This window comes from Rhinoraja longicauda, chromosome 3, assembly GCF_053455715.1.
Source record: "Rhinoraja longicauda isolate Sanriku21f chromosome 3, sRhiLon1.1, whole genome shotgun sequence".
Classification (NCBI taxonomy): Eukaryota; Metazoa; Chordata; class Chondrichthyes; order Rajiformes; family Arhynchobatidae; genus Rhinoraja; species Rhinoraja longicauda.
In genome coordinates this window covers 86,716,426-86,950,260 of record NC_135955.1, presented here as the reverse complement: position 1 = coordinate 86,950,260, position 233,835 = coordinate 86,716,426, and the positions used below count along the sequence as shown (strand labels likewise).

Here is a 233,835-nt window from a genome sequence, read left to right as displayed (position 1 = left end):
GTACAGAGAAGGTTCACCAGATTGATCCCTGGGATGGCGGGACTTTCATATGAGGAAAGACTGGATAGACTGGGCTTGTACTCGCTGGAATTTAGAAGACTGAGGGGGGATCTTATAGAAACATATAAAATTCTTAAGGGGTTGGAGAGGCTAGATGCGGGAAGATTGTTCCCGATGTTGGGGGAGTCCAGAACCAGGGGTCACAGCTTAAGGATAAGGGGGAAGTCTTTTAGGACTGAGATGAGAAAACATTTCTTCACACAGAGAGTGGTGAGTCTGTGGAATTCTCTGCCACAGAAGGTAGTTGAGGCCAGTTCATTGGCTATATTTAAGAGGGAGTTAGATATGGCCCTTTTTGCTAAAGAGATCAGGGGGTATGGAGAGAAGGCAGGTACAGGCTCGAAGGGCCGAATGGCCTACTCCTGCACCTATTTTCTATGTTTCTATGTGTTTGCATTTGGAATTGTTATTTATTAAAGAAAAAATTTAAATGGTCTTTACCATTGCAATGTATTTATATCACTTGCATTATTTAGACTCAAAGAGATATAAAGATGTTATAAAAATCTGTGAGCTTTCTTTATACTTAGATTTTGTATTATACTGAAAAAAAAGATACCCGACAGGTCAAACGATGCCTAGAACTGATTTTATTAGTAGGTTTAATGCATTCTAAATACAAAAATACAGTATTATAAACGCGTCACACCTTTCTGTGACTGAAAGTTAAACATTTAGCATATTGTGAAATATCTGTAACTCATTAACTGGTACAGGCAGAAACAACTTTTTTTAACCATAAGAAAAAAGACACAATTGTACTTGAGCAAAGGTGGAAACATGATTTACTATCTCCCACACTAGATCTACAAGACTGTAGAATTGCAAGTCCATGCATTTCACCGTTCTTTGTTTTTTTTTGGTAAATAGATTATGTTTTATAGGCCAGATTAATTTCAAGTGTTTAAATACTGTTGAAACAATGATGTGTTGCAAATGCGCAGATTTGGCCTTTGCTCTCTACAAACACTTCAAGAGGAATGAGTTGCAGAAGGTTCCTCTGGGACAGTCACAGAGTTTTCCAATTCTGGCCCCTTTCCTCACGGCACATTGTTCCCCAGCATCACACTAAGAAAAAAGAAAAAAAACATCGTTAACTTTTTTTTCCATTCTGATATAATACCAAGAGGTACATTGAAAATGGAATGAAACAAACTAAATTGATACGAATCAATTAGATATTCAAGCAAGCAATGTTCAAGTTCCATGCAGTCAATGATAAACGTTATCATGTGTAGGAAGGAACCGCAGATGCTGGTTTATACCGAAGATAGACACAAAGTGCTGGAGTAACTCAGGCAGCATCTCTGGAGAAAAAGAATGGGTGACATTTCGGATCAGAACCCTTCTTCAGACTGGTATAAAACAAATCCGTATATCATGTTGATTGGCACTGGCAGAAAAATTATTTAATTCCAGAAAATATTCTACAGTGCAAGGGGGAAAAAAACCAAATTTTCTCAATTCTTTGGGTTTTGTTGTTGAAGTGAATTACTCTTTCTGGAGTATAGCCATATTATTGTTAGCTGTCTATGAGTACATTGAAAGCAGTTACCTCCTCTGTATTACACTAAAACTGGGGCCCAAACAAGATATTGAGGCATATGGAACAAATTGTTAGTTGCCTTGGTGTACATTGGCAGCATTTACCTTTTCTGTATTAATCTAAATCTTGGGTCTAAACAAGATATAGGGAAACAAAGAAAATGTAGCACGTGAAATCAATGGCGTTCTCATCTCATCTACTCTCCACAAGTATAAGACAATAACTGCAGATGCTGGTACAAATCGAAGGTATTTATTCACAAAATGCTGGAGTAACTCAGCAGGTCAGGCAGCATCTCAGGAGTCTGAGATCATCATCAGTCTGAAGAAGGGTCTCGACCCAAAACGTCAACCATTCCTTCTCTCCTGAGATGCTGCCTGACCTGCTGAGTTACTCCATCATTTTGTGAATAAATACTCTCCATAAGTGATCACTTTTCAAAAGTGCTCCATCAATTGAATGTTCCACCTCCCATTTCCAAGGGGGCTCCTGGAACAATTGTGATCTTCCTAGCACCTCCTCCAGCATAAACGAACAATTGAAGCAGAGACTTCCTCCCTCTGACAGGTCCTAATTTAAACAAGACTACCCTAGCATCCATTAAGAGAATGAAAAAAGAATCGTGTTCTTTCACAGTTTCAAGTAAGATTTTGTGTGGGAAGGAACTGCAGATGCTGGTTTCTACCGAACTGCTGAAGTAACTCAGCGGCTCAGGCAGCATTTCTGGAGAAAAAGAACAGGCGACGTGACCCAAAATGCCGCTACATACATAGAGCCATAGAGTGATACAGTGTGGACGGCTGGAGAAGGGTCTCGACCCCAAACGCCACCCATTCCTTCTCTCCAGAGATGGTGATGCCTGTCCCGCTGAGTTACTCCAGCTTTTTGTGTCTATCTTCTGTTACACCGGGCAGATTGTCGAATATAGATAGTGCTGTTTACCTGTTACACCGGAACACAAGATTGTTGCCGATACTGTGTGTATGTGCGTTAGGAAGTGGGTGTGAGCGGTGTGTGTGTGTGTGTGTGTGTGTGTGTGTGTGTGTGTGTATGTGGGTGTGTGTATGTGTATGTGTGTGTGTGTGCGTGTGTGTGTGTGTGGGTGTGTGTGGTGTGTGTGTGTGTGTATGTGTGGTGTTGTGTGTGTGTGTGTGTGTGTGTGTGTGTGTGTGTGTGTGTGTGTGTATGTGTGGTGTGTGTATGTGTATGTGTGTGTGTGTGTGTGTGTGTGTGTGTGTGTGTGGTGTGTGTGTGTGTATGTGTGGTGTTGTGTGTGTATGTGTGTGTGTGCGTGTGTGTGGTGTGTGTGTGTGTGTGTGTGTGTGTGTGGTGTGTGCGTGTGTGTGGAGTTAGGGTGATGGGGAGAGGGCTGGATCAGTGATTCTTAAAGGCAGAAGACAGAGCAACGCTTTGGTGTAAAAAGGAGGAATCTTCTCCATCACTTGCACTGAAATTCTTACCATCGAGACCATTCCGAACTTTTTCTCGTAGGTTGGCATCCGTTTGCTCTTCAACTTTTCCAGAACTTCCTGCAAGGCTTCAATCTGCACACAAGCAAAGACCATCACATTGTAACCGATACTGGGGAAGAGCGGACGGAATAGTAAAGCATCCTCCCAGAGAATGACTTGAGCGGCTTTGACCTGACAAATACATCCCACTCTCCTCACCTGCCACCTTCATGCGTCCTTTTCATCTCTCTCGTCTTTGTCACTCGCACCATCCAGCTCCCAAATCGAAACCCCCTCACCTGTATCCACCCATCACCTGCCTGCCTGTGTCCCGCCCCCACCTCTCTTTTCCATCTTTCTACCCCCTACTCGATCAGTCTGAAGAAGGGTCCCAACCCGAAACCTTGCCTGTCCATTTATTCCACAGATGCTGCCTGGCCCGTTGAGTTCCTCCATCATTTAGTGTTTTGCTCAAGATTTCAGCATCTGCCGTCTCTCGTGCGATAAACCAGGGAGACAGTCAAAAAAAGCGATTTCCAACTTTCAACATATATCTGTTGATCCCCAGTCTTCCCGTCGCTCTGTTCTCAAGCTTATCTGTGACTGAAATTTTGAACACTTTAGAAACATAGAAACATAGAAAATAGGCGCAGGAGTAGGCCATTCGGCCCTTCGAGCCTGCACCGCCATTCAATATGATCATGGCTGATCATCCAACTCAGTATCCCGTACCTGCCTTCTCTCCATACCCCCTGATCCCTTTAGCCACAAGGGCCACATCTAACTCCCTCTTAAATATAGCCAATGAACTGGCCTCGACTACCTTTTGTGGCAGAGAATTCCACAGACTCACCACTCTCTGTGTGAAAAAATGTTTTCTCATCTCCGTCCTAAAAGACTTCCCCCTTATCCTTAAGCTGTGACATACTGTGCTATGTTGAATGTTTTGGCTTAAATTCAAATGGCTTAGTGTCCTGGAAAGGACTCCAAAAGAACTATAGCAAGGAAACAGGTCCTTCAGACCAACTAGTCCACGTAATTCTGAACTAATCAAATTGCCTGCATTTGCCCCATATCTTCAAGACCTCTCCAACACCCCACCCCCCAAGCCTCTAATACCACCATCCTCCTCACAAATAAATAGCCATGGAGCATGGAAACAGGCCCTTCGGCCCAACTTGTCCATGGCGACTAACATACCCCATCTACGCTGGTCCCACTAGCCCATACACCTCTAACCCATTCTTAGCCATGTACCTGTCCAAAAGCCTTTTAAATTTAGAAACAGGTTTTGTTTTTTTTAAGTAGATAAAGTACGACGATACCATACCAGTTCCTTTTCTTGAGAGGAGTCGTCTTTAACCGAGTAGTGGTCCAGGGATCTGGCTTGCAGGTCGGATTCCTGGCAGTTGGAAGAGACGAGCAGAGTGGCGCTCAGGAGAGTGAGAAGGCAGAGTCGGCTACTCTCCATGGTGCTGAAGATGTGGCCGCCTCGAAGAAGTATCCAGGCTTGAACTCTGCCGCCCTTTTTATAGCGAACTGAACTTTTGAGATAAAGTAAACAAGCCCCCTAAAAAAAATATAATCAATCAGCTGCTTGCAACATTGACGTCAGAATCAACGCAAATGCCAGCGACGAAGAAGTGCGGAATAGAGCGGTCCTTTTGTCATTGAAGAAAGCAACTCTCCTGGGAGAGCAGGCGAAGCGACTATTGACTTATTACTGTTCAATATCAGGGCAATTTATCGCCCGCGTATGTAAGGACAGATAAAGGTGTCAAATGCAAAGGGGAGGTGGGAGAAATGATTTTTTATATTTTTTTGCAGGGACTAATAATGATGGTGAAAAGTGTTTTGGACATTAGATGCAACAAGGTATGTGGTATACTTTTGAAAGCAAGATGCTTGCGGAGATAAAGGGAAGGTATAAAGTCTGCTTGTTGTTGTAATCTTAGGTTCGAGGTTCGTTCGCGTACACATCGCAAGATTTTTATACGTTTGAGCATAAAATACTCTAACCCACCAATAATTAAATACAACTATCTATTTCATGTAACAGTGTTGTTCTTTTTTTTTTTAAATAAACGATGCGAGGATTATATTCATGCCAAGGACTGTTATAGAAGCTATCAAAGTGCAAGAATGAAAAATTACATGTAAAATTGCAATCAAAAGAATATTTTCTAAACCGATTAACCAAATCCTAGCACTTCACTGAAATGCTTGGTGTCTTTTATCGACTCGAACTGTAAGTTATATAGAACCCTAGGTATCAGAGTTTAATAATGCTTAAAAATAGAAGATAGACCACAATGGTACCTTAAAGACCAATTCATCTTTTTAATAACAGATACTGAACCGGACAAATGTCCATAGACTTTATTGACCCTAAAATTTGTCCTCGACTACGTCGTTAAAATATAGTTATTTTTTAATTTAATCATTTGTGGGTTATCGAGCCTCAAGTCTGCTTCCAGCCAAGCATCACCGTCCCCGCAGGGTCTAGATATCTCCCCGCGAGGTTTATATGCAGTCAAATGTTCACGGAATTCACTTCGAATAAAATGTAAAAGCCCGAATGATTTCACACAATCAGTCCGCAAAAAATTGACGTCCCGGGTAGAATCTGCAGAGAAGGGAGTCTCTGAGATTTCTTGCCAACTGGTTTTAATATCGTGGGTACAGATACCGAACAACAGAGTCCACGCTAAAAAAACATCTGATGGACATTGAATTGCAGAAAGGAGAAGTTCGCATTCACACACAGTTTATTTCAGTTGGCGGTTGACACCTTCCAGAGTAATGGGTTTTTAGCAATTCCGAAGAGCAAGGCTTGTGTTTGCCAAACCTCAATAACAGTCCGAAGAAGGGTCTCGACCAAAAACACCACCCATTCCTTCTCTCCAGAGATGCTGTCTGACCCGCTGAGTTACTCCAGCATTTTGTGTCCATCTCCCAATAACAGACTCGTCGTCCTTTTCAATATTTGTAGAGTTAGATATAATGGGTAGCTGGCCGAAGTTTGATGCGGTTTTCAATTCAAACAACGCTGGAGAAACATTGTATTTCCGCATCATTTCCCCCCTTGGTGCAGACTCGAGGTGATAAGTTCTCAAGAATATATATTGTGTACAGGAAGAACAGTTCCCGGGAAAGTTTCAATTAAAGCACTCCCAGGCGCTTTGGTGCATATTTATTTAATGTCGACATCCCCACGCCAATGGACATACCTCAATGAACCGAGGCAAAAGCAAGTTCATGGCGAACCCATGCACCTTACCAATATCTAACGGGGCAATCAGAAAGCATAGTCATAGAGTCATAGAGTGGTGCAGTGTGGAAACAGGCCCTTCGGCCCAACTTGCCCACACCGGCCAACATGTCCCAGTTACGCTAGTCCCACCTGCCCGCGTTTGGTCCATATCCATCCAAACCTGTCCTATCCACTGGATTCAATGGATATATCCACTGGAATTTAGATGAGAGGGGATCTTATAGAAACATATAAAATTCTTAAAGGATTGGACAGGCTAGATGCAGGAAAAATGTTCAAGATGTTGGAGAGGTGCAGAACCAGGGGTCACAGTTTAAGAATAAGGGGTAGGCCATTTAGGACTGAGATGAGGAAAAACTTTTTCACCCAGAGAGTTGTGAATCTGTGGAATTCTCTGCCACAGAAGGCAGCGGAGGCCAATTCACTGGATGTATTCAAGAGAGTTGGATATAGCTCTTAGGGCTAACGGAATCAAGGCATATGGGGAGAAAGCAGGAACAGCCATGATCATAGTGAATGGCGGTGCTGGCTCAAAGGGCCGAATGGCATACTCCTGCACCTATTTTGCTATGTCTCTATGTCTATGTCTCTATCCATGTACCTGTCTAACTGTTTCTTAAACGATGGGGCTGTCCCAGCCTCAACTACCTCATCTGGCAGCTTGTTCCATACACCCAACACCCTTTTTGTGAAAAGGTTACTCCTCAGATTCCTATTAAATACTATTAAATTAGATGCTAACCATTTGCCAGCCATTTCATGGATTTTATTATGGCACTAAACATAATCGAATTTTAAGAAACTCTCCCTGCTAAATTTGCAGAAATAGGTTTAAATAGCAACCTTTTATCTGATATTTTATTACAGATGTTGGCCTAATTAAATCTGTGTGAATTGTGTCCATCTGATAAGATCTTAAGTGTGTACCTTGTTTTTCTCCAGTAAGATTAGCCTGGTCACATTCAAGATGTGTCTAAATCACTAACCATTTAGGAACAATGCACAAGGCTAAACCAATGCATGTACCAAAAACGCTTCACTTTTATTTACTTAAGTGAGATTCATTGATACTTCATTATCACATGTGACATGTCTCAGTGAGATTCTTTGATTTACATACCCTACACAAAGTATGAAGAGTCACCACGTACAGAGCACCAACAACGTTATAAATGTTCTCTGAATTATTATCTGTATGGTGGCCGATTAGGAGAAGGGGAGATGCAGCGAGACCTGGGTGTTGTGGTACACCAGTCATTGAAAGTAGGCATGCAGGTGCAGCAGGCAGTGAAGAAAGCGAATGGTATGTTGGCATTCATAGCGAGGGGGTTTGAGTATAGGAGCAGGGAGGTTCTGCTGCAGTTGTACAGGGCATTGGTGAGACCACACCTGGAGTATTGCGTACAGTTTTGGTCTCCTAATCTGAGGAAAGACATTCTTGCCATAGAGGGAGTACAGAGAAGGTTCACCAGATTGATTCCTGGGATGGCAGGACTTTCATATGAAGAAAGACTGGATAGACTCGGCTTGTACTCGCTGGAATTTAGAAGATTGAGGGGGGATCTTATAGAAACTTACAAAATTCTTAAGGGGTTGGACAGGCTAGATGCAGGAAGATTGTTCCCGATGTTGGGGAAATCCAGAACAAGGCGTCACAGTTTAAGGATAAGGGGGAAGTCTTTTAGGACCGAGATGAGAAAGTTTTTTTTCCACACAGAGAGTGGTGAATCTGTGGAATTCACTGCCACAGAAGGCAGTTGAGGCCAGTTCATTGGTTATATTTAAGAGGGAGTTAGATGTGGCCCTTGTGGCTAAAGGGATCAGGGGGTATGGAGAGAAGGCAGGTACGGGATACTGAGTTGGATGATCAGCCATGATTATATTGAATGGCGGTGCAGGCTCAAAGGGCCGAATGGCCTACATTTTCTATGTTTCGATGTTTCTATGTTTCAATATCATTCCCAACAGTCCTTCGCTGTTCTCAACAAAATGATTCACCTCTCAACATAAGGTTTCCCCTCCCATGTATGTGGATGTATGTAATGTTGAACATTAATGGGCGGCACGGTAGCGCAGCGGTAGAGTTGCTGCTTTACAGCGAATGCAGCGCCGGAGACTCAGGTTCGATCCTGACTACGGGTGCTGCACTGTAAGGAGTTTGTACGTTCTCCCCGTGACCTGCGTGGGTTTTCTCCGAGATCTTCGGTTTCCTCCCACACTCCAAAGACGTACAGGTATGTAGGTTAATTGGCTGGGTAAATGTAAAAATTGTCCCTAGTGGGTGTACGGGGATCGCTGGGCGGCACGGACTTGGAGGGCCGAAAAGGCCTGTTTCCGGCTGTATATATATGATGATGATATGATGATGATGATGATTATGTACAACTGTGCTTACATATTGCGCCAGCATCCTCACAAACTTCTACAGATGCACCATCGAGAGCCTGCTGATGGGCTGCATTACAGTCTGGTACGGGAACTGTTCTGCCCACAGCCACAAATCACTACAGAGAGTGGTGAAGACGGCACAGCACATCACTGGCAACTGTCTCCCGGCCATTCAGGACATTTTCTACCGGCGGTGCCTGCGGAAGGCACGCAGCATCATCAAGGACCACAACCACCCAGCACGCAGGCTGTTCTCCTTGTTACCGTCAGGCAGACGATACAGGAGTATGGCTGCGCGTACCACCAGACTGAAGAACAGTTATTACCATCAGGCCATCAGGCTTTTGAACTCATAAACACATTTCAAATCATATATGTTGATTATTTTTAATATTGTCTTTTTTACCTATTTTTAATATTGTCTTTTTACCTTACTAATGTCATTTTAAAAATCTTATTTATCCTTGGAATATTACTGCTGAGGTGACCCGTTGTCTTGTCAAATACATTTCATTGTACCGTTGACCCTGTGCCAACCTACATATGACAAATAAAATGTATTATTATTATTATTATTATATTGAGCACCATGACATCGGTGATCACCTGTGAATAAGGATTGTGATCTTTTACGACAAAGATTGCTGTCTAGTCATGTGATCAAGGGTGTACCCAAAGAGTATATCCTGTTCAATTTGTCGTTGTGGAGAAGCTTGTGTGTGTCAACATCCTGTGAGCTAATCCATCTGAGACTATTGTGTGGCAGGCAGATCAAGAGCCAGCACAGCCCAAGAGGAAGACCTCAATGGTGAAACAGACAGGGGACTGCACATGGATCTTCACAATGACTAAGAAGGCGGAAGCAGGGAGACACATCCAAACCGTCATGGAGTCCATGCAGTCTGTCTTTGTCAAGGACCGTGTGGTGGGTGTCTGTGCAACAGTCGCCCCACGTTAAAAGACGTTACCCACAGGTGTCCACCTGGACAGATGTACCACCTGCACATCCCACATGACAACTAAGTCCATAGCTCAAGATTGGCCTCTTCAGCCTTCAGAAGGGACCACTGAGAGGACAATCATATTCAACTTTGAGTGATGATGGCCCAAAAAATCTGATAAAAAATAACCAGAGTTTTATGCATGTATGATCGATTAGCAATAATTGGATTTTAAAAGGCGCATGGTTAAATCAAGGACACAATTCTCAAGGGACAAAGGAGGGAGATCTAGGGGCTGGGGGAGGGATCTTACTAGATTGGCCTTTTTACACCAGCAATCTTATACATTACCTTTCATGTGTTCTCTCAACATATTTATTTAACTGCTCCTGCTTCTCTAGCTGTACAGAAGATAAATTAGCATAAACCTAACTTAAAGTCAAGTCATAAGTTCCAGGAATAGAATTAGGCCATTTGGCCCATCAAGTCTACTCCGCCATTCAATCATGGCTGATCAATCTTTCCCTCTCAATTCCATTCTTCTGCCTTCTCCCCATAACCTCTGACACCCGTACTAATCAATAATCTGTCAATCTCCTTAAAAATATCCATTGACGGCCTCTACAGCCTTCTGTGGCAATGAATTCCACAGATTCACCACCCTCTGACTAAAGAAATTCCTTCTTATTTCCTTTCCAGAGGTCATGAATAAGTAGTCAACTTAAGTCACATTTATTGTCATACGCACAAGTATTGAGAGGTATAATGAATATCTTAGAAACAAGGAACTGCAAATGCTGGTTTGCCAAAAGAGACACAAAGTCTTTTTTTTCCATTGGCTTAGGTCTGAACAGTGTCCCAACCAGAAACGTCACCTATCCGTGTTCCTCAGAGATGCTGTCTGACCCGCTGACTTACTCTGGCACTGTGTGTCTTTTTGCGATGAAAATGTTGCTTGCAACATCATGACAGGCGCATAGACTCAGCTAAACACACAAAATATATATTATAGATACATTATTTACAAGTTATACAGGAGAGTGAAAATTAAAGAGACTGTTTAGTGCAAAACACAATTTGCCGTATAAGGCAGTGCAAGAGAAGGTCCATGGCTTTGAAAGAGATGGTGCGTAGAGTTCCACTGCAGAGGTAGCATTAGCATGATGCAGAATCAGTTCAAGAACCTGATGGTTGCATGGAAGTAGCTGTCCCTGAACCTGCAGGTGTGTGACTTCAGGCTTCTGTAGCTCCTGCCCAATGGTAGCAGCAGGAAGAGGGCATGATAGTGGGGATCCTTGCTGATAAATACCTTCTCTATGTACTGGGCCCAGCACAGGTCATCCAAGATGTTAACTCCCAGGAATTTGAAGCTGCTAACTCTCTCCACCATCAACCCCCCAATGAAAGTCTGGTCTGCAGACTTCACCTTTCTGAAGTGGGCGGCACAGTGGCGCAGCAGTAGAATTGCTGTCTTAAAGCAGCAGAGACACAGATTCTGACTGTGGGTGTTGTCTGTAGGGAGTTTGTACGTTCTCCCTGTGACCATGTAGGTTAGCTCTGGGTGCTCCAGTTTCCTCCCACATACCAAAGAAATGTTGGTCTGTAGGTTTATTGGCCTCTATAAATTGTCCCTATTGTGTAGGATAGTGCTAGTGTATGGGATGATCGCTGGTCGGCGTGGACTCGGTGGGCTTAAGGGCCTGTTTCCATGCTGTATCTCTAAAGTATCTAAAGCAGTGGATTGAGAATAACTGTGTTGCTCTTACAGAACAAGTATGAAAGTGCTCACCACCAGACTCAGGAACAGCTTCATCCCTTCTGTATTTGGGCATCTGAGCAGTCCTTCCATAAGCTGGGATACTGTATGATTCACCTCTACCCATTGAGGACATTGGACTTTGTCTGTGGAACCACAAATGCTGAGAACTATATTCTGCACCCTGTATCTTCTCCTTTGATCAATCTATTGTACCCGAGTTTGCGTTCTCCAAAGACGTACAGGTATGTAGGTTAATTGGCTGGGTAAATGTAAAAATTGTCCCTAGTGGGTGTAGGATAGTGTTCATGTACGGGGATCGCTGGGCGGCACGGACTTGGTGGGCCGAAAAGGCCTGTTTCCGGCTGTATATATATGATGATATGATATGATATGATAATTATATTTATGAATGGTATATCTGATCTGCTTGGATAACATGCAAAACCAAGCTTTTCACTGTACAGGTCAAATGGCTGTAAGCATTCTGTGAATATCTGAGGAGACTTATGTCAGAGTGGCTCTGTGAATGGTCAGTAATCTCACATCTGGTTTAATATGCAATGCAGCTTAGAACATAAAGTGCACTGTTTCCTCTTCCAAGGAGGGATGGTTAGATCTGCCAAATACCTTAAGTGTAAATTCCTTCTTCTCAGTGAGAATGCAATGTTTGGTAGTTTATAACCAATGCCACAAGCCCGTGAATTATTTTTCCAATACTTTCTGAAACAGATCAAAATTACATTTTAGAGTGGGAAAGAGTACATATTGTGAACGTTTTATCATTTAATATTTCAGAACTAATTGCTAACTGTTCTTGTCTACAATAACAATGCGGTGGGCAATGCAGAAGGTCCATTTACAAAAGGAAGATAGCTCTAGATTGCTTTTCTCTGCTCCAACAAGTTCTTTAAACTCCTCCTTCCTACTTCCACTATTCCCATTTCAAATAAGGGGGAGAAGCTCATGGGTTTTAAAAGTACTGAAATGAATATCATCTATTCAGTTAACTATCTTCCAGATACAACCCCCACCTGACCACCCTCCTGCCTACACATTGCATATTTTTTGCTCGCAAGCATAAAGCATATCCCTGCCTTAATCCCACATACTCTTCAAGTCGCAGTCTCATCTCCATTTCCATCACTTCCACTCTCACTTATCCATCTCCCACAAAATTGCTGACCATTAATGGTCCTATACCATTTGTTAGCGAGTGCATGTACACATAGTTTTGGTATATTATTGTCAAGGGTTCATTCTACCAATATCAATTCTCAGTCTTTCTGTTCCTTTCAAAGTGCCATGTCATTTGCAAACTTCCTTTCTTCTTTAGCATGTATTTTCCACAATCCAGTGGTTAAATCCTTCCTATCTGCCACTGCACTAAAATTTTCCTAATCAAAGTTATGAATCAAATTTTCTGTGCCTGTGACCTTGTTATATTTACCCCATGGATCCTTCTATTACCTCTTGACTTGGCCTACGACACTGTACTCTTCTACCTCTCCTCAGTGGATTCCCCCTGCCTGCTTCCACCATTGTCCATCTAATTGGAAGCATGGTGTCGCTAGTAACACATTCTCCTCTGGCCATTGCCTTATTATCAATAGCATCCCACAAAAACCTATCCTTGTTCTTCTGTGCATATGCCATGACTTGGCGATATCATGTAGTAACAGGTTTTACATCTGCACAGAGGCACCAACTCTTTCCTTATCATCTTTCTTATGTCAGAATCCTCATCTTTGACCTTGAGCTAAACCTCATCCTACACAGTCCACCTCCATTATAATTACCTCCATCAATTTATTGCTGAAGGAATAATTTAAACATAGAGTATTATTAACTGAGTATTATCCTGACATTCGTCTGTCAGAGAAATAAACAGCCGCACCAAAGGGGTTTTCTGATCAGCAGGAAAGTTTAAAGTCTTATACTTGCATCTACACTGACCAGCCACAACATTATGACCACCTGCCTAATATGCTGTTGGTCCTCCGTGTGCCACCAAAACAGCGCCGACCCGCCGAGACATGGACTCTACAAGACCCCTGAATGTGTCCTGTGGTATCTGGCACCAAAACATGAGCAGCAGATCCTTCAAGTCCTGTAAGTTGCGAGGTGAAGCCCCTGTGGATCGGACTTGTCGATCCAGCACATCCCACAGATGCTCAATTGGATTGAGATCTGGAGAAATTCATCATGTTCACTTCATCATGTTCCTCAACCATTCCCAAACAATGTGTGCAGTGTGGCAGGGCGCATTATCCTGCTGAAAGAGGCCACTGCCATCAGGGAATACCATTGCCATGAAGAGGTGTACCTGGTCTGCAACGATGTTTAGGTAGGTGACACGTGTTAAATTGACATCCACATGAATGGCCGGACCCAGGGTTGCCCAGCAGAACAATGCCCAGAGCATCACACTCCCTCCACCGGCTTGTCGTATTCCCACAGTTGGTTCGGTCCAGACAGGATAGCCTTTGTTGCCCTTGCGCATCGATGAGCCTTGGGCGCCTAACACCCTGTCGCCAGTTTGTGGATAGTCCCTCCTCGGACCCCTGTCAGTAGGTACTCATCACTGCTGACCGGAAGCACCCCATAAGCCTTGCCATTTCAGAGATGCTCTGACCCAGTCGTCTGGCCATAACAATTTGGCCCTTGTCAATGTCGCTCAGGTCTTCACTCCTGCCCATTTCTCCTGCATCCAACACTCCAACTTACTTGCTGCCTAATATGTCCCACCCCTTGACAGGTGCCATTGTAACAAGATAACCAATGTTATTCACTTCACCTCTCGGTGGTCATAATGTTTTGGCTACTATATGGAACCAAGTTAACTCCCTGCCTGATACCTGAACCAGGCAAGTTCATAATCCTCCAGGGCATTGCTAATGTCCAGATGGCCTCAGTAATATGATCCAGATGTATTATATCAATCTGTAACCAGTGGCCGCCAGAACACAATAGTAGCTTTGCTCAACCACCACTTTGTATGATATTGCACAGACTGAAGCTGACCCAGCAGTGCAGCAGTTAGTGCAGCTGCCTCATAGCTCCAGGGATCTGAGTTCACTTTTGTTCTTGATGCAGTCTGCAGGGAGTTTTCTTGACTGCGTGAATTTTCTTCAGGTGCTTTTGTTTTCTCCAACATCACACTCATGGGTCAGTTGGCTTCAGTAAATTAGTGCTTCTTACAGGCTCATGTCCAATAATGTACCACCAATGTCAAGTGGAAACAGCTGGCTACGAGTGAAAGAGATTAAGTTCCAACAACTCTCACCAACTTCTGCCGATGCACTATAGAAAGCATTTCATCAGGATGAATTACAACTTGGTTTGGAAACCTCTCCATCCAAGACCGCAAGAAATTGCAACGAATTGCGGACGCATCCCAGACCATCACACAGACCAACCTCCCATCCATTGACTCCATTTATACCTCATGCTGCCTCGGCTAGACCAGCAGCATAATCAAGGACGAATCGCACACTCCTCCCCTCTCCCATCAGGCAAAAGGTATAGAAGTGTGAAAACGCACACCTTCAGATTGAGGGACAGTTTCTTCCTGTTATCAGACAACTGAACCATCCTACCACAACTAGAAAGCAATGCTGAACTACTATCTACCTCATTGGTGACCCTCAGACTATCTTTGATTGGACTGCTGGCTTTATCTTGCACTAAACGTTTTTCCCTTGTCATGTATCAGTACACTGTGAATGGCTCTATTGTAGTCATGCATTGTCCTTCCATTGTCTGGTTAGCATGCAACAAAAGCCTTTCACTGTACCTCGGTACACATGACAATAAACTAAATTGAATTAATAAACTGAAGTAAGGAAAAGGGGAATGGGATCAATAGGATTGCTTCCTGGAAGCCAGTGTTGCTAAATTGACCAGAATGGTTTCCTTCTCTCTTTATAATGAATGAGATGTCACTTCAAAAGAGGTTTTGCTGGGATTTCCAACTGATTAATTGAGGAATTAGAACAAAGCCACCAATGGAAAGCGTAAGACAGGATGAGTCAAATAAAATAAGTGCCCTTTGAAAAATCTGGCAATTCATGACACATGGTAGAATCATTTCTTCAATAATATTGAGCAAGTAATTTGTCATCTGTGGCTCAGTGATATAATTCTTGACTGAAAATCAGGTGGTCACAGGTTCACATTTCAATCCAGACACAAGCACAGAATCTAGGCTAACAATTTGATGTTGTATTCAAGTGGTGGTGTGTTGAGAGAAGGCATCTTTTGAATGAAACATTAAACCCATCCCATGTTCTCTTCTCATAAGTTCATAAGTTCTAGCAGCAGAATTATGCTATTCCTTCCATCAAAAGTCTACTCCACCATTCACTTCAGAATTCATTATGCTACTACCATCAGCAGTTGTATCAGCAATGAAGATAAGTGAACCAGTATCTTCAGCAGCCATACATGCCCAGGCCATACCATCCCCACCATTTTTCACAGATGAGGTGGTATGCTTTGGATCTTGGGCATTTCCTTCTCTCCTCCATACTTTGCTCTTGCCATCACTCTGATATAAGTTCATCTTAATCTCATCTGTCCACAAGACCTTTTTCAAAACTGTGGTTGCTCTTTTAAGTACCTCTTGGCAAACGTTAACCTGACCATCCTATTTTTGCGGCTAAGCAGTGATTTGCGTCTTGCAGTGTAGCCAGTATTTCTGTTCATGAAGTCTTCTGCGGACAGTGGTCATTGACAAATCCACACCTGACTCCTGAAGAGTGTTTCTGATCTGTCGGACAGGTGTTTGGGGATTTTTCTCTATTATAGAGAGAATTCTGTCATCAGCGGTGGAGGTTTTCCTTGGCCTGCCAGTCCCTTTGCGATCAGTAAGCTCACCACTGCTCTCTCTCCTTAATGATGTTCCAAACAGTCGATTTTGGTAAGCCTAAGGTTTGGCTGATGTCTCTAACAATTTTATTCTTGTTTCTCAGTCTCATAATGGTGTGGCGGCTCCCAAGGGTCAGGCCATACCACTACCGACCCCTCGGCACGAGAATGGACCGGTCCAGGGAGGCGGCCCTTTGCTACGTTTATAAAGGACGAGGTTTTGGGCGCGATTTCACTCTGGCTGACTTGACCGGTCTAGCAAACATATTAAAATCAAACTTCCCGAAATACCTGGCTCCTCGCCTTTATTTCGGGCATTTTTCGACGCGCCACAATGGCTTAATTGACTTTCATTGGCACAACTTTGGTCCTCATGTTGATAAACAGCAATAAAAGTTCCCAAAGATAATGGAAAGACTGGAGGAAAGACTAGGTGCTGAGAGCTCTTTTATACCTGCATTTAGGAGGCATTTAAACACACCTGAGCAATTACAAACACCTGTAAAGCCATGTGTCCCAAACACTATGGTGCCCTGAAATGGGGGAACTATGTATAAACACAGCTTTTATTTCTACATGGTGAAACCAAAATGTATAAAAAATATCCTTTAATAAAATCTGACAATGTGCACTTTAACCACATGTGACTTTTTTCCATTACAAAACTCAAATTGTGGAGTACAGAGGCAAATAAATAAATGATGGGTCTTTGTCCCAAACATTATGGAGCACTCACTGTATGTAATGGTCTTGGCGTCATGAATGACTGATATAGTGGGGCAAAGTTCTTGTGCTGTACTGTTCTATGTTTTTCAAACAAATTTAGGATTTACTTTCTTTATTTGTTGGTCAGAATTGAACACAATATTAATGGAAAATTATTGATACAGAAAGGTTCAGTCAAAGTTCATTATATATCCATGCCATTACATTTGGCAAAGATAAGGTATAGTTATAGCCTTTTTCTCATGGTGGAAATGCCAGCCTAGAGGGCATAGCTTTAAGGTGAGAGGGGCAAAGTTTAAAGATGCGCAGGGCGATTTTTTATTAACATAGATTATGTGCCTGGAACGTGTTGCCAGGGTTGGTTGTGGAGATAGATATGATGGTGGTGTTTAAGAGGTTATTAGCTAGGCGCATCGATATACAGGAAATGGAGGAATATAGATCGTATGCAGGCACAACATGAGTCTATCTTGGCATTATGTTTGGCAATGATATTGCAGGAGGAGGAGCTTGTACATGTGCTGTATGTTTCTATGTTCCAATTATACTGCATAGCTCTATTTATAAAAAAAACATTTTTAATGAATGTTTTTACACCTTTTTTTAACAGTTTTAGTTAGCCTTCTTGTAAGTTTAATTTATGGGTCTCGTAAATAATAATTATTTAGTTTGTTTTATGTCCATTATTCTTCATTTCAAAGCAAAATTAATTCAATTTTTTCTGGTATAGTATGTTTACCCTGTTCACTGATCCCTGTCATTTTGAAGTGAGATTCCTGACTCTGTACAATCAGGCAACTGATTAAAGTGAAACTGCATGGTTTTCATCAGGAAAAGATAATATTCAGATATTAAGACAATAAATCCCATACAAAACAGCATTTAAAATATTTTTTCAGACTCATTTAGGTTTTCATGTGATTTTACCTGTAACAGCGATGGTTCAAAAAGCTTTTGTTTGCAGGGGGATAGTAAGTATTTTAATCTAGCATACTACTGTGATAATGAGATACAACCTCCATTGACCTTTTTGTAATGTGAACATGAAAATCATTAAAAATTCATCCCAATAATCATATTGCTATAATGTTGTAAAATCAGCTACGGCCAAAATCACACAAGTTGACAGGCCAAATATTACAGGGATGGAGTGGGAGTGAACGATTAGTAAACTCCACTGATCATGCCAATCCCTTAAATCATGAGGACAGATAAGCTGAATAGTTAGGAGTTAGTGCATGCTTACTTTCTTGCCATTAGCTGATTGACAAAAGTATAGTAGATATCATAAATATTATAGCTCGATGAATGTTATAGCTCGATGTATAAACTATTTATATGAAGATGAATGTTATAGCTCGATGTATAAACTATTATCAATGGCAGTTAAACGACATAATACCACTGACTCCATCCAGGCCGAGATCGATGAGTACACACAAGTAGCTGCCTGCGATTGTTATGTCCATATCTGAATGATCTTAGCTTGGCATAGTTACTGGCCAAAATAATGCAGCACATATTGGTACATTTACAAGCAATTCTCAATTTTTAAATAAGTCAAACAGTATTGGAAGTGTAACTTTTATTACACAAAAAAGTGACAGCTTTTTTTTTTTTACTTTGAAATTTGGGAAATGTTCTGTCTCATAAATAAATGCTAATTTTCACATCCTGAAGATTCCAAACTTTGTTTGTTTTGTGGGTGCGTTGAGGGCAGCACTAAGGCTCAGACCCAACACCAGCCTTGTGTCAGCAGGGTCAATTATGCCGTCGTCCCACAGTCTAAAACAAAAATAAAATGGTTTCAATTAGTAAGAATTAAAGTACAATTAAATACAATTAAGTAAAGTACAATTAAAAATCTGAAGAAGGGTCCCGACCCGAAACGTCACCCATTCCTTCTTTCTAGAGATGCTGCCTGTCCCGCTGAGTTACTCCAGCAATTTGTGCCTATCTTCGGTGCGAACCAGCATCTGTGGTTTCTTTCTACACACTACAATTAAATACTGATGTGGTTCAGTTTCTGGCTGTCTCAGAGAAGTACCTCAAAAAAACATTCCAAAGATGTCAACAATATAGACAGTAATCAGATCTAACTATTAAATACATAGACCTGTAGTATCAAATAATGATGCATTTCTAAATTACAGTAGATAACAAGGCAAGCCAATCAAATGAAAACCATCACATAATTTGTTTTTTTCATTACAATAGAGCAATCAATTACAAATCATCACTTTTGAACTAGAAAGAGTGCAGATATTTACAAGGATGTTGCCAGAATTTGAGGGCCTGAGCTATAGGGAGAGATTGGGCTGGCTAGGAATGTATTTCCTGGAGTGCAGGAGGATGAGGGGTATTCTTAGAGGTGCATAAGATCACGAGGGGAATAGATAGGGCGAATGCACGGTCTTTTACCTGGAGTTGGTGAATCAAAAACCAGAGGACATAGCTTTAAGATCGGGGCGGGAGGAATTTAATAGAAACCCAAGGGGTAACTTTTTCACACAGAGGGTGGTGGGTATATGGAATGAGCTGCCAGTGGAGATAGTTGAGACAGGTAGTATAATAACATTTAAAAGACATTTGGAGAGGTACATGATAGGAAAGGTTCAGAGGGATACGGGCCAAACTCAGGCAGGTGGGACTAGTGTAGTTGGGGCATCTGGTCAATGACCCTTCATCAAAACTGATTCAGAACACGAATCTGAAGAAGGCACCTGACCCCAAAATATCCTTTCTCTATTTTGTGCCTGTGGGTGCCACCTGACCAGGCGAGTCAGTTCCTCCAGCAGTTTGCTTCTTTCCTTTTCCCCCCTGAAATGTAGACTCCGTTTTGCTTCCCATTAACGTGGCCTGCCATACTGGGTCGTTCTGGCATGTTCTGTCTTTAATTTAGATCTCTGGCATCTGCATTGTTTTTGATTTTCACTTTCTGTTACATTTAGATATGGAGATAAATCTCAGATTCTTCGTTCAGCATTTTTAGATGTCCTATGATAAGGACAGTGAAGCTGCAGAAACCTACTGCAAAATGAGATTTGCTGTGATGTACAATGGTTGTTTAAAGGTAAGAGGATAGAGATTGGAACTTTATATAATTTATTCTTAAAGATTTTGAAACTGTGAACAGGGAAATATGACTTATTGTATTACAAGCGAGGCATATGGGTTTTAAGATGTAAATAATATATAGAGAGAAGCACTTGGAGAAATTTGTATAAGGAAGGAACATTTAATAGGCTTAGAAACATAGAAAATAGATGCAGGAGTAGGCCATTTGGCCCTTCAAGCCAGCACCACCATTCAATATGATCATGGCTGATCATCCAAAATCAGTACCCCGTTCCTGCTTTCTCTCCATATCCCTTGACTCCGTTAGCCCCAAGAGCTATATCTAACTCTCTCTTGAAAACATCCAGTGAATTGCCCTCCACTGCCTTCTGTGGCAGAGCTTTCTTGCTCTCCACCAAGAAACAACTGAAGATTACAGTGTACTTTAAGGAAAGAATGCAAGAACATTTAAAGACTTCCTTGACCACAGTTTCACTGAACTGCTGACTACCCAACTTTGGTTCCTGGCCTCAGAGTACCTAACAAGATTAGTCATTTCCTTTCATCATCTAGCGTGTTTTTTTTGCAACCAAAGTTATCAATCTCCAACAGCAAAACTACCCTTGTTTGCCCTTTCCTTCAATGTTACCAGCTTAATCATCAATCGGTTTCATCTCCAAAATCTTTCAATGTGGTTTTGCTTTGCATGTTTGTGTCCAGCTTTCTCAAGGTTGTTTGAGCGTCAGTTTTCCAGAAAAGCCAATGAAAAGGCCTTAAAGTCACAAAAATGCGCTCTGTCGCTATGACCAGTGTGTCTCTTTTTGTCCCCCATACATGATTTTGTCAAGAGTGTTTTATTGTCCTATGTCCCAGATAGAACAATGAAATTCTTACTTCACAAGTTCACGAGTGAAAGTAGAATTAAGCCATTCGGCCCATCGAATCGACTCTGCCTCTTAATCCCATTTTCCTGCCTTCTCCCCATAACCCTTGACATCCATTCTAATCAAGAATTTGTCTATCTGTGCCTTAAAAATATCCACTGACGGCCTCCACAGCCCTCTGTGGTAATGAGTTCCACAGATTAACTACCCTCTGACTAAAGAAGTTCCTCCTCACCTCCTTTCTAAAAGAGCACCCTGTAATTCTGAGGCTATGACCTCTGGTCCTAGACTCTCCCACCAGTGGAAACATCCTTTCCACATCCTCTTTATCTATGCCTTTCATTATTCTGTAAGTTTCAATGAGGTCCCCCTCAACCTTCTAAACTCCAGCAAGTACAGGCCCAGTGCTGTCAAACTCTCATCATATGCTAACCCACTCATTCCTGCAATCATTCCTGTAAACGTTCTCTGGACCATCTCCAGAACCAGCACATCCTTCCTCAGATATGGGGCCCAAATTTGGTCACTGTTCTCCAAATACGGCCTGACCAACACCTTATAGAGCCTCAGCATTACATCTCATCTACTTGCAGTAGCACAACAGAATATGTAAATGTAGTACACTGTAAACAATATAATAAACAAAAAAAGGTCAGTGTGTGTATGTGTGTGTGTGTATATATATAATATATATATATATATATATATAATATAACTTATATTCACAGGCTGTTATATATGCATACATATACACACACACTCTCATAAAACAATAATAGTATATGTTCAGAGCTTATTTGAGGTTGTAGTGTTTAATAGCCTAATGGCTAATGGGAACAAGCTGTGCCTGAACCTGGATGTTACAGTTTTCGGGCTCCTATACCTTCTTCACAATGGCAGGGGTGAAATGAGTGGTGTATGTCTCTGTTATAACCTACCATCACAGCCTCCAGTTCATTGTCCAGATCAATGGAACTGCTGTACCTCGGTTCATTTATTTACGCAGCCATAGTCTGAGCATCTCCAAAAATGGCGTTCCTAGCAGTTTGCTTGGTGAGAGTGGGAACCTAGTACGACTTGGGTGGGGGAGGGATGGAGAGGGAATGCAGGGGTTACTTGAATTTAGAGAAATCAATATTCATACTAAAGGTAGACACAAAATACTGTAGTAACTCAGCGGGACAGACAGCATCTCTGGAGAGAAGGAATGGGTGACGTTTTGTGTCGAGATACCAATGGGTTGTAAGCTGCCCAAGCGAAATATGAGATGCTGTTCCTCCAATTTGCCATTAGCCGCACTCTGACAATGGAGGAGGCATAGGACAGAAAGGTCAGTGTGGGAATGGGACGGGGAATTAAAGTGTTTGCCAACCGGGAGATCAGGTAGGTCCAGGCGGACTGAGCGAAGGTGTTCAGCGAAACGATCACCCAGTCTATGTTTGGTCTCGCCGATGTGTGAGAGTCCACGCCTTGAACAACGAATACAGTAGATGCAGTTGGAGAAGGTGCAAGTGAATCTCTGCCTAACCTAAAAGAACTGGAGTCGAGGGAGGAGGTATAGGGACAGGTACACATGCCAGAAGGTATTACTCCAGCACATTGTGTCATTTATTTGTAAACCAGCATCTGCAGTTCCTTGTTTCTGCGTAAGATAATTAATTTAGATAAGTGGCATTGAGCATGACCCATTCTGGCCCATTTTTCAAATGCACACATCCCATTATTGTGTAGGAAAATAACTGCAGATGCTGGTACAAATCGAAGGTATATAGCCTTTACAGCTGCCAAATATATCAAAATCCATCATGAATAGAGTTAACACCACTATTGCGTAAGTAGTGAGTCACACAAATGTCATTTGAAAATCTATTCCCAATTATAACTAAGCAAATGGACTAATGGCCGCAGATGGTGAAAATAAATTAGTCTGGCATTTTGCAATAAATAAAAAAGGGAATAATTACACACAAGTAATGTTTTAAGGATTAAATAATGATTCAATACAAATCATATACTATGAAAGCAATTGGATCTTGAAACTCTGCTAGATTTCTATCCACTCTCTTTAAATGCAGGTGACCCTAGCATTATGACCAATCTGACACAGAAATTCACATATCACTACCCAAAAATTTGGTTTGCAGAATAGTTTATGTGAATGAACTAAAATAATAAACACAACATTATTTTTTCCAAATCGCAGTTCTGGACTCGTGCGCATTTAAAACAGCGTCAGATTATGGAAAATCACGACACGTATCATTTTTTACCTTCACTGTTTTTACATTGCAATATAAAAATGTCAGAAAGAAATGAAGTCATTAACATCACTTGATTCATGTATTCTTTCCCAGGCATATTACATTGTAGTTAAAAGTAGGTTTAGTGCATTTTGGGAACACAAAAACCGGAGTGGGCTATTTAACTCCTTGTTTCTCTCTGCCATTTAATGAGCTCATGACTGATTTGTGACCTATTTCCTTACCTCTTTCCCCCATGTTGCCTTAGTACTCTTATTATCGCAGGGTCACTTCCAGAAGTTTCTTGTTAAAGAGAGCCAAGTTTGACCACTTTCTATATCTCACCTTTTTTGACCTCCTTTCTCTCTCCTCCATTTATTTTATTTTCCTCTCCCCTCGCTTTTCTCTCTTTCTCACTCTTTCTTCCTCACCGCATTCTCTATCATTGGATATTTTTAATGCAGAGATTGATAGGTTCTTGATTAGTAAGGACATCAAAGGTTATGGGGAGAAGACAGGAGAATGCGGCTGAGAGGGAAAAATAGATTGAATGGCAGACAGTGAGAATGGGCCCGCACCTGTCCTCCACTATCACCCTGAGTACCGGCACACCACAGGGCTGTGTTCTGAGCCCCATGCTCTACTCCCTCTTCACACACGACTGTGTTCCTGCATTCGACACCAACACCATTGTGAAGTTTGCAGACGACACTACGGTGATCGGGTTTATCACCAACGGGGATGAAACAAACTATAGAGCGGAGGTGCAGAACCTGGCGGACTGGTGCTCGGATAACAACCTGTCCCTAAATACCACCAAGACCAAGGAGCTGATCATCAACTTCCGTAGGTCACATAACGGGGAATATGCCCCGATCTCTATCAACGGGGACAGTGTGGAGAGAGTGTCCAGCTTCAAGTTTCTGGGCACTCACATTTCGGAGGACCTAACATGGTCCAATAACACTGCTGCGCTGGTCAAGAAGGCACAACAAAGACTGTTCTACTTAAGAACACTGAAAAAGTCTGGTCTACCCCAACAGCTGCTGACGACCTTCTACCGCTGCACCATAGAGAGCATCCTAACGCATGGCATCCCTGTGTGGTACCTCAGCTGCATGGAGGCAGAAAGGAAAGCTCTACAGCGGGTAGTCCATAGAGCTCAGAGGGCCATCGGAACACAGCTACCAGACTTGGAGGGCATCTACAACACACGATGCCTCAGAAAAGCCACCAGCATCCACAAAGACTCTTCACACCCCTGCAACAGTCTGTTCGAACTCCTTCCATCGGGCAGACGATACAAGGCCTTCTACGCCCGCACCTCCAGACTCAGGAACAGCTTCATTCCCAGGGCCATAGCTGCTATGAACCGGTCCTGCTGAGCCGGATGGCCACAACGCATAGATCAACTTGCACTTTACCCTGTCTAAAAACTGTTACAATTGTTTCGTTTCGTTGGGTTGCTGTTAATTACTTAAATTATTGCATTGTATGGGAGGCGCATTCCCAATCTCGTTGTACCCCTGGGTACAATGACAATAAAGATATATTGTATTGTATTGTATTGTATTGTATGGGCTGAATAGTCTAATTCTGCTCCCACATCTTATGATTTTTGTAACCTCAAGAGACATTTTGATGTCTCTGCCCTCAGAGCCAGTGTGACTGCATTCTTCCTCTAGTTCTGCATCTGCTTATCGTCCACATTCCTATTCTTCCTATTCCTCTGGTTTCTATTCCGCCGGTTCCTATTTCTCTGCATTCATGCAGCAATGTATTTCTTCATCTGAACCTTCCCGTTACCCAAACCCCACTCCAATACAATGAACATAGAATACAGAACACTACTGTTGCTCCAACTAATCGTTTCAATTCCTATACCTCTTAATACGCACATTTCATTTTGTTCGGCAAACATTCATTGGCTATCCTAAAGAGTACAGTTTAGTTTAGAGATACAGCGCAGAAACAGGCCCTTGGGCCCAGCGAGTCCGCGCCGACCAGCGATCCCTGCACATTAGCACTTTCCTACACACACTAGGGACAATTTACACATACACCAAGCCAATTAACCTACAAACTTGTATGTCTTTGGAGTGTGGGAGGAAACCGAAGATCTCAGGGAAAATCCACACAGTCAAGGGGAGAACGTACAAACGTTGTACAGATAGCACCCGTAGTCGGGATCAAACCCAGGTCTTCGGCGCTGCAAGCGTTGTAATACAGCAACTCTACCGCTGCGCCACCATGCCGCCTCATTGGGTTTGCGAAGCCATTTCAGAGGGTATTCATTGCTATCTTGGTCTGAAGAAGGGTCTTGACCCGAAACGTCACCCATTCTTTCTAACCAGAGATGCTGCCTGCCCGCTGAGTTACTCCAGTATTTTGTGTCTATCTTAGGTGTACATCAGCATCTGCTGTTCCATCCTACACAAGATTTATATTTCCTCCCTGACAAATCTTAAGGAACTAGCTGAACAATATTTAAATATGTTATCAAAATATTTAATTTTCAGACTCCAAAATTGAAGTGTAAACCTTCATTAAAAAAAAGATTAAAATCACATCAGGAGTTATAGTAATAGTAAAGTAAATATTTAAACTGCAAACTGGATGCAATGTAAAATGATATTACATGGAAACTATTTCCAATCTGACTCAGCTCCTTCACAGAGATGATTCAGGATAAACATTGGGGGTTAATGGACCATTGAAAGAAGGAAATACATCAGTGACCCTTGAGTACTCGGTTGGAGAAAAATCAATGCAATAATAATTAATACCAACTTTGGGTTTTGGAAGCCTAAACATCATGGATGAAGGGAAACCTCTTAGAAATAAGATGCAGCAATTTTTCTGAGGTCTTGGAAATTTACAATAGAATAATTCAATTTTAATTGTGATAAACTACATAATTTGTAAAATTCGACCTAATATATTATTCATTGTGTACAGCATGTTTAAAAATCCTCTTTTATTCCTGTTCTTCCCATCACATATCCAGCTTGACAGAAGAGGGTCCCATCCCGAAACATCATCTAACCAAGTTCTCCTGAGTTGTTGTTTGACCTACACAGTGCTTTGATTATTTAATTTCCATGTTAGGAAGGATAAACGGCACAGCGCAGACTATTTTGAATTGGCAGCACAGTGGTGCAGCGGTAGAGTTGCTGCCTTACAGCGCCAGAGAACCGGGTACGATCCTGATTAGGGGTGCTTGTCTGTACGGAGTTTGTACGTTCTCCCCAAGACCTGCTTGGGTTTTCTCCGGGTGCTCCGGTTTCCTCCCTCGCTCCAAAGACGTACAGGTTAGTAGGTTAATTTGATTTATTCACAAAATGCTGGAGTAACTCAGCAGGTCAGGCAGCATCTCGGGAGAGAAGGAATGGGTGACGTTTCGGGTCGAGACCCTTCTTCAGACTGATGTCGGGGGTGGGACAAAGGAAGGATATAGGTGGAGACAGGAAGATAGAGGGAGATCTGGGAAGGAGGAGGGGAAGGGAGGGACAGAGGAGCTATCTGAAGTTGGAGAAGTCGACGTTCATACCACCGGGCCGCAAACTGCCCAGGCGAAATATGAGGTGCTGCTCCTCCAATTTCCGGCGGGCCTCACTATGGCACTGGAGGAGGCCCATGACAGAGAGGTCAGACTGGGAATGGGAGGGGGAGTTAAAGTGCTGGGCCACCGGGAGATCAGTTGCGTTAATGCGGACCGAGCGCAGGTGTTCAGCGAAGCGATCGCCGAGCCTGCGCTTGGTTTCGCCGATATAGATAAGTTGACATCTAGAGCAGCGGATGCAATAGATGAGGTTGGAGGAGGTGCAGGTGAACCTCTGTCTCACCTGGAAAGAATGTTTGGGTATTTTGATGGAGTTGAGGGGGGAGGTAAAGGGACAGGTGTTGCATCTCGTGCGGTTGCAAGGGAAAGTGCCCGGGGTTAGGGTGGTTTGGGTAGGAAGGGACGAGTGGACCAGTAAGTTGCGGAGGGAACGGTCTCTGCGGAACGCAGAGAGGGGAGGGGATGGGAAGATATGGCCAGTGGTGGGGTCCTGTTGTAAGTGACGGAAATGTTGGTGGATGATATGTTGTTTTTCGCTTGGTTTCGCCGATATATGGCTTTGTTAAAAATTGTAACTTGTCCCTAGTATGTAGGATAGTGCTAGTGTACAGGGATCGCTGGTCGGCGCAGACTCGTGAGGCCGAAGGGCCTGTTTCTGCGCTGTATCGCTAAATTGAACTACTCTTTGATTTCTTACTCAAGCCAAATTTGAATTCATTGGCCAGCTCCCCTGGGATTCCATGAGATCTGACATAGGTCTCAGTGATTCCAGTGGCCTCTGGTGTCATTACGGTTATATAAATGTGTAATGCTAAGTGGTACCAGAGCTAGGAATTCCACACTATCTGTTAGCAAGTCAAATGACAGGTACAAAATCTGACATTGTTATCTGTAGATTAGTGTACAAAAGGAATGGGAGGCAGAAGGAGCATATTGGAAAGCATAGCTGAGGTGTGCATGAGCAGTAAGAAATGGGTTTAATAGAGTCGGTAATTTTAAGACAATCACTTTTTAATTGAAGTTTCCAAAGAAATTGGTGAACAGAACAATGTTTATTGTGCGAGGGGTATTTCAGTTTTGTTTTCAAGCAGACCTGTCTCACTGCAGATTTAATTAAAAACACCATTAGTGCCAGGAGTTTAGAACTCTGGATCAATTACTCACAGTGGTATATTGGGTAGCTGTCAACTAAAATTCAATTCCTCCTACAGGAAAGAAACCTTTGGCAATAACTTTGGACAGAATGAATTATTCAGTCTAAATCTTGGGGACGGAACAAATTATTTTCTTTGAAGAGAAGAAACTGTCAAAGCACCTTGGTCTTCTGTCACTGTTACATGGGGTCCTATCCTTTTTCTCATTTACATGTTACACCTTAGCAACATTATCCTGAAACATATTGTCAATTTGTACAAATACACTGGTCGGTGCGGACTCGATGGGCTGAAGGGCCTGTGTCCGCGCTGTATCTCTAAACTAAACTAAACTAAACACTAATTCTAACTGACCAGCACCTTTCTCATCTTCTTCCACATATCTAGTGCCAAATGCTTTTTTAACAACCATTGGCATTAATTAATTGTAATTAAATACTGAAAAGAACAAAGCTATTGCCTGCAACCCTGCCACTATTGCGTTTCTTGGTCACCTGTACCATATGTGTGAGGTTTAACCAGAGTGTAAAAAAATATATCGAATACAGCAAGTGCCATCCTTCGATTTGGACCAAATGATACAAAACTCCACATTTGTCCAAAGGCTTACTGTTGTGTACGAAGAATTATTGTTGATTAATCAATCGAACATAATTGAAACATGGGCTCGTATGGCTGTGTCATTATTTAATAATATCAAGACCTCTCCTGTATCTCATCCATGGTCCTGCCCAGTCCTCAAATCCCTCAGTTCCTGTCATGCAAAAAAAACAAATCAATCTCAATCTTGAACATACCCAAAGATGAAGCATTCAGTGCTCTGTTGTAGAAAATACTAAAGATTGCAGTAGAGTAATTTCTCCAACATCTGCCCTTGATAGTCTTCACCTTACACCCTTTACTGCGAGCCACAAGATCAGTTTTATACAGAACCCTCATGTGAGAGTAATTGGACGTCATTGACAATTTTGAAGTATAGTAACTATCAACCGCAAGAGACTGTGTACATCTTGAATAAGAAGTAGATAATAGACAATAGGTGCAGGAGTAGGCCATTCAGCCCTTCGAGCCAGCACCGCCATTCAATGCGATCATGGCTGATCACTCTCAATCAGTACCCCGTTCCTGCCTTCTCCCCATACCCCCTCACTCCGCTATCCTTAAGAGCTCTATCCAGCTCTCTCTTGAAAGCATCCAACGAACTGGCCTCCACTGCCTTCTGAGGCAGAGAATTCCACACCTTCACCACTCTCTGACTGAAAAAGTTCTTCCTCATCTCCGTTCTAAATGGCCTACCCCTTATTCTTAAACTGTGGCCCCTTGTTCTGGACTCCCCCAACATTGGGAACATGTTTCCTGCCTCTAATGTGTCCAATCCCCTAATTATCTTATATGTTTCAATAAGATCCCCCCTCATCCTTCTAAATTCCAGTATATACAAGTGTAACAGCAGATTATGATGAGGAATAGTTGATGGGGAACTCTTATTTTATCAGGGACCTTCACAGCGCAGAACCCTGGAGCTCATTTATTTTTATTTTACCTGGCACTGGAGTAGTAAGGGTTGCCTTCTTCTTCAAACCTCCTAATGATTGGTTCCTTTAGAGCTGCCTCGTCTTCTGCAGAGAACTACAAAAACAATAAATATTGAAACAACCTGTATTTTTATGAGATTTCCAACTTCTGCAAATTTTTGATTGACATTTTATGCAGTAATGTTTTCTGCCTCGATGAAACAACACGGACGGAATATGGACAGAACTGGCAATGCCAGCAATTTCACCCAGTTCAGTTCAGTTCAGTTTAGTTTATTATTGTCATGTGTACTGAGGTACAGTGAAAAGCTTTTGTTGCGTGCTATCCAGTCAGCGGAATGACAATACATGAATACAATCGAGCCATTCACAGTGCACAGATACATGATAAGGGAATAACATTTAATGCAAGATAATGCTAGTAAAGTCCGATCAAAGATAGTCCGAGGGTCACCAATGAGGTAGATAGCAGTTCAGGACTGCTCTTTGGTTGTGGTAGTTGCCTGATGACAGCTGAGAAGAAACTGTCTCTGAATCTGGAGGTGTGCATTTTCACACTTCTATACCTATTGCCCGATGGGAGAGGGGGGAAGAGGGAGTGGCCAAGGTGTGACTCGTCCTTGATTACGCTGCTGGCCCTACCGAGGCAGTGAGAGGTATAAATGGAGTCAATGGAAGGGAGGTTGGTTTGTGTGATGATCTAGGCTGCGTCCACAATTCGCTGCAATTTCTTGCGGTCTTGGATGGAGGTCTTCCCAAACCAAGCTGCTATACATCCTGTTAAAATGCTTTCTACCTATGCCTAACTGAGATTGAGGTACTAAAAGACTGCTGACAATTTTCCTGGCCCTTATAGGGAGGGTCCCAGCAACAATTAAAAAATGGCCTGTCTGAAGAAAGGTCCTGACCCGAAACGTCTCCCCACAATTTTTCTCCAGAGCTGCTGCTTAATCTGCTGAGTTACTCCAACACTTATGTTTATCAATGAAAAAGTGGCAATGTATTACCAAATGTGAATGATTTGCATTTTGGTGGGAGAAGTAATGCGTTTGGGAAGCATTGACAGAGTAGCCTAGACAAGTAACTTTGTTTGTGGTAGACATTTCAGCTATGCTGCATCAGAGTTTACTTTAGTTTAGTTTAGTTTAGTTTAGGGATACAGCGCAGAAACAGGCCCTTCAGCCTACTGAGTACACGCCGACCAGCAATTCCCGCATACCAACGCTATCCTACACACACTAGGGGCAATTTACAATTATACCAAGCCAATTAACCTACGTCTTTGGAGTGTAGGAGGAAACCGGAGAAAACCCATGCAGGTCATGGGGAGAATGTACAAACTCCATACTGCCAAGCATCCATAGTCAGGGTAGAGCCCGGGTCTCTGGCGCTGTACGGCAGCAACTCTACCGCTGCACCACCGTGACGCCCCAGTTGGAAGAAAAAATGCTTTAGTAAGTTTGATCAGGTGCCAATCAACTAGGTTGCTTGGTAAAAAATAGTGCTGAGTGGCATTCACCCAGGTAAGTGGAGAGCGTTCAATCACAATCCTGACTTGTGTCTTGCAGAAGGTGGAAAGGCTTTGGGGTGTCACCAGGTGAATCACATACAGTCTTAGATTCATATAGCCCAGAAACAGGCACTTTGGCTCAACCCCTCCATGCTGATCAAGATGCCCCATTCAAGCTAGTCCCATTTGCCCACTCTTGGCCCATATCCTTTTAAAGATTTCCTTGCTGCAACGACGCCTAGTCTCTGATTTGGTCTCACAGCCACATTATTAATGTGGATAGCGCGGGTAAGCTTCGGTCAATGATAATCCCCAGGGCTTTGATGACGAAACTTGGCTACGCTAATCCCACTGAATGTCAAGACTAGGAGAATTGAAAGTTCACGCCCACTTCAGATGTTGTGCAAGAATTAAGGTCATTGATGAAGCAGTGGAAGTGTTTAGGTCTAGAAGCTCCAAGGAATTCCTGCAATCATGTTCTGTTGTTACGAGGACTACTCTCCAAAAAACACAACCTCCTTCCTTTAAACAATATAGGACTCCAAAAATGCTAGGTCAATAAGATTGGGGGATTTTAATTAGTCAAGAATCATCAAGAGTCTTTCATTGTTATATATCCCGAAACAGAACAATGAAATTCTTAGATGAAGCAGTACAACACACATATAAACATACTCTGTCAACACATGCAAACTCTGTCAACTTGGGGGAAAAAATCAGTGTATATACAGATATATACACACCTGCACACACATATTTGTGTGTGTGTGTGTGCGTGTATATAAAACAAACAGACATTATTAGTGCAGAGACAAGTGTAGTACCCCCAGGTTTATGGAATTCGCAGTTTATTTGGAGGCTATAATGTTCCAATGCCTGATGGTTGTAGGGAAGAAGCTGCTCCTGAACCTGGACATTAGTTTTCAGGCACCTATACCTTCTTCCTGATGGCAGGAGTGAAATGAGAGGGTGGCCAGGGTGGAGTGGGTCTCTGATGATGCCGGCTGCCTTTTTTGAGGCAGCAACTCTCCTATATCCCTTTGATAGTGGGGAGGTCAGTACCCGCGATGGACTGGACAGTGTTCACCACTTTTTGCAATCTTCTTTGCTCCTGGGTGTTTGAGTTGACGAACCAGTCCATGATGTTTAAGAAGCACGTAGATGGGTACATGGGTAGAACAGGTTTGGAGGGATGTGGGCCGAACGCAGGCAGGTCGGACGAGGAAAGATGGGGCATGTTGATAGGTGTGGGCAAGTTGGGCATATGGGCCTGTTTCCACACTGTAAGACTTAATGATATGGGAAAAGAGCAACTGGTTATGAACTATATTAAAATCTGATGGCTATCGATTTTCATTTTGTGCAAAATATGCAAACAACTTTGGAAAAATTACAACCAATTAAGCTGTAAAACCAGGCACATATCTGGAAACCAGAATATCTCTGCATGCAATGGTTTTTTACAATTGCTGGCATGGACAACATTTTTGTTGTGGGCACATTGTGGATTTGCCACATGTAAAACGTACAGCAAAGGATACAATGTTTTCTGAGTCCATTACATGAAATTTATGCCTCAACTATCTCACTTGCATTATGTAAACTCATACCATATTCATACCCACCTCTTTTCCATCCCTTGCTCTTTGGTCTTTTGTAATTGTAGCTAAAACAGTAGCTGCTTGCTCACCGCCCATCACAGAGATACGTGCATTGGGCCACATGTACAGGAACCTTGGGCTGATGAAAAAACAGAAAATTAAGCTAGAAATATCAAAAAGTCATGTTGCCCTTTGAGTCTGCTCCGCCATTCAATGTGATCATGGCTGACCATTCAAATTCAGTGCCATTTCCAGCTTTTCCCCCATGTTGAAGGTAGACACAAAATGCTGGAGTAACTCGGCGGGTCAGGCAGCATATCTGGAGAGAAGGAACGGGTGACGTTTCAGGTCGAGTCCCTTCTTCAGACTGAAGCCAGGGGAGGGGGTGGGACAAAGATAAGATGCAGTCGGAGACAGGAAGACTAGTGGGAGAACTGGGAAGGGGGAGGGGATAGACAGGGAAAGCAGGGACTATCTCGTTAGAGAAGTCAATGTTCATACTGCCGGGGTGTAAACTACCCAAGCGAAATATGAGGTATTGCTCCTCCAATTTGCGCTGGGCCGCACTCTGACAATGGAGGAGGCCCAAGACAGAAAGGTCAGATTGGGAATGGGAGGGGCAGTTGAAGTGCTGAGCCACCGGGAGATCAGGTTGGTTAAGACGGACTGAGCGGAGGTGTTCAGCGAAACGATCGCAGAGCCAATACTTGGTCTCACCAATGTAGAAAAGTTGACACCTGGAACAGCGGATACAATAGACGAGGTTGGAGGAGGTGCAGGTGAACCTCTGCCTCACCTGAAAGACTGTTTGGGTCCAAGGATGGAGTCGATGGGGGAGGTAAAGGGACAGGTGTTGCATCTCCTACGGTTGCAGGGGAAAGTACCTGGGGAGGGGGTGGTTTGGGTGAGAAGGGACGAGTGGACCAGGGAGTTTCGGAGGGAACGGTCTCTGCGGAAAGCAGAAAGGGGTGGAGATGAGAAGATGTGGCCAGTAGTGGGATCCCGTTGGAGGTGGCAGAAATGTTGGAGGATAATTTGTTGTATGCGACGGCTGATGGGGTGGAAGGTGAGGACAAGGGGGACTCTATCTTTGTTACGGATAGGGGGAGGGGCAGCAAGAGCAGAGCTGCGGGATATTGAGGAGACCCTAGTGTGAGCCTCATCTTCATTTTCAATAAAAGTTGATTAATACAAAGAAATACAACTTTCTCTCATAAACATAACCTAACGTTTCAAAAGGATTGATACTTCCTCGAAGATAATCCACTGGAAAATGCAGAAATACACCCGAGCTGCTAGACCTTCATTTGACAGGAGAAGGAATGGGTGACGTTTCGGGTCGAGACCTTCTTTGTTTCGATCCGAAACGTCACCCGTACCTTCTCTCCAGAGATGCTGCTTGTCCTGCTGAGTTACTCCAGCATTGTGTCTACCTTCGATTTAAACCAATACCTGCAGTTCTTTCCAACACAGAACTTCATTTGAAGTGGTTTAACTTGATCTTAGAAGCTTAAAATATTTAAGACAAGAAAATATTAAATGGCCTTGTGTGCCCATTGACTACGACAGCTTGGTTTCTAATCCTTTCATACATTGAATTCTAAAAGGGACTTTTAAACTCTGATAATTAGTTGCGTCATTTAGAATTTTGCATTTTCTTCTGAAAAAGTGCCTGGGGGTGACGTAGTTTTCCTCTCCAGTCTTGTGGATTCTGAGGTTAACAACTGCTGAATGATTAAAATCTCTCCTTGGTCATCGTGCAGAACCCAACCACAGCTAAGTATTTAATCTTCCCCCCAAGTATTCTATTCATTGTTAATCAATACTAACTGGAGGCTGGACCAATTTAATCCTTATGTAAAATGAAATAAATCTGCAGTTTTTGCAGTCAGTGTAATTTTTGTAATTTCTTGACGTGTTCTTTCGGATCTTCAATTGATAAAATTCATAGCTATAATAATTCATATTATAATCATATGTAAATTCACATATAATCATAGTAAATTCATATCTATAAATAAAATTTACTGATGCGGCTATCCATGATTTCATTTACTTTTTAAGTTATTATAATAGTTCTAAGATTCTGCATTAAATGAATGAGATTACCATGAAGTCTCTAATGATAAACCATTAAAAAAAAGATTCTGCTTATCCTGAAACAGACACCCATATCACTACCACCGAGTCTTACCACCAGTATTACTGGCACTATCCTACACACCAGAAACAATTTACAATTTTCACAAGTTCATAGGAGTAGAATTAGGCCATTTGGCCCATCAAGTCGATTCTGCCATTTAATCATGGCTGATCTCTGCTTTCTAATCCCATTTTCCTGCCTTCTCCACGTAACCTTTGACACCCGTTCTAATCAAGAATTTATCTATCTCTGCCTTAAAAATATCCACTAACCTGGCCTACACACTGTTCCAGATTAACTATCCTCTGACTAAAAAAGTTCCTCCACACCTCCTCACCTCCTTTCTAAAAGAGTGCCCTTTAATTCTGAGGTTATGATCTCAAATACTATTCTGTCCCACCATTTCATTTCTTTCATTATTTCATTATTCTGTAAGTTTCAATGAGGTCCCCCCTCAACCTTCTAAACTCCAGCGAGTACAGGCCTATGCTAACCCACTCATTCCTGGAATCATAATGGTTCACCTCACTGATACCCACTCAAGGCATGCAGTTTTCCCTCACAAGCTCTCTTCATAACTTGATTTGTTCAGTCACACAATATTTTTCACCATCTCCCTTTCTCAGTTGCCCAATCCCCTTTCATTGTTGTTTTCATGCAGTTAATTGGTGTGTTTTGAAATTCCTTTGATGACCTAAATAGAGAGTGAACCTTTCAGACAATGTACAATCATTTGCCATTATATCTACAGTAGGTGGGGGCAAAACCTCCCCAGAAAGACTGTGCCTTGTCTTCTTTTGTCGTAAGTAGTCCATTTTAATGTTCAACTAAAACAAGCAGAATTCCACCTGGCAAATATGTTACAGACGTACAAGTAGTCCAACTACTTGCCTATATGCTCTTCCACACATTCCATAGTTCCCCGCTCCGTAGGAACCGCCGACAATTACAGTGATTTTGGGAACATTTGCACATGCAACGGCAGCCACCATTTTAGCCCCGTCTTTAGCTATTCCGCCAGCTTCGTATTCTCGCCCGACCATGAAACCTTAAAAGACGAATAGCAATGATCAATTGCATCACACTTAAGCTTCTACTTTCAACCAATCTAACACACATTCTAAAGTAATCAAAGGAGAGAGTGACGTAGGACAAAGGGCAGGTAATAAGATGTCTGCCAATACAATTCCTGGCCGGCATCTAATTATTTTGTTTTGCAGTCTGTCTTCTATAGTTTTCTTCACTTAAAAAGGTTCCTTCATTGAGCCTCAGTCAACATGCATTTTATTTTACAGTGAATGGAATCCAATTAAACCATGATGGGAAAGGAAGCAAAAATATTTTTTGGCGTATTGTGTGAGTACACAGTGCAAGCAAGTGAAGTTTAGTTTAGTTCAGAGATGCAGCGCGGAAACAGGCCATTTGGCCCACCGAGTCCGCACCAGCCAACGATCCCCGCACATTAACACTATCCTACACATTAGGGACAATTTTACATTATTACCAAGCCAATTAACCTACATACCTGTACGTCTTTGGAGTGTCGGAGGAAACCGAAGATCTCGGCGAAAACCCACGCAGGTCACGGGGAGAACGTACAAACTCAGTACAAATAAGAACCCAGATCAAACCCGGTTCTCTTGCGCTGTAAGGCAGTGGCTCTACCGCTGCGCTACCCTGCCGCCCTTGGAATTTGAATCGTTGAGTCATGTTTTTGTAAGTGTTGCAGAGTTTTGCAATGGCGATGGGTGCTACCAACGTAACCAAAAGGTGATAAATGAAAAGAATTTGGAGGGAGACATTTTCAATATGTAGCTAAGCAATACCGCGATGTAAAGAACGGATTAAATAAGGACCAGTCCTTCTTTTTCTCACCTGTAATGTTCTGTAGAAAAATGAGAGGGATATTCCTCTGACAGCAAAGTTCAATAAAATGGGTTCCCTGCAATTAAATAGAACTTTGGCTCAGAAAGCTATGTGCAAGATATGGGTTTTTATATTCTAGGTTATTTAAAAAAAATAGAGATTGCAATAAATCAATCCTGATATCAGTCAACTTCACATTTTATGTTATAATTGCTAGGGCAAAATAGACCACAAAATCCTATTAGAGCAGAGGTTCAGTCTAACCAATTGATCCTCTCCAGTACACTCAACACAGGGCTTGTTGCAACTCTGATATCATACTAAAAACTACAAATTTCTTAAGCTCTTATTTCTCCCCTATATTTATCACTTTATTAAAGGCAAACAATAGCCACCTCCTTAAGTACCCTGGGATGCAGACCATCGGGTCCTGGGGATTTATCAGCCTTCAGTTCCATCAGTCTACCCAATACTATTTCTCACTTAATGCAAATTTATTTCAGTTCCTCTGTCTCCCACGATCCTCTGTCCACAGATTCACAACTCTGAATGAAAAAGTTTTTCCTCATCTCCGTTCTAAATGGCCTACCCCTTATTCTTAAACTGTGGCCTTTGCTTCTGGACACCCCCAACATCGAAAACATGTTTCCTCCTCTGGCGTGTCCAATCCCTTAATAATCTTATATGTTTCAATAAGATCCCCTCATCCTTCTAAATGACAGTATATACAAGCCCAGTTGCTCCAGTCTTTCAACATACGACAGTCCCGCCATCCCGGGAATTAACCTCGTGAACCTACACTGCACTCCCTCAATAGCAAGAATGTCCTTCCTCAAATTTGGAGACCAAAACTGCACACAATACTCCAGATGTGCTCTCACTAGGGCCCTGTACAACTGCAGAAGGACCTCTTTGCCCCTGTCCTCAACTCCTCTTGTTATGAAGGCCAACATGCCATTAGCTTTCGTCACTGTCTGCTGTACCTGCATGCTTACTTTCAGTGACTGAAGAACAAGGACACCCAGATATCGTTGTACTTTACCTTTTCCTAACTTGACACTATTCAGATAATGTTGGCCTTCATAATGAGAGGATTTGAGTGTAGGAGTAAAGAGGTCATCCTGCAGTTGTATAGGGCCCTGGTGAGACGACATCTGGAGTATTGTGTGCAGTTTTGGTCTCCTAATTTGAGGAAAGACATCCTTGCTATTGAGACAATGCAGCGTAGGTTCACGAGGTTAATCCCTGGGATGGCGGGACTGTCATATGAGGAAAGATTGGAAAGACTGGGCTTGTATTCACTGGAGTTTAGAAGGATGGGAGGAGATCTTATAGAGATGTGTAAAATTATAAAAGGACTGGACAAGCAAGATGCAGGAAAAGTGTTCCCAATGTTGGGGGAGTCCAGAACCAGGAGTCACAGACTAAGAATAAAGGAAAGGCCATTTAAGAACTGAGGTGAGAAGAAACTTTCTCACCGAGAGAGTTGTGAATTTTGTGGAATTCTCTGCCACAGAAGGCAGTGGAGGCCAATTCACTGGATGAATTTAAAAGAGATTTAGATAGAGCTCTAGGGGCTAGTGGAATCAAGGGATATGGGGAGAAGGCAGGCATGGGTTACTGATTGTGGATGATCTGCCATGATCACAATAAATGGTGGTGCTGGCTCGAAGGGCTAAATGGCCTCCTCCTACACCTATTTTCTATGTTTCTAAACCAACCTCCCTTCTATTGACTCCATTTATACCTCACACTACCTGGGCAAGGCCAGCAGCATAACCAAGGACGAGCCATACCCTGGCAACTCCCTCTTCTGCCCTCTCCCGTCAGGCAAAAAGTATAGAAATGTGGAAACACACACCTCCAGATTCAGGGACATGTTCTTCCCAGCAGTTATCAGGCAACTGAATCATCCTACTACAACCAGAGACCAGCGCTGAACTACTATCTATCCCTTTGGTGACCATCGGACTATCCTTGATCAGACTTTGCTGGCTTAACCTTGCATTAAACATTATTTCCTTATCACGTATCTATACACTATAAATGGATCGATTGTAGTCATGCATTGTTTTTCTGCAGACTGGAGAGCACACAACAAAAGTTTTTCACCGTAGCTTTGGACACGTGACAATAAACTAAACTACGAGTATCGACCATCGCTCTGTCTCCAGGGATGCTGCCTGGTCCGCTGAGTTTCTCTAACAGCTTCTCGTTTGATCTTTCAAGTTATTCAGTTTTGAAAAAAAAACTTTCAATGAAATCCCACGATTATCTGAACCAATGACGCTTGGTGACTCATTCAGAAGAAACTACAAAAGATGTATTGTAGCTGTTAAGTTTGTGAGCACTTACAGGCATAAGTAGCAAAAGCCTTTTATGAAGTTAGTTTACTGTGAACTGCTTCATGTCTGGCTCTAAATTCCCTTGAGGTTGTCAACAATCCTGTCTCTACAATATCTTCCCAAAAGGCAATTCAAAGATGAAAGAGCGAATGTTTGAAAGTGACTGTTGGTGTTTTATACATTATAACCTCCTCTGCATTGCTGAGCAGGAGAGATTTAAACCACAGCTTATTTCAACAATATGGGAGAATAATAACATTGAAATTGCGTAAACTCTTCATGGAAGCAGATTCTAAAGTAATTTCCAAGAAGGAACTGAAAAAAATGCTTGAATGGAAATGTGTGGGAAGGAACTGCAGATACTGGTTTAAACAAAATGCTGGAGTAACTCAGCAGCACAGTCTGAAGAAGGGTCTCGACCCGAAACATCACCCATTCCTTCTCTCCAGAGATGCTGCCTGTCCCGCTGAGTTACTCCAACCTTTTGTGTCTATCTTGAATGGAAAGATCTTCTGGACTTGGAAACAAAAACAGAATGCAAGTATGAAATGTCAGGAGCATTCATTTATAAAACACAAACATTTATAGAGTAGATAGATCTAAATTGGAAACCTTTCTTGTTATTTTCTTTGGGAAGTAGAAAGTACAATGTACAAGATAAACTTTGGTCCAGTTTCTGTGGAGTAATGCAGTGGGAGCCTCTCATCAGAATTTTCTGCATAAGCATCATCAAGGTCCTTTGGCCCACCGAGTCCATGGCAATCACCCATTCACACTAGTTCTATGTTATCCCACTTTCACATCCATTCCCCACATATAAGGGGCAATTTACAGAGGCCAATTAACCTACAAACCCAAACATTTCTGGGATGTGAAAGGAAACGAGAGGACCCGGAGAAAACCCACGCAGTTCTTGGGAGAATATACAAGCCCCACACAGACAGCACCCGAGGTCAGGATCGAGCCTGGATCTCTGGCTCTGTGAGGCAGCAGCTCTACCAGCTGCATCACCGTGCCACCGCTTGTTTTCCCAACTGTGCTCCAATATTGGATTCCTCATGGAACTTGCAGTGGAGCATGTCAGTCTGAAGAAGGGTCTCGACCCGAAACGTCACCCATTCCTTCTCTCCTGAAATGCTGCCTGACCTGCTGAGTTACTCCAGCATTTTGTGAATAAATACCTTCGATTTGTACCAGCATCTGCAGTTATTTTCTTACACTACCTGTAAGTGCTACAGATCCTCAGCAGTTTTTATACTGGAGAATCTGCCTGAACAACATACACTAGATTTGGTCTGATACAGGAACAACATATCCATGAACATGAATGTAGAGAGAATGGGTGCAAAGGACTAAGACAAGTTTAAATTATAATAATTTGTATTTAATAGGTTGACTTTTGTTTAGTTTAGAGATACAGCATGGAAACAGGCCCTTCAGCCCACACTGACCAGTGATGAGCCGTTCACACTCATTCTATCTTACACACTGGAGACAATTTACAGAACCCAATGAACCCGCGCGTCTTTGAACATGGGTGGAAACCGGAGCAACCCGAGAAAACCCACACGATCACAGGGAGAATGCACAAAATCCATACAGACAGTGCTCATATTCATGATCGAACCTGGGTCTCTGGCACTGTCAGGCAGCAACTCGACTGCTGCGCCACTAAAATGTATTTTTAACTGTTTTAGAGTATTTCTTAATATTGGAACATTTTGACAGCTGACTAAGCTGGAAGTCGAGGATTTGCAGCTGCCAAATCTTTTTCAACAACCGTTGTCATTGTTTATCCTGCCACATAATGGGGAAGCTCGTGCCATTGAACATGAATCCAATTCTGGTCAGAAAGTTGGCCTTTGGAGTTGGACACCAAATGCTGAAGTAACTCAGCAGAATCTCTGAACAGAAGGAATGGGTGACGTTTCGGGTCAAAACCCTTCTTCAGCCTTTGGAGATCAGCACCACATACGCATTGAGATTATTTAGGGAGGTTAGTAGGGATCACAGGCAGCTCAGTGATGACCATTAAATCCAGGCAAATAGCTCTTGCTGAGAAATAATAAACACTGACTAATGTTAAATTCATCAGAGAAGATGTGGAATTCCCTGCCACAGAAGGCAGTGGAGGCCAATGCACTGGATGTTTTCAAGAGGGAGTTCGATTTAGCTCTTAGGGCTAAAGGAATCAAGGGCTATGAAGAGAAAGCAGGAACGGGGTACTGATTTTAGATGATCAACCATAATCATATTGAATGGCGGTGCTGGGTCGAAAGGCCGAATGGTCTACTCCTGCACCTATTTTTCTATGTTTCTAAATAGTCAAGATATAATTGTAATTGATACATCTACAACAACAAAGTTATAGACCAAGTCTGGATTTAAAAATGAGAATTAAAAAAGTAATTTATACTCACTTAATAGCTGCCATTAATACAACTAGGACATCGGATATCTATCAATACAATTTGATACAGGAATAATTTTATCACTCTTGTGTAAAAAATGGATAATATTCAATTAGAAGCCCTCTCATAAATATCAATTCAATAATATTCCAGATTAATTTAAAGTGTTACGATTCCAATTCTTTGGGGAAATAATGCAGCAAATAGATCATGTACATACTCTAAAAATAAAGGATGTCTTGTAAGTACGGAAAAAGCCAACCCTATAAATTTTAAACAGGTGGCCATTTTTTCCCACTCTTCTACCGTCTGACAGACAAGATTGACTCTTAATTGCTCTCTGGTGTGGTGAACCAAACTGCTATCTTGAGGCTCTCTGGCAACTTTTCACAATTGCTCAATTAGGGATGAGCAATAAATGATAGTCTTGTAATGCACGTCCTATTAATGAGTAAATAATGAGAACTGTTCAATGAGAGATCAAAAGCTTTCTGGCTCGGTGATTTAAATATTCCATAAACAGTGATTCAGCAGGAATTCACATTGGGATATTTGTCTAATGTGATATTATGCTTAATATACAAATTAAATTTGAATACGCTGATTAACTTCATGGGTAGCACGGTGGCGCAGTGGTAGAGTTGCTGCCTTACAGCGCCAGGGACCTGTGTTCAATCCCAACTACCGGTGTCTGTCTGTACGGAGTTTGTACATTCGCCCCGTGACCGCATGGATTTTCTCCGAGATCTTCGGTTTCCTCCCACACTCCAAAGATGTACAGGTTTGTAGGTTAATTGGCTTGGTATAAGTGCAAATTATAAGACTAAAAAGTACCTAGGATTGTCCCTAGAATTGTGTGTAGGATAGTGTTAGTGTGCGGGGATCGCTGGTTGGTGAAGACCCGGTGGGCCATAGGGTCTGCTTCCGCGCTGTATCTCTAAACTAAACTAAACTTATGAAAGAATGTAGTGGACTAAAACTCGATTTTACCTATAATTATGGTAAACTAACATACTTCTAACATAAACTAACATACTACTAACATACATAATTATACTATCTATAATTATGGTAAACTAACATACTGATCCAAAAGATTAAGATGTACAGATCATAAGATCATAAGTGATAGGAGTAAAATTAGGCCAGTCGGCCCATCAAGTCTACTTTGCCATTCAATCATAGTTGATCTATCTCTCCCTCCTAACCCCATTCTCCTGCCTTCTCCCCATAACTTCTGACGTCACAGGATTAACAATGACTTGGTTTATTGGATTCAGAACTGCTTTACCGATAGAAGACAGAGGGTTTTGGTGGAAGGGCAATATTCAGGCTGGAGATCAGTGACCAGTGGAGTTCTGCAGGGATCTATGCTGGGAGCTCTGCTTTTTGTGATATATACAAATGGCCTGGACGTAAACGGGTTGGTTAGTACGTTGGCTACAGAAGTAGGCAGAGAAATGGCAGATGGAGTTTAATACGAACAAGTGTTTGGTGCTGCATTTTTGGTGGTCAAAAATGCAAGGAGAAGAATTTACAATGAAATAATGACATGACTCTTAACAGTATTAATGCAAAAAGGGATCTTGGGGTTCAAGTTCATAACTCCCTTAAAGAGGCATCATAAGTAGACAGAGTGGTAAAGAAAGCATGTGGTGCACTTGCTCTCCTAGGTCCAGGCATTAAGTATAAGTGTTAGGAAATCGTGGCAGTTTTATAGGCCGCATTTGGAATATTGAATGCAGTTCTGGTCGCCCTTTAAAAGAAGGATGTGGGGGGCTTTGGACAGGGTGCAGAGGAGGTTTATCAGAATGACGCCTGGGTTAAAGAGTATTAGCTACAGGGAGAGGTTGCACAGGCTAAGATTGTTCTCCTTGGAATGCCAGAGATTGCAGAGAGACCTGGTAGACGTGTATAAAATTATGAGAGGCAGAGATAAGGTATTCAGTACCTTTATCCCAGGATGATAATAAATAAATACTAGAGGGCATAGCTCAAAGACGAGAGAGGCAAAGTTTAAAGGAGACTAGACCAAGTGGACCCGTTGGGCCCAACCTTCTCCTGCATTGGTGCAGCACCCTCTCCTCCCCCCCATCCCCCCTTCCCCTCCCTCCTCCCCCCTCCCTCCATCCCCCTCCCCCCTCCTCCCCACTCCATCCCCCTCAACCTCTCCCCTCCCTCCCTAGGAAATAGATTTAGACTTTAAAATGTGAATAACTTAAAAAATATAACTTCGATTTCAATGAAACTTCTTCCATTAGCACCAAAGGGATGACAGTGAGTAAGGTGGGCCTAAAATTGTCGTGCTATCATGTACTGTTTTGGCTGTAGTTTAGGAACAAACAAACAAAAGTATTAGTATATAGATGTGCGGAACAAGTTTTTTTTAACGCAGAGGGTGGTAAGTGCCTCTGGTAGATACGAGAGTAGCATTTAAGAGTCTAATGGATAGATATATTGACATGCAAGGAATGGAAGAATATGGATTATGTGCAGGCAGAAAAGAGCTGGTCTTGGCATCATGCTTGGCATGGACATTGTGGACTGAAGAGCCTGTTCTTGTGCTGCTCTGTTCTAACTCGCCCATGTAAGCACAATAAGGATAAACATAATGAAGGCATTATCAGCAGCAGCAGAAGTCCCTAAACTAATGTAATTATTCGAAGGATGAAATATATTGACTTTGGGACTTGATCGAATAGTCTCATCAGAGACAGCTAATGTCACCTGTTGAATCAGTGATGACACTTGCAGTCACTGAGCATTTTGACATTTCAATTTGAGGTGGAATAGTACAAGTAAACATTTCAGAAAGCTGTTAGTTTGCAGTTTGTCTTGAAATAGCTCAAGTACACTTTGAACAATTAAAATTTGCCTGCAAATAATTTCACAATTGTACAGCGGGTTAAAAAGAAAGGAACTGAAGATCAGAATAATGGAAGATTTGACTGTTTTTAATCTTCAGTCTTCGAATGGGATGTTGTGCAAACACGTCAGCAATGTGTGTTGTCATTTCACTGTGTAGAAATGCAATCGTCTCAGTCAATCTTAAAACGTCAAAAAGAAACAGCTATAATGCAAATAGATGAACAATTTCACCTCTTCCTGTTGTCAAATGCTTAAATGTACCCCTCTTTATGTTTGTATATATTTATCTATCGGCTGGCATTATGAGGATGTTTCATATCAGTGATCCTTACATTCTTTTTTATAAACTGACTGCCAGCTGAAATGTTCTGATTTGCAGATATTTGTGGAATGGTAAAAATTGATCTATTTCAGTTCTGCAATCAATTGGCAGAATTCCACCTGCAAGTTTTTGAGTCACTGCCTTTAGCATCATTGAGCCTTAACGTTGTACATACAGCATCGTACAAAAAGGCCCTTTGGCCCAACACGTCTATACCAACCAAGTTTTATAATTGAGCTAGTCTCATTTGCCTGCATTTGACCTACGTTCTTCTAAACATTTTCTATCCATGTATCTGTTTAAAAGTCTTTCTAAATGTCGAATGTACTTGCCTGTTGCAACTGTGGCCAGCAATTTATTCCCAAACTTCCCATAATGTCTGAGGATACACTTGCTCCACCTTAATATTCTTTAACACTTTCTCTTTTATAATTTGGATATGATCCAACACACAACACAACTCAATGCCCATAACTTCTTTGCTTCCATGACCTTCTCCAGAGAACAGAATGTCTTGAAACAAATGGGACCTGATATATGGCTTCAGTTTTCCATCTAACAGATGGGGAGTTTGACTGAGATTGCAGCTGGGCAGTTTACATGTGTGGGTTGTGGGCCCAGAAACAGCACAGTCAAAAGAAAAATGGTGAGACCAGATAAGGCAGCATTTAGTTCCACCATTATAATGATTTAATGTACATTGTATTCAATTAATAATGACTACGATAGATGCAATCAAAGGGATGACTGAATTATTGAATTTCAGCTGGGTTACTATTGAAGCTTTAATGGTCAAAGCCAGGGTAGAGTTAAAAGAAAAAACAACCGATATTCCAGCTTCTGACTTGAAGTTCAGTGATTTGTAACGAAAAGGAAGTTTGCACAAGGCCACAATTGTACAATTAGCCTGCACTGTAATGGTACTTCCAAAGGTTAAACAATATCAACATCACTATCCCACAGCAAATGTTTACATTTAGTAAGGTTTGCAGATGCCCGACAATGGTATTCCACGAATAAATGAAGTTAAATAAATACAAGTGTCTGAAGAAGGGTCTCGACCCGAAACGTCACCCATGCTGCCTGACCTGCTGAGTTACTCCAGCATTTTGTGAATAAATTAATTATCCTTGCCTCCTACAAGGAATATTAACCTGTCAATGCACAACATTTGGTTTAGTTTGGAGATACAGCGCGGAAACAGCCTCTTTGGCCCACCGAGTCCTCGCCGACCAGCGATCCCCGCACAGTAACACTATCCTACACACACTAGGGACAATTTACAATTATATCAAGCCTAAATAACGCACAGACCTATATGTCTTCGGAACGTGGGAGGGGCTCCCAGAAAAAACCCTATGCAGGTCACGGGGAGAACATACAAACTCCGTCCAGACAAGCACCCGTAGTCAGGATCGAAACCGGATCTCTGGCGGTGTGAGGTAGCAACTCTACCGCTGCGTCACCGTGCCGCCCTATAAGTGGTGTCCATGGGCCGGCCACTTTTCAAATTTAGCAACTGAAGTGGCTTTATATCAGAGCCAGTGTTGAACGCACTCATGGAAAGAAACCATGGCTGGGTTGGTGCTAGTGGACTGTAGCAAGAGCCCCATGGGACGAGATGGGGATCAGAGGATCAGATGCAGGAGAATGGTGAGGTGTGAGCCTGTGATCAGCAATCAGGTACAGGGGAACAAGTGACAAATCTGAGGTCTGCAGCCAGGGATGGGACAAGGTGGAAAGGCGTTTGATGGTGTCTGCAAATTGTGGGTGTGGCAGGTCTCTGCGAGGTTAGGAGCTGTGAAATGTGGCCGTGATGAGGACAAATGGTAAGTCAAAGGCCCTTACGTCTTAACAATGGCTCAGTATTTGATTTTAGATGTTGGACTTGGTACTCCAGGCCTGCGGGCCAGATAGAAACATAGAAAAATAGGTGCCATTCGACCCTTCGAGCCAGCAGCGCCATTCAATATGATCATGGCTGATCGTCTAAAATCAGTACCCCGTTCCTGCTTTTTCCCCTTATACCCTGATTCCTTTAGCCCTAAGAGCTAGATCTAACTCTCTCTTGAAAACATCCAGTGAATTGGCTTCCACTGCCTTCTGTGGCAGAGAATTCTACAGATTCACAACTCTCTGGGTAAAGAGGTTTTTAGTCGTCTCAGTCCTAAATGGCCTTATTCTTAAACTGTGACCCCTGGTTCTGGACTCCCCCAACATCGGGAACATTTTTCCTGCATCCATAATTTTGTGTTCTTATTTCGTTAGATGAGGTTAATATCTTTTGAGGACAGACAGTGGGCCTTTGGTCACGTTGTGCATGAGCTTGAAGGGGGTTAGCAGGATAGATGCCGTGAGGAAGTGTCACCTGCTGAGGGAGTTTAGAATCAGATAAAGGATCACCGCTTAAGGCTAAGGTCAGTTAGAATTTCTTCTCAGAGGATTATTAGTGATTTGCTGTTTGTCTCATAAAGAATGGAGTTTATCGTAATTATTGTGACACAGATGCTGTGGACAAACCTTCTTGGCAGATTCTGAGAAAAGAACTCCATTGTTTCCAATAATGCCAACTGGATATCCGAAGATTCTTGCAAATCCTGAAACATGCCAGAGGAGAAAGAAACAAAAGGTTATTTCTTTTTTAACAGCACTGGAATGTTTTGTTGCTTTAAAGTGCTCTAACCATGTATGTGAATTACATTTGCACAATAGAACAATATTTTTTTCACTTTTATCAAGCTTTGAAAGAAAAAGGTACCTTTAATAATTACATCTATAAATGGCAGTTGTGTATATTAATAAAATTATACCTGTAACTAAAGTGTCCCCATATAAGGCTTTGAATTCATTAAATCTGCTTCCGTCCACTATTCTGGCAATAACCTGGAAAGATAATAATGTAATAACATTTAAGGTTTGCTCAGATATATTAAAACCTGATCCAATCCAAACCCATTTACAGTCAATCTAAGCCCAGGGTCTCAATTTATTTTTTACCCAACCCAACACATGAAGTCAGATCTCATCGCACCTGGGTCGAGAGCCACACGATGGTGAAGCCATACATTATAAACAGAAACAGAAACAGAACCGAGTTCTATTTCATTCATTCGTAAAGTGCCAACCTAATCTTCACTGGCAAGTTCTCGTTTTGTGACAATTGATCCTTCCCATATGTAGTTGTGTCTCAATGGGCTTATACGATACAATAGAACTTTATTTATCCCAGGAGGGAAATTGAAGTGCGAAAAGTCATCAAAACAAAATACATGAAATGTGAAATTAAAATGACGAGTGGAAAGGATTGGGGATGTGCAATTGTGGGGGGGGGGGGGGGGGGGGGGGAGCAGTAGGGGAGTCAGTCTACCCCACGACAGAAGGGGGAGGAGTTGTAAAGTTTGATAGCCACAGGGAAGAAGGATCTCCTGTGGCGTTCTGTGCTGCATCTTGGTGGAACCAGTCTGTTGCTGAAGGTACTCCTCAGGTTGACCAGTGTGTCATGGATGGGGTGAGCTGTATTGTCCAAGATGCTCCGCAGTTTGAGGAGCATCCTCTCCTCCAAGACCATGAATCCAACTCCACTGCCAGGTCAGAGCCAGCCTTCCTGATGAGTTTGTTCTGTCAATGGCCAGACATTCATTTGCCAGCCATCCAACTCAATCGCTATTTTTAGATCTATGTGCTGTTTTATTTCAGGTCCATACATTTTGCAATCATAAAGTTAAATATATTAGATCATAAATATTTGAACTACATCCCTAAAATCCTCAAACCCTTCCTGGTGTATTTAGTGGCTTTGTTGACCTGCAAGGGTTTTCTCCGAGAGCTCCTGTTTCAGCCCACACCAAAGGTTTGTAGGTTAATTGGTTTTAGTAAAATTGTAAATTGTCCCTAGTATAAATTGTAAATTGTTCTCATTGTTGTGTAGGGTGCTGGGGGCAACAGTAAATGGGGAACTGGGGGCAACAATAAATTCCTATTGGTGCCCTCCCCTAATTCCTCATTTACTGGTGCCCTCCCCTAATTCACTAGGTTAATTCCCGGAATGGCGGGACTGTCGTATGTTGAAAGGCTGGAGCGATTTGGCTTGTATACACTGGAATTTAGAAGGATGAGGGGGGATCTTATTGAAACATATAAGATAATTAGGGGATTGGACACATTAGAGGCAGGAAACATGTTCCCAATGTTGGGGGAGTCCAGAACAAGGGGCCACAGTTTAAGAATAAGGGGTAGGCCATTTAGAACGGAGATGAGGAAGAACTTTTTCAGTCAGAGAGTGGTGAAGGTGTGGAATTCTCTGCCTCAGAAGGCAGTGGAGGCCAGTTCGTTGGATGCTTTCAAGAGAGAGCTGGATAGAGCTCTTAAGGATAGCGGAGTGAGGGGGTATGGGGAGAAGGCAGGAACGGGGTACTGATTGAGAGTGATCAGCCATGATCGCATTGAATGGCGGTGCTGGCTCGAAGGGCTGAATGGCCTACTCCTGCACCTATTGTCTATTGTCTATTGTCTAACTCCCCCACTAATAGTGGTCATCCATACCTCATTGACATCAACACTTTTTTTTAGATTATCACCAACTATTCCATATAATTGCTCTGCAGGGTAAAGTGGTTCTTCTGGGGTTTCTACTGTTACCTAAAAAGGAAAAAAAACATATTATTTATTGTCTTTCAAAGGAAAATTCGGAGCTATTTTGTTCCCACAAATAAATCAAAAAACTGAACGTATGAAATACATATTGCAACACAAAAATATCAAAAATGCGTAAGAGCACGAATCATTAAGCTATGTGAATTTTTTTTAAATAATGAAAGATACTGAAAATACCAAGAAATTGCTTGAATATATTTCATACAACATTGCCCAAAGACAATTAAAAGAAAAATGTGGAAAGGGATTAATGGAAACTACTTTGTCTACTAAGTCAGAAATTAATTCTGATAGAGTCATGAAACTTCTGGTATATGAATTTAAAATTATAATTAACATTATTCAAAATAACACGTTACATTGCCAGACATGTATTTACGTGGAATTTTAAATGGAATTAATGGAATATTTCCATCTTTGTGTAATTCTCAAATGAATGTATCACCTTTGTTCAAATACAGCTGTGTCAACCAAGAAATTTGAAAGCATTAAGACAGCCACAAGCATTTTTTAAGATTACTAGCTGTTCAATTGTGAACTCTGTTAAATTGATGTCGCAAAAGTGCATGCAGGGCCAATCAAGAAGAAATGCTGCCCTTGAATTTGATCAATATTATAATTTTAGAATCCTGAATAACTTGACTACAGGTGTCAGGATATGAAAGATGAATTGTGAATCACAGACTCAAATACCTATTATTCAGATGAGTAAGATTAAGTATTAGTACCACAGAAGTTTACAGCCTAGCAGGTTGTTTAATCAATTATTTATTAGAGTAGTTCACAACTATTACCAAACCATATCACTCTCTTAGCTATACATTTTTTGAACTTCAACTGTATCCAATTTACCCTAAAAGTAAAATCCAAGCCTTTCAAGATTACTGCAAATCATCTGTAGTCCAACTGTGCCACCTTTTCTAATTTAGTTATCAGTTCAGTTCTCTGCACAGCCATGTTTCAGTCATTCCTACTATACCGGAATCTGCTCTGGCAATTTTTTCATCCACTGTGTTTCGAATACAATATTCAAATTTATTTATCAATATTCTCTCATTTCCTTTGTGCTCAACAGGCTCACCAATCCCTCACCACTTGTTATCCTTATTATTTATTTCCGTTTGTCTTTAATGAAATAATTTTAAAATGTTCAACTAGTTTCCAATAGTACCTATCACCTTGTTCCCCTCCATATTATTATTTTAATATTTTGGATACTTATTGCCTATTCTGTTAGGTTTGAGACCTAGAATTGGTTTAGTATCAGCCCATCCTGACTAAACATACATGTGTCGGAAGGAACTGCAGATGCAGGTTTACACTGAAGAGAGGCACAAAATGCTGGAATAACTCAGCAGGTCAGGCGGCATCTCTGGAGAAAAGGAATAGAATGTTTCGGATCGAGACCCTTCTTCAGACTGAGAGTCATGTCTAGTTTCCCTCTCTCAAGACTCTCAGTCTGAAGAAGGATCTCGACACAAAACGTCACCTATTCCTTTTCTCCAGAAATTTCAACCTTTCTTCGGCCCGCGAGTCTGCACCAACCAGACATTACCCCAAACACTGGCACTATCCTACACACGAGGGACAATATACAATTTTACTGAAGCCAATTAACCTACAAACCTGTATGTGTTTGGACTGTGGGAGGAATTTGGAGCATCCGTAGAAAACCCACGCAGTCACGGGGAGAACGTACAAACTCCACACAGACAGCACCCATAGTCAGGGTTGAACCCGGGTCTCTGGCGCTATAAGGCAGCAACTCTACCGCTGCGCCACCCCATCTTTTCATTCATATGCAAATAGTTTGAGTAATGCTAGGATTTTCACTCGCAGAGTCCTGTTTTCAAATTAACTCAGCTCTTTTATATATATATATTTTTGGCAGAACTCTCCTTTAATTCCTCCATTGTCAATGGTTCCAATATGTACCACAATATCCTTTCTAATCCTTTCCAAGTTCCCTTGTAACCATTTTGAAATAGAGTCTTGTGGCAAGAATGAGGAACTTTGGCTAGTGATGCATCCATTAGATTTTGAGATTTTAAACTCCCTTTAGGCCTTTTTTGCATCTGCACATTTTGTCCAGACTGCAAACTGCTCCTGCAACCTTCATTCTGAAGAAGGATTCTGACCCAAAATGTAGCCTGCACATTCCCTCCATAGATGCTGTCTGACCCACTTAGTTACTCTAGCGTTTTTCTAGTTTTGCTCCATAGTAACTCTATTTCTCAATTTTCTTCCATATCCTTCAAAGCAGCAGTTTCTGCTGGAGCTCCTTCACATCCTCTCTTGTCATCTTAATCCTGAATCACTGATTTTAACAGCTGCCTTTAATCTTATACAGTCAACCAAGAGAAATATCATTCCTACATTTACTGTCAAGCCCGGTAAGAGATTTATGGTAACTACTAGACCGAGTGGGCCCGTTGGGCCCGTCCTCGTAGGGTTTCCATTGTAACCGGGAGGGGAGGAAAGGGGGAGGGTTGGGGGAGGGAAGGGGGAGGGAGGAGGGGAGGGAGGGGGGGAGGGGAGGGGGAGGGAGAGGGGAGGGAGGGGGGTAGGGGGGACGGAGGGGGGAGAGGGGGGGATGGGAGGGGGGAGGGGAGGGGGGGAGGGAGGAGGGAAGGGGGGGAGGGAGAGGGGAGGGAGGTGGGTAGGGGGGAGGGAGGGAGGGGGACCTCCCCTTTTCCCAGTACCCCTCTTTCCCCGTTGGGCCCGTCCTCGTAGGGTTTCCATTGTAACCGGGAGCAGGGGAGGGCGGGAAGGGGGAGGGAGGGAGGAGGGAGGTGTGGAGGGAGGAGGGGAGGGGAGGGAGGGGGGAGGGGGGGAAGGGGAGGGGGGAAGGGGGGAAGGGGGAGGGAGAGGGAGAGGGGAGGGAGGGGGGATGGGATGGGGGAAGGGGGGAGGGAGGGGGACCTCCCCTTTTCCCAGTACTCCTCTTTCCCCGTTGGGCCCGTCCTCGTAGGGTTTCAATTGTAACCGGGAGGGGGGGAGGGAGGGTGGAAGGAGGGGGGAGAGGGATGGAAGGGTGGAGGGAGGGGGGGAGGGATTGGGGAGGGAGGGATGGAGGGAGGGGGGAGTTAGGGGGGAGGGGGGAGGGAGTTGGGGAGGGAGGGGGAGGAGGGGGGGAGGGAGTGGGGATGGAGGTGGGAAGGAGGGGGGATGAAGGGGTTGAGGGGGGAAGGGGGACCTCCCCTTTTCCCAGTACCCCTCTTTCCCCGTTGGGCCCGTCCTCATAGGGTTTCCATTGTAACCGGGAGGGGGGGAGGGAGGTGTGGAGGGAGGTGTGGAGGGAGGAGGGGAGGGGGAGGGAGGGGGGGAGGGGAGGGGGGAAGGGGAGGGGGGAGGGGGAAGGGGGGAGGGGGTAGGGGGGAGGGGAGGGAGGGGGACCTCCCCTTTTCCCAGTACCCCTCTTTCCCCGTTGGGCCCGTCCCCGTAGGGTTTCTATTGTAACCGGGAGGGGGGAGGGAGGATGGAAGGAGGGGGGAGGGGGAGAGGGATGGAAGGGTGGATTGATTGGGGGAGGGAGGGATGGAGGGAAGGAGGGAGGGGGGGAGTTAGGGGGGAGGTTTGAGGGAGGTGGGGAGGGAGGGGGAGGGAGTTGGGGAGGGAGGGGGAGGAGGGGGGGAGGGAGTGGGGATGGAGGTGGGAAGGAAGGGGTTGAGGGGTGAAGGGGGACCTCCCATTTTCCCAGTACCCCTCTTTCCCCCACCACCAAGCCCCCTCCGCAACGACCCCTGTTGTCCCCCTCCCCAGTCCCCATTCTCAGACCCCCCCCCCCATTCTCTCTCTCCCCCAGACACACTCCAAGTGCTGTTTCGCAACACTTGCCCCGGTGGCCCACGAGCATAAATCAGTGGTTTAAAGTGGTTTAAAGTGCTGTTTTTGCTACATTCGCGGTCATTTAGTGCTTCTCACGACCACGGTCATTTAGTGCTTCTCACTGCGATCTGTTAGTGGTGCTTTTCGAAACAATGTAGCACCCATCTCAAACAAGCATTGGGAGGATGGGAGGGAGGGAAGGGGAGGGAGGGAGGAGAGAGGTGTGGAGGGAGGAGGGGAGGGAGGGGGAAGGGGAGGGGGGAACGGGGGGAAGGGGGAGGGAGAGGGGAGGGAGGGGGGATGGGATGGGGGAAGGGGGGAGGGAGGGGGACCTCCCCTTTTCCCAGTACCCCTCTTTCCCCGTTGGGCCCGTCCTCGTAGGGTTTCCATTGTAACCGGGAGGAGGGGAGGGAGGGAGGAGGGAGGTGTGGAGGGAGGAGGGGAGGGGGGGAGGGGAGGGGGGAAGGGGGAGGGAGAGGGTTAGGGGGGAGGGGGATGGGGGAGGGGGTAAGGGGAGGGAGGGGGACCTCCCCTTTTCCCAGTACCCCTCTTTCCCCGTTGGGCCCATCCCCGTAGGGTTTCCTTTGTAACCAGAAGGGGGGGAGGGAGGGTGGAAGGAGGGGGGAGGGGGAGAGGGATGGAAGGGTGGAGGGAGTGGGGGAGGGATGGAGGGAAGGAGGGAGGGGGGGGAGTTAGGGGAGGAGGGGTGAGGGAGGTGGGGAGGGAGTTGGGGAGGAGGGGGGGAGGGAGTGGGGATGGAGGTGGGAAGGAGTGGGGAGGAAGGGGTTGAGGGGGGAAGGGGGGGAGGGAGGGAATAGGGGCCCCATGCTGATCTGTGTATGTTAAGTAACTCGCACAACTTTAAAAAACTGGCAGTTGCTTTTCGCAACAATGTTGCAAACCATCTCACACAAGCATTGTGACGTCACAAGCTGAAGACCTTGAAAAAAAAGGTCAGAAAAAAAATTATGTAAATTTAAAACCGAGCTGATCTCTCATTGGTGCACGGGTGCCATTGTGACATCACGCGCTGAAGCCCCTTCAAGAAAAGGGTTAGAAATGAGAAATTTTAACTTTAATATCTCTCTAGCTTTAAAAAGGTAGCTTCAATTTGAACGAAAGTACTTACAATAGTTGCCCATGTTAATGGTGAATATGGCGGTACAAAAATCGTAGCGCTTTGGTGTACCGTCTGGGAGGAGTAGGGTTTGTAAGTTATGGACAGAAATCTTCGGAATCTTCCGTACATACACACGGAATGTTTGCGTACATACACACGGAATGTTGGACCGCAGAGTTTTAGTAGTATATAGATTCTTAAAACCATGGTGGGATGAAAAGTAATTATCTGCAAAATTCCAATTTGTCGTCGGAGGACCGACATTCTGGCAGGGTTTGCTAATGCTACACGGGTGGGTTTAAACTAAACAGGTGGGGGGGGGGGGGGGGGGTGGAGTCAACAACGTGGAAGCGTATGCGTGCAGTTAACAGGAAAGTAAGTGCCGTAAAGGTCACGTTTAAACTAACAGGGCAGGGGGATGAGAACCAATGCAAGGAGACAGAGGCCCATAAAAGGAGGACAGAAACAAAAGGTGGAAGGGAGATAAGAAAAACAAACCTGAAAGCTTTGTGCCTGAATGCGAGAAGCATTGGTAATAAGGTGGATGAATTGAATGTGCAGTTAGTAGTTAAGGAATATGATATAGTTGGAATTAAGGAGACATGGCTCCAGGGTGACCAAGGCTGTGAGCTAAACATGAAGGGGTATTCGATATTCAGGAAGGATAGACAGAAAGAAAGAGGTGGGGTGGCATTGCTGGTTAAAGAGGAGATTAATGCAATAGCAAGGAGAGACATTAGCTTGGATGCTGTAAAATCGGTATGGGTAGAACTGCGAAATAGCCACAGGCAGAAAACACTTGTTGGAGTTGTATACAGATCACCAAACAGCAGTAGAGTGGTTGGGGATAGCACCAAGCAGGAAATCAGGGATGCGTGTAGCAAAGGTATAGCAGTTATCATGGGTGACTTTAATCTACATATAGATTGGGCCAACCACATTGGTAGCACCGCTGAGGAGGATTTCCTGGAATGTATACGGGATGGTTTTTTAAACCAATATGTCGAAGAACCGACTAGAGGACAGGCCATCCTAGACTGGGTATTGTGTAATGTGGATGGATTAGTTAGCGATCTTGGTGTGCATAGCCCCTTGGGCAACATGGTGCAATATGGTGGAATTCTGCATTAGGATGGAAAGTGACACGGTTAATTGAGAGACTAGGGTCCTGAACTTAATAAAAGGAGACTTTGAAAGTATGAGACGGAAATTGTAGGATAGACTGGCAAATTATACTTAAAGGGTTGACGGTGGAGATGCAATGGCAAAGATTTAAAGACCGCATGGATGAACTCCAAAAATTGGTCACCCCTGACTGGGATGAAACGGGATTAAAAATAAAACGGGGAAGGCGGCTCAACCGTGGCTAACGAGGGAAATCAAGGATAGTGCTAAATCCAAGGAAAAGGCATATAAATTGGCCAGAAGAAGCAGCAAACTAGAGGAGTGGGAGAAATTTAGAACTCAACAGAGGAGGATAAAGGGGTTAATTAAGAGGGGGGGGGGGGGAAAGAGCATGAAAGAAAGCTTGCGTGGAATATAAAAACGGACTCTAAAAGCTTCTTTAGAATAATAAAAAGGAAAAGATTAGTGAAGACAAATGTAGACAGGTGAATTTGCAATCAGAGATAGGTGAATTTATAATGGGAAACAAAGAAATGGCAGAACAGTTAAACTAGTATTTTGGTTCCGTCTTCATCAAGGAAGACACAAACAATCTCCCAGAAATACTAGGAGACCAAGGATCTAGTGGGAGGGTGGAACTGAAAGAAATCCACAATGGTCAGGAAATGGTGTTTGGTAAACTGTTGGGACTGAAGGCAGATAAATTCCTAGGGCCTGATGGCCTGCATTCCAGAGTACTCAAGGAGGTGGCCCTAGAAATCGTGGATGCAATGGTGATCATTCTCCAATGTTCTCTCAAATCTGGATCAGTTCCTGTGGCCTGGAGGGTAACCAATGTAACCCCACTTTTTAAGAAAGGAGGGAGAGAGAAAACAGGGAATTATAGACCAGTTAGCCTATCATCAGTAGTGGGGAAGATGCTTGCGTCGATTATTAAAGATGTTATAGCAGCGCATTTGGAAAGCAGTGACAGGATCGGTCAAAGTCAGCATGGATTTGGAAGGGGAAATCATGCTTGACTAATCTTCTGGAATTTTTTGAGGATGTTACAAGTAGAATGGATAAGGGAGACCCAGTGGATGTGGTGTATCTGGACTTTCAAAAAGCCTTTGACAAGGTCCCACACAAGAGATTAGTGTGCAAAATTAGAGCACTTGCTATTGGGGGTAGGGTATTGACATGGATAGAGAACTGGTTGGCAGACAGGAAGCAAAGAGTAGGAATTAACGGGTCCTTTTCAGAATGGCAGACAGTGACGAGTGGGGTGCCGCAAGGCTCGGTGCTGGGACCCCAGTTATTTACAATATATATTAACGATTTAGACGAGAGAATTAAATGTGACATCTCCAAGTTTGCAGATCACACAGAGCTGGGTGGCAGTGCGAGCTGCGATGAGGATGCTATGAGGCTGCAGGGTGACTTGGATAGATTGGATGTGTGGGCAGATGCATGGCAGGTGCAGTATAATGTGGATAAATGTGAGGTTGGTGGCAAGAACAGGAAGGCAGATCATTATCTGAATGGTAGACACAAAATGCTGGAGTAACTCAGCGCGACAGGCAGTATCTCTGGAGAGAAAGAATGGGTGACGTTTCGGGTTGAGACCCTCCTTCAGACATTATCTGAATGGTGTCAGAGTAGGAAATTGGGAGGTGCAATGAGACTTGGGTGTGCTTGTACATTGGTCACTGAAAGTAAGCATGTGGGTACAGCAGGCAGTGAAGAAAGCTAATGGCATGTTGGCCTTCATTGCGAGAGAATTTGAGTTTAGGTGCAAGGAGGTCCTACTGCAGTTGTACAGGGCCCTGGTGAGACCACACCTGGAGTAATGTGTGCAATTTTGGTCTCCTAATTTGCGGAAGGACATTCTTGCTGTTGAGGGAGTGCAGCGTAGGTTCACGAGGTTGATTCCCGAGATGGCGGGACTGTCATATGGGGGAGTCCAGAACAAGGGGCCAGTTTAAGAATAAGGGGTAGGCCATTTAGAACTGAGATGAGAAAAAAACTTTTTCACACAGAGAGTTGTGAATTTGTGGAATTCTCGGTCTCAGAAGGCAGTGGAGGCCGATTCACTGGATGCATTCAAAAGAGAGTTAGATAGAGCTCATCGGGCTAGCGGAATCAAGGGGTATGGGGAAAAGGCAGGAACGGGTTACTGATGGTGGATAATCAGCCATGATCACATTGAATGGCAGTGCTGGCTCAAAGGGCCGAATGGCCTACTCCTGCACCTATTTTCTATGTATCTATGTATGAAGGCCAAGTCAATAGATATTTTTAAGGCAGAGATAGATAGATTCTTGATTAGTGCAGGTGTCAGGGGTTATGGAGAAGGCAGGGGAATGAGGTTAGGAGGGAGAGATAGATCAGCCATGATTGAATGACAGAGTAGACTTGATGGCTAATGGTCTAATTCTGCTATCACTTATAATCTTATGACTCTGTGCCATTTTACTGTATATGATTATGAGAATTCTACAAACTTCCTATCACATGCAAATGAAGATGGAGGAGTCAAATTCCACTGCTTTGTACCAAGATGTGAGCCCTCAATAACCTCTGAAAGAACAAATTTTATGTAAAAAATGTTGTATCATCAGTGTAGTATCGTAGGAGCTCAGTCTAAAATTCTGCTGGTTTGGTGATGACGTACTTACATCAAGTTTCTTCTGATAGTTGAGACTTCGTACCACCTTTCGTGCCAAATGTAGTGCATGAGAATCATCCAAAGCATAGTGATCGGTAACACCAGACTTTCTGCAGAATACACATGTAAATTGTTAACTTCAAGTTACAGTAAATCTTTTGTTCAATTCCACTAATATCTTTATGCTTTATGAGTATTTAATAATGCCACAAATAACAATTGCTTCAGCTTCTTTGGTAAACTCGATTTATTCACAAAATGCTGGAGTAACTCAGCAAGTCAGGCAGCATCTCGGGAGAGAAGGAATGGGTGACGTTTCGGGTCGAGACCCTTCTTCAGACTGATGTCAGGGGGGCGGGACAAAGGAAGGATATAGGTGGAGACAGGAAGATAGAGGGAGATCTGGGAAGGAGGAGGGGAAGGGAGGGACAGAGGAGCTATCTGAAGTTGGAGAAGTCGACGTTCATACCACCGGGCTGCAAACTGCCCAGGCGAAATATGAGGTGCTGCTCCTCCAATTTCCGGCGGGCCTCACTATGGCACTGGAGGAGGCCCATGACAGAAAGGTCAGACTGGGAATGGGAGGGGGAGTTAAAGTGCTCGGCCACCGGGAGATCAGTTTTGTTAATGCGGACCAAGCGCAGGTGTTCAGCGAAGCGATCGCCGAGCCTGCGCTTGGTTTCGCCGATGTAAATAAGTTGACATCTAGAGCAGCGGATGCAATAGATAAGGTTGGAGGAGGTGCAGGTGAACCTTTGTCTCACCTGGAAAGACTGTTTGGGTCCTTGGATGGAGTTGAGGGGGGAGGTAAAGAGACAGGTGTTGCATCTCGTGCGGTTGCAGGGGAAAGTGCCCGGGGTTGGGGTGGTTTGGGTAGGAAGGGACGAGTGGACCAGGGAGTTACGGAGGGAACGGTCTCTGCGGAACGCAGAGAGGGGAGGGGATGGGAAGATATGGCGTGGAGAGCGTGTGAGGTGTCTTGGACATAGGTGGGATGGGATTTAACCAGGGGGGATAGGATGGAGTCGAGGTAGGCTCACACGCTCTCCATCTCCTGGATAACTTCCGGTTCCCAGGCCCCCACTCCCTCATCTTCACCATGGATGTCCAGTCACTCTACACTTCCATCCACCACAAGGATGGTCTCGAAGCCCTCCGTTTCTTCCTCGACCGTAGAACCAGCCAATCCCCATCTACCAACACTCTCCTCCACCTAGCAGAGCTGGTTCTTACCCTCAACAACTTCTCCTTTGACTCCTCCCACTTCTTCCAAACCAGAGGCGTAGCTATGGGCACTCGCATGGGCCCTAGCTACGCCTGCCTCTTTGTCGGGTACGTCGAACAATCCCTGCTCCAGACGTACACTGGCCCCATCCCCGAACTCTACTTCCGCTACATCGACGACTGCATTGGTGCTACCTCTTGCACCCATGCAGAACTCACTGAGTTCATACACTTCACCTCCAATTTCCATCCTGCCCTTAAATATACCTGGACTATCTCTGACATCTCCCTCCCGTTTCTGGACCTCACCATCTCCATCACAGGAGACAGACTAGTGACGGACATTTACTACAAACCCACCGACTCGCACAGCTATCTGGACTACACTCCTTCCCACCTGGTCTCCTGCAAAAAGTCTATCCCCTACTCCCAATTCCTCCGTCTACGCCGCATCTGCGCCCGGGATGAGGTGTTTCACACTAGGGCTTCTGAGATGTCCTCGTTCTTCAGAAAACGGGGCTTCCCCTCCTCCATTATAGATGAGGCTCTCACTAGGGTCTCTTCTACATCCCGCAGCTCCGCTCTTGCTCCCCCTCCCCCCACTCGCAACAAGGACAGAATCCCCCTCGTTCTCACCTTCCACCCCACCAGCCAGCGGATCCAACATATCATCCACCAACATTTCCGTCACCTACAACGGGACCCCCACCACTGGCCATATCTTCCCATCCCCTCCCCTCTCTGCGTTATTTCTTATACTCTTTGGTAAACTCGTTGTATTCCTGAGAAATCAGTGGTTCATTTTTTACTGGTGACAAAATTAGGCTAAGATCTGCCTATAAATCATACCTTTCTCAAAATGAATTGCATCATATATTCAACGAAACACTACACATTGACACAATTAAAAAAATGGTTAATATGGACTAAACCAAATTCAGCATTGGTAATCATAACTTTTTCATAGCTTTTCACTTTGGTATCTAAAAAGAGTATCAGTTCTCAAAATGACCGCCATCTAATATATTCACAAAACACTACAAATTTATAATTTTTTTAAAAATGTTTAACATGTACCAAATCAAATCCATCATTCATAGCAGAAGATCTGATAATATACCTATATGATGATCTTAATGCTTTTGTTTTATCCTTATTAAACCACAAGCCTCTATGTTGAAAGCAGACTCACTCACAGTTCAGCAACAAATCACTCAACAGTCCAATCTGTCAGTAATATATTCAAGTTCTTTGTCCACACCATTGCTCCCACCACCCCACAATGGACCAATAATACACTAATCCACCTTTATGAGGTGGATTTGTTTGGAAGTTATAATAAAACAATAAAACTATTGCCATTCTTCAGTGAAATGTGCACTTTTCACAGATGACATATCAGCAATTTCACTGCGGCTCTTAAATAAAAAATGTGACAACACAAAAAACCAAACAGGTTTAATGGTCAAAAAGAACATTTCGAAACCTGATCGGATTATAAACACATTTTGTTCCACTAAACACAACAAAGGGCAAGATTTTCAACAAATGTTTTATTTGTGATAGTGTACCTGCAGTGGAGATCAGCACCTCCAAGGTCTTCAGCTGAAACCTCCTCACCAGTTGCAGCTTTCACCTGTGTAAGTGCAACAATCAGCCAATGTCACAAATATTTCTGTTTAACAGCATGAAAGGAGGCAATATATTACGTTCTTTAGAGGATTCTGATGAAGGATTATTTCCTTCAATGCTCTCTATGCTTTGCTTTCAAACCACAATCACCTTTTCCAGTATTCACTATTTTAATTTCAACTTTTTAAGTCTTCTTTTCTGCTTCTAATAATATGAATGTTGTCATGTTGCCTTCCATAGTTTAGTATCCTGTGTGGCGCCACCTAGGGATCAAGCCACTTACTGATCAAACCTTCATCAACTGGAACGATCACATGACAGGGAGATGACAGTTGACAGTTGGAGATGACAGTTGACAGTTGGAGATGAGAAGCGCAGCTCGAGCCCACGAGCGGACAGACGTATGGTGCTCCTCTCAACAGCAACTAGCACCTAACTGCTATCCTAACTAAGCGCGCGTGTTCAACCACTGTTTCGTTAATAAAACCCATTTGATTCACAATGGGTTTTTTGCTACACCTGCATTAATGAAATAATTTGCACATTAAATATTACCAGTATTAATCTATATTTATAACTTTAGATGATTAACTGGGAAATTATAGTTAGACATTTCTGAACATATGGGAGAATTTTTTTTGAGATCTTAATAATGGCAATAACTATTTTCAGTCTCATTATAAATGAAGTGTTCTAACAAACCAGATGCACAACTCACTGGATTACTCAACAACATAATGTAGCAACATGACTGTTAGGACATGAACATGAGCTTATCATTATGTGTCCACACAAGTGAATTGCCACGCCAAAGTGCGTCAAGAAAACAACTACTTTGAGTATTCGAATAGTTATATGCAATCTGGGAGGTATGACTGTTGCTATCTACTGCTGCCCGAAAGCAGATAAAACCATTAAAACTCATGCTTGAGAATCAGTGGGACGGTACGTTTCCCTAATTCAGTGGTCTTGTTAAAGTATCCATGATCAGAGATGATGATTAAATGAAGCTACTTCAGAGAAATTATTTCTGAAATTTATAATTAGCAAATCCAGAATCGTTAGCTATCTGATATTTTCCCATGTGAAATTAAGTGCAAATTAAGGACAAGATCTTAAAAGAAATTTCAAGATTTTAAAAATTTCAGCAGATGGAAATCTCTGGGGAGCATTTATTGCCCATCCTTAATCACCCTTGAAAAGCTGGTCAATCATCTTTCTCAATCTGTAATCCTTTTAGTGAAGATACTCCCAACACTGCATTTGGATAAAGTTCCAGAGGCACAGCAAAGAAACAGCAATACAGTTTCCATTCATAACAGTGGGCAACCTGAAGAGAAACATGCAGTGACATTCCTGCCCTCCTTGCTGATAGGGGTTGCACTTCTGGGAGATGCAGCTACTGAGTTAATGCAGTCCATTTTGTGGATGGTATTTGTTACAGCACAATGAGCCAGCCGTGAAGGAATGAAGGTTTCGGCTGGAAACTCAGTTGCAAACAAGTGGACTGCTTTGTTCTGGATGATATGGAGCTTCTTGAACGTGACCCATTCCTTCTCTCCAGAGATGCTGCCTGTCCCGCTAATCCCATTTTCCTGCCTAATCCCCCTAACCCTTGACATCCATCCTAATCAAGAATTTGTCTATCTCTGCCTTAAAAACATCCACTGACTTTCTAGTCCATGGTGATTCCATCACACTACCCCCCCCCCCCCCCCCCACCCCCAACCCCCCCCCCCCCCCACCCCCAACCCCCACCCCTATTAAGTACTGATAAGACTCCTTTTTTAATCAGGATGCTGGTAAATATGGCCTTTTTTTGTTTTTGTGCAGTTGTCGAGAATATTAGAAATACAGTCAGAAACTATGATACACATGAGCATAAGTTGCACAAGACTGATCCTGGAACATGACAAGGCTATGGCATTCATAAGAAACTGTTAGGAAATGTGGAACTTGATCGTATTTTTCAGCCAACACCACACACAGTTCTTAACATTTAGATGTTATACATACCAGAGGTGGGCCTCCTAAGAAGATTGTTCCTTGATTCTTCACAATAATACTTTCATCAGCCATGGCAGGTACATATGCTCCTCCTGCCGTACATGAACCCATGACCACAGCAATCTAGAAACAGAAATAATCATATAATTTCTAACCTCTTAATATTTATAACTGTTTTATGGCTGTTTTATGTGGAATTCTCTGCCTCAGAAGGCAGTGGAGGTCAATTCTCTGAATGCATTCAAGAGAGAGCTAGATAGAGCTCTTAAGGATAGCGGAGTCAGGGGGTATGGGGAGAAGGCAGGAACGGGGTACTGATTGAGAATGATCAGCCATGATCACATTGAATGGCGGTGCTGGCTCGAAGGGCCGAATGGCCTCCTCCTACACCTTTTGTCTATTGTCTATTGTCATGACAAGTTATTAACTATTCTTATCTAATATTATCACTTATCTCTCATGCATCTTATTGGTTCCTCTCCCAAAAAATTATAATTTGGTTGGTGAAAAAATAATTTCCATTTCCAATTTTCCTCATTCATGTGAAAATACATTAATATTTTAATGCAAGGACAACCTATATGCTGACAACCTAGATAACTCTGTGATTCAAGCTCACAACTTTGTTGTAACTGAAGGCTATTTCTATTTGTTTTATTCCCCTTTTTATACTGAAGGAGATTCTGGCTACTTAGCATATTTCATTCCTTCAACATTAGTTAATAGTGCACATGAAAATGTATTGATCTGATCCAATTAAAATATCATGTAACCAAACAATAATTTATCCTAGGAGAATTATTATTAGTGAAATAAAAAAATCTCCCTCATAAAGCTAGCGATTTTTTTGTTTTTAATCTCAAAATGTTTAAATTCTTGTCAAGAGATTTTAGATACTAAGGAAATCAAGGGACATGGAGTTAGTACAGGAAAGGTGAACTGAAGTAGGAAATCAATCACAATCTTGAGTGGCAGAGCAGCTACGAAATAACAAATGGCCTATTTCGTACGTCAGGTAGTTTAAGATACCAACTAAATAGAAACAATATTTTATATTATTCATTTTACCTGAGCAATTCCCATTGAAGACATAATGGCCTGATTATAAAAGATACGTCCAAAATGTTCCCGATCTGGAAATACATCTGCTTGTCGTGGGAGGTTTGCACCACCAGAGTCAACTGAATTGAAACCATATAAATAGACACAAGATTTTAAACAACTCTGAACATAGTACATTCCTCCATTATATTCAGCTTTGAATACAACATTTACTGTAATGCAGAATATTAGACTATGTAGTGAAAGGTTCATTATCAGTCATAATTTTTACAAATGCATCAGATATTTGGCAGAAATAATAGTCATCAGCATGGAAACAGGCCCTTCGGCCCAACTTGCCCACACCGGCCTACATGTCCCATCTACAGTAGTCCCCCACCTGCCTGCATTTGGCCATATCCCTCCAAACCTGTCCTATCCATGTACCTGTCCAAATGCTAAACCTGTCCTATCCATGTACCTGTCCAAATCGCTTTAGATTGATAAAGGCAGAGTTGTAAATAATGTTGTAAATAATGTTTCATCAAATTTACATATAATCTGCATAAATGAATAAACAACAATGTACGTTTGACAAAGGATTTTGGACACAAAATATTACCTTGTTTTTTTTTCTTTCCACGGATGCTGCCAGACCTGTTGTGTGTTTCAAGCACAATTTTACTTCAAATTTGCAGCATCTGGAGTAGTTTTCTCTTTTCATTTAAAATAAGACATTAAATGTGCACAGTAATTTCAAAGATTATATAGGATTAATAAAGGATTTGCAGCGCAAAGGTGATATTTGTGGTTATCCAAATTCCTTCCCTTTTTTTTCTCATTTAAATCTATCTGCAGAGCCTCTTCTTGCTCATATGGTTGCCCTGGGTATCTCCAGATGTATCTACACTCTCCACCATTCTTTTAGAAGAGGCATGTTGGTCGGCATGGGCAGGTTGGGCTGAAGGGCCTGCTTCCATGCTGTATGACTCTATGACTCTTTAAAGAAAGTTCTTCTGAATTCCACCTTGGATTTTGTATTGATCCTTCTAGTTTAATGCCTGCAATGGGATCTTCCCTGCAAATGGAAACATTTTCTCTGCTACCTCTCTGTCAAAACATTTCAAACTTTTAAAGACCTCTAATAATAGGTCACCCCTCAGCTTCAAGAGAAGAATCACCCTTGTTCATCCTTTAATGATATGTAAATTATCAAATTTATGGCATCATCCCGTGTCCCTCTATCATTATAATATAATATGACAACTAAAATTGTATCTCACATCTTCAGCGTTGCCTAACAAAAGGTTCATTTAAGCTTTGTATGATATTTTCAGTTTTCAGTTCCACCTCCTAGAACTAAACCCATGTGTTTGTTTCAGAACAGCTTTGCTAACCTGCAATACAATACTTAGCGGTTGGTCTATTTATATTTCAAAGCCCTGAGATTCCTCAATACTTCCCTCACAATTTCTGTGTAACTGCGAACTTTCTGATCTTCCTATCAAAGTGTACAGGATCCTGTATCTGGCACGGTGAGGCAGCGACTCTACAGCCCAAAATCATGCAGATAAATGGTGAACAGCAGTGATCCCAACACTGACCCTCCTGGAACACCATCACTCATTTTCTTCCATTGCAAATTGTTCCACTCCACTCTCTGCTTTCTGTCCTCAGGCCAGCTAGCAATCCACTCATTTATTTCAGCCTAGACTCTTTATTCTCTGACATTATTTATTACTCTACTTTGAGGTCATAAGGTCGTAAGGAATAAGGGTAGAATTAGGCCATGTGGCCCATCAAGTCTACTCCGTCATTCAATCAGGGCTGATATATCTCTCCCTCCTAATCCCATTCTCCTGCCTTCTTCCCATAACCTCGGACATGTGTACGAATCAAGAATCTATCTACAGTATCTCTGCCTTAAAAATATCCACTGGCTTACAGCCTTCTGTGGCAAAGAATTTCACAGATTTACCACCCTCTGACTAAAGAAATTTCTCCTCATCTCCATCCAAAAAGAACGTCCTTTAATTCTGAGGCTATGACCTCTAATTCTAGACTCTCCCCCTAATCGAAACATTCTCTCCACATCCACTCTATCCAAGCTTTTCATTATTCTGTATGTTTCCATGAGGTCCCCCCTCATTCTTCTAAACTCCAGCGAGTACAGGCCCAGTACCGACAAACGCTCATCATAGGTTAACCTACTCATTCCTGGGATCATACTTCTAAACCTCCTCTGGACCCTCTCCAGACCAACACATCCTTCCTCGGATATGGTGCCCAAAACTGCTCACAATATTCCAAATGCGGCCAAACCAACGCCTTATTGAGCTTCAACATTATATCCCTGTTTTTGTATACAAGCCCTTTTGAAATAAATGCATTGAGTTTGCTTTCTTTACTACCGATTTGACTTGCAGATTAACTTTTTGGGAATCTTTTGGGCCTCTCTTAATGAATGCTCCGAAAATTACAATGACATCTACTGCATTCCCATTGTCTACTCTCTCTGTTATGTCCTCAAACAGTGATCACACAAAATTTCATGATCATGATCACACAAAATTTCATGATCACACAAAATTTCATCTCTCAAATGTAAAATTATAACATATTCAAATTGATATTAACTATGCAACATGTAGTTCAAAATAAATAATAAATAAACAAATGCATAAGGGACTGAAATATTACCTAAGTAAATACAGGGTAAATGATTCTGTTTTGCAATCTCTTGCGCTCGAACGTGTTTCTTCACTGTGATCGGATAATATGATCCCCCTTTCACTGTTGCATCATTGGCAACAATCAAACATTCAACCCTAAAAACAATGTGGTTCAGAATCAATAATTAAAAACTGCACAAAGATTAATTAAGTACAATCTATTCAATCAACAGTAAAAAAGAACATGTACTTCTCTTAACAAAACTGGGCAAGAATGATTGAACAACATTGATAAACAATAGAAAAAACAATAGAAAAAACAATTTAAAAAAACAGACTTGAATCTCCTTTCGAAGATAGACACAAAAAGCTGGAGTTTGAGTCTGAAGAAGGGTCTCGACACGAAACGTCACCTAGTCCTTTTCTCCAGAGATGCTGCCTGTCCCACTGAGTTACTAACTTTTTGTGTCTATCTTTGGTTTAAACCAGCATCTGCAGTTCCTTTCTACACATCAAAGCTCCTTTCAATGGCTGCTGGATAAAAGGGTACATGCCATTCACATCCCTGTTATGGAAGATTACATCTGTAGGAGCCATTTGTTTATTAGCCATCTTAGCATATTATATTATTTTGTATCATGCTGCATTATTTTTGGGCACTTGGGGGTTGTCGTGAGATGAATACTGGCCTTACATATATGGGCATATGTGCATATATGGACTGGGAGGAGCCAGGGGAGGAGTCAGAATTGTGAGTATAATTGGGAAGGCAGGGACGTTATGCGTTAGACACGAAGGAGCCATGGCAAGATACAGATTCTTACCAGATCTATGACTAGAGATATACTAATCTGTTTGTATTACTACTTCAATAAACAACTAATTAAACTGAAACGTCGTGAAGATCTCTCTGTTGTTGTTTGCATCAAGAATGTTCACTTTACTCCTTTCGTGAAAGTGGTAAGCTTAAGGACTTTATTGGGAAGGACTAAGTTGCCGCTACAACATCATGCTTTTGTTGGACATTACACATGGGAGTTGAGTTTTGGAGATAAAGGAAAGAAGCCAGAGAAAGAATACAGAGCTATATAATGATGGATGCCTGAGAGGAGAGTTGTTTTTGGCAGTCAAGTGCAAGAGAGGAATGTTTCAGAGGTTTGGTTAGTGGAGTGAGATGACTGCGGAGTGTCTAGCCAGTTCGGGCCGGTGAGACGCGTTTCAGTACAGCCTTGAGTTGCCGGTGGAACCTCGCCACCAGGCCGTTTACCTGCGGGTGATAGGCCGTGGTGTGGTGTAGCTACACACCCAACAGGTTGGCCATCAAGGACCAGAGCTCGGAGGTGAACTGCGGCCCTCAGTCTGAGGAGATGTCCACCGGCACTCCAAAGCGGGCAATGGCACGTCGCCGTCGAGGTATCAGCCTGCAGAATGGCTTCTGGCCACCGCGTGAAACAGTCCACCACCGTGAGGAAGTGAACGGGCCGCCTTCCAGAAAATAGCGGAAGTGCCGAACTGCCAGGTACAGGGCGAACAGTTCGCAGTCGAACGCGCTGTAATTCTTCTGGGCGCTATTTAACTGCCTGCTGAAATAGGCCAGTGGGCGCCAGGACCCGGCCATGAACTGCTCCAGTACCGCACCAACTGCCTTCTCCGATGCATCCCACAGTCTGGGCGGTCGGGGCCCCCTCTTGTGGGTGGACCAACATCGTTGCTCGTGCGAGGGCTTCCTTCGACTCATTGAAGGCCGACACCACCTCGTCGTGCCACTGCACCTCCTTCGCTTACCCGCCAGCTGGAACAATGGCCGCGTGATTCGTGTGCTGTAGGCACGAAACAGTGGCAGAAGGCAACCATCCCCACAAACTCCTGCGGGCCACGCACCGTTGAAAGACAGGGGAAATGGCGGATTGCCTCGACCTTCACTGGTAGCGGAACAGCACCCTGCGGGGTCACGCGATGCCCGAGGAAGTCGATGGAGGTGATGCCGAACCGGCACTTCTCCAGGTTGATCGCCAGGCCGCGCTCGTCGAGCTGCTGACAGAGCTGCCGGAGATGTGAGCAAAGCTCCTGTCGGGAGCGGCTCGCCATAAGGATGTCGTCGAGGTAGACGAAGACGAACCCGAGCCCGCGGCACACCCAGTCCATCAGGTGTTGAAAGGCCTGTGTGGCGTTTTTGAGGCCGAAAGGCATCCTCAAGAAATGGCTGAACGGTGTGATTATCGCCGTTTTGGGGATGTCGTCCGGGTGGACCGGGATCTGATGATATCCCTACACCAGGTCCACCTTCGAAAAGAATTTGGCCCAAGCCAGGTGTGCACTGAAGTCCTGGATATGGGGGACAGGGTACCGGTCCGCGGTGGTCATGTCGTTAAGCCGCCGGTAGTCACCACACGGACGCCAACTGCCACTCGCCTTGGGGACCATGTGGAGTGGGCAAGCCCACGGGCTATCGGAACCCCGGACGATCCCCAGGGACTCCATGGTGCAAAACTCCTCCCGAGCGATGCAGAGTCGGCGCGCACGGGTGTGGAGCGGAGGCTGGTGGTCTGTATATTGTGACTCACCCCGTGCTTGGGACTCGTGGTGCGGAACTGGGGAGTCGGAATACCGGGGGAGTCTGCCAGCATCTGTGCGTGTTGATTGTCGACCGCCGAGCATTTCGTTCAACAGGGCTAACGGCCACCTGTCGCCAAGGCCGTCCATCCTGAGTATCCTGGCCGCGCGCTCCAATCGGGTAAGCCCGTAAATATGGAGCAGGAGCTTCTTAAGGCCGCGGTACTTGTCGTCGGCCGGGGGGTCGCGCAGGTAAGAGACGACGCTGCCGGCTGTTTCCTGGTCCAGAGCGCCGACCACATAATAATACCTGGTGGCGTCCACGGTAATGCCCCGCAGCTCGAATTTGGCCTCCACCTGTTGAAACCAGATATGAGCGGTCCAGAAGGTGGGCAATTTCAATGCGACCGCGCTGAGCTGGGCCTGGTCGGCTGGTGAGGCGGGGCGGGCTGTGCGTTGGACGGTCAGGCGAGCGTCTTGTTCGGCTCCATCATATGGTAACGAAGCGTCGAGGGTCACCAGTGTAGCGGTGCGCGAAACGGGCCCGGAATGAAGGCGAGAAGCCAGGCAAATTCCGTAAAGGCTTTTATTTCTAGCAGCACACTACTCTCCGCTCCAGTGAGAAACTGAAGACAGGTCTCGCGCCAAAATCCATGCTACTTATACCCGTAGCTGGGGGCAGTCCCCGGACCTGTCCATCACCGTGCTGGAAGGTTCGATGTGGGAGTGGCCTGACCCTTGGGAGCTGCCACAACCTGTCTTTTTAAGTGCAGTCTACTGACGTAGAGGCAATCAAGTATTTTATCACTTGAACATCTCTCTCCTTTTATTTCCACAAAGATTTTCAACTTTGGTTTGGATTCTTGCTTTGTTCATTGAACCAAAATGGAGAATGATGAAAGCATTCACTACTTTGGGCAGAACTTCAGCTGCATCACAGAAACAATCAGGGGAATGATGACATGCAAATTATAAAGTTGGTAGTGATGCAAGTCTGTAACAAAAACTGATAATATTGCAAATGCAATAGGTCAGTCATCAGCTGTGAAAATAATGGACACTGAACATTGCTAAGTAACCTCTCATCAGTTCTGGTGAAGTGTTTGCACTGTAAATTGTTAACTTCTCTTTCTTTGTGCTCTCTTTACGAAAGCTGAGTGCTTTCACCATTCTCCATTTTTGTTTATTTTTTCCATTAAAGAAACAATGATCCTTGCCAAAATTACAAATCTATGTGGAACTAAATGTAGGGAGATGACACTTGAATGTTCAAGTAATGAAAGACTTGGTGGTCTGTACGCCAGTAGACTGCACTTAAAATGAGTCTCACATTTGGTCTTGACTAGCATTAAAATCCACCAACTGTCAATGGACATTTTTAGCAAGTTGTCAAAGAGGATGAAAGGGTACTATACAGGAGAGATGCTGATCAATTTTATGGATATAAAAACTGTCAGAACTGTAGCTTGGGAAATGATAACAGTCTTTTTGCTCAACAAAACCCAATGAGACTATTCAATTTTTAGTATCGGTTGGGTGATAGATTGTTATTGTCTGGCTTTGCAGATTTGCAGGCTTATATACAGCAATGGAGTCTAAGCTTGCCCTTACGCAAGCACTTACACCCCCGAGCATAATTTATCAAATTGTCACAGAAAGCATCTTTTACATCAGTTCAGCGGCTGATGACAGCTAAAGTACACAGATCTCAGCCCCGTTGAGAGGATACGTGACAATGGAAGTTGTTCAACAACGACAACTCGAATCTTTAACAGGGGAATTATCCAATATCTTGACTAAGTCAAGAGAGAAAATTAGGAAAGATGATCAAAAGCAGATTTTGGGACGTTTTAAAGGAGAGAAGGGCAAGGAGGTGGAGACATTAGGGGAAGGAAACTAAGGCACAAGCATCTCACAAACCACACACTCGTCAGACACTCCTGCCCCATCTATGGTCGAGTCTGTGGATCCCACATCAGCCTCATCAATCACCTCGGAACATATCTTTCTTGACCTTTGAGCTCATCTAAGAAAAAGACAATGGTATACATTCTGTGACAATCTGGAGAATAAAAACAATCAAACTACTGAAAATGCTCAGTCATAAATCAAATGATAATAATAGAGCAGGACAAAGTGCGAGTGGAAATATGGAGTTCAGCTAAATGGATGCTCGACTTCACAAAATATTAATACCTCTGACAAGGCAAGTTCAGCGAGGATGGATTGGGGCCCTACATAATTAACTCGATCAGGCTGATCCTCCTGACAGATGATGCTAGGAGCATTGTCCATTCATAACCATCAACCTGCTTTGTCAGAAAGGAGACTCCCAATCAAGACACTACTCTGATCATTATCGCAGGAAGAGAGCACTATGTGAACAGAGAACAGGAATCAAAAGTGTTCCCAAAACCTCAAATGAATAAATGACATAAGGGAACTCCTGGTCCACGACCATTCTATTGACTACCTTGAGAAACATGCATTGTGGGCACACAGAAGCCCAATATAAAAGGCAGAACTAGCAGAGCATCTCACAAACCACCCAACCATCACACACTCCTGCCCCGTCTCTGGTAGAGTCTGCGGATCCCACATCAGCCTCAGCAGCCACCTCCGAACATATCTTTCTTGACCATTGAGCTGGTCTAAGAGAAAGATAATGGTACACATTCTGTGACAAATCTGGAGAAAAAAATAATCAAACCATTGAAAGAGCTAAGACATATACAAATGATAATAATAGAGTAGGACGAAGTCTGAGTGGAATTCTTTGCCACAGAACCTCATTGAAACGTACAGAATAGTGAAAGGCTTGGATAGAGTGGATGTGGAGAGGATATTTTCACTAGTGGGAGAGTGTAGGTCAAGAGGTCATAGCCTCAGAATTAAAGGACGATTTTTTAGGAAGATGAGGAGACATTTCTTTAGTCAGAGGGTGGTGAATCTATGGAATTCTTTGCCACAGAAGGCTGTGGAGGCCAAGTCAATGGATATTTTTTAAGGCACAGATAGATAGATTCTTGATTAGTACAGGTGTCCTGCAAACAAAGATTGCAGAAGGCAATCTTAGTACAGGTGTCAGAGGTTATGGGGAGAAGGCAGGAGAATGGGGTTAGGAGGGAGAGATAGATCAGTCATGGTTGATTAGCAGAGTGGACTTGATGGGCTGAATGACCTAATTCTGATCCTATCACATGATCTTATGAGTGAAAATAGTTCAGCCAAATTGACTTCATAGAATATTGACACCTACTTATGCAATTGGTACAAATGAAAGAGTAGGAGTGAACCATTTAATCTCTTGAGTGTACTCTGCCATTAAATAAAATCACAGCTATCCTTTTACCTCAGCATCACTTTTCTGCTGCACTAACTCCATTTCTCTTTTTAACTATCTGACCAAAAACCACTTCATGCGAGTTTTGCTTTTGAAATATATGAAAGCCTGTTCGAGATAATGCACTGAGCATGGCACAATCAATGAAGTCTACCCACCAACAGTTAGATGTTCGAACTATTCCCACCTTCAGCTGTTCTGTGCAGCCAGACTGGAAAGCACACAAACAAATGTTTTTCACTACCTCGGTATACGGGACAATAATAAACTAAACTAGACAGTAAATCTATTCCAACACTTCTTTGTTTTAACATGTTTAATAATAGAACAAAAGATAGAGAGAAAAGATATCTTAATGATGTCTCTTTCTCTGCATATCATTTGATTTGAAAATGCAAGATCCATGAAACGATTTCAGTGCATATTGTTTTTGGCCTTCTGCAATCTTTGTTTGCAGGACAGTAAATAAGATTGCAAAAGGCCAAAAACAATATGCACTGAAATCATCCAACAATTCTGCCTAAGCTAAACAGACAATCAACATATTATTTAACCTCATATAATAGATCAAATGTGTGTCATAGCATAAGAATGGAAGCAGGTTGTCTTCAATGGATCGACTGGGCTTATATAATGAGTCACTGGGTTTATATTTACTGGAATTTAGAAGGATGAGAGGGGATCTTATAGAAATATATAAAATTCTTAAGGGATTGGACAGACTAGATGCAGGAAAAATGTTCCCGATGTTGGGGGGAGTCCAGAACCAGGGGTCACAGTTTAAGAATAAGGGGTAGGCCATATAGGACTGAGATGAGGAAAAACCTTTTCAGCCAGAAATTGAAAGGCGATGCTGGCTCGAAGGGCCGAATGGCCTACTCCTGCACCTATTTTCTATGTTTCTATAAGATGCAGCTGATGCAGGGCTGTTGTCACTCTAGAATTTGTGCAGTCCTCTGAGATCAGATAGCATTCCCTGAGAAAGTCATGGTCAGGGGACCAGGTTGTATTATTTCCTTATAATTTAATGCAAATGGAAAATCAAATCTGTTTCATTGTACAAACACTTGTCTGTGAATTATAAGTGGAGTATCTGCTGCCATACTTGCAACTCTTTGCTATGGTAATCATTGCTAGGAAATCAGCTAACAAGTCGCAATTGAGCACTGTACTGGTGCCCTCTGGTGGGAGGTACATGTCAAGTTTCTCTCTTTCCACCAATGTTAAAATCCAGCAGCAAATGGTGTTGAATTTAAAAACTGAGAAATTTAAGCTGGTCCTAAAATTTAAATTCAAGGATTAGCTGTTACCATTTACGTGACAACAGCCAGGTTCAATGAAACATATTTTATCAAAATAAAACATTAACACTTCTGTAGATGCTGAGAGATCTGCCTGCTTTATGTATTCGTGTTTTTATTTTTATTTCCAACTGTGCACATGCACACAACACTTTAGAAACATAGAAACATTGAAAATAGGTGCAGGAGTAGGCCATTCGGCCCTTCGAGCCAGCAACGCCATTCAATGTGATCATGGATTTTGGATTTTGATCATCCAAAATCAGTACCCCATTCCTGCTTTCTCCCCATATCCCTTGATTCCGTTAGCCCGAAGAGCTACATCTAATTATCTCTTGAATACATCCAATCTCCTCAAGTTATATTTTTTAATTTATTTGCCACCAAAAATAATTCCACAAGTCTTTGTCCACAAGTCTTTTTCGTTTAATCTCATGTATTGTCATATATGAGCCTATTGTCATATATTTATTACAGGTTTGACAGACTGGTACATAATTCCTTAGAGCACAGGAGACTAAGGGGTGATGGATGAGGTAAATGCACAGAGTCTTTTTCACAGAGTTGGGGAATCAAGAACTAGAAGGCGAAAATATTTAATAGGAAGGAACCTAATAGGAAGGCTAACGGAATCAAGGGATATGGGGAGAAAGCAGGAACGCGGCACTGATTCTGGATAATCGGCCATGATCATATTGAATAGGGCCGATTGGCGTACTCTTGCACCTATTTTCTATGTTTGTATGTTAACCTGAGAGGCAACTTTTCCGAACAGAAGTTGGTGTGTATATGGAACAAGCTGCCAGAGGAAGTAATTGAGGCAGGGATAACAACATTTAAAAGCCATTTTAACAGCTAAATGGATAGGAAAGATTGAGAGGGATACAAGTTAAATGCTGGCAAATGGAACTGGCTTCGATTGGGCACGTTGGTTAGCATGGATTAATTTGGCTGAAAAGCCTGTTTCCGTACTGTACGGCTAAAGAACACAGAATGAAACATGACCCATTGACTCCATGTCAGCTCTCTGTGCAACAGTCCAGTCAAACCCGCCATCCTAGGAATCAATCTGGTGAACCTTCAATGCTTTCCTTCTGCTAGTATGCTCCATTTATCACTTTTATAGTCAATGACTTTATTTATGAAGGCTAAACACCAAATGTGCCTGTAAAATCGCAGCAAGTAAGAATTTAATTGCTCTAGTTCATGTCCGATGCATATGATAAATAAACACTTTCAACAGCTCTCTCAATTTATTCCATCATCTTCAGAGATGATATGCACGTGATCCAGCAGGTCCCCTTGTTCCTCCATGCACTTTAGACCTGCATCATTAAATCTATACCAGCCCTTCCATCCCTTCTATTTTGAGCGTCCCTGTAACAAGAATCCTTTTGGATCGGAGAAAGGAATTAGCTTATACCGGCAGCCATCGTGGTTATCATTAGGGCAGTGGCTCATTTTTCCGTTGAACCTCCCTCCATCTTCCACCCCGTGCCAAATTGCATCGCCTCAGACTTCTCCGCTGCAAATTCCACATGCACCTCAGTCCATTCCGCTGCCATATCAATCTTTTATTGCAATCAATTAATATTATCCTCACTGCTTATCACACACCTCCAAGCTTGGTATCATCCAAAAACATGTTCCTTTGCATTCCATCATCCAAGTCATTTATATCCATCAAGAAAAGTAGTGATCCCAGCACTGACCCTTGCTGTACACTACTGGTATCCTGTGACAGTCTGTAAAACCATTTACCGCTAGTTCCGCTATAACATGTGTTTCCACAATGCTAATTGCATATAACATAATCAACGGATAAGAAAACACTGTATTATGCGGGCCACATTGGTTATAATGGGATTTTTATCGGGAACCAGAAAATCACTGCAAAGTTACTTAGGCAATCGATCAGCAGAAATATGTAGTCTTAACTTTAACTTTTTTAGTCGAGGGAAATAAAACTGTTTTCACGTAACCTCCCCACAGTAATCAGACACCTAAGAACACCGTCTGTTAGTTTCACCAGAGGTGGTCACTGAAATTGACAAGCAATCACACTTGAGCAATGATACTCCATACAGCCTTTAGTTTTGGTTAGCTTGCAGTAACAAGAATAAACTTATAGCTATTAAAATAAACTCTTGTTTTGAAAAATCTGTGAGATAAATCACTCTGGTATTGCGAAGGTGAAACCACTTTAGCCTGAACCCCCTTTTCCCCATCTAACGCAATTGTTTTTATAAATACAATTTTCTATCATTCGAGGAACGAAGGTATCTGTTTTAGCAGAACTACCTGTATTGACCAACCACCTTTTAATGTGGGATTTTGCCTTACAATCCACATGGGATTGGACAACATCTGCCTCGAACTCCTAATCATTTTATGCAGTTACTACATCTAAATACCATGGATCCTGATTTTTTTTTGTATTTTCATTTGGCTGGATCTGTCTTCACCAGAAGAGGGCACACAAAGGTAAACTACTGATAAATGAAGGCCAGATCTTCTTGAAAATTAATTTCCTGCAACAGTTCTGACCACATTTGGACAGCATACTGCTTCCAAAGCTCCTGCTTAGGTTAATTTGAAATAACGAAAATAAGAAAAATACTTTTTGCAAAGTTTTCATGGCATTTTACATTCAGTAAGATAGAACATGCGGGTAGAAATTAAGCATTTCAACTTAGGCCAGGATAATGAAAGGAAAGTCTTATCTTTTCTTCACCCCTTTTCGGAATTGCCTATTCTTTTTTTCTTCCCGCAAGATTCTACAACCTTCCCTTTTGAGCTTCCGGTACACGTGACGATAAACTAAACTCAATAAATAACATGAGAATCCTTCTGAATCTGAGTAAGGAATTAGTTTATATAAGAAAATAACTGCAGATGCTGGTACAAATCGAAGGTATTTATTCACAAAATGCTGGAGTAATTCAGCAGGTCAGGCAGCATCTCAGGAGAGAAGGAATGGGCGACGTTTCGGGTCTTGACACGAAACATCACCCATTCCTTCTCTCCTGAGATGCTGCCTGACCTGCTGAGTTACTCCAGCATTTTGTGAAAGAATTAGTTTATATCTGCAGTCAACGTGGTTATCCATTAGGACAGTGGCTCATTTCCCCATCAATCCCCCAACTTCCACCCCACTTTAAAAAAATTACACCATTTTGATTGCCCTTCCAAAATATCTTGTAAAGGAAAAAGCTGAGAAAGGGAAGGCTTTTAACACTTTAATTTCATGCTCACCCTGATACACTTCCGATGCCTGTGATGATACCTCCTGCTGGTACCTCCTCCTCACCATAGAGGTGATAACCCGCGAACTGCGAAAATTCTAAGAATGGAGATCTGTCAAATAAAACATTTTTTACAAATTAAATTAAAACAACTCTAAGGTACTTCAAATACCGTTTTCATTGATAACATGCTGCCCAGATAACAGCAGATTGGCCTCCACTGCCTTCTGAGGCAGAGAATTCCTGCCTTCTGAGGCCACAACAGCAAGTCACCAGGCGAAACTTCAAACAAGTTTATCCTCGTCGCCAATTAATGATACGTTCTACTCAGTATCATTCTCAAAAGTACGCATTAAGTTGGAGACCAGAACATGACACGTCTGGACACAAGATCGCCATTTTAACTCTGTGTATTTTCGCAATGCGCAGGCGCAGCTTTACCATATTGTTGCATGTATACATCACAGTGACGTTTTGGGGTTGAGACCCTTCTTCAGACGGAGAGTCAGGGGAAAGGGAAACAAGAGATATAGACGGTGATGTAGAGAGATAAAGAACAAATTAATGAAAGATTTCAAAAAAGTAACGATGATAAAGGAAACACACCATTCACCTGTGGCCCAGGTGAAAACAAGTATAGACAATGAGACAACAAGACTTTGAAGCTGGTACAACTTGGGTGGGGGAGGGATGGAGAGGGGGGGGGTGGGAAATGCAAGGGTTACTTGTAGTTAGAGAAATCAACATTTATACCACTGGGTTGTAAGCTGCCCAAGCAAAATATGAGATGCTGTTCCTCCAATTTGCATTTGGCCTCACAAAATTGCTGGAGATACTTAACAGGCCAGACAACATGCATGGGGAGAAGAAAACAACTGTTCATCTGAACCTGCAAAAGTTAAGGATGCAAAAGGGCGGCACGGTGGCGCAGCGGTAGAGTTGCTGCCATGCAGCGTCAAGACCCGGGTTCGATCCTGACTACAGGTGCTGTTTGTACGGACTTTGTACGTTCTCCCCGTGATCTGCGTGGGTTTTCTCCGAGATCTTCAGTTTCCTCCCACACTCCAAAGACGTACAGGTATGTAGGTTAATTGGCTTGGTAAATATAAAAATTGTTCCTAGTGTGTGTAGGATAGTGTTAATGTGCTGGGATCGCTGGTCGGCCCGGACCCGGTGGGCCGAAAGGACCTGTTTCCACGCTGTATCTCTAAACAAAAGGATATCGATAACAATGAGATGGTTTCAATGGAAATGAGTTCTTTAAATAATGCTTCTAAGAATTAGGTATGTTTCAAAATAGTATTTGGGTATATTGCTTATATAGGCAGGTTACAAACACCTGATTTATGGACACCATTACACATAAGCAAGCTCCCGGAATCTCATTAAATGCAAAAGTCTAATATACGTACATACAGCCAATCCGACCAACAGCTAAACTGGTTTCTTGTCTAGTTTAGTTTTGTTTTTCTCTTCAATCATTACACCAGTATTTTCTCAAGGGAAAACAGTACAGATGTTTTTTTTGAAAGTGTGAAACTTGTAAAAAGAGAAAAGCTATAAAGATGTGTAGGAAGGAACAGCATTTAGATGCTGTTCCTTCCTACACATCTTTATAGCTTTTCTCTTTTTACAAGTATGTTTAAATCAAAGATGGACACAAAATGCTGGAGTAACTCAGCGGGACAGGTAGCATCTCTGGAGAGAAGGAATAGGTGATGTTTTCGAAGAAGGGTCTCGACCATAAACGTCACCCATTCCTTCTCTCCAGAGATGCTACCTGTCTTGCAGAGTTACTCCAGCATTTTGTGTCTAAAGCAATATAGATGTTCTTTTTTAAAGTATGAAACTTGTATTATAACAAAGCTTAACAGAAGAAATATTTTATTAACTGGTGTTATTAGATCACATGGAATCCAGAGCCAACTAGCCAAATGGCTTGGTGGAAGGAGTAAGAGGATGGTAGTAGACGATTGCTTTTCTGATTGGAGGCCCTTGACCAGAGTGCTGCAGGGTTCAATGAGGGGGTCCTCAACAACTCTCACCAACTTTTACAGGTGCGCCGTAGAAAGCATTTTATCGAGATGGATAACAGCATGGTTTGGGAACAGCTCCATCCTAGACCGCAAGAAAATGCAGAGAGTTGTGGACGCAGCCCAGACCATCCCACAAACAAACCTCATGCTATCTCTGCAAGGCCACTAACATAATCAAGGACCCTCTCCCATCAGGCAAAAGGTATAGAAATGTGAAAACATACCGCTCCAGATTCAGGGACAGTTTCTGCCCAGCTGTTATCGGGCAACTAAATCATCTTACTACAACTAGAGAGCAGTCCTGAACTACTATCTACCTCATTGGAGACCCTTGGACTATCTTTGATCGGACTTTGCTGACTTTATCTTGCACTGAATGTTATTCACGTTATTCCCTTCATCATGTATCTGAACAATGTGGATGGCTCTATTGTAATCATGTAATGTCTTTCTGCTGACTGGTTAGCATGCAACAAAAGCTTTTCACCGTACCTTGGTACACGTGACAATAAACTAAACTACCTAAACTGTTGCTTTCTTCATCTATAGTAATGATTTGATGCTAATGTTGCTAACATGATTAATAAATTTGCGGACGACACCTAAAATGGTGGTACAGTGGACAGTGAAGAGGGTTATCTTAGGTCAGAACAGGATCTAGTTCACCTAGGGTAGTGGGCCAAAGAATGACAGATGGAATTTAATTCTGACAGTTTAACTTTGATAAGTTAATAGTGTTTGATTTTGTGCTGCAATTTTCCACCATTCTACAGCTTTGCAATTGACAAGCATTTAATGTGATTTTCATTTCTGTATACTTGCTGTTTCCTCTGTGAGCAAGGAATTTCATTGCATCCTGGTGTATATGACTATAAAGTAAACTGAATTTAAATCAGGCCAGGACATGCACAGTGCATGATAGGACCTTGGAGAGTGTTAGAGAACCGAGGGACCGGGAGTACAAGTACATAATTCCCTGAGAGCGGAGACTCAGGTAGACAGAGTGGACCACAATTGGAATATCATGTGCAGTTCTGGTTGCTCACCTATAGGAAGAATTCATGTTCATAAGTCATAGGCCCGCGGAAGTAGAGCATTCAGCTCATCGTCCACCCTGCCATCCAATCATGGCTGATCTATCTCTCCCTCTCAATGCCATTCTCCTGCCTTCTCCTAATAACTACTACGGTGGCGTCAGCAATGGCTGCCTCGCCAACAGTCTGTCTGTCCCTTTCTTCTTCATTGTTTTTTTAGTATGTGTTAAATGTATGTTTTTCGTGTTCTTTAGCTTGTTTTATGTGAGGGGCTGGGGGAGGGGGTTGGAGGAAACTTTTTCTAATCTCTGACCTCGACGGAGATGCGCTTTTTCTCCTTATCGTATCTTCGTCCGCACTGCGGCCTAACATCGCGGAGTTGGCAGCCTTTGCTGGAGACCGACTTCGAGGGCTCCACCGCGGGAAGCCTGCGAACTTAAATATCGTGGAGCTCGCGGTCTCTGGTCAGAGAACAAATTCGGGAATTCCAAGCCGCAGGAACTTCGATCGCCCCGACGCCGGAGCATCAATCGCCCCAACGCAGGAACTTCGATCGCCCCAACGCGAGAGCTTCGACCGCCCCGACACGGGAGCTTCGATCGCCCCAACGCGGGAACTTCGATCGCCCCAACGCGGGAACTTCGATCGCCCCAACGCGGGAACTTCGATCGCCCCAACGCGGGAACTTCAATCGCCCCAACGCGGGAACTTCGATCGCCCCAACGCAGGAGCTTCGATCGCCCCAACGCGGGAACTTCGATCGCCCCAACGCGGGAGCTTCGATCGCCCCTACGCGGGTACTTCGATCGCCCCAACGCATAAGCTTCGACCGCCCCGACGCAGGAGCTTTAATCGCCCCGACGCAGGAGCATCAATCGCCCCTACGTGGGAGCTTCAATCGCCCTGATGCGAGAGCTTCGACCGCCCCGACGCGGGAGCTTCGATCGTCCCGACGCTGGAGCTTCAATCGCCCAAACGCGGGAGCATCAATCGCCCCGACGCGGGAGCTTCAATCGTCCCGACACGGGAGCTTCGATCGCCCCGACACTGGAGCTTCAATCGCCCAAACGCGGGAGCATCAATCGCCCCAACAAGGGAGCTTCAATCGCCCCAACGCGGGAGCTTCGATCGCCCCTACGCGGGTACTTCGATCGCCCCAACGCATAAGCTTCGACCGCCCCGACGCAGGAGCTTTAATCGCCCCGACGCAGGAGCATCAATCGCCCCTACGTGGGAGCTTCAATCGCCCTGATGCGAGAGCTTCGACCGCCCCGACGCGGGAGCTTCGATCGTCCCGACGCTGGAGCTTCAATCGCCCAAACGCGGGAGCATCAATCGCCCCGACGCGGGAGCTTCAATCGTCCCGACACGGGAGCTTCGATCGCCCCGACACTGGAGCTTCAATCGCCCAAACGCGGGAGCATCAATCGCCCCAACAAGGGAGCTTCAATCGCCCCAACGCGGGAGCTTCAATCGCCCCAACGTGGGAGCTTCAATCGCCCCGACACTGGAGCTTCAATCGCCCCAACGTGGGAGCTTCAATCGCCCCAACGTGGGAGCTTCAATCGCCCCGACACTGGAGCTTCAATCGCCCCAACGCGGGAGCTTCAATCGCCCCGACACTGGAGCTTCAATCGCCCCAACGCGGGAGCTTCAATCGCCCCGACACTGGAGCTTCAATCGCCCCAACGTGGGAGCTTCGATCGCCCTGATGCGGGAGCTTCAATCGCCCCAATGTGGGAGCTTCAATCGCCCCAACGTGGGAGCTTCGATCGCCCCAACGCGGAAGCATCGATCGCCCCAACATGGTACATGGATAGGAAAGGTTTAAAGAGATATGGAAAAATGCAAGCAAATGGGACGAGCTCAGGTAGACAACTTGGTCAGCATAGGCAAGTTGGGACGAAGAGCCTGTTTCTGTGCTGTGTAACTCTATGACTCTACTTCATTGTTGTCTGAAAAAGTAAATATCAATAGGTCCTCTAGGGTAGCATTAGATCACTCACCCCGGATCTAACAATTGATCAATACGTTCTCGAGGAAGCAACTTTCCTCGGGATGTGTGCCGATGTCGAGCTTTCTCTCCTCCCCCTGAGGATTATAAGGAGAACGTTACTGGCATGAACGTAATAAAGTTATATTTTATACAAGACAAAATAAAGTAAATATTTCCAGAACCTTCCTGCCCTTATATTTACCACTCACTCTGCAACAACCCTGAAAAAATACTGACTAACTCTAACCTCTCCCCTCCTGAACGTGCTGCCCTCCACTCATTCTGCACCTGCCCTTATATTTTATGCCTTGCTTAATGAAGGCTGGTATTCACATGACCTCTTCACCATCGTATCTACTCGAGATGCCACTTACAGGGATCTCGGTCTTGTATCCCAAGGCCCCTCTGTTCCTCAGTACTGACTAGGATTTACCAAGCATTGTGTAAATTCTACATAATTTACACAATTTCATACTTCATGGGATTAAATCCATCTGCCTTTACTCTGTCCATTTTACTAACTGATCAATCTCATCCTGCAATCTCATAGAAACATAGAAAATAGGTGCAGGAGTAGGCAATTCAGCCCTTCGTGCCAGCACTGCCATTGAATATGATCATGGCTGATTATCCAAAATCAGTACCCTGTTCCTGCTTTCTTCCCATGTTCCTTGGCACCATTACCCTAAGAGCTAAATCTAACTCTCTCTTGAATACATCCTCATTAACACCACTAATTTTCATGTCATTCGTAAACGTACTAATCATACCTCCTGCATCCATATCCAAAGCTTCATGCATATCACAAACATTAACAGTATGCAAACAACATTGTGCTGGATCAAGGAGACTTGAATTTAGTTGAGTTTAGCTTATTGTCACGTGTACTGAGGTACAGTGAAAAGCTTTTGTTGCGTGCTAACCGGTCAGCAGAAAGACAATACACAAAAAACTCTGTGTGCTGAAGCAAGAGTATCCACTCGCATCCATTATACTTGTTCCGCTCTTTTAAATCTCCAATTTGTCTAACATTAAGTTCCCAACGCCGACCCTTGGAGTGAACCTCAGATCAGAGGCTTTCACTCATAAAAATAACCGTCCACCATCATACTCTGCCCCGATAATCAAGCCATATTTGGATTCTATTTCGAGCGGTGCTGATTCGAAGGGCCGAATGGCCTCCTCCTGCACCTATTGTCTATTGTCTATTTGCTAATTTTCCTTTGATCCATGTGGAATCTTGAATCTTGAAATCCATGTTGACCACATTTGAATCCATCAACTGCATTGGCCTTCTTAATACATTCTGTTACTTCTCGAAGAATTCAATCAAATTGGATGGGAAGGGAAAAAAACTCTCCATCTTTGACTAAATACTGCGCAACTCAGAAACTCCATCTAAAACAATTGTAGAATCATTGCAGCACCGAAGACAGCCAAACGGCTCTTAAGTCTATGCCAGCTCGGAGCACAACACTGTGCTCTGTCACACTCCCACTTCTCCCCAGAGCCTGGCAAATTATTTTTTCTCAAGTCCCTATCCAATTCTTGAAAGTACTAATTCTGTTCCACCACCCTTACAACCAGCAAGTTCCAAAGCACAATATCGCCTGCCAATAATCACGCCAAAAAACAGAAGAGAATGTTACGAAGGACTCACTTACTATGAATTTCTAATATTTCCAAATATGTGGAAAATCAAATCAACATTAAGAGAGTTTAACATTGAGTTTTTCAAAACTTACCCAATCTGATTTTCTCTGCTCGCTCATTCAATTCTGTCACTAATATCTTCATTCGTTCATGATTTTCCTTGAAGATAAACAAAGATTTGTAATTTTACTTTTCCCTCAATGCCTTGTACAGTAATTCAAATCTACAAAGTATATTTTTAGCTAGATACGGTAAATAGACAAACAATTACAGGTCCACCACTGATTTTCCGGCAACTGATGGTCCAGCACCTCCTGTAAACCAGACAATTTACGAGAGAGCACTTGAAATCTCCCCCAGAAGTGCCCCTGAAATATATAGCGCCTAGGCCGGGTGAGGCAGCCGATCTCGACCTCATCGGGACTTCCGTACCAATCTGGCAGGCCGAATATGCTCCCTGTGGTCGAAGCTCTGGAACTCTGGCCCGGCTGGAGCCAACAGATCCGTTCCTGTCGCCGACTTCCGAGGCCAGCTTTTTTGGGCCGATACCTCGGCTCCTCGGCTTCCTAGGTGGACCATAGAAACATAGAAACATAGAAAATAGGTGCAGGAGTAGGCCATTCGGCCCTTCGAGCCTGCACCGCCATTCAATATGATCATGGCTGATCATCCAGCTCAGTAGCCTGTACCTGCCTTCTCTCCATACCCCCTGATCCCTTTAGCAAAAAGGGCCACATCTAACACCCTCTTAAATATAGCCAATGAACTGGCCTCAACTACCTTCTGTGGCAGAGAATTCCACAGACTCACCACTCTCTGTGTGAAGAAATGTTTTCTCATCTCGGTCCTAAAAGACTTCCCCCTTATCCTTAAGCTGTGACCCCTGGTTCTGGACTCCCCCAACATCGGGAACAATCTACCCGCATCTAGCCTCTCCAACCCCTTAAAATTTTTATATGTTTCTATAAGATCCCCCCTCAGTCTTCTAAATTCCAGCGAGTACAAGCCCAGTCTATCCAGTCTTTCCTCATATGATTTATGATTTCCTCATACCATTATGGTACCGTTTGCTCTCGGAGGCCATGAGTTCTGATGGTATGGCAAAACAGATAGTTCAGAAAGGCTCAGGAACCAAGCATACTGTGAAATCAATGATGGACCTGTATATTCCACAGTATACATTGCTAATGCAAATAAAGTGATATGATATGCCCTCCATATCATAAAATCATGAGAGGAATAGATCGGGGAGATGCAATGGTGTCTCTTGCCCAGAGTAGGCGAATCGAGGACCAGAGGACATATAGATCGTGGGCCGAGGTGCCTTTTCGTTTCATGTCATGACCCACATCCCATATCAATCTGTGTATATAACATATTGTGTAAAAATATTATAGAAATTATATCTGAAACTCGTCAAGAACAAAACCTGCACATATTTTAAAAATATGGATAAAACCTCCAAAATCTACTCAATTTTCCGAGTAGTAATTGTCCAATCAGAGCACGTTTGTCATTGAGTCGGACGCCCTTTGCGCTTTGTTTCAGGCTAGCGAGGTAGGGTGCCCACTGGCCGAGAGTATTTTGTCTATCTTCGGTTTAAACCAGCATCTGCCGTACCTTCCTGCACACTAGCACAAAGGAAGATGGTTGTGGTGACTGGAGGTCATCTCAGCCACAGAACATCTCTGCAGGAGTTCGTCAGCTTCGTGTCCAGGCCTCAGCCACATTCAGCTGCTCCATCAATTACCTTTCTTCAGTCGTAAGGTCAGAAGGAGGGATGTGCGCTGATGTTTGCACAATGTTCAGCACCATTTATGACTCCACAGATACTGAAGCCATTCTACGTCCAAATGCCGAAAGATCTGAACCATGTCTAACAACAGGCTGAAAGTCGGCAAGTAAGATTCATCCGCACAAGTCCCAGGCTGTGACAATAACAAACGAGAAAATCCAACTATCATCTCCTGACATTCACTAGGATTTACTTAACCAAATCCGCAATATAGATATCTGGGGATTATCATTAACTAGAAACTGAACTAGATTAGCTATTTACACAAAGTGGCTAAAAGAGCAGGTTAGGGGCTAGTAATCTTGCAGCAAACAGGGTGGCATAGTGGCACAGCAGTAGAGTTGCTGCCTTACAGCACGCATTGCCAGAGGCCCAGGTTCAATCCCGACTACGGGTACTGTCTACGGGGTTTGTACGTTCTCCCCGTGACCTGCGTAGGTTTTCTTCGAAATCTTTGGTTCCTTCCCACACTCCAAAGACGTACAGGTTTGTAGGTTAATTAGCTTGGTATAAATGTAAATTGTCCCTAGTGTGTGTAGGATAGTGTTAATGGTTTGGTATAAATGTAAATTGTCCCTCGTGTGAGTAGGTTGGTGTTGAGGAGCGGAGATCGCTGGTCGGTACAGACTTGGTGGGTCGAAGAGCCTGTTTCCACACTGTATCTCTGAACTAAACTAAACTAAAGCAAGCAACTCCCATCCTAACTCCCCAAAACCTGTCCCCCATCGACAAAGCTCAGGTCAGGAGCATGATGGAATACTCTCCATTTGTACAGATGAGCACATCTTCAACAATACTCAAGAGCCTTGATACCAAACAGGACACAGTGGTTCTCCTAATTGACATTCATCCACTCACCCCACCCCTGACACAGAGTGGCAGCAGTTTGCACCGTCTACAGGATGCTCTGGAGCAAGACATTGAAACTCTTGAGAAGGCACCTTCCAAATCCATTAGACTAGGGCAGCCAAAGCATGGGGACACCACCACCTGGAGGTTGCCCTGCGAGCCAGACACCATCCCCACTTGGAAACGTGTCGCTGTTCCTTCACTGTTGATGGGTCAAAGTCCTGGAACTCACTCACGAACAACACAAGGATTGCAGCGATTCAAGAAGGCAGCTCACCTGCACCTTCTCAAGAGCATCTAGGGCTGAGTAATTCAATGCTGGCACAGCCTGTGATGCTCACATCCCTTGAATAAACGTTTTAAATAAAGAGTGCAATCACCGATACCAACTTAAGAATGCAAATTCACAGATTTAAGAAGTTCTCTGTCCAATTTAGTTTTCATATCAACACAAACAGAATATCTCTGCAGTAAACCCTGGCAAAACCCTGCAGTGCGTGTTCAAAACTCTCCATCTGAGCTCCCGGAAAGCCGCGGAGAAGCCGGGACCGGAGCAGGCCAGAGCGGCGTCTCGCGGATCGACAGAGTCCGCGGCTGACTTTTTCCAATTAGTTTAATTAATTAGTGTGCAACTTTTTTCACTGACGAGTTATGAATTCCTTCTCGATTATTTTTTTATCTAAATCCGTGCCAAATTTCAAGAAGATACCAGAGATGGGTCACGAAAGTCAAAATCTAGACACATTTTCGATGTTCGGCGTAATAGGTTTAAGGTGAAGGGGAAAGATTTAATAGGAATCTGAGGGGTAACGTTTTCACACAGAGTGGTGGGTGTATGGAACAAGCTGCCAGATGAGATGGACACAAAATGTTGGGAGTAACACAGGCAGCATCTCTGGATCTCTGGGTGACGTTTCGGGTCTCGATCCTTCTTTAGACGTAGTTGAGGTAGGGACTATCCCAACGTTTCAGAAACAGGTGCATGGATAGGACAGGTTTGGAGGGATATGGACCAAACGCAGGCAGGTGGGACTTGCGTAGCTGGGACATGTTGGCCGGAATGGGCAAGTTGGGCCGAAGGGCCTGTTCCCACACCCATCTGCCCTCCATTCCCTGTATATCAGTGTGCCATCCATTCTTTGGTCCTGTGAATAGTCTTGGTGTTGTGATGGGAAAGATTCAAACGGGAACTTGGCACGAAGTCAGGGAGCGAGTTCAAGGGCTTCATTAAAGGGTCACGGGCACAAATGACCTTCTCTTCAACACAATACGTGTTTTGCTCAGGAATCTTAATCTAACAACAGCACACTTTGTGCGCATTAAGTGGCGGCTTGCAGATGTGTGCGTGTAGTTTGTGCTGATGATGATGCAGTCCCTCCCCCCCGCACGCCGTGCACCTGCCCCGGGACTGTGGCCCAGGCGAGCCCGGGGCTGCGGCGCGGCCTACCTGGAACTGGGCCGCGCCGGCCTCAGGCTCGGTGCCCACGGTCGCCACCCTGTCGCCGTGGTAGCCGCGGGCCCGGGGGAGCGCCCAGGCGCGGGCTCTGGGCAGCCAGAGCCGCAGCCTCGCCGCCTGCTGCTGCATCCCACAAGAGGGAAGCTTCTGCAACCTCCTGGCCGCCTACTGCTCCTCCCAGTCAGTGGCTGCTTGCAACTGGCAGCTCCGCCTCAATCCCTCCTTGTTCCCACCACACTGCAGGATTGAGTTGTGCACACTCCTCCCACATTCACAACAACCACACATTCTGCTCCTCACACCAATTCATTGCTAGATTTCGCTTGGGCAGCTTACAACCCAGTTGTAAGTTTCTCTAATTTCTCTAATTTCAAGTTTCTCTATTAGTTTCTCTAATTTCAAGTAACTCTTGCAATCCCTTTCTCCATGCCTGCCCCATTCGAGTTAATCCAACTAGTTTTGATCTGTCTTTTTCATAATCAACATCTGCTTTGATCTGTCTTTTTCATAATCAACATCTGCTTTGATCTGTCGTTTTTACACCATGTCTCTCCCAGACTCTCAGTCTGAAGAAGGGTCTCCACCCAAAACATCATCCATTCCTTCTCTCCAGAGATGCTGTCTGTCACACTGTGTTACTCCAGCATTTTGTGTCTATCTTTGGTGTAAACCAGCATCTGCAGTTCCTTCCTACACATACTTGTTTCATTGTCGTTGTATTTAGTTTCATTGTCATCCTGCCTAATTTCACTATCGTCCTACATAGTTTCACTGTTCATATCCACCCTCGTTATCACATTTTCCACAGCAAACAATGGACCATTGTGGGCTCTACCTTTCCTTGATCATCGGTGCTGGCTTTGATTTTTTTTTTTCATACCTTTCATTCACTTGTTCTTTTTCGTATCTCTAGTTCCCGTCTCCCGACTGTCTGTCTGATGAAGGGTCTCGACCCGAAATATTACCTATTCCTTTTCTCCAGAAATGCTGCCCGACCCGCTGAGTTACTCCAGCATTTTGTGTCTATCTTCATTGCAAGTACCATTTGTGCTGTATAAATGGTCATCATTTAGCTTCCACAGCCATCAATGGGCCATTGTGGGCTCTACCATTCCTTGATCATCGGCGTAAAGGCAGGTGCTAACATTTCTAAATATGACACGAGCAATATTGAATGTTTAGACACTAACAATGTATTAGGAGTTTTGAGTTTTTGTTTTATATACATTTATCTTCTAGACCAAGCTGACCCGTTGTACCCAAACGTCTCCTGCATTGGTGCAGCACCTTCTCCTCCCTCCCCCCCCCCCCCCCACTCCACTCCATCCACCTCAACCCCCCTTATCCTCCCTCCTCCCCCTTCCCTCCCTAGGAGATTGATTTAAACTTTAAAATGTGAATAACTTAAAAAATATAACACCAATTTCAATGAAACTTCTTCCATTAGCAACAAAGGGACAACGGTTAGGTGGGCCTAAAATTGTCAAGCTGCCGTGTACCATTTTGGCTGTAGTTCAGAACAAACAAACAAACGAGAAGGGTATAAGTATATGGAAAGATGGTGCTGCACCAACGCAGGAGAGGTTTGGGCCCAACGGGTCGGGTCCACTTAGTCTAGTTACAAATAAAATTTACATTTGAAATGTTTTTTGTTTAATTACTGTTTCCACCATGGTTCTAAAGTCTTGGGATCCAAGTGTTAGCTCTCTGAAAGTGGCAACACAAGTACACAGAGTGGTTAAAAAAACAGCATCTAGTATGACTTCATCAGTCAGAGCATTGAGTATAAGTGTTAGGAAAGGGCACAAAGTGCTGGAGTAACTTAGCGGGTCAGGTTGCATCTTTAGACTTTAGAGATAATGTGGAGTCAGCGATCACCCAGTACACTAGCACTATCCTACACATTAGGGACAATTTACAGAAGTAATTAACCTACAAACCAGTACCTCTTTGGAGTGTAGGGGGGAATTGGTGCACCCAGAGAAAACCCACGCAGTCACAGAGAGAACGTACAAACTCCATATAGACCACATCCATAGTCGGGAATGCTCTCCATCTGTTCAATGAGTGGTTTCAATAATACAGTAGAAGGTCATTCATAACAAAGCAACACGCTTGATTAGCATCCCACCTGAAATATCACCTATCCATATTCTCCTGAGATACTGCCTGACCCACTGCGTTACACTGACTGATGAAAGTCAATGTACCAAACGCCTTCTTGACCACCCTATCTACATGTGATGTTACTTTCAGGGAACTATGTACCTGCACTCCTGGATACTACTCTAGAACACTCCCCAGGATCCTAACATTCTTTGTCAAGGACCTGCTCTAGTTTCACACAGAGAGGGCTGGTTGTATGGAACGAGCTGTCAAAGCAGATAATTGAGCAGATACTATAATGATATGTAAAAGACATTTGGACAGGTATATGGCTAGGAAATGTTTAGAGATATGGGACAAACATGGGGAGGTGGGACTAGCATAGGTGGGGCATCTTGATCAGCATGGGCAAGTTGGTTTCGAAGGGTTTGTTTCCATGTTGTATGACTTTGACTTCCCTAAATCAATACCCTGCAGTTATCTGCATTAAACTGTATTAGCCATTCCTTAGCCCACTTGCCCAGCTGATCAAGATCCTGCTGTAATTTTTGATAACAATCTTAAATAGGATTCATTATCTTGAAACTGTGCACCCTATTTCCATTTTCACCAACATAAATATTTATTGACATCTACCTATCAAAGGTATTTATTGACAAAATGCTGGAGTAACTCAGCAGGTCAGGCAGCATCTCAGGAGAGAAGGAATGGGTTTTTGAGCATCATATATTATGAAGATGTAAATGTGATTTCAAAGACGATACATGCATGCTGAGAAGGAATGGGTGACGTTTCGGGTCGAGACCCTTCTTCAGACTGATGACAGGGGGCGGGACAAAGGAAGGATATAGGTGGAGACAGGAAGATAGAGGGAGAACTGGGAAGGGGAGGGGAAGAGAGGGACAGAGGAACTATCTAAAGTTGGAGAAGTCAATGAAGATTTGTACCAGCATCTGCAGTTATTTTCTTACACTACCTATTGACTTCTACCTTGTCATGCCCCCTAAGGATCTTGAATGTTTCAGTAAAATCAGGCCTCACACTTCTTAACCCTAAGGAATGTGGTTGCAGAGCCAACAAAGATAAATGAACAAAAGTAACATTTGAGATCTTTACAGCTGTGGCCTACAGAATAAAACATGGAACTGAGGGGCTGGAGAGGGGGATGGAAAGAGTAGGGAGGGAACCAATGGATCTGCCATTTTTTTTAATTTTCAACAAGCTTTCAATAAGATCCAATGCAGTAGATTGCTCAGCAAGGTTAAAGCATAATAAACTGGAATAACATGCGAGCATGGTGTCATTTGGTTAACAGCAGAAGGCAAAGAATAGAAATACGTGTGTCTCCCTCAGGTTGGCAGACTGACTGGTAGGGTAACTACAGGGATCAGTGCTTGGGGCCCAGCTCTTCACAAGTATCAACAGTTTGGCGGAGGGAACCGAAGTATATGGTGGAGAAGGTACTGTACATTGGTAGTGAAGTAAGTGAATGGCTGAGTTTGGGATGCCTGTCCAGTGGGCGTGCAGCGTAGGTTCACTAGGTTAATTCCCGGAATGGCGGGACTGTCGTATGTGGAAAGGCTGGAGCAATTAGGCTTGTATACACTGGAATTTAGAAAGATGAGGGGGGATCTTATTGAAACATAAGATAATTAGGGGATTTGTCCAATCCCCTAATTAGAGGCAGGAAACATGTTCCCAATGTTGGGGGAGTCCAGAACAAGGGGCCACAGTTTAAGAATAAGGGGTAGGCCATTTAGAACGGAGATGAGGTAGAACTTTTTCAGTCAGAGAGTGGTGAAGGTGTGGAATTCTTTGCCTCAGAAGGCAGTGGAGGCCAGTTCGTTGGATGCTTTCAAGAGAGAGCTGGATAGAGCTCTTAAGGATAGCGGAATGAGGGGGTATGGGGAGAAGGCAGGAACGGGGTACCGATTGAGAGTGATCAGCCATGATCGCATTGAATGGCGGTGCTGGCTCGAAGGGCTGAATGGCCTACTCCTGCACCTATTGTCTATTGTCTATAATACCGTATTTCCACATTTGCATATGATAGCAAACCAGGTATGATTGAGCAGAGAGGACGATGTAAAGATGATTTCAAAGCGGATATAGACAGGCTGAGTAAGTGGAAGGTATCACCAGGACCACTCCGCTCTCATTACGGTCCAAAGATGCGCCAAAGAGCAGTATTCACTTACCTGGATGAGTACAGCTATAACAGTTCTCAGGTAGCTGGAGCTGAGACACAGCAGCCCACTGGACAGGCATCCCAAACTCAGCCATTCACTTACTTCACTACCAATGTACAGTACCTTCTCCACCATATACTGTAGCAACTCACCAAGACTTCTTGGACAGCATCTTCTGAAGCTGAGAAGCTAGAAGGGCAAGAGCTGCAAGGCCTGCAAAAGCATGGGAACACTTCCACCACCTGGAAATTACCCTCAAAGCCACACACCATCGTGATTTGGAAATATATTGCCGCACCTTCACTGTCCCTGGATTAAAATCTGTGAATTCTCACCCTGGCACCACCAAAGATACTAGAGAAACAAGATAGACCACTCGACCCTAAAAACCGTAGTACGTCATGGGGCCATTTTAGTAGGCAGAATCTTGCAGAAACATTTAAAAAGAAAAATAACAAAAATCTGTGAATTGATATATTCTGCATTTTAATGGTATCATCACACATACTGTGCCCCCAAAACACTGATTGCACTGCGAGAGGCACAGCAAACGGCAGGTTTTGCCTACTAAAATGGCGGACGTTATGCTCCTTTGCGTACTACACTTCAGTAAAGGCGATTTCAACAGAGTGGTCCATCTTGTTCCTCTAGTATCTTCGGGCACCACTGTGGTTATTCTCACACCTCAAGGACTGCAGTGGTTCAAGAAGGCAGCTCCCGCCACCTTCTCTGGGGCTATTAATGATGGGCAATTAAATGTTGGCTCAGCCTGCAAAGTACATGTCCCTTGGATGAATATTTCTTTAGCAATAGGTATGAATTACTGTCTTTGACATTGAGGCAGCATGTGACATAGTCTGGCATCGAGGTGCCTTGCTAAAACTGAATCCAATGGATATCAAGGGGGAAAACTATTCCAGTGACTGGAGTCTAAGGAAAATGGTTTTGGGGGTTAATAGTCAATTAAACTCGGCAAGATATATTATGACGATGTAAATGTGATTTCAAAGACGATACAGGCACGCTGAGGATGGTATCTGTGGAGGGAAATGGACAGGCCACATTTTGGGACAGATTCCAGCATGTGTAGTCTGCAGTGTCTCCATGTTCACAGCCTTCAATAGTTTGGAACATAAAAGTAGTAAATGTTACAAAATTAAAAGTCTCAATATTAAATTGGTGTAAACAAAAACTATAGATGATTTTTTTTATTTACAGAATTTACAAGCAGCCCACAGATGAATCTGTGCAGTAATACTGTAAGATTCCTTTCAAACAAGGAAGATGCTGAAATGACATTTGAGTAAGTCATTCTCTAAATAACCACATACATATTTACAACCAAGAGAAGACAAAGTCACAACAGTAAATTACACATGGATTACGGGCTTGTGCAACGGACCCAGCTGTTTATTCAAGGGCAAGGCAAATTTAAAGGATCTTTTTCGTTTATGTGCATATCATACATTTTACATAATTACATTTATTTACTGTTTATGAAGTTTCATTTCAATACTTTCTCTCTGATATCAGTAAGGCCTGTCCAATTAACAGTCATAATTCATTTGAGAACTTCTGTGCATCAGATACCAAATTTGTTCGGAGATTGATGACAAAAATTGCAAGATAAACTGATCAAGGTTCAGAAACTATCTCACCTGAGCAGGATAAAACCTGCAATTTATTAATTTACCTAAAACTAGAATTGGAATACTTCGGTTATGACCCAAGTTGGTGGATAATGTGTTTCTCATCACTCTCTGAACATTTTGATAATCTCTGTAGTCTCTTCCATATATTAACATACCACAACATAGACCACAGCTGTAAAAGAGACACAAAAGAGCTGGAATAACTCAGCAGATCAAGCAGCAACTCTGGAGAATATGGATAGGCAACGTTTAGATTCGGGACCCTTCTTCTGCCTCAGAAAGAGTCTCGACCCGAAACGCGAGTCTGAAGGGTTCCGATCCGAAACATCACCTATCCATGTTCTCCACAGGTGCTGTGTTACTCCAGCACTTTGTCATTTTTCTTGTGAACCAGTATCTGCAGTTCCTTGTTTTTACATAGACCACAGCTGAGTCAGTTAACAACATAACAAGTTCACATTTTAATTCATTCCAAAGATCTCTTCTCTCTCAATTTTTTTGCAATGTTCAAGTCATCAAAAATATCAAAGCCACCTGAGTAGAATATTAAATAATAATTCAAATACAAAAAATGAGGTAAATTATTTGCAAATGTCATTATGTCCCACAATGAAAGACAGTCTGATTAACAGCACATCACATTTCCATAATGTTAACTAAAGGAACATAGTTAATTAATAGCTTGTTTTAAAACACATCTTGGGAAGGGGTTTAAAAAAGTCAATTTGCCCAAAACTCAAATTTGTCCTGAAATATGCAAATATATTCAAGCACAAAAACACAAGTGCAGGTAATTTTACAAAAATAATTTTTGTCTCTCATTATTGACGTGTATGACATGCAAACAAATGTAAATTTCACCTCCAAACTTGCAAATATTTATTTTTGATTAGCTATTTAAAAGGAATGTCACCGTCAGTCCCATGAGTCTGTGAGCTGAATAAGGCACATTCTTCAAAGAATAAAAGAGTGATAAAAACAGTCCTCAGCATCAGAGAAACTCATCAAATGTGTGCAATCCCCATGATTACAACAAAGTTGTAAATGAAGACAGACTTACAAATTCATCACAAGGCATTTTTCTGACATGGCATCCAAATTGTTGAAAACAAACCTTTGGAATCCGACATAAGTCAACTACTTTTGTAGTAATTTGTGCACAAATGTCACTAGTCCCTATTCCACTTCCCTCAATAAAATCTGCATTCAAAATCCGAAAACATACTATGCCCATTATCTTACAACTTAAATGTCAATGAATTATTTCATTAATACAATTTGACCTATTCAATTAGACTATGTACATTCATTGCTTTTCTCTGTGTCGTGTTTTTTGGTTTGGTTCCACTATTTATTGCTTTAATGTGATGATTTTTCCATTTACTCTAACCAAGAAATACTGCATTTAAATCATTTTTCTCAGGGGAGTAACTGCATTGGCAAATATATGATAACCCACACATTCATGGATTCTAGTTTCCCTAATTTAAAGTGATCCTGATTAATGGCTTGGATGTTAAAGTGCAATACATTGACGTCATACATGTTCTGTTCATTGAAAGTCAATATCAGAATGAGTTCATACAATAAACAGAAATATGAGTAAGCACACCTCTTGTATGCCCTTTTCTGCAATAACATTTACATCAATTTAAAGGTAAATCAAGTTGCCATTGTTCGTGTGTATTTCGACTGGTCAAGCTTATATGTTACAAAAAAGGCATTTTTCTCACTCAGAGAATGCAAGATTGTTAAATATCATACACAACTGCTCAGGTGCAGAATAAAAATATCATTCTACAGAATGAATTTATAATATATTGAAAGAATAGTAGATAGCAGTTATTTTTCATGTATAGCAAAAACTTTGTTGCAATAAATTACCCTGCAAAATCTTGATGTATCCTTTCAAGAAAGGCTACTTTTCTGACTTTTGTAAAGAGGTCGCCCAAAATTTTGAATCCACCTTGCAATCACAACTGAAGTACATTAATAGGAGATCGTAGTGCAAGTAAAAGCAACCAAGGTCTGTTCCGATTCGTACCTCACATGACCCCAATGCAGTGATTGGGTCAAGAACCTAATCACATTATTCTGTGATGTAACCCGTACCGATTAAAGTTGTAGCTTCACACAGATCCCTTCTTCATTCTTGTTCCTCCACTTCTGTGAAAATGTCACTGAAGAAATATTCTGCAACTCTCGTTGGTAGCATCTGTTCTGTGTCCTGTTCTGCTGCACAACAGGCCTCCTCCGTATACGATTCCGACTGCCAACTCTGTAACGATGAGTTACCCATCACCTGCAAAGACATGGATATATAAGTAACAACGTGTTATTATTGAAAATACTCACGCCTGGACATGCCAATAGGAAAGTTAGACATCTCTCGTCTCACAAGCAAATCTTATTCAGATTGGAAATGTTATCAAAGAAAACTAGGGGAAAGCTTGAGGTTTTTCAAACCGAGGCAAAACTTTCAAATCAATCAACCCTAAAATATAAAGTCAAGAGAGGCATAGATAGGGTAGACTATCAGAATCTTTTTCCCACTATGGGAAAATCAAATACTAGAGGCACGGCTTTAAGGCGAGAGGGGCAAAGTTTAAAGGAGATGTGCAAGCAAGTTTTCTTTTATACACAGAGAGCAGTGAGTGCCAGGAATGTGCAGCCTGGGGTGCTGGTTGAAGCAGATATATTAGTGGCCTTATAAAGACTTTTGGATAAGCGTATGGATATGCAGGGAATGGTGGGATATGGGTTATGTGCAGGTAAGTAAACAATGGTCTTGGCATCATGTTTGGCACAGGCATCATGGGTTGAGGGGCATATTTTGTGCTGTATTGTTCTATGTTCTTTGCCAATTACTTTGATGATTATAAGAAGCAAGTTGTGGGGAGGGGACAGGAATGTTGAAAGTGCATAGATAAAACACAATACTTCCCTTTCAATAGTATGTTTTAACTCCATCCAAATTGGCTTATAATAAAGGTAAGACATTTAAAGAAATTCACTTACTGAACTTTATTTCTAAAATCTCAGTATCCCACCAACCTTATCTAAACATTCTAGAGTACACAGAAACAAAATAGTAACTTACTTTGGTTGGGGAACTTGTGGTGTTGGGTTGACTCGCATCTACCTTGTCACAAGATTGCCTTTTTGCAGGTGGAGAACCACTTGCTTTCATTTCTTCAGCATCTGCTGCAGTTGGGATTGGCCTTTTCCCTGTAAATTGGGGGAGATTTATACATGGTTTCTGAAATTTTGTCCTTTTGGATTTCACCTCACTTTCACCTTCAGAGGACTTTTTTGATATAAAGGATAAAAATCCTCGAGGTTTGCGAACTGGTCTGTTAAAAAAAAATAAAAAATTACAATTAAATTATAAGATTTCTTGAGTACATTGTGACAAATCAGCAGTAAAACGTGTTTGTTTTGATGCTAATTTAAATATTATTACACCAGATATATAACACTCATTAAATAAACAGAATCAGATTAATTTTGGTTCAGTTGCTTTAGAGTAGATGACCTATATCCCTTCCTATTACTGCAGACAATACGCCAGGGGGAAGAAGAGGTGGGGGAGGGGGGAGGGAGGGTGTGGGTGAGGGAGGAGGGGGGGAGGGAGGGGGGGGGAGAGGGAGGAGGGGGGAGGGAGGGAGAGGCTTTTGTTGCGTGCTAACCAGTCAGCGGAAAGACAATACATGATTGCAAGTACTAATGCAGAGCATATTTACCTTTTTAGAGTTGTACTAGAGGTAGAACCTGTACTTTGTGTACTTGTGTCTGATTGCCCCGTTACAGTGCCCTCGTCTGTAACTGCCACCAAAATCTCTGGAGAGTAACAAGCCAATTCAGCGACAGTTGCTGTCTCTGCAGCATCTTGAGCTTCATTTTCACATTTGGAATCGTCATCAGCACCTAGCTCCTGTTGTATTGAATCCACATCCACTGATGCTTTACATGTTGCTTCAGTTTGTACACTTTCTTCAGGAGGCAGAGGTGAAGGTGCATTTCTTGTAGTGTCTGAAATGTTCAGAGTATTATAATTTATATCTGAAAGACCAGTCTCAGAAGTGCTTGCAGCTCTCCTTGTTGAAATGTTGGGTTTCACAGCGAGTTTACCTAGTATGCACAAGGCCCCCAATTAGAATACAATTGGAGTGAATTCCACGAATAAACAGATTGGAAGCATAAGTAGTGTATGATCGCAACAATGTAAAACATCACATATAAATACAGTGCATTCAGAAAGTATTCAGACCCCTTCACTTTTTCCACATTTTGTTACGTTACAGCCTTATTTTTAAATGGATTAAGTTATTTTTTTATCATCACTTGTATACACTGGAATTTAGAAGGATGCTTGTATACACTGGAATTTAGAAGGATGAGAGGAGATCTTATCGAAACGTATAAGATTATTAAGGGGTTGGACACGTTAGAGCCAGGAAACATGTTCCCAATGTTGGGGGAGTCCAGAACAAGGGGCCACAGTTTAAGAATAAGGGGTAGGCCATTTAGAACTGAGATGAGGAAAAGCTTTTTCAGTCAGAGAGTTGTGAATCTGTGAAATTCTCTGCCTCAGAAGGCAGTGGAGGCCAATTCTCTGATTGCATTCAAGAGAGAGCTAGATAGAGCTCTTAAGGATAGCGGAGTCAGGGGGTATGGGGAGAAGGCAGGAACGGGGTACTGATTGAGAATGAACAGCCATGATCACATTGAATGGTGGTGCTGGCTCGAAGGGCCGAATGGCCTCCTCCTGCACCTATTGTCTATTATCAATCTACACTCTATACCCCATAATAAAAAAGTGAAAACAGGTGTTTAGAAAATTTTGCAAAGTAATTTAAAAAAAAAACTGAAATATCACATTTACATAAGTATTCAGACCCTTTACTCAGTATTTGTTGAGGCACCTTTGGCAGCAATTACAGCCTCAAGTCTTCTTGTGAAGGAGTCTGAATACTTTCTGAATGCACTGTACAATACTAAAGTCAATCACAGAGGCTAATGTATTCAAAAGGGTAAGGAAATCAGCAATACATCAGCACAATAAGCTGTTATTCCACAGTATCAGAAACCATCGAACAAAAAAATAAATACAGTGCCTAAACATAGTAATCACATCTACACTAGCTGGGTTCCAAAAACTTGCCATTAACAGTACATCTTATTATCATTGTTGAGAACAGGAAGAGTTTATCAAAAATCAATGGAGCTCTCCAAATAGTCAACATAATCTAGAAGAAATGGCCAAGACTAAGACTTGTATTTGATTTCATTTATCTTTAACTATAGCAAATGAATCCCATTGAAGTGTTTGCTAAGCAGCAATCCTATGGAGGCTACCTATTTAAATTAGTCATGTACCTCTCCTTATTTGTGAAGATTTGCTCCCTTCTTCAGGTTCAGAAGGGGTCTGAGCTGATCTTTCAACGCGAGCCGGATTGAGTACATCTTCCAAAGGAGTGGATGTGAAATCATCAGCAGATTGTGGTGGAACACTCATGTGAGCAATATCTAAAACAAATCAGAACACTTTATTTGTAAGCCTTCATACCCCATGTCTCAAAGAGCTCTTGTCAATGAAGTACTTTTGTTGCACTGTCAATGTTGCAATGTGGGAACCCAGGCAAACAGACAGTGCGTAACAACCTTCAACATATAACACGCAGACATAGAAATGAACAGCACAGGTACTGTGCACTTCGGCTTCAGTGTTTATGCCAAACATGAGGCCAAGTTAAACTAATCTCATCTGCCTGTACCCGATCCACATCCCTCTATTCACAAGTTCACACGTTAAAGGAGTATAATTGGCTCATTCGGCCCATCGAGTCTACTCCGCCATTCAATTATGGCTGATCTCTGCCTCCTAATCCAATTTTCCTGCCTTCTCCCATAACCCTTAATACCCCTTTGAATCAAGAATTTGTCTATCTCTGCCTTTAAAATATCTGTAGACTTGGCCTCCACAGCCCTCTGTGGCAATGAGTAACTGCAGATTAACTACCCTCTGACTAAAGAAGTTCCTCCTCACCTCCTTTCTAAAAGAGTGCCGTTTAATTCTGAGGCTATGACCTCTGGTCCTAGACTCTCCCACCAGTGGAAACGTCCTTTCCACATTTCTATACCTTTCATTATTCTGTAAGTTTCAATGAGGTCCCCCCTTAATCTTCTAAACTCCAGCGAGTAGAGGCCAGTGCTGTCAAGCCCTCATTATATGCTAACCCACACATTCCTTGCACCTATCTAAAACGACATTATCTATCAGCCTCCACCACCACCCCTGGCAACGCGTTGCCACCCCCACTACTCTCTGTATAAAAACATTTGTCCCGCGCATCTCCATTAAACTTTCCCCCTCTCACATTATAGCTATTTTATATCACATTATTTTGTGAATAAATCGATTTGTACCAGCATCTGCAGTTATTTTCTTATAGCTATGCCCTCTTGTGTTGGACATTTCCATGCTGGGAAAAAGGTTTTAACTAATCTACCCAATCCATGCCGCTCATAATTTTATACCATGGTAATTTTGAAGGGCTAACATGGTAATTTTGAAGGGCTATCTTGTAAAAGTATTTAACGAAATTAAGATAATTAATGTTCAAGAAAAGTAGTCAGCTGCAATGTAATCTCTTCCCAATTCCAGAAATAGGAGGATGCAATAATAAATGGGAAAAAAGCTAATGATCATGAACGAGCATTCATGAATACTGCCAATTCTTGCAACAACAAGAAACTTACCATCACTACTTAATGTATTTCTTGCTGAAGGAGCTGGGCAAACCTATGCAAAAGACAACACAGAAGAGTTATAATATTCAATCAGGGGGATTGTTTGACAAAAAGATTTCTATAGATGACATGTGGTTTAGGTTTCAGCAATTGGAATTAACTTGCTGCTTTGAGCGAGAACACAAATAGTATTGTGGATTAAATTACTCATCACGCCCAGTAGAAGATTGTGTACACTGATTATTAACTAATCTCTAACTTTTCAATTGCATAATATTTTTCCTCTACCCCTTCTATGAAACAGTTTACACGGAAGAAAGTTTGTATCTACTTCGGTTCATACAGACCAAGTTAAAATTGCCGAGATATTACAGAATGATACTGTACCAGGAGGCATTAACAGTTAAAGATTCAAAGAATGGACACGAAAACTCACACACATAGGATATCAACATGAATTATCCTCCACTGAGATTCCCCACCATGGCGCAAGTATTTCTTACCGAGAAAATGTTTTGAAATATTAGTGATGGGAGAGGGCATACAAATGGCGAGTAATTTAATTTGGCTGATAACTCTTAGAAATGTAAAACACATGAAAGATGAGGTAAATCGCACTGTCTCAAGACAGAAATGTTAGAAGTCTGGCTGGACTGAAGGAAGAAACTGACTAACCAATGAAAATTTTCCAGGATAAATTTCGCCCGAAATTTCACTATGCCAGCAGCTCTACCTTTTTTCTTTTATAAAGGAATCATATTGCAAATTAAGTCTACTATGCAAATTTCAAATAAAAATATAAGTCAATACAAAAAAACCCTACCTCAGGTGATGAAAAGTTCGCTAAATGTGATTGAATGATTTCTTCAGTCTGTGGAACATTTTCATTGGGGTCCTCATAACTTGATGTAATCTCTGGGCTCTTCGTGACAGAATCATTTTGATCATCACTTAAATTGTCAGCTTTCCTTTTTCTATTCATTTGTCCCATGTTCAAGCTTAGCATATTTGAACTCCATTGTTGGACGTTACTCTCTAGAATTGGCACTGATTCAGGCATACTGGATACAGTCGGTGCCTCCACTGATAGATCAGGGCTGCAAGCAGAAATATAGTAATTAATAAACTTAGAATCTGAAGTCTAACACATAATCCTTGGTATCTTTTACAGCAGGCAATATTAATGCAAATGAATGAGGCAATTCCTACTCTTTATTAAGGGCGAGTTAACATGAGTTCACGAAGCTGAGTTCAAATTGCAATATAATAGCAATGTATAGAGTAATGCTTCACTTATCCAAAACAAAAAGTACCAACATAAGTATTTGATAATTACAATTTTGCTGCCATTGTAATGGATCATCAGATATAGGATATCAATATGAATTTGAAATCCATTCAAATACAATCTAGTGTTTGAACTCTTATGTTTACCAAAAGAAATCTTGTGCCTGCATTCTTACTCCTACATCTCAGCCATATTTCCGTTGTTACTGTAATATCCGTTCTCTGAGCTTATCCATGCCATGAGTCTGAAGAAGGGTTCCAACCCGAAATGTCGCCTGTCCATGTTCTCCACGGATGCTATCTGACAGACTGAGTTACTCCAGCACTGTGTCTTTTTTTGTAAACCGGCATCTGCAGTTCCTTGTTTCTACATTCCATGTCTCGTCTACCTTATCTGTTAAGCTTCTAGCATTGAAATAGGCAGAGAAGAAGTAAGAGTGGAGGGCTGTTGTCTTTTTAATCAGGGAAGGTATAACTACAGCAGTCAGAGAGGATATTCTTGCAAGGTCGTCTGTAGGCTATATGGGTTGAACTTAGAAAGAGAAAGGGATGATCACTTTTGGCAATTTTCCCACTTAAACAAAAATAGAAGTATAGAAATTATCTTTGAATAATGTGTTGGGTGCTGTTATTTACAACATTTTATTTCCATGCAATTTTCCATTAAACACACTTCTACTTTCAGTTGTGTTTCAAAGTGAACGTCTAAAATTAAACAGGATTTACCTCACAGTAAATTTGATGTTTTCCGTTGTTAGAGGTGGACATGGCTCACCATAACTCCAGGTGTTTTCTGAAACAGGGATGTAGGGAGCTGAAGATTCACCATATTCTGTTAAAGAAGAGGCTGGGATCTCAAACAAAGTTAATATGATTGTGTCTTCTCTTGAGTTTTCATCTGTCAATAGGTTCTCTAAAACAAAACATAACCACAAAAAAATCAATTTAGCATACCATTTAGGAATTACCCTATTTATATTTTTGGAAATGGGATCACAACATGTGCATCACACAGGCGAACCCACAGAAAATAAAATAAAAACTCACAATCTGCCAATCTGAGTTGTTTAATGATCAATGTGCACATGACTGAACAAGAGGCTGTCTTTGGATGCCTCTCAAGTGTAAATTTTCACAGAAATGCACTCATTAGTACTATTACAAGCACTATTATATTACTACTTATAAGTACTGATTAGTACTCTTCCTATTCATGTCGTAGAATGCTGGGAACCATCCTGATTTAAAGCATGATCAGTAACTATGTCCATTTAAACGTATTCTACTGCAAGATGGTTGTATTTTAGTGGCACTTTCCAGCTCTCATTTCATTAATTTATAAGGTCAATAGTTGCAAGACATCAAACACTTGCTTCGCCAAGTCTTTTTCCAGATTGCACATCATCTTGACTAGGACCTATACCATTTATCGTTCATTCTTATTAGAATTCTTTACCGTTACCTTTTCGAGCACAAGTCTTGCAGTCATGTAAGACAGTAATAAAATTACATTTTTGGCACCATTGGGAAGTAAATATACCACCACTCCTGGTTAGGATACAAGTGAGACCTGCCCCACATGGATGCAATGAAAACTTCCTTCTGTAGCCGTCTGGCAGATATCTTCATCACAACACATCCAGACTGCTGGAACTTTGGACTTTAGAGAAACAGTGCAGAAACAGGCCCTTCGGCCCACTGAGTCCGCTCCGACCAGCGATCACACCGTACACTAACACTATACCACACACTCGGGACAATTTACAATTTTACCAAAGCAACTAATCCTACAAACCTATACATCTTTAGAGTATAGGAGGAAACCAGAGCTCCCGGAGAAAACCCACAAGGGTCACGTTGACAACTCCGTGTAGATAGCACCCATAGTCAGGATTGAACCTGGGTCGCTGGCGCTGTAAGGCAGTAACTCTACCGCCGCGCGTCCGTGCCGCCCCTTGATGGGCCAAACAGCCTAATTCTGCTCCTATAACTCATGATCTGCTCAATTGACCACAGCCACAAAAAATTCGAGAGGCGGTCTGTGTTACTGTAGTCCAAGAGGCACCAATATAAATGGAAAGATGATACACATGAGCATGTGGGAGAAAACCGGAGCACCCAGAGAAAACCCACATAGTCACAGGGAGAAACTCAGTACAGTACCTATAGTCAGGATCAAAACCAGGTTTCTGGCACTGTAAGATAGTAGCTCTACTGCTATGTCACTGTGCCATCCTAAAAAATTAAGAAACCATTGCACCACCTCCTCAGGGCAACTCTATGCAGACAATCAATACAGTCAGCTGGTAGACCTGCACCAGAGGCCCAGGTGCAATCCTGACTTCAGGTACTGTCTGTGTGGAATTTGTACGTTCTCCATGTGACCGTGTTGGTTTCCTCCATGTGCTCTGGTTTTCTCTCACATCCCAGAGACGTGCAGGTTTGTCGGTTAATTGGTCTCTGTAGGGAGTGAAGCAAAAGTGGGATAACATCAAACTAGTGTGAAGGAGTGATCAATGGTTGGTGTGGACTCGGTGGCCCAAAAGCCTGTTTCCATGCTACATCTTTCAATCAATAGCAGCCTTGACAGCCATGCCTATATCCTGTTAATCTATCTCTTTATAACTCAAATCACCAGTAATTCAATTAACTACCAGTTGTGTATTTCTGTACTAAAAGTAAATTTACTCAGGTGGGGGGAAAAAAAAAAAAAGAGTTTATGAAACATGCATTAAACATACCAAAATTTTCTTCGGATATTTTCAGTGTTTCCTGGTATTCCACATTTTGGGGTTCTTTGATATCAATCTACAAAAATAAAACGTTAATACAAGTTGATAAAACAGAATAATTCATTTTTGTGCAGAGATGAGGAAAAACTTTTTCGGTCAGAGAGTTGTAAATCTGTGGAATTCTCTGGCTCAGAAGGTAATGGAGGACAATTCTCTGAATGCATTCAAGAGAGAGCTAGATAGAGCTCTTAAGGATGGCAGAGTCAGGGGTATGGGGAGAAGGCAGGGACGGGGTACTGATTGAGAATGATCAGCCATGATCACATTGAATGGTGGTGCTGGCTCGAAGGGCCAAATGGCCTACTCCTGCACCTATTGTCTATTGCCCTTCTAAGATATGCATTAATCGTAAACAATAGACATATACATCTTTATTGGGAATTGGTACAAGCACCATCTTCTCATTGTTGCTCCATTTAAAAAAAACAAAGAACCATCAGGTCAATTAAAAAAAAAAAATTTGCACTGAATTATCACCTGTATCACTCAGCAGATTCTTTGCCACTAGAACTAGTTCATGTTTTCACTTCCAATTTCACCAAGCATCTGTACTTTTTTTGATATCAATAATCTTCATTCTCTCATACAACTGCCGGATGTAAACTGATGTCTCTACAGGGCCAATATAATCACTAGTTTCTCAAAGACTCCCCTCTCAATTAGACTCACTCACAGTGTATTTGGCTCAACCTGTCCATGCCGATCAGGTTTTAGTCCCATCTGCTTCCATTTGGTCCATGTCCCTGTGTACATTTCCCATCAATGATCGCGAGACATGATTTCTAACACACAAAGACATGCTGACTATCCTTAATCAGTCTTTGCTTATCCGAATGCTGGCAGATCCTATCCCTCAAAATCATCTCCAGTAATTTATCCACCATTAATGTCAGGCTCGCTGAAGTTTGTACCTGCAACCTTCCTCAAATAAAGGGATGAGATCAGTTACCTACCTGTCCCCAGCAATTTCTTACCTAGCTTCCCACAATGATTGAGGATACACTTGGTCTGGCCTGGGGATTTGTCCACCTCTTTTGCAGTTTGGAAATGTGCCAACACATCCTACTTATTTCTCTCAATTATTTTGCTTCCATGATCTTCTCAGTAAATGCAGATAAGAATTAATTTAATACCCGGCCTATCTCCTGTGGCTCGACAAATAAATGACCGCTTTGATCCATAAGGGGGCCTATTCTCTCCCTTGTAACCCTTTTGCTCTTAATATACTTGCAGTATCTCTAAGGAATTTCCTTTATCTTGTCTGCCAGAGCTATCTCCAAGTTCTAATTTTGCCTTCCTGATGTCTCTCAAAGTGTAATTCTTTCTTAAATATTACCCAATTTGTCTTTTTACATGATAGCATGATTTTTTAAATGGCAATAACAACAGACTTTATTGGGGGTTTTTTGTTGAAATACTTAACTACACAGTTTAAAATAACTCAAAAACTTACTTGCCAATATGTAATACTGCTCACCTTTGGTGAGTAACTCGAACATTGAGCTTCTGGAGTTGTTTCTGTAGTCTCAACAGACAGAATTGGATCAGCAGCTTGACACAAAGTCAATGCAGATTGTGTGAAGTACGTTTCTGAGGACATTTCTGGTTGAACATCCTGACTTTGAATTGTTGTGTATTGTTGAATATCTGCTGGAGACACCCTGAAGAAATGTTTAACATTGTGCATATAATCAAAACCTTGAATACCTTGTTTGCAAATAAAATGCATTTTACATCACACAAAATTCTTTAGATTTCTATTTTCTTTTTACACACTGGAACTGATGCCAAAACATCACAGCTAGACTTTACAGTAATTGTTAAAAGATTATCCTCCTTTACCTTTCACACAGTTGCCTGGTGTCATCATTTTGATGCTCAGTCACATTCATTTCCACTTCATCTCCAACACACTTGTCTTGTTCATCAGATGCTTGTAGCTCTTCACCAGGATCATGAACCTTATTGTTCAAATGTTCAGTTTTACTCATTTGTTCTTCGTCTGTCACATGTTTGTCTTTCCTATCAAATAATAACAAACTTAATGTTTCAGTCAGATGCTCGGATCCACTTTCTGTGTGTTCTGTTCTATTTAGTCTCTCTTTTGCTCCCACATTGTCTTGTTCATCAGATTCAAATAAGTTTAACTGTTCATCCAGGTTCTCAGATCCACTTTCCAGATGCTCACTTCTATTCATCTTCTGTTCATCTCCAACACACTTGTCTTGTTCATCAGATGCTTGTAGCTCTTCACCAGGATCATGAACCTTATTGTTCAAATGCTCAGTTTTACTCATTTGTTCTTCGTCTGTCACATGTTTGTCTTTCCTATCAAATAATAACAAACTTAATGTTTCAGTCAGATGCTCGGATCCACTTTCTGTGTGTTCTGTTCTATTTAGTCTCTCTTTTGCTCCCACATTGTCTTGTTCATCAGATTCAAATAAGTTTAACTGTTCATCCAGGTTCTCAGATCCACTTTCCAGATGCTCACTTCTATTCATCTTCTGTTCATCTCCAACACACTTGTCTTGTTCATCAGATGCTTGTAGCTCTTCACCAGGATCATGAACCTTATTGTTCAAATGCTCAGTTTTACTCATTTGTTCTTCGTCTGTCACATGTTTGTCTTTCCTATCAAATAATAACAAACTTAATTTTTCAGTCAGATGCTCGGATCCACTTTCTGTGTGTTCTGTTCTATTTAGTCTCTCTTTTGCTCCCACATTGTCTTGTTCATCAGATTCAAATAAGTTTAACTGTTCATCCAAGTTCTCAGATCCACTTTCCAGATGCTCACTTCTATTCATCTTCTGTTCTTCTCTAACACAGTTGTCTTGTTCATGAGATGTTAAAATGTGTAACCTTTCACTCACGCATCTTTCTTGATCATCAGGTACCAATATCCTACTATTTGGTTGTTCGGCTGGAATCTGTTTTATGGTTACGTTTTCTTCACTGCCTTCTATTGTCATCAATTGAATTGGCAAGGAGTCATCAGAATTCAGATCTGTTTTATTACCTATAACCAGATGCATTTATAATTAATGTTTGCCTGTACTAACATTTTATCTCAGAGAAACTGGACTAGCTATGTTGTGTGTTAATCACCTTAAACAAAATAATGTACTTAAAGTAATGTCTATAATTTCCGCAAGGACTTGGAAAACTACCATCAGGTTCGGTGGGGCAGCGGAGGAGGTGTTGCCTTACAACGCCAGAGACCCTGGTTCGATCCTAACTACAGGTACTGTCTGTACAGAGTTTGTACATTCTCCCCGTGGCCTGCGTTTTCTCTGGGAGCTCTGGTTTCCTCCAACACGCAAAGGATGTAAAGGTCCACAAGACGTAAAGGCTAATTGGCTTGGTAAAATTGTAAAATGTCCCTAGCGTGTGTAGGATAGTATTAGTGTGCGGGGATCGCTGGTCAGCGAGGATTCAGTGGGCCGAACGGCCTGCTTCCACCTTATATCTCTAAACTAAACAGTATGTCCAAAGTTAAATGTAAGGTAATAATTTTTTTCAAGATGAATTTCTTTAAGAAGAATTCCTTGGGGTTTTCCCAACAAAATCTACATTTAAGCAAATAGATCTTATAGTTGTTTCCAAAATAGCTAACATAACACTATTAAGATTCCTATTTGCCAAAAGATACTACACTTAAAGATATTCTTAATAGATTCTTAAAACATCAAATTTTCAGCTCACTTCAATGTAAAATAACTTTTAAAAAATTGTTTTAAGGAAAAGATTTTGATCAGGCTCTGTCCATTTTGCGTACCCTGTTTGTCCCCTTCCAATGCCGATCCAGTTGGCTCTGCAGAGCTTTTCATTTCTTCATTCTCTGTGGTAGGACGAGGCTTTATTACATGACTTCTAGAAGTGGATTTACCGAGGTTAGGTTTAGGTTTTGGAAATCTGCACCTTCTCCTGGCAATGTTCCTCTCTGCGCCATCTGATACCCCAGTGACTGAAGAACTATTAATGAAAGAAATCAAGTATCACGACAGAAATAAAGCATTTTCATGGAAATACAATTCAAAAGATCATCTCAAAGCATTTTTGCAAAACATATTTGCAATTAAACTTAAGTAAAGAGCAAGGCCAAAAGATGGCGGACATGCGATTGGTGAAAGGATATCTGATGGTTATTTGATATTAAGATCAGCTACCAAAACCGTATGGATTTGAGGAAAGGGAAAATAATTTTTTCTTTAAAAAAAATATTTTTAAAGGGGTCCTTTAAAACAAGGCATTGCAACTAAGATAAATGAGGACCAGGGAGGAAGGAGTACCGTTTCTGGATTTGTAGCTACACAAGGTAAGTTTGTTTTGCATATTTGAGATCAAGCACCAAATCCTAAAACAATGATGTGTTATTAATATGGTAACACGATATTCCATTGACATTGTTCGTATATGGAATGGAGTGCATGAAATGTATTATAAACCAGACCAATTTGTTCAGACAATAACTTATCTTTCCTACAGTGATACAACAGGCATTACCTAGAACCAGCTTTGGCAGAATCTCCTTCTGGAAGAGGAGGCTTTTGCAAATCCAGTTCACCCATCAGATCTTTCTCTGGAGGAGCACATGGTCTGCTAGAATCAATGCTTAATTCATCATTCGCACTGTGCACCACAATCTGCAAGGAAGGAACATCACTACCAAGGACAGATTCTTCTTCAGAGTTCTTCTGGTCTACACAGATTACATCTGTATATGCAGCATCCCTTAAACTATCACCAAGCTCGGCAATGCAGTGATCCTCTTCTAAAGGGGCAACAAATGTACAAGTTAACCCAAGAAGAAATTGCTCTGCATTTTAAGTGCTGTGACATTAGAAATATATTAATTTGAATACATTTGTAGATTCACCTCATAAAAGAACTCCAAATCCTACGCCCAATGATTGTTCGTGCAGAATTAAAGTTTATTTATGAGAATAAGCTATTTACTTAAACATATTCCAAATCTAGAACCCGAAGCCAAATCAGATTGTATAGGAGAATGATATGTTTTTAAGAAGAAAAGGCATAAGGTAACTTGCTCCCCTTCCGTCATTTATCTCTCCCTCTGATACACCAAAGAACACATGCCCTTCGTTTCAACCCCTCAAGCAGATAAGGCTTGAGCAGCAAACAAACTGCTGGAGAAACTCCTCGGGTCGAGCGGCATTGGTGGAGGGAAATAGACAGACAATATTTTAGGATGGAACCCTTCATCTGGACTGAATGAGTAGAGTGTTGCTATCAATGTAAACTGCTGAGGATGAGAGTTGGGAAAGAGCTAGCAAGCAATAGTTGGATCTCGATGAGAAGGGATTGATTGATCGTTGAGGTCAGGTGGGGGAGGGAAGAGTGGAGATAATAACAGAGGCTGGGAGGCTATAGATGGGGGTAATAAATGGCAGTAAATCATGGCATCTGGTAGAAAGGAAGGGAACGCATGGAACCAAATAGTAGGTGGGAAGTGTGGGGGGGGAAGGAGACCCAGCAGGAATAGTGTGTTGGTGATGGAAAGATGGAGCGGGTGGGGAGGGGTAAAAACGGGTGTGTGAAAGTGCATTTGGGTAGATCAAGGGGAGAAAGGACAGAGTTACTTTAAATTGGAGAATTCAATGGACGTGCCATCGGGTTGTAGATTATCCAGGCACAAGATAAAGTGCTGGGAGGGCATGATTTAAAGGAAAAAAATATTCAGCACTGGTCATTTGTAAAATGGATGATGAATTCCAGTATCAAATAGACTGGACATGCAGTGATTAGAAATGGGTTTATATTTTCAGATATAAACAATAGACAATAGACAATAGGTGCAGGAGGAGGCCATTCGGCCCTGCGAGCCAGCACTATTCACACTATCACACTATTCAATGTGATCATGGCTGATCATTCTCAATCAGTACCCCGTTCCTGCCTTCTCCCCATACCCCCTGACTCCGCTATCCTTAAGAGCTCTATCTAGCTCTCTCTTGAATGCATTCAGAGAATTGGCCTCCACTGCCTTCTGAGGCAGAGAATTCCACAGATTCGCAACTCTCTGACTGAAAAAGTTTTTCCTCATTTCAGTTCTAAATGGCCTACCCCTTATTCTTAAACTCTGGCCCCTTTATTTGAAGTAGGAGTCGGGAGTTAAGTATCAGTTTTGCTAACAAGATTCTTCTACACTACATGTATTCTGAGCATTGACTGTCATCTGAAATGATTGATATTGAGAGCTCACAAATAGTTTGTAGCATTACACACCAAATGCTAAAAAAACGATCCTTAAAATGAATACTTACCTTGAACTGGATCATCACTTGGAACTTCAATAACTTCCTGCAAAAAGATGAATTTCAAATTCTTTATTCTGGTAAAGAAACATTAACTTTAAGACAACAATTCAAAGCAATTATTTCTTCAAGACCCACAAATTAAAATGTTGACAACATAATTGACTGCCTTTCTGCACAATACAAAATGTATAACTATTGTAGTTATACAATACACCAACTATCGACATTTAAAATTATTAAATGGTGATTAGAATTTACCATTTGTAAATTTAAAAATTTTAGTGTTAAAGATGTAACTTTTTGTTTAAAATTAACAAATTTAAAATGTTTATAGATATTTTACAGCTTTTTAAAGAAAACTTTTAACAAGTAATGTGCATTTGTACTTTTGTCTTATAATTTTTTGTATTCGTTTTTTTTTATTTGCATTTGCCATGAATTATTTAGACAAGTCCATAGCTGCCAAAGATTGTCTAATATTATTTAAATCTCAGCTTTAAAGTTTCATTGAAAACAACAGACTTAACAACTTACAACAAAATGTTCAATCTGCTCAGCAGTTGCTGGGTGGTAATCTTCCGCTGGAATAAAGGTGAATGACTGACTGGGGTCACTTTTATCACGTAACTCAAGGGGTGAATGTTCAGCATCACTAGTATAGTTCTTGTCTGAGACATTAATTGCTATTTCAAGCTGTGTGTGATAAATTGGAATGATAAGGTATATAAAAATGTTTCCAAATAAAACACATTTTAAAGCTGCATTTCTTGCTTAGAGCTGGTTCTAATTAACTGCACAAAGTCCATCTATTTTAGTATCATTTTTCTTTGAACATCATCTCAACTCCCGTCAAGTTTATGGTACAAACAGAAGGAAAATGTATGTATAATTGATTGAACATAAAAAATAAACATGAACAAAACAAAACCAACTGTAAAAAGAATAACTCCTTTCATTACTGTAGATGATGGACTAAAAAATAACTACTGATAAAGTATCATAGAAATTTCTTATGGAACCTTGTACAAAATATTGCAACGCTGGCGATGGTACCCACTGAGGATTCACAATTTCGGTAGTACCACCAGGATATGGCTTCAAATGAAGGGCAAGTTGCTACCTCAAAGAAAAATGGGAAGGATAGTGAGGGAATCAAACCTGACAGAAGAGTTAAAAAAAAAGCTAACATATATAATGTTTGTTATACAAATTAAAATTATGGATACATAAAAATAGTTCTTTGTTCTCATAGTCAAATTATAACATAACAATCTCACAAATGTACAAGTGTTGTGTTCAATAATCTCTGCGGTTTGATCTCCGATAAATTATTCAGTTAGATCCATGTATTTTACTGTACTGTAGAAATAGTAATAATGAACCTGACAGGAATAATCTGCAATAATGTTCTATATTGTAGAGGTCATCAAAACCAGTGAGTGAAATTCACTAGGGTGGTCAAGAATAGGGAAAGTGGGTGCAATGGCTGAAGTGAAAAGCTAGAACTATTTCCTTGGAGCGGTGCAATTTAATAGAGAACAATTATTTCCTTACAGCTGAGCAGTCAATAATTTAATTTGCAGTGACTAGGAGAAATTATTTTATGCAAAGGGAGACCAGGACAGCTTTAATGAGTGACATAGTGGCCATAGAAAAGGTCCACAGAAGGATTTTAGCAATTCGGCATTGAAAAAAAACTTGACTTAATTAGATAGCCTTAAGTATAATTGCTAAATACCTTAGAACAGTATAGGCAGAAGAATCTGAAAGATTGCCTTTAAAAATGAGGATGAAAAGGAGACACAATTAGGGCTGTATCATTAATGTGCACACTGTCAGCAACATCTAAATGTAAAAATAAATATAAAGTATGATGATTCTAGTTTATCAAACTGGAGAGGATCTAGTAGATGACATTTGGCATGCTTGCCATCATCGATTAGAGTACCGAGTACAGGAATGAGATGTCAGGTTATAGCTGTCCAAGACATTTGTCCTGTCACATTTGGAGTACCGCATATAGTTCTGGTCGCCCTCCTGGAGGAATAATGTCATTAAGCAGGAAAGAGTGCAAAAATAATTTCCAAGGATGTTACCAGGTCTAGAGGGCTTTTTTATTTTAAGATGGAGGATGAATAGGCTGGGTCTTTTCCCCCTGGAATATCCAAGACTGAGGGATGACCTTAGAATTTTATAAAGTCATGGGGGGCTTAGATTAGATTAGATTAGATTAGATTAGATTAGCCAGATTTTTCCCCAGGGTAGGGGGTTCTAAAACTAGAGTTTGTGGATTTAAGGTGAGAGAGGAAAGATTTAAAAGGAACCCAAGGACAAGGTTTCACACAGAGATTGGCGCGTATATGGAATGACAATAGGTACAGGAGTAGGCCATTCGAGCCAGCACCACCATTCAATGTGATCATGGCTGATCATTCTCAATCAGTACCCCGTTCCTGCCTTCTCCTCATACCCCCTGACTCCGCTATCCTTAAGAGCTCTATTTAGCTCTCTCTTGAATGCATTCAGAAAATTGGCCTCCACTTCCTTCTGAGGCAGAGAATTCCACAGATTTACAACTCTCTGACTGAAAAAGTTTTTCCTCATCTCCGTTCTAAATGGCCTACCCCTTATTCTTAAACTGTGGCCCCTGGTTCCGGACTCCCCCAACATTGGGAACATGTTTCCTGCCTCTAACGTGTCCAACCCCTTAATAATCTTATACGTTTCGATAAGATCCCCTCTCATCCTAAATTCCAGTCTTTCAACATATGACTCTCCCACCATTCCGGGAATTAACCTAGTAAACCTACGCTGCATGCCCTCAATAGCAAGAATATCCTTCCTCAAATTTGGAGACCAAAACTGCACACAATACTCCAGGTGCGGTCTCACTAGGGCCCTATACAACTGCAGAAGGACCTCTTTGCTCCTATACTCAACTCCTCTTGTTATGAAAGCCAACATTCCATTGGCTTTTATCACAGCCTGCTGTACCTGCACGCATCCTTTCAGTGACTGATGCACTAGGACACCCAGATCACGTTGTACGTCCCCTATTCCTAACTTGAGACCATTCAGGTAATAATCTGCTTTCCTATTCTTACCAGCAAAGTGGATAACCTCTCACTTATCCACATTATCCACATGCATCCGCCCACTCACACAACCTGTCCAAGTCACCCTGCAACCTCATAGCACCTTCCTCACAGTTCACATTGCCACCCAGCTTTGTATCATCTGCAAATTTGCTAATGGTACTTTTAATCCCTTCATCCAAGTCATTAATGTATATTGTAAATAGCTGTGGTCCCAGCACCGAGCCTTGTCACTGCCTGCCATTCTGAAAGGGACCCATTTATCCCCACTCTTTGCTTTCTGTCTACCAACCAATTTTCTATCCATGTCAGTACCCTACCCCCAATACCATGTGCTCTAATTTTGCCCACTAATGAGCTGCCTAGAGGCAGATACAATTCCAACATTTACAAGCACTTGGAATGGTATATTGGAAAGGTTTGGAGGAATATGGGCCACATAGGAAGGTATAAAAGACAACAGAGATCTAGGGGTACAGGTACATAGATCTCTGAAAATGGCAATATGGGTAGACAGAGTGAAGGTGGCATATGGCACCCTTGCATTCATCAGCCAGAGCATTAAGTAAAAGAATCCGTGCGTCATGTTACAACGGTACAAGATGATAGTGAGACCGCACTTGGATTATTGTGTGCAGGCCCAGTCAACTGGCTAAAAGAATGAGGTTATAAAGCTGGAAAGGCTGCGGACTAGGCTGGTGCCTGGATCTGGTCTTGAATTATAAGGAGAGACTGGATAGGCAAAGGCTTTTTTCCTTGAAGTGTAGCAGGCTGAGGCGTGACCTTATAGAGATATATAAAATCATAAGGGACATAAAAAAGGCAAAGGGGTTACAGTCTTTTTTTTATCAGGATAGGTGTCTAAAACTAGAAGACAGATTTAAACTGAGAGGGGAAAAATTTAACGAGGACCTAAGAGGCAAGTATTTCACCCCTCCGCCGCTCGCCGCCACCCCCCTTCCCCCACCCCACCCCTCTTCCCAGGTATATGGAACAAGCTGCTGGAGGACATGGTGGAGACAGGCACAAGCACAAGATGAATATACAGGGAGAAAGGTTTAGAGTGATGTAGGCCAAACACAGCCAAATGGGTCTTGCTCAGGTAGGCAACTTGGTTGGCATAGACAAGTTGGGTAAAAGGGTCGTTTTCCAAATTGTATAACTCCATGACTTTACTGAAACAGCAGAAACTGATAAATATGGTGGAACATTCACCTTTCATTTAATTCTTATCTACAAAATTGCCAAAACAAAATGCACAAAATTCTCTGCAGGTATGTGCGCAGAAGTGTAAAGCAACATATTTTCAAACATGTGGTGCTGTACCTCTTCCATAGATTCCTCCACTTGGGCTTGAACAGATTCAGGAGATCGAAGACTAATTGGCACAAACGCTGGAGCTTTGTTGACCTCCTCAGGATTGATGGGATAGATGTCATCTTCCTCTTCTATATCCGATTCTTCATCATCATCAGCTTCTTGGGATGCCCTCAGGGTCACAAGTGTCATCTTTGGCGTTCCTTGACCTTTCCCAGTATTTTTAGTTTGAGCCTCCTTCTTGCCCAAGACTTTGCTGACTTTGGGTTTAGCTTTGTGAGATCGAACAGGTCTACTTCTGACCTTGGCCTCGTTTTCTCCCTCAGATAATAATGTTGAAATAGATGGTGTCTGATGATGTGCTGAAGGATTATAAAATGTTGTAGGCTTGGGTTGTCTTCCGGATCTGCAATAAAATACAGATATACTTTTTGGTTTTATGCAACACAATCCAACAGAGATTTTAACACCAGCTGTTTGTCAGCAAGTCCAACCAAACTAAGTTAAGGAGAAGAAGAGTCTCGACCCGAAACGTCACCCATTCCTTCTCTCCTGAGATGCTGCCTGACCTGCTGAGTTACTCCAGCATTTTGTGAATAAATACCTTCGATTTGTACCACCACCTGCAGTTATTTTCTTATACTACCTTAAGGAGAAGATCCGTGTGGCATTTACATGTATTGATCCACAAACTAGTTTTTCTCAATACATCATCCATGGTATTGGTTGTGTTTTGAAAAGTATGCCTAACATGCGGTTATATCATATTTTTATTAGAACATGTGCAACCTTAATCAAAGGAACATCATCACCAAGCCAGATTTTCCACAGAGTGATCAGTTAAGTGAAAGATTCCTCTGCTGATTTTTTCTTTCTTTGCTTTGGAGAACCAAGGCCACCAGTATTTCCACTGTCAACAGGATTGTGATAAGATATATCAAGATTACAACCATTCAATGATAATTCATGCTTACTCACTGAGACATCCTTTGGACAAAAATTAGGTCTGGATGCAAATGATCTAGATTGCTCCAAGCCCCAAATCCATCTAGGAATATTCAACTGATAAATGACTAATAAAGCTCCAAATACCTAGTTGGTCTGCTCATAATATTTTCCTGAATGGCAGCGAGCGTTAGCTCCTCTTCCTCATTCTGTTCGTCGTACTCGGATGTCCTTTCGGATTGCAGTACTTTGTTAGAATCCCACGTGCTTCTTCTTGATGGCTCTGCAGCCAAATCCGAGGATGCGGCATCTGCAGATGGAGATTGTGACTGGAAATCAAAACAAAAATATTTTACAATTGGACTTAACAATCTTAATGCACATTTGGAATCATAAGGACAAACAGAACTTGCTAACTTGGTAAATATTATCAGTTCTGCATTCTGGGAACAGTTTCTCTATAAACTGAAGCATCTGCTTTGAGATTAATCTACTTAATTTGAGCTATTCAATAGTAGGTGTGACATAACAATTGGGTTACGATTCTGAACAGTTATTTTTTTGGTTTACAGCATGGAAACTGGCCCTTCAGCCCACCGAGTCCACACCAACCAACGATCATTGGTTGAAACCATACATTGGTTCTCACATTAGAGCAAGGGTTCCCAACCTGGGGTAAATTTACCCCCAGGGGGGAAATTTCACCTACCCAGGGGGTAAATTTGTTGATTCTGGATTTGTACATATTTCTTTTCAATTATTATTTTTTTTTTTTACTTTTATTTAGTTTAGAGGTAGAAATGTTGTTTGATGTGTTCTCATTGACTGACTGTGTTTGGTTCTGGTATACAGGTATCTGTTCATCATTAGTTGTTCATAAATAAGTGAAATAACATTGTTATGTGCTATTATTGTTATTTGAACTTAAAACAATTATGTTAAAAACAGTATTTTAAAATTTCTCCTTTGTCAGTTGCTTTATTATGATAGAAGTGTAAACTCAAATTACTGAACAAAACAGGGTGGGGGTAAATTTACTTTCGAAAAGTTGCCGGGGCCAAACGGAACGAAAAAGGTTGGGAACCCCTGCATTAGAGACAACTTACTCGCCAATTAACCTACAAACCTGTACCTCTTTGGAATGTGGGAGGAAACCGGAGCACCCGAAGGAAACCCATGCGGTCACGGGGAGAGCGTACAAACTCCATACAAACAGCACCCGGAGTCAGGATCGAACCGGGTCTCTGGCGTTTTAAGGCAGCAACTCTACCGCTGCGCCACCCATTAAATAGTTACATTGATTATGTAAATATTACCATTAGCTCATCCCTGTGGGAGATTGCCATTGTGCAGGGTAAGAGATCTGAAGTTTGAAAAAAGCATCCTGATCAGCTATAATGGTCTGCAAAAGAAGGCAAGAGCACACCTCAGAGTGAGACTAGCACTGAGGCGTCATTGGCACACTGTTCTGACTTTCTTCAGATTCGTAAATGGAAGGAAGTGTAGTTTAATGAGGGAAAACATAAAACAGTGCTACAAGATAAAGCAGATTAGATGCTTTGGAAATACAGTGGTATGGTAGACACATCTGCACGATATACTTACAGCCAGTTAGCCTTAAAGCTTTCTGAGCTGGCACAAGAGAACTCAGACCACAATTTCCAGATGAAAGCAAATTATTAAAGGAAATGAAAGATCAGACAATAGATTAGGAAGCGGAGGTACAAGGCATGTCATATGAATTACATTAGAATGCTTAGTTGGTAAGCACGTGGCTGGTATTAAATATTTGTGAAAATCATTTAACCTCAACTCATTGAAGAAGGGTCTTGACCCGAAAGATCACCTATTCCTTTTCTCCAGAGATGTTGCCTGTCCCGCTGAGTTACTCCAGCATTTTCGCTATCTTCGGTATAAACCAGCATCTACAGTTCCTTCCCACACACTCAGATTCATGTGATGAGAAAGTACATGGATGCAGGCACGATATTAGCATTTTTCTTATAAAGATAAATAGAAATTTGGAAATCTCAGGAGACAAATGCGACATGAATGAAATGCATTGGCATGTTTTAATTTGAATGAAAGGTAAGAAATTAAGAGTACAAAATAAAAGACACTATAAACAAGTGGAAAAATTAAGAATATTAAACGGAGGTATTGCAGGAAACATGTTCCCATTGTTGGGGGAGTCCAGAACCAGGGGCCACAGTTTAAGAATAAGGGGTAGGCCATTTAGAACGGAGATGAGGAAAAACCTTTTCAGTCAGAGAGTTGTGAATCTGTGGAATTCTCTGCCTCAGAAGGCAGTGGAGGCCAATTCTCTGAATGCATTCAAGAGAGAGCTAGATAGAGCTCTTAAGGATAGCGGAGTCAGGGGGTATGGGGAGAAGGCAGGAACGAGGTACTGATTGAGAATGATCAGCCATGATCACATTGAATGGCGGTGCTGGCTCGAAGGGCTGAATTGCCTACTCATTCACCTATTATCTATTGTCTATTGATGATAAGAAGAGAATATGATAAATTTGGAAAAGCAATGGATAGAATGGTTTTTGGATAGTTTACCGATTTATTTTGAGATGCTCTTACAGGAAAGAACACCAGAGCTGAAGTGCTAAAAGTGCAAATTCACCAAATAATATGAAGTATAAGAAACTTTAGCCATTAAATGTACCAGAGATGATGAGACTGCTGATGCACTGGTTCCTCCTGATCGATTCTGGACTGCATCTAGCTGTGTTGGAATGTCATCCAAATTTCTTGCATCCATTGCAAAATAAGCATTGCTTGCAGAGTGAGCTTCACTTGCTTTATTAATAGCGGTATCTGGACTGAGCCCAACAATGTCTTGAATTGCACTATTATTTTCTCGCACTGTAGCAACTTTTTTTTCTTGTGTTGACACATTTTTCTTTACCACTGCTCTCCCTAAATTTGGCTTGGGCTTCTGGAAACGACTCCTTACAGGTCGACGTGGTTTGTTTCTGGCTTCTTCTCGTTTCTCTACAGTCCTAAAGCAAAACAAATATTAAATTACAGGCTTGACACCTTCAACCGTAAACTGTATTGCTGAATTCTTCTTACATACTCTTTTCCAATTTGATGATTGGTTGGTCACAAAAAAACATCCAAAGAAGTTTCTCACTATTCTATCTACCTTTGTAATTGGTCATTCTTACATGAAATTATGCAGCACCCAAGAATAGTTCAGTTATTAGAGCAAAAACAAATTTATAGATGACACTACGGTAAGGATTAAAAAAAAACTGAGCTGAACTCAAAAAAACGTCACAAACCGTTCTCATGTATGCCTGGACACCTATCACGCAGCAACGTTGAAAATAATGCTTAGACAAACAGAAAAATTCCAGGAAATACATTACCGTGGTTCAGTGTCAGAATCTTGTACTTTGCTTGATGATATCTCCTCAGCTTTATCAGCTTCTGTTGTTTCAGACAGCAATGCACTGCTGACATCCTACACAAAAGTAAACCCAACTCAAGGTCATATTCAATTTGGGAAACAATAACCACTGAACAAAGTCACCCACATACAAGTGTGCTGACAGACAAAAAGAGACTGCAACACTCTCACATCAATTGCTGCTGTCAAAATAAGTTTGCCCAAATCTGCAAGTGTCACAAATGCCATGAGTTCCATGTGGGCAGTGGTATGATCATATTTTTCTTTTTTTTTTAAATGTGAAATAAATATTATCATGAAAGGAAAGATCAAAATTGATGTGAGCCATAAGGGACAAATCTACAAAACTGCCATAAAACAGGAGTTTTAAATAATCTAGGAACATAAATACAAATAGCTCAGTGGATGCAACACCATGGTATTATCTACCCACATACACAATGAATGCTACTGCCTTAGTTTTAGGTGAACGCAATTCTAAAGATTGCTTCAATATCTCACTGTTGCAGGTTTGTGACAAAAGAATTTCTTCCAGTGTTAGCTGCAAGTAATTAATGAATCAATGTGCATGGAAATCTCTGAAAATTAACACTTGCAAATAAGGATATCTACTAAACAAAACATGGAAACGTCCAAATACCACCAAAACCCCATCAAAATACCCTTTTTTGTTCTCGAAATTGCTGGCAACCTGGTAATTAAGATAGACACAAAATGTTGGAGTAACTCAGCGGGTCAGGCAGCATCTCTGGAGAGAACGAATGGGTGACGTTTTGGGTCGAGACCAGTCTGAAGAAAGGTCATGACCCAAAAAGTCACCCATTCCTTCTCTCCAGAGATGCTGCCTGTCCCGCTGAGTTAATCCAGCATTTTGTGTCAATCTTCGGTTTAATCCAGCATCTGCAGTTCCTTCTTACACAGCTTGTTAATTAAAATACGTATCTGACAAAAAATCATTACACAGTTCCATTGGCATCAGCCTGAAGTAGGAATATAAACTCCAAACTATAAAGTGAATTAAAATTAAAAATGGATGAAAATCAAAAATATACAAATATTGGAAATCTTAAATGAAAACAGAAAATGCTGGAAACACTCTGCGGTTCAGGCAGAATCTATGGAAAGAGAAACAGAGAAAATATCAGGCAAAAGACACTTCACCTTCAATCTGAAATGTTAGATCTGTTTCCCTTTCCACAACCTGACTTGCTGAGTGCCTCCACACTTTAAAAAAACCCAAAAAAACATTTGCATAGGAAGGGGATTTAGCTAATCGGGTATTGATTGTGAACATTGTTGCAAAAGCATTAAATGCGTGCAGTGATCAATTTAAAATAAGTATGCCTATTAAAAGGTGTGCTCTGGAGGCACAAGGAACTGTAGATGGTAGAATCTTGAGCAAAACACAAAGTGCTGGATTAACTCAATGGGTCCAGCCTGAGTTGCTAAATTACTTCAGCACTGTGTTTCGCAAAATATATACTCTCTTGTTGCCTGTTGCCAAGACAGCTTTCATTGTTCACTTGCAAAGGACAATACATTAATAGCCTCTCTGTTCAATTAGTTACCATAATCTCAGATGGTTCTTCAAGACCAGTGTTACGATCCTGCAGCGGTGATCCCTTCTCCTCGACAGCTGCAGATCCCATCGCCTCAAAGGGCCTGGTCTCCTTCTCCTCGATGACCCCGGATACCTTCTCCTCAACGACCCCATATTCCTTCCCCTCGATGGATCCAGTTGCTATTGCCTCCACAGGCCCGGGTCCCTTCTCCTCAATGGCTAGGGATTCCTTCCCCTCGACAGGCCCGGATTTCATCCCCTCAACAGGCCCCGACCCAATCTCTTCGACAGCCCCATATAACCTCCCCTCAATAGGTTGGGATTCCTTCCCCTCGACAGCCCCAGACCCCTTCACCTCAAAGGGCCCGCTTTCCTTCTCCTCAATGACCCCAGATTCCTTTTCCTCGATGGGTCCGGAATCCTTCTCCACAACAGGCCCAGATTCCCTCTCCTCGACAGGTCCTGATTCCATCTCAACGGGTGGGGATTCCTTCCCCTCAATGGCCCCAGATGCCATCTCCTCGATGGGCCCAGATTCCATCTCTTTGACAGCGACAGATCCCTTCTCTTCGAAGGGCCCAGTTTCCTCCTCCTCAATGACCTCGGATTCCTTCTCCTCGATGGGCTCAAATCCCTTCTCCTCAATGGGCCGGGAATCCTTCTCTTCAATGGGCTCAAATTCCCTCTCCTCGACAGGTCCAGATTCCTTCTCCTTGACGGGCCCAGATTCCTTCTCCTCTTCCTGCTCGGATTCCTTCTCCGTGACGGGCCCAGATTCCTTCTCCTCATCCTGCTCGGATTCCTTCTTCTTGACAGGCCCAGATTCCTTCTCCTTGATGGGCCCAGATTCCTTCTCCTCATCCTGCTCGGATTCCTTCTCCGTGACGGGCCCAGATTCCTTCTCTTTGACGGGCTGGAATTTCTTCTCCTCGACGGCCTCAGATTCCACCCCATTATTGTAAGATGGACTGGGTTTTGGAGCAGTTGTTATATCTTGCTTTCCTCCTGCTTTTTTCCTCCCAACCAGTTTTAAGTTGGGCTTAGTTTTCTGGCGCCGAGCAAGCTGAGATTTGTTAGAATTTCCTCTTGTGACTGGAGTTGTTGTTCCTGACAGTGTTTCGCCTTCACATCCACTGAAACAAATATATTGAAAATTACTAAGCAGAAAATTATTCATATATTCATAAAAGTAAAGGCAATCGTACCTTTCAAGGTTCATAACTCAACATTAGCACTGACCAATTCATCAATAAAGGTCCACTACCAGCAACTGGTGGTCGGCGCTCCTTTAATCCGGACAAAATTACGAGAGCACACTCGAAATCCCTCCCAGAAAGCCGCCCGAAAATGAGGTCGAATTTGCCCCCTGCAGCCGGGGCTCTGAAACTCAGGCCCGGTCTTAGACGGCAGATCCGTTCTCATAGCCGACTTCTGAAGCCGACTTTGCAGGCTCCTTGGCAGACGACCGTTCCTGTAACATTGGTCTCCTCTCAGAGCCCATGACCTCTGTTGGTCGAGCAAAACGGATAATCCGAGAACGAAGGATGCCAGAAAAATCGGTGGTGGATCTCAAGTTAATAAATACAGTATCATTCTAAGAAATAATCCAATGTGAATTTCTTGATGCAAGTTTCGACTTCTGTTATAATTTTTATTTTCTTTTGTGCTCATACAAATGATCAGCAATGCTGGGACAGTGTGCTGCCATCTTGAACACCATGTATCCCAGAATAAAGTCATAAGTGATAGAAATAGAATTAGGCCATTCGGCCCATCAAGTCTACTCTGCCATTCAATCATGGCTGATCTATCTCTCCCTCCTAACCCCATTCTCCTGCCTTCTCCCCATAACTTCTGACATCTGTACTAATCAAGAATCTATCTATCTCTGCCTTAAAAATATCCACTGAGTTGGCCTCTGTTCACCATGCAATAGAAAAGATGTTCTTAAGCTGGAAAAAGTGTAGAGAAGAGATACAGGGAGGTTGCCAGGACTTAAGTCCCTGGGTTACAGGGAGAGGTTGGGCAGGGTAGGACTTGGCTAGCAGGTTAGCAATATTTAAAATACATTTGAACGTTCCTGGATAGGAATAGGTTTAGTAGTGTATGGGCCAAATGAGGACAGGAGGGACTAGTGTTGATGGGGCATCTTGGACAAGTTAAGCTGAAGGGTCTATTTCAGTGCTGTATGGCTATCTCTTTTAGAAAAAGATGCCTTTCGAAAATTCTTAGCGTATTAAGGTGTTCCTCAAATACCACTAACTAAACCAACTATAATATCGCTTCGCTCAACACCAGCGCTCGGTCCGCGTTGGCCAAACTGATCTCCCGGTGGCCGAGCACTTTAACTCCCCCTCCCATTCCCAGTCTGACCTTTCTGTCATGGGCCTTCTCCGGTGCCATAGTGAGGCTCACCGGAAATTGGAGGAACAGCACCTCATATTTCGCCTGGGCAGCTTGCAGCCCAGCGGTATGAACATCGACTTCTCCAACTTTAGATAGTTCCTCTGTCCCTCTCTCCCCCTCCTCCTTCCCAGATCTCCCTCTATCTTCCTGTCTCCACCTATATCCTTCCTTTGTCCCGCCCCCCTGACATCAGTCTGAAGAAGGGTCTTGACCCGAAACGTCACCCATTCCTTCTCCCCTGAAATGCTGCCTGACCTACTGAGTTACTCCAGCATTTTGTGAATAAATACCTTCGATTTGTACCAGCATCTGCAGTTATTTTCTCATAATATCCCACATGCACTCAGGGATTGGCATTTAATTGGATTAGCCGCAAGTTATTGCTCTACTTACTGTCAGTTTGCAAACAGGCTGCATGTCTCTGTCAACTTCTGAACTGAAAGTTATGTACCACCATTGTGCTTCCTACTTTAATTTTATCTACTTTTTAACATGGTCAGTATAGAAACATACCCACTCCTCTAGCAAAAGAGCCCTAATGTTTGCTTCAACAAGTTGTTTCTGTGGACTGATGAAGGGGCAAGCAGAAACACATGCAAGGTATTATTTTGAATTGAAGGCAGCTGATAACTGAGACACCAGGGCGCAGCGATAGAGTTGCTGCCTTACAGCAGCTCCGGAGACCCGGGTTCAATCCAGACTACGGTGCTGTCTGTATGGACCTTGAACGTTCTCCCCGTGACCGCGTGGGTTTTCTCCGAGATATTCAGTTTCCCCCCACATTCCAAAGACGTACAGGTAAATTGGCTTGGTAAATGTAAAAACTGTCCCTAGTGTGTAGGATAGCGTTAATGTGCAGGGATCGCTGGTCGGCGCGGACCCGGTGGGCCGAAGGGCCCGTTTCCGCGCTGTATCTCCAAGCTAAACCAAAACTAAATTACATCAAACGAACAATATAAATGCAAGTTTATCAATTGTACCTTAATGAAATATCTTCTTCATTTGGTTTCTCCTTTATCCTGACTTGCAATGACTGTTTACTTTCAGATGTCTCTCGATCAGACAATGTTTCACCATTGGTCACATTATTGTTTTCATCTTCATCTTCTACTATTGAAACTGAAGCTGAATCTTTCCGGTCTCCTATTTAATATGTTCACAAAAAGAAATTCACAATACCTTTTAATGCTATATGATAAAGGCATCCAAAAACAAGGAACATACACAATATGTAGCACCTTTATAACAAAACAGGCCAAGGAATTTCACAAAAGCAGTTTTAGCATTATCTAATGTACCAAAAGCATAGTCAAATAGGCAGCTTTGAGGAATGTCCTACAAGAAGAAAGAGAAAAGATGAAATCATTTTTGGAGATAATTTCCAAGCTCAGAACGTGAAGGCTGTCAATTTAGGTCAAGGAGAGGGTTCATTAGCAATAGACAATAGGTGCAGGAGTAGGCCATTCGGCCCTTCGAGCCAGCACCACCATTCAATGTGATCATGGCTGATCATTCTCAATCAGTACCCCACTCCTGTCTTCTCCCCAGGGAGAGATCAACGATGAATAAGGAAGAAGAGAAGTTTGTGGGAAAAATAAGGGGATGGGTCTATCGCCTGGAATTGTCAGCTACTGAAACTACATTTAATTCACTCAGATAGGGAGAAACAATTTCAACAGACAATAGGTGCAGGAGTAGGCCATTCGGCCCTTTGAGCCAGCACCGCCATTCACTGTGGTCATGGCTGATCATCCACAATCAGTACCCGTTCCTGTCTTCTCTCCATCTACCTTGACTCCGCTATCTTTAAGAGCTCTATCTAACTCTCTCTTGAAAGCATCCAGAGAATCGGCCTCCACTGCCTTCAGTGGCCTTCCACACAAATTGAGCAGAGAGTTGGTAACAACCCGGTCTTGTACGGTGTGGTGCAGACATTACCTCCAGAACCAGGGGCCACAGTTTAAGAATAAGGGGTAGGCCATTTAGAACAGAGATGAGGAAAAACATTTTTAGTCAGAGAGTTGTGAATCTGTGGAATTCTCTGCCTCAGAGGGCAGTGGAGGCCAATTCTCTGAATACATTCAAGAGAGAGCTAGATAGAGCTCTTAAGGATAGCGGAGTCAGGGGGTATGGGGAGAAGGCAGGAACGGGGTACTGATTGAGAATGATCAGCCATGATCACATTGAATGGCGGTGCTGGCTCGAAGGGCCGAATGGCCTACTCCTGCACCTATTGTCTATTGTCTACCTCTTCGGAACAGATAATAGTCTTTAACAGTAGTTAATACTTGATCTTCTATCAAAGGTATTGGTTTGCAAAAATCTATTAAAATGGCAAAATTGACTTACATTTATTTCTTAAAAAGTTATTTCAATTAAAGGTACAAAATAATAAAAATCAATAAAATAAATATAAATACAACAAAAAAATCTCTTTTAACCTGGGAAATCAATGGAGTTTCAGGTCCTGCATCGGGTAAAACTGGCACAGGATCTGAGAAGTGACTTCCCAATGACAGGGCAAACTAATGTATATTGATGGCAACTGTGTGCAAATCTGGGGTTTATTTCTGGTCTGCCAGCTAGCATCGACTCAATGTAAACTTAACAGGAAAAAAAATGATGAATTTTACTGTGTAGTTTTAGATACAACTACAATTATTCCAATGCGAGTCTTTAAAATGAAGGATTTAATCTCCTTCATCAAGCACAACAGTGCTTTTCAAGAGCTATCTCGTTACCACAAATTTGGTGATGATTGTGCTTTCATTTCCTCTCATTTTATTTTGTTCAGCGATGCAAATTTTAGGTCCATTAGCTATTTAGCTAAGAAATGGTTTCCAAACAGCACAATTCCATTGAGGATGCTTCTTCATTTTGTTCTTTCCCTCAGCCTTAGCTACAGTTGTAACATGGTCCAGGTTCAGCAACAGTGGAAGGGATGAAAAAAATGGATCCATCAGCCTTAAATAAAACCAATCCAGATGCACACACAATATAACTTTTACCTTTATTGCGCTGATGTACTTTACATTTTGATTTTTCAATGCCATCATCTTTCTCTGCTTGTTCGGTGGCAATTTCTTCCTCCGATTGTTCTGCAGCATCTTTCATCTTTCGTTTTTGCTTGTGTTTGATCGAATAGGCTTTTGATATGGCTTCTTCATTCTGTGCACCTTCTTGACTGCAGTCTGCTTCAGTTCCTTCTGCTATGGCATTAGAGTCATCCTCTGCTAATTCATGATCAGTCTCTTCAACTGAATCAGGGTCATCAGGATCACTTTCGGTCTCTTTCAATATCTTGCCTAATGTGTAAAAAGAAAAAAACACAGAAATTGTAACATGCGTATTTTTTTAAAGAACCTTCCACAGTGTGTCACTCCAGTAAAATTGCTCGTCAAATATTCATAGCATGCCAAAAAATGTAAATTTGAAAATGGCAATGCCTTACAATCCACCAAAACAATCTACCTCAGTTTGTAAAAACAAGTTTAATTTTAGATATTTTCTAATGTATAATGCTACAAAGGGCTGAAATTATTTTTTTATATTAATTCTTGGGTAAAGTGTTTATTGTAACGGTTAGCTCTTTATCTATGCCGGAAAAGAGAGATCACCAGAACAGCCTGAAAAAAATTGCATTTATTAGCAAAGATGCAGTGAGTGAGAAATTCCCAGTATCCATTGTTCATTGCTTATAGAAGTGAACACTGAGGAATAAACTACTTTTCATTCTTAACCGATAAAGGGCTTCAGCCCTGTTTCTTTCAACATTGACATTTTTTTAATAATCTGCCGACTTTGAGAATTGCACTAAATCTAAACAGAAACATAGAAACATAGAAAATAAGTGCAGGGGTAGGCAATTCAGCCCTTCAAGCCAGCATCATCATTCAATATGGCTGATCATCCAAAACCAGTACCCCGTCCCTGCTTTGTCCCCATATCTTTTGATTCCGCTAGCCCTAAGAGGTATATCTAACTCTCTCTTGAAAAGATCCAGTGAATTGGCCTCCACTGCCTTCTGTGGCAGTGAATTCCACAGATTCACAACTTTCTGGGTGAAATAGTTTTCTCTCATCTCAGTCCCAAATGGCTTACTCCTTATTCTTAAACTGTGACCCCTGGTTCTGGACTCTCTCAATATGGAGAACATTTTTCCTGCATCTAGCTTGTCCAATACCTTAAGAATTGTATAGGTTTCTAAGATCCCCTATCATCCTTCTAAATTCCACTGAATACAAGCCCAGTCGACCCATTCTTTCCTCATATGTCGGTCCTGCCATCCCGGGAATTAACCTGGTGAACTGCACTCCCTCAATAGCAAGAACGTCCTTCCTCAAATTAGGAGACCAAAACTGCACACAATGTGGTCTCACCAGGGCTTTGTACAACTGCAGTAGGACGTCTTTGCTCCCAAACTCAAATCCTCTTGCAATGAAGGCCAACATGCCATCAGCTTTCTTCACTGCCTGCTGTGCCTGCATGCTTACTTTCAGTGACTGATGTACAAGGACACCCAGGTCACATTGAACCTCCCCTTTTCCTAATCTGACACCATTCAGATGATAATCTGCCTTCCTGTTCTTGCCACCAAAGTGGATAACCTCACATTTATCCACATTATACTGTAACTGCCATGCATCTGCCCACTCACCCAACCTATCCAAGTCACCCTGCAGCGTCATACCATCCTCATCGCAGCTCACACTGCCACCCAGCTTTGTGTCATCCGCAAACTTGCCGATGTCACATTTAATTCCCTTGTCTAAATCGTTAATATATATTGTTAATAATTGGGGCCTCAGCACTGAGCCTTGCGGCACCCCACTAATCACTGCCTGCCTCTGAAAAGGACAGGTTAATTCCTTCTCTTTGCTTCCTGTCTGCCAACCAGTTCTCTATCCATGTCAATACTCTACCCCCAATACTATGTGCTCTAATTTTGCACACTAATCTCTTATGTGGGACCTTGTCAAAGGCTTTTTGAAAGTCCAGATACACTACATCCATTGGCTCTCCCTTATCCATTCTACTTGTTACATCCTCAAAAAATCCCTCCTTTCTTAAAATGTGGGGTTACATTGGCTACCCTCCAGTCCACAGGAACTGATCCAGTCGAGAGAACATTGGAAAATGATCACCAATGCATCCACGATTCTAGGGCCACCTTCTTGAGTACTCTGGGATGTAGGCCATCATGTCCTGGTGATTTATCTGCCTTCAGTCCCAACAGTTTACTTAACACAATTTCCTGACTAATGTGGATTCCCTTCAGTTCCTCCCTTCCACTAGATCCTCAGTCCCTTACTATTTCTGGGAGATTATTTGTGGCTTCCTTAGTGAGGACAGAACCAAAGTACTTGATAAATTGGTCTGCCATTTCCTTGTTTCCCATTATAAATTCATCTGTTTCTGACTGTAAGGGACCTACATTTGTCTTCACTAATCTTTTCCTTTTTACATAATTAAAGAAGCTTTTAGTCAGTTTTATATTCCCCGCAAGCTTTCTTTCATGCTCTATTTTCCCCCTCTTAATTAACACCTTTGTCCTCCTCTGTAGAATTCTAAATATCTCCCAGTCCTCGGGTTTGCTGCTTCTTCTGGCCAAATTATATGCCTCTTCCTTGGATTTAACACCATTCTTAATTTCCCTCGTTAGCTACGATTGAGCCACCTTCCCTATTTTATTTTTTCGCCAGACAGGAATTAACAATTTTTGTAGTTCATCCATGCGATCCTTAAATCTTTGCTATTGCATCTCCACCGTCAACACTTTAAGTACCATTTGCTAGTCTATCCTAGCCAATTCCCATCTCATACCGTTAAAGTCTCCTTTCTTTAAGTTCAGGTCCATAGTCTCTGAATTAACCGTGTCACTCTCCATCTTAATGCAGAAACTTAACTTGGTATGCCTCCCTATCTTTCTTTTGGCAGTAGCACATAGATCTTATATGCAGTACTGTCATATTTGGGTGGCAAGGTGGCACAGCAGTAGAGTTGCTGCCTTTCGGTGCCAGAGACCTGGGTTTGATCCTGACTGCAGGTGTTGTTTATACGGAGTTTGTACATTCTCCCTATGATCTACTTGGGTTTTCTCCGAGTGCTCTGGTTTCATCCCGCACTCCAACAAATTACAGGCTAATTGGCTTTGGTAAACTGGAAATTGTCAAACGTGTGTGCAGCAGCACTTTGAGTAAATCAGCCGGTTAAGGCACAGCTGATTTATATGACAAAGTAGTTTCCATGTTTAACTGCTCATTTGTACTGCCATCAGCTAAGTCAATAACCAGCCTAAACCTCTTGATTTTAGAAAGAGAACACAGTTTTATTGCTGTATGCAGTGGCTATCAATCCCACTGCAAGTACAACTGCCAGACCAAACACAGGCTTGGTTATAATATTCACATGTTGAAATCTCCTGTTGGGATGTAGCACCAAAAATAGTCAATTTGACCAATCATTGAATGGAAACCAGTGCACAAGATATCCACACAAGTATAATGTTATTAGTTTCCCAAAGGAGTCAATTTGAAATGTAAAAGCTAACCCGTGTAGTGATTGCAGACGCGGATAAAATACTTATTGAGTTTCTTGGCAAAAGATGTTACAGTTAATGTGAACGTGAATTACTGGATGGAATAACCATACTAAAAGAGGAAACGCCTCATCATCTTTGAAAACGGATAATGAGACTTGGATTAAATATCTCCTGGCTGTTGAAAGAAGAGATTTCAGAATACAATTTTTCTATCTTCTCTGCTACAGGAGTAATGACAGTGGATTGGACAACTGCTGATCCTACAACATTATTTAAGAAAGGAGGTAGGGATAAACCATACAATTTGAGACCTTGGTCTGCACCCTTTCAGACATTCTCTCTGCTCTCTCACCGCTTATCCCTCTCTACAACTTAATGGACATTTGTATTCTCCCTTCTCCAGTTCTTCTGATGGTCACAAACCTGATCCCTTAACTCTGCATCTCTCTCCACAGAATGTTCCTTTAATTCTTGAATATTCCCAGCACTTTCTGTTTCTATTTCTGATATTCAGCATTTGCATTTTTTTTACATTGATTATAGGCCAGTATCTTAACTTTAGTGCTGGTTGAATGATTGAAATCCATTCCAGGGGGCAGTTTAGTTTAATTTAGAGATACAGTACGGAAACAGGCCCTTCGGCCCACCGAGTCCTAGTTGGGACAATTTACACATACACCAAGCCAATTAACCTGCAAACCTGTACGTCTTTGGAGTGTGGGACGAAACCGAAGATCGCGGAGAAAACCCACGCAGTCACGGGGAGAACGTACAAACTCCATACCTAGTCGGGATTGAACCCGGGTACCCAGCGCTGCAAGCGCTGTAAGGCAGCAACTCTACCACTGCGCCACCGTGGCCGCCCTTAAAGATACAGCGCAGAAACAGGCCCTTCTGTTCACTGAGTCTGCGCCGACCAAAGATCCCCGCATATTAACACTATCCTACGCACAACAGGGACAATTTACACAGTGTTATATTTAATTTAGAAAAGCACACAATATATCATTTGGTAAGAGAATGTTGCATCTAGACAAATGGAGGTAATGAAGAGAGTCACCTTAATACAGCCTCCATGGCAGTCTGATAAAAAAATGTAGAAGTCTAAATGAGGACGGCAAATTGAATCCAAAATTGATTCAGTGACTGGAAGCAAAAGGCAATGGTTGATGGGTTTTCTGGGATTAGAAGGCTATACTTGTGTGGTTCTACAGGGCTCAGTGTGTTCAATCCATTGCAATATTAATGAATTAGGCTTAAATGCAGTGAACACTATAAATAACTTTGCAGATGATACAAAAAAACTGGCTGAGGAGGAAAGCTTTAGTGCAGGAGGATATCAATGGTCTGGTCAGATGGGTGAAGAAAAGGCAAATACAATTAAACGTGGAGAAGTGCGAGGTCATACCATTTGGGGAGGTGCAAGTGAATATATAAACAAATGAAAGGATAGTGAATGAGGGACAGAGGGATGTTTGTTCCTTAACATATGCTCCACAGTTCCATAAAAGTAAAAGATCCAGATGGTCAAATCTGGTTCATCTGTTAGCTAAGGCACAGAATACAAGAAATGGAAAATTGTGAAAAAATATATTTGAATACTGTATATGTTTCTGAACATCACTTTTCAGACTTGATTGTACTGGAGTGAATATTGTTGGAACATGGGATTAGACTGTTGGAACGTGGGATTAGACTGAACAGATCTTTTTCAATCTGCACAATAGTGTCTGAAAGGCCACCTTCTGTGTTGGAAATGATTCCATGATTTCCCAAATGAAGTAAATTGATTAGGGCCTCTACCACAAATTACCCTCTTATTCCTCATTGAATGTGTACTTAGAAATATAGAAACACAATTGGTTAGATTTATTTAAATGTCTGTAATGGTTTTGCTCTGAACTTCAACCTCAATTGAAGGGAAAAAAACCAGGAGATTATAATTATAATCATATAGAAAGATAATTTATGATCTTTAAAGTTGACATTATTATGTTTTAAAAAAATCTATAGTGGACAATGAATTGGAATCTGACATTTTGTGTCAGTTCAGAGTAAAATAACCTAAGCATGTTAAAAAAAACTCAATAGATATTTAAAAATCACGTTACTTTTCCTGCTCCGTTTGTTAGTTGATTTTCTTGGAGCTTGACTTTTATCTCCTCCATTCCTTTCTCTCTTTCTCTTTGCCTCTCCTTCCAGAACCCGAGTTAAAAGCTCTCCAAAAACCCCCAGATCAAGTGGTTTCTTCTCTTCTGTGTGACACACAATAAAGTAAAAACACAGTTGACACAGGTACACAAAGGACACAAGCAAAAACATTTATAAACATACATCACCTACGATATCTATGACCATGTCAGTCTTTGAATAAGTGGTGTGCCAGTTTTATTTTGTAAATTCAGGTATCCAAATTGAGCAAAATGACCCAATCCTTATATTACAGTATAAAAGATAAGCTACAACTACCAAGCAATGTAAAAGCTGTGGAACCAAAGTGTATTACCATTGCAAAATACATGCTAGATGCAGAGCCTCGAGACCATAAATGGAGACCGTAACCACCACACAAAGAGGCTTATTAATGAATCTTCTCTAGAATTAATGATACTTTAATAGCTGATTCTTTGCTTCCCATTCTCCTAAAGCTTCAGCATTTCAATTATCGCAATATCGTTTTCAGTAGTATCACTCAGATCTCCAATTATGCGATTATCATTCATACTACATTTATGTTCTTGCATTCACAGACATCTGGAACACTACATAAAATCACTTTATTGTAGAGGATCCAGCACCCATTTATAAAACTAGCATACTTACTAAATGCTTTGTCTATCCTCCATGAATTCAATTTTTCTTCCCGTTTAAATTTATTCTGTAAAGGAAAATAAACTGTAAATGAGTAAATACTTTAATAAATGTTAAAAAATTAAAGTTACTGACTATGGCGGTTGGCAAGATGTTAGAGTCCATTAAAAAGGATGAGGTTATGGAGTACTTAGAGGTTCACGATAAAATAGGCCAAAGTCAGCATGGCTTTGTGAAGGGGAGGTCTTGCTTGACAAATTTGCTGGAATTCTTTGAAGAAGAAAAATAGCAGGTCAGACAAAGGACAGTCAGTAGATGTTGTTTACTTAGAATTTCAGAAAGCCTTTGATAAGGTGCCACACGTTAGACTGTTTCGGAAGATGAGAGCCCACGGTATCAAAGGGCAGATATTAGAATGGATAGCAGGTTGGCTGGATAACAGAGCTTTATTGCAGAAGACAAGTGTGGAAAGATTGTTCCCGATGTTGGGGAAGTCCAGAACCAGGGGTCACAGCTTAAGGATAAGGGGGAAGTCTTTTAGGACCGAGATGAGAAAACATTTCTTCACAGAGAGAGTGGTGAGTCTGTGGAATTCTCTGCCACAGAAGGTAGTTGAGGCTAGTTCATTGGCTATATTTAAGAGGGAGTTAGATGTGGCCCTTATGGCTAAAGGGATCAGGGGGTTATGGAGAGAAGGCAGGTACAGGTTACTGAGCTGGATGATCAGCCATGATCATATTGAATGGCGGTGCAGGCTCGAAGGGCCGAATGGCCTATTCCTGCACCTATTTTCTATGTTTCTATGTAAAGGGGGCTTTTTCTGGTTGGCTGCCAGTGACTGGTGGAGTTCGGCAAGGGCCGGTACTGGGGCAACAACTTTTCACGTTATACATTAATGATTTGGACGAGGGGATTTTAGGCTTTGTGGCAAAGTTTGCAGATTATACGAAAATTGGTTGAGGAGCAGGCAGTGCAGAGAAAGCAGGTACATTGCAGAACGACTTGGACAGGTTGGGAGAGTGGGCAGAGAAGTGGCAGATGGAAAAAAGTATAGCAAAGTGCAGAGTCATGCATTTTGGTAGTAGGAATAAAGGCATAGACTATCTTCTAAATGGGGTGAGAATCCAGAAATCGGAAGTACAAAGGGACTTGGGAGTGCTGGTGCAGGATTCCCAAAAAGTTATTCTGCAAGTCGAATTAGTAATGAAGAAAGCAAACTCAGTCGTAGCATTTATTTCAAGAAGGCATGTATACTAAAACAGGGATGTAATGTTGAGGCTCCATAAGGCGCTGGAAAGGCCACATTTGGAATATTGTGAGCAATTTTAGGCACTATATCTGAGGAAGGATGTGTTGGGTCTGGTGCGGGTCGAAGGTTTAGGACTAGAGCTCAAAGCCTCAGAATTAAAGAACGTTCTTTTAGGAAGGAGATGAGGAGAAATTTCTTTAGTCAGAGGGTGGTGAATCTATGGAATTATTTGCCACAGAAGGCTGTGGAGGCCAAGTCAGTGGATATATTTAAGGCAGTGACAGATAGATTCTTGATTAGTACGGGTGTCAGAGGTTATGGGGAGAAGGCAGGAGAATGGTGTTCGGAGGGAGAGATAGATCAGCCATGATTGAATGGCGGAGTATCCTTGAGGGGCCGAATGGCCTAATTCTAATCCTATTCCTTATGACCTTATAATGCTGATGAAGATTACTGCACTTATTTCTAATTCTCAACAAGGCAACAAAAAATTATTTAAATACAAGACCAACATTCAAAAGTACATATGCAACTTTGCAAAAATAGGAGACGTTTTTCCGCCGAATATTGGTTTAAAATACCTTTATTTCAATCCTTGTTCTGTTTGGGAACAACTGACCAATCATAGAGAAATCTGTCCCCACCATACTTATTGCAAGAAAGAACATGTCAGTTTCTGGAAAAAAAAGTCACATTTCAAAATTTTCTAAAAGAGCATGCTACAAATAAAATTGACAAGAATGATCTCATAACAAAATTTAGACGATGCAAAACAAAACAAGAAGGCCATTTTATAAATATCTGATTATATATATGAAGGGCAGCACAATGGCACCAGAGATTTGAGTTTAATCCTGACTTTGGGTTCATGTGTATTTTGTGTATTTTGCATGTGATCCCTGAGATTACATAGGTTTCCTCCAAGTCCTCCAATTTCCTCACTCATCTCAAACATGAGCAAAGTGGTAGGTTAATTGGCCACTATAAATTCCTCCTACTGTGCAGGAAAGGAGTAGAATCTGAGGTGGTGGGGGGGGGTTAATGGAATTGATGAATATGTGGGGAGGTAAACATGGGATTTTTATGGGATTAGTTTAAACAGGTATTTATGGTTGGTGCTGACTCGGCCAAAGACTTGATACTAGGAAACTTCTCCCTATAGCAAAGATGAATTGAACTAGAAGGTATATGTTTAAGATAAGGGGTAGGAAGTTTAGCAGGGATCTCAGAAGCATTTCACCTACAGGGTGCTTGGAATGAGGAATGAAGTGCTTGAAGGGTGGTGGAGGCAGGGAAGCTCAGAACAGTGAAGTAGTACTTAGACAAGAACTTCAATCATCAAGCCATAGTAAGATACAGGCCAAATACTAAAAATTGGATGGGTACCCAATGGCCAGACTGAACCTGGTAGACTGAAGGACCTACTTCTGTACTGCATGACAACATATGAACCGAAGTTAAGGTGTAATCCACCCATCACACCCACCCATATTTCCTCCATCACAAAGATCAGTCCGAAGAAGGATCTCGACCCGAAACATCACCTCCACCTTCTCTCCAGAGATGCTGCCTGTCCCGCTGAGGTACTCCAGCATTTTCAGTCCAACAAAGATAATTTATATCCACTTCAATAACATTTCCATTATCCAAATCCAAATTCTAGGCAGCCCACACCAATGATCTTTTTCATACAGAAGGTGATGGGTGTATGGAACAAGCCACCAGAGGAGATTATTGAGGCAGGTACTGTAACAACATTTAAAAGACATTTGGACTGGTACGTGGATAGGACATGTTTACAGGGATATGGGCCGAACACAGGCCGGTCGGTGGCACTGGTACACATAAGGCATCTTGGTCGACATGTGCTAAAGGGCCTGTTTCCATGCTGTATGACTCTCGATACGATACGATAAAACTTTATTCATCCCCGGAGGGAAATTGGTCTGCCGACAGTCACAACACACAAGGTACACAAAAACTTGAATTTAAAAGTGAAAACAAGAACACGACAAGCGGCTGTAGGCTGGCCGCCGTGTGAACAAATGAACAAACAAACACAGACTTATCCCCTGGACAAAGGATTCTAAACTAGAGTGTCCCACCCCCCCACCCCCCTCCCCACGCCGGGTCGCCCTTTGTTCTCCCACCGTCCCTCACGGCTGTCCCTTCACACTCATTTTTAGATTCAACGGTTCTAATGTTGGTGGATGTCCTATCTTTAAACTTCACCTCTCTTTATGCCCGTATTGCCAGATGTTTTAATAATACAAGTGTTGCTTGCCCAACATGAGTTAACAAACTCATCAGGAAGGCTGGCTATGTCCTGGGGGTGGTGTTGGATTCTTGGGAGGTGGTCTTGGAGGGGAGCAAGCTCCTCAAACTGCGGAACATCCTGAACAATACAGTCCATCCCCTCCATGACAAGCTGGTCAACCTGAGGAGTACCTTCAGCAACACACCGGTTGCACCAAGATGCAGGACAGAACGCCACAGGAGACCCTTCTTCCCTGTGGCTATCAAACTTTGCAACTCCTCCCCCTTCTGTCATGGGATACACTGAGACTGACACCCCCCCCCTCAATCTTTTAACATCCCCAAAGTCTTACCATTCGTCACTCTAATTTCATGTTTCATGTATTTTGTGTTTTTTATGACTGTTGTCAAATTAATTTCCCTCCTGGGATAAAGAAAGTTAGAAAATAGGCGCAAGAGGAGGCCATTTGCCCCTTCAAGCCAGCACCTCCATTCATTGTGATCATCCACAATCAGTAACCCGTGCCTGCCTTCTCCCCACAGCCATTGATTCCCCATTCCCTAGAGCTCCATCTCTTTTAAATCCATCCAGTGAATTGGCCTCCACTGCCTTCTGAGGCAGAGAATTCCACAAATTCACAACTCTCTGGGTGAAAAAGTTTTTTCTCATCTCAGTTTTAAATAGCCTCCCTTTTATTCTTAGACTGTGACCCCTGGTTCTGGACTCCCCGAACATTGGGAACATTTTTCCTGCATCTTGCTTGTCCAGTCGTTTTATAATGTTATACGTTTCTATAAGATCCCCTCTCATCCTTCTAAATTCCACTGAATACAAGCCCAGTCTTTCCAATCTTTCCTCATATGACAGTCCCGTCATCCCGGGATTAACCTTGTGCACCTAAGCTGCACTGCCTCAATAGCAAGGATGTCCTTCCTCAAATTAGGAGACCAATACTGTACACAATACTCCAGATGTGGTCTCACCAGGGCCCTGTACAACTGCAAAAGGACATCTTTACTCCTATACTCAAATCCTCTTGTTACGAAGGCCAACATGCCATTAGCTTTCTTCACTGCCTGCTGTACCTACACGTTTAATTTCAGTGACTGCTGTACAAGGACACCCAGGTCTCGTTGCACTTCCCTTTTTCCTAATCTGACACCATTGAGATAATAATCTGCCTCCTTGTTTTTGCCGCCAAAGTGGATAACCTCACATTTATCTACATTATTAGACTGCATCTGCCATGCATCTGCCTACTCACTCAACCTGTCCAAGTCCCCCTGCAACCTCCTATCATCCTCTTCACAGTTCACACTGTCACCCAGCTTTGTGTCATCTGCAAATTTGCTAGTGTTACTTTTAATACCATCATCTAAATCATGAATATACATTGCAAATAGTTGCGGCCCCAGCACTGAGCCTTGCGGCACTCCACTCGCCACTGCCTGCCATTCTGACAGGGACCCGTTTATTCCTACTCTTTGTTTCTTGTCTGCCAACCAATTCTCTATCCATGTCACTACCCTACCCCCAATATCATGTGGCCTAATTTTGCCCACTAATTTCCTATGTGGGACCTCATCAAAGACTATCTGAAAGTCCTGATACACTACATCCACTGGCTCTCCTTCATCCATTTTACTTGTCACATCCTCAAAAAATTCCATAAGATTAGTCAAGCAGGATTTCCCCTTCATAAATCCATGCTGACTTGGACTTATCCTTTTACTGCTATCCAAATGCACCGTTATTACCTCTTTAATAATTGACTCCAGCATCTTCCCGACCACCGATGTCAGGCTAACTGGTCTATAATTCCCCGTTTTCTCTCTCCTTTCTTGAAAAGTTGGATAACATTAGCTACCCTCCAATCCATAGGAACTGATCCTGAATCTATAGAACATTGGAAAATGATCACCTATGCGTCCACGATTTCTCGAGCCACCTCGAGTATTCTGGGATGTAGACCATCAGGCCCTGGAGATTTATCAGCCTTCAGTCCCATCAGTCTACCCAATACTATTTCACGCCTAATGCAAATTTCTTTCAGTTCCTCTGTCTCCCTAGATCCTCTGTCATCTAGTACATCTGGGAGGTTGTTTGTGTCTTCCTTAGTGAAGACAGAACCAAAGTACCAGTGGCTGAGCACTTCGCTCAGTCCGCCTTAACCAACCTGATCTCCCGGTGGCTGAGCACTTCAACTCCCCCTCCCACTCCCAGTCTGACCTTTCTGTCATGGGCCTCCTCCAGTGCCATAGTGAGGCCTACCGGAAATTGGAGGAACAGCACCTCATATTTCGCTTGGGCAGCTTGTAGCCCAGCGGTATGAACATTGACTTCTCCAACTTTAGATAGTTCCTCTGTCCCTCTCTTCTCCCCCCCCCCCGCCCCCTCCTCCTTCCCAGTTCTCCCTCTAACTTCCTGTCTCCACCTATATCCTTCCTTTGTCCCGCCCCCCCTGACATCAGTCTGAAGAAGGGTCTTGACCCGAAACGTCACCCATTCCTTCTCTCCTGAGATGCTGCCTGACCTGCTGAGTTACTCCAGCATTTTGTGAATAAATACCTTTGATTTGTACCAGCATCTGCAGTTATTTTCTTACAGAACCAAAGTACCTGTTCAACTCTTCTGCCATTTCCTTGAGACCCATAATAATTTCACCCGTTTCTGCCTTCAAGGGACCTATATATGTCTTTACTAATCTTTTTCTCTTAACATACCTGAAGAAACTTTTACTATCCTTCTTTATATTCTTGGCCAGCTTACGCTCGTACTTCATCTTTTAACCCCGTATTGCCCTTTTTGTTACCTTCTGTTGTCCTTTGAAAGTTTCCCAATCCTCTGGCTTCCCGCTACTCTTTGCTATGTTATACACCTTTTCTTTTAGATTTATTCCATCCCTAACTTCCCAAGTCAGCCACAGTTTCCTCTTACTCCCCTTAGAATCTTTCTTCCTCTTTGGAATGAAATGATCCTGCATCTTCTGGATTATGCCCAGAAATTCCTGCCATTGCTGTTCCACCGTCATTCCTGCTAGAATCCTTTTCCAGACGACCTTGGCCAGCTCCTCTCTCATGCCTTCATAGTCCCATTTGTTCAACTGCAACACTGACACTACTGATTTAATCTTCTCCCTCTCAAATTGCAGATAAAAATTATCATATTATGGTCACTGCCTCCTAGCGGTTCCTTTACCTCGAGTTCCCTTATTAAATCTGGTTCATTAGACAACACTAAATCCAGAATTTCCTTCTCTCTGGTAGGCTCCAGTACAAGCTGCTTTAAGAATCCATCTCGGAAGCATTCGACAAACTCCCTTTCTTGGGGTCCAGAACCAACCTGGTTTTCCCAGTCTACCTGCATATTGAAATCGCCCATAACCACAGTGGCATTATCTTTGTTACATGCCAATTTTAACTCCTGCTGCAACTTGCACCCTTTATCCAGGCTACTGTTTGGGGGCCTGTAGTTCTATGGTATAGTATCGTACATCCTTAACATGCCTCTTGACATCCCTTCTAAACTTCATATCTTAGACTAATAATCCTCAAACATAAAATGATTGTGCTCTGATACAAATTCCTCCATATTCTAGCCCTTTCAACTTTCTGTAACACCTTCCAGCCTTATAATAACCCCACATCAAACTATCCATTCTTCTGGCCCAATTACTGTGCCATCAGCTGCAGGTACCACATTCTGAACGCAGTCCCTTAACTTTGCCAGCTTTTTTATTACCTTTAAAGAATCTTCTTAAACTATGCGACCAGATTATCAAGCATTGTTCTAAAATAACATATTGTCAAACCAAATCAGCGGACAATTTAGTGAGAAAATAAGCATTGATTTGAAAGATTAATATTAAATATATATATACTTCTCTCAAAAGTTATACAACTAACAAGTGCAATATGTCTTTTTACATTAACAATGGGCAGCGGAGTAACTGGTAGAGCTGCTGCCTCATAGCACCAGGGACCCAGGTTTTCGGGTGCAGTTTGTGTGGAGTTTGCACGTTCTCCCTATGACCATGTGGGTTCCTTCTGGATGCTCCGGTTTCCTCCCTCATCCCAAGGACGTATAGATTTGTAGGTTAATTGGTCTCTGCAAAAATGTACTCCCCTATGTATAGGGAGTGGATGAGAAAGTGAGATAACATAAAACAAGTCTGAATGGGTGATCAATGGTCGGCATGGACTCGGTGAGTCAAAGGGCCTGTTTCCATGTATAACTCCAAACTAAACTAGCAAGAAATAGCTCAACAACACTAAAGTTATAAAAAACTGGTAAAATCTTAAGTGCATGATTCTACTTTTCTAAGAGACACAGATGGTTATGACTGAATGTGTAGGAAAGAACTGCAGCTGCTGATTTAAATCGAAGGTAGACACCAAATGCTGGAGTAACTCAGTGGGACAGAAGAAGGGTCTCGACCCGAAACGTCACCCATTCCTTCTTTCCAGAGATGCTGCCTGTTCCACTGAGTTACTCCAGCATTTTGTGTCTACCTTTGGTCAGGACTGAAGATGGTCTATAATTCTATAGCAAAATACACCACGCAATGGTCAAAATTATCTTGCGTAGCTAAAATAGCTTGCAAAATTGTTACACATAATAGAAATGTATGCGTATTGTCAATGGCAATATTTAGATAGGAAGATTGGTGTCTCGAACCCCGCGGAATTTAGTGAAATTGGAATGTTGCATGCGCAGGATTAGATTATTTTCTGGCTAGATATTTTATTGTATTAGCAGGAAAATAAATTGTACAAGAGCGGAACTTAAAAGAACTAAATAGTGGCTTGATTCCTTTTAAATTACAGGTCCAGTGAGCAAAACAAAAGTTTTCTTTTGAGAAGCCATTAAACATCTCCATACTTACCTTTATCAGACCATGGCTTTGTGTGGGTGCTCTTTTTAAAGCTGGAATAGGTTGTCTGAGAGCCACGTTCAAAAATGGGATCATTTTCTTCAACAATATTAGATTTCTTCATCCTTAAAACTTCGACCGTTAAGCTAATTTTAAGAAAAAGAAAATGCATTTGAATTTAATGGACAATTCTATATGGTTAATGATAATGCGTATGGCCCTCTGTCCTCCAAATACCACAGGCAACTTTAAGTTTTGTTTAGAGATATAGGATGGAAACAGGCGCTTTGGCCCACCGAGTCCACGCCAACCATTCACCACCTAGTCACACTAGTTCTATGTTATCCCACTTTCTCATCCACTCGCTACACACAAGGGGCAATTTACAGAGGCTAATTAACCTACAAACTTGCATGTCTTTGTGATGTTGGGGGATACCCATGCGGTCATAGGGAGAACGTGCAAACTCCACACAGACAGCACCCAAAGACAGAAATGAACCCGGGTCTCTGGCGCTGTGAAGCAGCGGCTCTACCAGCTGTGTCATTATGCTGCCCATGTATCATCCATAATCTAATATTGGATGTTCAGCCATTTTTGGACTACAGAAGTAACACTACTGTTAAGCAGCATGGGTTGGTGTCACAGTCTCCCCATCAATCCCATTGCAGCCCTTGCAATTTTTTTTTAAATCTGCACTTTCTCTGCAGCTGTAACACTATATTCTGCATTACCTGTTGTACTTGTATATGACTTGATTGTACAAATGTATGAATTACATGGATAGCATGCAAACAATGTTTTTCACTGCGTCTCGACATGTGACAATAATAAACCAATACCATTTTTTTCTGAAAAAGACAAAGTGCTGGAGTACTCAGCAGGTCAGGCAGCATCTCCAGAGAACATGTTCTCCTGAGCTGCTGCCTGACCCGCTGAGTACTCCAGCACTTTGTGTCTTTTCGTTTGTGTATAAAACAGCGTCTGCAGTTCCTTGTTTCTCCAATTTTGTTCTGAAGCATTTTATCATTTATTAAAACCAAAAGGGCCATCAATCTGCTCAAATCAACTGCAATATAACCATATAACCATATAACAACTACAGCATGGAAACAGGCCTGTCCGGCCCTACCAGTCCACGCCGACCATTCTCCCTGACCTAGTCTCATCTACCTGCACTCAGACCATAACCCTCTAATCCCCTCCTATCCATATACCTATCCAATTTACTCTTAAATAATAAAATCGAGCCAGCCTCCACCACTTCCACCGGAAGCCCATTCCACACAGCCACCACCCTCTGAGTAAAGAAGTTCCCCCTCATGTTACCCCTAAACCTTTGTCCCTCAATTCTGGGAATTTGTCCCTCAATTCCCTATATTAATTTTTAAACTTTCAAGCCCCAGGAGTAACATTTTTCTATCAATTGGTGACCTCACAAGTTATAGTGGAATTAGGCCATTCGGCCCATCGAGTCCACTCCACCATTCGAACATGGCTGAACTTTGCTAATCCCATTTTTCCTGCCTTCTCCCCATAACCCTTGACAACCTTTCTAATCAGGAATCTGTCTATCTCCACCTTAAAAATATCCACTGACTTGGCCTCCAAAGCCCTCTGTGGCAATTTCCACAAATTAACTACTCTCTGACTGAAGAAGTTCCTCCTCTTCTCCTTTCTAACAGAGCACCCTTTGACCTCTGGTCCTAGACTCTCCCACCAGTGGAAACATCCTTTCCACATCCACTCTATCTATGCCTTTCATTATTCTGTAAGCTTCAATGAGGTCCCACCTCAACCTTCTAAACTCCAGCGAGTACAGGCCCAGTGCTGTCCAACACTCATCATATGCTATCCCACTCATTCCTGGAATCATTCTTGTAAAACTCCTCTGGACCCTCTGCAGAGTCAGCACATTCTTCCTCAGATATGGGGCCCAAATTTGCTCTGAGAATGTTTATAATTTCTAACAGTCCCTGGAAAAGGCAGGCTGTCCTGAAACTCAGGCTATCATAACTGGGGGAAACTACCCTTTTGCTTATTAAATTAACAAATGATTAAATCAATTAGGGTGTTGATGTGATGCCATGATTATTATACTTAAGTGAATTTAAAGTCACTTGAAATTTAAAAAGCTGATGAATAAATCAGCAACGTCAATCTTATATCATTTACATCTTAAGGATCCAACCTGCACCAAAATAGTGAATGTCATTAAAATAAACAACGCTATTCAATAATACATCTGGTATCTAAAGTAATTAGAATTGATGAACTGTTGACCGATTAAGTGGTTAATCAGTAATATTTTAATACTTTGCTTCGATACCTTTCTTCATCAATAATAATAGAGCCATCTTCAGCTACTTTGACTCGTGGACCCAGAGCAGCATCATCGGATTCTTCATCTTCATCTTCATCTTCATCTTCATTAGCTGGGGCATTGGTACTTCCCACTTCTGGCCTATAATGCAAACGTGAAGGTACATTATGAATGCCAGTCTAAAACCTCAGCTGCTAATGTGGTAAAACTATCAGGGCAACCAAAAATTCATTCAGGTTTTACTTGACAGAAATATTATAACAGCTATAATTTGAATGTTTGCCAAGAATGCCCAATATTCTATTTTCTCTTCTCCAATGAATATGCGTTTTCTAAATTTTTAAATGGCAGCTAGCGGATCCCAGGAATATATTAATTTTTTAGCCCTTTGTTAAAATTTGTTAAAATTAAAATCTGGTAAAAACCACCATAAACCAACTGCCACTTCATAAACATTAAGTTATATTGATATTATATTATAAGTTATATTTATATTATATAATAAGTTATAGTTATATTTAGGTTTACTTTAATAATCAAAAGATATACTCACTCTTTATTTAGAACTGGGAGAGGTGGTCTTCTTTCTTCTTCGAATGAAGATCTGCAAGGATTGGTATTCAAATAAAAACTTCATAGAGCTCACACTTAAAGATTACTGTAAAAAAGGTTAATTTTATGTCTTCACCGTGGGATGTGTAACGTCATATTCCGCAGCAACTAAATTACCTGGATAGTCATTCTGAAGCGTGGACTAACAATCAAACAATCAAGTTTAAATCCCACCAAATCAAAGAAGAATTTTAATTCAGTGAATTAACTGGAATTGGAAGAATGAGGACAAGAAGTTTCAGTAATAACTGAACGGCTGGAGGTACTCAGTGGGTCGCACAGCATCCGCGAAGGCAGAGGTTTGAGCAGAGGAATCCTGAGGCAGGATCTCATACCAAATCGTTGACTATCTCTCTGCCTGCACAGATACTGCCTGACCCACCGAGTTCCTCCAGCAGTTTGCTTTTTGCCCCAGGTTCCAAAATCTGAAGTTTCTCATCTTGAGTTTTAGAAATGATGACCATAAAACTGCTAGACTGCTAGACTTGTAAAAATCCATCGGCCTCATAAATGTCCTTCCAGGGAAGAAATCTGCTGTCCGTAGTTAGTATGGCTTATATACCTCCAGACCCACATCACGTGGCCTCCAGACCCACATCACGTGATCGACGTTTTTTTTAAATTGTCATACAAATTCCTTAATATTCCACTCAGTTGTCACCACATCTCGCAGACTGATTATTAATAGATAATAATTGCTGGTCTTGCCAAGTCTTGCCAAAAAATGGAATAAATAAAATAAAATATTACCAGGTCACTTACAGCATTGGATTTGTATCAGGTAGATAGTAGATGAAGTCTCTCATTGTCATTTTAGTACGTTCTGGTGGGTGATTAGTTTCCCAATTTGGAATCATTTCTTTGTGAGCTTTCTGCAATAGCCCAAAAAAAAGACAAATTATTCAACAACGCATCAAACAGTTAAGAATGACAACATCGGCATGTAACAGTTAAAATAGATCAGCAGGGATGGGAACAGAGAATGTCAAATGGTAATATAATACATTTAAATGCAAAGTGTACCATGTCACCTGAAATGCAACCTAATGGGTTTACGTGAAATATTGAACATACGGTCATGAGTGATAGGAGTAGAATTAAGTCATTCGGCCCATCAAGTCTACTCCGCCATTCAATCATGGCTGATCTATCTCTCCCTCCCAACCCCATTCTGCCTTCTCCCCAAAACCTCTGACACCTGCACTAATCAAAAATCTATCCATCTCTGCCTCAGAAATATCCACTAACTTTGCCTCTACAGCCTTCTGTGGCAAAGAATTCCACAGATTCACCATCTATGACTAAAGAAATTTCACTTTCCACAAAAAAAATGTCCTTTAATTCTGAGGCTATGTCCCCTAGTCCTAGACCCTCCCACTAGTGGAAACATCCTCTCCACATCCACTCTATCCAAGCCTTTCACTATTCTGTATGTTTCAATGAGGTCCCCCGATATTCTTCTAAACTCCAGCGCGTACTGGCCCAGTGCCGACAAATGCTCATCATAGGTTAACCTACTCATTCCTGGGATTATGCTTGTAAACCTCCTCTGGACCTTCTCCAGAGACAGCACATCTTTCCTCAGATATGGTGCCCAACATAAAATGGTACAGCACAGGAGCACGTCCGACCTATAGTCGCTGTGCTGACCATGATGTTCATTTGGCGTTATTCCATATGCTTGTACACATGGTCTCTATCCCTCAATCCAGTTCCTGTTCATGTCTGTGTAAATGCCTCTTAAATGTTACTATCATATCTGCTTGTATCACTTCCCCTGACAAAGCATTCCAGGATGCTGCCTGTCCCGCCGAGTTACTCCAGTATTTTGTGTCTATCTTCGGTTTAAACCAGCATCTGCAGTTCCTTCCTACACATCCAGGCATCTACCACTCTCGATATTAAAAATATGACTTAAAGTCTCATTTAACCCCCCCCCCTGCCTCCCCCTCACCTTAAAGCAATGCCCGCGTAGTTGACATTTCCTTGGAAAAAAAATACTATCTTATCTATGCCTCTCATAATTTTGTTTACTTCACTCAGGTCACCCCTAAGCATCTGATACTCTAGAGAAAACAATCCAAGTTTGACAACCTCTGCTTACAACTAATATTCCCCAATCCAGACATCAGGGTGAGCCTATTTTGCACCCACTCTATTACCCGCTTCATCCTTCCTGCAATGTAGCTGCCAGAATTGCACACACAACTGTGATTGTATTTTGCATAGAAAGTAACAGCAAAACTAAAGAATATTTACCTAAACAGAAGTAAATTAGAGAACATCTTCTTGCGATCACGTATGCCTAATCAAACTCAGAATTTTGGAAGTTGTCAAAAGTACCTAAGGGTGTCCTTTAATTGCCCTCACAGATTTGGCACTTGATTAAAATGTAATGAATGCAAATAGAGCAATATCTTCCTTTCCAAAACTTCTTACAAAGATCAACATAAACAAATATGTCAATTAGTGGTATTAAGCTCTGTGACCAAATTAGCTAAATGTGGTCACAGAGGTAGAATTCAAAAAATAATTTCAGGACAATGGGAGAGAGGTAGATGGTGGTTCATAGGGAATTCCAAAGCTTACGGCAAGAGAATAAGGCATACACACCAATCAGACAGTCTGAAGAAGGGTCTCAACCCGAAACATCACCTAATCCTTTTTTCCAGATATTCACAAGTTCACAAGTTATAGGAGTAGATTTAGGCCATTGGGCCCATCGAGTCTACTCCGCCATACAATCTCTGCCACCTAATCTCATTGTCCTGCCTTCTCCCCAGAACCCTTAACACCCATTCTAATTAAGAACTTGTCTATCTCTGCCTTAAAAATATCTACTGACTTAGAAACAGAAACATAGAAAATATGTGCAGGAGGAGGCCATTTGGCCCTTCATGCCAGCACCGCCATTCATTGTGATCATGGCTGATCATCTACAATCAGTAACCTGTGCCAGCTTCTCCCCGTATCCCTTGATTCCACTAGCCCCTAGAGCTCTATCTAACTCTCTTTTAACTAACTGCCTGTCCTGCTGAGTTACTCCAGCGTTTTGTGTCTATTTTTGGAATAAGCCGACATCTGCAGTTCCTGCCTACACATAATGATGGGATGTTAGTGACAAAGAGATATTGGAAGGTTGCAGTAGATAGGGAGGGTGAAGACTAATATGAAATTTGAAAAGAATGAATTTCTTTTTGAGACACAAGAGACGACAGATGATGGAACCTGGAGGAAAAAACAAATTGCTGGAGGAACTCAACAGGTCAAGAAACATTTGTGGGCACAAAAGAGATAGTCGATGTTTCTTTAATGTTGAATGCCATCTATTGCTTACACTCATTTGACTAGATTTTCCGGAATGTTTAAATAAAAGCACAGACTCGTCCAACTGTTGACTGCAATTGCTTAGAGCAATTGCTCATTTTCAGCTTCCTGGATAATTAATCAGATCAGGCTTTTGCAGATTACTACTGATGTAACTTTCAACAATAGAATCAACCTCTTTATATAATTAAAATTACCTTCTCTTTCTTCATCTCCTCTTTCAACAATTCTCGTAATTTTCGAGCTTTCCTGAGTCTTTCAAGGTCAGTGGGGGCTTTTGCAGACTTTGAGCGTGCAGGCGAGACACTGGGAGATGGTACGATTCCTTTCGTCGGTGTGCCACTGGGCGTAATCCTCTCCTTAAGTGGCGAAGACAATGTCTTCCGCGTCACTGGCACCCGGGGAGAACTGGTCCCGACAGCTGGATCTTTGTGCACATGGTTTTTAACAGGGGAGAACTGTGGCACTTGAGGAATTGGAGTTTTCTTTTCTGGCAATTTGATATGTTGTCCTAAAGAAGGCTTTCGATTCTCTGGTGATTTGGGAAGTGCTTTCTCAGTGGTAGACGGAGCAGAATTATCTTGAATGGATGCCACATTGGTGACAGGAGTTAATAGATTTTGCTGTTGAGGAGATTTTGCTGTTAGATTGGCCGACTGCTGTGCAGACAAAGACGTGGCTCTTGGTTTGGGCAAATTCAACACGGTGGAGAAGCGCTTCCTTCTTTGCAAAGGTGCCACGGGTGATTTACCCTGCGTTCCACACACACCAGTCTTGTCATTCTTCTCATTCCTTAAATTAAAAAATAACAAAATTCGTGACTTTTAGTGAACTTTTCATTGTGTACAATACGTAGAAAAACATGCAAGAAAAAGCTTGTAAATGTTCTTTGAAAAATCTTGTCAAATTAAAACAAACCTACAGTTGTTTTTGATGATATAACTGGTAGAATAGGTAAGAGAAAACCAGCAGATGTGGTGTAATTGAACTGCCAGAATACTTTTGGTAAGGTCCCACATAAAAGGTTGGTGTGCAAAATTAAAATACACGGGATTCTAGCTGATATATTGGCATAGATTGAAAAAGTAATTAAAGAACAGGAAACTGGAAACAGGAATTTCCTGGTTCTTCTTCTGGGTGGCAGGCAGTGAATAGTGAAATATTATGGGGATCAGTGCTTGGAATTCACAATGTACATCAATGATTTGGGCGAGTGATCCAAAAGTAACATGTTACTTTTGGAGTTTGGAGACAACCAAACTCGGGATAGGTAGGGGAGTCAGTCGGGTGAGTGTGAAGAGCAAGGATAATACAAAGACGCTAAAATGTGCTTTGGACAGATTTAATGAATAGTGGGTACAGTTGAGGATTCGATTGGTGCCAATGGATGGCGTAAGTGACAAAGGCTAGAGGTGAAAGGGAGACAACAGGCAGTCAGATAAAGAGAGAAGAGGAGGAGAGGAATGTAAAGTGGGAGGGAGGGATATACATGGAAGGGTTCAAGGGGTGAGGAAAGAGGGGGAATAAAAAGGAAAATGTGACCTGGTTGGGGGGGGGGGGGAGAGATACGCATACTGAGGAAAAACACAATGAACTGCAGATGCTGGAATCTGAAGCAAACCATAAAAATGTTGGATTCGTCCAACACTTGCATTTTGTCCAAAAAGGCCTGCTAGATCTCCTGGTTGCTAACCCTTTTAACACCACTTCTCATTCCCATAATGACCTTTCTGTCCTTGGGCTCCTCCTTTGGAAGAGTAAGGCCACATGGAAACTGGAGGAACGGCACCTCATATTCCACTTGGGCAGCTTACAACCCAGCAGTATGAACATAGAATTCTCCAATTTCGAGTAATAGCCCCTATAGCCACCCATTCTCCCATGCCCCCCCCATCCCCTCCCAGTGCACGCACATATCTCTCAACCCCCAGCCACCGGGTTCTGATACCTCCTCTGCATGCCGATTCTCCATCTCCAAGTCATCTATCAGCCTTTTATCCCTGCTTGGAGTTTAGTGTTTAGTTTATTGTCACGTGTAGTGAAAAGCTCTTGTTGCATGCTAACTAGTCAGCTGAAAGACAATACATGATTACAATGGAGACATCGACAGTGTACAGATACATGAAAAAGGGAAAAACACGAATACCATTTAGTGCAAGATAAAGCCGGTAAAGTCCGATCAAAAATAGTCCGAGGGTCTCCAATGAGGTAGATGAGCTTGTTCCTTTCCCCAGTCTGCTTCCAACAATATCCTTTCCACCGGCTTTACGTTCCTCTCCAACTCCTCTCTCCTTTTCAGACGCTTGCCAGGCTTTGCTGTACCCCCACTTATCACCGCCCATCTACTTGTGACACCATATTAAGAGTGTTTCTTTTATTTTGTTATTCTTAAATCAAGACTTTTTTTTAAATTGAAAATTACATTTTGATAGCTCTTATTTCACAAAATGCTGGAGTAACTCAGCAGGTCAGGCAGCATCTCAAGAGAGAAGGAATGGGTGACGTTTCGGGTCGAGACCTTTCTTCAAACTGATGTCAGGGGGGCGGGACAAAGGAGGATATAGGTGGAGTCAGGAAGATAGAGGGAGAACTGGGATTTGAAAGCTCTTAAATGTTTCCGAATATCTTTTTGAATAAGCATCAACATTTAAAATCTCACGACAGCTTCAAATGCCAGCACAACGGGGGATAGCATTTCTCCTGCAGTTTAAACTGCATCTCCAGCTATTTTGGGCCCTAGGTTTCTCCGCGGAGTCTTCAGGCCAATGCCACCACTGGGCCTTGCTTATTCAATAAACATAACACCCATAAAAAAATCTCATAGATCAGAATTGGTCTGATGAGACAGGCCGATTCAATTCATCTGGTGAAGGGTCCCGACCCAAAACATCACATATCCACGTTCTCCAGAGATGCTGCCAGAGCTGCTAAGTTACTCCAGTACTTTGTTTAACTTTTGTTTTTTTGTGAATTAATTGTCTGTAGTCTCCTTTATTTAGTAGATACTGGGCATAGGTGGGTATTGGTGGTGAGAACAGATATTGAGGGTGGTTGCTCTGGGACGCCAGAACTAACTGTTGAGCCTTCCCACGGTGTTGTGGGCCTAACTCAACGAAACACCAGTGAAGGGAGTTGCCCACTTGATATCTCCAATAATATACTTGCATCTACACAATCAATTTTTTTTAAATTAGCTTGTTAACATGTAGATAGCTGGTTATTGCATATGGAGTTAGTTATTGTCCTTAGCATAAGTTGGTCTTTTCAGTTTAGATAGTACTTTGACTTTGGTTTTCTTGGTTGAGTGCTTATCCTGGGGTTATAGCACAAGTACTTTGTGTGCTAATTGTAATTCCTTTGTGTACACCAGCATCTGCAGTTCCTTGTGTCTACAACCAACTTCATTATTACTAGAACTATTTTTGAATAAGTCATAAGTAGAAGCACCATTCTTTCACCTAGATTAAATAGATTCAATACTAACTTGTTAAGTGGAACATTTTCCTGCTGTTCATCTGGGTCGTCTCTCTCTTCTTGTGCAACACCTGGATTAGGCAGTGGTGTTGGTGGGAAAGACTCAGCTGGAAGTCCAGAATCATCTTTTTCATTGGACGATTTTTCTTCTGAATTTAGTTGCTGGTCTGAAGTACGAGTCTTATCATCCCCCTTCAAGGCTTGCGATGAACTTCTTCCACCAGGTTTCACATTGGGCCTTATACTGAGTCTTGAACGACGAAACATCCTGAAAGATAGAGGAAATAATAATCTACAGAATTACACATCATCAAATTAACCACTCATTAATCACTTATCAATCATTAATCACTCATAAACCACTCATACATACTTGCCACATTATTTACCACTTCTGAATTTGAAGTTAATTGTTTATTCATTTGTTCTGGGAATTATAAAATATGATCAAGATGGCCTCATTCAACCCTCAACAATACCTTTTAACTGTTGCAATCTAAGTTGTAAATTAAAAATTATATCACATTAAAAAGATTCCAAGATTGTTATAAATCTCTACTTGTTCCTACAGGTTAATTTTACAGATTTTCTTCTGCATAACCAGACTTATTTAACTAAAGTTAACTTTCTCCCATTCTAGTATGTGCCTTTTAGTAGATCAGGACGATCTTGATCTCAATACACAAGCCATTACAAATACATGGGTCAGGCTGGACAAGCTTATTCCTGTGTAAAATGAGCCAAATGCCTTTCCTAGCAACTTCATGATTAAATACACATTGATGGATCCAGAAAGAGCTAAAACGAATTCTATACTTTGGTGAATCACAATCACGGATGATTGAGAAGCTAAAATTGATTTTAAAACTGCTTTTATTTCAGAGTGCTTTTGGGCTCGATTTGTTACAGAGGGGCATGGGGTCAGACTGCAGATGGCTTTGAAAGCAAGGAAGAGGACTTTTGTTTAAAGGCTGTTGTTTAATTGGGCAGCAGGGTTGATTAGAAACTACAAGGACGACCAGGACTTTGTGTGACACTTCACCTCCGTATAACCTTCATCAGCTCTGCAGGTAGAGCAACGGTAGATGGAATTTAATCCTGATAAGTGTGAAGTGATAAGACTTTGAGAGGACTGATCAGGCTTGGACTTCGAAGGTATCATAAAATGCTGGAGTAACTCAGCAGGTCAGGCAGCATCTAGGAGAGAGGGAATGGGTGACATTTCGGGTCGAGACCCTTCTTAAGAATGATGTGAGGGGGCGGGACAAAGAAAGGATATAGGTGGAGACAGGAAGACAGTGGGAGAACTGGGAAGGGGGAGGGGGGGAAAAAGAGAGGGACAGAGGAACTATCTAAAGTTGGAGAAGTCAATGTTCATACCGCTAGGCTGCAAGCTGCCCAAGCGAAATATGAAGTGCTGTTCCTCCAATTTCCGGTGGGCCTCATTGTGGCACTGGAGGAGGCCCATGACGGAAAGGTCAGACTGGGAGTGGGAGGGGGGAGTTGAAGTGCTCAGCCACCGGGAGATCAGGTTGGTTAAGGCGCAAGCCTCTTCACCACAACAAGGTGAACGATCCGAAGAGGGCTTGAGTTATAAGGAGAGGCTGGATGGGCTGGGGCTTTTGTTCCCTGGATCTTTGGAGGCTGAGAGGTGACTGGATAGCCTCTAATACTGATGGATGGATGGATGATTACAAATGATAATACAGCAAGTTCAAAATAGCAGTTACAATCATTTGAAGACACCTCAACTGTCACTGTCAAGAGAAAACTCCAATGATGACTTCAATGCTTGTTCGTACTAAAATTTACGTTCCAGCCATATCTCAAACGTGTAGATTTAAGGTGGGAGAGGAAAGATTTAAAGGGGACCTGAGGTACAACTATTACCACTGAGGATTGTGGGAAGTGGAGTGAGCTGTCAGAAGAAGACGTAGAGCACAATTACAATGTTTAAAACAACAAAACGCCAGGCAAAGTTCCCATTTCTTTTTCAAAACAGTGCCTGGAGACAACAAGTTAAACCTTTACTGTCAACACTGATCATTCACATTTTCTAAGCCCATCATGATTTTACAGTGACAATCAGCTGTTATCAGGCAACTGATCCATCCTATCCACGACTGGAGAGCACGGTCCTGAGTTTCTATCTACCTCATTAGAGTCCGAAGGGTCTCGACCCAAAACGTCACCCATTCCTTCTCTCCAGAGATGTTGCCTGTCCCGCTGAGTTACTCCAGCATTTTGCGTCTACCTTCGCACTATTTTTAATTGGACCTTGTGCTAAACGTTATTCCCTTTATTATGTATCTAGACAGTGTGGACGAGTCGACGGCAATCACGTATAGTCTTTCTACTGACTGGTTATCATGCAAAGAAGAAAGCTTTTCACTGTACCTCAGTACACATGACAATAAACTAACCTAACATGCAGAACTGAGTCATAAATAGCTACATGGAATTATAATCTGATTGAGTTGATAGCTGTCGAGTGGAACTGTAGAGTGGATGTCTCCCTCCCCCACCTCTCCTGTATCCTATAACATTCCCAACCGCCCATCCACTCCCCTTGACTCTATTGCCACTCTGCCAAGTTAGATAGAGCTCTCGGGGCTAGTGGAATCAAGGGATATGGGGAGAAGGCAGGCACAGGTTACTAATTGTGGATGATCAGCCATGATCACAATGAATGGCAGTGCTGGCTCTAGGGGCCAAATTGCCTCCTCCTGCACCTGTTTTCTATGTTTATGGAGGCCAAATAACATAGCAGCACATATTTGGGATGTGGGAAGGGGCTGAGTTGTGAATTTTAATCTGGTTCTGGTTGATTACTGAGCAAACACCTCATAAGTGGTTATCTCTTCACCGTACGTGTGGGAAGAGGGAGAGGGAGAGGTGCTGCGCCCCGTTGCCAGGTAGTATTGCGTCCACCTGCTTGTGTGCACTGGCTCGACTCACCTTCATAAGGCAGCGGTAGAGTTGCTGCCTTACAGCGCCAGAGGAGACCCGGGTTCAATCCCGGCTATGGGCGCTGTCTGTCTGTCTGTGACCCGTGTGGGTTTTCCCCCGGGTGCTCCGGTTTCCCCCCCACACTCTACCGAAGACATCCAGGTTTTGTAGGTCAATTGGCTTGGGTTAAAATGTGTAAACTGTCCCATGCCTGGTGTGTGTGTGGGATAGTGTTAGTGATAGAGTTTGAGGCTCTCTGAGGGGCGCGCAGTGAACTGTTTATGTATGTGCTATTATGTTTGTGTGCCATTGTATGTTCGTTTCTTAGTACCTGAACTGATGTACAGCACTTTGGGCAACGTGGGTTGTTTTTAAATGTGCTGTACAAATAAAATAAAATAAAGAGGTGCACTTCCACTTTAAAATGTAAAAAATTCGATAAAATAAGAAAAATATATTTTGAAAAACTCACGTCTGGCGACCCCAGATTTTAAAGAACTAGACGATATATCAAAACTAAGAATAATCCTTGGCGAAGGAAATACGGCACATCTTGGCGCACAATACGTAACAGCATGCCACAACCTGAGAGACAGTGAATGACCAACATGTACACATACATGCATACACAAATTGACACTAAGGAAATTAATGTCGACTTGCTAAACGTGCTACCTTGTTGTACCGTTTACAACTGCAAGAACGAGTAGCAATCGATAAAAGGCTATAAATGTATTGCGTGAATATATATATATATTCACGCAATACATTTATAGCCTTTTATCGATTGCTACTCGTTCTTGTACACATGGGTCGATATGCCCCTGTACATACATACATATATATATATATATATATATGTATGAACAGGGGCATATCGACCCATGTGTACATGTTGGTCATTCACTGTCTCTCTCAGGTTGTGGCATGTTGTTACGTATTGCACGCCAAGATGTGCCGTATTTCCTTCGCCAAGGATACTTGTTTTTATATTCATGCATTTTAAATATGTATGTTATGTTCTATGCTTTGGCAATATAATGATGTATCTTATCATGCCAATAAAGTATTTTAAATTGAAATTGATATATATGTACAGGGGCATATCGACCCATCCATTGTATACTTGTTTTTATATTCATGCATTTTAAATATGTATGCTATGTTCTATACTGTGGCAATATAATTATGTATCTTATCATGCCAATAAAGTATTTCAAATTGAAATTGAAAAATTAAAATTGACTTGACTTGACTAGGGGATAGGTGGGCCGAAGGTGGGCCGAAGGGTGTTCCGCGCTGTATCTCTAAAATTGAACCAAACAGTCTGAGTGGTGGCTGGGAACCGGTGGCCCGGCCTTGCCTGGCCCTTGCCCGGCCTGAAGCTCCCCCGGCCGCGGCCCCGCTTCAACTCCGACCCCGCGGCTTCCCCCGGGCCCGTCGGGCCTACCTGTAATCGGCGCTGCAAAGTGTTGTCAGGCGGCATGGGAGCGTCAGCGCTCTCCCCCTTCCCCGGACTCCGGGCACCCGACACCGACCGACCGTCCTCCTCCTCCTCCTCCTTCCCTCCCTCACATCTTCCTCCGGTCCCAGCAGCAGCCAGCCAGCTGCAGCTGCAGCTGCGTGATCGCTCACTTACACGGAGTCCACCAGGTCCTCACGCTCACCCCTCCCTCCCTCCCCTCAGCAGCGCAGAGCATCTCCCGCATTGCAATACTAGACAGTGAGAGTCATTAACTTTGGTCATTATTGTCACATGGAGCACCTCCCCAATTGCAAAACATTGCAATACTAGACAGTGAGAGTCATTATCTTTGGTCATTATTGTCACATGGAGCACCTCCCCAATTGCAAAACATTGCATCAGACAGTGAGAGTCATTATCTTTGGTCATTATTGTCACATGGAGCACCTCCCCAATTGCAAAACATTGCAACAGCACCTCCCGCATTGCAAAATATTGCAATAGACAGTGAGAGTCATAGAGTCCTACAGCACAGAAAGAGGCCCTTCGGCCCATCGTGTCCGCGCCGCCCGTTACCAAACACAGTCTAATTTTAATCCCATTTTCCCGCATTTGGACCGTAGCCCTGAATGTTGTAGCATTTCAAGTGCCCATCCAAATGCCTCTTAAACGTTGTGAGTGTTCCCGCCTCCACCACCACCCCAGGTAGTGAGTTCCAGACTCCAACCACCCTCTGGGTGAAAAAGTTCTTTCTCACATCCCCCCGAAACCTCCCTCCCTTTACCCTGTATCTATGTCCCCTCGTTGTTGAACCTTCCACCAGTGGAAGAAGTTCCCCGCCATCTACCTTATCTATGCCCCTCATGATCTTGTACATCTCGATCATGTCCCCTCTCAGCCTTCTCTGCTCCAGGGAAAACAACCCCAGTATGCTCAGTCTCTCCTCATAGCCGAGGCCCTTCATCCCAGGCAGCATCCTGGTGAATCTCCTCTGCACCCTCTCCAAAGCTATCACATCCTTTCTATAATGTGGTGACCAGAACTGTACACAATACTCCAGCTGTGGCCTCACCAGTGTTCTGTACAATTCCATCATTACCCCCCTACTTTTATATTCAATGCCCCGGCTAATGAAGGCCAGTACCCCATATGCCTTTTTGACTACCCTGTCCACCTGTGCTGCTGCCTTCAAGGACTTGTGTACCTGCACTCCAAGGTCCCTCTGTACCCCTGTCTTCCCTAGGGTCCTTCCATTCATGGTGTACTCCCTCTCCAAGTTATTCCTGCCAAAGTGCATCACCTCGCACTTTTCAGGATTAAATTCCATCTGCCACTGCTCCGCCCATCTGACCATCTCATCTATATCTTCCTGCAGCTTGCAGATCCCTTCCTCGCTATTCACCACCCCCCCTAACTTTGTGTCATCTGCAAACTTGCTGATCATGCCCTGTACGTTGACATCCAGATCATTTATGTAGATTACAAACAGTAAGGGACCCAACGGCACCCCACTGGACACCGGCCTCCAGTCACAGAAGCAACCTTCTACCATCACCCTCTGCCTTCTATCACTAAGCCAGTTTTTTATCCATTTTGCCAAGGTGCCCTGGATCCCATGGGCTCTTACCTTCTTGACTAGTCTCCTGTGTGGGACCTTGTCAAAAGCCTTACTGAAATCCATGTATACCACATCCACTGCACTACCCCCATCTACCTCCTTGGTCACCCCTTCAAAAAATTCAATCAAGTTAGTCAGACACGACCTTCCATTAACAAAGCCATGTTGACTATCCTTAATTAACCCTCGATCCTCCAAGTGAAGACTGATTCTGTCCCTCAGAATCTTTTCTAGCAGCTTCCCCACCACCGATGTCAGACTCACCGGCCTGTAGTTCCCAGGTTTATCCCTACTGCCCTTTTAAAATAATGGCACCACATTAGCTATCCTCCAGTCCTCCGGTACGTCCCCTGTTGCAAGAGAGGCTCTGAAAATTTGTGCCAGAGCCCCCGCAATCTCCTCCCTTGCCTCTCTCAGCATCCTGGGATACATCTCGTCAGGGCCCGGAGACTTATCCACTTTTAAGCCTGCCAGAGCCTCCAGCACCGCCTCCCTGTCAATAGCAATATGCTCAAGAACATCACAACCCTCCTGCTCCATTTCTAAGTCCACATCGCCCTCCTCCCTCGTAAAAACAGATGCAAAAAAATCATTTAAAACATCTCCTACATCCTCTGGCTCCACACACAGCTTTCCACTATGGTCCCTGATGGGCCCCACTCTTTCCCTCGTTATTCTCTTACCCTTGATATACTTATAGAACACTTTGGGATTTTCTTTTATTTTGCCCGCTAGTGCTATCTCATGGCCCCTTTTTGCTCTCCTAATTTCTTTTTTAAGAACCGCCCTACACCTTCTGTATTCCTCTAATGCCTTAAGTTCTTTATGCCTTCCAAAAGCCCCCCTTTTTTTTCGAATCAATCCTACTATATCGTTCGACATCCAAGGTTCTTTGGACTTGTTTGTCCCACCCTTAAACTTTAGGGGAACATGCTTCCTCTGTACTTTTTCAATTATTTCTTTGAATGACTCCCACTGTTCTGATGCGGTCCTCCCCACGAGAAGCTGAACCCAGTCCACCAGGGCCAACTTCTGCCTTTTCAGATTAAAATCGGCCTTGCCCCAATTTAGAAATTTTCCTCTTTCCTCTGGTCCCTCTTTATCCTTTTCCATTACCACCTTAAATATCACTGAATTGTGATCACTGTCACCAAAATGCTCTGCCACTGACACTTCAGCCACCTGTCCGGCCTCATTTCCCAAGATTAAGTCCAATACCGCCCCCTCCCTTGTTGGACTTTCAACATATTGGCTCAAAAAGCCCTCCTGGATGACCCTTAGGAACTCTGCACCCTCAGGGCCCTTGACACTTTGGCTATCCCAATCAATATTCGGGAAGTTGAAATCCCCTACTATTACTACCCTGTTGTTTTCACACCCTCCCCGAGATTTACCTACAAATATGTTCTTCTATTTCCCTCTGACTGTTTGGGGGTCTGTAGTATACACCCAGTAAGGTGTATGCCCCTTTTCTATTTCTCAATTCCACCCAAATAGCCTCATTTGAGGAACCCGCTAATTTGTCATCCCTTCTTACAGCAGAAATAGATTCTTTGATTAATACTGCAACACCCCCTCCCCTTTTTCCCTGCTCTCTGTCTCTCCTGAAGATTCTATATCCTGGAATATTGAGCTGCCAGTCCTGCCCTTCCTTCAACCATGTTTCCGTAATGGCAACAATGTCGTACTCCCATGTGTTCAGTAACACCTTCAATTCATCCCCCTTGCTTCCAATACTCCTTGCATTAAAATAAATGCCGTTCAGACTTGCCCTACCCCATTGTGCTGGGGCATTCTTGTTCTGCCTCCCAATCTGACCATTTTTTTCCTCTATATTTTCCTTCTCCTCACCCCCTATACTAGCTCCATGCTGTATCCCAACCCCCTGCCAAATTAGTTTAAACCCTCCCCAACAGTGCTGGCAAACCTCCCCGCCAGGATATTGGTCCCCCTCTGGTTAAGGTGGAGACAGTCCGGACTATACAGTTCCCACCTTTCCCAGAAACAGGCCCAATTATCCAGAAAAACGAATCCCTCCCCCCTGCTCCAACTCCTGAGCCACACATGAAACTGCTCTATCCTCCTATTTCTATACTCACTAGCTCGTGGCACAGGAAGTAATCCAGAGATTACAACCTTAGAGGTCCTGCACTTCAATCCTCTACCTAGTCCTTTTTTTAACTCTCTTCCTAGCCCCCTAAATTCTCCTTTCAGGACCTCTTCCCTTATCCTACCTATATTGTTGGTACCTATATGTACCACGACCTCTGGCTCCTCTCCCTCCCCTTTCAGGATATCCTGGACACGCTCAGACACATCCCGGACACCGGCACCAGGGAGGCAAACCACCATCCGGGTCTCCCGACTGCGTCCACAGAGTCATTATCTTTGGTCATTATTGTCACATGGAGCACCTCCCCAATTGTAAAACATATTGTGAGAGTCAGGGGCCACAGTTTAAGAATAAGGGGTAGGCCATTTAGAAAGAAGATGAGGAAAAACGTTTTCAGTCAGAGAGTTGTAAATCTGTGGAATTCTCTGCCTCAGAAGGCAGTGGAGGCCAATTCAAGAGAGAGCTAGATAGAGCTCAAGGATAGCGGAGTCAGCGGGTATGGGGAGAAGGCAGGAACGGGGTACTGATTGAGAATGATCGGCCATGATCACATTGAATGGTGGTGCTGGTTCGAAGGGCCGAATGGCCCACTCCTGCACCTATTGTCTATTGAGAGTGATTATTGTCAAAAAGAGCACCTCCCGCATTGCAAAACATTGCCACAGACCGTGAGAGTCAAGAGTTATTATTGTCATATATATATATATATTCAAATATTGACATATTTACAAAAAACAGAACAAATAAACTCTTACTTGCAGCAGCACAACAGATAGATATGTGAACATTGTCATTGTCATTATATATTGCCAAATAATGTCAAATTTCCCGAAACGGAACAATTAAACTTTTACCTGCAGCAGCACAGCGGATATGTAAACATTGTACTCTGCAAAACCCATAATGACACAAGAAAAGTTCAGTATCAAAGATGGACACAAAATGCTGGAGTAACTCAGCGGTACAGGCTGAGTTTCTGAGCTTCTCTGGAGAGAAGGAATGGGTGACGTTTCGGGTCGAGACTCAAGAGTCTGAAGAATTGTCTCGACCCGAAATGTCACCCATTCCTTTTTCTCCAGAGGTGCTGCCTGACCCGCTGTCCAGCATTTTGTGTCTATCTTCGATGCGTTTATCTTTGATTCAGCATCTGCAGTTCGTTCCTACACAAAGTTCACTATCTATATAAAAAACAAACAATAATAGTGCAAAGACAAAAAAAATAACCCAAATCTATGTAGTTCAGAGGATATTTGGAGGTTATAGCGTTTAATCACCTGATGGTTGTAGGGAAGAAGCTGCTACTGAACCTGGACGTTACTCTTTTTCCTTCTAGATGGCAGGAGTCCTATCACCTCACATGTCACCAGAATTTAGACTAGAGATACAGCATGGACACAGGACCTTCATCCACGCCGACCAGCGATCACCCGTTCATACTATGTTACCCCACTTTCTTAACCATTCCCTACACACTGGGGGCAATCCACTGCGGCCAATTAACTTACCAACCCGCGTGTCTTTGGGATGTGAGAGGAAATAGCAGCATCCAATGAGATCCATGCAATTGCAAAGAGAACATACAAACTCCACACAGATAGTACTGAGGGAAGATCTAACGGGTTTTTGGCGCTGAGGTAACAATTCTACCAGTTGCACCACTGTACCACCCAATGTCAACGTTTGATGCATCCCTCAGCAGCATTGAACACCAGTCCATGCATTGCAAAACATTGCAACAGCCAGTAAGGTGTGGTTCCCAAGCCAGACGACTCTCTGTGTGCTGGTCCCAGAAGTTGATCTGCAATCACTCTTTACAATCGCTCCACTCTTTTCAACCTCTACTCCAACAGCAGCATTTCTTACTTTAACAATGATTCCCTTTATCACTCTGGACGGTGCGATTGTAATCATGTATAGTCCTTCCACTGACTGGTTGGAACGTAACAAGAAGCTTTTCTCTGTAACTCGGTATACGTGACAATGAAGTATACTGAAGTGGGTCCTGTAGCCTCACTTGTCAAGAGGGTTGTTTCAATGTCTGATACAAGAGATACTATTTAGGTTTATTATAGTCACATGTGCTGAGGTACAGTGAAATGCTTAGTTTTGCATGCTATCCAATCAAATCAGATATCTGATGGATATGGCACTGTACATAATACAACCAAATCAAACTCATGTAGCGACCATAGAGAATGGTCCAGGTCGTCGAACCCTCGGATTGGCCAGCGAGGTCACGTGGGAACGCGACCATGGGGATTGGTCCAGGGAGCGACATCGCTGATTGGCCAGCGATGTCATGTGCGCGTTTGGCGCCCGATTTAGCCAGTTCGGCGAAGTCTTCAAGGAAGACAGTAAGTTTGTGATGGTTGTCCTTTACCTTGTTGTTTAACTCTGTATTCGAATATTGCGGCTGCAATAAACTTATTCTACAACCAACAAGTTTCGGACTCGCCATACTCAAGTACAATAGATATGAGCAAAGGGAAAGATACAGAGTGCAGAATAAACATGTCAGCATTGTAGTGTAACAGTTCCAGAGACAGTCTAAAGTCCGCAATGAGATAGGTTGGAGAATCAAGCCCCAGCTTATGGAAGGACCACTCAGAAGCCTGATAGATTTACATTATTTGTGAAATTTGTTTAATTTGTTTAAATAGGGAAAATATATCTAATGGCTGACATAGAAATTAAGTTATTGTCTCATGTCGATGAACTTTCATCAGAATTCCACTTCCAATGCAAGGTCATCAGCTTGAAATGTTAACTCCATGCCTCTCTCCCTCTGGCCTGCTGAGTATCTCCAGTATTTTGGGGGGTTTATTTTCAGGTTTTTAAGATCTGTAATATATTCTTTTTAAGCATAAATGTCAGGCTTATTTTTCAGATTGATGCCCATTCTCTTTTGGTATGATTGTTGTGCAGGTACTGCAGCTTACTTTCTCTCACCATCTTTGAAGCTTTAAGTCAACAATAAACCCTAGCAGGGGATTCCCTGCTGGTTTTTTTCTAGTCACCCTTTAATGTAACCCTTGAAGAGAGATTATTGTCGGTAAATTTACATTGTTGTTTCCCGAAGGCTGATGTGTTCCTACCTTGAAAAGGTGTGTGGCCAAAACTCTCACAATACTCCTGGAGTGGTCCAACCCAGACCTTTGTACAGGCGAACCAAACGATCACATGTTCTATATGAAAAGGCCAATAATCCAAGGCTCTGTGACTATCAAATCATCTTTCCATGGTATTTCAATAATCCATGTACATGCACTCTCAAATCTTTTTCATTGATTTATAGAATGTGCACATCACTGGCAAATATTTATTGAACATAGAAACACCAGAATCAGTTCATTTCCCTCTGTTATCAGGTTTCTTAAGTCCTTCTACAAACGAGGGGAACTGCATGATTCACCTCAACCCCATTATGGACATTTTGCACCCGATCGCAATGGTGAATAACTTCGAGCAAAACCTGCAGGTGGTGGTTTTTTTCCCCATATAGCTTTTACATTTGTCCTTCTTCGTTGCAGAGATTACAAGTCTTGGAGTTGCCATCAGAACAATATAGGCAACTGTCTGGAATGCAGTTTGAAACACAATCAAGCCACTGTGAGAGTGGTGGAAACAGTGAATATTAAACTGGTGGTTGAGATGGAAACCAAACCCATTTCTGATTATTTTTTCCAATGGTACCTGCTCATTAATTATCCACCATTATTTACAATTAAATCTGTCAGCGGAGGAAGTGTTATTGCAGTTCTTATTGAGACAGATTTTAGAAATGATTCTAAACAAATAATATTACTTTAAAAGATTAAACATTACTACATTCAGTCTGAAGAAGGGTCTCGACCCGAAACGTCACCCATTCCTTCTCTCCTGAGATGCTGCCTGACCTGCTGAGTTACTCCAGCATTTTGTGAATAAATACCTTCGATTTGTACCAGCATCTGCAGTTATTTTCTTACACTACATTTAGTATGATAAGCAAAAAAACAGCCATACTTTACATTTATGATTTTCATAAACTCAATAGACAATAGACAATAGACAATAGGTGCAGGAGTAGGTCATTCGGCCCTTCAAGCCAGCACCACCATTCAATGTGATCATGGCTGATCATTCTCAATCAGTACCCCGTTCCTACCTTCTCTCCATACCCCCTGACTCCACTATCCTCAAGAGCTCTATCTAGCTCTCTCTTGAATGCATTCAGAGAATTAGCCTCCACTGCCTTCTGAGGCAGAGAATTGCACAGATTTACAACTCTCAAACTGAAAAAGTTTTTCCTTATCTCCGTTAATGGCCTACCCCTTATTCTTAAACTGTGGCCCCTGGTTCTGGACTCCCCCAACATTGGGAACATGTTTCCTGCCTCTAACGTGTCCAACCCCTTAATAATCTTATATGTTTCGATAAGATCCCCTCTCATCCTTCTAAATTCCAGTGTATACAAGCCTAGTCGCTCCAGTCTTTCAACATATGACAGTCCCGCCATTCCGGGAATTAACCTAGTAAACCTACACTGCACACCCTCAATAGCAAGAATATCCTTCCTCAAATTTGGAGACCAAAACTGCACACAGTACTCTAGGTGTGGTCTCACTAGGGCCCTGTACAACTGCAGAAGGACCTCTTTACTCAACTCCTCTTGTTATGAAGGCCAACATTCCATTGGCTTTCTTCACTGCCTGCTGTACCTGCATGCTTCCTTTCAGTGACTGATGCACTAGGACACCCAGATCTTGTTGTACGTCCCCTTTTCTTAACTTGACACCATTCAGATAATAATCTGCCTTCCTATTCTTACCACCAAAGTAGATAACCTCACATTTATCCACATTAAACTGCATCTGCCATGCATCCATCCACTTACACAACCTGTCCAAGTCACCCTGCAACCTCATAACATCTTCCTCACAGTTCACACTACCACCCAGCTTTGTATCATCTGCAAATTTGCTAATGGTACTTTTAATCCCTTCATCCAAGTCATTAATGTATATTGTAAATAGCTGCGGTCCCAGCACCGAGCCTTGCGGTGCCCCACTAGTCACTGCCTGCCATTCTGAAAGGGACCCATTTATCCCCACTCTTTGCTTTCTGTCTTCCAACCAATTTTCTATCCATGTCAGTACCCTACCCCCAATACCATGTGCCCTAATTTTGCCCACTAATCTCCTATGTGGGACCTTGTCGAAGGCGTTCTGAAAGTCAAGGTACACCACATCCACCGGCTCTCCCGTCAATTTTCATCCTCAAAAAATTCCAGAAAATTAGTCAAGCATTATTTCACCTTCGTAAATCTATGCTGACTCGGAACAATCCTGTCACTGTGTAAGGAGTTTTCTGCGCCGAGTTTTCGCCCGACCTAAGGTCCCCGTGCCTTGCTCTGATCCCTTGACCAGGCCGCGCACACTGGTTCCCCGTGAGTGGTTCGACCCACTCACCCCCTACGGTTCTAGACACTGGACTTAGATGCAGGAGCGTTGATAGTGCAGAAAAAAACTCAACCAGACCAGATTTGAAGACCAGGGTTTAAATGGAAAAGGCTTTTATTGAGCACTTGGGACTATTGTCCATGAATACTTATACACAGTTCTATTAGACATATGCATAACTACACGAATACTTAGACACAGTTTTACTAGACGTATGCACACTTACACGAATACTTTTGACTATGAATCATAAAACGTACAGTTCTACAGGACATATACATGAATACCTTTGACTCCGAATTCTAAAACGTACAGTTCTACATATACATGACTGTAAGATGGGGAACGTACGACACATCGCAAAATTGGCCAACACATATTTACTTATACACCCACGTTAATTAAACCACCCTCCCCTCTACACTAAACTATGTCCAGGATGTGCAGGATCGGGGTACATGCTCACCATGGGGCTATTACTGGGGTTACTGGCTGTTCGTGCTGCTTCTCCGCTGTTCTCCGTGAGGGTCGTGCTTGTTCCGTGAGTTTCTTCCTTCCGTTCTTCTCGGTGAGTCTCCGTTCTCCGTGCCGTTTGTTGCGTCCTCTGACTTCTGTCTTGCATCAGTTCTTCTCCCTCCTGGGTTGCGTTCCTTGCAGTATGGTTTTCGTCAGTTTAAAACCCAAAAATCGTGGCCAGTTATACTAATTCTGACCCGTCCTATCTCCCGCCAGATCTCGGGATCTCTTTGTTTCAAAGATGGGTATTTGAGATTTCTCTTTGATCTGCGTTATGTCCGGGGGTACCGGTGATGGCCAGACGGTATGTTAATTGGTATTTCGTTGAGAGGTGATGGGTTTAACTGGTTTCCCATCACCTACCAGGTAGTTTTCTATGGGCTATTGTGCCCCCTTAACGAGATTAACTGTGTAGGTCGGCTTGGGGCATTGTGAGTATGCTGATGTCAGCGCCCCAGTGTCTGGACTTCGACCTGGCTTCGCAGGTTTCTGCATGGCCAATATAGAAACCTAGAGACTGGGCTGTAAGGTTTTTGCTTTTGTGGCTGGTCACGAGGTCCCGCGGCCATCTTAGGACCCACGGATTGTGACATCCCTTGGTAAACTGACCGCAGCCTTTCTCCGCTATCAGCCCCAGTCTCCCGTTTAAAATGTCCAAACTGCAGCTCTTTGGGTTTGGTGTTGATTGCAGAATGAGGGAAAACTTCTCAAATCTTACAACTGCTATCCAAATGCTCCGCAATTTCGTCTTTTATAATTGACTCCAGCATCTTCCTCCAGTGATGTGACTAACTGGTCAATAATTTCCTGTTTTCTCTCTCCCTCCTTTCTTAAAAAGTCATCTTAAACTGTCACTTGATACTGAGGATGACTTACTACTGAAGAAGGGTCTCGACCCGGCACATCACCCATTCCTTCTCTCCAGAGATGCTGCCTGTCCTGCTGAGTTACTCCAGCATTTTGCGTCTATCTTCGTTTTAAATCAGCATCTGCAGTTCCTTCCTATACATGAACACATGACTTACTACTACTCTGGTTGTGAATTCTGGGATGGCTAATGAAGCTAATGTGGGAATAGCAGTTTCTTCAAGTGAAGCAGGTGGTGAAGAACAGGCAGGCAATTGAGTAGCTTGCAAGGTGATCTGCTCCTTCTGGCACTTACAAAGAGCTCTTGAGTCTTCCCGCTTCAGGGCCTTGAAATTCTCCCTTCTTCACTTTGAGTAGCACGGGCAGATATTTTCAAGAGTCAGTCGGGACGTTATATTTCTCAAGGATTCTTGGAACATAACCCCAAAAATGTTCCTATCTCAGAGCTCCAATTAAAATGTCGATTTTGGGAGTCTAGATTCAGGCATCAATCTGGAGAAAGATCCCGATCTGAAGTTTCACATATCCATGTGGACGATCCCAACATTTAAGAAACAGTTAGACAGGTACATGGATAGGATAGGTTTGGAGGGATATGGACCAAATGCAGGCAGGTGGGACTAGTGTAGCTGAGACATGTTTGGCCGAAGGGACTGTTTCCATACTATATCACTGTATGACTCCATGTCCTCCAGAGTTGCTGCCTGACCCACTCACTTATGCTCGCACTTTTTTGTTATAAACCAGCATCTGCAGTTCCTAGTTTCTCCATGCAAACATGGGCTGCCCAAAAAAGCTTTGAGTGTAACTAGGGCCTCATTACAGAGATGATTTAAAAAAAAACTATGTTCAGTTACAAACATCCTAAAAAATTGTCCAGAACAGGAATTATGTGAGATTTTGAAAGTATTAACAAGCTTCTGGATTATTTCAATAGCAGGTAACATTTAAGAATGGGGTTAGGAGGGAGAGATAAACATAGCACAAAAAGTAAGGAAATTTGTGTTTGGTAGATTATTTCTTTGTTGTAACAATGCTTCTTGGCAATAAATCGTATACCGTTGGAAAGCCTGTTTATTTCCCTTTTAAATGGTGCCACATTTGTAAGGAGCATGCATTTGTGGGATGAGCAGCAGAGCTGAGTATGTGGGTTGCGCCCATGAAAAATCTGCCAAATCTTCTCTGCCAATGCCAAACAGCTTATTCTGCCATTGACTCTTGTTCGGTGTTGTTTGGTGGATTGGATGATTGAAGTCTGAAGAAACAAGACATATTGGCAATTTAACAATTTATTCATTTAATAAACAGGCGCCTCAGTAGCGTGTGGAAGAACCATACACAGCCACAACAGCCTGGCACCTCCTCCTCATGCTGGTCACCAGCCTAGTCACACACTGTTGTGGGATGGCATCCCATTCTTCAACCAGCATTTGTCGCAAGTCAGCCAACGTGGTTGTGTTGGTCACTCTGGCACAAACAGCACGCCCAAGCTGATCCCACAAGTGTTCAATGGGGTTGAGGTCAGGACTGCTGGCAGGCCATTCCATCCTCTCCACTCCCAAATTCTGGAGGTAGTCTCTGAGAAACCCTGCTCTGTGGGGGCGAGCATTGTCATCTTGGAGGAAAGAGTTCGGTCCCAGACTGTGGAGATATGGGATTGCCACTGGTTGCAGAATCTCATCTCGATATCTCTCTGCATTGAGATTGCCTCCAATGATGACAAGCCTCGTTTTTCCAGTGAGGGAGATGCCGCCCCACACCATCACACTGCCTCCACCAAAAGATGTTACTCTATCGGTGCAGCAATCAGCATAGCGTTCTCCGCGTCTTCTCCACACTTTGACCCTATGATCCAACTGCCGTAGGCAGAATCTGGACTCATCGCTGAACATAACGTTCCTCCACATGTTCAGGTTCCAGTGCACGTGTTGCCGACACCAGCGCAAACGGGCCTGACGGTGAAGGGCAGTCATGGCAGGCCTCCTGGCAGCCCTATGAGACCGGAGATCGGCTGCGTGCAGTCTGTTCCGAATTGTCTGGGCAGAGAGCCGTCGGCCGTATCGTCCTGCAAACCTTGACTGCAAATCTGTAGAAGACAGCCTACGGTTCCTAAGTGCTGACAGGGTGAGGAAACGGTCTTCTTCGGGTGTCGTCTTCTTGGTACGCCCACTTCGCGGCCTGTCTCTGACATTCCCCCGACATCAGTCTGAAGAAGGGTCTCGACCCGAAACGTCACCCATTCCTTCTCTCCCGAGATGCTGCCTGACCTGCTGAGTTACTCCAGCATTTTGTGAATAAATCGATTTGTACCAGCATCTGCAGTTATTTTCTTATACCCCCATTATATGGAACTTGGCCTTCACTTTGGAGATGGTACTAGGGCTCACTCCAAATAATGCCGCAACTTGGTTTTGCGGAACACCAGCTTGAAGTTGCCCTATCGCATGGGCCCTATCCAGATCAGACAAACGTGGCATGCCGATTCTTGGAGCAGACACCTACTGACCACTGTAGCGGGGCCCATGCTCACAGATGCTGCCAATCAGGTGCCAATCAGGCACCTGATTGTCAGCACCTGGGGGTACCAGAAGCTCAAAACAAGAGTCAATAGCAACAGCAGAATAAGCTGTTTGGCATTGGCAGAGAAGATTTGGCAAATTTTTCATGGGCGCAACCCATATACTCAGCTCTGCTGCTCATCCCACAAATGCATGTTCCTTACAAATGTTGCACCATTTAAAAGGGAAATAAACAGGCTTTCCAACGGTATAAGATTTATTGCCAAGAAGCATTGTTATAACAAAGAAATAATCTTTAATCAAGTACAGGGAATAGAAGGGATTTCTCTTCCTTCGACCAGCAGTCTTTTGCACACTCCATGAAATCTGGAGATAGGTAGAAAACTAAGATAGCTATAGTCAATCATTTCATGATATAATACATTTGGTCAAAAAGCATGTTGCAATTGCAAGAAAACTTGAAATTTCAGGATTTCTTTTCTCAGAGTGTATAAAAAAAAAAGAAATAGTGCAGACAGGTTCCTTTGTAACAACAAACAAGTAATTGGAAACGTTGTTTTTATTCATTATTCAATACAAAAGTACATACTAAACCCAAGGGATGATTAACATGTACTAATGGCTTATTCATTTGGATACTTTGGGCATAATCCATGGCAAAACCGTTCCACTCCTCTCCTTAGGAGAGAAATATTTACCTGTTGAGAGGAAAAAAGGGATGTTAATTATTCCTAAATTAGGAGATAGAAGCACGGTATGATGGATATTTGTAGAATTCAATTCAAAGGCATCAGCCAAAAATTATCAGCATGTTAACATTGGTTTATCACGATACGATAGAACTTTATTTATCCCAGGAGGGAAATTGATCACATCTCTAAACACTGCCAAAATGAGATTTTCTTTAGGGAAACCTATGTATGGGTAACCCAGGATCCATAAACTAGCTGTTGGCTCCTGGACATTCCTGACGTCCAACTATTCTATTAAACCATACATCATGGAAAGTATGGCGTGTTGAGCAACTCAATGTTTTTGCCACACCAAATTGAGTGTTCTGTCATAATTCTGTTTCCAACAGCAGCTACATAAAAGGACCAGTATATATAAAGCTTCCTAAAAAAATTAACTAGAATTCTCTATGGGCAGCACTGTGGCGCGGCGATAGAGTTGCTGCCTTACAGTGCCAGAGACCCAGGTTCGATCCCGAGTATGGGTGCTCTCTGTACGGAGTTTGTACGTTCTCCGAGCGAGGTTTTTCCGGGTGCTCCGGTTACCTCTCACTCCAAAGGCAGGTTTGTAGGTTAATTGACTTCTGTGAAAATTGTGTAGGATGGTGTTGGTGTGCAGGGATCAATCGCTGGTCGTTGTGGACTCAGTGGGCCGAAGGACCTGTTTCCGCGCTGTATCTCTAAACTAAACTTTAACATCCTTGCCCTTAGGACACATTGTGTGCTCTGTACGATCTTTATCTAAAATGACATCCTCAGCCATAAATCTCAACCCCAGACACCACAATTGGAACTCAGCTTGGTGAACATAGCAGTTCTGTATTTATGCCTTTAGCCAAGTGGAACCCTTAGTGCAAATAATTGTATGACTACATTTAGAAAATCTAACAATATTAAAATTGCAGAATTGCTGTAGTAATTGGAAATACAATTAGCTTCAAACCCCCTGGAATATTTGGAGGAAAAGCTGTCATTCAGGGTTCTTGCTACTTTTCTTACTACTCGATTCAAAAGCAATGTGTGCTGTGGGTGTTGGAATGGGAGTCAGATCAGATATGGTTCCATTCCCTCCACATTTAGAAAAAAATGGTGTTACGCACCACTCAGTCTAAAAAAATATTTAATCACCAGCTAAATACGAGAACTTGCGGTTACTTGTAAAATTCTACCAGTGATAAAAACACAAAGCTCACACTTTAAGAAACTAAGGTCGAGGACTCTTTCCCATGCCTGCTTCCATTCGCCCTTGCTTGAGGCCCTAAAGAAGAATGAAAGAAAACAGTGAATGGCAATGATAGGATAATCTTTTCCCAAATTAAGATTTTTTTTAAAAAGTCACATCATACTACAATACGGTGAATTAGTTACATTTATGAATCAGGGAAGATTTAGATAAGGAATGACGTTCTTTACTTCCGGGGTAGGATTGTTTGCAACCTGGAAGAGAATGAGGGTGGTGCAACTCAAGATGGTAAAAAATCTGACTAATCTATTGAAAACAAAATATAATACACAGAAATCAAATTGTTATCTTTGCTTCACTGGTGGAGGTTGCATGGCTCTCTATTCCATCACCCTATTAATCTAATAGAATGAATAATTCAAAACTCAATATGGATCCTCCAGTCATGTTCTGCCAATTTGTGTACCTGCTCTCTTACCCATTGCTCAGTTAGTTTCCTAATTAAATTTGCCTTTAATTCCACAAAGATCTCATCTCTTTCACAAGTCCAATCCAGTAACCCAGATTCTGCCTTAAATATAAGTTACCACATCAAAATGGGAGGTCATGTTGCAGTTGCATAAGATGTTGGTGAGGCCGCATTTATTGTATTCAGTTCTGGGCACCATGTTATAGGAAAGATGATGTCAAGCCTGAAAGGGTACAGAGAAGATTTACAAGGATGTTGCCAGGACTAGAGGGCGTGAGCTATAGGGAAAGGTTGAGTAAGCTGGGACTCTATTCCTTGGAGCACTGGAGGATGATCTTATAGAAGTGTATAAAATCCTGAGAGGAATAGATCGGGTAGATGCACAGAGTCTCTTGCCCAGAGTATGGGAATCGAGGACAAGAGGACATAGGTTTAAGGTGAAGGGGAAAAGATTTAATCAGAATCTATGGGGAACTTTTTCATACAAAGGATGGTGGAAGTATGAAACAAACTGCCGGAGGAAGTAGTTGAAGCTGGGACTATCCCAAAGTTCAAGAAACAGTTAGACAGGTACATGGAGAGGACAGGCTTGGAGGGATATAGGCCAAACACGGGCAGCTGAGACATGTTGGCCGGTATGGGAAAGTTGGGCCGAAGAGCCTGTTTCCACAATGTATCAGTCTATGACTCCAAAATAAAAATCCACGGGTTACATTGAAACAGCGGAGTCACAATTCCAATTGTTAAATGGAGCTATGACTCATTACTGACTACAATCGTAATTATAATAATTAGGAGCAGTTGTGCCTCTACTGCTTCAGTGTAACTCAGTTTTCATATGTTGGTGAGGCCGCATTTATTGGATAAAATCGCCACTTTATTTACAGGATCATTCACAGCATGTGAATTTAGACAGTGTGCATTAGTTATCAATACAAGAGAAAATGTACAAATAAGCGCAGTCCCGGTGTGATCCACAATTTAAAAAAACAGGCAATTACGAGGCAAAAATCGCCTTACGCCTCGAATGAATAAGCTTTTAGTAACAATAAAGATGACAAAATTAACACTTGGACAATGCACATAAACCGGCAGCTCTACAAAAAACACAAATGTTTAATTAAAGCACCCAAGTTTTTGTTTTATAAAATGGGATAAGAATGATCACAAAGATGTGCATTTGATATGTGCATAGGGATTACACAAAGATATTTCATAAAGTGTCATATAATAAGCTAGACAGCAAGGTTGAAGCCAATGGGGGCGTGGCTGCGTTCTGCAGCTGCGGCTCACCGGCAGTCTCTCTGTTTTTTTTTGTTTTTTTGTCATTGTCGTTGTTAAATGTACGTTTTGTTTTATTTTTAATTCTGTGTATGTGGGGGGGTGGTGGGGGGGTTGGGGGAAACCTTTTTTCAAATCTCCTCCTCAACGGAGATGCGACCTGTACCGTGTCGTATCTCCGTTCGCGCTACGGCCTAACATCATGGAGTCGGCGGCCTCCAGCTGGGATCGACCTTGAAGACTCCGGTCGCAGGGCCTGGACTTACCATCTCGGAGGCTTCGGCCGTGGGCCCTGCAGACCGCAACATCGGGAGTTCGCAGGTCCCTGGCTGGCGACTGGCTTTTGGGAGCTCCAGCCGTAGCAGCTTCGACCGCACCGGAGCGCGAGGTACGATCGACCCGCCCGCAGGCCCTTCATCGCCCTGCGTGGCTCGGCCGCAGCACTTTCCATCGCCCGGTGGGGGCTCAAGACTTTCATCGGCCTGCTCGGCTCGGCCCTGGGACTTTCCATCGCCCGGTGGGGGCTCAGGACTTTCATCGGCCTGCTCGCTCGGCTCGGCCCTGGGACTTTCCATCGCCCGGTGGGGGCTCAGGACTTTCATCGGCCTGCTCGCTCCGCTCGGCCCTGGGACTTTCCATCGCCCGGTGGGGGCTTCAAAAAGTTGGGAGCCTCGATCACCTCGTGGCACCACGGGAGAAGAATGAGGAGGAGATAAGACTTTGCCTTCCATCACAGTGAGGGTACGCCTAGAGCAATCACTGTGATGGCTGTTTTGTGTAAAAAATTATATCTGTGTGTCTTGTGCTTTTTAATGTCTACTGCCGGACCCTGACGTGAGAGGACGCTGGCGTTGTGTATTGGCCGCTTTTCCGTCAGGATAGTTTGTCTGTTTGTTTCTATGTTAATTGTTTTTGTAAAGCGCTTTGAGCATGCGATAAGGCGCTATATAAAATAAATGGATTATTATTATTATTATTAATGGGGAAAAAAGCTATTGGCGACATGGATAATGAATTGGAGACAAGAAATTAGACAGTGGAATCTGCAGCGACAAACAATCGGCTGAACAAATTTAGCACATCGTGCAGAATCTGTGGGTGGAAAGGAAGTCGGTGAAATCAAGAATGAATTTACGGACAGCTACAGGGAACCACTACTTACTGGAGTAGAGGACAGCAATTTCCCCAGAGACAACAGGAGATAACGACTTTTCCTTTTCAGTGAGCAAATTTATATTATTGTGCTTACCAAAGGAAGGATCGATGACTTTGGTGGATGGACGCAAGAAAATGATTACACTTCTTGATATAGATTATTGATTGGACTTTTATTTCAAAAGGTGTAGGAAAAACAAAGCGTGGAAATAGAATGAAGTTACAGATCAGATGCAACATGGGAATTAGCAATGATTGGCAAAGGAACAAAAAATACAACAACAAAAAGTTTTTTAAACATTGCTGTGCTGTGATCTGCAGCTGGAACGCACAGGCTGAAATGATGTAGGAGGCAGATTCAATTGTAGTTTTGTGTGTTTGGGATTGGGTTTTTAGCTAATTTGTCAATTCACTGTTCAAATTTGTTAAGTGATCAGGACAAGAAAGTTTTCTCATTTCCGTCCTAAATGCCAAGTAATAAAAAAGAATGATGAATGGGCAGCAGTGGAGGCTCAGCAGTAGAGTTGCTGCCTTACAGCAACAGAGACCCGGGTTCGATCCTGACTATGGGTGCCTGGACGGAGTTTGTACGTTCTCCCTGTGATGGTGTGGGATTTTTCCAGGTGCTCATGTTTCCTCCCACATTCCAAAGAGGTGCAGGTTTGTTGATTAATTGGCTTCGGTAAATTGTCCCTAATGTGTAGGATAGAACAGGTGTACGGGTGATCGCTGGTCAGCGTGGAATCAGTGGGCTAAAGGGCCAGTTTCCATGCTGCATCTCTAAACTAAACTAAAATGTAAATGAACAATTACTTTCTACGAGAAATTTGGCTTCACAGTTGATACAATTGGAAACAATAAAAGGCACTTGGAAAAAAGACTTGGGTCACAAATACCTACCAAATAATAGCCAGTGTGATAGCCACTCATGTACCAGGCGATCAACATGCTTCCTAAAGCTTCATCATCCTCATCTGTTGTATCTGGACCCATGGGCGGAGGAGGGGGAATTAGCTATATTTAGGAAGTAGAACATTTCAATCCATTAAACATTTCAATATTTCCCAAAACATTTCTGCTTTCCGGATTCAAAACCAAAATTATGTTAACTCGTATTTTATCTTTTTAAATACACATTAAATAACATAAACGAATGCAGGCAATGTTCTACATTGGTCAGAGTTCAGGCTCCTGTTTACAAAGATATAAACATTTCTCCAAAGTCAGCATTGATGCATGCCGGCATTAGGATAACTAACTATGCCCATAAATGAAATTACTGTCCAATTTTGGATGGATTGGGAGATTTGGATAGGAGAGAAGAAAGTTACCAATATATTTGACTGCTTATTGAAGACATTTCATCACAAATTTAAATTAAGTGGTCTTTAGTCTTTTGGAATTATATAAAAGAAAACTGGCTCACCGGAGGCCCAGCTGGACCTGTGGACAACCATCCAGGTAGAAGAGGTGGTGGACCATGAAACTTCTCACCAGGCTACAGAGAACAAAAATAAACTATGTAACATCAAACATGGGACTGGGAGAGAAAAACCTTTAGTACAACCAATCCACCAAACCTTTACAAACAAGCAAAGATGGTTTACAAGACTACAAAGAATGGTTTTATATTTGCATTTCCTTTTACTTCATCTCTCTCTCTCTCTCTCTCTCTCTCTCTCTCTAAAGAAATATTCAATAAAAGGCCAAAGTCAGCATGGTTTAAAGTTTTGTTAAGATTTTTGCCTGACAACTCTGATAGTTCTTTGAGGAAGAAACAAGCAGGACAGATAAAGAAAAGTCAGTGGATGTTGTTTACGGAAGACCTTTGATGAAGTGCCACATGTGAGGCTGCTAAACAAGATAGGAGGCTATGGTATTAGAGGCATGAATAAAAGAATGGCTGACTGGCAGAAGGCAAAGACTACATAACTGTAAAAATGCTTAAACAAGGTATTTTTATTCATAACTTACAAAGTTTAGTCCTGACATTTGTGGTGGTTGAGGAGGAAGACGATGGTTCCAGGATGACTGATCCATTCTTGATTTCGGTTTGGTTTCAATTGATTGACGTGGTTTATTTTTAGGTGAAACAGCATCGCTCTCATCTGTTGACTGTTGGCCGGTTCCATTTTTCTAGGTTCAAAAAGGGGAGAGTGTGCCTCTTAAAACATTACTGACAGATCTTCATTAATAGAATGTGCCTCAAAAGCAATTGCTGCTTACCTGTTCAACACTCTCATTCTCCGCTTCAGATACATCAACTGGAACCAGGTCTGATAAATTCTGCTCCTCCTCATTTCCATAACCAGTGTACACTACCACACATGTTCCTTGCTTTTCATGAATAGACTGAATGGTGGCCAAGTACACATTGCCATCTTCTGACCACACTGCACTACAAGCATCACCAACTTGCCACTGTATGTAAAAACAAAACAGAAATTATCCACCTTTAATAATAATTTCTCTACAACCTTTATTTACACATTACACGAAAGGAAGAGTTGCATTTGTAAATGTTAAATTCCAAGTTCTTGAGGAAAATCATATATGCATTCACAACCTATTAATCTCAAGATTAATGTGGCCAGTTACTGGCAAAAAGCAGCAACAGTTTGAAGATGGACATACTTGCTGATCTGGATGGACATTACTCTTCTTCTTATTTTTGTGTCTCTTATTTTTTCGTTTTGTTCCAGTTCCACTGCTCTCCTTAGTACAAGGCTGAACACATTCACCATTTTTCAGGGCATTCTGAAGAAAGAAACAGCCGAACATCAAATCAAAAATACTCCAGAGTAGCTGGGACTAGAGTCAGGACCTGTTTCTGTTCCCTTTCACCCACCATGCCGACTCATTTACACCAATCTCATTTTATTCTCTCTGCATTTCCATCAATTTCTCCCAGTTCCCACCATTCGACCAGGCTCCCATGAGACCTTGTTGAAGGTCTTACTGGAGTCCATGTGGACAATGGCATTAACTGAACATTTTCTCCAGAGATGCAGCCTAACCCGCTGAGATACTCCAGCATTTTGTGTCTATCTTTAGTCAAACAAGATCTCCCCCTAGCGTACTTTTCTCAATTTAAACCAACCACTGCAAATGCAGATTGGAAAAAGTACTGAGGAGTTAATTTCCAATACCTAATGTTCAAACCATCTATATGGAATTAACTAGCTTCACTCTTCTTGTATAAAAAGAACCAAAATGTTGCCCGCAACCAATCACAAGGCACCTCTGTGGTCAGAGAACACTTGGTAAGTTATGACACAGATCTCAGGCCAAGAATACTCCGTTACAAGGTCTATTCAAAGTAATGACTGAGATTTTGGCCGGGCCGTGGGTGGAATTGACATTGAAAAATGACACTTCTATTTATTTTGTTCCTTCAGGCAGACCAGAAACAAAGCTCAACTGCAATATAATGGGTCATGTGGCTATGTCTGTGCCAACTTGCTGCAGCAATCCAGAACTCGTCAATAGTCCACTGTTCCTCCAGACCTTATCGGATTTTTCTTCAAATATTTGGCCATTGAATGCTCTCATACACACAACAGTTGTTCAATCTGCCACGCAGGACATTGCCTCTGATCATTCTTCCCAATTTAACACAAATATTGTTTACATTTCTTATAAAGGACAGGTAACTCTTAGATTTAGTTTGATGCAAATAAACACTTCTCATCGATTCAATGTTTAAACAGTGGCAAAGAAGTAGGTGCCCAGCAGATTGAGAGACAAATGTTTGAATTCCAGCCAAAATCATTCTATTTATAATAATGCTGGTACTGGGGCAAACATTTTTTTTTAAATGAAAGGTACTGGCGTGTCTTTTATTTTTAAATCCAGCACTCTGTGTCTTTTCTGTAAACCAGCATCTGCTGTTCCTGGTCTTCAAAAAGATACAATTTTTGTTCCATGCCAAGTTCTCTCTAATCCAGAATGCGATCAATTGCAGCTTTTACCAAAAACTTAATTTACCAGGCGTCACAAATTTTCTGTTAAAATACCGAGAAGTGACACAGAAAGATGGAAATAACCAATTACACTCCTTTTCTTTTTGATTAATACAAACCTCTGCTTGAGAGGGGTTCTTAGCTCTGAGAAATAAATAGCTTCCTTTCTCCTGGAGTGTTTTTTTGTACACTTTATCAAAATTAAGCACTCCCTGAACAAATACAGCACAGATGGAAACAGGAAATTCTCCCTCTTCTGCCTCAGTGCAATCGCATTAATATTATACACTCCATACCATGCATATCCAAATGCCCATCCAAAAGTCTCCTAAATGTCACTAGCGTATCAGCTTCCACCACAACCCCAGCAGCCCGTTCCAAGCACACTATCTTCTGTGTAAAAGTTTTTAATATAAAGTTTTCCATTTTCTTTGAACCGAGGTTTCTTGGAAAATTCATGACGTAGCTGTGAATAATAGGGGCATTACATAATTTACGCATACGCACATTGTGAATTATTATGAAATAGCATATTAGCTATTATTGCGAAGATATTCATGTACAAGAATAGTTGGGGGGGAGAAGAGGTTGGGGGGGGGTTGAGGGTGTAGTGAGACGATTGTGATAGGAAATTTGTCCTCAGTGGCTCAAGTTAAATGCCCACATGTTACAACAATTGTCTCATGTATTCTGCTTACAAAAATTAATTCCATTGACTTTAAACAAACCTTCCCATAGTTACACAGGGTTTGGCAAATCACACTTGACATACTGTGTTGTTTTATTTTCTTTACGGGCATGCCTTAAAAAATTGACTGACCATCTATTAGGACCTTGTTCCTTGGAAGATGTTGAATAGAATGGCCAAGAATATACAATGTAAGTGTAGAATGAAAAATAATCTCTAGAAACAAGACTCTTACGAGCTAGATAGAAGGGTGCCAGAAGTATATTCCCCAGAACAAGGAACAAATCTTTACACAAAGGATTGCAAATCTCCACTTGAGAGTTATCGATGAATAGATTGGTGAATTGCTGAAGAGTATATGAAAAACAAGATATAATTAACTTTCTTGACACCGAGGACCTAGGGACATGGGAATATAGTTGGAAGCTGGAGAAAGGGAAAAGATTAGCCACAAACCTATAACAGATCAGACTCGAAGGGCAACTCTTGCTGCTTTATATTCCTAAGAATAAGGGGTAGGCCATTTAGATCAGAGATGAGGAAAAACTTTTTCAGTCAGAGAGTTGTGAATCTGTGGAATTCTCTGCCTCAGGAGGCAGTGGAGGCCAATTCTCTGAATGCATTCAAGAGAGAGCTAGATAGAGCTATAAGGATAGCGGAGTCAGGGGGTATGGGGAGAAGGCAGAAACGGGGTACTGATTGAGAATGATCAGCCATGATCACATTGAATGGCGGTGCTGGCTCAAAGGGCGAAATGGCGTACTCCTGCACCTATTGTCTATTGTCTATAAAAGATGATCCATACCACCCAATTAACTTCCTTAATTATTTTGCCCTGCTGAGTCTAGCAATTCCAACTCATAGAAAGAAGTGCTGGGTTAACTCAGTGGGTCAGGCAGCTTCTGGAGAAATTGGATAGGTGATGTTTTGGGCTTGGACTCTTCTTCAGACTGATTGTAAAAAGAGGGGCAGGGCAGAGCTGACGAGTGATAGGTGGAGCAGGTGAAGGGGGTTTTGATTGGCGAATGGTTGGACCAAAACCAGAGATGAAAAGACAAAAGGCAAGGGATAAGAATAGAAGTGGGAATTGTGAAAATAAAATAATATAGGTGGAAGGGGAGTAGAAAGGGGTGAAATGGGTGCAAGTCCAGGTGGGATACAGGGAAGGGGGAGGAGGGGTTAGGTTAGTTTGTAGGTTAGTTACTTAAAATTGGAGAATTTAATGCACATACATTCATCTATCTCACTGCTACATGGTTCATTAATTCATACAAATCAGCTTCCATATTTCCATGAAGTAAAACTAGGTTTCAAAATATTTAATGCGAAACTTCATTTGATCGCTTCTCCATTTATGTTATCTGATCTGCCAAGTCTATCCAGCACTTTTTTTTCTATCCCGATTATCAATTAAGACCTTGTTCCTTGGAAGATGTTGAATAGAATCAGTCTGAAGAAGAGTCCAAGCCCAAAACATCACATATCCAATTTCTCCAGAAACTGTCTGACCCACTGAGTTAACCCAGCACTTCTTTCTATGTGTCGGAATTGCTGGACTCAGCAGGGCAAAATAATTAAGGAAGTTAATTGGGTGGTGTGGATCTTACAAAATTCCTATGGGGTTGGACAGGCTAGATGCAGGAAGATTGTTCCCGATGTTGGGGAAGTCCAGAACAAGGGGTCACAGTTTAAGGATAAGGGGGAAGTCTTTTAGGACCGAGATGAGAACTTTTTTTTCACACAGAGTGGTGAATCTGTGGAATTCTCTGCCACAGAAGGTAGTTGAGGCCAGTTCATTGGCTATATTTAAGAGGGAGTTAGATGTGGCCCTTGTGGCTAAAGGGATCAGGGGGTATGGAGAGAAGGCAGGTACGGGATACTGAGTTGGATGATCAGCCATGATCATATTGAATGGCGGTGCAGGCTCGAAGGGCCGAATGGCCTACTCCTGCACCTATTTTCTATGTTTCTATCAACATCTTCAACCTAAACTAAAATGCAGGAAACATTCAGGTCAGGCACCAGCTTGAAAAAAAATAACAGCTTCTCTTCACTCTGTTGCTGCCTGATCTGCAGAGTTTCCAGCAAATGTGTTTTAATTTCAGATTTTCAGTCTTTCATTCAAAATGCCGTCCAATCTTTAATGCCATGACTCACGAGAATCATTCGCTGCCCTTTCCTCACATTGCAATTCAGAATAGAGGTTGCAGATGAAACCTTACAACCAAAAGAGCGAGAAGGTTGTTCTCAGCACTCTTACTTTGAACGAGGTCACCGCCTTGTCATAGGCTTTGATCAGCGCCGTGTCATCCCAGATATCTGAGTCGTCGCTCTAAAAGAATAAACCAGACATTGAGGGGAGACCTGATAAAAGTATGTATCCTTATGATAAGGAAGGCAGTCAAAACCCTTTTTTTTTTTTAGAGTGCACAGCTTTAAGGTGAGAGGGGCAAGTTTTATTTTAACAGAGAATGGTGGGATGCCTGGAATGCACTGCCAGGGATGGTGGTAAAGGCTGCTATCGTAGTGGCAGTTAAGCAGCTTTTGGGTAGGCACATGGATATGCAAGGAATGGAGGGCTGTGGATTGTGTGCAGGCAAGATAATGTTTGCTCTAATGATTATGATCAGCACAGACATCGTGGCCAAAAAGGCCCGTTCCCATGCTGTGCTATGTTCTGTGTATATAAGGACTTGGTGAGTTGTAGAGAGCTGAGCAGCGGGGAAAGGGGCAAGCGGGGGAAAGGGGCAAGCGGGGGAAAGGGGCAAGCGGGGGAAAGGGGCAAGCGGGGGAAAGGGGCAAGCGGGGGAAAGGGGGAGGAGGAAAGGGGGAGGAGGAAAGGGGGAGTGGGGGAGAGGGGGAAAGGGGGAGTGGGGGAGAGGGGGAGTGGGGGAGAGGGGGAAAGGGGGGAGGGGGAAAGGGGGGAGGGGAAAAGGGGGGAGGGGAAAAGGGGGGAGGGGAAAAGGGGAAACTGCAACTGGCAACTGGCGGGATCCCTGGTTGAGAGGGCGGCGGATGACTGGTGGAGCCGGAGGTTAGGGGTGTGTGAGGGGGGTGCTGCTGCTGGGCCCGCGGCGAGGGCGTTGCGGTGCTTAAGAAACAACTAGACCGGTACATGGATAGGACGGGTTCGGAGGGATATGGACCAAACAAAGGCAGGTGGGACCAGTGTCGCTGGAACATTCATTGTTGTCTGGTGAGTGGCACGTTGGGCCGACGGACGGGCCTGTTTCCACCCTGTATGACTATAATAGCTGCTGTTGCTGGGTCCGTGGGGAGCGGCTGAATGGCGAGGGCTGAGCCTGGTGTGAGGGAGGGAGTTGTTGGGGGCTGAGGTGTGAGGGAGTTGCTGGAGGGTGAGTTGCTCCTGGGTCCGGACCGTGGGGAGGGGAGATGAAGCGGGGGCTGACTGAGCCCCGCCCGGGGTTGGGGGATGCATGTGAGGGAGCTGCTGCTGTTGCAGCCTGAGTGAGGGAGTTGCTGCCGCCGCCGCCGGGCTCTCGGGGCGGGGCTCGCACTACCTCCACCGCAGCCTCGCTTCCTCACACGGCCCTCGCAGCGTTGCGTTGCCCCGGCCTCAGCTACCTGTCCGCAGCCCCGACGGAACACCAGGTCCCCGGCCCTGTTCTCCTCGCCCATCCTCAGCGTTGGCGTCGCCGTCGCCGCCGTCATCGACCCGCGACACGCTGCCGCCGATGCCGTCATCGCTGAAGCGACGCGCTTGCGTCGTCACGGAGCGGCACGGGTCGCCGCTTGTCGTCATCATCGTGCGACCTGGAGGCAATGTCAACAATGGAAGAGACACGCGAAATGCTGGAGTAACATAGAAAGTAGGTGCAGGAGGAGGCGGCCATTTGGCCCTTCACCGCCATTCATTGTGATCATTGCTGCTCACAGCGGGTCAGGCAGAAACTCTTCACTGCATCATTTTAATGGTTAAAGGAGCAATATTGCAGTGCAGGAAGGAACTGCCTATGGCTGATTTACACTCAAAATGCTGGAGTAACCCAGCGGGACAGGCAGGCAGCATCTTCTGGAGAGAAGGAATGGGTGGCGTTTCGGGTCGAGACCCTTCTTCAGACTGAGAATCAGGGGAGATGGAAACTGGATTTATGGAAGGGTGAGGTGTGAAAACACAGATCAAAGCAGATGCTGATCGAGGAAATGTATTATAAGAAAATACCTGCAGATGCTGGTACAAATCGAAGGTATTTATTCACAAAATGCTGGAGTAACTCAGCAGGTCAGGCAGCATCTCAGGAGAGAAGCCCTTCTCTCCTGAGATGCTGCCTGACCTGCTGAGTTACTCCAGCATTTTGTGAGGAAATGTATTATGGTTCATTGTGTAGAGACTGACTAATTGAAAAATATCCAGGATAAATTTTGTCAAGACATTTCATGTAGGAAAATAACTGCAGATGCTGGTTTACACCGAAGATAGACACAAAATGCTGGAGTAACTCAGCGGGTCAGACAGTGTCTCTGGAGAGAAGGAACCCAATCCTTCTCTCCAGAGATGCTACCTGTCTTGCTGAGTTACTCCAGCATTTTGTGTCTGATTCGAATGGTTCATTGTTAGCTCGGGGGAAGGTGACAAGAAGGCAAACAAACAGTAAAATTAATAAGGGCATAAACTCAGCGGGTCGTGCAGCATCCACATTAGGCAGGAAATGGTTTTGGGTAGACTGATGGGACTGAAGGCTGATAAATCCCCAGGGCCTGATGGTCTGCATCCCAGGGTACTTAAGGAGGTGGCTCTAGAAATAGTGGAAGCATTGGAGATCATTTTTCAATGTTCTATAGATTCAGGATCAGTTCCTGTGGATTGGAGGATAGCAAATGTTATCCCACTTTTTAAGAAAGGAGGGAGAGAGAAAACGGGTAATTATAGACCAGTTAGTCTGACATCAGTGGTGGGGAAGATGGGGGGGAGGGGTTAACAAATTGTGAATATGAAGATGAGGTAAAAGGGAATACAGGAGATATTGCAAAAGACTCTCGGAAGAATGGGAACAGAAGTTCTAGAGGAGAAAAGAAATTAAGGGCAGGGCCAATTGTGAACGATGTGAGAGGGGAGGTAAATACAGAAGTTAAAGTGTTGTACTTAAATGCGCGTAGTATAAAAAATAAAGTGGATGAGCTTGAGGCTCAGTTAGTCATGGGCAAGTATGATGTTGTAGGGATCACTGAGACATGGCTACAAGAGGACCAGGGCTGGGAACTGAATATTCAGGGGTACACAACGTATAGAAAAGACAGACAGGTGGGCAGAGGGGGTGGGGTTGCTCTGATGGTAAGGAATGATATTCATTCCCTTGCAAGGGGTGACATAGAATCAGGAGATGTTGAATCAGTATGGATAGAAATGAGAAATTGTAAGGGTAAAAAGACCCTAATGGGAGTTATCTATAGGCCCCCAAACAGTAGCCTCGACATAGGGTGCAAGTTGAATCAGGAGATAAAATTGGCGTGTCAAAAATGTAATGCTACGGTGGTTATGGGAGATTTCAACATGCAGGTAGACTGGGAAAATCAGGTTGGAAATGGACCCCAGGAAAGAGAGTTTGTAGAGTGCCTTCGAGATGGATTCTTAGAACAGCTTGTACTGGAGCCTACCAGGGAGAAGGCAATTCTGGATTTAGTGTTGTGTAATGATCCTGATCTGATAAGGGGACTAGAGGTAAAAGAGCCATTAGGAGGCAGTGATCACAACATGATAAGTTTTACTCTGCAAATGGAAAGGCAGAAGGGAAAATCGGAAGTGTCCGTATTACAGTATAGCAAAGGGGATTACAGAGGCATGAGGCGGGAGCTGGCCAAAATTGACTGGAAGGAGGCCCTAGCAGGGAAGACGGTAGAACAGCAATGGCAGGTATTCCTGGGAATAATGCAGAGGTTGCAGGATCAATTTATTCCAAAGAGGTGGAAAGACTCTAAGGGGAGTAAGAGACACCTGTGGCTGACAAGGGAAGTCAGGGACAGCATAAAAATTAAGGAGAGGAAGTATAACATAGCAAAGAAGAGTGGGAAGACAGAGGATTGGGACTCTTTTAAAGAGCAACAAAAGTTAACTAAAAAGGCAATACGGGGAGAAAAGATGAGGTACGAGGGTAAACTAGCCAATAATATAAAGGAGGATAGCAAAAGTTTTTTTAGGTACGTGAAGAGGAAAAAAATAGTCAAGGCAAATGTGGGTCCCTTGAAGACAGAAGCAGGGGAATTTATTATGGGGAACAAAGAAATGGCAGACGAGTTAAACCGTTACTTTGGATCTGTCTTCACTGAGGAAGATACACACAATCTCCCAAATGTTCTAGAGGCCGGAGAACCTAGGGTGATGGAGGAACTGAAGGAAATCCACATTAGGCAGGAAATGGTTTTGGGTACTGATGGGACTGAAGGCTGATAAATCCCCAGGGCCTGATGGTCTGCATCCCAGAGTACTTAAGGAGGTGGCTCTAGAAATAGTGGAAGCATTGGAGATCATTTTTCAATGTTCTATAGATTCAGGATCAGTTCCTGTGGTTTATCATATCATATCATATATATACAGCCAGAAACAGGCCTTTTCGGCCCTCCAAGTCTGTGCCGCCCAGTGATCCCCGTACATTAACACTATCCTACACCCACTAGGGACAATTTTTACATTTACCCAGCCAATTAACCTACATACCTGTACGTCTTTGGAGTGTGGGAGGAAACCGAAGATCTCGGAGTAAACCCACGCAGGTCACGGGGAGAACGTACAAACTCCTTACAGTGCAGCACCCGTAGTCAGGATCGAACCTGAGTCTCGGAGGATAGCAAATGTTATCCCACTTTTTAAGAAAGGAGGGAGAGAGAAAACGGGTAATTATAGACCAGTTAGTCTGACATCAGTGGTGGGGAAGATGCTGGAGTCAATTATAAAAGACGAAATTGCTGAGCATTTGGATAGCAGTAACGGGATCATTCCGAGTCAGCATGGATTTACGAAGGGGAAATCATGCTTGACAAATCTACTGGAATTTTTTGAGGATGTAACTAGGAAAATTGACAAGGGAGAGTCAGTGGATGTGGTGTACCTCGACTTTCAGAAAGCCTTCGACAAGGTCCCACATAGGAGATTAGTGGGCAAAATTAGGGCACATGGTATTGGGGGTAGGGTACTGACATGGATAGAAAATTGGTTGACAGACAGAAAGCAAAGAGTGGGGATAAATGGGTCCCTTTCGGAATGGCAGGCAGTGACCAGTGGGGTACCGCAAGGTTCGGTACTGGGACCCCAGCTATTTACGATATACATTAATGACTTAGACGAAGGGATTAAAAGTACCATTAGCAAATTTGCAGATGATACTAAGTTGGGGGGTTGTGTGAATTGTGAGGAAGATGCAATAAGGCTGCAGGGTGACTTGGACAGGTTGTGTGAGTGGGCGGATACATGGCAGATGCAGTTTAATGTAGATAAGTGTGAGGTTATTCACTTTGGAAGTAAGAATAGAAAGGCAGATTATTATCTGAATGGTGTCAAGTTAGGAGGAGGGGGAGTTCAACGAGATCTGGGTGTCCTAGTGCATCAGTCAATGAAAGGAAGCATGCAGGTACAGCAGGCAGTGAAGAAAGCCAATGGAATGTTGGCCTTCGTAACAAGAGGAGTTGAGTATAGGAGCAAAGAGGTCCTTCTACAGTTGTACCGGGCCCTGGTGAGACCGCACCTGGAGTACTGTGTGCAGTTTTGGTCTCCAAATTTGAGGAAGGATATTCTTGCTATGGAGGGCGTGCAGCGTAGGTTCACTAGGTTAATTCCCGGAATGGCGGGACTGTCGTATGTTGAAAGGCTGGAGCGATTGGGCTTGTATACACTGGAATTTAGAAGGATGAGGGGGGATCTTATTGAAACATATAAGATAATTAGGGGATTGGACACATTAGAGGCAGATAACATGTTCCCAATGTTGGGGGAGTCCAGAACAAGAGGCCACAGTTTAAGAATAAGGGGTAGGCCATTTAGAACGGAGACGAGGAAGAACTTTTTCAGTCAGAGGGTGGTGAAGGTGTGGAATTCTCTGCCTCAGAAGGCAGTGGAGGCCAGTTCGTTGGATGCTTTCAAGAGAGAGCTGGATAGAGCTCTTAAGGATAGCGGAGTGAGGGGGTATGGGGAGAAGGCAGGAACGGGGTACTGATTGAGAGTGATCAGCCATGATCGCATTGAATGGCGGTGCTGGCTCGAAGGGCTGAATGGCCTACTCCTGCACCTATTGTCTATTGTCTATCTGTAGAGATGGACAGACAACAATTCTGGTCGGGATACAAAATGCTGAAATAACTCAGCATCTGAGGCAAACATGGATCGGTAATGTTTCGGGCCGGCACTCTTCACACTGACCCTTTTTCAGTCGAAGGATGCTGCCTTCCACACTGAGTTCCTCCAACAGGCACAAGAAACCACAGATGCTGGTGTACAGAAAAAGTCACAAAGTGCTGGATTGACTCAGTGGGTCAGGGACTATCGCTGGAAGATGTGGATGGGTGAAGTTTTGGGTTGGGGCCCTTCTTCAGACTTGTTTGGGGGGGGGGGGGTAATGGAAAGCTGGAAGAGAGGAGCAGGGCAAAATGTGGCAAGTAATGAGGTAAGGTAAAAATAGGCATGGGAAGTCAGGAAAGAATATAGATAGAAGGGGAAAGGGAGAAATGATTGTGCATACAGTGGGGCACAGGGAAGAAAAGGGGAAAAGTGGGAGAGGAGAAAATGGACATGGCAAGTGTGTGTGTTTGTTGGTTAATTATCCAAAAATTGAAGAATTCAATGGACCCAGCACACTGATGGAATTATAGAGAAACCCCCTCTACTTCCTGAGAAGATTGCAGAGATTCATTATGTCAAAGAGGACCCCCTCTTGAACTTCTACAGGGGTACAGGGGCATATTGACTGGTTGCATCACAGCCTGGTTCAGCAACTTGAATGCCCAGGGGCGAAGACTGCAAAAAGTGAACTTTGCCCAGTCCATCATGGGTTCTGACCTCCCCACCATTGAAGGGATTTACACGAGTTACTGCCTCAAAAACGCAGCCAGCATCATCCTGGCCACACTCTTTCACCCCTGCCAATGGTTAGTAGGTGCAAGAGTAGGCCATTCGGCCCTTGAGACAGTATTGCCATTCACTGTGATCATGGCTGATCATCCATAATCAGTACCCCGTTCCTGCCTTCTCTCCATATCCTTTGACACTGTTATCTTTAAGAGTTCTATCTAACTCTCTCTTGAAAGCATCCAGAGAATTGGCCTCCACTGCCTTCTGAGGCAGAGAATTCCACAGATTCACAACTCTCTGGGTGAAAAGGTTTTCCTCGTCTCCGGTGGTGGTGCATATGAACCTTTGTCTCACCTGGTGGGACTGCTGGGGTACCTGGATGGATGTGAGGGAGGAGGCATCGGGGCAGATGTTTCATCTCCTGTGGTTGCAGGGGAAAGTACCTGGGGAGGGGGTGGTTTGTCCAGAAGGGATGAATGACCTTACGAACTGTGGTGGGTGTGGTCACAACAGGTGTGTGGGAAATGTGCAAACCAGCTTTTTTAAATTTCAAAAATAAACTTTGATCTGATCGGAATTTAAAAAAATATTTAAAAAACTTAGAAAACTCTTCATACATTTTTAGTGTCTAAGAATTTTGTTTCTAAATACACAGGACAAGATGTTAGAAATCCAAAGTGCCAAATGTCAACTTGCTCCCGGTGGTGATGGGAGGCTTATGCACTCACCTATGCTCCTCCGATGTTGAGAAAGGCTAGGCAGACACGTCATTGAAATAGTGTCGTACTCAGCATTGGCAAATCTTTACACAAAAACAGCTTTGCCACGTATGTGGCACATGGGCTGATGTCCCTCCCTTTGTTTGAGGGGCACAGCAAGGTTCACAACCAAGAACATGATTATTCAATGGTTCAGATCAGCGCAAAAAAAGCCGAGCTGCTGGAGAAACTTGGTAGTTTGTGTTGAGACGCAGCATTGCCACCCAAAAAATCAACCATCTCTCTGCCCTCTAGCAGACGCTGAGTTCATTTAGAATTTTTTTCTCGGAAGATGTCCTAAAAAAATTGTTTGACATGGTACATTTTTTGAACCTCAGTAGTGAATTATAAATTAAATCCCAAATTTCTGAAGCAATTTTGTTCTTTGTGTACAAGGTCAGTGAACTTTGCAAAGTCTGAGGACTGGTGTCTAAATTGGGAGTTGTCAGAACAGACTGATATGGTCTTTTGTATTCTTTGTGCACATGGCCTACTCCTGCAAAAAAGTCTGTCAGAATATAATACACAATTGACATTAATTGTATAAATGTCTATGACGCAAATGAGGATCATAAAAGTTGCTGCTTATTTAAGAAAAATCATGTTAACTTAAATGAAAATGCATTCTGAAGTTTCATGTTATGCATCTATAAATATAAAATTTAAATATCTTACACTATATTAAATAATTAATAAGGTCTCTTCTGAAAAATCCACTTTAGAGGTCAATGGGTCTTTGCAGACAAAAAGGAATTGAAATTGTATTTTTAAAAGTTTGAACATGTTTTAATGATTTTTTCATAATACAAATTACCATTAATACATTAGTTATATAAAATCATATCAAGGAGACGCTTTTAATTTTGGAACCTCAGTCTTGTCTAATAATTGTTATTGCTAATAATATTTCTCCACTTATGTCCTTGAAGCAAAATAACCCAAACTTGTTGACATTAGGAAACATTATATGCTTCAAATGGAAGACGAAGGCGAGTCCCAATAATTCATTTTGTGCAAAGCTTCAGATTTAACACAATCAAACTTAAAACTAATAAATAGTTTTCAACAGTCATACCACTTTTCGAAACGATTCAGTTATACAATTAACCCACTAATATAAAAAAATGAATCTTCCCATTTGTTAAACATTAACCTAATAAATTCCTGTCCAAATAGCACCTATGGTGTTCCAGCACAAACCCAATCTGGATTTGTGTCAGTGAATTCACCACATGATAACCAAGAATAATATGCTTGTGTTTTGCCAAACCTTTACACTTCCTTCACAAAAACAATCTTAATATCTCTTGATAAGTAAACTGCATTTTCCCTCCTATCTTTCCCAATAAGAAACAGTTTATTAAAACTGGCGTCTCTCAGACAAAAATGTACTCGAGTTTGCTACGTGCACTAGCCTTGCAGGTAGCATCAGTGGTTAAGAAAATGACAGTGTCAGTTATAATGTACAGAAAAGTATTGTGAATACAATATTATTTCATGGACTTTGGAATGATGAGCAACTTGAATGGTTTAGTTAGATTGTAAACTCAATTTCCAAGAAAAAACTGTCACTAAATGCAAAATAACATTTAATCATAGGTTAATCATGTATGAACATCAACCTCTATGTTTATGCTATATTAATTTTCTGTGCGTAAACGTTTATGCTTCCTTGAAATACTTTGGACTTCAAGCATCAGGACTCTGAGGCTGGAAATCAGCCAAAAATTTCATCCACATTGAGATTCTAATGCACTGTATTTTTGTTCATCATTTTCTGTGTTATATTCCATAGCTGTTTCATATTATTTATTTTCATATTTTTCATATTTCAGATACAGCGCGGAAACAGGCCTCTTCGGCCCACCAAGTCCACGCCGCCCAGCGATCCCCGCACATCAACACTATCCTACACACACTAGGGACAATTTTTACATTTACCCAGTCAATTAACCTACATACCTGTACGTCTTTGGAGTGTGGGAGGAAACCGAAGATCTCGGAGAAAACCCACGCAGGTCACAGGGAGAACGTACAAACTCCTTACAGTACAGCACCCGTAGTCAGGATCGAACCCGAGTCTCCGGCGCTGCATTCGCTGTAAGGCAGCAACTCTACCGTTGCGCCACCGTGCCGCTGAGAAAGTAAGCATGTTCATAAAAAGATGAGAAGCATTTATAAATTAGTTTTCCTTAACAGTGCACAGATAGTAAAGTCACTGCCTTGCATTGCCATGTTGAAACCTGACCTTAGTTGCTGTTTGCGTGGAGTTTGTATGTTCTTCCTGCATCCACATGAGTTTCTGTTGGGTGCTTTTCTATGTGTACTCATATTTCCTCCAGCAACCCAAAGATATACAGGTTGGTAGGTCAATGTTAATTGTGTAGTGAGTAATACAATCTGTGGGTGGGCAGGATGGGGGTGGCATAAACTCATGAAAACGTGGGGAGAATATATTTTTTAATAGGATTAATGTAAATGGTTGGTTGATAATCAGTGCTGACTCGGTAGGCCGAAAGGCCTGTTTTTGCATAATCCCTACGATTATGAAAGTCGACAAATGTTTGACAACTTTCACATCAATCTTGTTACATGTCTTTTTCATTAGAGAATATTGCTTACACTTTAATAGTAAAACAGAAAATAGTTCTGCTAAAAGGGGAATAAATTCTTGGTTTTGTCAAATTTTCAAAAATTCTTAATTTCTCAGGAGGATGCTGATTAAACCAGGGCTCCTCGGGTGCAAACAAACCTTAGAACTTGTGTGAACAATCATTCTCCGTGTGGAAACTTAAGTCAACATGTTTTTTGACCATTTGACTTCAGTCCACGTAAAGCATATGCAATTTTAACCAGAGCACAATGGATAGAAAAACTGATTGATATTCTGCATATCCCTCAGGACTACAGTGCTTCTTGTGGAATCCCTTATTTATTCCAGTAGCTACTCTCATTAGTTTGATGTTTTAACATGATAGAATGGTTCTTGATCACAGGGTTGAAGATAATTACTTGCAAAGTATTAACTAATCAAGCCATCAAGGCTCTCCCAATTCTGAGGTGAAACTCAACAAAAAATAAATAAATTACGGAATTATGAATGGAGAATCAATAATTACGACAACTTAAAAGCTGATTGTTTTACATTAATATGTGACTAAAATTTTGTCATTGTTTATGTATGCTTAAAATTAAATACATATGAACAACGGTCTTGCAAACTGCCTTTTCTTCACAGGCAATGGTTGTAAAGTTTCCGATCAGAACCAACCGTACCAGTCTAGCTCTTGTTTGTCAGCTATGAACACAGATTATTATTTTCACAACAGCAGCTAAAATAATGTTGGTTATTCATTGATTTAGTATTTTATTTGACAGTCATTAAGGATTGGATTGGTTTTGAATACATCCAGGACAACAATGTAAGGTGTCATGAATAAAAATATCACACTCCATGCAGTAGATGTTCTGGCACACGTTGCAGATATATACCTACAAGAAATAGAAGAATTATAATCCAAACTTCGCAAAAACAAATTGACTACTTCCATCCCCCAAAGGAATCATATGCTTCTTATTCTAAAGTGAATGGACAGGCTGAAAATGCAGTTAAATCTATCACTTCCACTACTCAGCCATCTACAATGGAATACAGGCAGTTTGTTCTCTAATTCCTGTTTAAATGTGTGTCAACCAATATTATTTAACTAAGCTAATAATAATAACTAATTATTTCAGGGAATAAAATTCTGCCATACATTGTCACGATTGCAAGTTGGGTAACATATTCCAACATTCAAATTAACAACAAAACTTCACAACCGGACTGGATTTAAACAATTACACTGTTTATTAATTTACAGGTGCAACATTCATTTCAACTAGAAGTCTGTTCACCTGAGTGCTAAATACGATCACTGATATAGAGAACATAAACAAAATTGTAATTCATCCAAGAAATCCAGTGACATAGAGCTGTACAGCATAGGTACAAGCCCTTCTGCCCACTTTGTCCATGCTAACCAAGTTGACATATTGAGCTCAAAGCCCTCTAAACCTTTCAATATATCGGTCCAAACATATTTTAAAAGTTGTAATTGTATCTGCTTCTCTAGCTTCCTCTGGCAGCTCATTCCAAATACAGACTGCTCTCTGATTAACAAAGTTGTCCAAGGTCCCTCTTAAACCTTTCCCCTCTCAAGTCTTTGCCCTCTAGTTTTAGAATGCACTGGGAAAAAGTCTGTCGACCTTCACTGTAGCTATGCCCCTCATGATCTTGTACACCTCAATAAAGTCACCCCTCAGCCTCCTACACTCCAAAGAAAAATGTCTGAGCCTATCCACCTCTCCCTATAACTCAAGCCTTCAAGTCCAGGTAACATTCTGATGAATGTCATCTGTACCCTTTCCAACTTAATCACATCCTTCCTATTGCTGGACTATTAAAACTGCACAGGGTACTCTGAGCATAGTCTCACCAATCAAAGTATAGCTGCATCAATATGCCCCAATGTTGTGCCCTCTCTCGTAGGGTCCTCTATATATTGATTAAGGAAGCTTTATTGAACAGTTAACAAATTATGCCTGGTCCAAGCCCTTAATACATAGATGATCCGGTCAATATAATTGATGTTGATATCTCCCACTAATCCAACCCTATTAGTGTCTTAAATGTTTCACAATAAAATATGCCCAAATTACTTTGACAATATATACATGTAATGAATTAATCCATTGCATCAATTTGGCAATTCATCCAACTCTTGTATGGCTAAAACACTAACAACATCCAAGAACTAATTCTGTAAAAAGAAATGACCTTTGCAAGAGTAACTCAGCATCTCTGGAGAAAAGTAATGGGTGACGTAAATTGAACATGACTTACGATCGGATCTTGCAAATCCCCTTGACAACCTTGACAATACCTTAATAAACAGAAGACACAATTGATCTGAACATTTTTATTACTCATAAAAAACTAAGAAACAGAAGCATGAGGCTTTTCAGCCGTTGTCTTATTAAATGGCTCATCAGAAACTCTGGTTTCTTCCTCTCTACACCAAGGACATATAGATTCATTATAGTACTATCTATGCAGAAACCAGAGGTTATACACGAGAGCTTTCTTGTCTAATTGGCTAAAGCACAAATACGATCTCAGCCATTAGTTGTGCATTACCCCAACCCCATAAAAGGGGAGGAAAAAAACAGATTTCAGATTATATAACAACAATTGCAAGTTTTAAACCCATGCTTGTTATAGCAAATATGACAGTTCTGAGCTTAATATGATAGTTTTGTGAAGTCTGATAAAACTACAGAAAGAAAAACAAAACTTATTTGGTAAAAAAAATATAGATCACACATTTTCTTCAATGGAAATTGAAGCCCGTTGTTAACCACAGAAAATTTATGTCATGCTCACTCAAGTTTTTGATTAATCCTAATAAGCTTTATATTCAATGGCTTAGTTTTATTTGTGCATTAGCTCTTATATATTACTTTTTTAATAGCCAATGTATCCACATACAACAAAACAATGCTTGGCTAAATAACAATAAGCCAACACCATGTTTTTAGCTTAACAGAAGATAATATTTCTATTTATGTGGCTTTACTTACCGTTCTCCCTGAACCTCTTCTAAGGAAGTTTCTCTGAATGCATCCAGTGGAAATAGATGATGGTAGGACCTTGCCAAGTGAGGTGCAGAGACTAATGTAAGGCCTACCATAAACAAATAAAAACAGTATCTCATTAACCTATGATTAGGGATGTTTCTCAGTGTACCATTTATACAGGCAAGGACACAAACTATAAATAAAAGTTCAAAACAGTTTTGCCCCATTTATTTGCAAACATTAATGTTCACATGAAGGATGTAATGGGAACAAACACAAAAAGCAGCCACTGAAATACATAAGTAAGATGGTGTTCTCAAGCATCAGCTTTATAGTTTCACCAAAGTAATGATCTCAACTGGGTTAGAGATACAAGAGACTGCAGATGCTGATCTACAGAGTGAATACGGAATAACAATCAATCTGCTGGATTAGCAGGTCAAGCAGCATCTGCGGATGGAATTGAATGGGCTCTTGGAAAATAAACTCCCAGAAAAGGATAACAATGAATAATATTGGATCACTTTTCTATCATCAGTGACATAACTGCAAATTATGATTTTGACAAAATTCCAAGGTTCCAAACTGCGGCCATGGCTACATGGCTTACTAAATACCAGACCAATTAAAACAGTAATGTCAAATGAAGCAGTTATCTCGTAGCCTTCCTCGGGCTGCTATGGAATCTGGTGCTTTGTATTACCGGTGTACTCATCTTAATTCAAACCTCTTGGACCTATTTTCCAATCTACACTCATGGCCACTTCAAAGATAAGGAGCAGTTAGCGAACCAGAATTACATATATTTTAGGACAGCAGAGGTCACCACTGGCTCACCCTGCCCAACCAAAAACAAGATCTGCAGACAAAACCCATTTTCCAGTTCCAGTACCTTCCCTCAAAATTTTCATTCTTATCTTCATCAGTTCAGTTTAAGCAGATTTCTTGCATTTTCCTATTTACTTCTCCACCTTCACGCCTGCTGTAACATTATAATTTTTTTAACATAATACTTTTCTAAGTTTGGAAGTACTCACCACAGACTTTACACTCCACAGGCAACTCAGCATATTTTGCTCTACACTGAGGGCAATAATATCCACCAAGTGTTAATGTTGGCCCACTGCTGCTATCCAAGTGTCTGAAAGCAGAGGAAATTAAATTAACTAAACTCAATTTGTAAATATAACTGTCGTCAGTTCACAGCATGGAGTTTGCAAATCTCAAGATCCTATAATAACCAATACCAGCAAACAAGGATGGATGCCCAGTCAAGTTTCACTGTGCTAAATTCCAAATCTAGAGAAATGGGTAGGGAAACTTCAAGAAGAATCAGTGACGTGTCCAAGGAAAGGGAAGGAACAAGATGGTAGACCCCAACCTGTTTCAGGGAGTACGAACAGTATTTTGAAATAAGTTTTCCCAATGTCTCAGCTGAAGGGCTGCAAAGTTAAAAAGTTAACACAGCTACTACCCGGAATGATTAAATGCAAAAGACAAGGTTTAAAGAATTTGTAACCATGTTCAGGAAAAAACACCCAGTGGATTCTTTATCTGGGCTTCTGAGAGGTCTTTATCACAGAAATCGGCCTCCATTCAAGTTGAGTGCACTAAATACAGCAATAAGACCAAACAAAATCCAGGTATAAAGTCCTGGCCTAAAAACAATTCACTTTGATATACCAGCCCAAGTTGTACAAAGTTGCATTCTCCTTGAAAAAGCAAAACAAATCAAATGTAATCTTTGTCACCTTGGTCTCCCGCCAATGATTAGCAAAATGAAGGATGATGTTAAGAAGCTGTGGGCAGAGTCAAGTGGCAGTTTCTCACCAGTGATCTATCTGCTGATGTACAGATTTCAGTTTCGCAAAGAATACTTCATTCTAGAAAGACACAAAAAGCTGGAGTAACTCAGCATGAAGAATGGTCTCGATCCGAAACGTCATTCATTCCTTCTCTCCAGAGATGCCGCCTGTCCTGCTGAGTTACTCCAGCTTTTTGTGTCTATCTTCAGTTTAAACCAGCATCTGCAGTTCCTCCTTACACTTCTAGACCTGATTAAGATATGGCTCGAACCCATATCTGGAACAGCAGTATATTTCTATGCCAGAATGGTTTTCAATTTGTATGTAAAATTTAAGGTGATTTGTTCATTCTGACAAAAATATACTGGCATACTTTAGTCTTTACTGAATTACCAGGTGTTAAAAGTATGTTTTAGTGTTCCTTGGTTTGTTTTATGTGGAGGGAAACTTTTTTTCAATCTCTTACCTCGACGGAGATGTGATTTTTCTCTGTATCGTATCTCCGTCCCCACTGCGGCCTGACATCGTGGAGTTGGCGGCCTTTCCTGGAGACCAACCAAGCTCCAAGCCACGGGAGTCTGCGGGACTTTAACATCGCGGAGCTTGCGATCCCTTTGCCAGGGATCGAAGTTCCAACCGCGGGACCTGTGGACTTTGACATCGTGAAGCCCGCGGTCTCTGGTAAGAAGAGGCCGACTCGGGAGCTCCATGCCGCGGAGAGAGTTTAAACCACCCCGACGCGGAAGTTTCGATCGCCCCAATGGGGGCTTTGATTGCCCCCACTGCGGATGGTTTGATTGCCCTGACCGCGAGAGAACAAGAAGAAGATTGAACTTTATTGCCTTCCATCACAGTGATGAATGTGGAATCCACTGTGAAGGATGTTTATGTAAACTTTTATTTTATGTGGGTGTGTGTCTTATTGCTTTTCACTTAGTACGGCAACTCAAATTTCACTGTACCTAAACTGGTATATGTGACAATAAACTGACTTTGAAACCTTGAATTAAAATGCCACTGCGTTCTTTTGACATGTCCCTGCCCATTACTCTAGCTATAGAATTTAGCAAAGTGGAAATTGACTCCACATCCATCCTTTCCCAATAATACCATGCATATTGCAGGAGTCCAAGAAGATGGTTCAGCATTACCTTCTCTGAAACAATTAAGATGGGCATAACTTACTTTATTTGTGTGTACAAATAAAGTAAGTTATGTCAAAAGTATGGAAAATTAATTTGCGCCAATTGGTTAACCAAAGTAGCCTGTATAAAACAGTTGTTTCTGAAACACCATTTAAAAAAGACAATTAATTTTATTATATTGAATACCTATCAATTTATACTTAACTAGAATGATTTTGATAAGCAACCACAAGCATCAGATTAGTTTACTTTATTGGCATGTACACCAGGGTGCAATGAAATTCCTTCTTTGCATGAAGCTCAGAGAACACAGTATAAATGCTGATAGATATAGCAGTTCAGTTTTTGTTTCAAAGATAGACACAAAATGCTGGAGCAACAGCGGGACAGGCAGCATCTCTAGAGAGAAGACTGAAGAGTCTGAAGAAGGGGCTCGACCCAAAACGTCACCTATTCCTTCTCTCCAGAGATGCTGCCTGTCCCACTGAGTTACTCCAGCATTTTGTGTCTATCTTTGGTTTAAACCAGTATCTGCAGTTCCTTCCGAAACAGTTTTTGTTTCACTTCAGTTTAGTTTATTGTCACATGTGCCGAGATACAGTGAAAAGCTTTTGTTGCGTGATAACCAAATAGCAATAAATGCTGTAACAAATGTCAAACAGCAGAATGATGGAAAGATTGTAATGCAATCTGAAGTAGTGCAAAACAAATATTAAAGTGTAATTTTGGAATAACCGAACGAGATAGAGTTAAAAGTAAATGTGCATGACAGCACCTCCAGGAAGGAGATGTGAAAGTGAGACACTAGGAACTGCATAGGTTTACAAAAAAAGATCAAGTGCTGGAATAACTCAGCGGATCAGGCAGCATGTATAAAGGTTTCCACTAGTGGGAGAGTCTAGGACCAGAGGATATAGCCTCAGAATAAATGGGCGCATCTTTACAAAGGAGATGAAGAGGAATTTCTTTAGTCAGAGGGTGGTGAATGTGTGAAATTCATTACCACAGTCGGCTGTGGAGGTCAATTCATTGCCATGATTGAATGGTGAAGTAGACTCGATGGGCTGAAAGGCCTAATTCTGCTATGAATTATGAGCTTATGATAGAAGTGTGAGATAAACAGATTGAAGAGTTGCAAATTGTGATTCAGTAATTCCAAGATTTCCTTTCAAATAGTGATGCTTAACAGGAGACCTTCAATACTGGAACCAATGACTTTGGCAGCACTGGAACAGGTAGATGGTAAGGGGAAGCAATCATAAAAGGTAGTTTTTAACTGTTTTATGAGGAGCTTCACATAAAATGTTGCCGCTCTCCACTATCATCTTATGGAGGACAGTATTGCATGTGAAATCATATACACATACATTCATACTCACCAAATGTGTAGGAAGGAACTGCAGATGTTCATACACACCAAAGATGGTTTAAACCAGTATCTACAGTCCCTGCCTTCATACACACCAAGTTCTTGTTATTCACAAGGGACAGAGGCACAGACTTCCCATGGATAACAAAGTCACTTCCACGAGAACAATTTCTAAGCATGTTGCAGCTTATCAAAAGTGTTTGCTTTTGATTTACTGCATCCTTATGGGGAGATTTTCAAGCGCCTCACTTCCCTCACTTTCCATTGTAGTTGGCATTGGCTACCTCTGGCCACACTGTAGCCTATTACATTAGCTTACCTGCAAAACACCGATAATTAAAGGACTGGCAAATCATAAACAAAATATAAGGTGCAAGATAGTCATGAGAGTAATAGATCGGGTCGATGCATAGTCTCTTGCCCAGAGTAGGTGAATCGAGGACCATAGAACATAGGTTTAAGGTGAAGGGGAAAAGATTTAATAGGAATCTGAGGGGTAACGTTTTCACACAAAGGGTGGTAGATGTATGGAACAAGCTGCCAGTTGAGGCAGGGACTATCCCAACATTTAAGAAACAGTTAGACAGGCACATGGATAGAACAGGTTTGGAGAGATATAGACCAAATGCTGGCAGGTGGGACATGTTGGCCGGTGTGGGCAAGTTGGGTCGAAGGGCCTGTTTTCACACTGTATCACTCTCAAGACTCCAATAAAAATTGTATCCAGCTCCAGCTTCAGTTGCATTATGTCCACTGATCCGTCACAACTTGTCAACACATTAAATGCAATCCAGCTCATTGCAAACAGAATTTACCGGAAAACTTAGAAGAGTGTGTTCTGAAAGAACACATGATGTGTTAACAATATTCCCAGTAATACATGGCTGACCTTGTAAAACATGAATCTAAGGATAGCAAGTCACCGAATAACGAAGTCTAGATGCACAATTTAATCGTGCTACCCATCGTTTACCATACTTACGCCATGCTGAAACATGGTTTTGCATCCTGATCTGATAAAGATCCCATAGTATGCTGGGGGAAACCTTACAAAAGAAAAATAATGTTTTATTTTAAAAATTAAATTCTTATCACAACTGACATTATCAACCAAAACATCATTTTGGCAAGAAATATGCCTAATTATTGATGATAATACCAATGTAAATATAATGTACTTTAATGGATTACCTACAAAACCATTGTCCAACCACCTACCAATCAACCCCCCCCCTCCCCCTCACCGGTACTCGCCCTTATCCCTCACCTGCAAGTAATCACTTGATCACTTACCAGGCTTTGTCCCATCCCCACCACTCCCCGCACAATTAGTCTGAAAAAGGGTCCAGACCTGAAATATCACCTATTCATGTTCTCCAGAGATATTTCCTGACCCATTGAGTTACTCCAACAGTTTCTATGTTTTTTTTAATCTGCAAATCTGAATTTGACCTCAACTATACTTTTTTTTCACCATTCTCTTTAAACTTTGTTTATCCCACAGTTTCACACAGCCATAAATATGTTCAATAAATCAGCCTCAGCAGCTCTATTGTATAGAACGCTCCAAAGATTTGCAACTAAGGTTATCTCTGCCTTAAATGGATACTCCATATTCTGAAAATATGCCTAATTCAAGACATTGCCATGGGTGAAAACATCTCTGAATATCCACCCATAATATTGCCTCTATTTTCCTGCTTATATCATCCCTCATTCTAAGAATACTCCATTTTTCATCATTAGACTATGCCTTAATCTCAGGAATCAACCATGAACCTTCTTTGAACTGCCTCCAATGCAGGGATATGCTTCCTTAAATAACAAAACTAAAGCCGTACACAACACTTCACATTAAGTCTCATTGAAGTCAGCACAAAAAATAGGAACAGACAAGAATTTTTAAAGAGGCGTAATTATTCAAGATGGAAATACTGAGGTGACTTAGCTTCCCACAGTATATTCAAAACCACGGTCCCCCTCTGCAGTCCATACACTGCACAGCCTCTCACTGTCCCGCTCTATCTTTCTGTGTAGCTGGTTAAAGACAATGGCCTAGATTTTATACTCAGTGATAGATAAGAGTCATAGAGTAATACAGTGTGGAAACAGGCCCATTGACCAACATGTCCCAGCTACACTAGTCCCACCTGCCCGCATTTGGTCTATCATATCATATCATATATATACAGCCGGAAACAGGCCTTTTCGGCCCTCCAAGTCCGTGCCGCCCAGCGATCCCCGCACATTAACACTATCCTACACCCACTAGGGACAATTTTTACATTTACCCAGCCAATTAACCTACATACCTGTACGTCTTTGGAGTGTGGGAGGAAACCGAAGATCTCGGAGAAAACCCACGCAGGTCACGGGGAGAACGTACAAACTCCTTACAGTGCAGCACCCGTAGTCAGGATCGAACCTGAGTCTCCGGCGCTGCATTCGCTGTAAAGCAGCAACTCTACCGCTGCGCTACCGTGCCGTCTATAAACCATGGAACCGTGCCCTCCACCCCCTCCCTCCCTCCCTCCCCCTTCCTCCCTAGGAGATAGATTTAAACTTTTAAATGTGAATAACTTAAAAAACATAACACCGATTTCAATGAAACTTCTTCCATTAGCACCAAAGGGACGACGGTGAGTACGGTGGGCCTAAAATTGTCACGCTATTGTGTATTGTTTTGGCTGTAGTTCAGGAACAAACAAACAAACGAGAGTTTTTGTATATAGATGTGCTTACCCATACGAATGAGCGAACACTCTGAATTGGAGTTAGCAGATGGAGGTCGAACGTGATAATTAAGCAGATCTCTAAAATGACTCTCATCTAAAATAACATTGTGTACACCTAGGAAAGGACAACATAAAGTCATATATCCAATTCAATGTGAGGGAAGCATTTTCTCCAACTTGCAATTTCTTAGATCCTATAGCTATACATGAAGTGTTTTCTTACCACACAGGAGGATATTTGACTCAATGAGTCTACACCAGATCCTTGAGCATTCTAATCAGTCCCATTCTCTCAATTGTTTCCCTATAATCTTTTCTCTCTCACATGTCCCTCCATTCCCCTAATTCCCTTACCAAATAAATTAATCTATCAGTCTGACTTAAGGGTGTGGGACGAAATCAGATCCACAGGCAGAAGCCCTCTAAAGGTTTTGAAGATGCTAAAAAAATAGCCAGCAAAAAATTCATGAGAATCCCTTCAATCCTTGCCTAGATCTTCCTGGAATTGAGAAAAGAGTCAAGGTTGCAGAGCACAGAAATGGGTCCTTCAGCCTGTCATGTATAATGCACAAGGTGTGAACTGTTTGTATTTCAGACTAAATCCCTACAAAGATCATGGAACAAGACTGGCTTAATAGTTTAAAGATAACATGTACATTACTGAGCAACTGACAAATAATTTTTCTCAAGAATCATTACTCAAACTATGTTTCATCCCCAAAAGTCACTTTTGATTATGTGATGTGTAATCAGAATCAGAATCACAATCAGAATAACCTTTATTGTCATCCAAAAAAACAAGTCTTTTGGACGAGATTTCGTCACCCACAGTCGAACAATAAGAGCAATAAAAATAAGCAATTACACACACAATCACAAACCAACACGAAACCCATTTGGAGGAATCTGATATATTAAATAATTACCACCTTCCCCACACATCAAACTCCAAAAATCGCCCGATGTAGGAAATTTGAAAGAAAAACAATGCTGGAGAAAGTCAGTAGACATAAAAGGCTGGATTAACTCAGCGGGTCAGGCAGCATCTCTGGAGAAAAGGAATAGGTGACGTTTCAGATCGAAACCCTTCTTCAGACTGAGAGTCAGGGGAGAGGGAAACTAGAGGTACAGAACAAATCAGAGATGGCCCAGATGGCCAAGGTCAGGTGGAGCCCACAATAGTCCAGTGTTGACTGCGGAAAAGGTGATAACGAAGGGATACATGGATGTGAACAGTGGAACTGGCAGGACGCCTAGAGTGGGGGAGGGGCAGAGAGAGAGGGAAAGCAGGGGTTACTTGAAATGGGGGAAATCAACAACGAGTTGGTCAGCATATAAGGAAAGAGCAACAGTTAATATTTCAGGACAATTACATTTCATCTGGTGAAAAATCATTGAACTGAAAGATTTGTTTTATTCGCCACAAATCCTGCCTGACCTGCTGAGCATTGAGCATTTTATGCTAGATCTCCACCAAAACGATCATTTAACATTTTTCAACAAAAAACTTTCCTTCCCATCCTCCTTCCAGAACTCTGTCCAATTGCCAATATTCAAATATGAACCTACAGCACAGGTTTTGGCAGACTGGTTGAGGACACCGGGCATTACACCTGAGCCCAATTATTCACTGGACCAACATTCAAGGACAGTTTCAACAAAAAATTATAAATAGCAACCTGAAGTGGAAAACCATTCAAAGTTGCACCTTCTTAATGCTATGCCTTCACTAGTCTTTTGGTTACAATCAGGTAATTCTGCATGATTTATTCAGTCACCGTCTTGATCGTTGAAACCATAGGAAGAACTCAAAGCAAGCACGCTAAAATCAATATTTACTTCATTTCTTTAACACTGGAAAAACAAGTTGATTAATTCAGATGACCTACCACCAGTCTCACGTGCAAGAACAGTGCAAACTCGTACTTCTGCCGAGAGACCAATCACTGACACGCGAATTTTAGTAGCTTTCAAACACTTAAAAACAAAAAGGGTATTGTGTTAAAATACCACAATAAGTATTTCACAAGTTACACTACAATTCTGACTATGATTACAATTCCCCTCTCCCCCCACAAATGCTCCTCTAGAGCCTTGACTCCATGCTAAGGTACTAAATACCACCACCAGTGTAATTGATTTTTTATTTACACCGAATGCCGGAGGTTGAGGGTTAAATTAAACATTTAAACATCTACTTCTACCCTGATAGAAATATTTAAAATTATGAGGCATAAATAGCATAGTCAGAGTGGAAACATTAAAGACTAGAGAGCATAGCCTGAAGGTGAAAGGGATAAAATTTATAGAGGATGTGCAGGGCAAGTGCTTGTTTTACACTGATGGTGCTAACAGTCTGGAACGCACTGCCAGGGGGCGCTATTGGAGGCAGATAAGACACAGCGTTTAAGAGGATCTTAAGTAGGCACATGGATATGCAGAGAATGAAGTAATATGGATCATGTGCAGGCAAATTAGATTGGTTAATTTGGCATCATGTTTAGTATCTGTAGGCAGAAGAGCCGGACCCGTGCTGCACTATTCTATGTTCTAACACAATTTATTCAATGCAGCTTCACAACTTCCAGCAGATACATACTAGACAGCAATCAGCAGTGCACATTCTGCAGTTTTCTCTTTAATCCTGTAATTCAAGCCAATGTAGCCCCTCTTCATCTCCCAAGCAGGGATAATTAACTCTGTATAAAATTTGCAACCATGCCTCCTAAAATTGCACTTGTTGGTGGAACTATACAACTCTCTGCAGTTGCATCTGACCCAGCTTTCTCAAGGGAAAATTATACTCCCACTCCCTGACCCTTACCACATAAATTATATCTATTCACATTGACTGAGAAAAGAACAATGGAAAAATGGAACAGCCGTTCAAAGTGAGACTCCCTTCAGCTCAATTTCTATTCAGCTGCTCTTTGGAAATGTCTGAACAGTATTAATCAATTCAAGCCCCCATCCCACCCCTACCTGACAAGAAGCCTTGCTCGTGGGAAATTTGTCACATGAAGAATCTTAAGCAATTACCCCCACTGTAAAATCTTCTCATCACACTGTCCCCTCCCAATGTACACCAGGTCAGCAACACATTAGTTATGACAAAAATATATTAAACATTTACCTTAATAAGATCGTAAATGTTAGATGGGTCACAAGTTGTAAGACTACTGAAAATGACAAGGACTTCACGGCTGGTATGCCCTGGCATGTGCCTTTTGGTTGAGAAGAGAAAACAGAGGTGACGTCATTTGTATGAATGCAGTACAAATTTAAACCAAATTGCACTTTCAACACAAATACAGCTCAAAGCACCTCAGGAGAAAGAGGAACCAAGTATTGAAAGAAACTGCAGTGGATGGGCGGAGGGAGAAGCAGTGAAAAGCTACAAAGGTATTAATCAAATTCTGAAAGCACTTACTTCAGGGTATCCATGGCTAGAGAGAGGGAGTTATACAGAGAGGGTTCTCCACTGCATGAGCCACCAACAGCTTTATTTAAGGCTTCTTTATGTTTCTTCGGATTTCCTAATGTAGGAACAAAGAGCAACAAATCTTAATTTGAGATTATCACAGTTCTCAGTGGCAGGGAGAATTAAAGAAAATAGTTCACAAAAGGTCTGTCTTCCTGCTATTAACCTAATGCTGCACAATAGGTTTAACAGAGCTTAAAATAAAAAGATGTACAGGGCAACTTTTCTTTTTACACAGTGGTGGATGTTTGCAATATGGTACCAGGGTGGTGGTGGAGGCGGGCACAATGGCGGCATTTAAGAGGCTTTTAGATAGGCGCATGGGTGTGCAGGGAATGGATGGATATAAATCAGGTGCAGACAGAGATTACCTTGGCATCATGTTTGGCACAGACATCGTGGGCCACATGGTCTGTACCTGTGCTTATTATTAAATGTTCTGTAAGTTGATTCACATGATTTTATAATGATTTGATGTCAGATTTGACAATTCTAATACCCTTGCAACAAGTTGGTTAACTGCACTTACTGTTAGGCTCACACGACACGGAAACTCACTCAAGAAAGGAATCAGAGGGCTGCTGATGTCTATGAATCAAGGTAATGAAGGAAGGAAACCGTGGAAAACAAGGGAATAGAATGATTTTAAATGGGAAAACCTCTCACTCTAAAGAAATTAAGTGCTCGTCTTGATGCACTGCGTTGCATACAAATTGACGATTACCCTTAGTGGATGCAAGTAGGTCACATTAGACTTTTTTTTTTTCAGTGTCAAAAGAAGATCATGATGAAAGCAGCTCCTGGAAGCAAACCAGCCATTCCATCTTTCCAAAAGAAAATCTATATCCACGGTGCAAGGAATAACAAAGTTGTAGGTACTACTAATTTGCCTAAATTATACTAACTTTATCAAATTTGAAGAAACAATTAGGAGCAACAATTCTGGGAATGCAACATACGATGATTGAAGCATTGGTATATCCATCTGCACCACATTGTACAGTTGCGAGTTAATTTGAATGCTACACCACCCACTGTGAATACTTAAGAAATATATTTCAAGTTGCATTCACAATGGGCAGGAATAAGGATATAGACTGCCCTCGGTATTACGGACCACTTTTTAATAGATTTCAGTTATAGTGGACGGAGTGGCCACTAGGTGGCAGCAATGGGCAAAGAAAAAAACACTAATTTATAAAGGTCATAAGGAATAGGAATAGAATTAGGCCATTCGGCCCATCAAGGCTACTACGCCATTCAATCATGGTTGATCTATCTCTCCCTCCTAACCCCATTCTCCTTCCATCTCCCCATAACCTCAAAACCTGTACTAATAAAGAATTACGTGCGCTATTATCACTGTTTATGTGAACTTCTTTCAATATACAATGCAACCCATGATGGAATATGTGAAGTACTGCTGGAAGTTGGCTTTATTATCATGCTTTCAGTATCTATTTTATCTTTCATATACTACTTCAGATATAACATTTAGAATATCATAACTAACATTACCTTACTCGGTTTAGCAGACAATCGACAATAATGCCCACCATTCCCTCCCCCTCCCCTCGTGGTCCATTATGATGAATTATCTGTATTTTCAAGAGCAGAGGTGAGAGCCAAGTTCCAGCGCTTTAAACTGAACAGCGAGCTCCTTAATTGCGTAGCTAACTGCAACTAAAGTTTTTTGTCACCCAGACAATATTACCCCTTGCCTATTTCTTATTTTAAGGGAGTATTGTATATACCATTACCTGCAAGTTCAGTAAGCTTTTCGGCCCTTTTGTTTTTTGTGGAAATTATACCAATCTAAAAATTAAAAAGGAACAATAATGCAGAAGTCATGGATATTTTGTTGCAATGAAAAAAAACGTTTAATCTACACAAATGTTTTTAATCCACACATCACCCGTTGTCAACCTTGACTTATCCCTCATATTTAAAAAATAAAAAAAGAATCGTGTTCAAAGGCTAAAATGTATTACAAACCAGTGCTGAAAAACAGTTTTGGCCACAAGGAGAAAAATATTAGTTACTCTTTGTAATGCAATTAATCCCACTGATTCTTAACTTGAAATAAAACTAAGTTCAGATACACATTATACAAGTTGTGTTTCCATTAGGACTCAAGGGAAAATAACAGTAATCATTATATAAACATTATCAGTAATATGGTTGAAGGAGTAAGCGGATGGAGCTATGATAAGAGACATGAAAAAACAAGAAACGCATTCACTGAATTTGACTTGACCCATAAATATTCATCTTTAAGATAAACACAAAATGCTGGAGTAACTCAGCAGGACAGGCAGCATCTCTGGATAGAAGGAATGGGTGATGTTTCCAGTCGAGATCCTTTTTCAGAAGCATTTGTCTATCAATTCCCATTTTCTCTAGCATTTTGTGTCTACCTTCTGTTTAAACCAGCATCTACAGTTCCTGCCTATACAATATTAATTCTTACCTGACTAATTGGATTTTGGTCAAAGTATTCTTCTACAAAGTATTCTAGTAACTGGAGAAAAACAGAAAAGAATAATGATGATTGAATGTAACGAAGCAAGCAATTGATGCAAACTACAAGCTGAAAAAGACAACGTGCATCTTCCAGAACCCAGTTTCACATGTAGGCTTGCTCTAAGCTTCTGATGCACATAATCCTGCTTGTATTCCTCTTGCTCTTTGGCAGGAGAGGCTTGTAGAATTACACCTAATCACAGCTGCAGAAACTCAGTTCTTATGAATTATTTGAAACTTGAACTTAGAATTAATTTTCACAATGTCTGGCATGTTTAGTATTTCCAACAATTTGTATTTTTATTTCATATTTCCAGCATCTACAGTATTTGACATCTGCCAAACCATCAAATATCAGTGGCAGACAACAGGGAAGGAACAAGGAAAGAGTGACAATAATATTTTAAATGAAGATAGCAAGATAGCAATGAAGATCTCTACGTTGCATGACTATAACTCTGCCTTCTCAGTTCCAAAAATAAGAGAGCCCTTCCGATTCAAACCTGACCAAGTAATTTAACATAAGAAGAAACTACAATTCTTGAGTAATTGCATCCCGTGAAGCAGTTCTGAACCAAGTGGAACGGACCCTTGCCTATAAGCATCAAGTCTACTAAAATTCATTAAATACAAGTGACAAATGGGAATTGATTCTCTGAAGTTTGTTTTCCTTTCCCTTTAACAGTTTTTAATTTTAGAAAATACAGTATGGACATCATCAGGAAGAGAGAAATGAGCTTACTATTTCTGCTTTTTCTTTGCTGTAACCACAACAGGTGTTTACTAATACTCAGTGAATACCCAGGATGAGTGGGAAAATACCTGAAGTTAAGGAACCACACTGCCTTGAGTTAGGATTCCACTCCTCGCCACCTCACAATTTGTCACACTGCAAGTGATTTGTTTACAGCCATCAGTCCACTTAACAGCCTGAAAAATTTCGCTCACTTAATATTAAGGACTGATATTTCTGGGGGTGGTAGGTGCTGACACATAAAGTTTAAGGACATTAACTTTATCTCTTACTCCAATTTTTCATTTTTGTGTAACATGGATTAATGATTCAATTAGCTCAGAAGAATAAGTAATACAAAACAAGGACATGGTAGCATGCACAAATAGACTAAGGAAAATAGGTTATAAGCTCTTCATTACACATTCTTACATTACATATTCTTTCAATTAAAATCAGAGACATTATATAAATGCTTCAACTTGTTATAAGTAGCTAACATGATACATAAATTTTAAAAATAAGAGAATATAACTTTTATTTTACCTTTAATGTTGAGGTAAGTCGGTTTGGTTTCAAGTCTTGGTCTTCCATTGATTTAGACATGTCTATTATCACATATAAGTGCCGCATCTTTAAATTTGAATAAATCATACAAAGAATAATTATTATGCAGAATACCTTGCTATGTGTACCGCATATACACCAAGATCAAAGTGTAATTTTCTACTGAATCAGTATCTTAAAGATCACATATAGAATACTTACCATTCCAAGTCTAACTTGCCCATGTGATTCAAAGACTCTACATAGGAGAAACAGGCACAATTAAAGAGAATTATTCTAAATAGTTAATGTGAGTTTTAAGTCAGCATAACTTCCAAAACCAAAACCAAATGATATTTGAAAATATCTGGTCAAAACCTGCGCTATTTCCTCCCTTCTTAAACTTAGGCATCCCAAATGTGAGTTCATAACGTAAAAAAATAAGTTCTCATGTTACTGTACCTCAATGAATTAAAATGTATTAACTAGCACTCTGTTACCTTTTTCTTTTCTCTTTGAATAGAAGATTATCGACCGTGGCTTTAAGGGAACCCGACTCATCTTCTTTGAGGACTTCCCTGTTAATAAAAGTAAGAGAACATGAGAGAGAGGTACGTTTTCATATATTAAACCAAAATATTTTAAACAAGCATTGTTGTGATGCTGTGTAGGATGAGAGCGTGTAAATACTCATATATCTTTTAAAGTCCCAGGACAAGTGGTTAGTGATGCATATGGGATCCTGTGATTTATATAAAGAGGCAAAGAGTACAGAAGGGGAGTAGTGACATTGAACTTAATAAACACTAGGTAAGCCTCAAGTGCAGACTAAGGAAAGATGTGACAGTCTTCGAGAAATGCAGAAAATATATACTAAAACGGCTCCAGGGATAAGGCATTTTGGTCAAAGGTTAGTCGTGTGAGGCTGCATTTGTTTTTTCAATGAGCAAAAACAATTCAAAGATGGAGGTGGTTAAGATCAAATCTGATTTAACAAGGTAAGCTGTTCTTATCAGTTATTGGACAAGTGGACAGAAATTTATTTTTATTTCCTGGACAAAATAAATAAAGGAATGTTAGTTAATAAACTTTTCATATGCAAAGTAGATATGATTTGTAATTTCCTGCCTTCAATGATTGTGGAAACAGTCAATCAGACCTTACAAAGAGGGAATCGAGTAAGCGGTTGAGCAAAAGTTATTTGCAGGGCTAGGGCAAAAAATGCAGGGGAACGGGGCTGATGGTATAGTTCTAGAGAAACTAACAAAGACTTGACAGACCAAATAACTGCCTCGGTAAGCTGCAAAAGGTGCATGACAAAAGTTTGTCTACGGTAGTTATGAGATGTGATTACCAAATCATTAAAATAAATAATAATAGCTCAGTTGATAGTCCTCTTGATTTTGAGCAAGAAGTTTGTAAGCTTGTCTCCTTCTGGAATACAGGCTGACACTTAAATGCAGTACTAAATTTGGACATTGATAGAAAATGTCCCCTTTCCAATAAGAAACAAAGAGGAAGAACTCGGAATTATATACAGCCTCTCATAACCTAGATATGTCGCAAAATACCTCGCAACCAATGAAGTTTTTTTTAATGTAACTATTCATGTAATGTAGGAAATGTGGGGACCACAAAGTACAAGGTACCACAAAGTGATCAGATAATCTTTTTTGTTGGGATGATGATTGTGGGATAAATATTGCTTAGGAGAAGAGAAATAAGGTTCCTGCTCATCATTGAAATAGTGCTACAGTATATTTCATTGTCATTTGTAAAAGCAGTTTAACCTCTTAGGAGCCGCAGTTTGTCCGTGCTACAGTGGAGAATCAACCTGGATTTTTCTGCTCAAGCTACAACCGATTGACTTATGATTGACAAATGTTCAAAGCAAGAAGGAGAGAGATATAAAATTGAATGCCCAATTAGTTGCGAGAGTAAAAGTACATCTGGATACAAGTAAAACAGCACAGAAATATTCAATCTTAATTACACTGCAGTACATACCAAGTCCGTTCATAGCCACCTTCCCACCTCTTCGTTTTTTCTGATTCATCGTACATTATTTTATGCTTTGTGTTTGGTTATTACCTTCGAAATTTTTAAAAAAAACATTATTTTAATACAACTCAACTAAAATGATCATGCTCCTTCCATTCCAACAGTATGTGTCCACACGACACATCCATTTTCACCAAAAACTGTTGAGAAAAAAAATCTCCAAATGTGGGCTCAGCTCACGCATCTTGACAGCTAGTATCACCTGAGAAATTTTGGAAGCAGGACTCGTATCAAGTTTTGGAAGCAGGACTCGTAGTTTAAAAGTTCATACATTTTTCATCTGACAGAATTTCTGCAGGGAATATCTCAGCCATTGAGAACCAGTGTTAGTGTCCTGAGTTTCTGTTTATTTACACATGCATGCAAGCGCAGTGGAACTAGAAGTTCTCAGCTATAAATTGGTGGAACTACAAGGAGCTGATGGCTTCAATGCCTAAAGCAGAGATTTATACAGGAGATTTCAGTCAGAGAGTGGTGAAGGTGTGGAATTCTCTGCCTCAGAAGGCAGTGGAGGCCAGTTCGTTGGATGCTTCCAAGAGAGAGCTGGATAGAACTCTTAAGGATAGCGGAGTGAGGGGGTATGGGGAGAAGGCAGGAACGGGGTACTGATTGAGAGTGATCAGCCATGATCACATTGAATGGCGGTGCTGGCTCGAAGGGCTGAATGGCCTACTCCTGCACCTATTGTCTATTGTCTATTGTCTAAAATCAATGAAATTGAATGGAGAATATGTCCAGTCCATCCCTCAAAATGTATCCCATTATCCACCCATTCCTGCAAAACCCACAACCTCCGCTTCTAAAATCACAACCCTTCCTCCAAATCCTAAACATTTTCTGACCTTGACCCCACCCCCCACTATCCCAAACCCCAACCTGATAGACCCTGAAAGAATAAATACCTTGTTGTCACATGTAACAAGTCACAGTGAAAATCTTTGCTTGCATACCCAAGGTGTGCAAATAGTCACCATATAAAAGGCACTTACAAAGTTACAAGGTATCCGCGCCACGTCCCTCTTTGCTCTCCCCCACCCTTAAACCTTGTCTCTGTAATCCAGAGCTCCAACACAAATCCTTGTCACCAATGCCCTGTCACCGTTACCCTGCAGTCCCCAGCTTCCATCTCTATCCACATCCCCATAGCCATCCCCTCCCCGTCCACAATCCTTATCCCCTTCCCATCCGTCCCCTTCCTCGTCCCCCATCCCCTCCCCATCTACGACCCCCATCCCATCCACAACACGCCTCCCCACCCCCCACCCCCCACACCCACGTCCCCTCCCACGACCCACTCCCTCCCCATCCACGACCCCGCTCCACGACCCCCTCCCCATCCCCCACCCACGTCCCCTCCCCATCCCACGTCCCCTCCCCATCCCACGTCCCCTCCCCATCCCACGTCCCCTCCCCATCCCACGTCCCCTCCCCATCCCCCACCCACGTCCCCTCCCCATCCCCCACCCACGTCCCCTCCCCATCCCCCATCCACGACCCCTCTCCATGACCCCTCTCCACGACCCCCATCGCCTCCCCAAGTCCCTGTCCCATCCCCGCATCTGCGTATCCGTGCCCCGCACCGGGCTCCCTCCTTCTCTCCCCCCCCCCCCCCCCCACTCCGGCCCTGCCCCCCCCCCCGCCCCGCTCACCCCCCCCCCCGCCCCAGACCCACCAGCGCCGGCTCGCGGTGTCGCACACAAACCCCGCCCGCTCGCTCACACACACGGACAGAGGTTCCGCCCTCGCGGCAGGAACGCTTCATCCAGACCGCTTATTTACTTCCTCCCCACCTCCCACTCTCCCCCACCCCACTTCCTCTCCCTCCTCTCCTCCCCCTCCCTCCCCCCCTCTTCCTCCCCTCCACTTCCCCCCCTCTTCCCTCTCCCTCTTTCCTCCCCCTCTCCTCCTCCCTCCTCTCCTCCCCCTCCCTCCCCCCCTCTTCCTCCCCTCCACTTCCCCCCCTCTTCCCTCTCCCTCTTTCCTCCCCCTCTCCTCCACCCCACTTCCTCTCCCTCCTCTCCTCTCCCCCCTCCCCCCCTCCCCCTCTCCTCCTCCCCCTCTCCCTCTTCTTTTCCTTCTCCCCTCCTCTCCGCTCCCTCCTCTCCTCTCCCTCCTCTGCTCTCCTCTCCCTCCTCTCCTCCCCCTCTCCTCCTCCCTCCTCTCCTCTCCCCCCTCCCCCTCTCCTCCTCCCCCTCTCCCTCTTCTTTTCCTTCTCCCCTCCTCTCCGCTCCCTCCTCTCCTCTCCCTCCTCTGCTCTCCTCTCCCTCCTCTCCTCTCCCTCCTCTCCTCTCCCTCCTCCCCTCTCCTCCTCCCCCCTCCTCCTCCCCCTCTCCCTCTTCTTTTCCTTCTCCCCTCCTCTCCGCTCCCTCCTCTCCTCCCCCTCCTCTCCTCCTCCTCCCATCTCCTTCTCCTCCTCCCCTTTTCCTCCCCTCTTCCTCCCTCCCCATCTTCCCCCCCCCCCTCTTTCTCCCTCACCACCAGAATCAGACTGAAGAAGGATTCCAAAAGGTGACCTAGCCATGTTCTCCAGAGATGCTGCCTGACCCGCTGATTTACTCCAGCACTTTATGTTTTTTAACAGTCAAGTCAAATGCTCAAGTCCAGGCACAGGCACAATGAAAATCTTGCCTGCAGCAGCTTCACGGACACATAGACTCAGACAACACACAGATGGAATTACACATAACTTCCACATGAAAGCGAAATTAGAAAAAGGTGCAAAACCACCACATCAATGCAAGAATATGCAATTTTGAAATAATGGTCGTGGTAGTACAAGAGGTGATCCGTTGAGGATTAGGTTTGTGGAGATCGGTTTAAGATCCCTCCCGATAGTTGTTGGAAAGTAGCTGATCCTGAACCTGGTGATGTGCGACCTCAGGTTTCTGTACCTCCAGCCTGATGGTAGCAGCAACAAGAGAGTGGCCTAGATGGTCAGGATTCTCGATGACAGATGCTTCCTTCTTTGGGCAGCACCTCATGTAGATGCTTTTGATGGAAAGGTGGGCTGTGCCTGTGATGGACAGGGGCTGAGTCTACCACTCTCTGCAGCCTCTTGAGATCCTGTGTGTTGGAACTGCCGGATCAGGCTGTGATGCAAGCACTCAGGATAATTTCCACATTGCATCCATAGATATTTGAGTATTTAGCGACATGCCAAATTTCATTAAACTTCTAAGAAAGTAGAGGCGCTGTGGTACCTTCTTCATGATTACATCAACGTACCAGGCCCAGGACAGGTCATCTAAGATTTTGGTGCCCAGCAATTTGGAGCTGCTAACACTCTCCACCATTGATCCACCAATGAAAACTGACGCATGGTCTCCCGAATTCCCCTTTCTCAAAGAATAGTTCCATGGTTTTGTTGACATTAAGCGAGAGGTTGTCGTTGCGACACCACTCCACCAGATGTTCTGTCTCCTGTACGCCGACTTGTCACCACCAGTGATTCAGCCAGCGACAGTGGTGTCATCAATGAAGTTATTGATGGCATTGGTATAAAGAGAGTAGAGCCGAGGCTAAGCACGCAGCCCTGAGATATGTTGATGGTCAGGGAGGAGGAGATGTTACCGATCTGTACTGTTTACAGAGTAGTAAAGCATTGAAACAGGCCCTTCAGCTCAACTAAAGGTAGACACAAAAAGCTGGAGTAACTCTGCGGGTCAGACAGCATCTCAGGAGAAAAGGAAAAGTCTATTCCGCTGAGTTACTCCAGCTTTTTGTGTCTTGTCTTCAGCATCTGCAGTTCCTTCTTACACCTTCAGCCCAACACGTCCATGCTAACCAAGGGTAAGAAAATAACTGCAGATGCTGGTACAAATCGAAGGTATTTATTCACAAAATGCTAGAGTAACTCAGCAGGTCAGGCAGCATCTCAGGAGAGAAGGAATGGGTGACGTTTCGGGTCGAGACCCTTCTTCAGACTGATGTCAGGGGGGCGGGACAAAGGAAAGATATAGGTGGAGACAGGAAGATAGAGGGAGAACTGGGAAGGGGGGGGGGAGGGGAGAAGAGAGGGACAGAGGAACTATCTAAAGTTGGAGAAGTCAATGTTCATACCGCTGGGCTGCAAGCTGCCCAAGCAAAATATGAGGTGCTGTTCCTCCAATTTCCGGTGGGCCAAGACGTCCCATCTAAGATAATCCGATTTGTCTGTGTGTGGCCCACATCCATTTAAACCTGTGGATGAGCATATCAAGAATCCAGGTGCGAAATTAGTTTACAAGGAACTGCAGGTGCTTGTTTACAAAAATTGTCACAAAGTGCTGGAATAATTCAGTGAATCAGGCAGCATCTCTGGAGAACATGGATAGGTGGTGTTTTGGATCGAGACCCTTCAGGCTGATTTTATGTAAACGTAACCTTTCATTTTGGTTGTCTCAGTGCCGGATTAACATAGTAGCAAAAGAAGCATTTGCTACGGGTCACGCACGTTCGAGGGCCCCGTGCTAAATGCTTGAAGAGAGCACATGGTTCAGGTGAGAGGAGTTTAAAAGTCGATCTGAGTAATAATTTTCTTTGTCGCAGAGTGTGGCCGATATCTGAATACACTGCCAGAGCGGGTGGTGGAATTAGATCGAGTCACAACATTTAAGAGGCATTTAGATAGATAATTAAATTGGCAAGGGAGATTAGGATATGGTACTAATGCACTAAAAATAGGATTATTGTAGTTGGGCAAAATGGTTAGCATGGATGTACAGGTCCACCACCGATATTCCCGCACCCTTGGTTCCAGAGCCTTTCTGGATTATCTCCTTTGCCGGACCAACAGAGGTCACGGCCTCCAAGGGAAGTCAAACGGTACCAGAACAGTCCTCCCAGGCCTCCGAAATACTAGCCTGCTGATCGCCTGTGGAAGTCAGCTATGGGAACGGATCTGTCGGCCCCAGCCGGGCCAGAGTTCCAGACCCCCAGGCGCAGGGCGCCAAATTTGACTCGTAAATTTGTCCAGATTAAAGGAGGTGCGGGACCATTAGTTGCTGAAAAAATGATGGTGGATCTGTGGTGGGCTCAAGGGCCTGTTGCCTGATGTGCTCTGATGAAGCCGGCTGGGTTCTAGTGCACGACTCCCTGGCTGACTGAGGCGGATTGAAGCCATGGGAGTGGAAACATCTAACTCAGCCATCATCATTACTCAGCAGGTACAATGACCTTTGCCTCCCTCAACCCATGGGATCTCGGTCACTCGTCTTCATCAGAAGCGCATAGGACCTCTGTCTTATGCTGTCCTTTATGGGTTCAGTGGGCCGAGGGTCTTGTTTCCATGCTGTAATTCGACGTCTCTACTAAACTCCACTAGATGGCAGTGATGAGTCATTGGAGGGTCAGCATGTCCAAAGACGCAGGGTGGTCAATGTCCCAATGCTGTAGGAATTTGGGTGACTTAGTTTTAGAGATACAGCATTGAAACAGGCTCTCTGCCCACCAAGTCCATGGTGCCCATCGATCACCCACTCACACTATCCCATTTTTTCATCCACTCCCCACACACCAGTGGCAATTTACAGAGGCCAATTAACGTACAAACCCCATCGTTTTTGGGATGTTGGAGGAAATACAAGTATTATTCGGTTTCATTGGATTCTTCTCCAGATATATCTAATGTGGACCAGCTGACTTTGACTGTGTGCTATGTTTTGCAGTCTGGACCAGTTGAAAGATTTGTGAAGTTTTTGGATATGGAAGGTCATAGTGCTGAACAGCTCACTCAAAGTTTACTTGAAATTCTTTAAGAAAAATGACATTGATATAAAAGACTGCCATGGTCAAAGTTATGACAATGCCAGCAACATGAGTGGCAAGTATAGTGGCTTATAAGCACGAATTAAAGAGCTGAATGAAGAGTATGGTACAGAATCAATTTCAAGCTCCTCCTATTCACATACAAAGCCCTAAACGGGCTTGCCCCCCCCCCCCCCCCCCCCCATATAAAAAATCTTCTAACCCACCACTCTATCTCCAGGTCCCTCAGGTCGGCCGATTTGGGGCTACTCACTATCCCGCGGTCTAGGCTTAAACTCAGGGGTGTCCGCGCTTTTGCGGTTGCAGCTCCGAGACTGTGGAACAACATCCCTCTCCCCATCAGAACTGCCCCCTCCATCGACTCCTTCAAGTCCAGGCTCAAAACCTATTTCTACTCCCTAGCGTTTGAGGCCCTCTGAGGGGGTGCTGTGAACTGTTTATGTATGTGCTGTTATGTTTGTGTGCCATTGTATGTTCGTTTTCTTAGTACCTGAACTGATGTACAGCACTTTGGTCAACGTGGGTTGTTTTTAAATGTGCTATACAAATAAAATTGACTTGACTTGACTTGACGAATGAGTTTGCAGATTACATTGCCTGTTTTGCACATTCACTAAATTTGGTTGGAAAATGTCCTGCTGAATGTTGTCAAGCAGCATTAATTTTCTTTGACTTTGTAGAAAGCCTGTACACATTTTTTTCTGCTTATCGGTGGGATCTCCTTTCTGCTGCATTATCTGATGGTGGTGCTCATTCGCCCATTGTGAAAAGAATGTCAGATACCAGGTGGTCAGCTCGTGCAGATGCAACAAAAGCACTTTGACACAGCTTTTCTGCAATAAAACAAGTCTTGGATGACATTTCAAATAACAACGATCAGAAGGCAGAGTGTGGACAACTGGTTCGTGAACTACTTTCAACCATGATGAAGTTGGAAACAGGAATAATGGTCATATTGTGGGTTCAAGTATTACAGCGTTTTCAAATGACCAGTGCTTCTTTGCAATCTTCTGGCCAAGACTTGAACACAGCTTGTGCACTCTACGAATCCTTGCATGGCCATATTCAAGCTATGCGGTCTACTTTTTCAGACATTGAGCAAAAAGCCAAGGATCTGACTGAGTGTGAAGATTATCAACAACAAACTCAAAGAGAACACAAGCGAAATCCCGCGTATGATGATTTCAGTGGTTCCAGCACTCTTGATCCACTTGTTGAATCTCAAACGACTTCTCAGAAGTTTAAAAGCCGAACATTTCTTGCCATTATTGATAGCTTGCTTTCTGCCCTGTCAAAACGCCAGAAAGCTTATCAAAAGGTGAATTTGGATTTCTTCATCAGTTACAGTCGTTTACAGATTGTAAAGAGGTCAACAAATCTTATCAAATCAAATCCGAAAGATCTGTAAGAAAGTCTTGGTGAGGAATTTGTGCAGTTTACTGAACCTTTGAAAGCTGATCTTTCTTCTCATATCGGTGCCGAACAAGACCTTGTGGAGTTATAGTTGTACTGTTTGATAACTGACAATTCTTTGGAGTCTTGTTTTCCAAATGTAGAAAATGCCTTGCGCATCTATTTGTCACTCATGGTTACCAACTGCAGTGGAGAACGCTCATTTTCAAAACTGAAAAGGATAAAAAATGAACTAAGGAGCACCATGGGTCAAAACAGATTGAACAATCTCACTCTAATGAACATTGAACATGAACTTCAGCGTGAAATAGACATTTCCAATATCAACAACAAATTTGCTCTTGCTAAATCTAGAAAATGTGACTTTCAAATTGTAGTTTAGTTACTTTTGACATTTGAAACTGAAAAAGTAAATAAATTATGTTTTAATATTTATGTGTAGTTTTTATATTTAAGGCCCCTTTATAACATACTAGACTAAGTGGACCCTTTGGACCCAAACCTCTCCTGCATTGGTGCAGCACCCTCTCCTCCTCCCCTCCCCCGCTCCCCTGCCTCCCCACCCTCCCCCTTCCCCCTCCCCTCCCCCACCCCCCTTCCCGCTTTTCTCCTAGGCCTACTCTATCCCCCTCAACCCCCCTTATCCTTCCTCTGTAGTGGCCTGGCCAGAGAAAAGGCAAGACCGCCAGGCAGTTTTAGATAAAGGTCTTTATTAGGCTGTGAGCTCCTGCTCACAACGTAGTCCACCTAGGGATGAGCCACGCCTCCCAACGGGCTGGCTTTTAACCCCTTACGCCTGTCCGTCACGTGACGAGGGGGCTGACCCAAGGAGTGGCCTGATCCCCAGGGACCGCCACAGGACCCCCCCCCCCAAGAACCGGAGGTACAAAACGGACAGGAGGGCGCACGAGGCGACCAGCCCGGGTGCGCACCATGACCGGCGCAGGGACCGGCGACTGACCGACAGGTGGAGGGGTCGTAGCAGACACTGGCGGGGGTAACGTGGACGGGGGGCGACCGCGCGGGCGGGGCTGCGCAACCGGTACCGGCCGATCAATGTCCACGTGTGCCGGCTTCAGCCGTGCGACCGAAACAGTCTCGCTGCGACCCCCCATGTCCAGAACAAATGTGGCCGAGCCGTGTTGCAGGACCCGGAAGGGGCCCTCGTACGGCGGCTGGAGAGGTAATCGGTGCGCGTCCCTGCGCAGGAACACAAACTGGCAGTCCTCCAGAGCGGCAGGGACGTGCGGATGGAAGGTCCCATGACGTGACGTGGACACAGGTGCCAGCCTGCCCACCGTCTGCCGAAGACGTTGCAGGGCGTCCGAAGGCTGCTCCACTCGACCCTGCGCCGGTGGGATGAACTCAGACACGTACGCCAATTGCCTTTGTTGCCGCGCAGACCACGGATCCGAAACCTTGGCGAACGCAAAGGTGAGCGGCTTGTGGTCTGTAAATGCGGTGAAGGGTCTCCCCTCCAGGAAGTACCGAAAGTGGCGTACGGCGAGGTAGAGGGCGAGGAGCTCCCGGTCGAACGCGCTGTAACGCCGTTGGGCCCCGCTGAGGTGCCTGCTAAAGAAGGCGAGTGGCCGCCAACACCCGTCGATGTACTGCTCCAGCACCGCACCGACCGCCACCTCAGAAGCGTCCATGGTCAGGGCGGTTGGGGCATCCTCCTTGGCCGGCAGGACCGGGTTGCGCATTACTGCGAGACATCACGACGCGTGATGAATGTCGAGGTCACCAGTGTAGTGGCCTGGCGGAGGCCAGAGAAAAGGCAAGACGCCAGGCAGTTTTAGATAAGGGTCTTTATTAGGCTGTGAGCTCCTGCTCACAACGTAGTCCACCTAGGGATGAGCCATGCCTCCCAACGGGCTGGCTTTTAACCCCTTGCGCCTGTCCGTCACGTGACGAGGGGGCTGACCCAAGGAGTGGCCTGATCCCCAGGGACCGCCACACCTCCACCCCCCTCCCTCTCTAAGGAGATAGATTTAAACGTTAAAATGTGAATAACAAAAAATATAACACCGATTTCAACGAAACTTCTTCCATTAGCACCAAACGGACGACAGTGAATAAGGTGGGCCTAAATTTTCATATTTCAGATACAGCGCGGAAACAGGCCTTTTCGGCCCACCAAGTCCGCACCGCCCAGTGATCCCCGCACATTAACACTATCCTACACACACTAGGGACAATTTTTACATTTACCCAGCCAATTAACCTACATACCTGTACGTCTTTGGAGTGTGGGAGGAAACCGAAGATCTCGGAGAAAACCCACGCAGGTCACGGGGAGAACGTACAAACTCCTTACAGACGGCGCCCGTAGTCAGGATCGAACCTGAGTCTCCGGCGCTGCATTCGCTGTAAGGCAGCAACTCTACCGCTGCGCCACCGTGCCGCCATTGTCAAGCTATCGTGTACCGTTTTGACTGTAGTTCAGGAACAAACAAACAAGAGTTTTAGTACATAGATGCTTCAATCTCTTTACTCTATTGAAGGGAAATGAAGCCACAAGTGTTAAATATACAAATAAGTGTAAATTAATTGTTTAAACAATGGAACCTTAAGATTTAAGATTATGTCTAATTCGGTCATGTTGAAGGAGACTCCCATAATTGAGAGGAAAAGCCTGACTGATTTTTCTCCTCATTCACCCAGAAAAGTAAACCTTGTTTCTACATTCCTAACTTAAAACATTCTACTCTAGAGAGGGAGCAGATAGATGCCAAGTGTTTTCCTTCCACAATGGAGGGTCAATGTGCCCAGGTTCTTGCTTCTGTTTTGATTCCTAATCAGTGGCCATTACTAGAAGTTTAAGAACAGAGTTAAACTCAATCATGTTCCTTCTGTTTGAAAAGCTTGCCAGAAACTCACCTCTAAGGAATGGTAGTTTAGATAAGACCTTGGAAGGCCATTGATACACATTGTTCCTGAACATTGGTTTAAATCAGCACTTTCAGAAATCAAAGCCTGAGGATATTAGCAACGAGATCTTCCATATTTTCAGAATCTGTGTCACCATCAGTGAACTAGGTTATTCTGGGCTTTAATGTGCATTTTTTTATAAACACTTAAAGAATTGCAAACATTTACCGAAGGCACCTTAATCAAAGCTAGTATGGAAAAATCATGAAACCATGAGAATTTGCTTTGCTGCTGTCTAATAGTCTATTTACATGAAATAAAAGATTGAGGCCAACGTTATCGACAGAATTGTCAACAACATTGTACCATTATATCAAGTGTCACTGTAAGGCACGCAGAAGGAGAAACATATGAATATTTTATAACAAAGATTGATATGGCTACAATTACAGTACAGGTTCTGAGGAAGTTGTTAAAAATAACAGAAGTAACTGAAAATTGTAAGGTTGGAGCTGAGAGTGGTAACGACTATGCCAATTAAGATGGATGGGACGGAAGCCAGAATTGCAGATTGGAATGGCACAGGTTAGGGTTTAAAATGAAGAAGGTAAAGACAATGGGGAGGGAGGGGGAAGAACAAGGGACAATGGGGACCAGGCCAGGAAGTTTCCATTCTATTCCATTCCAAATTGTGTGGAGGTTTAACACCACAGTTGGCGCAGTGGTAGAATTCCTTCCTTACAGCACCAGAAACCCGGGTTCGATCCTGATTACAGGTGCTGTCTGTACAGAGTTTGTACGTTCTCCCCGTGACCGCGTTGGTTTACTCCGTGGACCCCGGTTTCCTCCCACACTCCCAAGACGTGAGGAAGGGTCTCAACCCGAAACGTCACCCATTCCTTCTCTCCTGAGATGCTGCCTGACCTGCTGAGTTACTCCAGCATTTTGTGAATAAATACCTTCGATTTGTACCAGCATCTGCAGTTATTTTCTTATACTAGTTTATTGGTGATCATTGCTGGGCACGGACTCGGTGGGCCAAAGGGCTGTTTCCACACTGTATCTCTAAAGCAAACTACACTAAACCATGGATCGTTTTATAAACAAGGAATTCATTTCACCACTTTTGGTTCAAATCTCCAATGGAAATTAATGACCCGAAACGTTACCCATTCCTTCTATCCAGAGGTGTTGCATGTCCTGCCGAGTTACTCCAGCATTTTGGGTCAATCTTCGGTTTAAACCAGCATCTGCTGTTCCTTCCTACACAAGCCAAAAGTACAACTGGTTTAAGAGTAAAGATCTCTGTTTTTTTACTGTAAATAAACAAACTGCTAAAGGAACTCGGCGGATCAAGCAAAGAGTAATGGTGAGATTTGGAAGTAAAGAGTAATGGTGAGATAAACTAGCAAGGAATGTTGCTTCCATTCACTGTATGGTGTTTCCTGCTGGGAAAAGAAAAAAACATAAAAGACTGCTTAAAACTGAATTGGATTTGGCTATTGTACTCCTTGCTCATTGGTTGAATAGATGCTGACACTGCTAAAATTAATGTATGGACAGAGCCCATGCAGGAGAAGAGATCTGCACTAGTTTAGTTTAGTTTAGAGATACAGTGCGGAACAGGGTAACCAACTTTCTCACTCCTCAATAAGGGACAAAAGGTGATGTCACCTCCCCACGCTACATGTGACCTCACCCAGCCAGCGGTCACGTGCTCCCACTCCACCAATGGCGGCCACCCGGGCCAGGAGGCGGGTTGCTACGCAACCTCCGTTAAGCGGCACCCGGGCTCCGGGCCTACACTGTCCGGGCCTGCAGCAACCCCCGGGCCTACAGTGCCCGGGCCTACAGTGACCCCGGGCCTGATACAGGACAAGGGCGGTCCCGTATGGGACAGACCAATTTAGCTCAATATCCAGGATGTTCCGGCTAATACGAGACAGTTGGCAACCCTAGTATGGAAACAGGCCCTTCGGTCCACTGAGTCCGCACCGACCAGCGATCCCCGCACACTAACACTATCCTACACACACTAGGGATAAGTTTTACATTTATACCAAGCCTATTAACCTACAAACCCAAAGGTCTTTAGAGTGTGGAAGGAAACCGAAGATCTCAGAGAAAACCCATGCAGGTCACGCGGAGAATGTACTGACAATTACCTGTAGTCAGGATCAAACCCGGCTCCCTGGTGCTATTAGACAGCAACTCTACTGCTGCGCCACCATGCCCCTCTGCTAGGTCCTCACTAGTCAAGAGTCAAGTGTGTTTTATTGTCATATGTCCCAGACATATTATTATATATATCTATTATATATATAATATATGTAGACATATGTTATACATAAAAATATTACCTGTTTTCACCACATCTCGAAGAACCTTATGTTTATAAATAAATTCAATAATAAGGAGTTAACCTGGTTAAGAAAGGGGCAGGACTGGCAGTTCAATGTTCCGGGGTACAGGAGCTTCAGGAGAGGCAGGGGTGAGGGGAAAAAGAGGAGGGGGTGTTGCATTGTTGGTTAAGAAGGATGTCAAGGCAGTGGTCAGAGGTGACGTTACGTACGGTTCGTCTAGTGAGGCTGTTTGGGTGGAGCCGAGGAACAAGGGATGATCACCTTGTTAGGGGTGGACTACAGACCCCCGAATAGTCAACGGGATTTGGAAGAACAAATATACCAGGAGATTGCAGACAAATAAGGTTGTTGTAGTAGGAGATTTTAACTTTCCCAATATTGACTGGGAAAATCATAGTGTTAAGGGTTTTAATGTGGTGCAATTCCTCAAAAGTGTTCAGGAGAGTTTTCTCAAGCAGTATGTGGAGGCCCCAACATGTGGGAGGGCAATGCTGGATCAAGTATTGGGAAATTGGGAAGGGCAAGTTAAGGAAGTGTTTGTGGAGGAGCCTTTTGGGATCAGTGACCACAGTTCGATTAGGTTTAAGATAGTTATGGATAGGGATGGAGAGGGTCCACGTGTTAAAATGCTCAACTGGGGTAAGGCCAACTTTGAGGGTATGAGAGAAGATCTCGCTCAAGTTGACTGGAGCAAGTTATTTGAGGGGAAAGGAACATCAGCCAAGTGTGCTGTTAAAAGCTCAGGATATGTACTTCCCTATTAGAGTGAAGGGCAAAGCAGGCAAACGTAAGGAAGCTTGGCTGACGAGGGAAATTGCGGCATTGGTCGAAAAAAAGAAGGATACCTGGAACAGGTATGGGCACCTGGGATCAAGTGCATCTCTGGAGGAGTTTCGTTAACTGAGGAGTAAACTGAAAAAGGAAATCAGAAGGGCAAAAAGGGGCCAGGAGATAGCTCTGTCGGGTAGCATTTGGGACAATCTCCCCAAAATGTATAAATACATTATGGGGAAAAGGGTAACTAGAGAGAGGGTGGGACGTCTCAGGAATCAAAGCAGTCAACTCTATGTGGAGCCACTGGAGATGGGCAAGGTCCCCAATGAGTATTTCTCCTCTGTATTTACCGAGGAGAAAGACAGTAGGACGGAGGAACTTAGGGCAGTCAATTGAAGTGTCTTGAGAGCATTCAGTGTTACCGTGAAAGAATTACTGAAGGTGCTATCGTGTATGAAGGTAGACAAATCTCCAGGGCCCGATCAGATAATATCCGAGGACATTGTGGGAAACTAGAGAGGAAATTGCAAGAGACCTGGTTGAAATTTACGAGTCGTCCTTAAACACAGGAGAGGTGCCGGAAGACTGGAGGTGGCAAATGTTGTGTCTCTTTTCAAGAAGGGCTGCAGGGAAAATGTTGGGAACTCTAGGCTGGTGAGTGTTGTAGAGCAGAGGGATTTAGGAGTGCAGGTGCATGGTTCCTTGAAGGTCGAGTTGCAGGTAGATAAGGTGGTCAAAAAGGCTTTTGGCACATTGGCCTTCATCAGTCAGAGTATTGAGTATAGAAGTTGTGAGGTAATGATGCAGTTGTATAAGACATTGGTGAGACCGCATATAGAGTATTGTGTTCAGTTCTGTGCACCATGTTATAGGAAAGATATTGTCAGGCATTAAAGGGTTCAGAGAAGATTTACGAGGATGTTGCCAGGACTAAAGGGTGTGAGCTATAGGGAGAGGTTGAGTAGGCTGGGGCTCTATTCCTTGGAGCGCATGAGGATGAGGGTGATCAGAGAGGAATAGATCAAGTAGATGCACAGAATTTCTTGCCCAGAATAAGGGAATCGAGGACCAGAGGACATAGGTTCAAGGTGAAGGGGAAAATAATAAAAATAGGAATCTGAGGAGTAAATTTTTATCACAAAGGGTGGTTAGTGTATGGAACAAGCTGCCAGAGGCGGCTGGCATCCTTTGGGGCTGGGACTATCCCAACGTTTAAGAAACAGTTGGGTAGGTACATGGATAGAGCAAATTTGGAGGGATATGGACCAAGCGCAGGCAGGTGGCATTTGTAAAGCTGGGACATGTTGCCGGTGTGGGCAAGTTGGGCCGAAGGGCCTGTTTCCACACTGTATCACTCTATGACTCTTTGGAGACCAATAATCAACCAGTCTGTCTTTGATGTTGCTGTTGATTTGTTTTTGTTGAGGTACTTTGGGGAAACCAGTTACCATAAAACATTTTCTTAAAAGAATCATTGTTTTCAGGATACAATCTCTGCACTAAAGGGACCATTTTGGCACCAATGTTTTTTTTACCTCTTACATGTGTTGGACAGTTTAAAAGAATAGAGCTATTACTATTGAACAAGACTGAAATAAATCACTGATGAATGAATTAAACAAACAACAGGCAGTGCAACTAACTTCATTTAAACTGAACCAATGTAAACAGCAACAGTAACTTGTACCTGAAAGCATCATGACGAGGTTGTTGCCAGGACCTGAGGGGCTGAGCTGTAGGGAGAGGTTGGGCAGGCTAGGACTTCATTCTTTGGAGCGCAGGAGGCTGAGGGGTGATTTTATAGAGGTGTGTAAAATCATGAGGGAAATACATAGCATGAATGCACAGAGTCTTTTACTCAAAGAAGGGAAATCAAAAACCAGAGGTGAGAGGCGCAAGATTTAATAAGAGCCTGAGGAGCAACTGTCAGAGGGACGTGGGTCTATGGGACTAGCTGCCAGCAGAGGTAGCTGAGGTAAGTCATTGAAATAACATTAAAAGACATTTGTACAGGTACATGGATAGGAAAGGTTGAGAGGGATATGGGCCAAACACAGGCAAATGGGAGTAGCTTAATGGGACATCTCGGTTATCAAGGACAAGTTGGGCTGAAGGGCCCGTTTCCATGCTGTATGACTCTATAATCAGTGCAGATCCATAACATCTCCTCCTGACTGACCATCAACACAGGTACATCCTTGTTCCTTTTTCCTTGCTGCCTGACTCTATGGCTCTATACCTCTATTAATGTAGTAAAATGCCCTAGGTAATCCACCTGGTTCATTGCAAAATGCACACAATGCACCTGTTGTAAAAAGCCATTTTAAGCAAAGGAAATGGAAGATAATTAATATTTTCTGGTTAATGTAAAAGGAATGTCTAATTCAAATGTGGATAGTATAAGTTGTCGGGGAGGATTTAAACTAATGTGGCAGGGGGATGGGAGCAGGAGCAGAGAGACAGAGGGGTGTAAAATGAGGGTAGAAGCAACAGGTAGCAAGGTGAAAAGTAAAAGTGGCAGGCAGACAAATCCAGGGCAAAAATCAAAAAGGGCCACTTTTCAACATAATTGTATAAGGGGTAAGAGAGTTGTAAAAACAAGCCTGAAGGCTTTGTGTCTCAATGCAAGGAGTATACGTAATAAGATGGATGAATTAAATGTGGAGATAGTTATTAATGATTATGATATAGTTGGGATTACGGAGACATGGCTCCAGAGTGACCAAGGCTGGGAGCTCAACATCCAGGGATATTCTATATTCAGGCGGGATAGACAGAAAGGAAAAGGAGGTGGGGTAGCGTTACTGGTTAGAGAAGAGATTAAAGCAGTGGAAAGGAAGGACATTAGCTTGGAGGAAGTGGAATCGATATGGGTAGAGCTACGAAACACTAAGGGGCAGAAAACGCTAGTGGGAGTTGTGTACAGGCCACCTAACAGCAGTAGGGAGGTTGGGGATGGCATCAAGCAGGAAATTAGAAATGCGTGCACTAAAGGTGCAGCAGTTATAATGGGTGACTTCAATCTACATATAGATTGGGTGAACCAAACTGGCAGGGGTGCTGAGGAAGAGGATTTCTTGGAATGTTTGAAAGATGGTTTTCTAAACCAACATGTCGAGGAACCAACGAGAGAACAGGCCATTCTAGACTGGGTATTGAGTAATGAGGAAGGGTTAGTTAGCAGTCTTGTTGTGCGAGGCCCCTTGGGCAAGAGTGATCATAATATGGTAGAGTTCTTCATTAGGATGGAGAGTGACAAAGTCAATACAGAAACAAGTGTTCTGAACTTAAAGAAAGGTAACTTTGAGGGTATGAGGCGTGAATTGTCCAAGATAGACTGGCGATTGATGCTGAAAGTGTTGACGGTGGACATGCAATGGAAGGCATTTAAAGGTCGCATGGATGAACTACAACAAGTGTTCATCCCAGTTTGGCAAAAGAACAAACCAGGAAAGGTAGTGAATCCGTGGCTAACAAGGGAAATCAAGGATAGTATTAAAACAAAAGATGAAGCATACAGATTAGCCAGAAAAAGTAACATACCAGAGGACTGGGAGAAATTCAGTCCAGCAGAGGAGGACAAAGGGCTTAATTAGGAAAGGGAAAATAGATTATGAGGGAAAACTGGCAAGGAACATAAGAACTGACTGCAAAAGCTTTTATAGATATGCCAAGAGAAAAAGATTAGTTAAGACAAATGTAGGACCCTTGCAGTCGGAAACAGGTGAATTGATCATAGGGAACAAGGAGATGGCAGACCAATTGAACAAATACTTTGGTTCTGTCTTCACTAAGGAAGACATAAACCGTCTGCCGGAAATAGCGGGGGACCGGGGGTCTAATGAGATGGAGGAACTGAGGGAAATCCAGGTTAGTCGGGAAGTGGTGTTAGGTAAATTAAATGGATTAAAGGCAGATAAATCCCCAGGGCCAGATAGGCTGCATCCCAGAGTGCTTAAGGAAGTAGCCTCAGAAATAGTGGATGCATTAGTGATAATTTTTCAAAACTCTTTAGATTCTGGAGTAGTTCCTGAGGACTGGAGGGTAGCTAATGTAACCCCACTTTTTAAAAAGGGAGGGAGAGAGAAAATGGGGAATTATAGACCAGTTAGCCTAACATCGGTAGTGGGGAAAATGCTAGAGTCAGTTATTAAAGATGTGATAGCATCACATTTGGAAAGTGGTGAAATCATCGGACAAAGTCAGCATGGATTTACCAAAGGCAAATCATGTCTGACGAATCTTATAGAATTTTTCGAGGATGTAACTAGTAGAGTGGATAAGGGAGAACCAGTCGATGTGTTATATCTGGACTTTCAGAAGGCCTTCGACAAGGTCCCACATAGGAGATTGGTGTACAAACTTAAAGCACACGGTATTGAGGGTTCAGTGTTGAGGTGGATAGAAAATTGGTTGGCGGACAGGAAGCAAAGAGTAGGAATAAACGGGTCCTTTTCGGAATGGCAGGCAGTGACTAGTGGGGTACCGCAAGGCTCAGTGCTGGGACCCCAGTTATTTACAGTGTATATTAATGATTTGGATGAGGGAATTGAATGCAACATCTCTAAGTTTGCGGATGACACGAAGCTGGGTGGCAGTGTTAGCTGCGAGGAGGATGCTAGGAGGCTGCAGAGTGACTTGGATAGATTAGGCGAGTGGGCAAATGCATGGCAGATGCAATATAATGTGGATAAATGTGAGGTTATCCACTTTGGCGGCAAGAACAGGAAAGCAGAGTATTACCTGAATGGTGACCGATTGGGAGAAGGGGAGATGCAACGTGACCTGTGTGTCATGGTGCACCAGTCATTGAAAGCAAGCGTGCAGGTGCAGCAGGCAGTGAAGAAAGCGAATGGCATGTTGGCATTCATAGCAAGAGGATTTGAGTTTAGGAGCAGGGAGGTTCTGCTGCAGTTGTACAGGGCCTTGGTGAGACCGCACCTGGAGTATTGTGTGCAGTTTTGGTCTCCTAACCTGAGGAAAGACGTTCTTGCCTTAGAGGGAGTACAGAGAAGGTTCACCAGATTGATCCCTGGGATGGCGGGACTTTCATATGAGGAAAGACTGGATAGACTGGGCTTGTACTCACTGGAATTTAGAAGACTGAGGGGGGATCTTATAGAAACATATAAAATTCTTAAGGGGTTGGAGAGGCTAGATGCGGGAAGATTGTTCCCGATGTTGGGGGAGTCCAGAACCAGGGGTCACAGCTTAAGGATAAGGGGGAAGTCTTTTAGGACCAAGATGAGAAAACATTTCTTCACACAGAGAGTGGTGAGTCTGTGGAATTCTCTGCCACAGAAGGTAGTTGAGGCCAGTTCATTGGCTATATTTAAGAGGGAGTTAGATGTGGCCCTTTTTGCTAAAGGGATCAGGGGGTATGGAGAGAAGGCAGGTACAGGCTACTGAGCTGGATGATCAGCCATGATCATATTGAATGGCGGTGCAGGCTCGAAGGGCCGAATGGCCTACTCCAGCAGCTATTTTCTATGTTTCTATGTTTCTAAGTTTCCAAGTTATATATTTTTTATTTTTGAGGTCAACTTTTAACAACAAATAGTGCAGCAACCTTATAGCAAAAACCACACATGAGGATGTGAGAAACCACCATAAAGATCAGAGAAAGGAAGCAGTCAGCAGGTGATATTCAGTAGATATCACCATCTGGAGAATCACTAAAAATAACACGAAAAACACCATTTTGTGCAGAAAGACACAAAATGCTGGAGTAACTCAGCGGGTCAGGGAGCATGTCTGGAGAAAAGGAATAGTCAACATTTCCAGTCAAAACCTTTCTTCAGACTGAGAGTCATGGAAGAGGGAAACTAGAGATATGAAAAGGTTCAGAACTAATCAGCTGGCACTGATGACCAAGGAATGGTGGAGCCCACAATGATCCATTGTTTGCTATGGAAGAGGTGATAATGGATGCGAACAATGGAACTGGCAGATTGACTAGGGTGGGGGAGGGGTAGAGAGAGAGAGACAATAAACAATAGACAATAGGTGCAGGAGGCCATTCGGCCCTTCGAGCCAGCACCACCATTCAATGTGATCATGGCTGATCATTCTCAATCAGTACCCGTTCCTGCCTTCTCCCCATACCCCCTGACTCCGCTATCCTTAAGAGCTCTATCTAGCTCTCCCTTGAATGCATTCACAGAATTGGCCTCCACTGCCTTCTGAGGCAGAGAATTCCACAGATTCACAACTCTCTGGCTGAAAAAGTTTTTCCTCATCTCAGTTCTAAATGGCCTACCCCTTATTCTTAAACTGTGGCCCCTTGTTCTGGACTCCCCCAACATTGGGAACATGTTTCCTAACTCTAACGTGTCCAACCCCTTAATAATCTTATACGTTTCAATAAGATCTCCTCTCATCCTTCTAAATTCCAGTGTATACAAGCCTAGTCGCTCCAGTCTTTCAACATATGACAGTCCCGCCATTCCGGGAATTAACCTAGTAAACCTATGCTGAACGCCCTCAATAGCAAGAATATCCTTCCTCAAATTTGGAGACCAAAACTGCACACAGTACTCCAGGTGCTGTCTCACTAGGGCCCTGTACAACTGCAGAAGGACCTCTTTTCTCCTATACTCAACTCCCCTTGTTATGAAGGCCAACATTCTATTGGCTTTCTTCACTGCCTGCTGTATCTGCATGCTTCCTTTCAGTGACTGATGCACTAGGACACCCAGATCTTGTTGTACGTCCCCTTTTCCTAACTTGACACCATTCAGATAATACTCTGCCTTCCTATTCTTACCACCTCACACTTATCCACATTAAACTGCATCTGCCATGCATCCGCCCACTCACACAACCTGTCCAAGTCACCCTGCAACCTCATAGCATCTTCCTCACAGTTCACACTACCACCCAGCTTTGTATCATCTGCAAATTTGCTAATGGTACTTTTAATCCCTTCATCCAAGTCATTTTAAATCGTGGTACACCAGTCTTAGACCAGTTCTTCTGTTCTCCTGCTGGGATCATTCCCTTCGAGTTCCCTGTTCTGGTTCTCCAACATTTTCATGCATCTGCTCTTATACTTCATTCATTCCTTTCATCTATGGTCCCATACAGTCATGTCAAGTAAAGCAGCAATTTACTTGCACTTCTTCCAATCTGAAGTTTCACGTTTTTTATTCACAATGTGATCTCCTCTCATTGGAAAAAACAAGACCAATTGAATGTACACTTCTCCCTCCATCTGCTGTCAGTAATATATCAACCAGGTAACTCCATCAACAGATGATTACTATGGCAACACTAATTCAAGTCAAGTCAAGTTTATTTGTCACATACATACATATACAAGATGTGCAGTGAAATAAAAGTGGCAATGCCTGCGGATTGTGCTAAACTACAAAACAGAATAGAAAGAAAAAAATTTAATACAAAAATAAATTAATACAGTAAATTAAATTAGTCCCTGGTGATATGAGAGTTAACAGTCCTGATGGCCTGTGGGAAGAAATGCCATCTCAAGCTCTCTCTTTTCACAGCGTGACAGCGGAGGCGTTTGCCTGACCGTAGCAGCTGGAACAGTCCGTTGCTGGGGTGGTAGGGGTCCCCCATAATGTTGCTGCCTCTTGATCTGCACCTCCTGATGTACAGGTCCTGCAGGGGGGCGAGTGTAGTTCCCATGGTGCGTTCAGCCGAACGCACTACTCTCCGCAGAGCCTTCCTGTCCTGGGCAGAGCTGTTCCCAAACCAGATTGTGATGTTCCCGGACAAGATGCTTTCTACAGCCCCAGAGTAGAAGCACTGCAGGATCCTCAGAGAGACTCTAAATGTCCTCAACTGTCTGAGGTGGTAAAGGCGCTGCCTTGCCTTACTCACCAGTACGGCAATGTGTGATGTCCATGTCAGATCCTCTGTGATGTGGAATTCCAGGTATTTAAAGCTGCTCACCCTATCCACAGTAATCCCATTTAACTCCAGTGGCGTGTACGTCCACGGATGTTGAGCCCTTCTAAAGTCTACAATCAGCTCCTTAGTTTTTGTGACATTCACGAGGAGGCTATTGTCCTGACACCAGAGTGCCAGATCAGCCACCTCCGCCTTCTCATCATTATCGGAGATCAGGCCCACCACCACAGTGTCATCACCAAACTTGATGATGGAGTTTGAGCTGAACCTGGACACAGTCATGTGTGTACAGGGAGTACAGTAGGGGGCTCAGGACGCAACCCTGGGGGGATCCTGTGTTCAAGGTGAGGGGGTTAGAAGTATGTCTCCCCATCTTGACCACTTAAGGCCTGGCAGTGAGAAAGTCCAGGACCCAGGCGACTAGGGCCCTCCCATATTCTCCAATTTTAGGTAATTAACCAATTACCACCGCCCTTCCCACCTCCCACATTCAATTTTGTATTCTGTTTTAAGCTTAAAGCTTTTGATCAGCCCTATCTTCAACTCGTTACCTTTAAATACTTTTGCTCTGTTGATGCTTGTCCCTGCAAAGCTTTGTACTTATGCCTGTACTTCTCTTATGGGTCTTGCACTAGTTTAGTTTGGTTTAGAGATACAGCACGAAACAGGACCTTCGGACCACCGAGTCCACGCCTACCAGCGATCCCCGCACATTAACACTATCCTACACACACTAGGGACAATTTACACATGCACTAAGCCAATTAACCAACAAACCTGTACGTCTTTGGAATGTGGGAGGAAAGCGAAGATCTCGGAGAAAACCCACACAAGTCACAGGGAGAACGTACAAACTACGTACAGACAGCACCCATAGTCAGGATCGAACCCTGCGTCTCCGGCGCTGTAAGGCAGCAATTCTACCGCTGCGCCACCGTGCCACCCAAATACTCAATGGGTAATCTTCTTAAACATTGAATAATTTTACCAAAATTGAAAAGTTACTCTTTAAATGCAAAGAACACTGTAATAATAATGACATTACAGTGAAGATGGCTATTGAAAATTACTGTAGGATCAACTGGACAAGTGGGTTGAAGAACAACTGATTGAGTTCAATGCAGATAAGTGTGCAGTGATTAACCAATGACTAATTAACCAGTATCCTGACTTTTTGCATCATGGCCTTGCAATTCCAATGCACAGGAACACAAGAGGCTGCCGAGATGGCGGGCTCGGCCTCATCAATCACGGTCACACCCCTCCCCACCATCGAGAGCAGTTACACGAGGCGCTGCTTCAAAAAGGCGGCATCTATCATCAAGGATGTCCACCATCCAGGTCGTGCTCTTTTTTTCCCACTGCGACCATCAGGCAGGAGGTACAGAACCCTCAAGTTCCACACCACCATGTTCGGGAACAGCTTCTTTCCAGCAACCATCCGTTTTTCAAATCAATCTGCACAACCATAATCCTACCTTGGCAATGAACACCATGGATGACCTCTTGCACTACCATGGACATTATTCCAATTGTGTCTTTGCAATCATGTCTTGTTTTTGTACAGTCTTGTATAATTTGTTATATACGTTATGTATTGTATGTTGGCTGAGTCGATGTTCCTGTGATACTGCTGGAAACACGATTTTCATTGTACCTGTACCTCTTCGTACTTGTGCTTATGATGTCAAATTAACTCAATCTCATCAAAGCTAATTCTGCCTTGACTGGATGTAGCGGGGATGATATATCCTGCATCTGGAGTATCTAGAATCAGTGTACACATTCTCAAATTACTGGCAAGAGTCAGTCTTTCAGGAGTGATCCGAGGGATCGCCATCCAGTGGCCATTGATTCTTTGGCATTCTCTGCCTAGGAAGCTGTGCAGACTCAATCACCGAATACATTCACAAGGGATGGATTAACCTTAGAACATTAACTGCATTTTGTTTCATTTGGTTAAGAAAGTAGGGGAACACCCAATCCAAGGGTTGGCACCCAACCCATGGATGAGCAAATGCTTAAACTTCATTGGCAACTATTGTTTAACCCTTTCCCACACTTTAATTACCTGCAGTCTGACCTCACGAAGATCCAAGCAAGCCAAATACCAGCTCATATAAATCAACTCTCAAAGTCCCAAAGACATTGTCTTATGCAAATTTCACTTCCCCATGATCACCACGCTCAATTGCCATTCAATTACTATCACAATGTTTAAGAAACATTTAGACTAGTACATAGGTAGGACACGTTTAGAGGAATATGAGCCAAATGCAGGCAGGTGGGACTAGTGTAGATGGGTCATGTTGGCCGGGGTGGGTAAATTGGGCCGAAGGACCTGGTTCCATACTGTAAGACTCTACAACCCTCCCATATTTTATTTCTCATTCTGTTTTAAGCTTACAGCTTTTGATCTTCACCGTCTTCAAAACTTTTTCTTTAAATACTTTTGCTCTGTTGATACTTGTAAGCCTCTCTACAAATGCCTAGACTTCTCTTGTGGGTCTTGCACCAATACTCAATATTAATTTGTCTTATTAAACATTTAATAATAAGACAACATTTTAAAACTCTTTAAATGTAAAGTATTCTAATGAAAATGACATAACAGTGAAGATGGTTATCACAAATTATAGTAGGATCTTGATCAACTGGACAAATTGGCTGAAGAATGGCTGTTGAGTTAAATGCAGATAGGTGCATGAAGTTGTATTTGGGAAGTTAAACTAGGGGAAGATCTTCAGTGAATGGCAGGGCATGAGAGTGTTGTAGAGACGAAGAATCTAAGAACAGTTGCACAATTCCCTGAAAATTGTGTCACAGGTAGATCGGATGGCAATTAAGCCTTTTGGTACATCAGCCTTCATTAGTTAGGATATTGTCTAGGGATCCCAACAGTCCTTTCAGGTTAAGCAGAGGTTCACTTGCACCTCCTCCAACCTCATCTACTGTTCAAGATGTGGACTCTTATACATCGGCAAGACCATGCGCAGACTGGGCGATCGTTTAGCGGAACACCTTCGCTCAGCTTGCCTGAACCAAC

The 233,835-nt window shown here is 42.7% G+C and overlaps 5 protein-coding genes across 12 annotated transcripts; all 5 read right to left on the bottom strand.

Annotated features, from left to right (window-relative positions):
- Positions 1 to 641: 641 nt before the first annotated feature.
- LOC144592468 (cocaine- and amphetamine-regulated transcript protein-like) lies at positions 642 to 4,587 on the bottom strand. The gene is made up of 3 exons (XM_078397061.1): positions 4,388 to 4,587; positions 3,067 to 3,150; positions 642 to 1,128 (listed from the first exon to the last, which is right to left on the bottom strand). The coding sequence occupies exons 1-3, from the start codon at positions 4,526 to 4,528 to the stop codon at positions 1,021 to 1,023; spliced, it is 333 nt and encodes a 110-aa protein (XP_078253187.1). The 5' UTR covers positions 4,529 to 4,587; the 3' UTR covers positions 642 to 1,020.
- Positions 4,588 to 18,579: 13,992 nt separating this feature from the next.
- mccc2 (methylcrotonyl-CoA carboxylase subunit 2) lies at positions 18,580 to 87,935 on the bottom strand. Its single transcript, XM_078397060.1, has 17 exons — positions 87,711 to 87,935; positions 83,712 to 83,778; positions 81,977 to 82,061; positions 76,911 to 77,012; positions 66,487 to 66,614; positions 63,814 to 63,926; positions 62,755 to 62,868; positions 60,678 to 60,742; positions 57,893 to 57,992; positions 49,052 to 49,147; positions 47,320 to 47,392; positions 47,030 to 47,106; positions 36,573 to 36,639; positions 35,589 to 35,745; positions 32,579 to 32,693; positions 29,452 to 29,537; positions 18,580 to 18,796 (listed from the first exon to the last, which is right to left on the bottom strand). Exons 1-17 carry the CDS (start codon positions 87,846 to 87,848, stop codon positions 18,679 to 18,681), a joined length of 1,701 nt encoding a protein of 566 aa, XP_078253186.1. The 5' UTR covers positions 87,849 to 87,935; the 3' UTR covers positions 18,580 to 18,678.
- Positions 87,936 to 93,252: 5,317 nt separating this feature from the next.
- On the bottom strand, positions 93,253 to 155,487 carry LOC144592155 (uncharacterized). 5 transcript variants are annotated; one of them, XM_078396581.1, is made up of 31 exons: positions 155,400 to 155,487; positions 151,011 to 151,268; positions 147,724 to 148,318; positions 144,962 to 145,071; positions 144,141 to 144,191; positions 143,594 to 143,728; positions 141,277 to 141,410; positions 134,716 to 134,810; positions 132,898 to 132,952; positions 132,186 to 132,329; positions 126,542 to 126,838; positions 124,514 to 124,676; positions 121,135 to 122,260; positions 119,526 to 119,620; positions 118,817 to 119,153; positions 116,287 to 116,468; positions 115,204 to 115,600; positions 111,317 to 111,475; positions 110,789 to 110,825; positions 109,008 to 109,275; positions 108,280 to 108,476; positions 106,341 to 107,520; positions 105,952 to 106,159; positions 104,448 to 104,514; positions 102,433 to 102,619; positions 101,243 to 101,516; positions 100,429 to 100,471; positions 99,046 to 99,195; positions 97,410 to 97,797; positions 96,767 to 97,019; positions 93,253 to 95,968 (listed from the first exon to the last, which is right to left on the bottom strand). In XM_078396581.1, the coding sequence occupies exons 2-31, from the start codon at positions 151,265 to 151,267 to the stop codon at positions 95,813 to 95,815; spliced, it is 7,740 nt and encodes a 2,579-aa protein (XP_078252707.1). In that variant the 5' UTR covers position 151,268; positions 155,400 to 155,487; the 3' UTR covers positions 93,253 to 95,812. The 5 variants fall into 5 exon arrangements, with proteins under 5 accessions (XP_078252707.1, XP_078252710.1, XP_078252708.1 ...); XM_078396584.1 differs by having other exon boundaries at positions 97,410 to 97,698; XM_078396582.1 differs by having other exon boundaries at positions 105,976 to 106,159.
- A 13,269-nt stretch (positions 155,488 to 168,756) lies between these two features.
- On the bottom strand, positions 168,757 to 181,671 carry smn1 (survival of motor neuron 1, telomeric). 2 transcript variants are annotated; one of them, XM_078397058.1, is made up of 9 exons: positions 181,543 to 181,652; positions 180,218 to 180,289; positions 175,942 to 176,064; positions 175,534 to 175,728; positions 175,282 to 175,443; positions 174,734 to 174,805; positions 174,208 to 174,321; positions 170,413 to 170,477; positions 168,758 to 169,186 (listed from the first exon to the last, which is right to left on the bottom strand). In XM_078397058.1, the coding sequence occupies exons 1-8, from the start codon at positions 181,627 to 181,629 to the stop codon at positions 170,424 to 170,426; spliced, it is 879 nt and encodes a 292-aa protein (XP_078253184.1). In that variant the 5' UTR covers positions 181,630 to 181,652; the 3' UTR covers positions 168,758 to 169,186; positions 170,413 to 170,423. The 2 variants fall into 2 exon arrangements, with proteins under 2 accessions (XP_078253185.1, XP_078253184.1); XM_078397059.1 differs by lacking the exon at positions 180,218 to 180,289 and having other exon boundaries at positions 168,757 to 169,186; positions 181,543 to 181,671.
- Positions 181,672 to 188,551: 6,880 nt separating this feature from the next.
- Positions 188,552 to 211,534, bottom strand: gtf2h2 (general transcription factor IIH, polypeptide 2). 3 transcript variants are annotated; one of them, XM_078396578.1, is made up of 16 exons: positions 211,421 to 211,534; positions 209,695 to 209,778; positions 208,188 to 208,265; positions 207,910 to 207,946; positions 207,688 to 207,774; positions 206,356 to 206,406; positions 205,646 to 205,700; positions 203,835 to 203,940; positions 203,538 to 203,628; positions 202,294 to 202,381; positions 200,412 to 200,519; positions 198,652 to 198,715; positions 194,388 to 194,491; positions 193,354 to 193,456; positions 192,617 to 192,656; positions 188,552 to 191,223 (listed from the first exon to the last, which is right to left on the bottom strand). In XM_078396578.1, the coding sequence occupies exons 2-16, from the start codon at positions 209,748 to 209,750 to the stop codon at positions 191,113 to 191,115; spliced, it is 1,179 nt and encodes a 392-aa protein (XP_078252704.1). In that variant the 5' UTR covers positions 209,751 to 209,778; positions 211,421 to 211,534; the 3' UTR covers positions 188,552 to 191,112. The 3 variants fall into 3 exon arrangements, with proteins under 3 accessions (XP_078252704.1, XP_078252705.1, XP_078252706.1); XM_078396579.1 differs by lacking the exon at positions 211,421 to 211,534 and adding an exon at positions 210,651 to 210,887; XM_078396580.1 differs by lacking the exon at positions 211,421 to 211,534 and adding an exon at positions 210,738 to 210,887.
- Positions 211,535 to 233,835: the final 22,301 nt, after the last annotated feature.

Bases quoted from the DNA above. Each gene is read 5' to 3' on its own strand.
- gtf2h2 (XM_078396578.1), bottom strand. From the start codon at position 209,750: ATGTACGATGAATCAGAAAAAACGAAGAGGTGGGAAGGTGGCTATGAA. The intron at 192,657-193,353 runs GTAAGTAAAGCC...CTGTTTATTAAG, and splicing joins GAAGAGGTTCAGGGAGAACG to GTATTGTCAAGGTTGTCAAG. The intron at 191,224-192,616 runs GTAAGTCATGTT...TATTTCTTGTAG, and splicing joins GGGATTTGCAAGATCCGATC to GTATATATCTGCAACGTGTG.
- LOC144592155 (XM_078396581.1), bottom strand. From the start codon at position 151,267: ATGTTTCGTCGTTCAAGACTCAGTATAAGGCCCAATGTGAAACCTGGT. The intron at 132,953-134,715 runs GTATTTTAAACC...TTTCCTTTACAG, and splicing joins GAACAAGGATTGAAATAAAG to AATAAATTTAAACGGGAAGA. The intron at 119,621-121,134 runs GTAACTAATTGA...ACTTTTGTGTAG, and splicing joins AAGAACCATCTGAGATTATG to GATGTCAGCAGTGCATTGCT.
- LOC144592468 (XM_078397061.1), bottom strand. From the start codon at position 4,528: ATGGAGAGTAGCCGACTCTGCCTTCTCACTCTCCTGAGCGCCACTCTG. The intron at 3,151-4,387 runs GTATGGTATCGT...GCTTGTGTGCAG, and splicing joins CCTCTCAAGAAAAGGAACTG to ATTGAAGCCTTGCAGGAAGT. The intron at 1,129-3,066 runs GTAAGAATTTCA...CTTTTTTCTTAG, and splicing joins AGTTCGGAATGGTCTCGATG to TGTGATGCTGGGGAACAATG.
- smn1 (XM_078397058.1), bottom strand. From the start codon at position 181,629: ATGACGGCGGCGACGGCGACGCCAACGCTGAGGATGGGCGAGGAGAAC. The intron at 176,065-180,217 runs GTAAGAGTGCTG...TTCTTTCTTCAG, and splicing joins AGGCGGTGACCTCGTTCAAA to AATGCCCTGAAAAATGGTGA. The intron at 174,806-175,281 runs GTAAGTTATGAA...TGTTCTCTGTAG, and splicing joins AAATGTCAGGACTAAACTTT to CCTGGTGAGAAGTTTCATGG.
- mccc2 (XM_078397060.1), bottom strand. From the start codon at position 87,848: ATGCAGCAGCAGGCGGCGAGGCTGCGGCTCTGGCTGCCCAGAGCCCGC. The intron at 77,013-81,976 runs GTGAGTGATCTA...TTTATTTGACAG, and splicing joins GATCAATTGTTAGATCCGGG to ATCTCCATTCTTAGAATTTT. The intron at 29,538-32,578 runs GTGGGTATGAAT...TTGTTTTTGTAG, and splicing joins GAGCAAGGGATGGAAAAGAG to TTCTCTGCAGAAGACGAGGC.